At 42.1% G+C, this 238,797-nt stretch overlaps 11 protein-coding genes, 1 long non-coding RNA gene and 1 other non-coding gene across 23 annotated transcripts; 10 read left to right on the top strand and 3 right to left on the bottom strand.

Annotated features, from left to right (window-relative positions):
* Nucleotides 1-6,387: 6,387 nt before the first annotated feature.
* Nucleotides 6,388-83,865, bottom strand: LOC133402896 (septin-7-like). The gene is made up of 13 exons (XM_061677163.1): nucleotides 83,504-83,865; nucleotides 70,965-71,064; nucleotides 46,805-46,911; nucleotides 28,484-28,584; nucleotides 28,241-28,375; nucleotides 26,961-27,078; nucleotides 26,669-26,761; nucleotides 25,379-25,475; nucleotides 17,440-17,491; nucleotides 17,087-17,212; nucleotides 14,763-14,898; nucleotides 14,505-14,650; nucleotides 6,388-8,699 (listed from the first exon to the last, which is right to left on the bottom strand). Exons 1-13 carry the CDS (start codon nucleotides 83,540-83,542, stop codon nucleotides 8,660-8,662), a joined length of 1,290 nt encoding a protein of 429 aa, XP_061533147.1. The 5' UTR covers nucleotides 83,543-83,865; the 3' UTR covers nucleotides 6,388-8,659.
* Nucleotides 83,866-92,951: 9,086 nt separating this feature from the next.
* prr5a (proline rich 5a (renal)) lies at nucleotides 92,952-107,158 on the top strand. Of its 4 annotated transcripts, none has more exons than XM_061677159.1 (11): nucleotides 93,143-93,233; nucleotides 94,904-95,088; nucleotides 96,027-96,152; nucleotides 96,879-96,959; nucleotides 97,709-97,757; nucleotides 98,096-98,153; nucleotides 100,681-100,772; nucleotides 101,210-101,350; nucleotides 101,493-101,628; nucleotides 103,020-103,298; nucleotides 104,623-107,158. In XM_061677159.1, the coding sequence occupies exons 2-11, from the start codon at nucleotides 94,955-94,957 to the stop codon at nucleotides 104,931-104,933; spliced, it is 1,407 nt and encodes a 468-aa protein (XP_061533143.1). In that variant the 5' UTR covers nucleotides 93,143-93,233; nucleotides 94,904-94,954; the 3' UTR covers nucleotides 104,934-107,158. The 4 variants fall into 4 exon arrangements, with proteins under 4 accessions (XP_061533144.1, XP_061533143.1, XP_061533141.1 ...); XM_061677157.1 differs by having other exon boundaries at nucleotides 93,150-93,233; nucleotides 94,955-95,088; XM_061677158.1 differs by having other exon boundaries at nucleotides 93,162-93,233; nucleotides 94,873-95,088.
* A 1,207-nt stretch (nucleotides 107,159-108,365) lies between these two features.
* LOC133402716 (transmembrane protein 60-like) lies at nucleotides 108,366-110,275 on the top strand. Of its 2 annotated transcripts, none has more exons than XM_061676753.1 (2): nucleotides 108,366-108,813; nucleotides 109,374-110,275. In XM_061676753.1, the coding sequence occupies exon 2, from the start codon at nucleotides 109,374-109,376 to the stop codon at nucleotides 109,773-109,775; it is 402 nt and encodes a 133-aa protein (XP_061532737.1). In that variant the 5' UTR covers nucleotides 108,366-108,813; the 3' UTR covers nucleotides 109,776-110,275. The 2 variants fall into 2 exon arrangements, with proteins under 2 accessions (XP_061532737.1, XP_061532736.1); XM_061676752.1 differs by having other exon boundaries at nucleotides 108,366-108,870.
* A 1,627-nt stretch (nucleotides 110,276-111,902) lies between these two features.
* On the bottom strand, nucleotides 111,903-127,938 carry LOC133403082 (lysine-specific demethylase RSBN1L-like). The gene is made up of 8 exons (XM_061677598.1): nucleotides 127,384-127,938; nucleotides 126,982-127,113; nucleotides 125,205-125,854; nucleotides 117,376-117,513; nucleotides 116,950-117,092; nucleotides 116,247-116,414; nucleotides 114,314-114,425; nucleotides 111,903-113,865 (listed from the first exon to the last, which is right to left on the bottom strand). The coding sequence occupies exons 1-8, from the start codon at nucleotides 127,898-127,900 to the stop codon at nucleotides 112,732-112,734; spliced, it is 2,994 nt and encodes a 997-aa protein (XP_061533582.1). The 5' UTR covers nucleotides 127,901-127,938; the 3' UTR covers nucleotides 111,903-112,731.
* Nucleotides 127,939-136,976: 9,038 nt separating this feature from the next.
* LOC133402885 (fibroleukin-like) lies at nucleotides 136,977-140,270 on the top strand. Of its 2 annotated transcripts, none has more exons than XM_061677150.1 (2): nucleotides 136,977-137,586; nucleotides 138,818-140,270. In XM_061677150.1, exons 1-2 carry the CDS (start codon nucleotides 137,079-137,081, stop codon nucleotides 139,534-139,536), a joined length of 1,227 nt encoding a protein of 408 aa, XP_061533134.1. In that variant the 5' UTR covers nucleotides 136,977-137,078; the 3' UTR covers nucleotides 139,537-140,270. The 2 variants fall into 2 exon arrangements, with proteins under 2 accessions (XP_061533134.1, XP_061533133.1); XM_061677149.1 differs by having other exon boundaries at nucleotides 138,812-140,270.
* A 600-nt stretch (nucleotides 140,271-140,870) lies between these two features.
* Nucleotides 140,871-147,197, top strand: fam185a (family with sequence similarity 185 member A). Its single transcript, XM_061677151.1, has 8 exons — nucleotides 140,871-141,438; nucleotides 142,507-142,616; nucleotides 142,907-142,996; nucleotides 144,028-144,166; nucleotides 145,308-145,349; nucleotides 145,428-145,523; nucleotides 146,073-146,207; nucleotides 146,400-147,197. Exons 1-8 carry the CDS (start codon nucleotides 141,000-141,002, stop codon nucleotides 146,510-146,512), a joined length of 1,164 nt encoding a protein of 387 aa, XP_061533135.1. The 5' UTR covers nucleotides 140,871-140,999; the 3' UTR covers nucleotides 146,513-147,197.
* Nucleotides 146,624-192,290, bottom strand: fbxl13 (F-box and leucine-rich repeat protein 13). 5 transcript variants are annotated; one of them, XM_061677141.1, is made up of 22 exons: nucleotides 192,165-192,290; nucleotides 186,379-186,502; nucleotides 186,179-186,285; nucleotides 185,843-185,933; nucleotides 185,687-185,754; nucleotides 179,592-179,746; nucleotides 179,325-179,434; nucleotides 177,270-177,365; nucleotides 174,926-175,021; nucleotides 174,175-174,310; nucleotides 163,921-163,973; nucleotides 161,691-161,791; nucleotides 159,565-159,694; nucleotides 159,136-159,234; nucleotides 155,809-155,929; nucleotides 153,609-153,771; nucleotides 153,283-153,402; nucleotides 152,907-153,030; nucleotides 152,741-152,821; nucleotides 152,298-152,432; nucleotides 151,532-151,695; nucleotides 146,624-151,364 (listed from the first exon to the last, which is right to left on the bottom strand). In XM_061677141.1, the coding sequence occupies exons 2-22, from the start codon at nucleotides 186,445-186,447 to the stop codon at nucleotides 151,286-151,288; spliced, it is 2,298 nt and encodes a 765-aa protein (XP_061533125.1). In that variant the 5' UTR covers nucleotides 186,448-186,502; nucleotides 192,165-192,290; the 3' UTR covers nucleotides 146,624-151,285. The 5 variants fall into 5 exon arrangements, with proteins under 5 accessions (XP_061533125.1, XP_061533126.1, XP_061533127.1 ...); XM_061677142.1 differs by lacking the exon at nucleotides 192,165-192,290 and adding an exon at nucleotides 186,596-186,639; XM_061677143.1 differs by lacking the exons at nucleotides 159,136-159,234; nucleotides 192,165-192,290 and having other exon boundaries at nucleotides 186,379-186,618.
* Nucleotides 149,017-149,089, top strand: trnak-cuu (transfer RNA lysine (anticodon CUU)). The gene has a single exon. It is a non-coding gene; the product is annotated as a tRNA-Lys (tRNA).
* Nucleotides 159,451-176,345, top strand: LOC133402884 (leucine-rich repeat-containing protein 17-like). Of its 2 annotated transcripts, none has more exons than XM_061677146.1 (7): nucleotides 159,451-159,624; nucleotides 164,796-164,980; nucleotides 166,369-166,839; nucleotides 168,455-168,669; nucleotides 169,926-170,081; nucleotides 171,375-171,516; nucleotides 172,823-176,345. In XM_061677146.1, exons 2-7 carry the CDS (start codon nucleotides 164,850-164,852, stop codon nucleotides 173,103-173,105), a joined length of 1,398 nt encoding a protein of 465 aa, XP_061533130.1. In that variant the 5' UTR covers nucleotides 159,451-159,624; nucleotides 164,796-164,849; the 3' UTR covers nucleotides 173,106-176,345. The 2 variants fall into 2 exon arrangements, with proteins under 2 accessions (XP_061533130.1, XP_061533132.1); XM_061677148.1 differs by lacking the exon at nucleotides 159,451-159,624 and adding an exon at nucleotides 163,926-163,996.
* LOC133402888 (uncharacterized) lies at nucleotides 182,137-183,547 on the top strand. Its single transcript, XR_009768573.1, has 3 exons — nucleotides 182,137-182,231; nucleotides 182,313-182,368; nucleotides 183,416-183,547. It is a non-coding gene; the product is annotated as an uncharacterized LOC133402888 (long non-coding RNA).
* armc10 (armadillo repeat containing 10) lies at nucleotides 189,825-195,968 on the top strand. Its single transcript, XM_061677152.1, has 6 exons — nucleotides 189,825-190,260; nucleotides 190,955-191,100; nucleotides 191,186-191,320; nucleotides 192,178-192,354; nucleotides 192,457-192,528; nucleotides 193,674-195,968. Exons 1-6 carry the CDS (start codon nucleotides 190,011-190,013, stop codon nucleotides 193,923-193,925), a joined length of 1,032 nt encoding a protein of 343 aa, XP_061533136.1. The 5' UTR covers nucleotides 189,825-190,010; the 3' UTR covers nucleotides 193,926-195,968.
* Nucleotides 195,969-197,357: 1,389 nt separating this feature from the next.
* LOC133402881 (DENN domain-containing protein 5B-like) lies at nucleotides 197,358-223,449 on the top strand. The gene is made up of 21 exons (XM_061677139.1): nucleotides 197,358-197,653; nucleotides 204,592-204,701; nucleotides 205,251-205,962; nucleotides 207,061-207,248; nucleotides 209,540-210,037; nucleotides 212,119-212,350; nucleotides 212,682-212,832; nucleotides 214,702-214,795; nucleotides 214,876-214,995; nucleotides 215,437-215,589; nucleotides 215,696-215,774; nucleotides 215,889-215,955; nucleotides 216,234-216,362; nucleotides 216,455-216,576; nucleotides 216,696-216,841; nucleotides 217,779-217,897; nucleotides 218,577-218,761; nucleotides 218,886-218,968; nucleotides 219,185-219,311; nucleotides 220,472-220,646; nucleotides 221,644-223,449. The coding sequence occupies exons 1-21, from the start codon at nucleotides 197,545-197,547 to the stop codon at nucleotides 221,825-221,827; spliced, it is 3,783 nt and encodes a 1,260-aa protein (XP_061533123.1). The 5' UTR covers nucleotides 197,358-197,544; the 3' UTR covers nucleotides 221,828-223,449.
* A 3,335-nt stretch (nucleotides 223,450-226,784) lies between these two features.
* On the top strand, nucleotides 226,785-238,071 carry sinhcaf (SIN3-HDAC complex associated factor). Its single transcript, XM_061677132.1, has 6 exons — nucleotides 226,785-226,892; nucleotides 231,870-231,997; nucleotides 232,091-232,190; nucleotides 232,732-232,855; nucleotides 233,112-233,262; nucleotides 233,955-238,071. Exons 2-6 carry the CDS (start codon nucleotides 231,870-231,872, stop codon nucleotides 234,274-234,276), a joined length of 825 nt encoding a protein of 274 aa, XP_061533116.1. The 5' UTR covers nucleotides 226,785-226,892; the 3' UTR covers nucleotides 234,277-238,071.
* The last annotated feature ends 726 nt before the right edge of the window (nucleotides 238,072-238,797 follow it).

Here is a 238,797-nt window from a genome sequence, read left to right as displayed (position 1 = left end):
TTGGCGACTGAAGCATAATTGACCTCCCTAATAAATATTCACAATCATTACTTGTCACGTTAGCTACCGCTAAGAAAACAATTCTATTAAAGTGGAAAAACAAACAAGCTATTAACATCAATCCGTGGCTAAATCTCATCATAGAATATATTGCATTAGAAAAAATGACACACATACGTAGATAGCTGGCCACCTTTCCTCAACATGCTAAATCTAGACTCTTGATTCCTTTGCCTGAGTAGGGTCCCATTTGACAATAGCAAGACTATTTTCATAAGTGTGAAAGTAAACAATGGAATTCTATATTCTTTGTTGTCGAGGTTGTTGTTGTTTTATTATTATATTTATTTAGTTTTCTTTTTATTTTCACACATTTTAGATCGGTTTGCATGGTGAAAAAACATGCATCTTCTCCTCTCGTCCCTGTGTTTGCTGTTCCGCAGTCTGTGGGGGTGGGACTTTTTTAACTCCTTCCTGATCTTGGGGGTGGGGGTGAGGGAACCACTGGGGCGACCTCCTGGGGAGTAGTGGTGGTGCGATGGTGACTCGCCCATGTTCCGTGGGTGCTCGGGCGGTGCCAGCTGGCGGGGCCCCCCTGTCGCTCCTCAGGCCTGCTTCCTCCTCTTCTCTCCGTTCCTTGCGTCCCGCTGCGCTCGCCTCTTCCTCTTCCCGTGGGGGAGCGGGTCGGTCCCCTGCGGGCTGTGGAGCCTGCTGTGGGGTTCTTTTCCTTGCCTGGTTTGGGGGACGGAGGGGGGGGGGGGTGCACCTCCCACACTCAGGGGCCGGTGGTAGTGGGTGCTGGCGGGAATGTGTAGGCGAGGGGGGGGGGCCTCTTCGTCGGTGGTTGTCCGGCCTAATGGGCCCGACCTGCAGCAGCCATGCCTCTTTATCACTCACTTAGCACACACTCACTGTATATATTTTTCTCACTAATCACATCTGGGCACATACACATATCAAAGGGTTCCTGGGGGACTGGTATGGGATCGGGAGGGTGTGGGTATCGGATCGGGTTTCAGCACATCTGTGCTGTTTCCCGGTCCGTGCGCCCTGCCCCTCCGCCTTGCCTGCGCCCCTGACCTCTCCCGATTTTAATGCACCACACCACTCGGGGGGGCACTGATACACGGAGTAGGGCCAATGACTGCCAGTCGGGGAACTGCCAGTCATAGTAACGGGAGGGGGGGTCTCACTTACTTGCATGGCGGTGCTCCTGCGGCGGTGGGTGGGTGGCATTGGGTCCCTGCGGCCCCCACTGGGTGGCCAGTTGTCGAGGCGCCTCGGTGGTGCCGGCAGACCGCGCCGGGTCCCTCGCTGTGGGACGTGTCCCGTCCGCCGGGCTGCTCTCGGCTGGACCCCTGGGCCTGATCCCGCCCCTCGATTGATCGGGTGGGGTCCTCAGCCGCCGTGGTGCGGCCACAGCAATTACAGAACACTTCTGTCAGTCTTTGTGCATATAAAACGGTGTCAATTCACTTGCATGTATCCGTAGGCACACACCCCTAGGACTCTTTCACTGGGTGTGGGGTCACGCACTTACTGAGACAAATAACTCATGAATATGCAAATCGCTTGTGCATTCCCTCACTGATACTCTCGTCCTGTAGACTTGTATAATTTACATAATTAATGCCACCACACTTCAGTTGCACAGCCGGGTTCACGCCCCTTGTCCTGAATGCTTCTTCTCCTGTCCTTGTTCTGTTCTATCTTGTCCTGTCCTTCCCTCACAGGGTGTAGCACTACAGCCCCATGCAACACTCATATTTAATGTTTCATTGTTGTAGATAATGTAATGATTTACTTCTCTCATCCTCTAATCCAGTTGGTGGTGGTATACATTACCTCCGCCAAGACGCACAGCTCTGCCAGAGAGGATGAGGGTCAAGACGAAGCGGGTTGCCAGCGTGACTCGCAAGGGACACGAACAGATGAAGGTAAGAACGAAGGTAAACAAGTAACTAGACTTTACACCGATATGATTGGTCTGATTGGTATTGGCCAATAATTAGCATTTTATGCTGATCGGCTTTAATGTCATAATTTGCCGATCATTGATCGGCTCTGCAAAAGACATTTACAAAACGGAGGAAAACGTCACCGGTGTTGGTGGTCACCGGTGCTCAGGACAGGAGATGATGTTTGTTTGAGGCTTGCTTCAGGTATGTTCACGTACTTTTAATACGATACGGCTCACAAGCAGGTAACAAAACGTTATGTAGCCTAGCAAGCTAGTGCTAGCACTAACTGTTGTAAGCGAACATGCTGCTGTTCTGTCGAATCATGCTCTAACGTTTCGGTGTGGGTCAAGTAATTTAATTACAATAATGATAGTAAGTTAGCACCCATTATTTCTGTCATGTTGTAATGTTGGTTTGATCTGACTGATTAGAATACATGATATGACGAGAGCAGTGATTTCCAACCTTTATGGAGCCAAGGCACATATTTTACAATTGAAATATCTCACGGAACACCAACAAACAAAATTTATTGTAAATATAATTTTTGGAGCAATTAAGTACAGGAGTATATACAGTAAATGAACAAGTCATTTAAATAGACACATTACTCCATCTTGTGATCGGTTCTCAGTTTTTTTAAACTCGCTGATCGGTTATTGGCCCCGAAAATCCTGATCGTGTAAAGCCTACAAGTAACGCAATCGCAAAAAAAAAACCTCTCTCTAACAAAATGTCGCCAAATAAGTCCAGAAGTTCGAACAGCTCGAATTTATGTGATATTATGTGTTCTCTCTGTTAACGTAGCTAGAAGCTAAAAATGTGCAAAGACAGTAGTAATTTGCGCTATGTTCGTATTGCATAGAGGGATTCTGCTCATTAGTAGACGCAAATGACGTTTCATTCACACAGATGAATATTGAAAATTCGGCTTTACATAATCAGGATTTTCGGGGCCGATCAGTGAGTGTAAAAAAAATTAATTAAAAAAAATAAAAAAAAACGATAACCGATCCGATTACAAGATGGAGTAATGTGTCCATTTAAATGACTTGTTCATTTACTGTATATAATGCAGCCCTATGGGGGCCACAAGCCAGTGCACACTGTAGGCCGGTCCCAAGCCCGGATAAATGCATAGGGTGCCGGTGGAAATTCAGTTACTGTGGGTCGAAGACGAAGAAGAGGTGGAAAGCGGGTTCTTAAGCAGTAAGAGAAGAGGAAAGCACAGGGCCTAGAACTGAATGTGGGGACTTTGAATGTTGAGACTCTGACAGGAAAATCTCTGGAGTTGGTTGACATAATGATTATGAGAAGGGTTGATATATTGCGTGTCCAGGAAACCAGGTGGAGAGGCAGTAAGGCTCAAAGTTTAGGGTCAGGGTTTAAATTATTTTACCATGGTGGAGATGGGAAGAGAAATGGAGTAGGGGTTATTTTAAAAGAAGAGTCAGCTCAGAATGTCTTGGAGGTGAAAATAGTGTCAGATTGAGTGATGAGGCTGAAACTTGAAATTGAGGGTGTTATGTATAATGTGATTAGTGGCTACGCCCCACAGGTAGGATGTGACCTAGAGGTGAAAGAGAAATTATGGAAGGAGCTGGACGAAGCAGTTCTGAGCATCCCACACACAGAGCGAGAGAGTTGTGATTGGTGCAGATTGTAATGGACATGTTGGTGAAGGAAACAGGTGTGATGAAGAAGTGATGGGTAAATTTGGCATTCAGGTAAGGAAACTCGAGGGACAGATGATGGCAGACTTTGCAAAAAGGATGGAAATGGCTGTAGTGAACATTTTTTTCCAGAGGAGGCAGGAACATAGGGCGACCTACAAGAGCAGAGGTAGAAGCACGGAGATGGATTAGTACATCTTGTCCAGACGATGTAATCTGAAGGAGGTTACCGACTGTAAAGTAGTGATAGGAGAGAGTGTGGCTAGAAAGCATAAGATGGTGGTGGGGAGGAAGATTAGGAGGACAATGGCAGAGCAGAGAACCATGCGGTGGAAGCTGAGACAGGAAGAGTGTTGTGCGGATTTTTGGGAAGAGCTGAGACAGGCTGGCGGTGGACAGGAGGCGCTTCCAGAAGGACTGGACCACTACAGCAAAGTTGATCAGAGACAACGGCAGGAGAGTACTTGGTGTATTTTCTGGCAGGAAATGAGAGAAGGAGACTTGGTGGAACCTCACAATAAACGAAATCATACAAGGAAAGAGGTTAGCTAAGAAGAAGTGGGACACAGAGGACCGAGGAGAGGAGAAAGGAATATATTGAGATGCGACGTAGGGAAAATGTAGAGGTGATAAAGGCCAAAGGAAGGATATATGATATGTATGCCAGGTTGGACACCAAAGAAGGAGAAAAAGATCTATACAGGTTGGCCAGACAGAGGGATAGCGATGAGAAGGATGTGCAGCAGGTTAGGGTGATTAAGGATAGAGATGGAAATGTGTTAACGCGTGACAGTTGTGTGCTGGAAAGATGGAAAGAATACTTTGAGTTGATGAATGAGGCACATGAGAGAGAAGGAAGAGTAGAGGAGCCAAGTGTGGTGGACCAGGAAGTGGCAATGATTAGTAAGGGGGAAGTTAGAAAGGCATTAAAGAGGGTGAAAAATGGAAAGGCAGTTGGTCCTGATGACATTCCTGTGGAGGTATGGAAGCATCTAGGAGAGGTGGCTGTGGAGTGTTTGACCAACTTGTTCAACAGAATTCTAGCGGATGACTGAGGAATCTGAGAAGATAACTGAGGAATGGAGGAAAAGTGTGCTGGTGCCCATTTTTAAGAACAAGAGTGATGTGCAGAGCTGTGGGAACTGTAGAGGAATAAAGTTGATAAGCCACACAATTAAGTTATGGGAAAGAGTAGTGGAGGCTAGACTCAGGACAGAAGTGAGAATTTGCAATACTGTTGTATGGTTTCATGACTAGAAAGAGTACCACAGATGCATTATTTGCCTTGAGGATGTTGATGGAAAAGTACAGAGAAGGTCAGAAGGAGCTACAATGTGTCTGTGGATCTAGAGAAAGCCTATGACAGAATACCCAGAGAGGAACTGTGGTGCTGCATGCGGAAGTCTGGAGTGGCAGAGAAGTATGTTAGAATAATACAGGACATGTAGAATAATACAGGACATGTACGAGGGCAGCAGAACAGCGGTGAGGTGTGCTGTAGGTGTGACAGACGAATTTAAAGTGGAGGTGGGACTACGTCAGGGATCAACCCTGAGCCCCTTCCTGTTTGCAGTGGTGATGGATAGGTTGACAGATGCCATTGTGATCTGCAGTGAAAGCAGGGAGAAGGTGGAGGAACAGTTAGAAAGGTGGAGGCATGCACTGGAAAGGAAAGGAATGAAGATTAGCCCAAGTAAGCCAGAATATATGTGCATGAATGAGAGGGCTGGTGAGGAAGAGTGAGGCTAGAGAGAGAAGAGATAGCAAGGGTGGAGGACTTTAAATACTTGGGGTCAGCAGAGCAAGGGTGAGTGTGATAAGGAAGTGAAGAAACGTGTCCAAGCGGGTTGGAACGGGTGGAGGAAGGTGTCAGGTGTGTTATGTGACAGAAGAGTCTCTGCGAGGACGAAGGGCAAAGTTTATAAAACAGTGGTGAGGCCAGCCATGATGGACGGATTAGAGACAACAGGAAGCAGAGTTGGAGGTGGCAGAAATGAAGGTTCGCTCTCGGAGTGACCAGGTTGGATAAAATTAGAAATGAGCTCATCAGAGGGACAGCCGAGGTTCGATGTTTTGGAGACAAAGTTAGAGAGCGCAGACTTCGATGGTTTGGACACGTCCAGAGGGGAAATCGTGAGTATATTGGTAGAAGGATGATGAGGATGGAGCTGCCAGGCAAGAGAGCTAGAGGAAAACCAAAGAGAAGGTTGATGGATGTCGTGAGGGAAGACATGAGGCCAGTTGGTGTTAAGAGGGGAGGATGCAGGAGATAGGCTTACATGGAAAAAGGATGACGCGCTGTGGCGACCCCTAACTGGACAAGGAAAAGAATATTTAATACAATTAAGCTTTTGTATTCTTCAGGTATTCTTTTTGTTTTCTTCAGTTATTTATAATGAACAAGAAATTGAAGAAACAAGGGTGGTCAGATTTGTTTTTTTCAGACTGTATATATTATACATATAGATGTACAATTTTATATACATACAAACACATATTCGTCATGAAATATATGACAATGCAGGTATTGATCTACTTATTTCAAAAAATCCATTATTAAATACTTTTTTCAAGTTTATTGTTATGTTTTGAATGAATATTTTGAAGTTTTGTCAGTTTTTATTCCACTGCTTTTACTGATGTTTTAGATTTTTGCCGTCAGAATTTGGGGAGCACAACACCACTAGTATATATACTTTATACATCAGATCTGAGTTTTAAAGGGTGTTAAAAAAGAATACTTGGACAAGTAGTGGTTAAAACTTTATCAACTTTAATATTCTCAATGTACAATAACAGACAGAAGACCTGATAAATCAGGATGGGAGAAAAGAGAAAAAGTAAATAATTAAAAAAAGAAGAAAAGAAAAAACAGTTACCGGAAGGTCTAGCAAAATTGTAACATTTTAAGCATTGATGGAAAATACTACCACTTTTGTGAAAATTATTGGATAACTTGTGACAGTAATTGATTCTCTCAGAAAAACCTATCATAACAGAGGGGTCCTGGCATTCAGAAATTCAAATGTGTTAACCATGTCACAGTTAGTTATTCTCTGACTTTCAAATAATATGTTCTGTGGTTATTTCTGGCATTAAGAATTCTGGAAAGCAAATACAAAAAAAACTAAAATATCGGAAAGGAAAAGGCAACTGAACAGCCTCCAATATGTACACAATACATGTTATCTATCACAGCCAGAAGCAATAGGAAATGTTTACGTGCGAAGGTCGAGGTTTTATCCCTTTAGCATCTTATTTGAATGCTTTGAGAACACTCCAGGCAGTATGGAAAAATATAGTAAGATAATGGATGTATATAAGGGTTACTTAAGAAAACTACACAGGAGCTGTCCTTTTCCCATGCGCATCATATTGCTGTCATAAGAAAATAAAACATGACAACTCTGGGTAAGAAATAGTAGAGGTTCGAAGTGTTCCACTCTGGCCTGGACTTGCAATATTCTATTTGACAGGCGAGCCTTTGTTGGTTATGTGGACGCATTTTTATCCTACATTACAGTAATATCAGAGATAAGGCTATTTTAGACTTCTCACAACCATTTTTTTTTTGACTTTGGAGCACAGGGTGGAGGAAAACTAAGGAATATTTAATCTTTTTTTTTATTTTGATTATTATTATTTAATTTTTTTTACTTGTCCTGTTCAGTTCTTTAGTAAGTGAAAAATGTCCCCCGAAATCTGGTTCAAGCCTGACAATACACACCAGCTACATCACAATATAAAACATTTTTTTGTAATTACGGTATTCTGTAAAACGCTATAGACACCAATGAGGCTCTTGCATAATATTTTCAGTTCAACTAGGAAACCCTGCAAACTCTGACTGCAGTTACAGATCATTCTGGCTCTTTTTTTAGCTGTTTAGATCTTAAAATACACAATTTACTGAAACACAATGACTTTGGACCTAATCATGTATAAAACCATAGAATGTCAAGAGTGGGTGTTGACTAATCTGAACTGAATTTAAATACTTCTTTGGTAAACATGTCTTCGCCTCATGTACAGCCTGCAGTTTTAATAGTGTTGATCATTGAGAAGCAATAAATATTTGTTGATCTTTATTAGCACAATGCACCAGCATGGTCTCAAATCGATAGCCTGTTGAGACCCTGAGGGTGTTGGCTCTTCAGATGAGTTCTATCTCTTCTATTAGACTACACTACGTTAGCCGTCCATTTTGAAAAGTCATGGGCTTCAGTCCAATGCCTAGTCTCTGATGTGACTGGGTCTTATTTCCGCCAGACATCTGTAGCAGTCCCCTGAGTCACTTTACGTTCCCTTGTAGTGCTTAAAAAAAAAATACTAGACCACCACCCAAATGTACAGTTGATGACAGTTGTACAAAATTGACAGTTTTGGAAATCACCAAAATGATTTTTTTAGTTTGTCATTTTTAAAACACCAGTGAGCTGACATCAATTTTGAAAAGGTGAATTCAGTTTGAAATCCCTCATTTCTGTTTACATTGCTAAACCGTCGAGAGCTCACTGAAATTGAAAGAGTACATTTTTACAGCGCTTCATGACGCTGAATGGTCTGTTTTTTATGAAAGGTGGTCTATTAAGATATTTAAGCACTGTACATACATGAAGCATTCTTTCAATATTAATACAATGGTATTTCGTGCTATAGGGTGTATTCAGTTAAAAAGAGTGTAGATATCTCGAGAACACAGGACTAACACTAAGTACATGTGTATAAATGCTTGGTCCCCAACACGTGTTAACACTAGACTAGCTCAGAGGAACTCAGGCTTCTCCTCTTTGTCAGGGCAAATAAGGAGAATTAAGAAATAAAGTTTTACAAACGCATGAATTCACCAACAAGATCACAGGGGTTCATCATATTTAACAGTAAAACACTGTGTGTGACTTTCTTGAGATGGTACCCATGATGCGGAATGCCATGTAAAATCAGTAACTATGTGTGTGTGGGCGAGTTAGCGAAAAAAGGATGTTGGGGCCACAGCTTGAACCTAGGTGGAAATAAACTGGTTCTTCAAAAGATTTTTCCTTTCTTCTTGTTCTTCTCCATAGTCCTAGGTGAGAATAAAGAAAGGTTTAGAAAAAGGGCTACTATAGTCTCCAGTTTACATGTAAGTCTTTTTTTTTATTTTTTTTATTTTTTATTTTTTTTTAAACTTGGACTTGTGAACTTTTCATTTACACATATTCTCCAGTCCAGACCTCTGACAAACCCACTATGCGTAAACTGTAAAGTTAAGGCATAGTAAAGGACAAAGAGGTCTCTTTCTCTGACAGCAGTGGCTGTCTGTAAATCATGGAACATGGAGCTTTCCTAAGATTTGTGGACTTCAATGAAATCTATGGGGGGAAAAAAAAAATAAAAATAAAAAAAGCACCAGGGCTCTAGACAAACCTTTTTTGCACTGGTCACACTGTGCGTCCAACTTTTTTTCTCGGGTGCACCAGCATAAAAAATCTCACCAGCATTCAACACCATTAGTCTTACCAGGTCACATAATAAAAAATAAATAAATACATAAAAATAGCTGCCTGTCTTTTTAGGCAGTATTCACTGGTAAATGATATACCAACAATCTGGTCAGCAAAGCGCAATTCCGCAAGACGGGTAACTTACTGAAAAGTATAAGTGCTACTTGCCAGAGCATTGTTGAGGACTTTCGGAAAAATCAGGCATTAACTGAACATTCTTTGCAAAGAAATTGTCAAATCGTTCTTTTATTCTCGTCATCCATGGCTATTTCCACTGTAAATCTAATGGGCCTAGGCCACTATTACATGCATTACAACATGCTGGCAACTTTTTGACTCGGGTTGGTTGTCACATTTCTGTGGGGCCAATTATATATTACTCGTGCACTCACTATAGTAGTCTCGCCACGCTGCACTATTTGGATATCTGTTTTTGACCAATACTGGCATCTGCTCCATTTGCACACTGATTGAGGAGTATCTGCAACATTTGCACAATCGACACTGTCCCAGATGATCGCAGTACTCGTCACTTTAAACCGCATACACTCCTTGAAGTCTCGGCGCCCTTTGCACAATGGTCATTGCACCGGACTATTGCAATATTAGTCATTCGAACTGCTCTGAGTGCTAGAGGACTCTGCATCTTTTTGCACAATTGTCAAAAAAAAAAAAGTTACCAGATAACTAGCAACCCTTTACTGCTCAGTGACTGTTTTTTTTGTCAATGTCTTTATGTCTCCAAAGTGTTCTCTGTCAATTGACTGTCTGTTGTCGTACTAGAGCGGCCCCAACTACCAGAGACAAATTCCTTGTGTGTTTTTTTGGACATACTTGGCAAATAAAGATGATTCTGATGCTAGGCCTGTCACTATAGCACGTTATTTAAGACGGTATATTTTTCCAGAAACAATCGCAATAAACAGTATCGTTATTGTTTTTTTATGCTGCTGAAATATAATAATTATTTTAATAATTAAACTATGTCCTTTTAAAGAGCATTTACCTTACAGTGGCTGCAATAAGTATTTAACATGTCACCATTTTTCCCCTCACGAAATATATTTCCAAAGGTGCTACTGACATGAAATGTTCACCAGCTGTTGGGAACAACCCAAGTAATCCATACTTACAAAGAAAGTAGAACAAATAAGATGAGAAACACGAAGAAAGGGAGGTGCAAAAGGGCATGGAAAGCCAAGGCAGCATCTAAAATCTATCAATAATCAAACAGCAATCCAGACCCTTGTCAGTGCAAATGAATATCAGCTGCTTCAATCTTCATTGATGGCCTACAAAAAGGTCTCATGGCCAAGGTATGAGTCAAGACACATCTCATGATGGGTGAGAGCAAAGAGCTGTCTCAAGACCATCGCAAACTAATTGTTGCAAAACATAACGATGGCTTTGGTTACAGGCGCATAGCTCAGCTTCAGAATGTTCCAGTGAGCACGCACGGTTGGGGCCATAATACGTAAGCGGAAAGCCAATAATACCACCATAAATTTGCCTCGATCCGGTGCTCCTCGCAAGATTTCTGACAGATGAGTGCAAAGAATAATCAGAAGAGTTTTCCAAGAGCTAAAGTCCACCTGTGAAGAGCTTTAACAAGACCTGGAAATTAGCAGCTACTGTTGTCACAAGCAAAACAGTGAGTCATGTACTCCGCCGCCCTGGCCTGTATGCACGGTCGCCACGCAAGACCCCATTAATGAAAAAAAAAAAAAAAGCATGAGAAATTAAAATTGAACTATTTGGATACCATAATACACACCACGATTGGAGGAGAAATGGCACTGCACATCACCCTAAAAACACCATACCAACAGTGAAGTTTGGAGGTGGGAACATGGTGGTGTGGGGCTGCTTCGCAGCAAAGGGTGCTGGTAAACCTCACATTATTGAAGGAAGGACGAATGGGCAAATCTACCAAGACGTCCTTGACAAACATCTGCTGCCATCTACGAGGATGCTGAAAATGAAACGAGGTTGGACATTTCATAAGGATAATGATCCAGAAGATACTGCCAAGGAAACTCAATTGGTTTCAAAGAAAAAAAATAAAGCTGCGAGAATGACCAATCACCTGACTTGAACCCAATCGAAAATCTATGGAAAGAACTGAAATTCAAGGTCCATGAAAGAAGCCCATGGAAACTTCAAGATTTGAAGCGTGCTTGTGTGGAGGAATGGGACAAAATCACACCAGAGCAATGTATGAGACTAGTTTCTCCATACAGGAGGAGTCTTGAACCGGTCATTTTAAACAAAGGCTTTTGTACAAAGTATTAAATAAATGCCAGTTTGTCGTGTTCAATACTTTTTCCCTGTGTCATTTCACATAACTTAATTTCTGATCTTATTTGTTCTATTTTATGTATGGATTAGTTGGGTTGTTCCCAACATCTGGTGAAATTTTCATGTCAATAGCACCTTTGGAAATATATTTAGTGAGATGTGTTAAATATTGACTTCAGCCGCTGCAATTCTCATGAATATTAAACATTGACATATCTTAGATACATAAAAAATATAAATAAAACAGACTCAGGGTCTGTTCACATAAATGGCACTTAAAAATTAATATTTGCCACAGATGTATAAGGAGTCATTAAATGAATGGCTTAACAGGCAGTATACTGCCAATCTAGGATTTTAACGGATTTTGTCAGTTTGAGGTTTTAAGTTGTGTTGTCTTTATTGCAACTTCATACAAATTCGACATATCAGCTCGTTAGTCTCAGCGGGACGGCCGCGTTCATCTGCTCTGAATCCGAAATGTTCCCACATTATCGCGGTGGCATTAGGCTTTGCAACAGATTCCATTTATGCCACTCAACTTTCCGCCCAAGTACGCTGGTGGCTGCATTTCAAACGCTCGCAGACGCACACAGGCACGCACACGACTACGGCCGATCAGAGGGGTGTCCCGCCCTTCACTCTCTCTGATTGGGTCAGAGACCACTATGGGTTTCAGGTGGATCTGCTTTCAAAGTCGTGGAGATTTATTTCTCCCCCTAAAATTCTTTTTCCGAGATGCACCATTCAGAAATTAGGGCGCATGTGCTAGCCACTCAGTTGCACTCTCAAGCCCTGAGCACACTTTTCAATTCGTAAATGCCTTACGTAGCAGGTACTTTGTGGTCAGTACGTGTGAACCGCTCCAGCTACATTTACACTTTGAAGGACAGCATGTTTTTTGCATGCAATACCAGTCAGCAAACATACGTTGCAACTATGTCGGCCTTAGTCATCCAAGTTGTGTATCCAATGTAGAGTTAACTAAAAAGAAATCCACAAACCCCTGTTCAAATGCCCAGTTTTTGTGATATTTAAAAAAGAGACCAAGATAAATTCAAAACTATTTCCACCATTTTTGTAACCTGTACAACTCAATGGATAAACCTTTTAGAGACAAAGTAAAAATAACTAAGATAGCGTGGCTGCACACCCCCTTTTTCAACTGGGGATGTTGATGTGTTCAGAATTAAAGTGAACACAGTGAAGACAGTCATCAACAAGTGGAGAAAATATGGAAAAACAGTGACATTACCAAGAACTGGATGTCTCTCCAAAATGGAAGAAAAGATGAAAAGAAAACCAGTCAAGGAGGCTGGCTGCCTTAGAGGCAGACCACTACACCATAGGAGCTGCAGACATTTCTGGAAAATAATGGCTGTTTAGTACAGGTGACAACAAACGCTCATCTTCTTCAAATTCCGGGGCTATGGGGTAGATTGTGAGATAATGCTTCCATCTTGCCAAAGAAAAACATCCGAGCCTGGCTAAATTTTGCAAAAACACACCAACTCAGCTAAACGCATGGGAAAATGTGCTGTGGTCCAATAAAACCAAGGTTAAATTTCACTACAGTGAAGCACAGTGGTGGCAGCATCATGCTTCCGGACTCTTTTAATTTAGCTGGAACTAGGGTCTTAGTCAAGGTGGAGGGAATTATGAATAGTCCCGAACACCATTCACTGTGAGCACGCACTTCTTGCTAGAAAACCTCAACTTTCAGCAGGACAATGACACAAAGTACACGTCCAAATCAATAAAAGAATGGCTTTGCCAGAAAAAAAAAAAAAAAAATATATATATATATATATATATATATATATATATATATATATATATATATATATATATGATTTTGGAACGGTGCAGCAAAAGTCTCGACCTGAATTTGCTCGTGGAGTGATCTGAAGAAGGCTGCGCACAGGAGATGCCCTCACAATTTGACAGAATTGGAATAGTGGACAATTTTTTCCACATCAAAATGTGAAAACTGGTAAGTCTGAGTGTTGTAATAAAATCCAAAGGTGCTGCAACGATGTATTATTTTGGGGTGTGCATATGTATGCAACCAGGCCATTGTAATTTTTTTTTTTTTTTTATTTTCCCCATATAATATTTCAGTTGAATTGTACAGGTTATAGGTTAGATGGGTAGAAGTAGTTTCAAAATGATTTTTCTTGGTCTCGTGTTTTTTTCCCCCCAATCACAAAAGGTTTGAGAAAGACTTTTTATATCTATTGTGAAAACCTGGAAGTAAAAGCTGAGACGATCTTGTGTAATGTTAACCTTTTGTGGTCAAACCCAAACACTTTCCGTCAACAGCCAAAATGTTCCAAAGAGGGCAGGATGGCTCAGGGATGACAACGGCCCGGCGCAAGCTTGCCCATATTTGGCACTGGTTGCTAAGGGACTCAACAGCAAGTAGCCTTGTGCCATTTCCCACTGGTTAGGACGCAAAGTAGGACACAGCTCAGCGATACTCTATGTGCTTGTCACTGTTACAACAGAAAGCACTAGCTTACTCATAAGTGTGGAGGAGGGGACGTGACAAGTGAAGCATATGCGGGATGCCATATTTTATTTCAAGCTAACATTTACAGTGTTAAAAATCTCACGTTTCAACCTCTTTCAACCTGATACATTCATAGTAGTGGAGAGCTCCATCCGTCGCTGCGCCTTCTTTACCACGTCACGGTACGTCATTTCTCTTATGTCCCACAGCTCGAGACACTGGAACACCGGGTTCATCTTTTTTCCTCTCGATTTTCTCAATGCTCTTTTCACTGCAAGCACTTCAACTTCACCAAAAGCTCCTGCTATGCACTTTGAAATCACTTCGCTACCACCGCTCTTACCGGATGCACCGTTTGTCGTCAAAGCGGAGCTGCACCCGAACGGAGTATTTTTCAATTTGAAAAATGTGTCGGCAGCACATAGGCAATGAACTGCTTGGTTGAACTTGACGCCACACCATATATGCTGACCTAACTGCAGTGTGAAAAGGCCTTTACTGTACTCTGTGTGGTTGATGATAACGAAGCTGTACCATTTGCACTGGATCAAACTGCTTAAGGATGTTTGTTACATACTTGGAGGCATCCAATTTCTGCTGCTCAAGGATTCTCTGCTGAGCCTCCCAGTTGGCTTTCTCATCTTCAAACACTCGTCTCTTCTCCTCCAGCTCTTTGTACTGCGCCTCCAGGTTCCTTTTCATTTGTTCGTGACGTCGTTCCAGCTTAAGGTCGAAACAGCAGACACGTAGATATGTCACCACAAACGAGCTCGGAACGTATGGATATAAAATGAGATGAATATTTAGGTAACAAGATGAATAGAAGCACACGTACCTCAGCCTCCGAATCCTTCAGTTTCTGCTTCTTCTCCTTAACCTTCATTTCAAAGACTTGTTCCATTTCTGCCTCCATCTTCTTCATTTTCATCACATGTTCCCGCCGCTCCTCTTCCATCTGTGCCAGGGGACTCCTGTTGAAAATGGCATCAGATTTTTGGGAATTTAAAGGTCGCTTTAGTTCTCTGTTGCATACAGTGGGAGGAAAATGTATGTGAATTTCTTGAATGTCTGCATAAATTGGTCATGAAATGTGGTCTGATCGTCATCTCACTGACAAGAATAGACAGTCTGCTTAAACTAATGCCGCACAATTATATATTATCATCATTTAATTGAAGATAACATGCAAAGATTGAGAAGAGAGGGAGGATCAAGTAAGTGAAGCTCGAAGCTACGGATTCTCGAAAGAGCTAATCAGAGTTGGGTTTGAGCCAACCTGGAGTCCTATCAATAAGTCAAGATCGGAAATGTGGTGTCAACCTGCTCTGGCCACTGGAAAACACACTAGTTGAGAATTGTCTCTTGTCAAAAAGCATTGGCTGAATTGTCCCAGGCCTCACTCAGAAGAGCTCTCAGAAGAAATGTTGACTTGTATAAAGCTGGAAAAGGTTAAAAATGTATATCTAGTCTTGATGTTCATCAGTCCACGGTTAAACAAATTGTCTATAAATCGAAAAAGCTTAGCACTGTTGCTTTTCTTCCAAGGAGCGTCCTGTAAAGATGACTGCAAGAGCACAGCACAGAATGATCAATGATGTAAAAAAAAGAACCCTCGGGTGTCAGCTGAAGACACAGAAATCACTGGCACATGCCAACTTCTCTGTTGGCAAATCTACCATATGTAAAATACTAAACAAGAATATAGAGTTCATGGGAGAAAACCAAGGAGAAAGCCGTGGTTGTCTAAAAAAACCCCATTGCTGTAGATTTGCACTTTGCTAAAGAGCACTTGGATTTTCCACAGCACTACTGGCAACATTTTCGGGAGAAGGGACGAAACCAAAGTTGAATTCATTGGGAGGAACACACAACGTCATGTGTGGAAGAAAAATGTCACAGCACCATCAAAAACCTATCCCAACCTTGAAGCGTGGTGGAGGAGCATCATGGTACGTACATGCTTTGCTACCCCTCAGAGCCTGGAAAGCTTGCTATCAATGGAAAAACAAATTCACAAGTTTATCACTATATTTTGCAGAGGAACCTGAAGCTCGAAAGATGATGGGTGTTGCAACAGGACAATGATTTAAAACACAGAAGCAAATCAACAACAGAATGGCTCCAGAGAAAACCAGTCAAAGTCCTGACCTCAACCTGATTGAGATGCATGGCATGACCTTAAGAGAGCTATGCACACCAGACACCCCAAGAATCTTGCTGAACCTCAACAGTTTTGTTTAGAGGAATGGTCTAAAATTCGACCTGATCGTTGTGGACATCCGATCTGCAAATACACTACAGGAAACGTTCGGTTGAAGTTGTTGCTGCTAAAGGAGGGTCAACCAGTTATTAAATCCAAGAGTTCACTTACTTTTTTTCTCCCTCTCCTGTGGATTTTTACATTATTAAAAAAAAAAAGATGAAAGCATTTTATTGTTTGAGTGGTTTTTAGTTTATTCTTGTGATTTCAATGAAGATCAGACTACATTTTATGACCAGTTTACTCAGAAATTTAAGACATTCCAAAATTCCTTTTTCCTCCCACTTTATACACAGGATCCTGCATGTGGGTATACATGTACTGTATATAGAATATTCATATTTACAGTAAACATGGAAATTGATGTTAACAGTGGTGCCTTGACTTCAGAGTTGAATTCGTTCCTTGTGACTATGCTCGTAAGTCAAATCACTATCTTAAACAACTCTTCCAATAGAAATGAATGGAAATGCCATTAATCATTTCCAAACACACCCCAAAAAAAAAAAAACACCACCATTTTTTGTTCCGTTTTTAATAAATGAAAATAGTACTGTATTGCAAAATACAAAAAAAACAATGCACAGAAATAAACAGGCCTCATTTGGTCTAATTAAGCAGAAAGTGACACACCCACAAACATTGCAGTACATTGGCTGTGCCCCCTCCAATGGAGGGTCTGAAGTGCAATCGTAACTCAAGTCAGTAGTCTCAAGTAACAAACAAACAAAATAAAATAAATAAAAAATAAATAAATAAAATACAATTTAAAATAGAAACGACCCGATCTTGAAAAATGGGCTCTCATAAGCCAAGGTAGCACTATTTCTGATTGTATTTTCCCTGCAAAGAGATCAATGCAAAACATTTCAGGACAGTATGTAGAAGTGTGGTCCTACTTAGTAAGTTGTCCTTTGGTCTTGGTGTTATCCACTCCATTACAGGTGACGGCAGCAAGTTTCTTACTGCGGTAATTCTCATAGTGGACGTTGTTGGTGACATCTTTCAGATCCTGCATGTGGGTCCTGTTGATAGGGAGGAAAAGGAAAAAGGAAAGTATGTATATGAGGATTCACAGTGATCCAGGTCATTGTTGTGCAAGAATAGTTGAACCAAAGGCAACTGGACGCGACACATAACACTGATACACTACTCAAGCTTTGAGGTACAGTATGTGCTGTTCTGTGATAGTTGAGATGTTTATGTGTGTGTTTATTGTTTCGCCAGTCTAATGCAGTGCAAAACGTCTTACCTGATTAACATGTTGCGCAACACAGTAAAGTCGCAGTGTTCCCCATTCTCCACTGTAAAACAGAAAAATAAGGGGATACACACGGGTCATACAGATATTAAAATGACCGGACATGTTGGTGGCAAACAGTGACTAGGGAAGAGGGGAACAGATGTTTTAAACGTATCGTTAACTTTTTAAATTAATGCGAAAGAAAAACAATTGATTATGTTTTTGGTTATTGACAACCCTTAAGTAAAAAAACTGTTTAGTGGTCATGATTAATCCAGTTCATTAGTTATATTGACTACATGGTAATGCATATGAGTCAGTGTTTATAATGAATTCATGATTGGTGTTAGATGGAGAAATCATTGAGATATTTACCAAGACAGCCTGTGTTTCAAGTCGAAGCAAATATACCGTAAAACAAAATGACATTACAAATACAGCGGCTGAAATAAGTATTTAACACCTCACCGGTTCTCTCAAATATATCTCCAAAGGTGCTAATGACCTAAAAAATTCACCAGATGTTGGGAACAACCCAAGTAATCTATACATACAAAGAAAGTAGAACAAATAAGATCAGAAATTAAGTGGAATCTAATGTGAAATGACACAGGGAAAAAGTATTGAACACGCCAACTGGTATTTATTTAATACTTTGTACAAAAAGCCTTTGTTTGCAATGACAGCTTCAAGATGGCTCCTGTATGGGGAAACTAGACGCATACATTGCTCCGGTGTGATTTTGGCCCATTCCTCCACACAAACAGACTTCAAATTTTGAAGGTACTGTGGGCTTCTTTTATGGACCTTGAGTTTCAGTTCTTTCCATAGATTTTCGATCATTTCATTTTTATCATCCTCGTTGATGGCAGTAGATTTTTGTCAAGAATCTTTCAATACATTTACCCATTCATCCTTCTTTCAATAATGTGAAGTTTACCAGTACTATTTGCTGAAAAGCAGCCTCACACCGTCATGTTCCTACCTCCGAACTTTTTTGGTATGGTGTTTTTAGGGTGATGTGCAGTCCCATTTCTCCTCCAAACATGATGTGCATTATGACATCCAAACAGTTCAATTTTGCTCTCATCCGACCAGAAGATACCAGAATATCTCACAGTATTTAAGTGGCTTGTCCAAATGTTGTTCAGCAAACTTTAAATGAGCTTTGACATGCTTATTTTTTTATTACCCCCCACCATATTCGTTTCCACTTTGTATATTTTGCAAAGACAGCCCCCTTTCCTCTGATTGGTTGCCTCCATGTAGTAGACCCAGTTATGAGAGCACGCGTTTGTTATGTTAACAGAGCTGGCTCGGGAGCGGAAAGAGAAGGCGGAGAGGCGGAGATCTTCGCTAGTGACTTACAGTAGATGACCTGATTGTAGGGCATCTTGGCAGAAAAGCGTCTGGAGCTCAGGAATGCGTGGTCAATTTTAATTCATATTTCACATGCTTACTGAGGCAGCATAGAGACAACATTACCTCCAAAATACTAGAAAAAATTGGTTTGGCAAAATATGTCCCCTTTAAAGCTTGGGCGCAAATGGGTCTTACAAATTGGCAATGACCCGAAGCATATTGCCAAACTGGTGACAAAGTGGCTTAAGTATAACCAAGTCGATGTTTTGGAGTGGCCATCGCAAAGCCCTGATCTCAATCCTACTGAATCTTTATGGGCAGACCTGAAAAGGCATGTGCGAGCAAAGTGGCCTACAAACTTGGCTCAGTTAAACCAGTTCTGTTAGAAGGAATGGGCCTATTCTGAAAAGCTTGTGAAAGGATAGCCAAAACATTTGACCCAAGTCATACAGTTTAAAGGCAATGGTACCAAATACTAATGAAACCTATGTAAACTTCTGACTTTGAATAAAATAATGAAAAACTGCCTCAAAAATAATATCCTTGACTAATTATTGTGACATTTAGCAAATAGAAATAATTTTCTCAGTCCTCATTGACCTAAAACAAGAAAAGCTTAGTCTAATTTCATGTCAGGCAGTGAGGGGAAAAAAAACATGTCTTTTTATGAAGTGTGTAAACAAATGTTCTTCATGCAGAAAAACATTTACACCGCTCGAGTACATGCTGATGTACAAATTTAAGATTAAAATTAAATTTGCCTCATTTCTTTGCTTTTTTATTTTGGCCTCCACCTTGCACCAGGCCCATCTCCATCTGCACCTGATGCCTGCTTCAAGCTGTGCCACATGAACAGCATCCTCCTCTTTAAGCACTCTCATTCTGGAAAAGAATTGACTAAAATCAGTCTGTTTCACTTCATTTTTCCACTGTTATCAACTTCAAAGGCTAATCCTCCAGGAAAACATTAAGTACAATATTTTTCTGTTTTTATTGGCCATTTCTGAATTTGAAGTTAGTTCATTCTGTGTTGTGACATAATCCCTAACATCGCTCAGTCACTTAATACATTTAACATTAACATCTGTAAACTAATTCGACAATTATAGCCGCGTTCCCTAATTAATACAAGATGTGCTAGCGGATCAGCTCTTGTCGCCGATGTTACGTGTGCTTCGCGGTTCCGCTGGGACCACAACCGGGACCACGACCCGCAGCATCTCAACACAAAAATACAAAAAAACAGTGCAACAAATACGGCACTGGCTGATCTGATGAGCAAAAATGTTGCTTAAATGTAAGAGTAGCAATAGAGGATGTCCACTCCAGAGGTGGGTAAAGTAGCCAAACATTGTACTCAAGTAAGATTACTGTTACTTGACAATAATGTGACTCAAGTAAAAGTAAAAAGTATTCCTCCAAACAATTACTTGAGTAAGAGTAAAAAGCACACAGTGAAAGTAAATAATGAAGTACTGAGCTAATGGTGAGTAACTTCTGATTTTTCTTTTAACCACAGCATGAACATCAATAAATAAAATTTTACAAAGTACGTGACTGTGCAAATTCTGATGTCGCTGTGTCTGTGCGTGTAATGCACAGTCAAAACTACAAAAAAACATCTGCAATTTACTGAACGGTTAGAAGTTTGCTGAAATATCCACGTTTGGGCAGACAGTGCCAGACAAACACTACAATACATGAAAGCTGTTGTTTTTGTTCGTCTAAATGTAAACACCAGCAGCGTGCCTTTGCCTTCATGGGAATGACGACCTTCCCAACATGGCTGCCATGTAGGCACGACAATCAGCGGGGCTGGTTTATCTAGTGTTAATTCCTATGCTCGGGAAGCCCAATGGAAGACGACGTGTGAGGTCATGTGACTTGTGTCGTTTGATTGGTGAACTAGACTTAAACGTCACTCGCGCTGAAATTGGATTGGCGCAAAGCGCACGAAATAGTTGATAAGAAATAATTGATAAATGAAAGTAGCAAGCAACATTTAGATCATTGTAACGGAGTAAAAGTACAGTTACTTCTTAACAGCAGATGCGGCGGAAGTGTTTTTTCTGGTCTTTTCCACACCTGTGACTTCTCCAAAGCAGGTCCCGAGCACACAGCCGGAACCTCCGGCCGATGCGCTCGCATATTAATCCGCCGCTGAGTAATACTCAGAAATTAGATCTGTGTGTGGACGGTGGATGTGTGGAATGGATCTAGCTGCCAGGGTTCAAAGTGTATGAAACAGCCTACGACGACAGAGACAGCGACCCCCCCACCCCCACCCGTATAGTGCGTATAGTTCTGGAATGAATTTTCTTGGTCTCTCTTTTTTTTTTTTTTGTTATAAACACAACAAAATCTTCGTACACTTTCTATATCGAATGTACAACATTAATTTGAAGGACTTTTGTTGAAATTCTTTACAATGACAAAATCTTCCCACAGCTGAGCAGTGCGTTCCGCCTATCTAAGAACACCTCTACTGTTTGATTACACAGACCAAAAAAAAAAAAAAAGTTTTAATAATAACGACATTGTGCAAACCAAACAGTTTCATGGTGGGCTAGTTAGTGAGTTTAACTACAGTCATGGTGAATGATCACAGGGGATTCTGGAAAAGGACAGCAGAAAAAAATTCTGCTAAAAATGAATGTGGCAATACACATTATGGATACAAATCTCCAGCCATTTCTTCATTTAAAATGCAGCTCCTTATTGGTTTAACTTCCAGTCCACTGGTAGTTCACCATCAGGAGAGCGAATAAGGAGGACACCTTACCATTGATGAAACTTAAGCAGTCTTGCCCCTTGGCCTCCCAAGCCAGCCACTGACCTCCTGTCTCTTCTAGAGGAGGGAGCTCTGACGAAGGGGAGGGGTATGGTTTTTCAGTTACTGTCTGTGCCCATCGGGGGCAAAATCTGGGACTGGAGTAACTGGGGTTTTAAAATTTCAGATGCTGATTCTGGCCCACAATCAGCCCAGATTTGGCCCAGGTCATCATCAAAACCTGCATGTGTCCAAGATGACTGGCTTAAGAGTGCAGGGGTTATATAAAGGGAGTTGGGTGGTTGGAAGATAGGGAGGTTTTATGCATGACCAGCTGTGGGAGCAATCTTCGGGAGACAAAAAAAAGACCTAATTGGCTTGTTAATAATAGTAATCTGATCCTATAGGCATAAAATACCTGATGAATTGTTCTTACCAATCTATGTCTCTTCTATTTGTCAATCAGTGCTAACTTTAAAGACTATCGTCACGTTCCATCAGGTGTTTTGGGCCTGAGGGGTTAATGTACATTCATAGCAGTGTTATTATTAGTATTTTTAATCTATGATGTCATCTACATTGTGTTAAAAGCGTACAATCTCTTATTTGAAACATGCAAAAGCGTGCGTTTGTGTCTTCTGTATTGCTCAAGAATGCAAATGTATAATGTAATGATTAAGCCACGTTACAGAAAAACTTCCGCAGATTGCTACATTATGAGGTCATGAACTTATTCAAGATGTGTGACGCTCAGCTTTGGTCAGTGACACAGGGAATTCAATCACATGGTACAGTAAGCAGAAATGTAGCAACCTTAAAAACTACTATTGGAGCAAAGACAGGACCCATGGTGTTAATGCAATGCATTGCTTTAGCTTTAAACAGCTTCTAATTTATTTTTCCAAAGAAAAGCCACAGCATCAGACCTGGGACAACATATCTGATGTAACTTGAAATAACATGACTAGATAAGGGAGGAATTAAACAAACAAACAAACAAAAAAGCTATTTTTAGCATTAAAAAATATTGATGTCAGATAGATTGTACTTTGATGTCGGAACGAAAGACACCAGAAAGCATTATCTGTTAGACCAAAGGCTCTTTTTCCTCATTGCTAATATTTTTATCATCAACTAAATATAGGTACAGTGCCGTGAAAAAGTATTTGCTGGAGAGTGAGGCACAAGGACGATGTAATAGAAAGGTGACTGTTGTCGTGCTACCAGTTCTGATGCTGCATTAGTGTAGCAACAAAGCTAACCACACATCAAAATAAGAAGAGGGTTATATCGTAGGGTAGACATTTTTATATTGCACAGCACTAGGTTAATTACCTTTACACATTAAACCAGAAAGGTTTTTTTGTTTTCATTAATAAATAAAATCATTATTTAGAAACTACATTTTATTTATATTTACTTGGGTTGTCTTTGTGTAATATTAAAATTAGTTGGTCTAATAAATATGAAACAAAACAATATCTGACAGCATATCTGGAAGAGCGCTAGTACTTTTTTACAGCACTGTAGATCAAGTAAATTTGACTTGAACTGTTGGAGTTGCAAGTACCTTGAAAAAAAAGAAATAAATACAGAAACGTAATATTTTAGTTGGACTGTTAATGTTTTACACCCACCAACAAGGTTTCTGAGTATTTCATTGGGCTAAAAATACTAACTCTGCACTGGAGTTGGGTAAAATACCAGAGCCATGTTACATGGTCATGGTGCATATGGATGTCAATACGATCACAAAATGTTTGAAGGCTAATGTTTTTTTTTCCAATATAGCTTCATCTTGTGAAAGCAGTGAATCTTTCCATATTTGAAAGTTGCAATCAGTATCACGCCCAAGTCTGATAAAAGCATCGGTTTGATCATCAGCCTAATGATGTGAGCAGCAACAGAAGAGGGGAGAGGAAAGGAGTGATGGAAAGATTAAGGTCAGGGATGCTCTGATGGGGAATAGAAGGTGACAAAATGGGGTTCAAATAAAGACAAGGCTTGTTCTGTTTACCAAATACGCCCTCTGTCAGTCATGGAAAAGAATGAAAGAAAAGAAACAGAAAAGTTGGGAGAGAAAGGAAAGAATGAAAACGTGAAAGAAAGTATCTTTCAGACAACTCTAGCATCAATAAGAACATAGGGCTATATTCTCCCATATGCTTAAGTCAGAAAAGGCACACAGCTTGGCGTCCATTCTGCCGTGCGCTTAAATCTATCACTTGCGTCTCTTCTGGCCATGTGCGCACTTTGGGTGGAGTAACCCTAAAATGTGGGCCTTGAGTGTTTTCTGCCCAAGACTTAAGCGGGTTTCCTCTTGGGCGTTCCAGAGGCCGTAGTCAGTCTCGTGCCCCGGGAACTACGGGTTTTGTTTCGTTCACGTGCTCGGAATCTCCGACGGCCGCGGCTGACTCGGCACGCTGACGGAGACACCCGGCCCCTCGCTGAATGCTCAACGGTCGTAATGTGTCCTGACCATATTATGCTGATCGATGGCGGAACGTCAACATATCATGACATATTAAATTCCACGCACATGCCGCGAGCGGCATTTTCGTTTCAAACATGCTGCATGGCGGCTTGGGAGTTTGTCTGAAAGCACCGCTTACAACAACTGCGGTCATCTTGATGGCACGGCGGTGTGTTAGATATGGAATAATTCCATTTATTTTTCTATCCATGTTATCGTCATTTAAGTGTGACGCTAGTATGGTTGCTGGGCAACACTGATCAACAGCTGGCTCACTCGCGTTCTTATTGATGGCCTTCCAAATGCGTTCTGTCATAAGCACAGTATTATGATTCAATTACATATATGGCACAATATGTAATATAGAGGTTATAGAGAACACAAAAACACATGCCCCCGAGGGGCGGTGGTGACGTCTCACAAGTGACCACGAACTTCCGTTTCCTCTATGAGGGTTAACTTCACATTTAAAGTGTGACATAGTCTTCAGGTCGATTTCAAAGGCTTTCACGTCTCAAGAAAAATCCACATTCAGGGAATTCTACCCACCTGCAGACTTCAATGAGTCACACCTCTCAAGCAGTTACGCGCAAACTGGCTAGTTACGCGCGAGGGGTGTGTCAAAGGTCATTATGGCAGAATCCGTGTCACTTGAAAATGCGCAAGCCAGGCGCGTAAAATACTGACTTACGAACCGACGGGAGAATATGGCCCATAGTGAATATCTTTTATATCAGCTGGATGCTTAGTGTCATAAAGAAGCACATTTCAAGACACAGAAGGTCCAGCCTCCTTTTCCAGAATCCCTACCAGGATAAATGCCAACATCACCAGAAGGAATGTTCTGATTGGTTGGGGGAATAACAGTGGGAGTAAAAGCAAACAATGTATTAACTGTCGTGATAAACACACACTAACTCAAAATGTATAATTATTCAGAGGCACATGTTGCAATTATTTATTGCACTTTCCAATTGCAAAAATGCAAAAGATGGCTATCAAAAAAAGTTATAAATGTTGGCCATTACCCACATCTCTAAATAAACTCCCACTCCCACATAAAAGATTCAAAACTAAGAAATGTGTCCAAAAATATTTTAAAAGCTCACAAAACATCCATGCATCTACTTCCAGAAGGAAAAAGATTCATTTTATCACCTGGCAGTTAATACATTTTATGGCTCCAAGGGGGATTTGACAACATACATGTATGAGCATATGTTTTTGACCATCCTATTCACAAAGCTACAAAAACACTGCAAAATCCTTTAACATCAAAGCGCAATGACAAACAGTACGTGAAAAGTACCTTCTTGCAGGCAGAAGACCTGCTTTAACCCTACCTTCTGCTACACCCCACGGGTACTGGCGACCTCTGACCTTCTTTCCATTTACTTCGATGACTACGTTGCTGCCAACCACAGCCAGCGGCATCTTCTCCTGAAGTGAGGTGAAAATATACATTTCTTGTGAGCAATATGCCGCAAAAAAATAATTTATTCAGTGGTATCACATTTATTGTACTTTTGTTTGTCACATGGCGATAAACCCTTTACCCATGACTGACATCCCCATGCATCACATTGAGGCAACTAACTGTAGATCAGTGTTTCTCAACCAGGCGTCTGTCCCTGGTCCCTAGTGGTCCTTGGTGTAATTGCAATGGATCCGTGAAAAGAAAATACCATTTTACAAAGATCGACCTTTATCTACTTAGACTAAAGAAAGGAGTTTATTATAGGATATCCATTGAAATTTCATACTTCTTTGTTACACTTGTCCAGAGGCTATAACATCAAAAATCTCTTTTGCTACATATTTCTGAAATCTACTGCATAAACATTCAGTTTTATTACATATTTCTGAAAGCTACTGCATAAAATGCTGTTTGTTAGATATCTCTTCAAACACTGCATAAATATGCTGTCATGTTATGCCAAGAAGCTATTGCAGAAGTACAGACCCTTTCCAAAAAAAATTTATATCATAGAAATATGTATTTATTTCCATAATTCTATTCAAAAAGTTAAACTTTCATAGATTATAGAATCAGGGCCCACAATTTAAAGAATTTCAAGTATTTATTTGTGTATTTTTACGTAATTTGGGCTTCCAGCTCATAAAATCCACCAAATCAGGAATTAAAAAAATTTGAATATCAAAATCAATCCCAAAAAAATAATAAAAATCAATCAAAAATATGCAGTTTGTGAACCACTGCTGTAGATGACGGAAATTTATGAAAGGCCATGTCGGCCATATCTTGGACTAAAAAGAAACCAACACAAATGGGATAGAAAAGAAAATTGAGAGTTTAATTGTCAGGTTTTTTTTTTTTTTTTTTTTTGTATCCTAGAAAGGTTTAGGCTGTGAAAAATGCTAACATGAACACTGTGGATGGGAAGCGTGGAAAAAGGCAAACAGATACCATGTTTTGTTTTGGCCAAAGGCAGCAGTTACTGGAGCGTGTTACATGAACGACAATTTCTGTAGAGTTAATCAATGAGTTTGTCTTTAAGCTACAGCTAAAACTGGGGCAAAACTGCAAGCAATGGAAACAAACGAAAGGACAATGCCTTTGGCATTCTTTTATACTCTCAGCAGATAACTAACAACATTTTGTGGTCCAGTACCTTGATCTTCCGGATCAGCTTGTTGTCCTCATCGTCATCTGTATCTGGGAATTCATAAATTTTGATTTTGTGCTCCTGGATCTCTTTCATAATCTATAGAAAAGGAAATGTTATTAAAGTCTAACAAATGCTTCTTTTTTTTTTTCAGATATTTTGGATGAAACATTTGCAGAACAATGTACAGATTAAAAAGGCAAACATGGCTTTGCTAGAGATCACAAATTCACTAAATAATATGTATAAAACATGTCTTACTTGTTACATACAGTATTTTCTTACAGTTCACAAATACCTGTTTCTTAAAAAGATGGCATTCCTCTGGAGTCAGAGTATCAGCTTTTGCAATAAGTGGAATGACATTGACTTTGTCATGGAGCCTCTTCATGAACTCGATATCAAGTGGCTTTAGTCTGAAGAATAAACAGAGACAAAACCACAAGAACAACAGATATGCAAGGGTTTATGGTAATGTCAATAACTGAAGAGGCCCACAAAAAAATTGTACTGATTACATTTGTTTGTTTGTTTTTTGTTTTCCTGCCAGGGCACACCTAATTGCATGTGTATAGTACGTGAAGAAATAAAAATAAGAAAAACTTCTTAAATTCCACTTCCAGACTGGAAGGATAGGAATGAGTACTACTTGATTGGGGGTTGACGCGTAATTGACAGAGAGGTGTAGCGAGGTGTTTCACCTTTAATTCAGGTAATAGCAAGTACATTTCAGTGGGTCACCAGCAGGGGGCCAAAGCACGATGCACTAAAAATTATGCTGTTGCTAGCCTTGACAGCACAACTATTACCAACTTGAAAAATAAATCATAAATACATAAATGAATATATAAAAAACAAATAGGACATGCATAACACTGAATTGACAGTGAACAAAACAAAACAGTGTCATACTCCTGCTGGACCTCTTTTTTTTTTTCCTGGTACAGTGTGTTGTAATTCATTTCTGTCCTTTGAGCAAACTCTAATCTGTGAAGCGATCACAGTCGCCCCCAATAGAAAGAGGATGAGAAACCAGATTACACCTACAGTATGTCAAATAGAATTATGGAATTACTGGATATAATATACAATAATGTTAGAATCTGTAATGTCCGTTATACATTTTGTAGATGATTTTGACATCCATTATGCTATTGGTAAATAAACATATTGCATGACTGCTGGCCATAAACTCTATTAGGTAACAACCCTGTATATTAGTGTTTAGTATCATGCTTGTTGGGTTCCCACTTGCACAATTAATGGATATGAAAATTATGGCACTCAACTTCTTTAGAGCTCATACTGCAGACAAACACCTTCATCCATTCTCAATACCTTTCACACCGTCACTGAGTATGAACTGAGCCCATGCTGCCTGCACCGAAGCCAGGCCAATTACATTACATCATCAGTGACTATACTTACATATACATATTACAGCTAAATATGACATTGACTATCAATCTTTTTGACGCCATATATTGTAATACTGCAGTGGGTCAACATGGTTTTCCAGTGTTTTAATGGAATCCTTAGGTGCTACATCCAAAACAATTGATTAAATGTTTCACCTACCCGTGTCCAGAAGGTGCAATGAAGTATAGACAGCAGTGGACCCTGTTGTCTGGCATGGATCTGCGGTTCACCCTCGATTCTGCATTCAGGAAGTCCTCACACTTACTGTCAATGTAGTTGATAACTGGCTGCCAACTGAAAAAGGAGAGAATATTGTATCAACAGAAACGTGAAAAAAAACAGTTCTATACCATAACAATTGGAAGTGACTGAAACAAGAACACGGACAAGAATGCTACTTACCAGTTACTGTTGTCTACTGCATCCCCAAATCCTGGTGTATCAACAATTGTGAGAGTCAGCTGGACGCCCCCTTCTTTAATCAGCACCTTAGACTGCTCCACCTGAAACGCAACCCATCCATTAACTTAAGACTGCAATTCCAGGGGCGCTCATTATGCGGGTTTTTATCATTTTTAATCCAAGTTCTCATCTGAAAGGGTCATTAAACATCGAAAAGAATAAGAGTACTGAGTAGCATAGACTAAAACTGCAGCGCTCACCCAAACTAATGTGTGAATCAACTGACAAGCTAGATCAGAACACTGAAACCCCCTTTATTGTGGGGGATACATTCCAGACTCACCTTAATTACAGGAGGTGAAAAGCCGCGAGAACATGCATCTTTTTTTTTTTTTTTTTTTTTTTTAAATGTAGTTTTACCCCTCCCACACGTTTTAAAATCATTTTAACGTATGAAAACACACTCTTGTTAAAACACACGTTGAAAGTATCCCTTAGTGCCTCTTCTCACTGTCTTGCCCACATAGTTCTCCAAATAACAGGCAAAGCCATTTATTAGTCACTCCCAGTTTAAGTTAACTATCAAACTGACACATGAAACAAAAGGGAACTAAACATTGATTACCGGTGTATTTAAGCACAAATATGTTTAACCAAACCACATAAGCACACCTTACAAAGGTCTGTTAGCTTAATGCTAACATAATGCAAAACATCATTGATGTTTTGCATCCAGCTACTTGTATACGCGATCTTGTTCTTTCGGTCACAACCCACAGCTCGTGACCATAGGTGAAGGTAGGGACTTCGATTCACTGGTAAATTGGGAGCTTTGCCTTTTGGCTTAGCTCTTTCTTCACCATGACAGACTGATACAGAGTTCGCATCACTGCAGACGCTGCAACAATCCACCTGTCAATCTCCCCTCACTCGTGAACAAGACCCCAAGCAACTTGAACTCCTTCACTTGGTCCAGGATCCCTTCCCCGACCTGGAGAGGGCACGCCACCTTTTTCTGACTGAGGACCATGGTGTCACATTTGGAGGTGCTGATTTTCAGCCCAGCTGCTTCACACTCGGCTGCGAGAGTTTAAGGTCACGGGTTGATGAAGCAATCAGAATCACATCATCTGCAAAAAGCAGAGAAGGAATGCTGAGGCCACCAAACCAGACCCCCCTCAACACCTCAGTTGCGCCTAGAAATTATATCCATAAAGGTAATGAACAGAATTGGTGACAAAGGGCAGCCTTGGCGGAGTCCAACTCTCACTGGAAACAAATCCGACTTACTGTCGGCAATGTGGACCAAACTCTGACACCTGTCGTATAGGGACCGTATAGGGAGTCCGGCACCCCATGCACCCTTCCCGCGCACCCTCGAGGAGGGTGTAGAGCTGGTCCACTGTTCCACAGTGGGAGGCTGAGGAGCCTGGGAGGCTGAGGAGTGTGATCCCCCTGTAGTTGGAACACACACTGCGGTCCCCCTTCTTAAAAAGGGGGACCACCACCCCAGTCTGCCAATACAGAGGCACTGTCCTCGATGTCCATGCCACGTTGCAGTGGCGTCAGCCAGGACAGCCCCACAACACCCAGAGCCTTTAGGAACTCCAGGCGGATCTCATCCACCCTTGGGGCCCTGCCACAAAGGAGCTTTTTAACCACCTCAGTGACCTCAAACCCGGAGATAGGAGAGCCCGCCTCAGAGTCCCAGGACTCTACCATAAATCCAATAACAGAACACCGCTCGGGTTCCGATCGGGTGTGTGGGGGGCGTTCTTCCCAATCACACCTTTCCAGGTCTCGCTGTCATTGCCCACATCCTAAGAGCCAGTTTCTGTTGCCGGAGATCGGACTGCCAAGGTCCCCGACTTTGGCCGCCGCCCAGCTCACGCTGCACCCGACCCCCTTAGGCCCCTCCCACAGTTGGTGGGAAGGGGGACCCGCTTTGTCTTTTCCGGCTAAGCCTGGCCACCAGACGCTCGTAATCATGCCCACTTCAGGGCCTGGCTCCAGAGGGGGGCCGCAGTGACCCGCATCCGGACGAGGGAAAACGAGGTCCAATACTTTTACTGATCATAAGGGGTCTTTGAGCTTGCTTTGTCTGGTCCCTCACCAAGGAACTGTTTGTCATGGGTGACCCTACGAGGGGCCTGAAGCCCCAGACAACTTAATTCCAAGGATTATAGGGACACACAAAACCCTCCACCACGATAAGGTGATGGCTCCAGGAGGGGGGAACTAAACTCAAGATATCAAAACGTTTTATTATATTTTAAATGTGTATATCTACTTCATCATCTGCAATTTATTCAATCTACAAAGTACAGTGGGGCAAAAAGGTATTCAGTCAGCCACCAATTGTGCAAGTTCTCCCACTTAAAGATGAGAGAGGCCTGTAATTTTCATCATCGGTATACCTCACCTATGAGAGACAAAATGAGAAGAAAAAAAATATCCAGGAAACCACATTGTCTGATTTCTAAAGAATTTATTTGCAAATTGTAGTGGAAAATAAGTATTTGGTCACCTATAAATAAGCAAGATTTCTGGCTCTCACAGACCTGTAACTTCTTCTTTAAGAGGCTCCTCTGTCCTCCACTCGTTACCTGTATTAATGGGACCTGTTTGAACTCATCAGTATAAAAGACAACTCTCCACAACCTCGAATAGTCACACTTCAACTCTACGATGGCCAAGACCAAAGAGCTGCCAAAGGACACCAGAAACTCAATTGTAGATCTGCACCAGGCTGGGAAGACTAAATCTGCAACAAGTAAGCAGCTTGATGTGAAGAAATAAACTGTGGGAGCAATTATTAGAAAATGGAAGACATACAGGACCACTGATAATCTCCCTCGATCTGTGGCTCGACGCAAGATCGCACCCCGTGGGGTCAAAATGATCACAAGAACGTTGAGCAAAAATTCCAGAACCACACGGGGGGACCTAGTGCAGAGAGCTGGGACCCAAAAAACAAAGGCTACCATCAGTAATGCACTACGCCGCGAGGGAATCAAATCCTGCAGGGCCAGATGGTAAACACTTTTTGGTAAAAACTTAACTTGTCGTGTTTGGAGGAGAAAGAATGCGGAGTTGCATCCAAAGAACACCATATCTACTGTGAAGCGTGGGGGTGGAAACATCATGCTTTCGGGCCGTTTTTCTGCAAAGCGACCAGGACGACTGATCGGTGTAAAGGAAAGAATGAATGGGGCCATGTACCGTGAGATTTTGAGTGATAACCTCCTTCCGTCAGCAAGGGCATTGAAGATGATACGTGGCTGGGTCTTTCAGCATGACAATGATGCCAAACACACTGCCCGGGCAACGAAGGAGTGGCTTCATAAGAAGCATTTCAAGGTCCTGGACTGGTCTCCGGATCTGAATGCCATAGAAAATCTTTGGAGGGAGTTGAAAGTCTGTGTTGCCCAGTGACAGCCCCATAACATACCTGCTCTAGAGGAGCTCTGCATGGAGGAATGGGCCAAAATACCAGCAACAGTGTGTGAAAACCTTGTGTGTTCAGAGAGGAATAACGGGTAAAATGGGTTACGTACCCAAAGAGAAGAGGGTTTCGGAGTATACTAGAGTACTAAAATATTTGATATTGCAGTCCTACATTCAATTCCACCGTTATGCTCCTGTATTTTTATTGTTTCATAAAACCATTGCTTTGGGTCGCTATGCCATTAACCTTGAAAAAAAAAAATGCTCCTCAAAATTTTAACGTTGCATCCTCTAATGAAGAAATGATTAGCGAAACCAATTCTCCCGAAAAAAAATTTGTGCCTTGCATATATTAGGTATGTTTCTAAATCGAGAAAACTGGCCGCCATTTTCTTTCCATTGCGCTGTGTCAGATTTACGACACACGGATTTAGCGGAGGTGCACCAAAATCTCGTTTCCTCATTGTTTCATGCAAGATAATCTTTGTTCTTTTCTAATGACGTTGTTGGGAAATCCCTAGACCACCTTGTTTTTGAAATTTACAATTCAGATGAGAACTTCTGACAAAGATGAAACTCGATTTCGGCATCCTAAATCACACGTTCATAGGACTCGGACACGATTTAAAACTATATGGTTGTGATGAACTATTATTATTCTTGCTTTCTGAGAAGTTTGAAGTAAATCTGATGATGCGCTTGCTCTCAGTGTGGCCCAGAATGAGATGACTCGACTGAAAAATCAGAAAATGGACTGTTTAAACATATTTTCGACTACACTAATAAGAAACATGCAAGCATTTTTCTACTAAAGAGTCAAGGTTTGGTCACACATTTCCGATGGATTTACGTTGATTTCTGGACAAGTAGATTTGGGCCGATTTGCAACATAAAATCCTTAAATCTTATCTGATTGTTTGTTACAAACTAGAGCTGTCGGGCCAATTATACATTATTCATGCACTCACTGTAGTAGTCTTGCCACGCTGCACTATTTGCATATCTGTTGTTGGCCAATACTGGCCAGAGTAGCATCTGCCCCACTTGCACACTGACTGAGGAGTAGCTGCAACATTTGCACAATCAACATTGTCCCAGATTACCGTGGTAATAGTCACTTTAAACTGGATACGTGTAACGGATACGCCATTAAAAGATGACACCCAGCAGCCCAGTCTCGGGCTACCGCCGCGCTCCCCGCCGAGGTAGACGACCACGGAGTGGCGAGATCCAACTTCGCTTACAGATGCGAAGTGAATTACAAGCCAGGAGCACCAAAGTGAGGCACAGACATCTGGTTTTGCACGCCAACACTAAGTGAATTACCAGCACCAAGAGCATCAAAACGGAGACAAAAGACACACGGTTTGGCACCAGAACGCTAAATTAATTACCTTCCACCTCCTAGCCAGACCGGGACAATGGATGGGGTTACTAGCGACACCCACAGGCGGGGGAGCGCCACTGCAAACGCGGTTCCACTAACCACAGTCTTCACTGGACTTGACTGGGAACTAATATTTTAAGAACTTTACATGAACGCCACGAGTGACTGTATTTCTGCAAACTTGAATGTCTGATGTCGAATCTTTTGTCAACTGAACCAGATGAACTGTTTCACCCCACAACACGAATGCCACATTGCAAATATTACAGTGTTCTCAACAATCACATAACATTTGAAACATTCGTTACCGGGATTAAAGAGGATGGGCGTGGGACAATGCAAAGGGGAACAATGGTCTCGTTATTTTAAATCCAAATTAATATTTTATTCTACTGGTTTTAAACCATAAATTATGATGAAATGCAATTCTAGAGGCGCGGTCTGCCTTCCATTTGGTCAAAAGGGACCAGCCTCGCTCTCTGAAGCAGATAAAAGGCTGAAGATCCTTGGGCTCTCTCTCTCTCTCTCTCTCTCTCTCACACACACTCTCTCGTTCCACCTGCCAAAGGCCTGGCCCAGCCCAGGGGAGCCCCCAACCTCACCACGAGGTAGCGGAGGCTGGGAGACACCAAACTTCCCTGCTGCGCTGTCAAGCGTGGACCGCAGGGAGCACCTGCCAGCTTCCCAAAGCTACCATTTTGGGTGTGGGGCAGTTTACGGGCGAGGCTCTGTTGGGAAGGAATTGCGGTGCGAGTTTTCCCCGACCGTCTGGCAAGCATTGCCACTGCCAGCACGCCGGCCCACCTGCACCTTATTCTAAAGCTGATTTGAGTATAGTTTTCTTCCAAAAAAAAAAAATGTATAAAAATTTCAGACAGTTGTGCAAATGTATTAAAAATTTAAACAATAGGTAAAGTACGTAAGTATTCACACACTTGGCTTAATATTTTGTTGAAGCACCTTTGGCAGTAATCACACCCTCAGGTCTTCTTGGGTATGTCTCTACGAGCTTGGCACACTTGTTTTGGGAAATTTTCTCCCATTCTTCTATGCAGATCCTCTCAAGGTCAGTCAGGTTGCAAGGGTAGCGTCGGTGGACAACCATTTTTAGGTCTTACTAGAAATGTTCGATTGGATTCAAGTCTGAGCTCTGGCTGGGCCTCTCAAGGTCATTCACAGGCTGCTCCTGAAGCCGCTCTTTTGTTATCTTGGCTGTGTGCTTTAAGTCATTGCTGTGTTGGAAGGTGAATCGACGCCCTAGTCTGAGTTCCAGAGCGCTCTGGAGGAGGTTCTCTTGAAGAATTTCTCTATATTTGGCAGCTGTCATCTTACCCTCGATGCGGACTAATCACCCAGTTCCTGCAGCAGAAAAACAGCCCCACAGCATGATGATGCCACCACCATGCTTCACAGTAGGGATGGTGTTCGTCAGGTGATGATCAGTGCCTCTTCTTGTGACGTTTGCTATTCAGGCCAAAAAGGTCTATTTTGGTTTCATTTTTTAAAATGAAATCAAATGGGCAGATTAGCAATCCACTTGACAAAAACACATTTTTAACACACAAAACAAAACAGCTTAAATTTAACTCTCCCATTTGATGTCAGCACAAACACGTCCATTCCTCACATTGAGTAAACGTTATTTGTAAACCCGTACTTTTGTTTGCTTTTTTTTTTTTTTTTTTTGCCCTACTTGAATGAGGTGATCCACCAGATATTTTTAATTGACTGAGAGGTCTTCTGCCTGAAAAAGTTTGAGAACCACTGGTTGGGCATTAAGTGGGCTAAGCAAACAACTTTTCCACACTTGAAATTCAAGAAAACAAAAACCACATAAACCACATAAAATCATTGTTTCACCACACAAGTCACGTATGTGCACTTTCAGTCTGCCTATTGTTGATCTACAATTTCCTGCAGTTACTCCGCTGAGGTCTTACGAGCCACATACTTTCACAAGGACATCTACTTATTTTAGGATCACCCCTTTGACTAACTGCAGCACTCATGTTCTAAAACAAACATTCTTCAGCTTCCACAAACTTTGAAATCAACTGTCTCTACAGCTGTGCACGCACACACATCAGTAATTTGACATTGCTCTGTTAACTAAATCAACTCATGTTGCAAAACATGTCAGCACTGACCAAAATCTGCTGTTTGGACAATTTCTGTTAAGTCAAACAGAGGGACAAATCCCTCAAAAATGTTGGAAGGCCTAATGCATCATTAAAAGACAACATGATCTTTTGGAACGTGATATTATTCTGGAATATAAATACACTGACCCGGTCCCTCCCATTCTGTCTGAGAACACACATTACCATACACTCTGCAAACTCACACAACATGCACCACTCATTTGCCTCACTTAAGTAACTGGGCAAGAATCAGAAATTTCACTCTTCATTAACCCAGCTGCCTGAATATAGCAGAAACGCACAAATCTGCTATACATTAAGATAAATCATAGGGGTCAGGGAAATAATGCATCTATGACATACAAATGACATGAATTGTAAAATGCTGTAGTGGTAAAAATGGGCCAACTTGCAATTGCGCCGGATAGCCACTGATGCAATGAAGGCACGCATTTTTTTATCTAGTGGGGAAGGGTGACTCATCCTGGACACCCAAGTGAGTACCTGGCCGCCGTTTTAGCCATGACAAGAACATCCAAATGGTGAAAAACAGTTTAACATTATACTGTATCTCCACAATTGTGAACAACAAAGTTCTCAGTCTTCGCATGCTTTCAGCAATTGTCTTCAAACATGTATAATGTATTTAGAAACAAAAAAACTGATATAGGATGTGACAGTGTCCGTATATTCATCCAGGCTGCCAGCTGAATTTTCAAAGACACTCCAGTCTGTGCAGTCTAAACAGCTTTGAAGTTCCATCTTTGCTTCATTGGTCCACTTTTTGACTGTTTTCACTGTAGGCTTCGCACATTTAAGTACTTGCTTGTACGTCGGTATTAAGTGAATTAAGCAGTGATCAGACGAGCCCAGGGCTGCACGAGGTATAGCACGGTATGCGTTTTTTACCGTAGTGTAGCAGTGGTCTAAAGTATTATTTTCCCTGGTAGGACAGTCGATGTGCTGCTTGTATTTAGGGAGTTCGTGGTTGAGTTTAGCTTTGTTAAAGTCCCCGAGAATAATGAGGGGTGAGTCAGGGTGTTTTTTTTCAATTTCGTTGACTTGTTCGGCGAGCGTTAGCAATGCGGCGCTCGTGTTAGCTTGCGGTGTGATATAGACTCCAGCCAGTATAAACGATGCAAACTCACGTGGCGCGTAAAATGGTTTACAGTTCAGAAACAGCGACTCCAAATGCGGGCTGCAGTGTGTGCTGAGCACCGTGACGTCCGTACACCATTTTTCGTTTATATGGAGGCATATCCCGCCGCCCTTCGTTTTTCCCGATGATTCCATGTCGCGGTCCGCTCGATGAATGTTGAAGCCGGGAAGCGTGACGGCGCCATCGGGTACAGCGTCGCAAAGCCAGGTCTCCGTGAAGCACATGGCCGCGGAACGTCCGAAGTCTTTACTGGTCTTTAACAGAAGATGAAGCTCGTCCATTTTGTTGGGTAGGGAGCGTACATTCGCGAGGTGGATCGACGGGAACGCCAATCTGTGTCCTCTCTTGCGGAGTTTCACCTGAATTCCGGCTCGTTTTCCTCTGTGGCGCCGCTTCCGCATCCATGCGCCGAAAACCGCGGACGCCGCTCCGGTGAGTAACTCGGGGAAAAAACTGAGCGGATTTTCGAAAGTTGGTGACAGAAAGTCCGGAGTAGCCTCCTTGATGGTTAGCAGGTCTCCCCTTGTGTAAGTGAGTCGTGTAAGGTCTCCAAAGACGGACGAAAAACACAAAAACGAAGACAATACTAGAGAGCGCGTTACCGAGGCGGCCACACTGGTAGGCGCCATCCTATATCAGTTTCTGTGAAGAGGTTTGTGTACCAACAAAATCATTTCGGACATTCAACAACAACAAGCCGTGGTTCACTGCTAAACTTAAGCAGCTTCGCCAAGCTAAGGAAGATGCATATCAGAGCGGGGACAGGGCCCTGTATAATCGAGCTAGAAACCAGCTTACTAAAGAAATTAACATTGCAAAGAGGATCTATGCAGCAAAGTTGGAAAAACAGTTTAGCGCGAACGACTCGAAATCAGTCTGGCGTGCATTCCAATCGCTGACTAATTACAAGCGACGATCCCCCCAAGCTGAGAACAATAGCACACTAGCCAACGACTTGAATACCTTCTATTGCAGATTTGAAAAGGACAGTTTCACTCCACACACCAACCCGGCCGCACCCGCGACCACAACCACACCTCTGACTTCTGCGTTAACCATCCATGAACAGGATGTGAGACGCATCTTCAAACAACAGAAGATTAACAAAGCAACAGGACCGGACCATGTGTCCCCATCCTGCCTCAAAGTCTGCGCGGACCAGCTCGCTCCAGTCTTCACTCAGATCTTTAACAGATCTTTGGAAATGTGCGAAGTTCCATCCTGCTTCAAACGCTCCACCATCATTCCAGTCCCCAAGAAACCTGCAATCTCTAGTCTGAATGACTACAGGCCTGTCGCTTTGACATCTGTGGTCATGAAGTCCTTTGAACGTCTCGTGCTGGACCACCTCAAGAGTGTCACAGGTCCCCTGCTGGACCCCCTGCAGTTTGCCTACCAAGCGAACAGGTCTGCGGATGATGCAGTCAACATGGGACTGCACTTCATCCTAGAACACCTCGACAGTGCAGGGACCTACGCGAGGATCCTGTTCGTGGACTTCAGCTCAGCGTTCAACACCATCATCCCTGAACTCCTTTCAACCAAGCTTCTCCAGCTCAGCGTCTCACCTGCCATCTGCCAGTGGATTTACAGCTTTCTGACTGGCAGGACACAGCAGGTCAGGCTGGGGGAGGCAACCTCATCCACACGCAGCATCAGCACTGGGGCGCCCCAAGGTTGTGTCCTCTCTCCGCTGCTCTTCTCTCTCTACACGAACGACTGCACCTCAGCGAACCCGACTGTCAAGCTCCTGAAGTTTGCAGATGACACCACTGTCATCGGCCTCATCAAGGACGGTGACGAGTCTGCATATCGACAGGAAGCGGAGCGGCTGGAGCTGTGGTGCGGGCGACACAACCTGGAGCTGAACACGCTCAAGACGGTAGAGATGATCGTGGACTTCAGGAGGCATCCTTCGCCACAGCTGCCCCTCACGTTGTCCAGCTTCCTTGTGTCAACCGTCGAGACCTTCAAGTTCCTGGGAATTACAATCTCTCAGGACCTGAAGTGGGCGAACAACATCAACTCCGTCCTCAAAAAGGCCCAGCAGAGGATGTACTTCCTGCGGCTTCTGAGAAAGCACGGCCTGCCACCGGAGCTGCTGAGACAGTTCTACACAGCGGTCATCGAATCGGTCCTGTGTTCTTCCATCACAGTCTGGTTTGGTGCTGCTACAAAAAAGGACAAGCTCCGACTGCAACGGACAATCAAAACTGCTGAAAGGATTGTCGGTAACCCCCTACCCACCATTGAGGACTTGCACGCTGCCAGAACTAAGACAAGGGCGTGCAAAATCCTCTCGGACCGTCTGCACCCCGGTCACCAGCTCTTCCAGCTCCTTCCCTCAGGTAGGCGCTACCGATCAACGCTAACTAGAACTAGTAGACATTCCAACAGCTTCTTCCCTCTTGCGATCAACTTCTTAAACACCTAACCTATAATTCCATTACAACAAGCTGGCAATTTTTTGACTTGAGTTCGTTGTCACATTTCTGTGGGGCCAATTATTTATTACTTGTGCACTCACTGTAGTTGTCTCGCCATGCTGCACTATTTGCATATACTGGCCACTCATGCCAGAGTAGCATCTGCTCCATTTGCACACTGATTGAGGAGTATCTGTAACATTTGCACAACCGACATTGTCCCAGATGATCGCACTACTCGTCACTTTAAACCGCATACACTCCTTGAAGTCTCAGCGCCCTTTGCACAATGGTCATTGCACCGGACTATTGCAATATTAGTCGTTCGAACTGCTCTAAGTGCTAGAGGACTCTGCATCTTTTTGCACAATTGTTTTTTGTCAATGTCTTTATGTCCCCAAAGTGTTCTGTAAATTGACTGTTTGTTGTACTAGAGCGGCTCCAACTACCGGAGACAAATTCCTTGTGTGTTTTGGACATACTTGGCAAATAAAGATGATTCTGATTCTGATTCTGATCACTGAATTCACTTTACAGTTTTTAATAGCTACTTGTTGGGTTGGATTAAATGATTTTAAACACATTGCCAAATTGGCGTACTATCTCAAAAACAGTGCATCTCCTGTCCTGTATAAAATGCAAGTCCAATGTGACATTGTAGTATGCATATAATGCTTTGTTTTGCTTGTTTTTCTGTTTTGCTTGTTTTTCTTCCGTGTCTTGTCTTTCCTTGTTCTCTCTTTTTTCACTCCCCTTAAAAACATTGTTCTGTCTGACTGAAATTTTCAGTAAATATCCATCATGATACAAAGAACCACAGGAGGCCGGAGGGCTGCATGATATGGCACAAAACCATTATCTCGATATTTTTAGGCTCAGGAACATTCAGGACATTTTGTGAGGAGCATTTGCATCTCAGCCAAAACAAACACATCACCAGACAAACTTGAACAATGCTAATATTTTATTTATATTTTTATTTTTTCTTCCTTTGATTCGTTTTGGGTAACAAAATATTGTCAGCTTTATTTTTTACGTTTTGATTTATTCAACACGATGTCTTGGCACTAAATTGATAAACATACAGCAATGTAGTGACAGTTTTATTTACGGAATGACATTACAAGAAATATCAGGTTGTATGGTCCTTTAACAAAGGTAGATTGGATTTTTTTTTTATACTACGCAAGTAAAATAAGATACAGTATGTAATTTTTAGAACGTATTGTGTGTGTCAAAAATTAAAAAACTGAGTGTTCTCGCAATGCATAGGCTATAAAATATGTACTAAAGTACAGTGGTGTGCAAAGTGTTTGCCCCCCTTCCTGATTTCTTTATTTTTTGTCCCAAATGTTTCCCATCACACCTTTTTTCCCTAAAGTCTAGGGGCATCAAGATGTGTTCTGGCAAAATTGAGATGAGCCTTAATGTTCGGAACTTTGCCATGAAGGCCATTCTCTTTCTTATGTTGGAGTCATGACCACTGACCTTAACTGAAGCAAGTGAGCCCTGCAGTTCTTTAGATGATGTTGTGGGGTCTTTTGTGACCCTTTGGATATGTCGTCGCTGCGCTTGAGGTTTTAGGAAAGAGTGAGAGTAATTAATATAATATCCCCCACACCTATCCAATAGCTAGGCTTGCCGAAGTCACAAAGTGAAAGAACCACTTTGTGTGTGCTTGTGTGTGTGCGTGCCATAAAGTACCATATTTTGATTGATTTAATGTGACCCTAATTTTTTTTTTTTTCCTACAAAAAATGAGAAGTACTGTAATTTCTCATGTATAATGCGCACCCATGTATAACACACACCCCCAAAGTTGACCTTGATATTCTGGAAAATCCTTCTCCCTATTCATAATGCATTTTTACAATGCATCATTTTGCTTCTAACCATATGATCAAAACGAAGTATCTGCATTTTGTTAGATTTTTCAAAGAATTATTCTGATGTTAAGCACTTCATTTGAACACGTAATACTTTCTTTTTATTTACTTGCTCTTCTTTTGAAACTCACAGCCCTACTTTTATTTAGTAAATGAGAAAACACACAGTTGTGCTCATGTTTGATTACCCAGGCAGAATTTGTAAAATAGGCACAATTATTTAAAGAAAACATGATGGCCCAGGCGAAACATTTAATTTTATTTTAATGGGATTCAAATTAAACTGTCAAGCATTTCAGAGAAGAATTATCATCAAACATAACATAACCATAAAGAAATTATTGATGGTCGTTGTTCAAACATCAGTAGTATTTAAAAAAAACTATATTTCACAAATTCTGCCAGGGTATGCACAACTGCCAGAGTATGCACAACTGTAAATGTTATGCAGTCATATGTAACCCTGTCAAATTGGAATGAAAGTGTAGGCTACACCTTTTTCATAACCTCAAGGTGGCGGTGGCATATTGGAATGAAAGTGTACAGCTTTTTCATAACCTCTAGATGGCGGCATACATTTATAAAATGGGAAAGTTTTCCCATTTTATAAATATACCCATGTATAATGCGCACCATTGACTTTTGAAATTTTTTTAGGGTGGGTGGGGGAATGTGGGGGTGGGGGATGTGTATTATACACGAGAAATTTCAGTAATTCTCATAAACATACTCCTAAACCTTGTGGAAAAGCTCAGTAGAGTTTAAGATGTTCTAACTGCAGAGGGGGGACAGGTGTCATTAAACCCTATGAATTAAGAATGAGATGTCACGTAAATTCATGTCTGAGTCAAGGCAGGTGACTGAATACTTTGGGCAATACAGTGTATGATGTAAAATACTTGCTTACAATTATTGATTCTTGCGCTAAGAAAAGCATGCCACAGACATGTTATTAAGTCACCTGGGAACTGTTTCAAACTTAAATTGTGGAGGAAAAAAAATCTCAAATACCCTTTTGAATAGTATGGACATTGGTGAAATACTTCTACCACATTCAAAACGGCCAACATATTTATGTCTATTAAGATTAGCAATAGAATCTCTGGCTACAAAATTCTCAGCCTGTCTCTGACATCATACATGGTTTGTCTGTGTGACCATGCAGGATTTGTTATCACTCTGATCCTCAAGGAAAGAAGGAATTTCACACATCTTAACATTTCTCTTCTCTTCCCTGCCCCACTTTCAGTCATTTATTTTCTGAATCCCTCCCTTGCCATTTTCCTCTCCACTCTTCACAGCTACACCAGATGCCTGCCTGTTTCCTGGTATGTTTTAACATAACCATACAAGGAAAAAAGAAGTTCCTGTGTTAGGAAGTTTCCCTTCCTTCTTTCTTATTCTGCTCTAATTCAAGTCTTCTTCAGATTCTCCTCTCTCTTTTGTCCTCGAGTATTTATAGTGTGAAATGGTCCAAATAACATGGCCTTGATTGGCCATTACGGGTGGCAACTGGTAAAATTTGGCCAATGCCATCGTCGATTCTGCTTATCGATCCAATTCCTTAATTCTCTTAATGATTCCTGAGTAGTTTTATTAGGGGGGAACAAAAGTAGTTCTACACAGTCTTCCACTCCAAAGGCAACCATTTTATTTTTTTCAAAATGATGTCCACACAAAACTTTTCCGAGCAAATAATGAAGCAGGGTCCGAGTCAATTTGCGGTGGCCCTGTCAGAACCTGTACTGGCCCTGTATAGTCATGACATAATAGAAAGGTTTTAGTGATTATTTAGTATTTAGCGTCTTTATACCGTATTATTATTTATTGTATTCATGGCTATGACTCTGTTAACATCGCTAAAATCAAGGCATTGCAATTACACAAATGAATAATGCTTAAAAGAATTAACCAATTACAAAATTATTAAATATTTACTTGGCATTGACATTCCAATAATGCTTTATCTGGTTACGACATAACGGCACAGTGGTGCCGTAAAGTGTCATGTGTTGGTGCGCATTTTCTTACTGTTATGGTGAAAAAAAGCTATCATTAGCACCCAGTTGTTGTCTGCGAATTATTGGACAAAATAATCTGGCGATGAAGCTTCACTTTGCATCGCTGTCCTATTCTTCGCTCCCATTCCTAGGTCCCGCTGCTGGCATTAGCTTCATTGGCTTTGGCTATCGACTTGAGGCTAACACCCGTTTCCTGGCAAGCGCGCGTCACAGTTTTTCCTTTCGTCATCATAACATCATGTTTCAGCAGGGATATTACATTGATAAAAGGATTTCGGTCCGAAAATGCGCTTTTGGGCCCTTTTTAGCAGGTGAAATGTTTTCGGTGACTTAGAAATTTGATGCTGGCCCGCTCGCGAACATCAGTAGGTACGTGGCAGCCGACACAGCGGCGTACTGGCCCCGGGACCATCGAGCCACCATTAATGTCGGAATCGGACCGTGTCTTGGCTGAAAGGAGGCGGTCTGTCGCAAAGTATGTGTCGTTAATGCAAGTATCGTTAAGGAGAGCCGGCATTGTTGGAGGTGTACAATTCCAATGGAATCGGTCAAATAGACCCGGTCCCTAAGATGGAAACGGTTTTCGATTCCTACCCCTATTGCCCATGGAATTTTATTTAAGATCTTTCATTAAAATGATTAAAACGTTAAAATATTCAAATTGTTACTTTTATTAGGAGAAGAGCAGAGCTGTTAGTCATGTGATGGAGTGGTTGTGAGGTAGCTCTTCATCAGGTATCTCCCCAGCAGATTTTGCTACAGTTTTTCCTAAAATTTTGACATACAATACAGAAAACTCAATTTATGTCATTTAACATAAGTAGGGATTTCACTTCCGATCCAATACTGAAATTGCAGCCTTGACTTTTGGCTGATACCGTAATCGGTCAGATATCAGCAAATCATACCTAATGTACTTATTTTGTAGTATGGAACGTTAGAAAAGGCTTGATCATGCGATATTACTCAGAGAAAAATAATCAGCAGCAGTAGGTATGAGAAAAACGGACCCATTTATTACTAACTAAAGGGTTACATAAATTAACTGTGCTGTGCCCATTGTGACATCTCAGGGGCAGTGTGGTGCACGCAATGAGATACACACTTGCAGTAACAAAGAAAGTAGTCATCATCGAATATTAATATAAATCGTTTTTTAGAGTTTGAAGAATATATGCCTGAGTATTGTTATATTGCCTGTTTGCATGTGTTTATACAGCATTTGTGTACCAATATTCATTATTTTAAGAGAAGAGATTCAGAGAGTTCGAGGCAAATTTTTTTGGGGGGAATTGGGGTTGTATATGTGATTAATATAATCAAAAGGGGGGAAGCTGAGTTGGAAAATGTGTTTGATATATACCAAATATTACTTCTATTGGTTTTATACAACCTTCACATGGTTTATTGTTACATTGTAACCACTAGCTGTGTGTGCGTACTAATTGTTCCTAGCTATGTTGTGACTACTAGCTTTTTCCCGGCTATACTGTGCATACTAATTGTTCCCAGCCATGTTGTGACTACTAGCTGTTTCTCGATAAAAAATAAGTTGAATGCAGCTGGACAAATAATTTTTTGCTTTCCTTCTCTGTCTCTCACACTTCGATATAACGAAGGGGTTTTCTGTCTGGGCTTCATTAAGTAAGGGGTGAGAACTCGTAAGACTTTTGCTATCGTTGCAAAGACTTTTTTCTTCTTTGTAATAAAAAAAAAAACACACAGTCAAAATTGCTTCCTTACTTATTCTGTCAGAAAAAGATTTGCCAAAACACTAATCAATTATAAGTGACCATCCCCCCAAGCGGAGAACAATAAAGGACAAGTTGACGACTTTAACACCTTCTACTGCAGATTTGAAAAAGACACTTTCACATCCCACACCCACCCAGCCGCACCACCGACTACCATCACACCTCTGACTCCCCCTCCTGCATTGACCATCCACTAACAAGAGAAGTGTCTTCAAACAACAAACGATCAACAAAGCGGCAGGCATAAACATTGTGTCCCCATCTTTTCTCCGTCTGCACGGACCAGCTCACTCCAGCCTTCACACAGATCTTCAATAGATCTCTGGAACTGTTAGAGGTACCATCCAGTTTCAAACGCGCCACCATCATTCCAGTCCCCATGAAACCTGCAATCTCGGGTCTGAATGACTACAGGCCTGTCACCCTGATATATGTGGTCATGAAGTCCTTTGAACACCTCGTGCTGGACCACCACAAGAGCGTCAGAGGTCCCCTACTTGACCCCCTGCAGTTTGCCTCCCGAGCAAACAGGTCTGCGGATGATGCAGTCAACCTGGGACTGCACTTCATCCAAGAACACCTCGACGGCGCGGGGGCCTACGCGAGGATCCTGTTCGTGGACTTCAGCTCTGTGTTCCACACCATCCCCGAACTCCTCTCCTCCAAGCTCCTCCACCTCAGCGTCTCGCCTGTCATCTGCCAGTGGATTTACAGCTTCCAGATAGACAGGACACAGCAGGTGAGGCTGAGGGACACCATCTCATCTACACGCAACACCACAATCAGGACGTGCCGAGGATGTGTCCTCTCTCCGCTTCTCTTTCTCTATACGAACGACTGCACCTCAACGCACCCGGCTGTCAAACTCCTGAAGTTTGCAGATGACACCACAGTCTTCGGCCTCTTCAAAGATGATGACGAGTTTTCGTATCGACAGGAAGTGGAGCGGCTGGAGCTGTAGTGCGGCCGAAACCACTTGGAGCTGAATACGCTCCAGACTGTAGAGATGATCGTGGACTTCAAGCGGCATCCTTCACCACAGCTGCCCCTCACGATGTCCAACTGCCGTGTCAATCGTCGCGATCTTCAAGAACCTGGGAATTACAGTCTCTCAGGACCTGAAGTGAGAGACCAACATCAACTCCATCCTCAAAAAGGCCCAGCAGCGGATGTACTTCTTCTGAGGAAGCACGGCCTGCCACAGGAGCTGTTGCGGCAGTTCTATCCAGCAGTCATCGAATCAGTCCTGTGTTCATCAATCACAGTCTGGTTTGGTGCCACAAAAAAAGGACAAACTCCGACTGCAGTGGAGAATCAAAACTGCTGAAAAAATTGTCGGTATCCCCCCTAGTTACCCTTGAGGACTTGCACGCTGCCATAACTAAGACAAGAGCATGCAAAATCTTCTTGGACCCTCCACATCCTGGTCACCACCTCTTCCAGCTCCTTCCCTCAGGTAGGTGGTATCGAACAATGCAAACTAGAACCAGCAAGCATTCCTCCAGCTTCTTCCCTCTTGCCATTAACATCTTTAACAGTTAATTTACAATTCCATCGTAACATGCTGCCAAATTTCTCTTGAGATTATAGTCACATCTCTGTCGGGCCAAGTATACATTATTCATGCACTCACTGGAGTAGTCTCACCACTCTGCATATCTGCTGTTGACCAATACTTGCCACTCGTGCTTGAGAAGTGTATGCACCATTTGCACAATTTACATTGTTCCAGATTATCGCACTGCTAGTCACTTTAAACTGCATAAATTTCTTGAGGTCTGCGCCATTTGCACAATGGTCACTGCACCAGACTATTGTTCTGTTTCAAACTGCTCTAAATTGCTAGAGGACTCGGCATCACTTGCACAATTGTCCCCAAAAAGAAAAAAACTTTTTTAAAGTATCGGCATTACCACACTACTGGTAACCTTTTATTGCTCAGGGAATGTGTTTTTATGTTTTTATGTCTCAGAAGTATTCACTGTTAATTGACTATTGTCGTACCACAGCGGCTCCAACTACCAGAGACAAATTCCTTGTGTGTCTTTGGACATATTTGGCAGTAAAGATAATTCTGATTCTGAGATTCCTTTGGCTCACCTGTACAGTCTTCTTAATGCGCTGTGATGGCCCAGGGTAGTCCTTGGAGTAAAGATCAGTCAGAAAGAGGGAGTTAATAAGCGTTGATTTCCCAAGACCGGACTCACCTAACGGGAACACAAAGGCAAACATTTTCACTTACATTATTATACTGATTTGAAAGGGGTCAAGGAAATCAAAAGGCTGATTCTCAATTGATTATTCAAACTGATGCTTTGTCGGTAAAATCGGTATAAAATTAAATATTTTGAGTCCACAAATGCTGAAAATGGAAATATTTAGGGTGTAACAACAATGCCAACAATTTCGAGAAAGCAGTCATGGATCTATGGCTGTATTCCAGAAATGGTAAACAGAAAAAAGGGATCCAATGTACACAGGTGATAGATTATCGGCCGGGCTGATTATCAGGCTGATATTTGGCATTTTGGCGCATATCGGCATCTGCCTTTTTTTTAATCCGACGGCCTATAATTTTACAACCCCCATTCCAATGAAGTTGGGATGTTGTGTTAAACATAAATAAAAACAATACAAAGATTTGCAAATCATTTTCAACCTATATTTAATTGAATACACTACAAAGACAAGATGTTTAATGTTCAAACTGATAAACTTATTGTTTTAGCAAATAATCATTAACTTAGAATTTTATGGCTGCAACACGTTCCAAAAAAGCTGGGACAGGGTCATGTTTACCACTGTGTTACATAACCTTTTCTTTTAACAACATTCAATAAACGTTAGGGAACTGAGGACACTAACTGTTGAAGCTTTGTAGGTGGAATTCTTTCCCATTCTTGCTTGATGTACAGCTTCAGCTTCTCCGTTGTCGTATTTTACGCTCGATAATGTGCCACACATTTTCAATGGGAGACAGGTCTGGACTCCAGGCAGGCCAGTCTAGGACCCGCACTCTTTTACTACGAAGCCACGCTGTTGTAACACGTTCAGATTGTGGTTTGGCATTGTCTTGCTGAAATAAGCAGGGGCGTCCATGAAAAAGACGTTGCTCGGATGGCAGCATATGTTTCTCCAAAACCTGTATGTACCTTTCAGCATTAATAGTGCCTTTCCCAGATGTGTAAGTTACCCATGCCATTGGTACTAACACAGCCCCATACCATCACAGATGCTGGCTTTTGAACTTTGCGTCCATAACAGTCCGGAGGGTTCTTTTCCTCTTTGGCCCGGCCGACACGACGTCCACAGTTTCCAAAAACAATTTGAAATGTGGACTCGTCGGAGAACAGAACACTTTTCCACTTTGCATCAGTCCATCTTAGATGAGCTCGGGCCCAGAGAAGCTGGCGGCGTTTCTGGGTGTTGTTGATAAATGGCTTTTGCTTTGCATAGTAGAGTTTCAAGTTGCACTTACAGATGTAGCGCCAGACTGGATTTACTGACATTGGTTTTCTGAAGTGTTCCTGAGCCCATGCGGTGATATCCTTTACACATTGATGTCAGTTTTTGATGCAGTGCCGCCTGAGGGATCGAAGGTCACGGGCATTCAATGTTGGTTTTCGGCCTTGCCGCTTACATGCAGTGATTTCTCCAGATTCTCTGAACCTTTTGGTAATATTATGGACCATAGATGATTAAATCCCTAAATTCCTTGCAATTGTACATTGAGGAACATTGTCCTTAAACTGTTCGACTATTTTCTCACGCACTTGTTCACAAAAAGGTGAACCTCGCCCCATCTTTGCTTGTGAATGACTGAGCAATTCAGGGAAGCTCCTTTTATACCGAATCATGGCACCCACCTGTTCCCAATGAGCCTGTTCACCTGTGGGATGTTCCAAACAGGTGTTTGATGAGCATTCTTCAACTTTCTCAGTCTTTTTTGCCACCTCTCCCAGCTTTTTTGGAACGTGTTGTAGCCATAAAATTCTAAGTTCATGATTATTTGCTAAAAACAATAAAGTTGTTCAGTTTGAACATTAAATACCTTGTCTTTGTAGTGTACTTAATTAAATGTAGGTTGAACATGGTTTGCAAATCATTGTATTCTGTTTTTATTTATGTTTAACGCAACGTCCCAACTTCAACGGAATTGGGGTTGTAATACGGTTTTATTTTGGCTCTGTTGCAGCCGCAGCAAGCCTCTCAGTCTGTGACTTCTCACCAGCATTGTCCTGCCCACAGCATCACCTGATTGGTACCCTTGCACAGCCACTGCACGGGTAACATAAATAAATATATATATATATACATACATATATATAAAAGGCTCCATGTAAACCAGGCTAGTCTTGCAGCTCTTTATTTCAGACCCAGCGGGATCCATATCACAGAGTAAAGAAAAACTATTTAATTGATAAACAGGAAAGGAAATATAACAACAACAACGATTTAAAAGCAAAAAATATAGAAAACAAAATACGGGCGGGGCTTATTTTCATGATTTCAGAGACATTGAAAAACATTTATAGGTTTTATATATATATATATATATATATATATATATATATTATATATACACATACATGTATATATATATATATATATATATATTATATATACACATACATGTATATTAGTCTTTACACCGATCTGATCGGCTTGTTCGGTATTGGCAGGTAATTAGCATTTTACACTGATCGGCTTCAATGTCATAATTCGTCGATCCGATCAATGACTCCGCAAAACACATTTACTCCGCGTCGTACACTATTTATTTATTTATTTATTTATTTTATCCAAAAGCTTGGTTATTTTTAGCCTTGTCGTGTATCTTTTTTTACGATCACTGAGCTCTGTCAAATCCAACGCGACCGGATACACCCGTTTCCAAGGCCACGACAACAACAATGGATCGCGCATGTATTCTGTTGGTCAAAAAAGAACAAAATGGGGAAAACGTGTGGTGGTGAAGACGTTCGTTCAAGGATGCTCCAGATGTTCTTCATCAGAGAAGAGTGGTGACGCCTTGATGAAAATCAGCAGGAAGAGAGTAATGGCGCAATGGTGAAAAGCTGCAGTAAGAGAAAACTCGATCAAGAAATTTGTGTTTCCATGTGGCTCACTGGTTGCGCTGACACAAAATTTTGGCCCCTGCCAACATTTACAGTGTGTACGGAAAGTATTCAGACCCCCTTACATTTTTACCTCTGTTATATTGCAGCCATTTGCTAAAATCATTTAAGTTCATTTTTTTCCCCTCAATGTACACAAAGCACCCCATATTGACAGAAACAACGAAATTGTTGACATTTTTGCAGATTAAAAAAGAAAAAACTTAAAATCATACAGCCATAAGTATTCAGAACCTTTGCTGTGATACTCATATTTAACGCGGGTGCTGTCCATTTCTTCTGATCATCCTTGAGATGGTTCTACACCTTCATTGGAGTCCAGCAGTGTTCGCTTATACTGATTGGACTTGATTAGGAAAGCCACACACCTGTCTATATAAAACCTTACAGCTCACAGTGCATGTCAGAGCAAATGAGAATCATCTTTATTTGCCAAATATGTCAAAAACGCAAGGAATTTGTCTCCGGTAGTTGGAGCCGCTCTATTACGACAACAGAAACTACAACAGAGAATACTTTTGAGACAAAGACATTGAAAAAACAGTCACTGAGCAATAAAAGGTTGCTTGTAATCTGGTCATGCTGGTACAATTATTATTTTTTGGGACAATTGCGCAAACGGATGCAGACTCCTCGAGCAATTAGAATGACTAATAGAGCAATAGTCCGGTACAATGAGCATTGTGCAAAGGGTGCTGAGACTTCAAGAAATGTATGCAGTTTAAAGTGACTAGTTGTGCGATAATTTGGGACAATGTCGATTGTGCAAATGTTGCAGATACTCCTCAGTCAGTGTACAAATGGGGCAGATGCTACTCTGGCATGAGTGGCCAGTATTGGTCAACAACAGATATGCAAATTGTGCAGCGTGGCAAGACTACTACAGTGAGTGCATTAGTAATGTATAATTGGCCCGACAGAAATGTGACAACCAACTCAAGACAAAAAAAAAAAAATTGACAGCATGTTGCAATGTAGGTTAGCTGTTTAAGAAGTTGATGGCAAGAGGGAAGAAGCTGTTGGAATGTCTAATAGTTTTAGTTTGCTTTGTTCGGTGGCACCTGCCTGAGGGAAGTAGTTGGAACAGCTGGTGACCAGGATGTGGAGGGTCCGAGAGGATTTTGCATCCTCTTGTCTTAGTTAAAGTCCTCAAGGGTGGGTAGGCGGGTACTGACCATCATTTCAGCAGTTTTGATCATCAGTTGCAGTCGGAATTTGTGCTTTTTTGCACCACCACCAAACCATACTGTGATGGAAGAACACAGGATGACCGCTGTGTAGCACTTACTCAACAGCTTCTGTGGTAGGCCGTGCTTCCTCAGAAGCTGCAGGAAGTACATCCTCTGCTGAGCTCTTTTGAGGATGGAGTTGATGTTGAACTCCCACTTCAGGTCCTGAGAGACTGTAATTCCCAGGAACTTGAAGGTCTCGACAGTTGACAAGGCAGTTGGGCAGCGTGAGGGGCAGCTAGCTGTGGCGAAGGATGCCTCCTGAAGTCCACAATCATCTCTACAGTCTTGAGCGTGTTCAGCTCCAGATTGTGTTGGCCGCACCACAGCTCCAGCCGCTCCACTTCCTGTCAATACGCAGACTCATCACAGTCTTTGATGAGGCCGATGACTGCAGTGTCGTCTGCAAACTTCAGAAGTTTGACAGCTGGGTGCGTTGAGGTGCAGTCGTTTGTGGAGAGAGAGAAGAGCAGCGGAGAGAGGACGCAACCTTGGGGCACCCCGGTGCTGATGGTGCGTGTGGATGAGGTCAAAGCAACTGCCTGAAGAGCTCAGAGACAGAATTGTGGCATACATCTGGCCAAAGTTAAACAAAAATTCTGCTGCACTTAAGGCTCCTAAGAGCACAGTGACCTCCATAATCCTTAAATAGAAGCCGTTTGGGACAACCGGAACCCTTCCTAGAGCTGGCCTTCCGGCCAAATTGAGCAATCGGGGGAGAAGAGCATTGGTGAGACAGGTAAAGAAGAACACAAAGATCACTGTGGCTGAGGTGCAGTCAAGAGATGGGAGAAAGTTCTAGAAAGTCAACCACAAGTTTTGGCCTTAATTCTAAGCAGTATGTGTGGAGAAAACCAGGCACTGCTCATCAGCTGCCCAATACAGTCCCAACAGTGAAGCATGGTGGTGGCAGCATCATCCTGTGAGGGTGTTCTTCAGCTGCAGGGACAGGACGACTGGTTGCAATCGAAGGAAAGATGAATGCAGCCAAGTACAGGGATATCCTGGACGAAAACCTTCTCCAGTGTTCAGGATCTCAGACTGGGCCGAAGGTTCACCTTCCAAAAAGACAATTACCCTAAGCACACAACTAAAATAACGAACAACTCTGTGTCACAGCCAGAGCCCTGTGTTAAACCCAATTGAGCATCTCTTCGAGAGACCTGAAAATGGCTGTCCACCAACGTTCACCATCCAACCTGACAGAACTGGAGAGGATCCCCAAAAAAAACAAAAAAAAAAACTTCACTACATCATTCCCAAAAAGACTCATTGCTGTATTAGCTCAAAAGGGTGCTTCTACTAAATACTGAGCAAACGGTCTGAATACTTATGCCTGTGTGATATTTCAGTTTGTCTTTTTTCCATAAATTTGAAAAAATTTGGTGGCACGGTAATCGACTGGTTAGAGCGTCTGCCTCACAGTTCTGAGGACCAGGATTCAATCCCCGGTCCCACCTGTGTGGAGTTTGCATGTTCTCCCCGTGCCTGCGTGGGTTTTCTCCGGGCACTCCGGTTTCCTCCCACATCCCAAAAACATGCACGGTAGGTTCATTGAAGACTCCAAATTGCCCGGAGGTGTGAATGTGAGTGCAAATGGTTGTTTGTTTATATGTGCCCTGCGATTGGCTGGCAACCAGTTTAGGTTGTACCCCGCCTCCTGCCCAATGATAGCTGGGATAGGGTCCAGCACTCCCGCGACCCTTGTGAGGATAAGCGGCTCAGAAAATTGATGGATGAAAAAATTTCAACAATTCAACAATTCCGTTGAAATGTGCTGTGTGTACATTATGAGGGAAAAATGAACTTAAATGATTTTAGCAAATAGCTGCAATATAACAAAGAGTGAACAATTAAAGGAGGTCTGGATACTTTCCATACCCACTGTAAGTTGCCCATCCATGTTCTAGATCACAGGTGTCAAACTGGTGGCCCGGAGGCCAGATCTGGGCCACCACATCATTTTATGTGGCCCACGAAAGCAAATCAAAATTGGTCATTGTGTTCTGGTGTAATACCATTCAGATATTTGCAAGCATTTTTTTGTTACCAATCCCCCTTTGAAAAGAAATGTAATAGTTGAAAAACATGTTTTTATGGGCTTCTGGTTTCAAAACTGGTTATTCATCAATGTGTTGTGTATACTGTATGCAATTAGAATATATGTGATTATCTTCCATTTATATGGGTTCACAGTCATAACGGTCCTCGGAGGGAAGTCATAACTACGATGTGGCCCGTGACAAAAATGAGTCTGACACCCTGTTCTAGATAATCCCCTTTTCATCATTGTGCCAACTTTCCACATTTGCTACCATATTAATGCAAGGACCAAAGCCTCTATGCAAATAGATGCATTGCACGCTGATTGAAAAGCTTTGTTTGTCCTATCTAGTCTAGTACACATACAGAGATGTAAGTAATGGCTGTAGGTAGACAGAGCCAACCTCGAAAAAGTTGTCCAAATGTGTTTGGTTTGGTTCGATCTTGGCATAAAATAATGAGCCATTGTGCTTAAAATGTAGTTTTGGGCAGTCCATACGAAGCCAAGCCGGTTAGCGAGGCTACTAGAACGCTTCACTTCCTCATTTGAGTGTAAACGCACTCGATTGGACGCGTAATCCATGTGACGATATGTGTACGTCTAAAGAAATAAGTGATTGAATGACTGGCCCGCGTGACTGCAGCACTGAGAGCAGTGCGTTAGGACTCCAACTTGCTACGGCGTACTACTACTATGTCAGAGCATCGCTTCACAATCGACCGGGCGAGACTGAGGCGCTTTGTCATTCACGCTGGCCTCTGTCCCAGCAAACGCAGACCCATGGGCCAAGATCAGTTGCCGTGGACCTCCGCTTCGCAAAGCCAGCGTCCTGGCTTGCGGTGGCCGCCATGGGAAGCCCGTGAGTCAAATCGCTCCTCCACCGAGTTGTTTCAGCATCACTCTTTAGTGGTTTACTAGTGAGTTGAAAGTCGGGTGAGTGAACATCACATGGAGAGGGAATAACGATTTTAACACCCGTTAAAATATATACATCCGCAATTACATTGCACGAGTCCCAAACATTAAATAAAATAGGTCCACTCCATACCACTGCAAAAATAAATCTTACATACTTCCCTCTCTTCAAATGTAATGTCTACATTTGAAATAAAAACATACCACAGAGGCTGCGCAGAAAAACACATTTTATATATAAATATCACTAAGCGGAGGAAAATAAACAATGTAGGAGTCCCATGATGATTTATTGTTACTTGGCTGTTTCTAAACCGGCGTTGCCCGTTGAGTGTTCCTGCCTTTCTGATTTGACTTGAATCTTTGGACTCACGCAAATAAATCACTGTTATTAGGCAGTATTTTTTTACATTAGAATAGCAGCAATTTCCGATGATACAACTAAAGTCTGTTAAATTAGTGAACAGACAATTTCTCAATGGACAGTGTTGTTATGAGCATCGCAGCAGCAATAACAGCATTTTGGAGGTACTGTATATGAATGTTGGCTGGCGACTAGTTCAAGGTGTTCCCCGCCTCTCACCCAAAGATCGCTGGGTTAGGCACCCTTGTGAGGATAAGCGGTACAGAAAATGGATGGATGGATGTATGTATACGTATGTAAACATTGGATGGATGGGGATAGGAGTGCATGGTAATATACGATGTGAAGATGTCTTTTTCCACAAAAACCTGTGGGGAAACGCACAGAAACTACTAAAGCCTATTGAGGACTCGCCGAGCAAGAAAGAGAGGTTTTTCTGTATTCCTGCTTTCACCTCTTTGCCCACCTGTAGCGTCAGCCTTCCTACAATACCATGAGCTTTCCCACCAATACCGCAATTATCGTACCGTGAGATTAATACCAGGACAAAAGCGAACTGTGAGATACAGCAAACATGAGCACACTTGACCGAACGGCAAGCAAAGGTTTGCCACGGCAAGCAAAAATATTAAGTTAACTTCAAGCCTTGTGTTGCAAGCCCAAATTTGAGGTACGAGCCAAAATTCGAGATAAGAGTGAGCTTTTGAAATGCTGCCACTCAAGTGAAGAGAGAGAAAAAAAGAAAAGAAAAAAGAAAATGGAGCCTCTATGCTTTTGTTCGAAGTTTTGGCATACAGGCAGAATGCCAAGTTGTTTCTCACAAAGCGTAAACCTTCAGTGCGCTGCGTGTCACATTTTTTTTTTTTTTTGCAGCAAAATAGTGCTGAGTACTATGGCTCCCAAGAAAGCGAAGAGCCCAAGCGAGTGTGTTATTCGGAAAGTCTGCAAAGTGTCACGGTTCCGGCAGTGTCCGTGGGGTGCACGCCAAGGGGCTTGGCCGTGTGCCATCACATATTGTATTTATTAATAATAACAACAATAAAGATGAATAAGGACTGCCTCCGGCTCTAAAAAGAAGGTAAAGACTAAACACAGATGGGCTTTGTGTTTATTTTGGGGTATAATAAATACTGAATGACCTTCGTGCTTGTCTGACACTTTGCTTTGTTTTGGCTCTGTCAGTTGAGAGGTTAGTGTCAGAACTGATGCTACCTCAGGAAAACAAACGAAGTGAAAAGTGGAAACTAACAATGACTTTAATCACAAAGTGGTGATAGCTACATCAAACAACTCAAACCCAAAATGTCACTATTTTACTGTTTGAATGGAATATGAAGACCCATTTATGCCTGCGAATAGTCTCATTCATCCAGGTCATTTCATTCTCAGGGCATTCAATCCATCGCAACTGGACTGCAGTGAGGAATTCACTGATACATACTGTACATAGGGGAAACCAAGCAACCACTGAGCAGACGCGTGGCACAACACAGAGAGGCAAACTCCTCAGGTCAAGACTCAGCTGTCTACCTGGACCTCCAAGATAAACAGCACTCTTTTGACGACAAAAATATGCATATTCTGGACTGGGAAGACAAGATGGTTTGAAAGAGGAGAGAGGTTGAAAAACCATCACTTAACAAAGGTGGCGGCTTATGAATCCGCCAATCTCCCACTGACAAAGCCGTCCTTCGTCCATTCCCAAGAAAATCGGTAATTCTGTCTCCAACAAATACAAAAACACGGTTTCCTTGGCTGTTAGGCAGCTCCACTTTCATTTTACAACTGAATGAAATATTAATCAGGGGGGTTTTCACCTAATGACTCTTGTTAGGGTGCCTGGCAGAGGCCACTGTCTTTCCACAAGTGTCTCTTTTTTGCATTCCAAAAGAATGATACCAACCACGGTTTTGGGGTGTGCTTCCAACATGGAGCATAAATAGTTTCACTTCTGGTGTAAGCATCCGTTTTCTCTTTCTGTGTTTAATTTGTTTTACTCATTAACATACACTGACATTCTAATGTAGAACAATAGATAAAACAATAAAACAGACTCAGGCTCTGTTCACAAAAATTGCACTTTAATATTAAACATTTGGTATAAAGGTATAAACAGTTATTAATGCCTTAACAGGCAATATAATGCCAATCAAGTTTCCAGTTGGTTAAGAAAAAGCAAAGGGAATTTATGTATATACCGTATTTCATACACAAGGTAACTCAATGTGCTTTACATGATTTAAAGCATTTTAAAACAAAAAAAAACCCCAGCTTAAACATTTAAAACAAAGAGGAAAAAAATACAATTAAAACAGCATGCAGTGCAAGAAATCATTTAAAAGTGGAAATGCTCTAAAAAGCATCGGGAAAAAGAAGAGTTTTTAACCTGGATTTAAAAATATGCACACTTGGGGCCGGCGTCACTTCGGGTTAGCAACTTATTCCATTTGTGTGCAGCATAATAGCTAAATGCTGCTTCACCATGTTTGCTTTGGACTCTGTGCTCCACTACTTGACCCGAGCCTGTCGATCTCAGAGCCCTACTGGGTTTATATCCCATTAGCATTTCATTCGTGTATTCAGGACCTAAACCGTTCAGTGATTTATAGACTAGTAGCAGAACTTTAAAATCTATTCTGTAATTGAATGGAAGACAGTGTAAAGACTTTAGAATTGGAGTAATATTCTCTGACCTCTCTGTTCTGGTCAGAATCCCGAGCTGCAGCTGTTTAATGCTCTTTTTTAGGAGTCCAGTCCGAAGACCATTACAATAGTCAAGTCTACTTGAGATAAAAGCATGAATGAGCTTCTCCTGGTCTGCTTGACACATGCAAGCCTTCACTCTGGATATGTTCTGCAGATGGTAGAAGGCAGTTTTAGTAATTGATTTGATATGACTGTTGAAAGTAAGGTCAAAAAGTGCCAAGTAGCAACATAAATAAAAGTCAATCTCTGATTGGTTTAGAGACCATGATGGATTTCGTGCGTGTGCTTTCAATTCACGGAAAATATTTTTTCTTCCTCAAATGACTGTGCACCTTTACGCACACTCTTTTTTTGCTGCACCATTCAGAAATTAGGGTGCATATATGCAACCACATAGTCCTGTCTTGTCAAAAAAGAAAAGAAAAAAAAACAAAAAAAAGAAAAAAAAACAACACCTGATTTTCAGCACCACGACGGAGTACTAAGCCATAACTGTGACGTAAAATGTCCCTGCTAATGTTTGTGCATCTCAGACGCAGGACCCACATCAAACAAGATCCCTGTATAGGTATTATAGGTTATGTGAGGATATGAGCACAGGAGAAGCTTGGTCATATTGCTTGTGTTTCTTAAAAGTTTTTTTTGTTGTTTTAAACACACTTTTGCATGATAATCACGCGACCTACACTCCAACTCGATCTCTGCTAAAGCCTGGATAAGACCATGACACATTTGGTCTCCCACGATGGCACTATGTCAGACTTCTGCCATAAAATCTTGCCGTGCTGTCGTGTATTATGATACCACAGTATCCTGTCTTTTACAATCATTGTCAAAACAAGCACTGTTTGGGGTTTTGTATTTTATTTTGTTTTAATAATGGATGAAGTAAATGCACCTGTAATCTATTTTAATAATGGAAATGGGTCATAACATTTGTAGGAGGACACTGACAAAAAAAAAACATCTATAGTTTAATCATAGATATTAATACAAAATATTTAATCAAATCCTGACATGGCGAGAGATTACCAATCCTACTGCTGATGCAAATATCCTATTGACTCAAAGTAATCTATAGTTTGAGTAAAATATAGTGTGACGAATAGTTAAAATCAGTAGCTTAGCCCCACTGTAATTAACCAACCTGGTTCCACATAACCTCTATGCAAATAAGAGTGTTCCATTCAGTGAGAGGGAAGGCTGACTCTTTTAAATCAACCTATAGCTGCAATCCATAAGCAAAATCTACTAGTTGCTAAAATGGGATGAATATTACACTTATGTAATTAGCATTGTCCTATTTCGCTCCCTCATTGCCCCAGTTCTGTACCATTTCAGCTCGTTCATTAACTCAATCAATAAGGTTGCTTTGGATGAGGTTGGACTTAGAAAATCATTATTTTTCCTGAGGGTTAGCTTTCATTGCAAAAGTAAAAGCACACTCACATACACACACATGCATGTGCGCACAGAGGAAGAAATAATTGATTTTAGACGAACAGCACAGCGATGCAGATGTAAATGATTATGAATCTATTAATAACGGAATGCTGGTGGAGAGAGAAAAGCGGGACTTGGAAATGTCTCACCCACCGGACAATTAATATGGCACACGCTGCAGTGCGAGTGACTGAGCAATATGTGCCATTCCATAGTTTGAGGGTGTGCATATTTATGCAACCATGTTATTTTATGTTTTATATTTTCCTTCTTAAAATATTTCAGTTGGATGGATGGATACAAAGTAAAAACTGATATGATTGAGATGTCTCGTAATAACTTACATGCCTTGGCACACAGCCAATGGTAAGCACAGCTCCTCCCATAAGAGCAACACATGTTTAACTCCATCCATGTCAAAGGATGCAAAACCAAAAATAGCTAAACTATAAAATATGATGACATTTATCTCAATTTTAGCTGTGGGATGGAGGCAGGTGACCACCTCAGGCCCCAGTGGCATCACATCACGGCGCAAGCACCTTTGTGCAAGACCCCGTTGCTATTGATGTTGAGTGATGTGACTAATCTGTATGTGTATGTGAATGGAGAGTGTGTACCAAGACAAACTATTCATCTCGATAAGATCCATTAATACTCTTGGACAGATATACTTGTATATGCCATGAAGTGGATTGTTCCAAGTAACAATAGTGTATAAAGTTAAAGTCAGTCGGTAGTCTAGCCCAGTGGTCCCCAACCTTTTGCACCACGGACCGGTTTAGAGTAGGCATTTTTTTCCCCCCCACAAACCGGCTGTCAAGGTTTGGCATGTATACAGTAGGGTACAAAAGTATTTCGTCAGACACGAATTGTGCACGTTCTCCCACTTAAAAAGATGAGAGGCCTGTAATTTTCATCATAGGTATACCTCACCTATGAGAGACAAAATGAGAGAAAAAAAAAAAAAAAAAAAAAAAAATCCAGAAAATCAAATTGTCTGATATTTAATCAATTAATGGGTAAATTCCTCAGTAAAAAAAGTATTTTAGTCACCTACAAACAAGCAAGATTTCTGGCTAACACAGTCCTGTAACTTCTTTAAGAGGCTCCTGTCCTCCACTCGTTACCTGTATTAATGGAACCTGTTTGAACTTGTCATCAGTATAAAAGACACCCGTCCACAACCTCAAACAGTCACACTCCAAACTCCACTACGGCCAAGACCAAAAAGCTGTCAAAGGACACCAGAAACAAAATTGTAGACCTGCACCAGGCTGGGAAGACTGAATCTGCAATAGGTAAGCAGCTTGGTGTGAAGAAATCAACTGTGGGAGCAATTATTAGAAAATGGAAGACATACAAGACTACTGATCATCTCCCTCGATCTGGGGCTCCACGCAAGATCTCACCTCGTGGGGTCAAAATGATCACAAGAACGGTGAGCAAAAATCCCAGAACCACACGGGGGGGACCTAGTGACTCAAATCCTGCAGCGGCAGACATGTCCCCTTGCTTAAGCCAGTATTGTCCAGGCCCGTCTGACGTTTTCTAGAGAGATCATTTGAATGATCCAGAAGAGGATTGGGAGAATGTCATCTGGTCAGATTAAACCACAATAGAACTTTTTGGTAAAAACCCAACTTGTCATGTTTGGAAGAAAAAGAATGCTGAGTTGCATCCAAAGACCACCATACCTATTGTGAAGCATCATGCTTTGGGGCTGCTTTTCTGCAAAGGGACCAGGACGACTAATCAGTGTAAAGGAAAGCCTGAATGGGGCCCATGTATCGTGAGATTTTGAGTGAAAACCTTCTTCCATCAGCAAGGGCATTGAAGATGAAACATGGCTGGGTCTTTCAGCATGACAATGACCCCAAACACACCGTCCAAACACAGTGGCAACAAAGGAGTGGCTTCGTAAGAAGCATTTCAAGGTCCTGGAGCGGCCTAGCCAGTCTCCAGATCTCAACCCCATAAAAAGAAATCTTTGGAGGGAATTGAAAGTCTGAGTTGTCCAGCAACAACCCCATAACATCAGTGGTCTAAGAGATCTGCATGGAGGAATGGGCCAAAATACCAGCAACAGCGTGTGAAAACCTTGTGAAGACTTACAGAAAATGTTTGACCTCTGTCATTGCCAACAAAGGGTATATGACAAAGTATTGTGATGAACTTTTGTTATTGACCAAATTCTTATTTTCCACCATAATTTACTACTGTAATTTCTCGTGTATAATGCGCACCCCCCCCCCCAAATAAAATTGTCAAAAGTCAATAGTCCGCATTATTCATAGGTATAGAGGAAAATGAAAGACTTTCCCATTTTATAAATACATACCGCCATCTAGAGGTTATGAAAAGGCTGTACACTTTCATTGCAATATGCCACCGACCCAGAGGTTATGAAAAAGTTGCACACTTTCATTCTAGTATGCCACCTATTGGTTATGAAAAAGGTGTAGCCTACACTTTCAATCCAATGTTAAAGGGGTACATATGACTGCATATATGTACAATTGTGCTCATATGTTTACATACCCAGGCAGAATTTGTGAAATAATTGTTTTTGGTTTTTTTCCCTCTCTCTCTCTCTCTCTCTCTCTCTCTCAATACGACTGATGACTGAACAACCACCATCATTAATTTCTTTATGGTTATGTTTTGTTTGATGATAATGCTTTTCTGAAATGCTTGACAGTTTTAATTTAAATCCCATTAAAATAAAATTAAATGTGTTTCGCCTGGCCCTTCATGTTTTCTTTAAAGAATTGTACCCATCTTACAAATTCTCCCTTGGTAATCAAACATATGAGCACAACTATGTGTTTTCTCATTTACTAAATAAAAGTAGGGCTATGAATTTCAAAATAGGAGCAAGTAAATAAAAAAAGTTTTGTATGTTCTAATAAAGCGCTTAACTTCAGAATAATTATTTGAAAAAACTAACAAAATACAGATAATACTTCATGTTTTGATCATATGGGTAGACGTAAAATCATGCATTATAAAATTGCATTATACATAGGTAGAAGGGTTTTCCAGAATTTTGAGGTCAACTGGGGGCGTGTATAATGTATTATATATTGTACATGGGTGTGCATTATACACGAGAAATTACAGTAATTATTTAAAAATCATAGTGATTTTCTGTTGTTAGGTCCAACAATTTTGCATATTGTGATTAGGAAAAGGCATCAATTACACCATAAATGCAAATAATGCATCAGGAGTTACAGTAATGATGCCATTCATTATGAAATGATTGTCACTCTACCAAACCATCCAGATTAAATATAATTATGCTGAAAGAACAGTTGTCTTGCATCAACTGTGAGAAACGGAACAAAGATAAATATACAAATGGACAAAGCAGGGTTTCCATGACATTCCTGAAATTCCCAGTTTAACTCTCTCTCAGCCTGAGGCTGCAGCTGCCCCCTCAAATTCTAAGGCATACTAACTAGCACCCAGCACAAATGCATACTCTTTTTTACACACAGTTGTATAGATGTGCACACAAACTCATTATGCAGGGATGTTAAGGTTTGAATCAAAGGTGACAAATATCTGGGGTGACATTCAAACAAGACACTGATCAGACGGTTGGGAAAGATAATTCTCCTTTGTCGAAGACCAATGGGACAGAGCAAAACAACAGGCAAAGGTCAGCAGTTCTGGAAGAGAATAATCAGCAAGTCTAGTAGATCCCATGGAAGAATAATCAGTCCACTTCAACTACAAACTCGGCCCCAAACACCTGACCACAACGTATTTTAAATTTGAAGACCGAGTGAGTGTCATTGCTGTGATTCACTGAACTTGAGACTGAATCAGAATTGGCACGTGCCGGGTCACAGCAGGCATGTGTGTCTCAAAATAGCAGCTGAGAAATTGGGAGATGAGAAATGAGAGCGAGACTTCCCTGAAGTGCTTAGAATGAGCAAGCATGAACATGCACATGTGCATTAGCCAGTGAACACAGAAAAAGAGGAATCAGCATAGTGTTGTGCCTGAAGCTATTGAGGAGCCTCTATAGTAGGTAAATGTGGCTGTCAAACAATCATGAAAACGGCTCTCCGTCAGTATGGATGGATTAATGCTAAGCCAATCATAGAATAAAGGCTGACATAATTATACATCATTGCCTGTGAGTAGGGATGGGGGCAATAACTAATTAGTCAATGATGTGATCACTGAGAATTCTGTTCATAGTAGTAGTTAGTGCATCCGCCTCAGAGTTCTGGGGCTGAGGATTCGCTTATTGTGTGAGGGTTGTAAATTCAGAAATTTAAGAAATTACAAGGGGGTTTACCTACTCTTTCCTCCCACTGTGCGTCAATTTTTTCAGTTTTTCTACCAACTATTGTGGGAAGCTTGTGGAAGGATGTCCGAAACATTTGACGTTTCATACAGTTTAAAGGCAATGGTACCAAATACTAAAGAAATCTAAAATTCTGACTATGAAGACAGTTTACACTTTTTAAAAAAAAAATAATAATACTCTCATTCTGGCATTTAGCAAAGAGAAATATTTTTTTAAATCCTAAATCCTAATTGACCTAAAACAAGAAAGGTTTAGTCTGATTTCATGTCACACAGTGAGAAAAAAAGTGCACGTCTTTTTATATACTGTATGTAAGCTTTTGGTTTCAACTGTAATTGCAAGTGTAACTAACATGGCTTATGGAGAATTATATTGAATTGTAATTAAACATTATCCATAAAAATAGCCACCTGTAAAAATTTTGCCTTATGGTGAAACAATCGGGATAAAATCAGCATTCCTCCTTCGTCCTCTTTACTTGAATTCAATCACTCATTCGGGTGGCTCATTTAGAACCATTTACTCGGTTCATAGTGAAACAAACTGACAATTGTCCTCTTCATTATTAGATGACATGTTATGCTTTATATGCTGTGCTGACCATGTTAAAAACCTGCACGTGATATTACATCACAAAAACAAAATAAACTAGGAATGCATGTGTTATGTGAAGTTGTGTTAAGAGGTCTAAGTTCCAATGAATGTGAATGTTTTATATTACACTGGGGAAGCAATTTGGGGGGGAAAAAAAAAAAAAATTCTGTTAAGTTAGAGTTTTAGGCTGATTAAAACTAAAATTGTCATGCGATTCCAAAATGGCAGTCAGTTTTTTTCTAGCACGTCAAGTTTTTTCTCCACAGCTAACCCTCCAGATAAGCAAAATTCCACTGATTCCGATTGGACTCATCTCCAGCTACGTGGCAACTTGTTTGTGCAGTCACAATTGAGTCAGTGAGGTAAGGTGTTTGGAGCTCCCAATAGGTCTGTACGATCAATATCTGCAAACAGAAAGCTAGCATAGTAGGAAATAAGAGGATTCGTGCCATATCCTTTGCAAAACAGTGTTAAATAAACATTGCAGTCATGCCTGTATCCTTCATATTTCAATGTATCTCAATATTTGAAAAGTTTTATAAACCAAGCAGATGTCTGTTAAGAACAATATTAAGAAAACAGGGATCTATAGTTAAAAAACTTGAAGTGCTAGAGAAAAACTGAGATCAGTTTTGGATTCCGCACCAAGAAATCAGGTCTGACAGCTGTTTTTAACTAACTCAACAAAAATTGTGTTCCAAGTGTTATTATTATAGGCTGAGTCCTGATCTGAGATTGGCAGAGAAAGCCAGGGGGCGGACGTGATTGGAAGGAGGGTAGGAAAAAGTCGAGTGTGTGCGTTGTGTGTGCGTCGTGTGTGTGAGATGAGACGAGACAGGGAAGGCGGTGAGAGCAGAAAGTGAAGTTCTGTGTTATTTTTGGCGCGTACAAAAAAAAATACTTTTCCGTCAAAATCAAAACAAATGGCACACCATGTTTTAAATGATTTGATTTTCAACTGTTAACAGGAAAGACTTGTCAATTCATGTGATTCAGATCTCAGTCGCGTCTCATGAAAACCTATCAAAGTGAAGCTGAGTCTTTCAGGTTTTTCTCAAGTAAGTCCCAAGTTCTAAAATTGGCAACTCAAGGCTGAATCGAGTCAAGTCACTCAAGTCTTGCACCTCTGGTGGGAGCTGTGCTTTATGATCAATGCTTTAACAGATTCTATCGGACCTCGACAAGAATGCTTTGTGAATGGCACAGGTATTTTATTGTATTTAATTTGTTTTATTTCAGTGTCCCGTAATGCTATTTACAACACTGTTAGCATTAACCAGGTGAAAAGATTTCCCAAAATGACAGTCTGTCAAAATGCTTAACCTGGTTGGAATGGCCACTTCAGCCGGAGTACAACGCACCAAGAATTATGAAAATCAGACGATGGGTTCTGGGGAAATTTAGGGTTTTTTTGTCTGAAATTGTTTTTTGTGTGATATTGCCTGGAGAAAATCTGGTCAAAAAATGCCTCCAAAAATAACAGTACAACTGTTTAACTTCATTATTTCTCAACATATATTCCATCTGTTACTTGGGGAAACCCTTCTCCAATAGGCTGACAAGCTGACAAAATCATTTGCCTTCAAAACTCGACAAATAGCTCAAATGGAACATTTGTGATAAAAGCAGTGGGGGCAATACAATCGGTCATGTACTTTATTAATCATTTTATTCATTAATGTATTTTCAATGGACGATTTTAGAGGCACTTGAAGTGCTCATTCCTTGTTTTTCAGAAAATTCAACAAAGATGGTGGCCACTTGTCACATTGCTACTAGCATTGTCATTCCTGAGAGGAATCTAATATGCTCCAGAGTTTCTTCAGGCAATCAAGAAAAGGAAAAATAGTACATAGAGTACAGTAAGCTCTTGTTACTGTTCCTTGGCATTGGATCGCACTAAACTTTCCAGAACTTCCTGTCATAGCTGCCAGCTGGACAAAGAGGCAGGAAGCAGTACCCCCCCCCCCCCCCCCCCCCCCCCCCATATATAAGGATACAGTGAGAGGAAGAATAGTTGAATGGCGGAAAGACAGAAAAGAAGACTGAAGAAAATAAAACAGTTTGCAATGAAATTCCTTTTTAGGGTGTGACCAAATTCACAACCAAGGCAGCTTCATTCCATTGTTTTTATCCCCATGCAACTAGGGTTCCAATTCCTGTTTCCCCTCAGTCTTTTCCAAGTTGAGCCGAGAGCAAGACCCTTAATCACCAATTGCTGAATTACATCAGAGACAAGTTTGTTATGCGTCAACTTTAGACAGTAGATACAATTATGCAAGACTATTCTTTGTAGTTATCTAAGACTCTCTTGCCTTTGGGAAACTGAATGAATGGCATATTAGTCAACTACAAGCTTACTGAAAGCAAAAACTTTTACTTGTTTAGTTAAGATTTTTCTAAAGAGCAATGTTACACTCCCACATCAAAATAAAATTAAAAATTAAAAATTAACGTTGTGATTATGCTTTTGCATCACTACTTGCATCAAGTTCACATAACCTCCTGTGTGTCATGGTCTGGTGTTTTTGTTTTTTCAAAATTTCCTGTGTCACATGGTCATGTATCATCTGCTCATTTGGGTGTTGTCTTCGCATGTTCTCGTCAGCCCTCTACCTTGTGTCAACCTATCAGTTCCCTCCAGCACTTGTCTTGTCCGGGTGTTCATCGTTCTCTTGTCAGTTTGCTTACATTTAGTTCCCTGGTTTCTTTCAGTCCTGGTTGGTTCATCGCCGTTTGTCAAATGTCGTCAGTTGCCATAACCCATGTTTGCTTATTCCACCATGTTTCTGAGTGGTCAGTATTTTGGTTTCCATGTTTCAAATGTAATATGTACTTGCATTTATAACTGATTAAATAAATATTTTTATCAGTTGTAATGATGTTTTCAGCGACATTGCAAATCTATTCATGACAGCTTTTCCAAATTGGGCCATCACATCAGGGACAATCATGACGATGCATCGATGTGTATCATTTACTGCAGTGGTCCCCAACCACCGGTCCGAGGACCGTTACCGGGCCATGAGGCATTAGTTACCGGGCCGCAGAGAGAGACCAATTTATATCATTTCTGTTGTATTGCAATTTATGTGTCAATGTGTTTTATTTTGAAAATTGACCGGATCTTCTCCGCCCAACCAGGTCGTCCCTGGGCAGCATTGGCGGAGTTCAACCCTCACCGGAAACGAATCCGACTTACTGAAACCACACTGCTCCTCCTGAATCTGAGATTTGACTTCCCGACGGACCCTCCTCTCCAGCACCCCTGAATAGACCTTACCAGGGAGGCTGAGGAGTGTGTTCCCCCTGTAGTTGGAACACACCCTCCAGTCTCCCTTCTTAAAAAGGGGGCCCACCACCCCAGTCTGCCAATCCAGAGGCGCTGTCCCCGATATCCACGCGATGTTGCAGGTGAATTTTATGGCTGCAACACGTTCCAAAAAAGCTGGGACAGGGTCATGTTTACCACTGTGTTACATCACATTTTCATTTCACAACATTCAATAAATGTTTGGGAACTGAGGACACTAATTGTTGAAGCTTTGTAGGTGGAATTCTTTCCCATTCTTGCTTGATGTACAGCTTCAGCTGTTCAACAGTCAAGGGTCTGCGTTGTTGTATTTTACGCTTCATAATGTGCCACACATTTTCAATGGGAGACAGGTCTGGACTCCAGGCAGGCCAGTCTAGGACCCGCACTCTTTTACTACGAAGCCACGCTGTTGTAACACGTTCAGATTGTGGTTTGGCATCGTCTTGCTGAAATAAGCAGGGGCGTCCATGAAAAAGACGTTGCTTGGATGGCAGCATGTTTCTCCAAAACCTGTACGTACCTTTTAGCATTAATGGTGGCTTCACAGATGTGTAAGTTACCCATGCCATTGGCACCAACACAGCCCCACACTATCAAAGATGCTGGCTTTTGAACTTTGAATCCATAACAGTCCGGATGGTTCTTTTCCTCTTTGGCCCGGAGACACAACGTCCACAATTTCCAAAAACAATTTGAAATGTGGACTCGTCGGACCACAAAATACTTTTCCACTTTGCATCACTCCATCTTAGATAAGCTCGGGCCCAGAGAAGCCAGCGGCGTTTCTGGGTGTTGTTGATAAATGGCTTTCGCTTTGCATAGTCGAGTTTTAAGTTGCACTTACGGATGTAGCGCCGAAGTGTATTTACTGAGATTGGTTTTCTGAAGTGTTCCTGAGCCCATGTGGTGATATCCTTTCCACATTGATGTCGGTTTTTGATGCAGTGCCGCCTGAGGGATCGAAGGTCACGGGCATTCAATGTTGGTTTTCGGCCTAGCTGCTTACATGCAGTGATTTCTCCAGATTCTCTGAACCTTTTGATGATATTATGGACCGTAGATGATGAAATCCCTAAATTCCTTGCAATAGTACGTTGAGGTACATTGATCTTAAACTGTTGGACTAGTTTCTCACGCACTTGTTCACAAAGAGGTGAACCTCGCCCCATCTTTGCTTGTGAATGACTGAACAATTCAGGGAAGCTCCTTTTATACCCAATCATGGCACCCACCTGTTCCCAATTAGCCTGTTCACCTGTGGGATGTTCCAAACAGGTGTTTGATGAGGATTCCTCAACTTTCTCAGTCTTTTTTGCCACCTGTACCAGCTTTTTTTGGAATGTGTTGCAGCCATAAAATTCTAAATTCATGATTATTTTGTTATTAAACAATAAATGTCATCAGCTTGAACATTAAATATCTTGTCTTCGTAGTGTATTCAATTAAATATAGGTTGAACATGATTTGCAAATTATTGTATTCTGTTTTTATTTATGTTTAACACAACGTCCAACTTCATTGGAATTGGGGTGGTAAATACTGATTTTATTTAAAATGTAAATTGAATGTACAGTTTACATAATTATTTTTATTTATGTAAATGATTTATGTTGTTTAAACAACAGTTCAGACAAAATGTTAAAATAAAATTTAGCAATTGGCATGAAGTTTTGGCTGGCAATTGTCATTCCAAACGAATAACAGGTTCAACATGTATGATTAGTGTTTATTATGTAGGAATTTTGTTAAACAATTTATTATAGTTTAGCCATTATTTCATATCCGAATTCACCCTGTATATAAAACAATTGTTGCAGACAAACTTCTTCGATTTACTTTTAATCATAAAACCGCCAATTAATAAATGCCAATTAAGACAACTATTCATCAGCATGCATGGTAATGCTGTACCTCCCCAAAAAAGGGTGCGACCAAATCATGTGTTGGTGTGACCAAATGAAAAAGTTGGTTGCACCAGTGCTATCAGTCCAAACGTTAGTGTCGATCCCTGCTATCCCAATAATGTAGCAACAGAGCTAACCCAATACAGGGCTCTAGACTAAGTTTATGCACTGGTGCCCCCAACTTTTTTTCTTGTGTGCAAAAGTACAAAAGTTAGGTGCACCTAAATTTTCGACCGCATCGCATTCAACACCACAGTTTTACAGGTTCACTAAAAAAACAAAAATAAAAATAAAATGCTGTCCATCTTTTTATGAAATATTGACTGGTAAATGATTAATTAATAATCTAGTCATAGTTCTTTGATGAAAGCACAAGACGGATAACGTAATTTAAAGTGTTGGTATTCAAATTGCTACGTGTCAGGGCATTGGTTAGGACTTTTGGAAGAGTCAGGACTTAACACTCTTCACGAAGAGGTTTTCAATTGTTTTTTTCCATCTTATCTGTGGCTAATGGCTACTCCACTCTAAATCTGATGGACCTACTCGGGAACTCACCTAGACCTGTCACTACAACACATTTTTAGGATGGTATATTTTCAGAGAAACTAACTAATATTAGTCATTCGAACTGCTCTAAGTGCTAGAGGACTCTGCATCTTTTTGCACAATTGTCAAAAAAAATAAAAATAATAATATGCACCGGTATTACCAGATAACTAGCACACCTTTATTGCTCAGTGACTGTTTTTTTTGTCAATGTCTTTATGTCTCAAAAGTGTTCTCTGTCAATTGACTGTGTTGTCGTACTGGAGCGGCTCCAACTACCGGAGACAAATTCCTTGTGTGTTTTTTGGACATACTTGGCAAATAAAGATGATTCTGATTCTGATCACAATAAACAATAGTATTGTTGATGTTTTTTATGCCCCAGATATAATCATATTAGATATTAGAAAACTTAGCTTCGAGTACACTAGCAGCTCTCTGTCTCACTACGCAGCACCCGCATTTCAAACGCACGCGCATGCACACGACTTCGGCCAATCACCCCTCACTATATCTGATTGGTTTAGAGAACACAATTGATTTAATGTGTGTCTGATTCCAAAGTCGCTGAGATTTTTTTTTTTTTTATCTCCCTGAAATGGCTGGGTGTTTTTACTTAAAATGGTAATCGTTAGTGCGCTAATGCTAATTGTGATTGCTAACCATTTAGTATTTTGCTGTTTCTGTAAACCAAATGTATACCATACACTCAGTACCAACATATGCAGTTTAAGGACTGAAATCCATCCCTCGTAAATGAGAATAAAATGCATGTTAGTAGTATTTTTAGTAGTAGTTTTTTTTTTTGTAATATTGGGGGGAGGGCGATTATTATTCAATTATTCGATCAATAATCAACAGGAGAATCGAATCTAAAAAGATTAAACAGTGACAGCCCTTTAAGGCAGTATTGTCAAACATGCATCTGCATTAAAACATTTTCAGAGATACATTTTTGTAAGTGGGACTCCTTTGACTTGCATGTGGCTTGCGAGCAGCATTACGGCCGCCCTGCATATATGACTGGATTCCTCTGGCTCTCCTTAAAGTTATCTTATTTGTCTTCCCCCTCCTATTAATTTTGCCATGAGTGTTTCCTTAACCCCAATGCAAGGAACTAAACTGAGGCTGAAATTATTGCAGATGGACACCTCATTATGTTGACACATTTTACCTGAAAATCCAGCAAGGATTTAATTCAAACACTTCCCCCCCCCCCCCCCCCCCCCCCGATTAAATAACCAAGTACATGCAATACAGCCTCACAACGCATGCTACCCTACAGCAATTTAGACTATAAATAGTTTTATCTTGGTTTGTGTATTTCCAAAAACTTAATTTTCTTTCCAAATTTATACATAGCTGTTGCACAGATATCCTGCTACTCCTTTCCCAGATCAGTCAATCCAAGACAAAAACGTGTCACTCTGTGTAAGGGGTCTACAAGAATGCCTTATTGGAAAACAGTTGACTCTCCAGCTCAGACAAGTGATATTTTCATAAATTACTACATGTGGATGACTTACGGCAAAGCTACACACAGGGCCAGAAACAATGCCGTAACCTTTACTTTTTTAACAGTCAGCTCCTTGCCTTGAACAGCTGAGTGTGTTGGATGCCTGACATGCTTTTCGTTCTTTTAAGTTGTGCTGATTACCCACCAACACACACCATGAATGTAGAAAACATGCTGAGAAGAGCAGACACAGGTTTAAAATGTTTCTTACTTACCAACAACCATTAATGTAAACTCAAAGCCTCTTTTAACGGACTTCCGATACACCTGGTTGGGAAGATTAGCGAATCCCACATAGCCCTCCAGGTTCCGCTGCTGATACACAGAACACACAAACATATTGATTTAATGTAAGCAACACAGTGCAGAAATGAGTCAGGAGTGAAACCTGAGTTTTTCCTTTGCCATAAAGTATTGACATAATATGGCTGTGGCAAACATAAAAATACAAAAAAAACTGCTATTGATGCAACAAAACTTACTTGGGCAGACATACATGTATACAAACGCTTAAAACTGAAGCTAGTCCTAGTCGCAGCAAGCAAAACAATCCTGTTTGAAATGAACCTGCAATTAGAATTGTTGCATCTTGCAGAAACAGTGCTGCTTTTAAGTAAAGAGCAACTAGCATTGCACAAAGGAAGGAGGTGAAGGGATGGTCCTTAGAGAAAAAAAGATTAGGGGTTGTTGATGCAATGAAGATGAAAAAAAGCAAATCAAAAGTGACAAAAAAAAGGTTCATATCAATACATACAGTATCAATACATACAGAGTAAAGCTGATGCAATATTAACATCGCATTGGACAAATTTTGAATCATTTCCACGTGAGGTGATGAAGATCTCAGGTCAACAGCAGCTGCTGCCATCTGTCCGATCAGTGAGGGATTGTCCAGCTTCTCTTCACTATAACTCCGCATCTAGCATTCTACTCTCAAATAACAGCCTGCTGCATCCACCACCACTCCTACACGCTACGAGAGGCAAAAACAATTGATTGCTGGATTGCCTGTCTGAGCAACCTTTCAGGCTCTGCCATACATACTGTAAATGGAAAACTGTTGGTCTGAACTCCGATGATAGAGAAAGTTTCATAACATACAATCAAACAACAAAATGCTGACCAATAACATACAGGTTTGAAATGATTACTGCAAGACCAATGATGTGTCTTTGTGTCTCTGTGAGGTTGTAGATGCGTTGAACTAGCAGCATGCTAATAATATCCTCACAACAGTCAAAGCATTCAATTAAAGTCCCTTTACTATTAAGTTTCCATTAGAAACAATCGCTTTGAAGACTCACTTATCAAGCCACACGCTCCCATTATATTTACATAAACTCAACCTCGTTTCAAGTGTGATTCAGAGTTGGGTGCCTCACTTGAAATCATAGTTAAGGCTTCATGAAACTGCACCCAGCGCACCCTGCAGTGGGAACCTGTCAGTCAGTCTTGGTAGGACTCACTAGTGTGAGTCATACTGAGAGAAACAACTAGTGCAGGAAAGCGGATCAACATCTGCTTTGTGAACGTTTTGATTCAAGGTAAGTGACGTTAAACAAGAAGTCATGTAAGCGTGCAGCAGAGTTGTCTGCCCCGCAAGGTAACAACTAATCTGTTCAACCATCTGAAAAAAAAAAAGGCAAATCATAGACAAGAAACATGTGATCCCCTTGCGCAATTATTTCTGCAATGTGCCATTAAGTACACCGTATGAACAATGACTGAAGACAGGACAGCCTCCAGTGTTTATTTTGAACTGTACTGTACGTTACCTCCCAATCAACTGCTGTATTATGAGACATCATATTATAGTAATAGTCACTTTGGAGCATGGGTACGGAAAGTATTCAGACCCCCTTCAATTTTTCACTTTTTTATATTGCACCCATTTGTTAAAATCATTTAAGTTCATTTTTAAGCACCCTTTTGAGCTAATACAGCCATGAGTCTTTTTGGGAATGATGCAAAAAGTTTTTCACACCTGGATTTGGGGTATCCTTTGCCATTTATCCTTGCAGATCTTCTCCAGTTCTGTCAGGTTGGATGGTCGACGTTGCTGGACAGCCATTTTCAGGTCTTTCCAGAGATGCCCAATTGGGTTTAAGTCAGGGCTCTGGCTGGGCCATTCAAAAACAGTCACGGAGTTGTTCTGAAGCCACTCCTCCGGTATTTTAGCTGTGTGCTTAGGGTCATTGTCTTTTCTGAAGGTGAACCTTCGGCCCAGTCTGAGGTTTTGAGCACTCTGGAGAAGGTTTTCGTCCAGGATATCCCTGTACTTGGCCACATTCAGCTTTCCTTCGATTGCAACCAGTCGTCCTGTCCCTGCAGCATAAAAACACCCCCACAGCATGATGCTGCAACCACCATGCTTCACTGTTGGGGCTGTATTGGACACGTGATGAGCAGTGCCTGGTTTTCTCCACACATGCCACTTAGAATTAGAATTAAGGCCAATAATTTCCATCTTGGTCTCATCAGTCTAGAGTCCAGTCTTATTTCTCATCATCTTGGAGTCGTTCAGGTGTTTATTAGCAAACTCCATGCGGGCTTTCATGTGTGTTGAACTGAAGAGAGGCTTCCGTCGGGCCAATCTGCCATAAAACCCCGACTGGTGGAGTGCTGCAGCGATGGTTGATTTTTCGAGAACTTTCTCCCATCTCCCGACTTCATCTCTGGAGCTCAACCACAGTGATCTTTGGGTTCTTCTTTACCTCTCTCACCAAGGCTCTTCTCCCCCAATTGCTCAGTTTGGCCGGACGGCCAGCTCTACGAAGGGTTCTGGTCGTCCCAAACGTCTTCCATTTAAGGATTATGGAGGCCACTGTGCTCTTAAGAACCTTAAGTCCAGCGGAATTTTTTTTTGTTACCTTGGCCAGATCTGTGCCTTGCCACAATGCTGTCTCTGAGCTCTTCATGCAGTTCCTTAGACCTCATGATTCTCATTTGCTGTGACATGCACTGTGAGCTGTAAGGTCTTATTTAGACAAGTGTGTGGCTTTCCTAATCAAGTCTAATCAGAATCAGAATCATCTTTATTTGCCAAGTATGTCCAAAACACACAAGGAATTTGTCTCCGGTAGTTGGAGCCGCTCTAGTACAACAAACAGTCAATTTACAGAACACTTTGGGGACATAAAGACATTGACAAAAAACAATTGTGCAAAAAGATGCAGAGTCCTCTAGCACTTAGAGCAGTTCGAACGACTAATATTGCAATCGTCCGGTGCAATGACCATTGTGCAAAGGGCGCTGAGACTTCAAGGAGTGTATGCGGTTTAAAGTGACGAGTAGTGCGATCATCTGGGACAATGTTGGTTGTGCAAATGTTACAGATAGTCCTCAATCAGTGTGCAAATGGAGCAGATGCTACTCTGGCATGAGTGGCCAGTATATGCAAATAGTGCAGCATGGCGAGACAACTACAGTGAGTGCACGAGTAATACATAATTGGCCCCACAGAAATGTGACAACGAACTCAAGTAAAAAAATTGCCAGCTTGTTGTAATGGAATTGTAGGTTAGGTGTTTAAGAAGTTGATCGCAAGAGGGAAGAAGCTGTTGGAATGTCTACTAGTTCTAGTTTGCGTTGATCGGTAGCGTCCTACCTGAGGGAAGGAGCTGGAAGAGCTGGTGACCGGGGTGCAGACGGTCCGAGAGGATTTTGCACGCCCTTGTCTTAGTTCTGGCAGCGTGCAAGTCCTCAATGGTGGGTAGGGGGGTACCGACAATCCTTTCAGCAGTTTTGATTGTCCGTTGCAGTCGGAGTTTGTCCTTTTTTGTAGCAGCACCAAACCAGACTGTGATGGAAGAACACAGGACCGATTCGATGACCGCTGTGTAGAACTGTCTCAGCAGCTCCGGTGGCAGGCTGTGCTTTCTCAGAAGCCGCAGGAAGTACATCCTCTGCTGGGCCTTTTTGAGGACGCAGTTGATGTTGTTCGCCCACTTCAGGTCCTGAGAGATTGTAATTCCCAGGAACTTGAAGGTCTCGACGGTTGACACAAGGCAGCTGGACAACGTGAGGGGCAGCTGTGGCGAAGGATGCCTCCTGAAGTCCACGATCATCTCTACCGTCTTGAGCGTGTTCAGCTCCAGGTTGTGTCGCCCGCACCACAGCTCCAGCCGCTCCGCTTCCTGTCGATATGCAGACTCGTCACCGTCCTTGATGAGGCCGATGACAGTGGTGTCATCTGCAAACTTCAGGAGCTTGACAGTCAGGTTCGCTGAGGTGCAGTCGTTCGTGTAGAGAGAGAAGAGCAGCGGAGAGAGGACACAACCTTGGGGCGCCCCAGTGCTGATGCTGCGTGTGGATGAGGTGGCCTCCCCCAGCCTGACCTGCTGTGTCCTGCCCGTCAGAAAGCTGTAAATCCACTGGCAGGTGAGACGCTGAGCTGGAGAAGCTTGGTGGTGTTCTAGGATGAAGTGCAGTCCCATGTTGACTGCATCATCCGCAGACCTGTTCGCTTGGTAGGCAAACTGCAGGGGGTCCAGCAGGGGACCTGTGACACTCTTGAGGTGGTCCAGCACGAGACGTTCAAAGGACTTCATGACCACAGATGTCAAAGCGACAGGCCTGTAGTCATTCAGACCAGAGATTGCAGGTTTCTTGGGGACTGGAATGATGGTGGAGCGTTTGAAGCAGGATGGAACTTCGCACATTTCCAAAGATCTGTTAAAGATCTGAGTGAAGACTGGAGCGAGCTGGTCCGCGCAGACTTTGAGGCAGGATGGGGACACATGGTCCGGTCCTGTTGCTTTGTTAATCTTCTGTTGTTTGAAGATGCGTCTCACATCCTGTTCATGGATGGTTAACGCAGAAGTCAGAGGTGTGGTTGTGGTCGCGGGTGCGGCCGGGTGGGTGTGTGGAGTGAAACTGTCCTTTTCAAATCTGCAATAGAAGGTATTCAAGTCGTTGGCTAGTGTGCTATTGTTCTCAGCTTGGGGGGATCGTCGCTTGTAATTAGTCAGCGATTGGAATGCACGCCAGACTGATTTCGAGTCGTTCGCTCTAAACTGCAAAGAGGATCTATGCAGCAAAGTTGGAAAAACAATGTTAATTTCTTTAGTAAGCTGGTTTCTAGCTCGATTATACAGGGCCCTGTCCCCGCTCTGATATGCATCTTCCTGAGCTTGGCGAAGCTGCTTAAGTTTAGCAGTGAACCACGGCTTGTTGTTGTTGAATGTCCGAAATGATTTTGTTGGTACACAAACCTCTTCACAGAAACTGATATAGGATGTGACAGTGTCCGTATATTCATCCAGGCTGCCAGCTGAATTTTCAAAGACACTCCAGTCTGTGCAGTCTAAACAGCTTTGAAGTTCCATCTTTGCTTCATTGGTCCACTTTTTGACTGTTTTCACTGTAGGCTTACGCACATTTAAGTTCTTGCTTGTACGTCGGTATTAAGTGAATTAAGCAGTGATCAGACGAGCCCAGGGCTGCACGAGGTATAGCACGGTATGCGTTTTTTACCGTAGTGTAGCAGTGGTCTAAAGTATTATTTTCCCTGGTAGGACAGTCGATGTGCTGCTTGTATTTAGGGAGTTCGTGGTTGAGTTTAGCTTTGTTAAAGTCCCCGAGAATAATGAGGGGTGAGTCAGGGTGTTTTTTTTCAATTTCGTTGACTTGTTCGGCGAGCGTTAGCAATGCGGCGCTCGTGTTAGCTTGCGGTGTAATATAGACTCCAGCCAGTATAAACGATGCAAACTCACGTGCCGAGTAAAATGGTTTACAGTTCAGAAACAGCGACTCCAAATGCGGGCTGCAGTGTGTGCTGAGCACCGTGACGTCCGTACACCATTTTTCGTTTATATGGAGCCATATCCCGCCGCCCTTCGTTTTTCCCGATGATTCCATGTCGCGGTCCGCTCGATGAATGTTGAAGCCGGGAAGCGTGACGGCGCCATCGGGTACGGCGTCGCAAAGCCAGGTCTCCGTGAAGCACATGGCCGCGGAACGTCCTAAGTCTTTACTGGTCTTTAACAGAAGATGAAGCTCGTCCATTTTGTTGGGTAGGGAGCGTACATTCGCGAGGTGGATCGGTATAATCAAACACAGCTGGACTCCAATGAAGGTGTAGCACCATTTTAAGGATGATCCGAAGAAATGGACAGCATTCGAGTTAAATATATGTGTCACAGCAAAGGGTCTGAATACTTATGGCTGTGTGATATTTCAGTTTTTCTTTTTTAATAAATCAGCAAAAATTTCAAATTCATTTTTTTTCTGTCAATATGGGGTGCTCTGTGTACACTGAGGAAAAAATGAACTTATATTATTTTAACAAATGGCTGCAATATAACAAAGTGAAACATTTAAGGCGGTCTGAAAAGTTCCCATACCCACTGTATCTACCAAAGAACCAATGACGAAGACAACTAGGTCATTCTTGAACATATGTGAGAACAGTAACAGTGAGACACATGCCAGCCATGAAAGAAGCTTTTTCAAAGCTTCCTTTAAAAAGCAAAATGCAGGTTTAGCCAACAGATGGAAATGTGAAATCAAATGTGAATCATTTTAGCCCAATTGTCTCAAAGTAATTCATTGCTTCAGAAAGCCTCGGTTTCTCTATCCCACGTTCACTGTAGTCAGCTACTGGCTGAATAACGTGTGCCGCCGTGGTTATGGTTAAGAAAGAGTTAACTGTCCTGTGTGTGTGTGTGTGTGTGTGTGTGCGCTATGTGGGGATCCACACACAACAACTGGATGAGATTGGCCCGGAGTTCCTAAAGGCTTTGGATGTTGTGGGGCTGTCCTGGTTGACACGGCTCTGCAATATTCCGTGGACATCGGGGACAGTGCCTCTGGATTGGCAGACTGGGGTGGTGGTCCCCCTTTTTAAGAAGGGGGACCGGAGGGTGTGTTCCAACTACAGGGGGATCACACTCCTCAGCCTCCCTGGTAAGGTCTATTCAGGGGTGCTGGAGAGGAGGGTCCGTTGGGAAGTCGAATCTCTGATCCAGGAGGAGCAGTGTGGTTTCCGTCCTGGCCGTGGACCAACTCTACACCCTCAGCAAGGTCCTTGAGGGTGCATGGGAGTTCGCCCAACCAGGCTACATGCATGTGTTTTGCGGACTTGGAGAAGGCGTTCGACCGTGTCCCTCGGGGAGTTCTGCTTCGGGAGTATGGGGTATCGAACCCCCTGATACGGGCTGTTCGGTCCCTGTACGACCGGAGTCAAGAGTTTGGTCCGCATATCCGGCAGTAAGTCGGACTCGTTCCCGGTGAGGGTTGGACTCCGCCAAGGCTGCCCTTTGTCACCGATTCTGTTCATAACTTTTATGCACAGAATTTCTAGACGCAGCCGAGGCGTAGAGAGGGTCCGGTTCGGTAGCCTCAGTATTGCGTCGCTGCTTTTTGCAGATGATGTGGTTCTGTTGGCTCATAAACCGTCTTCTCCAACTCTCACTGGAGCACTTCGCAGCATAGTGTGAAGCGGCTGGGATGAGAATCACCACCTCCAAATCTGAGACCATGGTGGCGGATCGGTGCAGCGTCTGCAGTGATGCGGACTTTGTATCGGTCCGTTGTGGTAAAGAAGGAGCCAAGCCGAAAGGCGAAGCTCTCAATTTACCGGTCGATCTATGTTCCTACCCTCACCTATGGTCACGAGCTGTGGGTCGTGACCGAAAGAACAAGATCCCGGATACAAGCGGCCAAAATGAGTTTCCTCTGCAGGGTGTCCGGGCTCTCCCTTCGAGATAGGGTGAGAAGATCTGTCATCCGGGAGGATCTGAGAGTAGAGACGCTGCTCCTCCACATCGAGAGGAGCCAGATGAGGTGACTGGGGCATCTGATTCGGATGCCTCCCTGGTTCCGGGCACGTCCCACCGGGAGGAAACCCCGGGGACGACACAGGACACGCTGGAGAGACGTCGTCTTTCGGCTGGCCTGGGAACGCCTCGGGATCCCCCCGGAAGAGCTGGATGAAGTGGCCGGGGAGAGAGGGAAGTATGGGCATCCCTGCTAAAGCTACTGCCCCCGCGACCAGACCTTAGATAAGCGGTAGAAAATGGATGGGAGTCTGGGGGGATCCCCCGGGCCCCTGCAGAGAATTTTATTTTTAAATAAATTAAACAGGCCGGCACGGTGGGCGACTGGTTAGCACATCTGCCTCGGAGTTCTGGGGACCGGGGTTCAAATCCCGGCCCCGGCTGTGTAGAGTTTCCATGTTCTCCCTGTGCCTGGGTGGGTTTTCTCCGGGCACTCCGGTTTCCACCCACATCCCAAAAACATGCGTGGTAGGTTGATTGAAGACTCTAAATTGCCCATAGGTGTGAATGTGAGTGCGAATGGTTGTTTGTTTCTATGTGCCCTGCGATTGGCTGGCGAGCGGTTCAGAGTGTACCCCGCCTCCCGCCCGAAGATACCTGGGATGGGCTCCAGCAGCCCGCGACACTAGTGAGGATAAGCGGTAAGGACAGTGGATGGATGGATGGATAAATTAAGCAATCTGGTAGACTCCAGCAGGCGCAATGGGCATCTCGTCACAGCACACTCTGTGCTCGTTTTGCCGTACCGATGTTTGTATTTATCAGACATGCAAAGGGTATGAAAAAGGTGACCCAAAAAAAAACCCCAATAATAATACATTATAGGACAGGGTCTGGCGGGGATCCGCCCGGCCACTGCAGAGATTTTTTTGTTTTTTATTTGAACATAAAGAATACTTTATACTCACTATTTCTCCTCTGGACGTGTCCAAACCATCCAAGTCTGCTCTCTCTAACTGATGAGCTCATTTCTAATTTTATCCAACCTGGGTCACTCCGAGAGCGAACCTCAACCTCTTCATTTCCGCCACCTCCAACTCTGCTTCCTGTTGTCTCTTCGGTGCCACTGTCTCTAATCCGTCCATCATGGCTGGCACACACCTGACACCTTCCTCCACCCGTTCCAACCTTCTTGGACCCGTTTCGTCACTTCCTGACCACACTCACCATTGCTCTGGACGGTTGACCCCAAGTATTTGAAGTCCTCCACCCTTGCTATCTCTTCTCCTCGTAGCCTCACTCTTCCCCCACCACTCCTCTCATTCATTCACATATATTCTGGCTTACTTCGCCTAATCTTCCTACCTCTTCTTTCCAGTGCATGCCTCCATCTTTCTAACTGTTCCTCCAGCTGCTCCCTGCTTTCACTGCAGATCATAATGTCATCTGCAAACATCATGGTCCACGGGGATTCCAGTCTAACCTCATCTGTCAGCCTATCCATCACCACTGCAAAAAGGAAGGGGCTCAGGGCTGACCCCTGACGCAGTCCCACCTCCACCTTAAATTCGTCTGTCACAACTACAGCACACCTCACCGCTGTTCTGCCGCCCTCGCACACGTCCTGTATTATTCTAACATACTTCTCTGCCACTCCAGACTTCTGCATGCAGTACCACAGTTCCTCTCTGGGTACTCTCTCATAAGGCTTTCTCTAGATCTACAAAGACACAATGTAGCTCCTTCTGACCTTCTCTGTACTTTTCCATCAACATCCTCAAGGCAAATAATGCATCTGTGGTACTCTTTCTAGGCATGAAACCATACTGTTGCTCGCAAATACTCACTTCTGTCCTGAGTCTAGCCTCCACTACTCTTTCCCATAACTTCATTGTGTGGCTCATCAACTTTATTCCTCTATAGTTCCCACAGCTCTGCACATCACCTTTGTTCTTATAAATGGGCACCTTTTTCCCTCCATTCCTCAGGCATCTTCTCACGCACTAGAATTCTATTGGCATAAAGAGTACAATAAGGCAAAATAAAATAAAAATTCTTCAGGCAGAAAAAAATATATATTTATACTGCTCAAGTACATGTTGATGGACAAATTTAAGATTAAAATTAAATTTGCCTCATTTCTTTGCTTTTTTTATTCTGGCCTCCACCTTGAGTATATTAATATATATTATAGTATATTAATATATTAATATTAAGCACAGTATTTTTCTGTTTTTATCGGCCATTTCTGAATTTGAAGTTAGTTTATTCTGTGTTGTGACATAAACCCTAACATCGCTCCGTCGCTTAATACATTCAACATTAACACCCGTAAACTAATTAGATAATTATGGCCGCGTTTCTTAAGACAAAATGTACTACCAGATCAGCTCGTGTCTTGTCACCGGTGTTACATGTGCTTCGTGGTTCCACTTGGGACTACAACCCGCAGCACCTCAACGCGAAAATACAAAAGACCAATGCAACAAATACACTGGCTGATCGGATGAGCAAAAACGTAAGAGTAGCAATAGAGGATGTCCGCTCCAGAGGTGGGTGGAGTAGCCAAATATTTTAAGAGTACTTCCTTGACAATAATGTGACAAGTAAAAAGTAGTCCTCCAAAAAATACTTCAGTACGAGTAAAAAGTACAGAGTAAATAGCACAAACAATAAATAAAATTAATAATAATAACAACATTTACAATTTACTGCACGGTGTTTTCTGAATTTACAAGTGAGCTGAAATTAAGACTTTACACCAATGTTATCGGGCTTATCTGTATCGGCCGATATTTAGCATTTTATGCTCATCGGCTTTAATGTCATAATTCGCCGATCCGATCATTGACTCCGCAAAAGACATTTACGCCGCGTCGCCATCGTGCACAGTATATTTGAATTCAAAAGCTAGTTTATTTTTAGCCTTGTCGCGTGTCTTTTGACGTAGTATTGGAAATATCTGACGGCCAATAAAGTTATTTATAAAATAAAATAAAACGTCGCCGGTGTGGAACAGACAACACGTCTGAGACAGACAACATGTAATGCCCGGATCAGACTACAAGATAAATTTGCTCTGTCACGATTGCAATGTCAAGACTACTGCAATAAAATCTTGTATTGCGATACCATCGCATCTCGTTTTTTTACGATCATTGAGCTTTATCTTGTCAACTCAAATGCGCCCGGATACACTTGTTACCGTGGCGACGACAACAAGTGTGGATCGCGCCGACTGCATTCTAAGGACAAAATGGGGAAAAACGTGTGTTGGTGGTGACCGGGGTTCAGGAGAGGAGAGGACGTTCGTTTAAGGCTTGCTTGAGGTATGTTCCCGTACTTTGAATACGATACGGCTCGCTAGCAGGCAACAAAACGTTATGTAGCCTAGCAAGCTAGTGGTAGCACGAACGGTTGTACGTAATCATGCCGCCGTTCTGTCGAATCATGCTCTAAAGTTTCGGGGTGGGTGAAGTAATTTAAATTAAAACTAATTTAATTACAGTAAGTGAGCACTCATTATTTCTGTCATGTTGTATTGTTGGTTTGATCTGACTGATTAGAAAACACGATCTGACGAGAGCAGTGATTTCCAACCTTTATGGAGCCAAGGCACATATTTTACAATTGAAAAATCTCACGGCACACCAACAAACAAAAATGTCACAAAAAGTGGATGCATTAATTACTGTATGTACTTCCAGCCATCTAATAGAAGACGAATCAAAAATCTTGATCATGTAAAGCCTAATTATTATTATTTTCCTATGATTGTGCAGCCCTAATCTGTGTTAAACTCTGGTAGATTTTCTAGAATCTTACTTTTCTCCACCACTGCACCTGCGCAAAGTTGGATACACAGCTGGCTAAACTGGTTTACAAAGGGCTTCTCTCTTTCTACGAATTTTTCAACACAGCCAAACTATGCACGCTAAAACAAACGTGTGACATCGAGCAAAAACGCGCTACGTTAAGACACCGACGCCCAGTGACATCCAACAACATTTTGATAACGGGACACAAGCTGCCAATCCATCTGCCTTGTCAATATCCTCGCAGCTCCAATGATCTCACATGAAACCCCGATTCCATCTTTGGGCCTCTCAAAAGTTGTGAATGTATGTGGGAAGGGAGAAAGACAATGTGTTACATAATGGGCAGTCTTTGATGGTCAACCCACCTTCATGTACAGCTCTGTGAATGACTTACTGGAGTGATCAAGGCAATGAGTTTGTTATGTCACGTATCGAAATGGAGTGAACCATGCAGCTACGATCACCACAATGTAGACCATAAATAGTATGGCTGAGCTTTGCAGCCTTTTTTAATCACTCTCTTACATACTTGAACTGTTGTGGCACATAACTTAGCGATTCAAATATAAAGCCAATAGACAACTTCGCTGCCATGTTATCCTGAAATCCTTTCCCCCACGCATCTGTATGCTGACACATTCTATATGTGTACACATGTCTTTGTTACAAGCCACTTTAAATTTTTCCAGTGCTAAAAAGGCTGCAAAGCTCAGCCATACTATTTATGTGAATCTACATGGTGGTGATCGTAGCTGCATGGTCCACACCATTTAGATACATGACATCACACATATGCGAATCCTTCTGGTGATGCTAGAATCCAATCAATTTGCTTACCCACTCATCCATCCATCCTCGATACCAATTTGATTCTCAAAATAATGCGTTCCTTTTAATTTAACTATTTATACTCCAATTTATAATATTCTACATTCCTTTTTCTCAAGTAATGTACACTGAATAAATGTCAGATGTTGTGGCTAACGTTTCAAGAACGAGTACTTTTAGCAAATTCTTCTTAAAAGAGTGCATGTGCATGTGAGGGGTCGAAGCTAACTGGGGCTAACGTAGAGAAGGAAAAAAAACAAAGAAGAAGAAAAAAAAAAAAAAAAAGGTTTGATGATTTTGGGAAGGGGTTTCGCTTGTTCGTGTTTCCTGCAACTGTACAACAAACTCTTTGCCTATACGCGCTGCTATTTCGAAGAAAATGGGACTTACAGCAATGCTGGGAACGCCACTTTCTGCTCGCTCGATCATTGTAACGCCGTCACCGCCCAGCCTGCAATGGACGGTCACCGAGGCATACACCGACGAGCGTCCGAGAGAACGGCGGAATGAGGAGAAAGGCGCAGGTTGGGTTCACGCTAAACTGCTTTCTTGGGAAGGACCTACAAATCTAGCACATATGACGGCTAATGGAAAATCCCGACACGAGCGACAGACGAAGCTCAGACTCCGAGAAGAACGTTCGCTGACTGATTTTGTCAAGTAGTGCTGGGTTACGTCGAATTGACGCAATACCGTTTCCGTAGGGAAACTTCAGGATAAGAGCGTTCGACGACTGCGGTCAAGCCAGCCTCCACTCGTAAAGTAGCAGTCAAGCCAGCCGCCCCTAATTTTGTTCATACTAGGCATTACGGTAATAGGTCGGCAACCGGCGGCGAAAGCCGCCTTCAAAATAAAAGCTTCCCAATAACACGGACGTCAGTGCTCTTCGGTTAAGGAATGCAACCAGCAAAGTTAATTTGAATCTTGAGATACATAAAAAAAAATTTACTAATTTGATATTTTAGGAAAAATTGATGGTAATGGACTGCACTTATATAGCGCTTTACCTACATCATCACAGTGCCCGAAGTGCTTTACAAAGCCTCACAAAAGAGGTTTGATGAAGATCTGATATTGTATTTCAAAATAAAAGTCTCTGAAAACTGCATATTTTGCTGTCATTACCCCTGACTGAATAAAATCTGTTAAATATTTTTAATGAGATATCGCAACACCGGCCTAGTTCTGTGGGACACTACACCTCCCCAGGTTTCCGACAAAAAGGTACCATCCAAATCTGATGTGGCATTTCAAAATAAAAGTCCCCTGAAATTGGTATAGTTCACTGTTATGAACACGGATTTCAAAAATTCATTTTTAAAAAAAATCTGAGTTATCACAACACCAGTCCAGTTCTGGGGGACACTACACCACCCCAGGTCTCCAACAATAGAGGTCCCATCCAAATCTGATGTGGCATTTCAAAATAAAAGTCTCCTAAAAATTGGTATATTTCACTGTCATGATCACGGATTTCAAAAATTATTTATAAAAAATCTGTGAGTTATCACAACACCAGTCCAGTTCTGGGGGACACTACCCCACCCCAGGTCTCCAACAAAAGAGGTCCATCACCATTTGATGTAATATATCTGCACGCTGTAAAAAAAAAACAGATAGTTTTATCATTAAAGATGATTTTTTTGGGGTATCAACATTAACGCTTTAACCACTGAAGTAATTTCTCATGCCAGTGTGACACTGGAAGGAAGACGTGCATGGATCCATCCATTTCAACAGCACTTATCCTGTTGAATCGCGGGGTGTTGGAGCCTACCCCGACTGAGTTCGGGCAAAAGACAGAAAAAACCCTGAGCTGGTCGGCAGTCAGTCGCAGGGCGCATACACTGTAGAGACCATCATCGAGGGGGAACCAAACCCACGCTGGCTGCATTGAAGTCAGGCAAATGAACCACGACACCATTAGTAACTGGAAGGAAAACAGCATATTTTAAATAGTTACAAGAAAGACGGTTTTCTATTTTTTTTTTTTTTTTTTTTTTTTAATCTTGATCAAACCTCTTTTAGTGGAGAGCTGGTGTGGTGTAGTGTCCCCCAGAACTGGACTGGTGTTGCGATATCTGGTAATTTTTTTAAATTAATGTTTTAAATCAGTGGTAGTGACAGTGAAATATACAAATTTCAGGAGACTTTTATTTTCTAATGCAACATCAGATTTGGTTGGGACCAATTTTGTTGGAGACCTGGAGTGGTGTAGTGTCCCCCAGAACTGGACTGGTGTTGTGTTAACTCACATGTTTTTTTTTTTAATGAATTTTTGCAATCCGTGATCATGACAGTGAAATATATCAATTTCAGGGGACTTTTATTTTGAAATGCCACATCAGATTTGGATGGGACCTCTTTTGTTGGAGACCTGGGGAGGTGTAGTGTCCCCCAGAACTGGACTGGTGTTATGATAACTCACAGATTTTTTTAAAAATATTTTTTTAAATCTGTGATCATGACAGTGAAATATACCAATTTCAGGGGACTTTTATTTTGAAATGCCACATCAGATTTGGATGGGACCTCTTTTGTTGGAGACCTGGGGAGGTGTAGTGTCCCCCAGAACTGGACTGGTGTTATGATAACTCACAGATTTTTTTAAAAATATTTTTTTAAATCTGTGATCATGACAGTGAAATATACCAATTTCAGGGGACTTTTATTTTTAAATGCCACATCAGATTTGGATGGGACCTCTATTGTTGGAGACCTGGGGAGGTGTAGTGTCCCCCAGAACTGAACCAGTGTGATATCTCATTAAAAAGATTGAACAGAGGTAATGACAGCAAAATATGCAGTTTTCAGAGACTTTTATCTTGAACTACAATATCAGATCTTCATCAAACCTCTTTTCGTGGAGTCCTTGGTGGTCTGTCACACAGATCTGGACTTGTCTTGCGATACCAATGGGATTATGTTTGGGTGGCTTTGGCTAATGTTGGTAGAACAGGTTCGAATCCCTGCTATGACTGTCCGCATGTCGAAGTGTCCTTGGGCAAGACACCGAACGCTAATTTCCTCCCAGTGGGCCTGGCAGTGCCTTGCATGGCAGCAGTCGCCCATTGGTTTATGAATGTGTGTGTGAAAGTGAGGCTTTGTAAAGCGCTTCGGGCACTGTGACGATGTAGATAAAGCGCTATATAAGTGCAGGCCATTACCATTATTTTTTCCTAAGATATCAAATAAAGTACATTTTCTAAATGTATCTCAAGATTCAAATTAACTTTGCTGGTTGCATTCCTTAACCGAAGAGCACTGACGTCCGTGTTATTGGTAAGCTTTTATTTTGAAGGCGGCTTTCGCCGCCGGTTGCCGACCTATTACCGTAATGCCTAGTATGAACAAAATTAGGGGCGGCTGGTTTGACTGCTGCTTTACGAGTGGAGGCTGGCTTGACCGCAGTGTTCGACGTGGCTCTCGAGAGCCCAAACATTCAAAGCGTTTTCGTCGACAAATTTGTTACCGATGTTCCACTTTCAAGAGATTTCTTTTTAGAGAATGGACAACTATACCGCAATAAAACTGTGTTTTAATTCGCGCACAGTAACTTCTCTTGACTGGTTACTGGACTGAATTCAAGACTAGAAAATAGTAGCGTCGTTATCAGGGAGAATATTATTGCTATATAATGGTGGTGGTGGACTGGACTGGTCTTCGTCAGAGCCAGTTCCTGTATGTACTACATACAGTGGGTACAGAAAGTAAACAGACCCCCTTAAATGTACACACAGCACCCCATATTGACAGGAAAAAAAAACGGAATTGTTGACATTTCTGCAGATTTATTAAAAAAAGAAAAACTGAAATATCACACAGCCATAAGTATTCAGAGCAGAGAATATGAAAATACAGTATCATATAGGAATAAGTGTTCATCAAAAACGAGGCAGAGGTCTTATACCAAAAAGTATGAATAAGCCACTGTAACATTATGTACAGTTTGGACACATAACACTGCACTTACATTTTTTTGAACTTTTCTAATGTATTCGTATTTATTCGTTTACTGATTTAATTAAAATATTGGGAAATAAAAAAAAATATCAAATGTATTTTACTGAAAAGATGAATGCAACTTAACTGTATTTAAAAATGTACTTGAAAGTACAATGTACTGCAGATGAAAAGTAAAAAAAAAAAAGTTCTGTACTGAAGTAAAAAAAACATTTTTAAACAGGCTGTATGCATCGTTACAAGGTTCATTGTAATATGTTTAATTTCATGTTTGTAGTGTTATACATTTTATTAGTATTTTATTCAGTGATTCTTTTGCGTACGTCTACGTACTTGTACCAGATTTAGAATAACTGATTTAGACACATGGTATTCTATACAAAGCATTCTTTACATACCTGTACTACTTTATAATCTCGTAAGGAAAACTTCATTTTTGTCTAATTTATATATCAAATAAAATTCAACATAATCTATGGGGCGCTATGGATGAGTCTCGCACAGGGTGCCATTCAAGCCAGCACCAGGCCAGCAATTCTGGTACTCCCCGAGGGACACGGTCGAATGCCTTCTCCAAGTCCACAAAACACATGTAGACTGGTTGGGCGAACTCCCATGCACCGTCGAGGACCCTGCCGAGGGTGTAGAGCTGGTCCACTGTTCCACGGCCAGGACGAAAACCACACTGCTCCTCCTGAATCTGAGATTCCACTTCCTAACGGACCCGCCTCTCCAGCACCCCTGAATAGACCTTACCAGGGAGGCTGAGGAGTGTGATCCCCCTGTAGTTGGAACACACCCTCCAGTCCCCCTTCTTAAAAAGGGGGACCACCACCCCAGTCTGCCTATCCAGAGGCACTGTCCCCGATGTCCACGCGATGTTGCAGAGGCGTGTCAACCAGGACAGCCCCACAACATCCAGAGCCTTTAGGAACTCCGGTTGAATCTCACCCACCCCCGGGGCCTTGCCACCAAGGAGCTTTTTAACCACCTCGGTGACCTCAAACCCAGAGATAGGAGAGCCCGCCTCAGAGAACCCAGACTCTGCTTCCTCCTGGGAAGGCGTGTCGGTGGAGTTGAAGAGGTGTTCGAAGTATTCTCCCCACTGACTCACAACGTCCCGAATCGAGGTCAGTAGCATCCCATCCCCGGTATACACAGTGTTGGTGGTGCACTGCTTTCCACTCCTGAGACACCGGATGGTGGACCAGAATTTCCTCAAAGCCGTCCGAAAGTCTTTTTCAATGGCCTCACCGAACTCCTCCCATGGGCGAGTTTTTGCTTCAGCGACCACCAAAGCTGCATTCCGCTTGGCCAGCCGGTACCCATCAGCTGCCTCAGGAGTTCCACCGGCCAAAAACGCCCGATAGGACTCCTTCTTCAGCTTGACGGCATCCCTAACCGTTGGTGTCCACCAACGGGTTCGGTGATTTCCGCCATGACAGGCACCGACTACCTTACGGCCACAGCTCCGGTCTGCCACCTCGGCAATAGAGGCACGGAACATGGTCCACTCGGACTCAATATCCCCCGGCTCGCCCGAGACGTGAGTGAAGTTCTGCCGGAGGTTGGTTGTTGAAACTCCTTCTGACAGGGGATTCTGCCAGACATTCCCAGCAGACCCTCACAATACGTTTGGGCCTGCCAGGTTAGACTGGCATCTTCCCCCAGCATTGGAGCCAACTCAACACCAGGCGGTGATCAGTTGACAGCTCTGCCCCTCTCTTCACCCGAGTGTCCAAGACATGCGGCCGCAAGTCCGATGACACGACCACAAAGTCGATCATCGAACTGCGATCTAGGGTGTCCTGGTGCCAAGTGCACGTGTGGACACCCTTATGCTTGAACATGGTGTTCGTTATGGACAATCCGTGATGAGCACAGAAGTCCAATAACAGAACACTTCTCGGGTTCTGATTGGGGGGTGGGGGGTCGTTCCTCTCAATCACACCCTTCCAGGTCTCACTGTCATTGCCCACGTGAGCATTGAAGTCCCCTAGCAGAACGATGGAGTCCCCAGCGGGAGCGCTCTCCAGCACCCCTTCCAAGGACACCAAAAAGGGTGGGTACTCTGAACTGCTGTTTAGTGCATAGGCACAAACAACAGTCAGGACACATCCCCCCCACCCAAAGGCAGAGGGAGGCTACCCTCTCATCCACCAGGGTGAAACCCAACGTACAGGCGCCGAGTCAGGGGCCAATAAGTATACCCACACCTGCTTACCGTGGGCAACTCCAGAGTGGAAGAGAGTCCAACCCCTCTAAAGAGGACTGGTACCATAGCCCAAGCTGTGTGTGGAGGCGCGCCCGACTATATCTAGTTGGAACTTCTCAACCTCACACACCAGCTCGGGTTCCTTCCCTGCCAGGGAGGTGACATTCCATATACCCAGAGCCAGCTTTTGTAGGCGGGGATCGGATCGCCAAGGTCCCTGCCCAGGTCACACTGCACCCGACCCCTATGGCCCCTCCCACAGGTGGTGAGCCCATGGGAAGAGGGACCCACGTTACCCTTTCGGGCTGTGCCCAGCATGGCCCCATGGGTGCAGGCCCGGCCATCAGGCGCTCGCCTTCGAGCCCCACCTCCAGACCTGGCTCCAGAGGGGGGCACCGGTGACCCGCGTCCGGGCAAGGGAAAACGTCTTCCTGAATTGTTTGTCATCATAGAGGTTTTTGGAGCTGTGCTTTGTCTGGTCCCTCATCTAGGACCTGTTTGCCATGGGTGACCATGCCAGGGGCATAAAACCCCAGACAACTTAGCTCCTCGGATCATTGGGACACACAAACCCCTCCACCACGACAAGGTGACAGCTCAAGGAGGGGTACAACCATTTGCGCCTCCGACCACCACCAAACATCAAACCGCATTCATTCATATAACACTGCTATGGGCACCACATTCCATAGGAGTCGGGTCTGTGGGGCTATGGCCCCGAGATGCCGTGGTGGGAGTCCCTTATTTTCATTTCACAAAAGACACAAGGCTAAAAATAAACGAGCTACACTTTTTTTATAACCACTAGGTGGCGGTGGTACTTTGGAATTAACGTGTACAGCTTTTTCATAACCACTAGATGGCGGCATACATTTATAAAATGTGAACGTTTTTTTTCCATTTGCCCCTATACCTGTGTATGTGTAATGTATGTATAATGTGCACTATTGACTTGATATTTTTGGGGGGGAGGAAATGCGCATTATACATGAGAAATTACGCCTGCGTTCACTTCCGGGTTAGTCCGATTTACACTTTTATCGTTAAAATCAAACTAATTTCTGCACCAGGTCACTTTTTATATGTATAAAATTTACCTTTTTTGTCAGTGTCGTCATCTGATGGTTGCTACATTTTATGAAATACGAGTTCTAGATGACAGAGGCGTACTCAAACTCAGAACATACACAAAACACAACCAAGAGTAGAATTTTTGGTATATTTAATGACATCTACAAGGGATCTAGAGGGAAACACACAAAAGGGGTCTAACTAAAGAAATAAAATAACACTAATAATGGTAAAAAGAAGAAAATAGGCATATGAAAAGGGACATGGAACACTGTGTGTTGCTGGCTAAAAATGTGAATGTGAGTGTTTAATGCATTGAGTCAGAGCGAGAGAGAGCAAAGTTGGGATTTTGTGTGAAGCTAGTTACTTCCCCCGAAATTATTAGGCACTAATATTGTACAGTCTGGCAAACTACTCATGAATGTAGATCAGCTGGTCTCTGGGAGTGGTCTCTCTGGGCACGTCTCAGGAGGCGAGGATACCCTCCTGAGACACATACCCCCACAAGAAGACGTCTAAAAGCACGCTGCCCCGTGACAACGGCATTTGTTTTTGCAAACTCAAACACACAAAACGCTTTCTGCTGAGGAGTCGCCATTTTGTGTGTAAAGAAAAAAAAAAAAAAAAAAAAAAAAAACAACGTAATTTTTTGACAGTTGAACGGCGTCAGAGGAGTACGTCACCACAGCGGTGACGTTTACACCCAATCAAACTTGGATAACTCCCCTATCAAATGACCACTCAGTCCGTTACAATGCTTTTAAACTTAATAAATGCGTAATGCGTATTCTTGTTGAATCACCCTGTAGTTTGAAAAAATGTGTCATGTTGATGAAAATGTAAGTATGTAATGCAAAGCACAAATCATGACATTTAATCCATTGTCATAAGTAGATGCGGTATGCGGGTGTGGGCGTATCCAGATAAGAGGTGGTCTGCACGCCGCAGGCAGATACCTTTTTAATACGCAGGTACGCTAAAACTTCCAGCTTTAAATTAAGTTCACCGTTAGCTCGGTCAGATGTTAACTAAGATCGATGTTTGTTATGAACTGAATTGATCGAACACTAAAAGGGTAGGAAATAGGGAGACTGACACTGGAAACTATGCTATGAAAAAAAAAACTACGATTGTGGACAATCATTTAGCATAGCCACGTATATGCTGCCTTGAGTTGGATTCCGTTGTTGTTGTGGTCAAGCTACAGTAAAAAAAAAAAAAAACATTTTTCAAATTGAAGAGCGCCGCGACGTTTTATTCGGTTTGTTGTGGCTTCGTCTTGATACGCAGCTCACAGCTCACGACTGCCCTTTGCGGCAGACAGGGGAAACGCACCAAATAACACAACTATACTCAACGAAAAGTTAAAAGTCCCCTCGACGGCCACAGGAGGCAACACTGAGCCAACAATGACTAACAAAAGTGGGCGAAGAAGCGACGCAAGAATTTGACTTGTGTACCATTTATAGCTTCCTACAACATTTGTAAGATTGCCGTTTATGGAACGAAGTCCCCTAGAACGCACTAACGTACTATTATAATACTATTCAGTGCCGTGTTCGTCAAATTTGGTTTTTGTTCAATTTTAGCTCGACATTCCAACTTCCCGCTCAGACAACCCAGAAGGGTTTGTGGTGCGTTCAAGTATATCGGAAAGCTAAACTCATCGCCAGGGCGTTACTTCTTCAAAATAAATCCGGACAATTGCCGGCATTGTGGAGTTATTGCATGTGAATCTTGCAAAACGCATCTACCGTTGCATTAATTTTTGTGGAGAAATTTTGAACCTAATTTCTAAATTGTACTACTTCATTATACTGTTCTGACTGATGTGGTGCGTTCAATACTACTGGAAAAGTGTATCAAACCAAGCTTCGAGGCCTGTGCGACAGATTAAGAGGTGCAACAGTAAATCCGTTAATCGGCAACTACTGTCACTTGATAATCGATTAATCGTTTCGCGTAATTGATGATTTGAGGGTCTTTCTTATGAGCATTTTATGGCGCCCACGCATTCGATATCCTCACGTGTGTTCTCTGGGAAATCTGCTGCAAAGCAATAACAACCCCGATTTGATGCTGATCTTTAAAGCATGTTAATGTGCGCCGCTGTGATCCAATAAGAGCAGATTAAATGTCACACGACACGCAAACATGGGTGGTGCTCAATATCGTCAAAAATGCGCGCGGGCTAGCTATGGCCGTTCAGTGCAATCATAGTCACAATTGGGGGGGGGGGGGGGATAACAATAAGAACTATGGTTTTTGATCAATAAAAACCTTGGTGAGATTGCATTGACAGTCGGTTGTGATACTTTAGATTGGGGTCAGCCGGTGGTACGCGCGCGCGTAACCGATCCCTCTTTGTTTTGTTTTCTGGGCGTTTGCGTCGTTCAGGTACATCTAGTAAAGCATAGGACTGTATCCTCACTTGAAAAATGCGCGTTCACTGACAGAAGGCTGGTACTGTCAACGCGGTTCGTTGTGTGTCGTGCGCGCGCGTGTTTCTGGGGCGTTTGTGGCGTTCATGGACCTCTCGTAAACCCCAACGTTCTCGCTCCAACGCGACACCGCCGCGCGTGCACGTGACAGTGCCCCGTGCATCTCGCCAAAACAAAGCGGAGGCGCGCCCACGGGAGCGAGCGGAGGCGCATGCTTCACGAATGTGTCCTTCGCCGTCTTCTCGGTCCGCTCACACCGCCGCCGTAGCGCCGCGCAACGGACCCGTCGCCCGCCCGATGCCCGATCGGGAGCTCCCTCCGGCGGATCGAGCCCCGGTGAGCCACCGATGAGCCCAGACGGAACCGACGTGATATCGGAGCTGTATGTGCGCGTCATCTCGGCTGGAAGCAGGCGACAGGACACGGAACGGTGAGCGTGGCAACTTCACGTCCCGCTGGGAGGCTTTTTTTCCCCCATTTTGCTTCTTTTTTTTTCTTCTTCCTCCTCTCTCTCTCTCTCTCTCGTGGACTTGAAGGTTTTTATGTGCGGGGAACCGACGCGGACTGTCGCCACACCGATTGGCCATTTTGTGTGGCATTTAATCACAGCGGGGCTCGGCTGCAGTAGGCCGGGAAAGCGATGCTGCGATGCTGCTCGTCGAAATGTTGTCGTAAAAGAACAAACCCAAAAAAGACAAAGAGCGTAGAGGAGGGGGAAAGGGGGAGGGGGAGGGGGCCAGAAAAGACGCCCCGCCCACCGGCTGGCGTGGTGGCGTCTCTGCTGGCCTCACCTTTGACTCAAAACACTCCCATGTTATGTTAGTTGTCGCTAGGCGTGTAAGGAAGACGTGCGTCGCTGCTTCTGTTGCTCGAAAGAAAAACCAAACAAAAAACAACGACAAAAAACTGCCCTTCTGATCAGTAGGTGGTGCGTTTCTATGGGAGACACCCAAATAACACGCGAGTCCCCTTCCAAGGAAAGCCGCTTCAGCGAGCATTGATTCCAGAAGGCCTCGAGTGCACTCTGTGTCCCCACTAGTAAGGCAATTCAGCACACTAGTCGAACGACAAGGGAACACAAGTAGAACAAATGTGTCTTCGGGTATTCTTCAGGTACTACCGTTACACAATTAAACCTAACTAGTAAACTATTGTGGTCCTTTGTGCCAGGCAAGTGTCGCACACTACTAGCGTCCTTACGGAGCATATATCTCAGCATATGTTCCATTCGGATCGAGGTCCATGTTCTAGTTCACGCTTAGTATTAAGGCAATTCAGCACACTTGTCGAACGACAGTGACTGATTGACTAGTGACGTTTGATCCCACCACTGTACGACATTTCTGCAAACCAGTGCGACAGCGTTGGCAACTACATGTGTGAGAGCTACTAGACATCGAAGATAGTAGTGCCTCACGCCGCACATGCACAGACATGCTTTTGCGCTTGGCTACTGTGCGCGTGCGGTGGTGGCAGTGCAATTTGAGCAAATATTGCAAAACACTCCCTCGGTGGGTGTGGAAATAACAGACACAATCTCGGAACTCAAGACTGCACACGTTCGGTAAAGCTTTCAAAACACGGGCGTCCATTTCGAGGCCCGCAGTGTCATTTTATGCCCCCGCCCCGCCCCCACATGAAGAAGTTTACACATTTTTCTGTTCAAAACTGACTACAAAAAAATCTTAATAAGCAAATGCTTATTCCAGCATAGAACATAATTAGTGTAACTGCAGCACGCCGAGTTGGCAAACAAGCACAGTGCAGCTCAGCTTCTGGCTCGCAGACGTCAGGGCTAGCTTGCCGTGTTTGATGGTTTTTTTTTCTCTCGGATTGGTGAATTTGCGTTATGTTACGCAATATGAGTTCAGTATTGCCATTTTTGAATGTGTGTTACGGTATGTGTAGATCAATCAAATTCACAAATTCAATTTGAACATTTAGCAGCCTCCTGGAGCATTAAGTGTTTACTAGTGGTGCAATCGGAGCTGTTGCCAGGCAGAACTATGTGGTGAAAAGGTTTGGATATCTGAGATCGTTGTTGAAGAAGTAACTTCTGCCCTGACCAGATTTTCCATCGCAGCGTCTTTTCTCGCTCAGTGTTCCCTCCATCGGCGTATTTGAAGGCGTTTTGCGCTTGTGTGTGTCGAGATGCTGGACGGACTCAGACGCCGGCACGCCTCGCGCTCGTCCCCGCGGCCCCTCTCCCTCAACTTCAGCACCTTCTCGGCGCCTCCCCCGCCCAGCCCGGACTTGGACGGCGGCGGTGAGCATCCCATCAGGAGGTGAGCTTCACTCGCTTGTCAAGATTAAGCGTTCCTGAAGATGAGCATTCTGGGTAATCTACTTATCCGCGTGCTGTTAAATCTCGCCGTCTCTCTTGTGCCCATCAAGTCGAAACCATCCTTTGCCCTGTAAGCTCAAATAATCACATTATTATCATTATTATTGGCCAATTAATCTGCATGTTTTCACAGCTTTCAAGATAATGTACTCTAATTCAACACCACCTCATAACTTCAATAATCACAATGCAGTTTAATACCCGAGTGTCAATCAAAACTTCTTTTACACGCCAAACAACTTCAGCTTTTTTTTTTTTTTTTGGGGGGTTATCATAGCTGATTACATATTATATGGTTTAAAAAAACAAAAAAACTGTTATTCATGTCAAATATAAACGCAAGAAAGGCTTTCGTTTCAAAGCGGGGTCCTGCCTTGACTTGTTTCTTTTTCTCTCTGTCCTCTCCTTTCTCCTTCTCCCTTCTCAAACCTCCTCGTGTCCGACAGCAATTGCCCAAAAAGTATCGAACATAATACAAACAATCTCAGAGCAGGAAGAGCGTTTTTGGTTTTGTCGTCACTCAGCAATGTGAGGCCTCCTCCTCTCCTCCTTCCTCATCCTCCTCTTCCTCCTCCCGCCCGTACAGTGCCCGGCGCTCGTCCGCCGCTCGGCCCGCAATTCCACTGGCATCTGCTTCGCCGCATAAATATTTGTTGGCATCAATGCCGGTATTGTTTGGGAATCCCATTGTCGCCTCTGTTCTCTCGTCCTCTCTCGGCGACCACGGTGGCGACGCCCTTCCCACCCTCTCATCTCGCATCGCTCTGTCCTACTTTCACTCCTTTCCCCCACGCCTCTCGACCTTCCTCGTTTGACCGTACACGTCGCTGAGCGCGCTTTGCTCGCTTGTGTGTCCCTTCCTCTATGACCTCCCATGAGGACTCTGCACCGGCTCAAGCTGATGAGCTCGCCCAGCCTCAGCGAACTGGCCAAGAGCGACAAGGGTTCACCGGAGGACAGAGGCGAGAAGCAGAAGAGGGCCGGCGCCAACGCCACCTGGAACAGGTACGTCCCGTTCCCGGGCGGCGTTCGCCCCGGACGGCTCGCCGGCCGATCGCGGCGCTCACTAAAGTCCAAACGTTTTTCTCCGATGGCTGCCGACATTCTTCGACTTAAATGTATGAAACAAGCTGAGCATTTACTTTATGTATTGTCGATATTTTAGTTCTCTTGCTCCATCACAACTGTCTGTTCAAGGTGATACTGCAAATAGTTGAAGACTTCTGCTTAGGAAGCTGACAATCTTGAAAGGAGTGTTTACTTCATCATGATCAATAGTGTGAGACATTTCACAAACTGAAATTGAAATAATTTTCAATTCCCATGATTTGCTCCCAAACAGATCTCTCGTTATTGAGGCTGTTTGAATAGAAATATGTGTATTATTATACTTGTAAATAGTTTCTTTGCATATCAAGAAAATCCCGATAACAACAATTTGTTATTTTCATATATCCGGTTGTGTCGCCCTGGAAGAAGTGCAATACTTGACCGCGAATCATAGATAATTTTGAGTATGTACCGAGGGCCGCTAAGGAAGGGACGGCGGGCCACAAATGGCCCCTGGGGGCTGTAGTTTGGACACCCCCGATCAAGCGTCTCCATGAACCTAACTTGCATGTTTTGGGAATGTGCGAAGCAGCCGGAATAGCCAAAGCAGGAGTCCGAGCCGCAACTTGCTACGAATGCGCCAAACGGTAGCGCTGAAGTTGAGCTTGTGTGCCCTCGCAGCATCCACAACGCCGTCATCGCCGTCTTCCAGAAGAAAGGTTTGGCCGACAACGAGCTTTACGTTCTCAACGAAGGCGTCCGGTAAGTTGAGACGTGTGCTGCAATTTGAATCCTTTTTGCTGACATAAAGCTGAAGTGTTAAAATTATTCCATACCGCTTTGTTATAGGGTCACCAAAATTGCAGGACTTTTTAGGGGCGTAATGATTATATTTGATGTGAAGTAAAGGGAACATATTGGAATTTAATGATGAAAGTATTATTGAATTGGATTGTAATTGTAACATATAATATTATCACCAAAAGCTACACAAATAAGATACAATATAAAACAGGAATTCCAGTATTTTGTTGGTTGAATTCCACTTCAAAATGTGCTGACTGAGCACGTGGTGTAATCGACGCCGGTGTTTGTGCCGTGCGCGTCATTATCTTTGCGCACTCCAGCCGTCTAACGCACACACGCCCTCATTACAAAACGGGAAAGTACACAAAAGCAGGTCCTCACCAGGGGCGTCACTAAGCCTATTTAAAACGGCTCAAGCCCCCCCCCCCCCCCCCAAAAAAAAATTAGTATGTGTTTAATTTATTTGTAATTTTACTTTTACCGTCTTAAGCCCCCTAAAACCGATGACCAAAAAAAAGAATAATCCAGCAACGTCACTGGTCCACACACACACACACGCACACACACACATGCACGCGAATAAAGATAAAGAAGACAAACAATATCCGGTGTTCTAACGGAGCGCCGACAAGTAAACATTTGTTTTTTAGCTGCTCATCTTCGCGTCACCCAAAAAATTATAAATTTTTTCCCCCCTCTACCAGGCACCTGCTGAAGACCGAGCTGGGTTCCTTCTTCTCGGAATACCTTCAGGTAATCCCAGTGCAACAAATTGCACGATTGCAATGACCCTTTTTGGACCAGCGTTTCCCAACCTTTTATGGGAAGGAAATACACTTTTGGCCGACGGTTCTCCAAATAAGAGGCAAAGTATGCTTGCTTCAAACCTTTTATTTGTAACTCACAGTTGAAGTTTACCAAAAAACTGACACATAAAACAAAAGAGATTTAGAATTGTGTATATATAAGCATGAAAATCTTCACCAATAGTTATGCCTGTCACTGACCGTCATTGGCATCGATGGCAGATCAGAGTCAATTTTAGACATTGGTGTCGGCTGTTCTTCATTTTGTTTCATTTATTGTTCCAGAACCAGTTGCTGACGAAGGGCATGGTCATCCTGAGGGACAAAATAAGGTTCTACGAAGGTATGGATTCATTCAAAAGAGAAATGCTTTGTGTTCTATTGACAACGTAAAACCGGAGCCATGCATCTTAACGAACGTGGCCAAAATATCCGTCTGATGCAAGTGAGCCGGCCCGCATCCCACCCCATATACCTTTCGGCCAATGGCGTCTTCAGCTTTCGTTTTCGTTACCATACCGACCAGCCGGCCACTTGCTCGTATTTGCGGAAGCAGAGCACAGTGCGGAGGGAAAAGAAAACAAAACAAGGCCAAAAAAAACTCTGTCTTCTTATCAGAAGCAAACACTGTTGGTTCATGCTAATCTGTGCTAACGAAAAAAAACCTCACTGCAGCTCTGCTTACCTTTTCGCTTTGACGTGGTGTCATGGTCCACGTTACTGCATGATTGTGTCGCAGACGGTGTAGTCATTTGAAAGTGGCTCCGGATCTTCACCAAGTCTATACTGCTTATCAGAAGCTAACTCTGTTAGCCAACGCTAATCTGTGCATCCAACAAAACTCAATACAGCTCTACTTACCTTGTGCAAAGGATTCCTGCCACTCCACTTCAATCATTTAGCCAAACATTCAGGTGTGTGCTACTTATCAGAAGCTAACGCTGGTGACACTGCTTGCTAATCTGTGCTAACACTGCAGCTCTGCTTAGCTGTCATCTTTAACGTGACAGTGCTTCAGACTTTGGTGGAGAAATTTGGTGTGCAGACTGTTACTATGTAAATTAGCCCCACTGTTACATCACAGTGGGAAGCACACTTTTTTAAAAATCGGCAGAAAACTAAAGATTTACATACTCGGTTTAATTTTCACACTTGATTGGTGGCCAGGCGCTCCAGAGACACAACTATTTGTACAACCCCAATTCCAATGAAGTTGGGAAATTGTGTTAAAAATAAATAAAAATAGAATACAATGATTTGCAAATCATGCTCAACCTATATTTAATTGAATACACTACAAAGACAAGATATTGAATGTTCAAGCTGATAAAATTGATTGTTTTTAGCAAATAATCATGAACTTAGAATTTGATGACTGTAACACGTTACAAAAAAGCTGGGACAGGTGGCAAAAAAGACTGAGAAAGTTGAGAAATGCTCATCAAACACCTGTTTGGAACATCCCACAGGTGAACAGGCTAATTGGGAACAGGTGGGTGCCATGATTGGGTAGAAAAGGAGCTTCCCTGAATTGCTCAGTCATTCACAAGCAAAGATGGGGCGAGGTTCACCTCTTTGTGAACAAGTGCGTGAGAAACTAGTCCAACAGTTTAAGAACAATGTACCTCAACGTACAATTGCAAGAAATTTAGGGATTTCATCATCTACGGTCCATAATATCATCAAAAGGTTCAGAGAATCTGGAGAAATCACTGCATGTAAGCGGCGAGGCCGAAAACCGACATGCCCGTGACCTTTGATCCCTCAGGCGGCACTGCATCAAAAACCGACATCGATGTGTAAAGGATATCACCACATGGGCTCAGGAACACTCCAGAAAACCAATGTCAGTAAATACAGTTCGGCGCTACATCCGGAAGTGCAACTTGAAACTCTACTATGCAAAGCAAAAGCCATTTATCAACAACACCCAGAAACGCCGCCGGCTTCTCTGCGCCCGAGCTCATCTAAGATAGCCTGACGTAAAGTGGAAAAGTGTTCTGGGGTCCGACGAGTCCACATTTCAAATTGTTTTTGAAATTGTGGAAGTCGTGTCCTCCGGGCCAAAGAGGAAAAGAACCATCTGGACTGTTATGGAAAAGTTCAAAAAGCCAGCATCTGTGATGGTATGGGGCTGTGTTAGTGCCAACGGCATGGGTAACTTACACATCTGTGAAGGCACCATTAATGCTGAAAGGTACATACAGGTTTTGGAGAAACATATGCTGCCATCCAAGCAACGTCTTTTTCATGGACAACTCTGCTTATTTCAGCAAGACAATGCCAAACCACGTTCTGCACGTGTTACAACAGCGTGGCTTCGTAGTAAAAGAGTGCGGGTACTAGACTGGCCTGCCTGCAGTCCAGACCTGTCTCCCATTGAAAATGTGTGGCGCATTATGAAGCGTAAAATACGACAACGGAGACCCCGGACTGTTGAACAGCTGAAGCTGTACATCGAGCAAGAATGGGGAAAGAATTCCACCTACAAAGCGTCAACAATTAGTGTCCTCAGATCCCAAATGTTTATTGAATGTTGTTAAAAGAAAAGGTGATGCAACACAGTGGTAAACATGACCCTGTCCCAGCTTTTTGGGAACGTGTTGCAGCCATAAAATTCTAAGTTAATGATTATTTGCTAAAAATCACGTCTATCAGTTTGAACATTAAATATCTTGTCTTTGTAATGTATTCAATTAAATATAGGTTGAACATGATTTGCAAATCATTGTATTCTGTTTTGATTTTAAGTTTAACACAATGGCCCAACTTCATTGGAATTGGGGTTGTACACAAACCATTAAAAAGTCAATTATTCCTAATGTTTAGGGTCCAAATATTGAGCAGGCTTTAAGTGTCTTTGTTTGCAGGTCAGAAGTTGCTGGACTCTCTGGCGGAGACGTGGGACTTCTTCTTCTGCGACGTGCTGCCCATGCTGCAGGCCATCTTCCATCCGGTGCAGGTGGGCCATCGTCTCGAGTCGACAAGCGGCAAGATCAGCAACGTTCGTCGGGGCGAACATTTTGTACCTGCGCCTGCTTTAACTACATGAATCCACCCCTTAAATGCCGCCACTATCGGGTCTCTATTACAGAACCTATCATTGCTGCACATTTTTCTGAGTTTGAGAAACAGTCCCATTGTTTTTCGAAGGCCCTGGGCAGATTAGATTGACGGGGCTACACATAGAGACTAAGATCTGATTGGACAAAAAAAAAAAATAATAATAATAATAATCTTAACATACACGTAGTGGAAGCACTACAGCCAGGAGAAATGCTACACAATGACCAGAACATCCCGTTGCGAATAAATGAATACTGTATTTTCATATTCCTGTTGATTCTGATCTATTTTTTTGAGCACTGTGCTGAGTTTCGTTGTTATCGTCGGGCGTAGGGTAAGGAGCCGTCCGTCCGCCAGCTGGCTCTGCTCCACTTCAGGAGCACCATCGTCCTGAGCGTCAAGCTGGAGGACGCCCTGTCGCGGCCCCGGGCCCGAGTGCCGCCCTCCGTTACGCAGATGCTGCTCGTCCTGCAGGTAGCGCCGCTCTCGCCGCGTCCCGTGTCCTTGGTGCCGACGTTCGGGGGAAGGATTCACGGCGCTCGGGCATCCGAAATTGAGTTTCTGTCCACAAAGGCAAAAATTGTCTGAGGCCTTGACGGCGGTTGTGTCGATGCAGGGCGTCCACGAGTCGCGTGGTGTCAACGAGGACTACCTGAGGCTGGAGGCTCTGGTCCAGAAGGTGGTCTCGCCCTACTTGGGCACTCACGGTCTTCACTCTGGAGACCACACCGAGGACCACTGCTGTGTTCTCGGTGAGACCGCTGTGAAGGGTGGCGATTTTTAACAGCGATGAAAGTTGCATATTTTCAAGAAAAAAAAAAGTATATTTTCACTAACATGGACAAAAAAAGGTTACATTTTGGAGGAAGTCATATTTATTCAAGAAATAGAAGTATATTTGAGGAGAAAGTAGTGTAGATTAGAGATAAATGTCATATTTTTAAGGAAAAAAAAGTTTATTTAGCAAAACAGCCATATATTTTCAAGGAAATAATCCTACATTCAAGGAAAAATGCAGATATTTTTGAGGAAAAAAGGGGAAAATTTCCAAGTACATTTTTGAGAAAATAATTCATCATATTCAAGGAATATACAGTATTCAAGAAAAAAGTAGGATGTTTTCAATAAAAGGGTTTATATTTGGGAGAAATAGTCAAATATGTTCAAGTACAAAGTTGGATATATTCTAGAATAAAAAATAGTCTACTTTCAAGAAATATTTTGAAGAAAAAAGTCAGTTATAAAAAAAAAAGTAGTATATTTTAGGGGAAAAAAGTCATTTATACTGTATAGGAGGAGAAAAGTATTTACTAAAAGTATATGTTTGGACATAAAGTCATATATTTAAGAAAAAGGTCATTTATTCTGTATAGGAGGAACAAATACTTTATTTTAAAGAATGTATATATTTTGGAGTAAAAGTGATATTTCTTAAATAAAATAGTATATTTTGAGAAAAATCTATATTTTCTGGGGAAAACATTGTACTATGTACTCCAGAAAAGACAAAAAAAAGCATATTTTTGCGAAAAGTCGTGTCTGTATATATACGAGAAAAAAGGTTAAAAATTCCAATTAAATTTAAAGAAAAAATTAAAATTATGATTTTTTTTGAGAAATTTTGAGATTTTTTTTTAATCGAGAGAGGTTCTTTACATTCTTGAGGAAAAAGATGAAACGCTTGAGAAAACAATTGTATATATCAGAAAAAAAGAAGTATATTTTTGAGAAAAAAGATGTTTAGTTTTCAAGACTAGAAAAAACAATAGGGTTTTCAATTGTTTTTCAATAAAAAGTAATGCTGTATTTTTAAAATGTTTAAAATCATAAGATTAAAGTTGTGTGTTTTGAGAAAAAAGTCCTGATATATTTTTGAGAAATAAAATGTACCTCTTCAAGAAAACGTTTTATAAATGATAAAAAAAATAGGCAAATTTCGAGAAAAAGGCTTTCTCGAAAAAGTGATATATATTCAAGACAAACCGTGTATCTTTAAGAAAAAAAGTTGTATTTTTTTAAATGAAAAAGTCATTATATTACAAGATTCTAGTTCTGATATTATGAGATTTTTTTTTTTTTTTTTTGGTGTCAATAATAATAATAAACAAGAGTGTGTTTGATGTGTTCCTGTCCCTCCCTCCAGAGAAGCGTTTCCAGTGGGGCTGGTCCAAGTCCGCCGAGCAATTGTCCAAGAACCCGGTGGTCCGATCGAAAAGCTACAACATCCCGCTGCTCCTGACGCCCGTGGCCGAATACGACGCCGACTGCGGCTCGGTGGGCAGCGGGGGAATCCGCCGCCACTCGGCCTGCGAGATGATCTCCTGCCTGGAGGAGCAGAAGTTGAACTACGCCGAGCTGGCGGCCGGTTCCGACCTCTCCGGCTCCGCCTCCAACAGGCTGTGCGTGGGCTCGCATTTCAAAGGTAAGTGTTTTAAGGCTCATGCTGGAAATACTCGAGAAAGGGGTTTTATATTTTGGAGGAAAAAGTTGAATAGTTTGGGGGGGGAAAAAATGTTGTACTATATATCAGAGAAATGAAGTATGTTTTCTAGAAATGTTTTCAAGACTACGAAAAAAAACCCAGAAAAAAAGTAATTTTTCTTTCAGGATTTCAAATGTTTTTCAATAAAAAGAAGTATTTTTTAAAATGGAAAAGTCATCATATTTTAGAGAAAAGGTTGTTTATTTAATATAGGAAAAATATACCTTATTATATAAAAGTATTCGCTCACCTGCCTTGACTCAGATATGAATATAAATGACAAAATACAGCAAAATGGGCAAAAAAAACTTTTTTTCTTAAAGAGTGTTTGTGTTTTTGAACAATATTTGATTAAAATAAAACATTTTCATCACATTTGCAAGTGTCGGTACTTGGTATTGGTGAGTACTCAAAGTACTTTTACTCGTACTTGGTTTAAAAAAAAAAAAAAGTGGCATCGCTGTGTCCCTTTTTTTTGCAGTTTAGATTTGTATAATATCTTTTGTGACAACGAGTCCTGGAACTTTTCTGACAAAGTTCAGATGACTTTGTTATGAAATTATTAACGGACTGTAATTTTACACAAATGTCCCTCAGTCGCTGCTCACGACATACGGGATCGGCACGTAGCCGTCGGCGGGTTTCCTCCGCAGGCAGCTCCGGGACCAGTACTTCATTGCGTTCCTGGTTTTGGGAACCAGCAGGGTACTCGTGAAGGCTGCCGATCCTAGCCACCGATACTTAAGGCAAAAAACATCTGACATCGGTTAAGTCCTCCTCACCAGTAGTTGGCGCCACACGGCGGCAGTTTTGACACATTGGTGAATCAGCAGAAGGAAAGGTCTTTGTTCATAATTATTTGTCGTTGTGTTAATTAAAATTTTACGAATCAAAAGTACTAGTGGTATCGATACTTTGTACGGGTGGGTACTCGAGAGTGAATACTCATACTGGTATCGGTCTGAAAAAGAGCGGTATCGAACATCCCTACCAATTACCCTGAGTTTTAATGAGATTGCTCAATTGTGAACACAGCCACATGCTAGTCACAAGAGGGTGTGCACACTTGTCCAACCACATTATCTCCGTTGTTTATTTTTACTTCCCCTCTCAAAGGGATTTGGAAACATTCGATCGATTTGTTCAGTTCATATAGGTCACGATAGTGGTAGAAAAAGTTTGGAGTGTTTTATCTCGGCGTCATTGTAACAGGGGTGTGTAAACTTTTGCTATCCCACCGCGACGTGACAACTGTGATTGACAGGTATGATGCAGGCCGGAGCCGCCTCCCCGGACCTGCCGCTGTCATCGCCGTCCATTCTGCACTCGTCGGGGGCTCTCCACGGCACCGAGGTCGCCGCCGCCGCCGCCGCCGTCGTCGTCGTGAGCCACCTCGGCAAGGCGGCTGCGGCGGCCTGCTCGCCGCCCAGCGACTCGTCCAGCCCTGAGACCATCATCGGCCAGGTGCTCCAGTCCGCCGACTCCGACTCGGACGGGATATTCATCGACTTCTCGCGTTCTCATTCCCCCGAGGCTCTCGGCTACGGTCGCGAGAGCAGGCAGAGCACGGTGTAGCAACACACACACACACACACACACACACACCTATGATAACATTGTTAAAAGTACATTTCATGGCTTTGAATCCATCCTCTTTTCTCCTCCATCCATTCATGCTGCTTTCATGAAAATAATGTCATTATAAGAGTTGAATGCTTAAAACATGAAACTACAGTGAACCCTCATTTATCACAGGTTTTATGTTCCACACCCACAACTCCGGAATATAGAGAGGCCAAATAAAACACTTTTAAACTCATTCAAACATTTATTGGCGCGCGTGCTTCAAGCTGTTTATTTGTCACTCCCACTTGAAGTTTACTGTAAAACGTACACATAAAACAAAAGCGACTCAAGCATTGGATTTGAAATGACCAAAACGTTCAACCAAACCATGTCATTTTGTCTCGTGTAAATCGACTAGCTTAATGCTAACATATAATACAAAACTCCACAGATGCGCTTACTGATGTTAGCATGCATTCTCCTCCAAAGCTATTAGAACGGCAAGGTCAATTCGCTTGTTTCTGTTGTATACTAAAAACATTTGGGTTTCAGATCAGAAGACGAATATGAGATAAAAGGTTCAGAATCCCAGCTTTTGTTTCATATTTACATCGAGATGTGTTAAACCAGTCAGGACAGAGCACCTTTTGTTTGAACCCACCTATTTTCAGCTCTCTGGTATTCATGTTTGCTTTACAGCAAATGCAGTTTTCACAGTTGAAATCCAAAGCCAAAAACAAGCACATTTCTAATGCTTAAGCGATCAATCAATCTAATAGGCAACACCTGAGCTACTAGAAACACCCCATCTGTCACATGTTCCAATACTTTTGCCCGCTTGAAAAGTGGGTAGCCTCAAACAAAAGGTGCTCTGTCCTGAGTTGTTTAAAACGTCTCGATGTAAATACCATGAAATAAAAGCTGGAATTCTGGTCTTTTGTCTCATATTCATCTTTTGATCGAAAACCCAAAGATCTTCCAGTATACAACAAAAGCAAAGGAATTTACCTTGCCGTTCCAATATAACAACAGCGAATGACAGCTACTTTAACACAAGAGCAGCAGCAACACATACAAGAGAATCAAGCTCAGTGCTGCCCGCCGTGTTGTGGCACAACGTGGTACTACAACTCTTAATTTCAGACGCCTGTATACAGTAAAAACCCTTAAATAAAACAATCGCTTAAGAATCTGCGATATAAAGGTATCGCGAACAATGAACCGCAATATGACGAGGGTTCACTGTATTTTCAATACGAGGACACTCAGACCTCTGTCGATGTTAAATGTTTAACAACAAGTGACCAAAAATGCAATGATTGTTTATTTATGCGTGTGCGTGCAAGAACAACTTGAAAAACATTGTCATCAATTTACGCAATAAGGGGGGTAGGGGGGCTTGGGCTAAACAAGAAAGAATGACATTTTGGCACAGGTCAAGATAAAGGTGCATGTGATCACTGGCTAAATGGCGGTGATAAATAAACGGTGGCTCGACAAAGATGGAAAAACTGGAATGGCGCCTGCCTCTTAGAGAAAAAAATGGTGATGCTTATTTTGCAAAAAAAAAAAAAAAAATTTTTAAAGTACATTCTTTTTTAAAAGGAACAAAGTTGAGATACATGCTTTTGAAAGGGGGGGGGGGAATCACAGAATGTGAAGATGTATTATTTTTAAAAAGATGAAAATGAAGACGGCGTGATTTTAAAAAGAACACTCAAAATTTGGTGATACTTTATAAATACAAAAATATTTCACAAAATCTGATAAAACGCCATTTCAAAAGGAAAAACTGGAGATGCGTACTTTATAAAAATGACAGAAAATTGGAGATGCATGATTTTTGAAGGGGGAGAAAAAAATGTTAATCTGGATACGTTTAAAAAACGTAATGCTCAAAAAAGAATCAAAATGGAGATCCGTGATACCGCTATGATATCGCTCGTAGTTTTCACTAAGACACAATCTTTGGGGGAGGTTCAACGCTGCAGACGTATGTTTGCTGGTCTGTATGTTGAAATCATGTGGCAATTATTATTTGTATCGGGCATTAATTGTGTTTGCATGCAGGTGACGAGAGGGATTTATTCTTTGTTGGTTCGCTTGTATCATTTGTTGACTGAAATAATAATGCGCAGCTTCATTCCAATGGGGATCACATCTTCCTTTTTCTGAATGTAAAAAGAAATGTTATTCAATTAAAAAAAAAAAAAAAGACCAAAAAATGATTTCCACGCTTGTAGCACATTCCTCTCTTAGACATCTTCACCATTTCTGAATGTGTGGAATATGTTGTTACGTTTGCAACTTCTGCTAATGTGGCTAACGGGCTGTTTTAATGTTGTCGCTGCTTGTAGAGTTTCAAAGGGAAAAACAAAAATGTGCTTTTTAGATGCTGCCCTTGTTTTTCCTGCTTTGTACAAACAGACGTTGAGGTTTTTGAATTGTTTACATTTCAAAAGACAATTGTACTGAATGTTGTCTCACACACTGTATTTTGCACTTTGTAAACACAAGTGTGTTGTTAGTTTTTCAGATGAAAAGAAAGAAAAAAAAAAAAAGAAGTCAAGCGGTCACGATAAAAATTTTAATAATAAGGGCTTTTTTGAAAATTATCTTTTTCAACAACAAAAATGTTTTACCTCAAGCTTTTTGTACTTTACTTTTTGGGGACAATCTATGGAGTTGTACTTTGTATTAATTTGTTATACTTGCCTGGTAAAAAAAAAAATAATAATTTGAATAAAATCTTCAAATGTGGGTCATCACATTTTTGTCTTTAGTCTCATGCTTTTACGTTTATGGATAAAACAATTTCCTGACATTTTGAATAGTTAATATTACAAATGATTTCATGGCTTTATGAATTAAGATTCTTAAACAAAATTTAAATTTATAACAAGAATATAATTGCCTTAAAAATGCATGCTTTCTTAAAATGTTTCAAATTAAGAATAACATACTTTTTAAAAGAAAAAAAATTATACTTTTTGAAAATACAAAGGAAAAAAATGAAAACCGGAAATACATGCTTTTATGAAAGAAAAAAAGATAATTGGAGATACATCCTTTATATATAAAAAAGGAATAAGAAAATGTGACCTTATAAACAGAAAAAAATAGATATGTAATTTTAAAAAGGAAAAAACTGGAGCCACGCTTTTTTTTAGATTAATAATTGAAGAAAACTGTTTTTTAACTCATGAAGATAGGATGCTTTCAAAAAAAGAAAAATTGGAAATATGTTTTGTGATGAAAAAAATGGCGAAACGTTTCACGAAAGGAAAGGAAAATTGTAGATTTTTTTTTTTTTTTTTTTTAATTGAAAAAAGGGGCTTTTGTAAAAGACAAAAAGATGGCGATAACGTGCACAACAAGTGATTTTGTTTCAGAAAACCTTTTGATTTCAAGCGCTTTTGTTGTGACAGGCAGCGTCGTCTGTCTCGGTTTCGACTTCCTTCCCTGTTGGCGGAAGTCTGGAAGCTAACTTGGTGTCTCTGTCGCTGCTCAACACAAACGCTTTCTTTCAAACCAACACTTTTATTTTTTTTTTCTTCCTTCTCTAAAGCGCTACGAAGTGCTCGTTTGGAGTTGGATAAACGCTGCGTTCGCTCAGGGAACGACGTCGTTAGGCAAGCGGCGTACCATCTTCCGCTGAGCTCGCTAACGCGTTTTCAAGCTAAACTTGTGCCAACCTACTTTGGAGGGACAGCGAAAGCCGCTTAACAGAAGTCGCGTTTTGACTTCCCGAACCCAATTTAAGGGGACTTTTTGGGGGTCGCGAGCAGAGAGGAGAACCGTTCACGGACCCCCGCCTTGGCTCCAACCATCCGGCTGGGAAGTTACGAAATACAAATACTTCTTTCCTCTGCTTAAGTACATTTGCCAGGTATCTGTACCTACTTTTCTGACAACTGTTTACGCTTCCTTCCTACACTTGAAACAGGTATCAATACTTTCTAGTTCATTTGTCAAAATAATCATATATTTTTTTTTTAAATAATCAATCCCCGCAGAATATACATGTTTAGGTTTCGAGTTTAAAAAAAAAAGTACATTAAGGAATAAGTAGTTTATATTTGAGAAAAAAAAAGTTGCATACTTTTTGAGAAAAGGTCATGTATTCAAGAAACAATTAGTATGAAGAAAACGTTTTGTATATTTTTTTTTTGGGGGGGTGGGGGGGGGGGGGGGGGGGGAGTCAAGTATTCAAGGAAAAAAGTACAATATTTTCAATAAAAAAGTAGCATATATATATTTTTTTCCCCCGGAAAAACAGCATCTATATATTCAAAAAACACTGTACTTGCTAGTAAACATTCCTTTTAATTTTTGTAATTCATTTAAAGGTCTGTACTTTTGTACAACAGTAAGTACTGATTCAACACATTTCAAAAAATTTTTGGACTGAAGTATCTGTACTTGTACTGTGGCTGCGGCCCGTCCAAGATGATGTCCCTGGTGCAGCGAGTGTTCCTGTCATGGATCTTCAGCCTGATCTTCCTCATCATGCTGGTCCTCAAACTGGACGCCAAGGTGCACTGGAACTGGTTCCTCATCTTCCTCCCCGTGTGGACGCTGGACGCCATCCTGGTCCTGCTGCTGCTGGTCAAGCTGGCCGGCCGGTGCCAGGCGGAGCCGGATACGCGGGAGGGCGAGCCGGGCCCGGCCCGCCGCCTGTGCTACCTGGCGGCCGTGGGGCTCAAGGTGGCCTTCTGCCTCAGCTTGTGCTCCCGCCTGGAGAGGCTGACCGACGTGTGGCTCAGCGTGGTGTGCGTGCCCCTCTGGGTCCTGCTGGGCGGCGCCCTGGTGGAGCTCGGACGCGGCGTCTTCGGCCTGCGCAGGCTCTGAACGTTTTCCTCACGCGTTGTTCATTACTATTCTTACCATGAAAGACTAAACTATTAAAATAAAAGATTTTTAGGGGTTCCTCCCAGTTTTTTGGCCTCCAAACGAGGTCCTCGGGGGCTCCCCCCCCCCCCTGAAAAAGCAGCGTACAACCTTCAATTTTCTTTTTTGAAGCTTGATACCAACTCACACTCATTACTTTGTATTGTCACAGTGTGTAGAAATTCATCGTTGTTCTTAACTAATCCCACTGTGTGGTGATTTGTTGCAGAAAAACTAAGCACTTTGTAGAGCATCACTACATTTGTGTCAGGAGGTTGCATCAATTTTTTTTCGCCCATATTTATTTTGCAAAGTCCAATCAGATTTCTACAAAGGAGTACATGCTGAGCAGGAATTAGTTTGTATTTTTTTTTTAAATGCAAGAATAAATTTATAAATGACCAGAATAATCCAAATGTTTTGTGAGAGAAAAGTAATTTTGTTCGGAGAATAAAGTTCTAATATTATGACGTCGTATCTTTTTTAGTTTATTACAAGAAATAACATTACTATTGTACTAGTCAGAGTTTTAAAAAAAAATCTTCTCACAGCATTACTGTTTCTTTCCTTATATTTAGAACCTAAATAGTTAAAATAACTATTTTCTTTATTTTATACATATCTTTTAATAAGACAACTGTTTCAAAAAAAAAAAAAAAAAAAAAAGCTATACATGTAATATGATTTTTCTTTTAATACGGATATTCGCATACATAAGACTGCCTCCCACCAAAAATTAAACTTTCCTAAAATTTGACTTTAAAGAGGGGTTTTAAAACGACTATTTTTGTTACATAACTATTAATCTATGACATTTTCCGAGTGGTCTATTTATCATGAGACTTTTTTCATTTTTGAAATGGCCATTTTTCCCCCCATAACAGTGAGCCCCCCACGAAAAAAAAAAACCCAAACAAATTTATTGTTGTGGCATTACAATTTGTTTATCATTTTCCTTTTATTTTATTTTTTTATAAAAAAGAGACAAAAAATGTTAGATATTAGATTTCTTTTTTTGTCTGCCTTTGGTTTATTCCAGGACCACAGTGGGAAAGGACAGCTGGCTGCTGGCGTCGACTTTTCAGGGTCTCGATAACGGGCAATTATGCAAACTCGGTGTGACATTTGAACGCAACACGGTCCTTGTCGCACACCTGGTGCCTTGCGGAGCACATACAAATGATTAATAAGAACATTTATCGTCGATAGCCGCCTCAAGGTCTACTGCACTGTGTACACACATTCTTGTGTATATTTTGCGTTTTGCTTCATTTATGTTGTTGTTGGTACAGTTAATATGTTAAACCAGTGATTTCTCTAAGTGTGGGACAATCAATTCTGTTACGAACTGCACGTTACAATGTCTTCAACTTATTTTCTTTTTTTAATCCAGTACGTTTAAGTACATTTCAGTTGAATTTAACTTTGAAGCGCATTAGCAATTAATCTTTTAGAGCTATTTGTTAACTTATGTCCGTTATTTGCTCTTTAAAAAGGCAGCATTTACATTTTTCAGAAAGAGAACTAGATGAGCCATGATGACAAATATTGATGAGCAAAATCCATATTTTTGAACCATTTATTGAGGTTCTCATCAGAGTATAAATCACACTACCAAGTTTTAGCTTAGGAAATAAAATGTATTTACACTTTAAAAAAAACAACAACGTTGGCCTCAAATAAAAACAAGACAGTTTAAATGATATAAATAAGTTCTATGGAAAATAAAACTCGTCTTACAAAAAAATATATGCAATTTCTGTATAGATTTCCTCACGTGGGTGCTAATAACATCTATTTATGCTGTACAGTTTTTGGTACATTATCATTTACAGCTCAGTGTTGGCTTGGAAGTCACGTCAGGGGAAAAAATGCGCTAGCATTTGTGGAGTGTTTCAAACCCAAATCCTTGAAAAAAATATAACGGCAAACATGATTCAGTAGAAGCTCATTATTGTGTAGCCATTTCACTTTGTTTTTGTGGGTGTGGTTGTTTTAAAATTAAAGAGTGTCTCGTACCTTCGGTAGGTGCTATTTATAAAAAAAAAAAGAAAAAAAAAAAAAAAAGAAAAGTCAAAGAGTGCACAGGCACTGAGCACACGCCGGCGGTACATTCGGGAAACAAATCAAATGCGAGGCGAGCTACTTAGCTGACATTCGTCTTCCTCTGTTTGAATACGCGGGAGTGCATCCTGCTCGTACACGAGTCAGAAAACGTTTTGAGACGTTTTGGGGTGAAATTTCAGGGCAAAAACGCACTTCAACCTGTGCGGGTGAACTTAACTGGAAAACTGTTCAATGTTTCAGTACTTTTTGCACAGCCTGCCGTTGTGGAACAAGTGCCTTGTTTCAGAACAGAAATTTGCAGATTTAGGTTAACATTTCAGGACAAAAAGCAGTACGACCAGTATTACAGGTGAACTTGATTTGAAAACTGTCCAAACAGTACTTTTTTTGCACAACTCGCTGTTCTGAAACAAGGTGCCGAACGGCAGAATTCACAGCGGTTTCCAAGGATGCCCACTTTTATGCCCTTCTGTGACTCCTCCAGTCTCGTGACACTGGAAGCTCTGTAAGCCTCGCTACTGCAATGCTTCAAAGCGGATGTTCTTATAGCGTGTGACGTTGGCAGGTTCCGACAGAGACTGGAGGAGTCACAGAAAGGCACATCAGTGGAAACTGTTGTGAATTTAGCAGTTGCGCTTCTTGTTAGAGAGCGGCACGTTGTGCGAAAAGTACTGAAACATTGAACCAGATGGGCAAATTTAATCCACCTGTAAAGGATCTAGTTAGTGCATTTTAGGGTCATCCTGAAATTTCACCCCAAAGCCGAATATCCCAAACTGTTTTAGAGCAGTTTGCATGTGTGTGTGTGGAATGCTCACCAAGAAAAGGGTCGCAGTGGAAAAACAGACATTCATACAAGGAAGTCTTTGTGAGTTTTGAGGGTCTGCTTGAGCGCTGTCTGCTGCTGCATTTGGGGGTCCGGAAGCGGCGGCCCGCTTTTCACTTTGTTCCCTTTGAAGGGAACCAGCGTCCGGTTGTCTGCGGGCTTGGCGTTGGCGTGACGGTGCGGGTGGTGGTGAGTTTTAAAAGAGAGCGCCACCGTCTGGCGGGCGTCCATCGGCTTAAACAGATCGAACGTGATGAGCGTCCTGGGGGGCTTCTTGGGCTCGGCTTTCTTGCCGTCCCGTCTGAGCTGAGCCGGCTTGTCGGGCGAGGCTTTGGCGTCGGACTTGGGCGCCGAGGCGTCCGACCGGTGGCCGTTTTTCTCTTTCTTGCCTTGCGAAGACTTGTGTTTGCAGCCGTCTCGCGTCTCCTCGGGCCGGGAGTTGAGAGCCAAAACGGAGACTCCGATTCCTCCGCCCCCGGGCTCCTTGTCCTTTTTCCTCACCGCCGCCATTACGTCTGTCTTTACCTTCTCCCGCTCCTTATCCTTGACTCTATGCTTCCTATCCCGCTCTTTATTCTTGTCCTTCTTCTCTTTACTCCTCTCCCTTTCCTCTTTACTCCTGTCCTCCTTCTCCCATCGCCCTCTCTCCTTCTTGGTGCTCTTGAGGTGCCTCTCCTCCTCGCTGTGGTTCTCCTTCCTGATCGGCGGTGGCTTTAAGTCGGTGCCTGCTTCCTCCTGGACTTCACCTGGACAATGTTCCTCCTCCTGCTCCTCCTCCTTTTTAACCTCTTCCACCACCGCCTCCTCCATCAGTGCTTCCGACTCATCTTCCTCCTTACAGGGCGGCGGTGACGGGAGCTCCTCCGCCTCCTCCTCCACTTTCATCACCTTCTCCTCCAACTCCTCCTCTTTGATATGCAGAGTGACGTCGCTAGGCGCACACTTCTTCTCCATTTCCTCCTCCGCGGCGTCGTGCTGGTGGTACTGCTTGAGTCGGATGTGCCACGCCAAGCTGCAGACGGCCGACACCGTCTTGAACTGGTGGATGACGCCCCTGGGGATGAAGTAGACGTCGTCGTGGTAGAGCTGGATGCGGGCGTAGCGGATGCCCTCCCGCCGCAGCTGGTTCAGCTTGGCGTCGTCGATCCACTGGACGCACTGCGGACGCACGAGAGCGACGATGTCGTATTAAAATGACAAAACTACTAAGTCTGTCTGGAAAAACAATCACAGCGCAGCTTTCCATGCAGAGAATTTGCATCGACCTATTTTAGTAATTGAAAGATTCAAGTTATTCAACTCATCGTTTCAGTACCGGGCGAGAAGACGGCTAAATCATTCAAGCCATTGACCCCGTTTTCTCAATCCCTCTGCCTTGGTCAAATGAAATATGATCATTTGTTTACCAGGAGCACGCTTGAGCTTTTGTCACCCAGAAGCGCATGTGATGTCATGGTGAAAAGGTCTATTAGCAAAACAACTCGGACATTTAGATGTTATTTTTCACATGTTGTTAGCATTACAAATCCTGCAGCGTACACAGGACGGCTTTAGCACCGTTGGGGTGGAAGCGGCAGCCGTTTTGTGGCTCTTTTGTTGGACGCACCTGAGACAGCGGCGGCTCGTGGAGGTCCAGCTGCAGCCTCATGACCACGTCGGGGAAGTCTGCGGCGTGAAAGCACACCACGTCTTTGGTGATGCGCGCAGGTGTGTCGCTCCTGCAACACAAACACGCGCTCAGCATAAGCGTGCGCAGGCCAGCTGGGATTGTGCAGCAAGACATTTCCCGAAAAGGTGTTTAAGATGTTTTTTTTTTGTTTTTTTGTTTTGTTTTAGAGAGGACTACTTTATTCGTTAAATGCTATTCCATATGTATGTGTTTTGTTTTTTTTTCACTTGGATTTTTTTTTTTTTTAATTCAAGACAAATGTTTCATTTTTTTTTTTTTAAATTTAAATGTACACAAACCCAAAATCACAATACTTGAAGTTAATCTAATTTTCATTTAATGAAATTAAATTGCATTAAAGTTGTTTTAATATTAATGCAATTATAATAACATTGTAATCTAATTTCTAGTGATTTTAATTACATTAAATTCATTTGTTATGAAATTTATTTTAATGCAACTGTAAAAAATGTCAATTTATTTCAATTAAAAAAATTTACTATAAAAAGATGACAAAAATAGTAATGTAAGTGTAATTACATTTTAATTTCACTTTTTTTACATGAATATAAAAAGGGACAACTTTTCACATGCAACTATTTTTACTTTTAAATTTAAAAAAAATAAATAAATAAATAATTTCTTGTAATCTTTAGATGTGGGCTGAGTTTATTTGTATTAAACGTCCCCTTCCATCAAAATCCCTTTTTTTCTGCCGTTTTATGCATAACATCGGTCAAATTGAGTCTGTGACCTGCTTTAAGTTTAAACAGCGTAAGGCTTGCAATACGCCCAAATCAGATTTCTGTGTGTTGTTGACGTAGCAAGTAACTCGATCTTCACGTGCCCGCCCACTCATCTCAGAAAAAATTGGCTGAGTGACAACGCGGCTGCGTCACGTGCAAAGTTTTGATGAGTTAAGGAATAAATGGCTTCCATTTATTTTGGGAGAAATTCCTAAGCATTTCGGAACCAGAATTGCGCCGTGTTCGGGCCCATTTCGTGGCGGACGACTTTGTAAACATAAGCTTTCACACACTGCTGTTTCCGCGTTTGGAGCGTGCGACTCGGCTGGGTACCCGCCGCTGCCAAGCCACGCAAATACCGTACATAAAACCATACATCTGTTGTGGTTTACAACAATACTTAACTACATTTCGAAATGTTGGATGTAATCGCGGATAAATAGCGAAGCTTGCGGTTATTGTCACCAAACTGCGCGCGAGAGATGAATGCCGCTAGACGGTTTCGTTATAAAAACTGGCTGGGCAATTAAGTGATCACGCTACGTTTCAGGTGGATTACGGTGATTAGCTGGTACGCATTTCCTCGATCAAACATGGCGGAAATGTGCGTGACAACAACCAATTGGAGTCGACCTTTTCCTACTCCACTTCCGTTTGCAAGTTGTGGAAGTTACGGCGGAAGTACTGTAAACAGAAACCGTGTCTCCTCAGCTGGCCCGTCCCGTGCAGTGACTTCAAGAAGTACCACGCCAAGTGATTGGAGTACGTGAAAAACACAAATGCAGGCAATACGTGCTCGTCTCGTCGTCATTATTTAGGTGATGTGTAACGTGGCAAAAACAGCTAATCTGAATTCTTAGTAAACATGAAGGACATTCTGGGCATTTTCAATCCGAATTATCTTGCAAACCTGATGAAAGGACATCAAAGATTATATAATAATAAAAATAATAATAATTGATGGAAGGGGACCTTTATAAGATGTGGTAAACGACTAAAAAACATAAAAAAGAAAAAAGAAAAAACCGCAGTAAGCCGTAGACGGGCCAAGTCTCTGGTAAGGGGGTTACTACGTTGGGTTGTGAGGCCCAGTAACAAGTCGGTATAAAAGCGGGTGCACTCACTCCTCTCCGCAGCGGACGGCCTTCAGCACGCCGACAGCGGCGGTCGTCTGTCTCTCGAAGCCCTGACCGATGTGATCGGCGTGGGCTCGCGTCCGGTCCTCGAACAGCATCTCGCGGGGCTCGCTGGCTCTGGGCAGGTACTGCAGGTTTTTGATCTCGTTGGTGGACCTGCGACGCAAGCGTTTACAATGTTAACCGGACACAAACGAGTTCTTTAGTTTATGAGAACATCAGTGGAGTTTTTGGTACACCTGGACCATCTAATGAACTGAGAGATACTTCCTGTGTACTGATTATTACGAAGGACTTCCGGTTTGACACACATTTCTGAAATAATTTGCTTAAATTACATTGAATAAATAATAATGGATTACACTCATATTTTCTAGACACTCAAAGGCATTTTACAATTTCACGCATTATTCGTTCACCTCTCAGTCACACCCTGGTGGTGGTAAGCTGCTACTGTAGCCTGGTGCGGTCTGACAGAAGCGTGGCTGCCATTCTAACGATTTTGAATGGATGCATGCAAATGACGAAACAACATGCTAATACTTATGCTTGAATATAATACCTTTGCATTCACCCCCTAAATTGCCAGGTCACTCCAGAGGAAGGTTTCTGACTTGAAATATTCCCAAAATTCCGCAGCTTTCCAAAATAAAAAAAGCCCACCTCTTTGCAACCCTACAAGTGAACGCACCTTTTCCTTTTGAAGGGAGACTTGGGCATGTCGGCCAAGGGGATCATCTGTTCTCCGGGTCGGACCCACATGATGGGGCCGTCGTCGCTCTCTGTGGGGCTCTGCAGCCGCAGACTGGAGAAGGTTCCCCAAGGCAGAGTCCGCTGTGGAAAAACGTATGATAATCAAGCGATGCAATGTGTCAGACACACTGTAGCTTAGGGTTGAAAAATTTCAGGAATTTTCACAGTTGGAAACTTTCCATGGGAATTTATAGGAATAAACCAGGAATTTGCCAAATTGATGGTATTTATGCTTATTATTTCCAAAATTCCCCAGGTCAACTTTAACGGAAACTTTCTGGAAAAATCTGCCAGAAATTTTCACCCCCTTTTCAACCTTACTGTAGCTACACATTGCTTCCAGAATGACTGAATAAATGACTACCGCCAAAAAGGGAGAATCCTCCAACATGCGGATGAACTCGGGGAAGTAGTCCCCGACCTCCTCGTCCACGGCGCCCACCAGGCTGACTTGCCGCATGGCCCCGGCCCGGTACGTTCCCTGGGAGTATGTCCGCTTCACCTGAGGAGACGCAGACAATTTTAAGCAGGCAGGTGGACATTATTAACTTTATTTTACATGTCACAAGATGACAGGAAATCAACTGGATCAAATTAGGATAGGCCAGGGATGCTTCAGTGCTCCACACACCAATTAATAATAAACAGGCAGTGAGTTCCCGTTTATCGGGAACTCACTGCCTAATAAACAGGCAGTGAGTTCCCGGATGCATTAACCCTCAACCCACAAAAGGTAAAAATCCATAATTGAGAAACCTTTTTAATAGCTAACCCTGTAAAAACAAATGATCACCTAAACATTTGCGATAAAGCACGGCCGCAAATGATGAACCGCGATGTAGCAAGCAAGGGATGACACGTTTGTTAAATGAAAATCCCACAACATTGTGCAAGTAAATGTTATTGCCAGTGCATGTATATTGCACTTTTGTGCTGGATTATTTTTTTTTTTGCTCTCAAGTGGCACAATTGGGTTATAAATCATGGCAGCGTAAAGAGGGGGAAAAAAACAAAAAAAAAAACATGGAGTTGGATATTTTGAGATTGGAATCATACCTTCTGCAAATGCGGATAAAAAAAAAAAAATCCAACAGACTTGACGTCATCCACACACTTGACGTGTCGTCAAGTGTATGGATGACGTCTGCCCAGAACAACACAAACACAGTAAACACACAGAAGAAAAAAATGCTGTAAATATTAATTATAGCAAAAGCATAGTCGGTTCTGAGGAGGCCTTTTGGCTTAAAAGGTGAAATGTCTTCAACAAACAAGAACAGTCTATCTAGTTGCCTCGATTCAACCGTTGCGGATTACCATGATCTGGACGATTGAGAATCAGTAATTCAAGTCCGTCCTCAAATATAATAAAAGCACAAGTAAAATATAAACAGCGGAGCAGAGAAATGCTTTTTTTTTTTTTTTTTTAGCCTGACTACGACGTCCCGTCTTACAACACAGCTTTGTGTCCGTCGAATATGAAACCTGTCCATGGTGCAAAAAAGGTTGGCGATGGCTGTACGGTGCTGAAATAATATCAATGACGTAATCGATGAATTGACTTAAACTCGACTTTTCATCACATTAGTCGACCACAAAAAAAATCTTCAGTATTTCACTGCCTAATCAGATCTGAAGACATCAGAGTCCATGAGTGCTTTTCCATGTACGCTGCCAGAACAAATATTCCAATTGTGCCACTCGAGAGAAGGGGAAAAAAAAAAAAAAAAAAAAAAAAAAAAAAAAAAAAAAAAAAAGAAAAAGTGTGTCACTTGAAGCATGGAGTGTGAATCCAGCCTTTGTTAGATTTGTGGTTTTAGTTTGCACTGCATCAGACTGCGAGCTGTTTCTAATACAACAAGAATAAGAACTTGAGATGCAAGTCTCGTATTAGCTGTTTTCAGTGCGTCTAGGCCGGGACTAGTCGTCAAAGTGTATCCAAACGCTTTTGCAACCCGTGAGGACAGCAGCCAAAGAATCCCCCCCCCGCTCACTTGCAGCTACTTTGCCAAAAATCATCAGGGCATACATGAATCCCATCGGAGCTCAAGTAAGAAAATATGCTAATAGTTGAGCGTCACGAGAGAGCCGGCGCACGTTGTCGTGTTGGTGCACGGAAGGGGTGAAGTAATCTGATTACAAAGCCCTACAAGGGAGACCTTGGCAAATGTTCTTCGCAGAGAGGGGCCCCTGGATGGAATCATTTTAGGTTAGTGTGACCTAAATGGATGCCTCTCCATGTGTGACTGCACGGGAGGCACATTTTATGGCTGCTGCTAAACCGGAATATAATTTCAGTGCAGTCATATCGAGCCCCACGCAGCAGCGGTCCGCCGTGGATATAATTAGACGCTTCGTAATATATCTAGAAAGTGCTGATGTGTAATTTACATTCTTGCTTCTTTGAAACTTTTGCACATAGTCAAAGAAAAGTCGACATTTTTTGCAGAACCTCTATGTTGGAAATAATTTTAAAAAAAGATTTAAAATGGGTGTTAGGTTCTGACATATGGATTGTGTTACAGCTCTTTACAAACATTTCACACATGACAGCAAAATCTGCAAAATATACATACTAGTGGGTCTCCACCGTTTTTTTTTTTTTTTTATAAACACCAAGTACCACCTAAAAAATACTTGGCTCTCCAAGTACTAACATTAAAATGCAGTCGCGTAGACTGTATTAATCATAAACAAGAAAGAAACTTTATTCCTAAACATATTTTTAATATTATGGTAAGCTACTACGACCCTATGTACGGTTTGAACATAAATGAAATCAAATTGTGATTCAATTAGGTGTCGTGCGTTGTAAGATTGAGTTTGAGATGGGATGGTTTCATGCATTCGTTGCCAAGAACATAACACACACAAACACACCGAGTACCACACTTTGAGAATCACTGCACCAACCCAACTATTGACTATATTGACTGCATTTTCTTACAGAATATTTCATGCTTTATCCTGTTTACATGTTTCAGAAAATAATTGGGTTTTGTCCCTACACCATTGCTTCTATTTGCATTGAGAAAACGTAATTTACAGTGATGCCCTGCTATATCACAGTCCATCGTTCGCACCCCAGCTATACTGGAAAACTTCAAGCGATTGTCTTTTTTTTTTTTTTTTTTTTAATGGGTTTTACAGTATACAGCCAAGTCCAAAACAGTGTAGTACCATGTTGTGCCAGGCAGCACTGAGGTCTACTAGAAGAGATGCAGCATAATTAGCAGCAAGAAGAGGCAGAGAAGGTCCCCAACCTAACTCCAGTCATCGTCATTGTCCCCACAGAGGAGAGAATATATAGGCCTGAGTATTGTTGTATGTGTTGCTGCTCCGTGTGGTCCTGTAGCAGTTGTTTAAAGGTTTAGAATGACTAATAGCTATGCAAATTTACATTAGCCCACCTATAAGGGTTTTGCGTTCAATGTTAACATTAGGCTAGTGGCAGAGGAAATTACATGGTTTAGTTTTAAATGTACAATGTTTAATTATCTTGTTTTGTGGAATAGTTTTACAGTAAACAAACTGTGAGTGACATAGCATGCAGCAAAGATGCTAGCCTCTTACATGAGAGCAATTTTCTCAAAGTGGTGTTATATGATAGTCTCCTTTTTCTTGACACCGAGAGAGAGAGAACAGGCACGATTGATAAAACTACAAATACATTTTTTTTTTTAATGGTCTCTCTATATCACAAATTGGGGCTGTAGAAAAAATATTTTATGCAATTTATATGAAGATGGAAGTAAACATTCTATTGTAATGCACTGGAACTATTTGAAGCAGAACCATTGCTGCGCTGCATTATGTCATACAGAAGGCCAACTTTTGAATGAATGTTAGCTTTGGTAAATGCTAATTATGATGTGCTGTCATTTTTGCTTTCTATTGACAAAGTCAACAGATAGGAGGCGTGTGTGTGTTGAGTTAAACCGTTCAAAGCTGACAAACAGCCTGAAAGCCTACGCTTGGCATTGGGACAAGCTAGAGTAACATCCTCACTTTTGATTGACTGTCAGAGAGGAATTAACCTAACAACACGTTTGCTTGTAGTTTGCAGTGGCGTCGGGGTTTACTGCATCTGTTGGAGAGCCGTTTCTAATGTTTTGTCCATCTGGTGTAGAGAAATAAGACCCCAGAATGCTCATGTCCAATAGCCTATCATAAGACCCCAGAATGCTCATGTCCAATAGCCTATCAGAAGCACTTCAAAAGGACATAGCACTCTTCTCAATGCAATCTCTCAAACATGTTCATCATGCTGCAATTCAGAACTCTAAACACTCAATTGGTGTTTTCAATGTGGGATGTGTAACTAGCTCCACCCTTTCCCTTTGGGATTCTCCAATTGTTTAGAATGCTGCACATCTACTGTATATTTTCCACAAAATGTGCAACAATACAACAATCAATAAAGTCTGCTCTTATGAAACTTAACAGTCTTGTGAATGCCAGGGGGAAATGCTATAGAAATGAAAGATTGATGTTTTTTTGCATTTGTTAAGACGTCTTAAGCAAGGTTCTCACATGGGCCTAATTTGAGCATTTTCATTCTCTTCTGATCAAAGTCAGCAAAGGTGGTCTTGTCTCAGATGTCTCTGAAAAAGTGGTGTGGGGTCTGCTAAGAGAGATTTTTCCTCCCCAAATCGGTTTTGAAAACAATCAGGGCAGACAACCTTAAGTGTTAATCTTGTTAAAAAATGACAATAGGAAATCGTTAATGTGTGCGGTCAACATCGAGTTGTGTCGAGCCACGGACCCGTGATTGTAACGTGAAACGAAACGATAGCCTATTAGGAAGCTCTGGAGGAACAACTGGTTGTGTTGAGTCTTTCGCAAGACACGTTCTCCCAAGTCATTCACCACAAGAAAAATTACAAGGCCACCACAATGTAATTTAGCAAATAAGCTAAGTGCTAGCCTCACTTCCTCTATTTCATCTTCTACAACTACACCTTCCAGACAAGACTCGTGATTGTCAGTGGCGATCAGAATCAGAATCATTTTTATTTGCCAAGTATGTCCAAAAAGCACACAAGGAATTTGTCTCCGGTAATTGGTTGATTGGTAATCGTACGACAACAGAAAGTCAATTGACGGAGAACACTTTTGAGACACAAAGATGCGAATACTCCAACATCCAACAGCAACAACAGAACAGTGACTTTGACGCGAATACTTTACTTTTTTTGTTTGTTTTTTTTAAATTTTGTGAAACCTCAAACTAGGGCTGGGCGATTATGGAAAAAGTAATGATCACAATTATTTTGACTGATATTGAAATCACAATTAATAAACAATCATTCATTGATTTAAAAACTTATTAGAATTAATGTCCTTAATAGAACAACCAGAAAATAAATTCAAAACAAGTAAAATAACAAAACAAATCCTTTCAGTATTCTGGCAATCAGCAAATAGAAATAATGTTGGTAATCATAATTAACCTAAAACGGGAACATTTAAGTCTGATTTCATGTTAGAAATTCAGCAATTTCATGTCTTTTTATACAAAGCCATGACTGTATCTGCTGTTCCTGTTGTTCCTGCTGTACGCACTTTGGCCTCTCGGGGGCAGTATGGTGCGATGCATGCATGGAACTGCGTATTACAGTGAGCTTAAAAAAACGTTGAAGAAGAAAGTCGCAATGAAACTTCATTAAACTTGTTTTTCTCTGACTGGGAAGAATATATGCCCGTGAATATTGTTATATTACCACGGTAGTTGTAACACACACAGACAGGTAGTTGTGTGTAAATATTCATTATTTCCCGTGATCTAATTCTAATGTTAGCTATCACGTCACTGGGGTTTTCCATTGACCGATGGCATAAGCTGGCGATTTCTAAAACGATGTGCATCTTGTACTTAAATATTCAATGTGAGGAATCTTTTTGTTGTGCGTTTAGTTTTACAGTAAACTGGGGTGTCAAAACCAGGTTAAAGCATGCTCAAGGAGGGCAGACGAACACGCTTGCTACAAGCAACAAAGAGTGCGTTCAGGGTGCGCTTACAGCGCAGGAACTTACATACACAACCTGCGCCGCTGCACATTAATCATTTTACTTCGATAAAACATTTTTATATTAGACTTTACACCAATTTTATCGGCTTTATCGGTATCGGCCGATAATTAGCATTTTATGGTGATCGGCTTTAATGTCATAATTCACCGATCCCATCAATGACGGCAAAAGACATTTACTCCGTGTTGCCATCGTGCACAGTATATTTGAATCCAAAAGCTAGTTTATTTTTAGCCTTGTCGCATGTCGTTTGACATAGACCTGTAAATATCTGACCGCCAATAAAGTTATTGAAAAAGAAAAAAAAAACATGTCGGCGGTGTGGAACAGCCAACACGTACTGCCCGGATCAAACTATAAGACAAATTTGCTCTTACACGATTGCACTGTCAGACTACTGCAATAAAACATTGTATTCCGATACCACCGCATCCCGTTTTTTACGATCATTGAGCTTTATCTTGTCAACTCAAATGAGACCCGTTACCATGGCGACGACAACAAGAGTGGAGCGCGCCAACTTTGTATTCTAAGGACAAAATGGGGAAAAACGTGTGTTGGTTGTCACCGGTATTCAGGAGAGGAGAGGATATTCGTTTAAGGCTTGCTTGAGGTATGTTCACATACTTTGAATACGATACGGCTCGCAAGCGGGCAATAACATTTTATGTAGCCTAGCAAGCTAGCGGTACCACGAACGGTTGGACGTAAACATGCCGCCGTTCTGTCGAATCATGGTCTAAAGTTTCGGTGTGGGTGAAGTCCATCCATCCATCCATTTTCTGAGCCGCTTCTCCTCACTAGGGTCGCGGGGGTGCTGGAGCCTATCCCAGCTGTCATCGGGCAGGAGGCGGGGTACACCCTGAACTGGTTGCCAGCCAATCGCAGGGCACATAGGAACAAACAACCATTCGCACTCACAGTCATGCCATGGAAGATATTTTATAATCGAAAAATCTCACGGCACACCAACAAAAAAAATTTCACAAAAAATGGATACATTAGTTACTGTATTTACTTCCTGCCATCTAGTAGAAGACCATTCATTAATTCTGTCTGTCACTATGCCTCACTGGCATAAATAGAGGAACAAATATACATTATTTATTGTCAATAGAATTTTTGGAGCAATTATGTTCACAAGTATATACAGTAAATGAACAGGTCATTTAAGTACACATTCCTCTATCAAGTGATCGGATCGGTTATCGTTTTTTTAAACTCGCTGATCAGTGATCGGCCCCAAAAATCCTGATCGTGTAAAGCCTAGTTTTTATGATCGTGCAAAGCCAAAATTACGATCAAATTTCAATTAATCGCCTAGCCCTAATTCACACTATTAAAAAAAAAAAAAAAAAAAACAAGACTGAGCAAGGGCTTTTGATGGCAAAACAATTATTTTCAGAAACGTGCCGTAAGCAACGGTGACTCACTGCATGGCTCGAGTTGCGCGTCAGTGGCTTTTTTACATGGCATGTGTCATTCACTCCATGGTCTTTTCTCAGTCATGACACAGATTTTCTACTACCTACCGTGACACACACTCTTGTTTATAGCATACATATTCATACTCTGTTCCAGGGTGAGGCGCCTAAACATGTCCGACTTCCAACGTGTTGGTATTTCTCCCCCTCATAATCGATGAGACAAGCCAAGATTGACCTCAAATCCAAAGCGATGTCATGCCGCCATCTACAGGGATGTGTCATTGATGTCTTTACACAGGTTTCCAAACATGAATTTCACAGACGAGCTGGGCGAGACCCTCTTCTACATCTACCCGTTTAAAAAAGGTAATTGACAAATATACGTCGGTGGCTGTAAACTGTTGGATTCCAGTGGACAAACAAACATCCACAGCACTCAATGAGTTAAAGTACTGTAATGCCCTCGCATATAGGCAAGGAGAGCAATCTATTTTGCAAGGATGTCTGTTTATGACAAAAGAAAACATTCCGATCTATGCATGAATGATACCATTAAATTACCCTCAATTCCCAGTTAACTCCCATTCATTCTGGTGGAAGGCTTCCAATTTGGAGTATTTCCAAAATTCCCCATCTTAACTTCCCAGGGAAATTCACTGGAAATGTTCAACCCGTTTGTAACCTGAGACACAGCAAGGTGACTCATCAATGGACAACGCATCAAAAATATCACCTGAGTGTGGAAGTTGGCCATGGTGGTGGTCTCGATGTCCTTCTTCCCGAGCACCTCCATCTTCACCGGGGCGTTAGGGAACTTGTAGGAGAAGTAGTCCAGGAAGTCAGGGAGGTAGGACGCCGCTCCGTGGATGATGCCCATGACGAAACACGCCGCCTGGGCTCCGTCCTCGCTGAACGACAGGGTGACAAACTCCTGGGCGAAGCGCTGCATCTCGGCCGGCGACAGGGTCGAGAGCTGCTCGCTGTAGGCGTGCGCCACAGACGCGCCGCCGTTGGCCTGCATCTCTACGTGGATCAAGTGACTGAACTCCAGTCCGGGAAGACTCGGCGTGGGCGTGCAGTGGAGCGGTGAGCTGTAGCCTAGTCTGTCCCTGACCACTGCGGGGATGGAAAGAGGGTCCTGGTGGTGCACGCTGTGATGCAGTCCCCCGCCGCTGCCGCTGTTGCCGTTAATTCGGCTGAGGAACTCGGCCAATCCGAGAGAGACTCCGGAATAAACAGTCTGGCACGAGCGGTGGTACATTTTGGGCCGGCCGTGCCGCTCTTTGGCTCGCTCGCCGTCTTTGTGCTTCTTTTTCTTCTTTTTCTTAAGCTTTTTGAGCAAGAGTTCTTCTTGGGAACTGGCTTTGGGCTTCTCCATGGGCTCTGGGAGGGAGGACAAGACAGTACAAATTAGGGCTGCAGGTATTGAATATTTGTACAATCAGGTATTCTACTGAATATCCAAACGGTTAAGCCAATAACAGTTTATTTTTGCAGTAATGCATAATGTGCATGAGTTTTGAGTCTCCACATACAAAATACTGTACAGCGTTATCTTTTTACTGAACCACAAAAACATGCTGTGATTGTCAGGAAAGAAGCGGTTGGCCACAAAGAAGAAGAAACAGGCGAAATATGGAGAGAGTGAGGATATTTTAAGAGGCTGTCGGCAATGATCGATCACCCTGTTCACTGGCTGCACCCCTCTGTCCATTTGGGCGACAGAGACTCTCTACACTTTGCTTTCTAACCGCAGAAACATATGACATCATGAATCTAATTAAGCTTTGTCGCTAAACACAATACTGTATATACTGTATTGGTATGCCACCACCAGCCGGTTGGGTGTCGCTAACACGTCTACCCTGAAAATCTTTTTTGGTGAAAGCTCATGTCCATTTTTGATTTGCTGTTAAATCTGCAACATTGCGAGACCGTAATTTAGATTTTGAGTCATAGCAAAACCAGTGGCTCCTCATGAAAACTTGTTGCGGAACCCCGCACACAGCGCGACAGTTCGGTCGGTTTCGGCGACGTCACTCGGTGTGCGGCGAGCCTTTGATGAAAATATTTGGCTTGGTTGAGCATTTTGTTTTAAAATATATGATTACTTCTCTTTTGTTTGGTGTCCGTTCTACAGTGATCCTCAAATGAGAATGACGAACAGCTTGAAGCAAGCACTCTTTGCCTCTTATTTTGAAAACTGTGCGAGTCTTCGATCCCTTCCCTCAAAGTGATGTCATACGATAATCTGCTATTTCTTTACAGCAAGAGAGTGAGAAGAGATGCTAAGGAATAACTACAAAAGAGTGTTTTAATAAGGTTCAGTGTGTTTAAGTTAAACATTGTTAACAAGCACAGGAGGGTACAACTACATAAAAAAAATGTATGGCCTCTATATCTCGCATTTTCACCGATTGTGTTCACTGTAGGCATTAAATGGGAATTGGGGACTCGGATGTGCAGTGTAAATCTAAGGTATGATGAGAGCCGGTGGTGCTTTTGCATACCTCTCTGAGGAGGGAACACCACTTCTCCATTTTCCTTTGAAACGTCACGTTCTGGCGGCACTTTGTGGTTTTTCCAATCTTTGCCGCTCTTGTCCTTCTTGCTGTCCCGCTCCTTGTCCTTGCCGCTGTGATCTGTGGTGGTGGGGGCAACAAAAGGCAACAAAAGTGACCCATGTTATGAATATCCACGCTCAAGTCATAAAGGGACAAACATTTCCACGTGTGAGTGGTCCACATGCATTGCATTGGGGCCTGATGCGTCCCACACACGTATACACAACAGTGGCCTTCGGCGCAAGCCCCATTATGTAATATTTCAACAGATGTTATGATCAAAAACATGGAGTTTGTTCGGTAACTGAGTGGGGAAAGAGTGTGGAGCGCGGCGGGGCTCGGTCTCACCTCTGTGTGGCGTCTTCACGTCGCCGTTCTCGGTCTTTGTATGGCAGCTAGCGGGGCTGACTTTCTCCACAGCCGCGGCCGAACTGCGCTGCGCTTCGCCGCTTTTCTCCCTGTGCCGCTTGTCCTTCGCCCGTTTCTCTTTGGACGGCGAGGCGAGGAAGTTGCTTATTTTGAAGATTTTCCGAGCGGGAGTCGCTGCTCCTGGCAGCACCACCGCGGCGGCGGAGGCGGTGGTGGTGGGGGCGGCGGAGTGACTCGCCTTGGCCGGGCCGAAACTCCATTTCGGTGGGCTCCCACAACTCGGTTTCCCGTTGTGTTTTTCATCTGCGCACACCTCTCCGTTGACTTTCCGGTGCTTGGGCCGCTTCTCCTCCACGCGAACCTTCTTTGGTGGCGGCGGGGGAATGTCGCTGGAACACTGCGGTCGGCTCTCCGGCGGCCGTTTAGCTAACAGCGCTTGGGGGGAATTTGTTTGGCTGTTGGCTGCGAAATGCATGGAGTCCACGGCCTCGGCCATCTTGGAAGTTTCTATTTTTTACGACCAGACGTAACTGGTGCGTCAAAGCCAATGGGAGGCGGGGCTTACTTGCCTACGTAAGCACGTAAGTGAGGCGCAAGAACAACCCGGAAGTGCTACGTTTGACGTTAAAAAAAATTGTCATGTAATGTTTTTATTTCAAACTTTACTGATAGAGCACTTTAAATAAACGACTTGCAGCTGAGACAAAAGTGCTGTGTATAAATAAAACCGAACATAAAAATAAATAAATAAATAATAGCACAAACCTTTTAATAAACTATAACTCGAACATAAAACACACAAAAAAAGAAAACAATAATGCACGAATAAAATATTCCCGTTTAATCAAATATAGAAATATATTGTTTCCACAGTAAAAACCAAAAATAAAAATATACACAATAAAAAACATACATGAACAATTTTATACATATTTTTTCTTTTGTTAGAATAGATTTAAATAAAATAATTCCCCCTCAATACTGTTCTATATATTTGTCTATCTATCTATCTATCTATCTATCTATCTATCTATCTATCTATCTATCTATCTATCTATCTATCTATCTATCTATCTATCTATCTATCTATCTCTTTTCTCTGTATTATCTTTTATTGTAACCAGTGGAATTGAATACTTTGGTAACTGAGGGTGACCACGTATTACACAAATCCGTTCGTAACCCGGGAACGTCGTATGTCGAGGACGGCCGGTTTTGGTCATGTTGACAAACCATGCAATTTCTGACCATGTCACTAGGGGGCAGTGAAGTAACATGAAATGCCGAAAGTGAATTTGTTGATGAAAAGTTGCTCTTCTACTTTGTCCTGCAAAATGTAGTCACGCTGAAATGTTCAGCACTGACAACTTTCTTTTTCAATTTTTTGTTATTGTATAATCACAGGTTGCACGGTGTTTTAGCGGTTAGCAAGTCTGCGTCACAGTTCCATGTCGGTTCTGTGTTCGAATCTCAGCTATGGCCTTCCTGTGTGGAGTTTGCATGGTCTCCCCTTACTTGCGTGGGTTTTCTCCAGGTAGTATAAATTGTCCAGGTGTTAAAAGTGAGTGTGAAAGGCTGTTTGTTTACAGGTGCCCTGCAATTGGCTGGAAACCAGTCCAGGGTGTGCCCGACCTCTTAACATGGGTCAGTTGGGATTATGCTCGAGCTGACCTGCGACCCCAACAAGGACAAGTGCTATATCGTAGCAAATGGATGGAAGGATGATTTCCACCTATCAAACTAATCCTAACTAATTAGGCCATAGCAGGCCTTGATGCGTTGCCATATCCTTTCCCTTCACTTCTCCATTTTGGAATATTCATGTCAAAGAATATCCTAATGCAGTGCAGGTATTGAGGTTAGTGAATGACGGACTGACCAGGCTTTATCTGGTGCTGGCTCGCCGCAGCAAATCCATCCCAGATGGGACGGGACACATCCCGTTGTTTTCAAGTGACCGGTCAAAGTCATCCTGACACACGGTGAAAGAATGTCTTGTCTTATGAAGCATTAAGTAGATGAGATTGTGTGACAAAAGACAAAAGATGAGTTTGTGATCCGCGGGATGAAGACAGATATGAGTCTTTGCAGAGATCAAGCTTTTTTTTTTTTTTCTTCTCAACAATATCACTTTGAATGAGATGAAGTGGCCTGACTGCCTGGAAGCTGAACGAATGGTCAGATTTTTGTTTTATCATCGTGGACAAAAAAAAAACACTGTTTACACCATCCAGGACAGAGAGTGGGCCAAGACGGCTCACTGGGGGGGAATTCAAAACAGTGCTCACCAGAAGGGCACCTTGAGGACGACAACCTGCTGTCCTTAAATGGGTAAAAGCCTACAGCGAGGCTATTAGTGACAATTAGCCACGCCCTCACTCGGCTGTTAAGCCCCCCCCATTTCATTTTACTGCACAATGGTTGACATATTGTATTCCATCCATCCCTTGTCTATACCAAATAACTTTGCCTTAACGTCCGCAAGATCAATGCCAACGCTGTAGACGGTTGTCGCCATGTTATAACCCTAAAAGCAACGGATATTTGAACACAAACAGTGGCGTAACACATGTAGACGGGTAATGTAACAACAGGCATATTTTCTTTATCTTCTGAAAATACCGACTAATATTACGGGCGGACTGAGGAGCTGAGACCGTCTCAAAGTACAGTATATCCATATGTCCGTATTATACTGACCACTGGTGGCCAAGTCACGCACACCATCGGGAGCAGCACAATGTCCATTGAATATAATACAAAATGTGGCAAAACGCTGTTTAATTTCTTTACATTCTATTTAATGATGTCATTATTGTATGTTTTTAGAAAGTACAATATCAACTAACGGGGCCCAAACTAGCAGGCTTGGTGTCAACAATATTAATCACCCTTATTATTCATATATATATATATATATATATATATATATATATATATAAATATATATATATATATATATATAAAATATTGATCATGTTTTCAAGTGACATCAAGATGTGCCTTGTGATTGTCTGGTGACCAGTTCAGGGTGGACCTCACCTCTCGCCAAAGGTCAGCTGGCGTAAACTACAGCTCCCCCGCAACCCTAATGAGGACAAGCACTATAGAAAATGGATGGGACAGTGCCTTGTAGTCAAGCAGACATCTCCCGATAGTGTAAACATTTCTCTCGCACATTTTGCCGTTGTGTGTTAAAGTGCTGAGGTGTGTGTATACGTGTTCCCGGCTTTTACCTACCAACAGTTGTCAAACAAGCACCTGACTATATACAAGCCTGGAATGTTATTTGGAGTACAGTGGTGCCTTGACTTAAGAGCTTCATACCAAGTTATTCGTGAATCAAAACACTTGTAGCTTAAATCAGCTTTCATTATTGAAATGGAATGGAATAATCAGTTTGTGCATCATGATTTCATGTTGTAATTGAGTGGTTCTCAAACTGTGGTACAAGTACCACTCGTGGCATCTGGGCTCGCTCTCGTGGTATGCGAAGGATCACTGAATTATGTGTTCAAAACGTACATAATGTTACAGTGGCTTTAACTTTTTTTTTTTTTTTTTTTTTAAATCACGTACAGTACAGTTAAGTACAGTTGATTCATATGTAACTTTAAGAGCAATACATTTGAATTTAATCTTTTATAATTCTTTGTTTTCAAACATTTATTTAGGTACCTATTTTATTTGCATTTTGTGTGCAATACCGACATTTAATTAATCATTCAATCATTATGCAAGTCTGTTCTCTTCACAACTGTGGATTGTTTTTAATGACCCCCTGGGACTAATACGCTACTGTATTTTAACATTTGTCACTATGGTGGTACTTGGAGAGCCATGTATTTTTGTAGGCGGGACTTAACATAAAAAGTTTGAGAACCACTCCTTTAATTCATTGTGCAGCTTCTGGTCTGTTTGCCTTGGCCACCAGGGAGCGCTATATTAAATACGCACAGTGAACCCCCACATATTCACGGTTTGTAATTTGTGAATTCACCTTGTCATGTTTTTTTCGTGGAAAACCCCACTCATTTTTAAAATAAATCCGATCCCCCGCTCAATCACAGTTTTTTTTTTCTTATGGAAATTACAATAAGCATCAGTTATTTGCCCATTTTCGCTATTCACGCTAATATCGGGGGTCCACTGTAGATATACAAGAGGAAGACGGTTACAACAGCTCAGTAAGTTGCAGTAATAATATTTTTTTTTGTAGAGGATAAAGAATATATGCTTTTGATTATTGTTATATTGTCTGTCTACATGTGTTGCTGCACTGTGTGTTCAAATATCTGTCACTTAAAGGGGTATGACTACCACAACATTAATGCTAGTTTCGTGAGTTTCTTGTCTATGGCGTTTTGCATCGTGTGTTTGCATTAAACTAGTGGACTTTCGCAAGGCAAAGTTCTGGTTAAATACAGATGTAATTCTCTTTGTTGTATGATTCATTTTACAGAAAACTTCAACTGGGAGTCGCAAAAAAAAAAAAAAAAAAAAAAAAAGTGTTCACTATCTGCCAAACTGCTGCTTATTCTGTCGCTGTCATCATCATCATCATCATCCAGCACTCAGGATTAAAAATGTTGTTCGCAGCTCAGACAAAAAAAATAAATAAATTGGCCAAGCGACTGCTCATATCTCGAAAACTCACAAGTCAGGCTACTCGTAAGTCGAGATAGGTTTAATTCAAATAAAACACGCGATTGAGGCCTATGTCTCCAATTTGACGTCTCTTCACAGCTTATCTCTTTCACTTTACTTTCCATTTAAAACAGTGCGCTTCCCACACTTGCAGCCAAACGGTTTCCTTTGTCATTATTAAAAAGACAGCTGAGATATGTCCCCAGCCTCGTGTCGTCATAACAACCAGCTAGCCAGGAGGCAGAAAAAAACAATTTAAAAGGTCACCACAGGCAGGCTTAAAGCTAGAGTGGTGCTCAAGAGTGCAGACCTCCGCCAAGGCTCATCAGTCCTCGCAAAGTACGCATCTTCACAGATACAGTACCCACCTCCTGCATACTTTCTCTGTAAGATCACACGTTATACAAGTAGAAATGAATGAAAACAACCAAAGGACCCTATGTCGCAATGTTAACACAAGTGGAAAAACACATTCCCTGGATCTGCACCATCTGCCGGAGCCGCACCAAAATTTTATGGGTTCCTCTTGGCCAGTGCACCACTCCTTCACAGAGTTGTGTGGCGATGGCTTCAGCATTTTTTTTGCATGAAATCCCCCTAACAAACACATAAATAAGTGGGTGATAATAACATAACGTTGCTGGGCGGAGGTGAGGAGACCATTAAAATGCTTTAACAAACATTGGAACAGCAATACACACTGAGCTTAGAAACCCACAAGAGAGGCTCCCTCATCTAATCGCTACAGACAAAACAATAAATTAATTTTCGGCTAAATGAAATTAAATAGCAATACACCGTGAATTTTGCAGCCCGCAAGACTCCGTTGTCGAATCTCTACATTAAAAGCATTAAACTAATAAAGTACAAAAGAAATGCATGCTCACAAGTTAAAATCAAATCTACTGAAACAAAAAATACACATTGAGAAAATAAATTCTAGCAAAAACAAAAAAACAATACACACTAAGCTTAGTAACCAGCAAGAGATATTGACTTTTCTCTAACATTCTAAAATACATTCAAACAAAAGTCAACCAAATTAAATGAGTCATTTATGCATTTTACTGGTAATATAACTACATTAAACAGCTGTAGCACACAAAGGGCGGTATATTCTCTAAATTAATAATGTAAAATGTATTCAAACACAAATAAATATAAGTCAAGACTTTTTATTTATATATTGATTCAGTAAAATAAATTCAAACAAACTCTATTAATTACAGTTAAATTAAACAATACACAATGAGCTTATTTGTACATAGATAAGATACAATAAACCCCCCCCCCTCCCAATTTTTTTAAAAAACTGAACAAAATTAAATGAAAATAATAGTGAGCTTGGCAACCAGAGAGGCTACCTTGTCCATTCTCCACATTAAATGGACAAATAAAAGAATATTAAGTTAAATACACAGGGAGCTTTTGGGCTCGAACAAGAGGCTGACTTGCCTATTTTCTACTCATTAAATAATTGTATTACATTCCATTTAAAACATGCATCTTCTTCATTTAAACCATCTTTTCCACCGTCCTTACAGGGAAAAACACGGTGAAATACAACCATGAAGCTGTCACGAAATATGATTGCATGAAATATGTCGAGTGTGTCACATCTGCAACTCCGAGACACGTATACAGTGTAGTATATGCCCGCCTCTGATTATATTTGCATGACAGCATGCAGTGAGAATGTTTCCGGAGTGGTCTCCATTAGACAATGTGACCCTAATTATGATGAGCGGGAATATGATCGGGTGACATAACACTGACACACACAACATACAGGATTGTGGAAAAGGTCACTAACAGCCTTGGACAGCGGTCATTTTGACGTACGGTAAATAGTAGTACAAATACAGTTGACCGTAGTTACCGTGGAAGCAAAGTCTGCACACCCCTGTTGCTTTTTGTGATAAACAAAAATGAGACCAAGATAAATCTAGTTTTTCCACCTTTGATGTGACCTATGACCTGTACGACTCAATTGATTTAAAAAAAAAAAATATATTGTTTGAGAGGGGAGTGAAAATAAACAATAAAATAATATGGTTGCACAAGTGTACACACCCTCTTAATTAACCAATCAAATTTAACTCATGTTAAATGGGAGCCAGCTCACATTTGCCACCCCAAATAAAGTTTAGCTGTTCAGGCAGTTTTTGCCTGACAGCATTAGCACAAAAACGTCAGGATTCTGCTCGAAAGCCAAAAAAAACCCCCCATCTAATTAGAACATCTGAAATTTGTTTGGGGTCAATCAGAGGCACTTTAAATCATGGAAGTTGTGTGCTGGTTCCCATTTAACATGAGTTTGAATTCTGATTGCTTAATTCTGAACATAGCCACATCCCAGTTATAAGAGGGTGTGCGCATGATCTCAGTTGTTTATTTTTACTTCCCCTCTCTTTATGTGTTTAAGTTTACAATGCGTGTAGAACGCGTGTTTTAAAGCATGTGGGAGGAGTAAAACTATTTTCAAAAATGTATATGGACTCTCTATATCACGTATTTTCACCTATTGCGGGTAGGCCTGGAACATATAATCACGATAAACAAAGGCTCTCTGTATTGCTCAATCGGTACAATCATTCCCTTCACATTTCGGACAAAATCTGTCATAATGAGAGCGAGCACATACTGTAGCCTCCTGTTACTCAGAGCCTTTCCCACCTGTTTCCCTCCTAAAATGCTTGGCTCTCTGCTTCTCTCCCAGTCCACTCAAGTGCTCCATCACTCCCCCTCCTTCGCTTATCTTCTCCCGCCCACCTTGCCGCCGCCTCCTCACTGACTGACTGACTGAGTTGGCTCTATTTTACCCTCACTGCCTCTCTTCCTCTCACTATCGCGACTCGGGATGAAGTTAACGACACTGTGCACGTTTTTGACCTTGTTGGCCTCGTGCAGCTTCTCTCGGGAGGGGAACGAGGGATTCGGGCCATGCGCTGCCACCCTGCGGGCCGGGGGGCCTTGCGGGCCGGGGCGGGCCGGCTGCCCTTACGTCTTGAGCCTGCCGCCGATGACTGTGCACCTGCCGGAACAGCTCAGGGATCTGGAGAAGCTGGTGAAGGACTTACAGACGCTGAAGGACGACGTGGAACAGCTGAGGAAGATGTGCGGCGACAGCGGGATACACCGAGGCACCAGGTACGACGAGGAGGGACACTCTGAGACACAAGATTTAGATGTAAGGGACAGGCAGGGAAAGACAGTGGCAGGCTCCATGTGCGTTGTAGAAATAAGTGGTAAAGAAGTAACTGTAAAGGAAGCAGCTGGAAAAGATGAGAGGGGAGAAAAAGAACACACCAACGAGGATAGTGGAAAAGAGATTAGAAATAATGAAGAGCATCAAGTGTGGCCAGATGAAACAAATGCCAAGGAGAAAAGGACACCAATAAAGATGCTGCAGAACCATGGGAGGCAGGATCAAGGGAAGATTTGGGAGGAGAAGAAAAAGGAAATGGAAAGGGGGATAAAAGCGGGGCAGAGTAATGAGAAACCAAAACAGACTGCAAACAGAGGGCTCGAGGACAAAAGCGAGCTTATAAAAAAAGACGAGGAGGTAGCGGAGGAGAAGGTGGACAAAGAAACGGGAAGGGTGGAAACAGAGAGAGGAAAAGCAGTGGAGAATGTGCAAAGAGACGGCGACGGAGAATCAGCACCCAGCAAAGCGACTCAGAGGACAGACTTTGTTTCAATCAGCCCGGCTCCTGTGTTGACGTTTAGCTCGGCTCAAAGGCCCGAGCTCGTGGACTTGGATGAGGCTGAGAGCATCACGTCATCGCTTCCATCTCCTCCCTTCTCCGGCTCCACTTCCCATTACTTCCCGGCTATTAATCCAACAAGAAGTCAAACAACTTTGACTGAATCAACAACCACCCAAAGTTACCCAAGCTCAAGTTCAAGTGCGATCATTCCTCGTCACGACCTCCACACGACTATTTCCCCTGAGACCACAGACCGCAGCAGGTGGCCGAGCACCGACACCGGCTTGAAGCACCTACCAGGCCTGAAAGCCAAGTCAGAGGGAAAGGATAAACCTGGAACAAAGCCTGATGCAAACAAGCCGAAGGACTCCAAGCACGACCATAAACCGGACAGTCAAACAAAACAAAAAATGTCTCAACTGAAAAACAAAGCAGCGATGAAACTGAAACCTGGGAATGACACAAAATGGGTACAAATTCCAAAAGCTGATAACTGGGCAACTGATCCCCACCTCAAAAGCCTAAAACCAAAACATGGTCAAGACAGGACGACTAATCTACAGCAGGTAGCAACTGACCAACAAGCAAGACCTGTGACCGACGAAGAACCCGAATCAGACCAAACCCCGATGTTGAATAAAAACGCTAAACCTAACAAAAGACCTGTTCATCCTGTTAAAACCAGGAAGACTGACCAGAAGAAAAAAACTGACAAAAAGCTCAAAATTGACACAAAACAAAAAGTTGATCAAAATAAAGAAAAGCAACATTTCACACCAGAACTGCCTACAGATTCTGAAAAAGCACAAAAACTGATGGAATCCATTCATTCTAATTCTTCTGGAAACTCTGAGTCAAAAAACACATTTACAGCTAATCCCAATCAAAGGCTGACATCCAGCCAGAAAAGTCCCATTATTAACAGAAAGCCCAAAACTGGTCAGTTGCCCAAACTTAACCAAAAGCAGCCCAAACCTGCGAGAGACCAAAACACTAAAGCTAATGTGAAGTCAAAAGCCAGCCAAGTACTTCCTGATACCGACCAGAAATCTGCATCTAATCAAAGTCCTGGTGAGAACTCCAACAAAAGATCTGAGCCCTGGTCTCCCTCAAGTGACAGACCACCAACCAGACCGACGCTGGACCCAGGTGCAACACCAGCTGAACCAAACCAGAACACCACAACCGACCAACCTCCCCATTTTACTAAGACGAACGGCAGTTTTTACAACGCTCACCTTCCACTCGCTTCCAGTCCTGTTCCACAGATGACTGACGTGAGTCATTCCCGAGGTGGACACAGAGTTCAAGCCCAGCATGATGAAAACCGTCACTCCAAAGACCTTCGAGAGCCTTCACGGTCTCCCGATGGGCCCAAACAGTGGCGTGGTGTCTGATCCGAGGCCACAAACAACCAATCAACCATCACTGGTTCCAATGTCAACAAGACCGACCCTGCTTCACAGTGTTATTCCGAGCAACAATCCAGGCCCCGCAAAGCCAAATCTGCATGCTACAGATGAAGCAGCACCCCCACAAAAGACCATCCAACCACTTTCTTCCGGTGCCCAGACCACCTCCAGCTATGACTTCAGCTCAACAGCCACCCCTGACGCCAAGGCCCAACCGGCTGCCGAGTCGTCTACGTCAAGTGCTCGTGAGCTGCGCGTGAAAATCAAGCAAGTGGCTGCTGCGTTCTTTAACAGTAGCCAAGTCGGTCCGAACGGAAGACCACCAGTGGGCAGGCAGCCTGAAGATCTATCAGAGGATAATGAAGGTGAAAGAAGGCCACCCAGTGGATCACTGAAGCTGAGACCATCTGAAGGTCAGAGACTCAATTTTTCACATACAAAGGTTTATTCGACTTTTTTTCTTATTGCACGCACCAATATTCATTAATACCTAACATTGGCAACTTAAGTCTTACTCCAGTCAAGTCATGTATCTCGACTCCCCCACCTCTGACCCAAATTACATACGGGGGTCCTTGGTTTATGACGAAGTTCTATTCCTTCGGCAGCGATGTAACCTGAATTTATACTTAAGTCACACCGTGCCGTTGTCCATCACTAACCGCGGCCAACGCTGTAGTGAAGTCATAATTACAGTAAATATTTGTATGAAAAACATTTATAGGCCATATATGTACAACAATCATATGAAAAACAATAAGCGCAGTGGTAACTGTATGACGACGTATTCTTACACTGTTGCGTAAATGAGTTCATTGCGCACCATTCGTGTCATATGTCAGGAATGTCGAAAACTGAGAACCCCGTGTATTAAGCAGTTTTCTTAGTGTGCCATGTATTGTACACTGAACGTAATGCTTTCAAAGACATAATCTATCAACATGACACATCTTGATTTCATGGTATTTTCCCACTATTACTGCAGAAGTGCCCCAAATGTGTCAGATTGTGAGGGCCTCTTTCGTCCACGGCCCTCTTCAGGTCGCCCCTCAGGATTTTGAATCAGGTTTAGGTCTGGGCTCAGGCCTGGGCCATTATCAACATTGATTTTCTTCTGGTGAGGTCATTCTTTTGTCGTTTTGTGCCCTGTGACCATATATTCTTGTACTGCACATCATTCGTTACCTCGAAATGTTGTATGTCGGGACCGTCGAAAACCGTCAAACTCCTGTACTTTAATCACCATTTGAATCAGACCTCTTCAGTTACTTACTTTAAAAGACATTCAATCTGCTTAGATCTACATTACAGTGTATTGTAAACCATGAAATAGTGTTTATATGTCATCCACTTAAAAGCAAGCATTTTCTATTAAATGACTCAGGCCGAATGCATCCACCATGTAGGTCCTCCCTTGGGCTTGTAAGATTTTGACCTCTTTTATGGTCAGAAAGTAGTTGTTATACTTGTGACCTCGTTCTAACAACAGCTGCGAGGTGAGTTATTTTATTCATCGGGGCATTATAAACAGAAATGTTATTATTTTAGTAACTGGAATATGAACAAGTGTTTTAAAGCAGGGACCCTTGCCAATAAAAGTCAAGCTTGGGATTTATGACTCCATCAAATGCTCCTCAGGTGCAGTTTCCATGGTGAAGAGGGATTGCTCGGACCACCTAGTCAGAGGCAGGGAGATGAAGAGCGGCATCTACCAAGTGACTCCAGATCTCCATGGAGGTAGCAGTTTTCTGGTCTGGTGTGACATGGAGGTGCAGGGCGGAGGATGGACCCTCCTGCAGCTGCGGCAAGACGGCGGCGTCAGTTTCAACCGCACCTGGGTCGAGTACCGATCGGGCTTCGGGGAGCTGCTGAACGGAGGAGAGTTCTGGCTGGGGAACCAACACATGCACCTCCTGACCCGGGACAGGGACATGACCCTGCGGGTGGAGCTGGAGGACTTCTCCAGGGTGGCGGGGTACGCCGAGTACGAGCACTTTAGGGTTGCAAGTGAAAGGATGCGCTACAGGCTGACGGTGGGGGGTTATTCCGGCACGGCGGGGGACGCACTCCGCTTCGGCTCCACTTACGACCACAACAACCGGCCCTTCACCACCCCAGACCGGGACAATGACCGATACCCATCTGGGAACTGCGGGGCTTACTACAGCTCTGGCTGGTGGTTTGATGCATGCATGGCTGCAAACCTCAATGGAAGGTACTATGTTGGGAAGTACAAGGGTGTACGGGATGGGATCTACTGGGGGGCCTGGCATAATATTTCCACCGAATTCTACCCCACAAATGAAAGGCAGTCCTTTAAAACGGTCAGGATGATGATCAGACCGAAGGGATTTTTATCATGAACATATTATTGTTATTATACACCACTCACACAAAGTTCGTCATACTGGGATTTCAGGTGAAATTTAAGGATGACGCCACAAAAAAAATACAGTTTGCCGTGCAGGCATTTAAAAGTTTACGAAAGGCCAAACTGAGCTAACCTTTTAAAGGTTATAGCGCATTTTAGGTTCATCCTGAAATTTCACCCCGAAGCCAAATACCCCTATCTTTTAGTAGTAGTATATGTTCATATCAATCACATCAACAGTCAGTTTGCACCATTCAATAATAACTCAAAACAAAGCAGTACTCACTACACACCTGCTTGACTCTTTGGTGCAATATCGTCACCTAGTGGAAAGTCCTGATACTGCAGTTAATTGTGTGCTGATAAAACAGGGTCCTCGGTTTAAAACATTAAATATTTGTATGAAAAACAGATCAAAGTCATAAATATTAAACAATCAAATGAAAAAACAGTAAGTACGGTGGTAACTGACCGTGAACCCCTGTAATGTGATAATTGAGGATGTACATAGTGTTTTTTAATAGAAGATATTGGGTCTTCTCAGTTTTTTTTAAACAAATGTGATATACATTACGTTTCAAACCAGTGTGCGATTTCTTGTAATTGACTATTTTCCTTATATTGTTTATTGATCAGATGATGATTGAAAGTGTTTGAAAGGTTGTTACTTGTTCTTGCTACCTTTTATTCTACACCAAAGAACAAACATACTACAAATTAAAGGAGAAAATGAGAAATGAACAAAGTGTGGTTTGGTTCTTTGAATATTATCCCTTGATAAAGGCAATTAATTCTTTTTCAATACCTAACATCAAACTTTCTCATGCTTGCAGTAATTTCCATGAATTCAGTCTATGTGGATAGATAGTGACTACACTGTCAAGTACGTACTGATCATGGATAAAAAAAAACAACAACTATAGTGTAGCTACCTACCTAACCATCTACCGAGGTAGAAACCTAGCTAGGTAACTAGGTATGCAAACTACCGACATAACCTTTGTATCTACGTACGCAACTTTATTTATGGAGCAGCCGTAACAAAGTGCTGTACGTAAGCGCGAACATAAAATACAATAAATAATATTATTTTCTCATTAAAATACAGAAGTGCTCCCTTTACATTGGAACAAGTACTTAGCTACCTAGTCATCTCACTAGCTAGTTTTTCACTTATGCACCTAGTAGCTAACTATCCAGCTGGCTTCTTGCACTACCTACCTCACATAAACCACGTTATCTATGTAGAACGCTACCTAGCTATCTAGGTAGCTTTGTAGGGGTCTACCTAGCTATGTGGCTAGCTCCAAGCGGAAATCTGCGTTTTACGTCATCAGTATGTAGTCGTACGTAACTTGACAGCTCTGGCAACGTCGGTCAACTAAACAAGCCTGTAGCAACGTACTAACGTCAACGTGTAATGTGGTTGAGCCGTAAAGTTGTTAATTATTTACCATGCTGTTGTGGGGCTCGCCAGCTGTGCGGGGCGGCGTCGGACTCGTACACTCCTGGTGTCGGACAGCCAAGCTCCATGGGATCCTGCGGCGTTGCCCTCACGGACGCCGGTGTGTCTTCACGTCTACCGGCAAGTTAGCCAGAGAGGACCGCGAGGACGAGGCGAGCCACCGGCCGCCGCTGAGGGAGTGGAGCCTGGAGGTCAGCCCCTTCAGCACGGTACGGGCACGGCTTTGTTGCAGCATCTCCGTCCGGCCTCTGGACCCGCACGCCTTCCCCGAAGCCGACCGAGCCTTCGTCGCGGTCCACGGAGGGCAGGAGGTGAAGGACGTGGAGGACTTCAGCGTCCACTATGACGACCAGGGCAAGGAGCTCCACATCACGGCCGAGAGGGCTGACAGCAACTTGTCTGTTCACCTGTCTGTACCCGTCAAGAGCAGTGCGTTCACAATGCAATTATGCAGTTGCAATAGAATATCCTGTACACAAACAAACGTTCTTAAATATTCAATGCAAACCTACTGTACTTAAAAAGTTAAATACAACAGAACTGCATTTAAAAATGTACTGTAGGCCTACTTCAAAATTAAAAAAATATATACTGTAAGCCTACTGGATAAGGAAACGTTTAAGCCACTGTAACATTATACATAGTTTGAACATTACCCCAGTGTGCTCAAATATAAGGAAATAAAAATGTACTTAATGATTCAATTAAAATTGCATTGCTCATGAAAGTTAAATAACAATCGTAACTAAATGTTTTTTTTAAAATAACCAAATACTTAAACATTTCATTTAAATGTGTCATACTTAAAAGTTAAATACAACTGAATGTTTTCAGGGGGGAAACAAAATCCACTGGTTTGTCCCTAAGAGCTGTGTTTTTGTAGTAAGATGGCGTGTGAGATGCAGTGGTCTAAAAAACGGAAAATGCGAACAGAAAACATAACCGATACGTGTACTTTCAGTGAAAGGTTAACTTCGTAAACTGAAGGTGGCCTGATGTTGTTAAGTTCGTTGTTGCCATCAAGTGGTGGCGTGCCTGAAGCTCACTTGTAAATCCAATTTTTGCTGGCAACACAAAAGCAAAAAGTCAACCGAGCGACAGCAACTTGTTAGTTGGGGCACTTGCAAGTCGAGGTACAACTGCAAGTGTCAACATAAATATATTTCTACAGGCATGTACAAGCTATGACTATGATCGTGAGTAATATAAATATACAGTGTGTAGTGTATGATACAATGTACAGTGTAAATTGCAATTATTGGAGGATACAAAAAAAGATAGATTATAAAGAATATGCATGTGCACAGTGGTGCAGTGCGATGACTTAACAGTACAGTGAGAATTGCGGTATGAATGAACTTTAGTGCATATGCAGTATATTATGACAAATGCAAATTTGGAGTTTACTTCTGTGTAGGTGTAGGTTAGTCATCCAGGATGGCACAGTCTGATGGACCTGCAATTACTGATTGAGTTGTGTGTGCGCATGTGTCTCAGATCTCTTCATCAGCACCCGTGGCAAAGGCAACGTGCAGGTGAAGAACATGGAGTGTGACGTCTGCAAGGTGCACACAGACGAAGGAAACTGCTCACTGCGTTCGGTCAAGGTCAAGTCTTTTTGTTTTAACACCCAAATGTTCAATCATACCTATTTTATTTCATAGCAGAGATTTGCTAGCTTATTGCAAACATATAATGGGTAATGCCATAGATGGGCTAACAGAAATTAGAATAGACGTTACGGTAAATACGAAACTTCAACTTTTAACACACACGGAGCAGTAACCTATACAAACAAAACATACACAATACTCAAACATATATTCTTTGTGCCCGTATACTGTTAAAAGTAAAACCCATTGCACAGAAACAGTGTTGTTTGTATGTTGTACCTCAGGGCCATCAGGTGGAGGTGCGCTCAGGTGGCGACGTCACAGGCGAGGGCACTATCCATGGCAACGTGGACATCAGCGCTTTTGGAAAGGGAGTAAGTACAACACAGCACAGATGTGTTTTAATAACCCTGTGAGGGGAAATGAACACTATCAGAAAGACTGATAGACATTAGAAACTAAATTCTAATATTTGTTCCATGACATTGTATTAATTTATTCCCAGTAGTCTATTCTGTCCTCATTTCGTTGTTTCTCTTGGCTGCACTAGTTCCAGTGCGCGTATGTGTACGCGATTTGTTTGTCCATTTAGAATCCAGCGTCTTATGTTTTGCCACGTCAATCTAATCTCCTCAGGGCCATCAGAATCAGTAGTTCGGGTACTTCTCACAGCACGCCACCTAGCTCAAATGTGACTTTACCATTTTGTGGAAGGGTATTACATTTTTCTGCCTGTCCCTATTCAACGCTAGCTTAAATAGTTAAACAAAGATATGTAATTTATAGTCAATAAATAGTTTTCGGGCCAATCTAATGAAATAATATGGGATAATATCTCGTGGCACACCTGATGACTCACTGGTTGGCCATCACTGACTTAAACTATATTAGCAATGGGACTGTTTCATTAACTAACCAGATTTCAAGTTCGTCCTCAGAGCTAATGTTAGTATTTTTCCATCCTCTGGTTGGTTGGTCAGAGCAAAACTTGTTACAGCTAACTTTGACTAGCATCACACATCTATAGCGATTTGCACAGATGAATTCATTTGCACAGATGAATTAATCTACATCTCTGGTTACTACATCCTTAGATTTTTTTTGTTCATTTCTGCCAAAAATATTGATCCTGAACTGCTCCTGATGATGTACATGGCACACCTGAATGCAGTTATATTGCATTTTTGTCTAGTATTGGTAGTTTTGATGAATAACGATGTGATCTTGGTGGTATAAAAAGGTGGCTTGGATCTCCACTGAAGGCCCAAGTAGCAAATGCACAGCCCACCACTGGAAGCGAATGAACATTAGAGGGCAGCAGCAGCCTTCAATAACACTGTACTGTGCATGGCTTTGAAGAGTGGGTAAACTCTCCATCACTGTGTGTTGTGCATGTGATGCGCAGGCGGTGCGCGTCAAGAAGCTGCAGGGCACCGAGATGAAGGTCTCCACAGAACACGGCGGCCTGGCAGTGAAGGCCATCTACGCCGAATCCAGCTCCGTCTCTTCCTGCACCGGGAAGGTGGAACTGGGACTTGTGCACGGTGATCCAAACAGATGTGCTTGGTATTGCGTCCACTTAGGGGTGTCAAACCCGTTTCTGCCGGGGGACACGTGGTTTTTGCTTCCCTCAAAAAAAAAACCCAAACAAACAAAATCATACAGTGGTGCCTTAATTTACAAATGCCCCAGCTTGAAAGTTTTTTTTTTTTTCCTGTTTTTGAGCTGTCGTTTGGTTTATCGACCAAAACTTTGACTTACAAGTGATTTGCAGATATTCCGGCCACTAGAGACTAGGAGTTTCAAACCAAAATGGCTGACATCCTGTTCAATTTGGGGCATGGGTCCTTGAGGCGTGATTACGATGCCCACATATTTTCTAGGCATGACACGCACCACTGTAACATGATTGGCTCCTTCGTCACGGAAAGGGCAGGCTACGCAGATGTAACAAGATGACCATTCCAAACATGTATCACATTTGTACGAAATCAATTACTAGCTTCCGATTTGAAAACTAGTTATCCATCAATTTGTGTGTATGTAACAATATGAGGCGATCATACATTCATATGGGTTCACAGCCATTACGGCCCTACAAGTGAAACCATAACTACGATGTGGCCCGTGACAAAAATTAGTTTGACACCCGTGTGATGCAACAGTCAATCATAGTGCAGCGGCGAGTAGCCTGGAGCCAGTAATATTGGACCAGAGTGTGTCCTGCCTAGAAAGTATGTGCGAATCCTAATAATGCATGCTTGAGACTTTTTCGTTGATCGATGTTCACTCAATTTTGTGTCGATTAGTGAAACTGGTGTCGGGGGCTGATTGTTATTTATTTATTTTTTATTTTTTGCCACATCCCCCTAACTTTCCAATGGGGAATAATGAACAGTGTTAAATAAAAAATACAAAAACACTGAACTTGTCAGTCTAAACTAAACATTATCTTTGTCAAGGCAGAATTTCTGATAGATAGTGAAGGGAAAAAAACTCCTTTTCCCAAATGTATTTCTTGGATGTTAGGAATGCATTCATTGTCAGAGTGAAAAAAAATGAATGCGTCACCCGTACAGAATGTAAATTTATCTTCCTGTGAGGCACATGTTGGAAACCATTGCCAGTATCTTGTTTACTGCACTTTTGTCGCTGCACTAACGTTGTATTCCAATCTGTCCAAAGGTGACGCCACTGTGAAGAACATATCAGGCCATACACTCATAGGTAAACATTCTCTGATAGCATCCTATAACGGAATGTTTCATATTACTGATAAAATTTAAGTTTTGCTGCTTTTGTCAGATGGCTCCAATGGCCTCTTGAAGGTTTCCTCTCAAAGCGGAGGCATCGATGTGTACGTGGGAGACGGCGCCAGCTCTGAGGTGCTCAGCCGGGAGGGTAAGATCATGCAAATTGTACAGGTCTTGCGATAATTCAAAATCGCGTGCACTGCATAAACGACCCAAAATCCTTTTGTACGCCTGATGTAAATCAACAACACAGCTAGCAAGGACTTTGCCATGATAGTAAGACCAATAAGTCATTGTATGAGTGGCATGCCTCAGGAATCATGCACAAGTATTGCACACTAAAAAGAGCTCACACGTTCTGATGATGGGATGCCACTATCATAAACTGTGAACACCGTATTCTCAACTCTGGGGGGGGAATCACATTTGAGAATATTTGTGTCCAGGTGAAGGCATGGGGATGTCAGAATGGCAGGATAACGTTTTGGGGGGTGTTGAGCTTGACCATAAGGAAAAAAAAAAGAGTGAGGTCACACCTTCTGACAGATGCATCCCACTATCATAAATTGTGACCACTGTATTCTGAGCTCTAATAGTGGGATGCAACCGTCAGAATGTGTGACTTCACTGTCTGTTCCTTATGGTCAATCCCAAAAACCCATCTCTCCCTTTCATCATCCCTTGATTCTTACCATAGGAGCGGTGTGCGTCCGTGCCCCCTCTTCGCTACGAGCAGAGGTGGAGCTCTGTGGAGCATCGGTTGACGTCAGCCGTGATGTGACGCTGCTCCAGGTCCAGGAGAACACCACTGAAAACCAAACCAGAGTCACTGGTGAGGCCCTAGGATACATACAATAATAGGCTTTCCCCCCCACAGAATGCAGTGTGTGTGTGTTGGGGGTGGGGGGAGCAAGCAAGCAAGCTCTCGTACAGACAATTAAAGCATTTTTAGTCATGGAGGCAGCACTTCATACACTATAGTTTACCAACCTTTACATTCTTTCACACTCTCTATTCCTTTCAGGCTACATGAACTCTGATGGTCCGGTGGAACAGTGGATCCGAGTTAAGACGGAAAGAGGCTCGGTAACCCTGGGGATGCAAAGCTGGTTCCAGTCCCTGAAGCTGGGAGGCTGAAAAGTCACATCGCGGCACTTACAGTGTCACTCACAGACAATTACACCTCACATATTGAATATAACCAATTACAACTGTGAAAACTGAAAAAAAATACACCTGTGTGCTGTCGAATTTGTATTTAATAAAAACATGGGTATTTATTACAGCAACATTATTTTACACTCAACATGAAATATTGCCTTCATAAGTCTTTGCATAGTTCAAATTGCATCAACTAAAGATGCCATAGATTTCCCAACAATGGGATTTAAGTGCCATTTAATTTGAGGTAACCTAACATGATTTAAATATATACACACACACACACACACACACACAATTTGAAGTAAATATAATGACCTCTGCCAAGGAGGTTATGGGCAAAGTGTCGTTTTGTTTGCTGCTTCAGTTGGCAGAATTATTGAAGGTAATTGTTGGGCGGTGGTATGTGGGCCAAGGTAGAATCCATTCAATTTTTGCTGAGGATTGTGGGGGTGGGAGGGAGTGTTTTCATCACTGTCCAATGAAAAATAAAAAAAATTACCATCACTTTTCAATGAAAATCAATTTTTTTTTAAATGTATTAAAACTGTTTGATGAAAATCTCCCTTTTTCCTTCACTGTCAATTTTCTCACGCTTTTTCAGTCGTCAATGAAAAAGTTCAAATGTTCTCAACATTTTGTCATTGCCACCTGTTTTTCCATTTATGTCCAATAAAAACCTCAGTTTTTGAGCCCATAAGAGCCTGACGACATTTGTCAGAATAGGTGAGACTTAATCTCAGGGTTGTGGCTCAGGTCTAAACCGGTCCGCGGTGCCAAGTTTGGGGAACACTGCTGTGCGGGATGGTTCATTCTCTCCATAACTATCCAATGAAAATCTCAGTTTCAATGGAATTCATAGCCTGGCCAGTTTAGTCGGTAGAGGAGACTTAATCTCAGGGTTGTGGGTTAGAACCCCACGTTGGGTGTAATGATTTAATTCCGTGCGGGATCTGATTGTTACACTCTCCATAACTATCCAATGAAAAGTAAAATTTCAAAACAGTTGGTAGAGCATGAGACTCTAATCACACGGTCGTGGGTTCTAACTCGACGTTGGTCGTAATGATTTAATCCCGTGCGGATTCATTCTCCATGACGATCCAATGAAAATTTAAATTGCAACGCAGCATGGTCAGTCGGTAGAACTTGATACTCTTAATCTCAGGGTCGTGGGTTCAAGCCCCATGTTGGGCATAATACTTTATTTAATTCCGTGCGGAATCTGATTGTTTCACTCTCCATAACGATCCAATGAAAAGTTAAATTTCAAGACAATTGCTCGAGCATGAGACTCTTAATCTCAGGGTCGTGGGTCCGAACGCCACGTTGGGCGTAATGATTTAATGCCGTGCACGATATGATTGTTTCATTCTCTCCATAAATATCGACGAAAAATTGCAAAACTGTTGGTAGAGCATGAGACTCTTAATCTCAGGGTCGTGGGTTCAAGCCCCACGTTGGGCGTAATACCTTATTTAATTCCGTGCGGAATCAGATTTTTTCACTCTCCATAACTATCCAATGAAAAGTTAAATTTCAAAACAGTTGGTAGAGCATGAGACTCTTAATCTCAGGGTCGTGGGTTAAAGCCCCACGTTGGGCGTAATACATTATTTAATTCCGTGCGGAATCTGATTGTTTCACTCTCCATAACAATCCAATGAAAAGTTACATTTCAAAACAGTTGGTAGAGCATGAGACTCTTCATCTCAGGGTCGAGGGTTCGAACCACACGTTGGGCGTAATGATTTAATTTTGTGCGGCATCTGATTGTTACACTCTCACCACAACTATGCAATGAAAAGTTTAATTGCAAAACAGTTGGTAGATCTTGAGAATCGTAATCTCAGGGTCGTAGGTTTGAGCCCCGTTGGGCGGATTTATTTAATTGTGTGGATTTATTCATTCTCCATAACTAAAATAGTACGTAGCCCAGCTAGCTCAGCTGGGCTACCATGAGACTCTTAATCTCAGGGTTGTGGGTTCAAGCCCCATGTTGGGCATAATGATTCATTTAATCCTGTGCGGGGTCTGTTTGTTTAATTCTCTCCATAACTATCCAATGAAGTTGTAAAACAGTTGGTAGAGTATGACTCTTAATCTCAGGGTCGTGGTTTCGAACTCCACGTTGGGCGTAATTATTTAATTCCGTGCGGGATCTGATTGTTACACTCTCCAAAACTATCCCATTAAAAGTTAAATTGCAAAACAATTGGTAGAGCATGACTCTTAATCTCGGGGTCGTGGGTTCAAACCCCACGTTGGGCGTCATAATTTATTGAATCCCGTGTGGGATCTGATTGTTTCATTCTCTCCATAACTATCCAATGAAAAGTTACATTTCAAAACAGTTGGTCGAGCATGAGACTAATCTCACGGTCGTGGGTTCGAACCCGACGTTGGGTTTAATGATTTAATCCCGTGCGTTCATTCTCCATAACTGTCCAATGAAAAGTTAAATTGCAAAGCAGCATGTAGCCCAGCTAGCTCAGTCGGTAGAGCATGAGACTCTTAATTTCAGGGTCGTGGGTTCAAGCCCCACGTTGGGCATAATGCTTTATTTAATTCCGTGCGGAAACTGATTGTTTCACTCTCCACAACTATCCAATGAAAAGTTACGTTTCAAGACAGTTGCTCGAGCATGAGACTCTTCATCTCAGGGTCGTGGGTTCGAACCCCACGTTGGGCGTAATGATTTCATTTCGTGCGGCATCTGATTGTTACACTCTCACCATAACTATGCAATGAAAAGTTAAATTGCAAAACAGTTGGTAGATCTTGAGAATCTTAATCTCAGGGTCGTGGGTTCGAACCCCACGTTGGGCGTAATGATTTAATGGTGCGGATTCATTCTCCATTACTATCCAATGAAAAGTTAAGTTGCAAAGCAGCATGTAGCCCAGCTAGCTCAGTCGGTAGAGCATGAGGCTCTTAATCTCAGGGTTGTGGGTTCAAGCCCCACGTTGGGTGTAATTATTCATTTAATCCTGTGCGGGATCTCATTGTTTCATTCTCTCCATAACTATCCAATGAAAAGTTAAATTTCAAGACAGTTGCTTGAGCATGAGACTCTTAATCTCAGGGTTGTGCATCCAAACGCTATGTTGGGCGTAATGATTTAATGCCAATGCACGATATGATTGTTTCATTCTCGCCATAAATATCGAATAAAAAATTGCAAAACTGTTGGTAGAGCATGAGACTCTAAATTTTAGGGTCGTGGGTTTAAGCACCACGTTGGGCATAATAATTTATTTAATTCTGTGCGGAATCTGATTGTTTCACTCTCCATAACTATCCAATGAAAAGTTGGTAGAGCATGAGACTCTTCATCTCTGGGTCGTGGGTTCGAACCCCACATTTGGCATGATTTAATCCCACGTGGGGTCTGATTGTTACACTCTCTCCATAACTATAAAATGGTTGGTAGGTTTGTTCATTCTCCATAACTGTCCAATGAAAAGTTAAATTGCAAAGCAGAATGTAGTCCAGCTAGCTCAGTCGGTACATTTTGAGACTCTTAATCTCTGGGTCGTGGGTTCGAACCCCACATTTGGCATGATTTAATCCCATGTGGGATCTGATTGTTACACTCTCTCCATAAATATCCAATGGAAAGTTAAAATTCGTTATTCATGCTCCATAACTGCCCAATGAAAAGTTAAATTGGAAAGTAGCATGTAGCCCAACTAGCTCAGTCGGTAGAGCATGAGACTCTTAATCTTAGGATCGTGGGTTCAATCTCCACATTGGGTGTAATGCTTTATTTAATTCCGTGCGGAATCTGATTGTTTCACTTCACAGAACTATCCAATGAAAAGTTCAATTTCAAAACAGTTGGTAGAGCATGAGAATCTTAATCTCAGGGTCATGGGTTCAAACTGCGCGTTGGGCGTAATGATTTATTTAATCCCGTGCGGATCCGTTTCATTCTCCATCACTATCCAATGAAAAGTTAAATTGCAAAGCATCTCATATCCCGGCAAGCTCCGTCGGTAGAGCATGGGAATCTTTTCCTCAGGGTCGTGGGTTCAAGCCCCACTTTTGGTGTCATGATTTATTTAATTCCGTCCGGGATCTGATTGTTACACTCTCCATAACGATCCAAGAAAAGTCAAATTACAAAACAGTTGGTTGAGCACGAGACTCTTTATCTCAGGGTCGTCGGTTCGAACCACACATTTGGCATCATGAGTTAATCCCGCACGGGATCTGATTGTTTTATTCTCTCCATAACTATCCAATGAAAGGTTAAGTTTCAAAACAGTTGGTAGAGCATAAGACTCTTAATCTCAGGGTCATGGGTTTGAGCCCCATGTTGAGTGTAATGATTTACTTCATCCCTTGAAAATTCATTTACTCCATCACTATCTAATGAAAAACTCAGTTTTAAAGCATTCAGTAACCTGGCTCGGTCAGTTGGTAGAGCATGAGACTTTTAACCTCAGGGTTGTGGCTTCAAGACCTTGTTCACTCTTTATCTAATCCCTTCGTCCAACATTTTATCCTTCGTACAATGGCAATGCCCCAAAACAATGTTTAACATTCTTCATTGGACGGCAATGCTTTCATCCATTCAAGGGGGCTGAAATGACAAAATTATTGTCTATGGAGGAGGTGGATAACTACGGAGAGCCAAATTTTGAATACTTGGTCCTTGGCGGAGGTCTGCGCGTTACTGAGTTCCATTGAAGCTTCACTGGTGTGACTGTCAATGCCCAGATGACATCCTCTGTGCAGATTGCTTTATCGAAGCCACAATTTGGTTTGTTCGTTGCTGTACTCCCAGTGCTGCACATATGGCTGCAGCCTCATGGCGGCCTCCCTGAAACAAACACAGACACATAAACATACACTACTTACAAAAAAGTTGTGTACTCCTGTTGTGAATTTTGCCGTTCAGTTCCTTGTTAGAGAACTTCTTTAATTTCTTGTTAACATCTAAACATCTGTGTTGCAGGACGACGCAGTACTTTATTTTCCTGTTCTTACTCTGAGATGCGGTTGCACCCGTGCATTGTGATCGACGAGAGCGGCGGGCAGAGCCTCTCGATGTATCTGATGGCGCGATCAGTGAGTGTGCATCCGCTTACGTCCAGCTCTCGCAGGTACTGGGCTGCTCCGTGTGAAAGGCACTGCATTGCCATGTCGGTCATCTGAAAAACAAAACAAAAACAAAACTCGTTAAATTGCACCACCTGGAAAGTTTGAAAACTTAGCCCTCGAGGCTGGTTTCACAGATGGACACGAAATTGGGCGGACATGTCTATCGCCACAGGACGCATCGAAGTCGCAAAGACCCATGCCCAAATTGAACACGGAGTCGGGTATTTTGGTTCACTGCTGCTTTCAGCTTTAATTATTATTCTTTTGACAAATCATTCACCTTTTGGGGGCTTCAACATGCCTGAAAACACTCCAAATTCTGCAAACTAATTTTTCCCGTTTTAATTATTATTTTTTAAATATTAGACACAGTGCCACAAAAGTTGCTCAAGTCGCGTGCCCTGGAAAGATGGAAGAAATTAGTCCCCCAACACCTGTTTCACCGATCGACACCAAAATGTCTATTATGACAGGATGCACAAAAAGCCATTTCCGCCATTTTGTTCTGAAGCAGCCATTTTGGATGAATTTCAGGGCTCATACACCTACTTCGGAATTACGCCGTATTGTTCAAGTTTGATGATGGTTTCGTAGGCCCGTTAATTGGATGTCATTAGATTGTGTATGGCCGGTGAGAGTGTACACTGTATACCTTTGGACAGCCTGCCATCCGCAGCGTGAACAGACCTCTGCAGTAAAATGAAAAAGCTTTGATGGCCTGGTCGGACAGTTCTGAACAGCCTGACACGTCCACGTACTCCAGATCGGTCACATACTTGCACAAATTCTACTCCAGAGAAAACAAATAAAGGCAGTAAATTATGGGCTATTGAACACACTCGTCCAACTGTCTGAAAAAGTGTTCTGTGGTCTGACGAGTCCACATTTCAAATTGTTTTTGATTCAATAAACAACTGTCTGCACCTACTGGAATGATTTGACCTTGGTAACTTTATTTCTTATGTACTGCTGGAAAATATAACAGGGGTATGAAGGGAGGTAGATACAGTACATATGTAGATGCAGTTGGTAGGTATGCAGATACGTAGGTAGTATGTAATAATGTATGTTAATATAGAGACTCAAGGTTTGTACCTCCATACCAACATCAGTGATGTTGATGCATTCGCCAAGAATCAACTTTTTCAAGGGAACCTCCTCGAGCGCCGCCAAGCCCTGAGAATTGAAGAACACAATAAAAACATCTACAAACTCTGCACCGCTTTGGGGGGCGTAAGCAGCATGCAAACAAGGACTGTACATCGTCTTGAATGTTACAGCCGCTGATGTCCAGAGAGGTGATGGAGCTGCCCATCAGACACTCCAGAGCGGCGTCGGTAAGCTGCTCGCAGTAGCTCAGGTTCAGATGGGACAGCCTGGTAAACCTGGTAAGAGATTGACATGACTTTTATGAGAGCGTGTGTGAGAGTAAGAGTGAGTGTGGGAGTGCGTGTAAGTGCTGGAGAATAGGAGTTATGTGAGAGTGAGTTAGAGACTGTGAGAGTGGGAGAGAATTCCTGTGAGAGTGTTAGTGGGACGTGTGAGCGTAAGAGAGAATGGCACAATGTGTGAGAGTTTGAGAGTATATGTGAGGTTTGGAGAATGTGAGCGTATGTGTGAGAGTGAGCTAAGCGTACCTGTGACCAATGACGCTGATGGCCGCGTCAGTGATCTGACAGCAGTAACTCACATTGAGCTCTCGCAGTTTGTTGGCCGAGGGGCTCTCAGCCAGGGTGAAGAGTCCCTTATCCGTCACTCTGGAATGAGACCCGCAGTGAACTTGTGTGGCTAACTAATAATTTAAGACTTAAGGGCTTCTCAAAGTGAGATCCCGTGAACCTGAACTCGGAGGTCCACAAAATAATTTGCCATAAATGACTTGGATGCACATACCTCTTCTTGGACCCAAAACATTTGAGAACCCCCGATATACAGTACAGGACACACGGGGCGACACACGCACTTGCTACAAAGCGAGATGTCCAGGTAGTGCAAGTTCCGGAGGGTGGCCACCGACTTGAGGGCGGTGTCGCCCATCTTGTGGCAGTGGACGATGTGCAGCCTGCGGAGGCCACGCGAGCCGCAGCACAGCGCCTTCCAACTCAGGTGGCTCACGTGGTTGTTACCTGGACACGCAACAACACACCTTTCTTTCAGATCACTTTTAAATGCGTACAGTATGGAAAGCCCCTTTGCGCATTTAGTCCATATTCTTGATATACAGCTTAAAGTCCATGCACTAGTACGCTCTTTGTCCTAGTTGACAACCGCCTGCTACTAGAACTACTAGTGATATTTTAAAATTCTATTAGTTAACATCTAGTGTTGCCCTAGTACTAGTAGCGCACAGATGTCAACTAGTGCACAATTTTGCCTGGCAAGTAACGTGTAGCTGCGCTACCAGTACGCCAAAGTTGTCCTACGAGTGTGCAGAAATGCCAAACAGTAGTGGAAAAAAAGTTAATAATAAGACAAAGTCGTTCGACTAGCGCAACATAGTCGTTCTGCTAGTTTGTTAAATTGTCTTACTAGTGAGGACAAAGAGCGTACTAGTACATGGACCTTTAGCTGCATATCTTCTTCTTCTTTTCCTTTGGGCTTGTCCCGTTTAGGGTCACCACAGCATTTCATCCTTTTCCATGTAAGCCTATCTACTGCATCCTCCTCTCTAACACCAACTGCGCTCATGTCTTCCATCATGACATCCATCAACCTTCTCTTTGGTCTTCCTCTAGCTCTCTTGCCTGGCAGCTCCATCCTCATCACCCTTCTACCAATATACTCACTATTTCTCCTCTGGACGTGTCCAAACCATCAAAGTCTGCTCTCTTTTACTTTGTCTCCAAAATATCGAACCTTGGCTGTCCCTCTGATGAGCTCATTTTCTATCCAACCTGGTCACTCCAAGAGAGAACCTCAACATCTACATTTTCCGGTCGTCTAGTCAGGGCCACCGTCTCTAATCCGTCCATCATGGCTGGCCTCACCACTGTCTTCTAAACTTTGCCCTTCATCCGAGCAGAGACTCTTCTGTCACTTAACACACCTGACACCTTCCTCCACCTGTTCCAACATGCCTGGACCCGTTTCTTCACTTCCTTATCACACTCACCCTTGCTCTGGACTGTTGACCCCAAGTATTTCAAGTCCTCCACCCTCGCTATCTCTTCTCCCTGTAGCCTCAGTCTTCCCCCTCCACCCATCTCATACAGTATATTCTTTCTTTCTTCGGCTAATCTGCATTCCTCTCCTTTCCAGTGCATGTATCTACCCTTCTGTTCCTCCACCTGTTCCCTGCAGATCATAATGTCATCTGCGAACATCATGGTCCACCGGGATTCCAGTCTAACCTCATCTGTCTGCCTATCCATCACCACTGCAAACAGGAAGGGGCACAGGACAGATCTCTGAAGCATTCCCACCTCCATCTTAAATTCCTCTGTTGCACCTACAGCACACCTCACCACTGTTCTGCTGCCCTCATCCATCCATCCATCCATTTTCTGAGCCGCTTCTCCTCACTAGGGTCGCGGGCGTGCTGGAGCCTACCCTCATTCATGACCTGTACTATTCTAACATACTTCTCTACCACTCCGCATGCAGTACCACACTTACTCTCTGGGTACTCTGTCATAGGCTTTCTCTAGATCTACAAAGACACAATGTAGCTCCTTCTGACCTTCTCTGTACTTTTCCATCAACACCCTCAAGGCAAATAATGCATCTGTGGTACTCTTTCTAGGCATGAAACCATACTGTTGCTAGCAAACACTCACATCTGTCCTGAGTCTAGCCTCTCTACTCTTTCCTATAACTTCATCATCAACTTCATTCCTCTATATTTATGACAACTCTGCACGTCACTCTTGTTCTTAAAAATAGGCACCACCACACTGTTCCTCCATTCCTCAGGCATCTTCTCACCCACTAGATTATGTTGAAGAACCTGGTCAAAAACTCCACAGCCACCTCTCCTATATTCTTCCATACCAAAACAGCTTGCCATAAATTCGAGAGAGCATTTATTTGATATTCTCAAAATGCAATATCAACAATATTGAACGTACTAGTACATGAAACCTATGCTGGTTCTTAAGGAAATCAGATAAATGCTCAAACGGCTTTCCATGGTACAACTTAAGAAGTTTGGCGGAGGACCTCACACTCCAAGCTGAAACTCTTCAATTTGGCGACTTCGGCGATGGCTTTGATGCCAGCGTCGGAGAGTTTCCACGCCTCCAGTAGAGAGATGGAGGACAAACAGTGGCATTTAGCCATCAGGGCCTACATGGGACACATAGCACTAGGGTTTCAAAGGGGTGGAAAATTTCAATTGGACGTTAAACTAGGGAATTTTGGAAATATTCCAAATTGATGGTAATTTAGTGGAAATGTATCATATTCAAGGATAAATATAAACATTCTGTTTCGTCATGAGCAGAAATCAATGCAAAATAATACAATTTAAAAGCATTACATTTCAATAGATATATTTATAAGTAGAACTTTTGAAAGTTATAGACCAAACCTTAAATTTTGTTTTGTTATTTTATTTTTCAATTTCTGTAAATCCCTATAAATTCCCCATTAATTATCATGTAAAGATTCCAACTTTTAAAATTCTGGGAATTTTGCAAACTGACATAGCACACATTTCTTCAGACAAAAGTATTGGGACACCTTGCCATGCCACACTTTTCAGTTCCTTTTCATCCCAAAGGTGCTTAAGGGGGTTGGAGTCAGGCCTCCATTCACGTTCTTTTACACCAAGGAGATAGAATATATGCCTGCAAGTATTGTATGTTCTGCTTCTATGTGTTGCTGCGCCATGTGTTCAAGTAGCAGTTGTTTGAAGGTTTAAATTTACTGTAAGATCTATGCTAATGTCTGTTAGCCCATCGATGACATTTTGCATTATAAATTAGTATTAAGCTAGTGGACTTTTGTTAAGACAAAATTAAATGGTTTGGTTGATCATTTTTGTGTCTAAATATAAAACCCCAATTCCAATGAAGTTGGGATGTTGTGTTAAACTTAAATGAAAACAGAATACAATGATTTGCAAATCATGTTCAACCTATATTTAATTGAATACACTACAAAGAGAAGATATTTAATGTTCAAACTGATGAACTTTATTGTTTTTAGCAAATAATCATTAACTTAGAATGTTATGGCTGCAACATGTTTGTCATGTTTACCACTGTGTTACATCACCTTTTCTTTTAACAACATTCAATAAACGTCTGTGAACTGAGGACACTAATTGTTGAAGCTTTGTAGGTGGAATTCTTTCCCATTCTTGCTTGATGTACAGCTTCAGCTGTTCAACAGTCCGGGGTCTCTGTTGTCGTACTTTACGCTTCCTAATGCGCCACACATTTTCAATGGGAGACAGGTCTGGACTGCAGGCAGGCCAGTCTATTACCCGCACTCTTTTACTACAAAGCCACGCTGTTGTAACACGTGCAGAAAGTGGTTTGGCATTGTCTTGCTGAAATAAGCAGGGGCGTCCATGAAAAAGACGTTGCTTGGATGGCAGCATACATTTCTCCAAAACCTATATGTACCTTTCAGCATTAATGGTGCCTTCACAGATGTGTAGGTTACCCTTGCCATTGGCACTAACTCAGCCCCATACCATCACAGATGCTGGCTTTTGAACTTTGCGTCCATAACAGTCCGGATGGTTCTTTTACTTTTTGGCCCGGAGGACATGACGTCCACAATTTCCAAAAACAATTTGAAATGTGGACTCGTCAGACCACAGAACACTTTTACACTTCGCATCCGTCCATCTTAGATGAGCTCGGGCCCAGAGAAGCCGGCAGCGTTTCAGGGTGTTGTTGATAAATGGCTTTTGCTTTGCATAGTAGAGTTTCAAGTTGCACTTAGGGATGTAGCGGCGAACTATATTTACTGACATTGGTTTTCTGAAATGTTCCTGAGCCCATGCGGTGATATCCTTTACACATTGATGTCAGATTTTGATGCAGTGCCGCCTGAAGGATCGAAGGTCACGGGCATTCAATGTTGGTTTTCGGCCTTGCCGCTTTCATGCAGTGATTTCTCCAGATTCTCTGAACCTTTTGATGATATTATGGACTGTAGATGATGAAATCCCTAAATCCTTGCAATTGTACGTTGAGGAACATTGTCCTTAAACTGTTGGACTATTTTCTCACGTACTTGTTCACAAAGAGGTGAACCCCGCCCCATCTTTGCTTGTGAATGACTGAGCAATTCAGGGAAGCGCCTTTTCTACTCAATCATGGCACCCACCTGTTCATGATTAGCCTGTTCACCTGTGGGATGTTCCAAACAGGTGTTTGATGAGCATTCCTCAACTTTCTCAGTTTTTTGCCACCTGCCCCAGCTTTTCTGGAACATGTTGCAGCCATCAAATTCTAAGTTAATGATTATTTGCTAAAAACAAAAAATTTTATCACTTTGAACATTAAATATCTTTTCTTTGTAGTGTATTCAATGAAATATAGGTTGAGCATGATTTGCAAATCATTGTATTTTGTTTTTATTTATGTTTAACACAATGTCCCAACTACATTGGAATTAGGGTTGTACAACGCTTAGTTCTATTTTGTTTTTACGTCAGTTTTACATTACACTTCGACTGGGAGCGGGCATGCGTTGTCTTTTATTTGGAGGACTATGCAAGCAAAAGTGAGAACAGATGCTAAGGAATACTTAAAAAGTCCGTTATAATAAGTTCATGCGTGTTTCCATTTTACATGTGTTTAGAACATGGAGTGTTAAAACTATTCAAGAAACTGTCTTTCGATATGGCTTCTTCGTATCGCAGATTACCACCAATTGTGGATGGGTATGGAACATATACCACACAATAAATGGGGTTCACTGTGTTCCACCTTTGGCTCAAAGTCAGCTAGGATACGCTCCACCTTTCCGATGAATCTGAACAGGATAAGTGGTACCAATTGGATGGTCGGATAGAATTTTAGTGTGATTTACAGGATTGTCCCAAGACTGTTGTCTGTCTATAGCAGGAGTGTCTAGAGCTTTCTTAATTGGCAAATAAATGATTTACAATGAAAATAGTCACAAAATTTCTCTTCAGAAGGCCCCAGTGAGTAATGAGAATTTAGTTCCGAAGCAAAAATGGTCTGCACCACCTTGTGCTCCGTGTCAAGGTCCAATTTGCGAGCATATCACATTAATGATCCTCAAGTAAAGACTGTTTTAAAGATTGTCAGCCCACGACACACTGCTCTTGTTTAGGCTCAGAAAGTGGTATCTGCTCAATGCAGGGGTAGATCTCGTCTCGTGGTATAGTATTTCAGTTCTTCAAATAAAATACATAATAGCAAAATATAATTGCCTAATGAAAATAAATTGAACTTGAAAAATCTCAAAGTGGTCCTTGCACCCTTCAATTTTTCTGTATGCGGCCCTTGGAGGAAAAAGTTTGGACACCCCTGGTCTACAGTGACCTTGAAATTAAACAAACGTACAGAGATGCAGTTGTCTGACAGGCCGTACACGTCGTTGAGCAAAACCTCCCTGAGATAAGGGCACGCGTCCGAGATGTAACCGAAGCCCGTCGCCGTCACCTACGAGAGAGACGGAGAACAAACGTGTCTTCACTGGAATGTGAATCATCCCCGTGGATCCTTGCTCCTCACACTTTCCGGGCCCCATAAAATGAAACCATACATCTGGAAGTGAGCATAACAGAGTGTGTTGTCATGCATGTGCGTGAGCACATGGCGAGCGGGTGGGCTGATTCAACAGGCCCAACCCCGTTCTTCCTCCCCTCCTTTCTTCCTTAGCTCATTTTGTGTGAGGAACAAGAGGGGACACGTGCAAACAAGGACAAGCGGAGCGACTGGATTCTTCCAATCCATTTGGATTATTTCACTTAAGTACACTCAACGACTGACCTGGGAACAGCCGGACAGGTCTAGGTGCAGGAGATTGTGGCACCCTCTTCCCAAGCTCAGGTACTGAAATCCTTCATCTGTCATTTTGTGGCAGTAGGCCAAGCTCAGGTACTGGAGGTTGATGCAGTGCCTGTTGAAAGAAAAATGTAGAGACCAAAGACAAATAAAATTACAGAACTATCAACATCAGTTGGGGTCTCTAATCAAAACAACATGGCAATTAAATAAGCAATAACAATACTGTAGTCACGAAAGGCTTTTTTTATTTTTATTTTGGGAACTTTTAAATCATTTGTGAAGCAGAATGTGACTGTGAAAGGATATTCTTTAGTTTGCTTTCGTATAGTGTATTTTCTACAAACGTTTTCACAAACAATTTCATTGTATTTCCCTCTGTACAATGACAATACAGTGAACCCACATATTACATTTCCTTCCCCAATAGGTGAAAATCTGTGATATAGAGAGACCACATCATTTTTTTTTTTTTTGATAGTTTTACCCCTCCCACATGCTTCAAAACACATTCAAACACACTTTTTAAACTCAGTGTAAGGATATTGGATCACAAAAACAAACAAAATTAAAAGCATAAAACGTATAGAAAACGTTGTACGCATTGTAGTGTATGTTCCTTTAAGAAGCGGGGCCTTTTGTGTGTCGTGTGACATCGGCGAGTCTGTGTATGACTGTCTGGGTGTGAGCTGTGGCCAACAGCAGTTAGCCTAATAGCACAGATGCCCAAGTCATATTTGAAAATGAAAAATTAAAAAAAAGAAGAAAGAAAATGTTATTTTCAGCACACAGTCTATTTTTTTAAATCAATTTTGTTACAGTAAGTTAAAAATGACTTAAGCAATTATGCTGTTAGGCTAACTGTATGTGTTTTATGATCAACCGGCGTTCAGTAAATGGTTAAAAAGTGCCTTTGCCTACATGCAAGGGATTAAAGTAAATACACTGTAAAAACCCATAAAAAACAATCAGTAAAATAGAGATGAACCATGACATAGTGGGGAAAGACTGAATGCTTTGTATTCCATTCTACACACTTTTGTTTGTTGTACTTCCACAAACTACAGCAGATTAACACTCCTATTAAATGATTAATTGCCAAGTGCCAAGTCACACATTTTACAATCAGAAAATCTCCTGGGCCAACACCAAACAAAAATGTCACAAAAAGTATATACTGAAAAAAATGATGGTTTTTGTCTCAATTTGCTCACAAATGTACTTACCCACTGTGAAATCTGGGCCTGTTCACTTGAACACAAAGATAATATTCTGTTGTATGAATGGGAAAAGGTGGATACAAGGGTTATGTCTACCTTCTGCCATTTAGTGAAAGCGCATTTATTTGTTTTTCCTGACAGAGACAGAGACCAGACAGAGATCAATAATAACAATGTTATTTGTAGTAAATAATTGTTGGTTCTAATGTGATGTTTTTGGTGAAACCTAACAAACTCATATTCTACTACTGATTAGTAAAAAATTTAAATAGCTATAAACAAACTTTTTTTCTGGTGAAAGAAGCATTTACTCTTTCTTTTGCTTATATTGTCACGGAACATAATATTCTGTGCAAAAGATCAGTGGAAATGCTCTAAAACGGCTGACGACATGAGGAACTCTGCTTCGAAAAGTTGATTGCTATTGAATGATTTCCTCTTTTACGCCCTATGATCACTACATTAATATGCATAGCAATTGGGAATCACTGGATTAATGACTCAATCAGGCGTTTGGCTCCTAGACCCATAATACTTTGTCTTCCTGAGACAATTCTACGCGTCCAACTTTGTGGTAGCAAGTTTGGGAAAGGCCCTTATTCTATTCCAGCCTGACTGATTTACAGCTAGAATATTCGCATCGCATAAATCCATCCACAATGGCAATTATGCGTTTTTTTTTTTTTTCCTTCTGTGTGTGTGTTTACGTCGCAAGCGTCACATCTGTTCCTCTCCTTCTCAAAGTTGACACTGGCAGCGAGCGAGCTGTTCGCACACGTGAAAAGGGCTCTATGTCGGAAAACAAGTATACGAATGAGTGAGTAATTCTGGGAAGTGGAGGGCGAGTCTCCAGCGAGAAAAGGATTAGTGCGCTAACAAGGGGTGGTTTACCTGGCCAGCTCTCTGAGGGTGGCATCTGTCAAGAGGGTGCTGGAAAGGTTCAGGTAGAGCAAGGAGTTACAGCCCCCCACGATTGACTCAATCATGGCATCCTGTCAAAGCACACACACCACCACGTCAGTCGCATTTCATATGTAAGCGGGTCTGCCGGAGAGCTGTGGCTAAAGCTTTCCACAATATTTTCTTGACTTGTGTTTAAAACGAGCCATAAAAATGATGAGAACCAAATGCAGTGTCAATTATGTAACTGATGGGCAGATGATAAGGGTTCCAACACAGAACATATTAGGTAAGAGTGATTTCCAGCTACTGTGCAGGGAGGTGGATGAGGAAAGTATCCCATTTCACTTAATTGGTTCAAATACAGTGCTACCTTGCGATACGAGTGAGCCGACTTGCGAGTTTTTCGAGACACGAGCGCTGTATGGTGGCAGGTACCTCAACTCACTTCACGTCTTTCTGTCTCATACTGCCTCCTAGTGGCCAAGGCGCACATACCAGAACGAGCAGCGTAGTTAGAGTAATGGTGGCAAAATTTTAATTGAATTATTTTCAATTCTATTAAAATGATGTAATTACTGAATGTTTTTATAAAGTATAATGTTTTAGGTTGCTGTTATTGACATTAAAAACACAGTACAAAAATGTTTTGTTTTCTTTTTAGGGAGGCTGGAAGGGATTAATGGCATTTCCACTCTTTTCAACAGGGAAAGATGATTTGAGATATGAGTCTTTTGCGTTCCGAGCGTGGTCCATGAATGAATTAAATTTGTGTATCAAAGGCCCACTCCATTATAGTTACCCTGATCCCACCACATGATCGGAAATCTGGACCAATCACATAATTTTAGGATGATCGGCACTAGATCTGATTTTTCTTCATAATTTCTTAAAGCATTTATTGTGACGTCGTGTCCTTCGATGTCTTACTATCATTATGAAGCGTTGGATTGTTGGCCCACGGATAGGGAATGTGATCTGAAAGTGGACGTGGGTGAAAATTAAAAGAGACGGGGATATTTTGAGATTAGGCTCATCATCCGCTCGAAATTCATTTGAATTGAACCTGCCGCGACGATCATCGCTGGCGACAATGAATGCAAGCTTTGATATTTTATCCACTTACATTAAGAATTCTAAATATAGTTAATTATTGTTGTGTTGCCGTTGTGCTGAGTTGAGTGGGTGGGTACCAACCACGAAGTAGGCAAGTACTCGAATTTTAATTGACAAAGCTACATCGCAACGACAGCGATGTCAAATCCGCCCGTTTTGCAAGCCTCATGAAATGTATTGCTTTCTACATTCAATCAACAAATCGAACAGATGTCAAACTTAGACCATGTCACAGACTCATTTTGACCTATAAATCAATAGAAAAAAAATTATTTTGATGGCAGGCGACATTTAACTTTTAAAGGTCATCAAGCGACAACATAGTCCTGAGGTACAAAGATACTTCCGAATGAAACCACGATAGCTTAGTAATATCGTAGTTTTATATTACACAATGTAATGTTTCAAATCCATGTGGTGGAGAGAAAAAGAAAAACACATCCACATAATTGCTGGGATTCCACAAAAATGCTTGTAATCTTTTCAAGCTGCAACTTATTAAGCCTGGTTGTACAGGATGTATTTGTTCATACATGAGCAAAAAAGGAAAATACATATTCCCTCGGGCGAGCTGAGTCACAAAAGAAAAGAGGAGCTATGGTGGCCAATAGCAGCAACAGGCAGTAAGAGCATAAGACGTTATCTGAATGTCTTTTACAACAACAGTTGGCCTGTTGTAACTATTGGATAGCGTAAACATGAAGCTGGTGTCTCAGGACAAGGATAACGTTAATAATGTATTGTCAAGGTATCCGATCGGGACTCTGTATCTGCAGATACTCAAATTCAAATGACTGACTCGGGTGCAAAAAAATGTGATAGGGACATCCCTCGCGATTATTATTATTTGTTTTCTCATAACATATCTTTGTTCATCTAGCTATGCCAGCAACATATAGTGACAGCCAGCCATTAAATGCCCTTTCACTCGATGACAGAAGGTACAATTAACAGCTGTTGCTGTTTATACAACAGAATAATAGCTTTGTGTTCAACTAAAAAGACAGATTTCACACTGAGTGTGACTCAAAATGAAAACAGGTTTGACACCCCTGCTATAATTCACAAAACCCGGGAGAGCATGAGCCAAGTTCTACTTACTCACCGTGATATTAAAACACTCGGACACGTTGAGCTCTTGGAGATTTCTGCATTCGCCTGGAAAAGAGACAGCAGAAAAGGTTGGGAAAAAAAAATGAAAAAAAAATACTTTTGTCAATTCTAATATTTGCCCTATAAAATAGTATTCATTGATTCCCTAATCTATTCTCTTAATTTCGTAGTGTTTCTCTTTGCTGCACTGCTTCCGATACATCTAAACGAAGGTTCGATTTTTGTTTTTGTCCAATCAGATTTCCGTTTCTATGTTGCCATTCAATTGAATCTGGCCAGTCTTCAGAATCAGTAGCCTAGCCGATGTAACATTATTATTATTATTTTTAAACAATCAGTTTTCAAATTTGTCCTCGCAGATGACGATGATTTTTTCATCTTCTGATGAGTTGGTCAGAGCAAAACTTGTTACAACTAAGCTCGACTAGCAAAACACATCTGTAGCAATCTGCACACATGAATACATTTCATAATCACCATCTCTGGTGAGTATGATGTATTTTATGCATTTTTAATATTTTTGTCATGTTATTATATATTGATTGTGAACTGCTCCATGCTGTTACATTGCATTCTTGTCTAGCATTGATGCTGACTATAAATGCAAAGTCCACCACTAATATATGTACAACTGTTCAACATGCGGTGTTGCCACTTAACAACGGTCGAAGTTGTACTACACCAAAGTGTGGAAATACTGATAGAAGGCTATAAATACACATTTGGATGTTCCTTGTGTGTTACGCAACACGCTGCTGCATTACACTCCTTCCACAGCTGTAGTCCATCAACAGTTACAACAGCTAACCTCTGACCCATTTCAAATCCTCATTACTAGAACTAAAACAACTCTGTTCGACTCCACAGCCCTCCTGAGAGAAAAGAGAGAAAGAAAGAGAGAAAAGCGCTGCAGGTTCCAGCATGCGTGTGACCTCCTCTTTCGTCGTAGCCTCCCTGCTTCTGCTCCTGCTTCTGCCGCCGTTCGTAGAGATGAAACGAGCGGGCAAAGTCAGAGGCCTCAGAAGAGCAAGACAAAAGCTCGCCCGAGACAGGTGGGCACCATTCATTGGATACTCTGAAATATCCTAAGGTCCGATGTGAGTGTGAATGCGAGTGTGAGTGGTTGCTGTGCCCTCCGATTGGCCAGACACCAAAGTCAGCTGGGATATGCTCCATGGCGTTATATAAGAGAATTGTTTGATGTTGTCAGCAACAAGAATGATTTATGACAATTGTGTTGCAGCAGAATCACATGAGGACAATGCTATACAAATTTGACGGTACTCTGCAAACCCCATATTGGTTTTCAAAAGTGTAAGACAGAATTCGGCCAGGTTGAGGTAGATAATTGTTTGTTCTTTTTAACCATACTATCAATGCAAAATCCTGCTTAAAATAATCAAGAAATCAAGAATAATAGCACCCAAATTTGGAAAATATCACTTAATTTAGGCAAAATTATCTAACAATAGAACAGGAAAATTGGACTTGGCAAGATTTTTTTTTAAACAAATAAACAGAGCTATTGTAAAGAAACACTGATGCCTTAAATGAAAAAGTAATGAAATCCATAAAAAGTTACTTAAATGAAGCAGTTATCTTTCAATACAACAGTAAAAAAGTAAACATAGCTTGTGTAAAAATGATGTCTTAAAACTAATGTATTTATACTACCTCACATACAGATTTATCGTATTTCTTATTTTAAGATAAGCTTACTAATAACCAGTAATAAAATCACAATAACAAGTTATAATACGGCGGCACGGTGGCCGACTGGTTAGTCAGCCTCACAGTTCTGAGGACCCGGGTTCAATCCCCGCGGGGCCCTGCCTGTGTGGAGTTTGCATGTTCAACTTGCAGTCAATGACCTACCAGTCGAGGAGGGTTGCCTTTCATTTGTTTTGCTCTCAAGCATATTTTATACTGAAAAAAAGCAACATCTGCTGACTTTGTTGCACATTCTGGCACAATTCCTACATTAGTCTTAAGTGATTTTTAAAATTAGTACGAATAACGAAAGGCGAAAGCCAAAGAGGTCAGTTTTTCCACAACTGCATGAAAACATCGAAGAATTTTGGAGTTTTCACCCAGGCCTGAGTTTTTTACAAAACCCACGGATATTTTGAATATGAATATTAATTTCCAGGTACTTGCATCTGCATCGGGTACACACCTTTGAAGAAAGCTAGTGTTTGTGGAGTGCCTGACTGATTTTCCCGTTTCTCTTACCTTCACAATTGCTTGTTTTGCCACCCATACACAGCTCTCTGGTTTGCATGTTGGTTACTCATCTAAGGAAATGTAGTCTTGACAGGCTAAACCCAATCTGAAACTGATAAATGGTGGCTTTCAAACAAATACCAAATCCTTGCCGCTCACAATGTGGTCAATCCACTTTCCTTAATGAATTTCTTCCTTTTGTGTTGAAAACCCTCAGGGTGAGAGGTGTCGGCCGTCACAGCAGATCCGACCCCCCAAGACCAGCCAACTGCTCTGAATGGTTAGAGTCCGGGCGTGTCTTTGCAGACTGTCAAGACTGCCGCCTCACCTCCATTCCCAGGCCGCAGACCTGGTCCAGAGCACCAAAGTACCTCCTCTTAGCACGTAATAGGATCAAGATCCTCCGTGACGAAGCCTTCACCGGTTACGGGAGTCTAACCAGTCTGGACTTGCAGCAGAATCACATCTCATTGGTGGAGGAGGGGGCCTTCGAGGGTTTGACTCGGCTCACAACCCTGCTGCTCCAGCACAACCGCCTGACTTCGCTGAACGAGGAAGCCCTCATCCCCATGCCCAACCTCCGCTACCTGCGCCTCTATGACAATCCTTTGAATTGTCACTGTGACATGGACAGTCTCGTACAAACTCTTCAGGTCCCGAGTAACCGTAATCTGGGAAATCATGCCAGGTGAGGTTTCCCAAAGAAGGTATTTTGGTGGAAAGTAACGAAGAAAAAATACTTTGTTACTGTACTTAGGTGGATTATTGAGGTATCTGTACTATACTTGACTGTTTACTTTGCTGGCCACTTTTTAATTTTACTCCTTACACTTGAGAAACAGATCTTTACATTCCACTCCTTACTTTGTCAAAATGGGCTCGCTACTTTTTTCATCCTCCGCAGATGACAACACGATGTAAAAAAAAGATGTGAACAAGGAGAGTTGAGCTATATATCGAATGATTATTTGAGCTCTTAGGGACTTATAAGGCGTAAAAGAAAAAGGGGTAGCACTTAAAAGGGAAGAACCAGAGAGCATTACAAGGGAAGACGCAACAAATGCGAAGATATTCCCCATCCATGGCGTTACATAAGAGAATTGTTTGATGTTGTCAGCAACAAGAATGATTCATGACAATTGTGTTGTCTTGTGCCAGCCTAAAAACCATTCCCTGTCAATCTGAAAAATACACAAGTCCATTGGATAAAAGGTCTACACACCCCTGTTCAATGCCAGGTTTTTGTGATATTAAAAAGGGAAACCAAGATAAATACATTCAAAACTGTTTCTACCATTAGTGTGCCCTATGACATATACTACTCCAATGGGGGAAAAAAATTCCCAAACATGTGTGGGAAAATGTGTTATGGTCTGATGGAATTAAGGTTTAACATGTTGCCCATAATTCCAAAACAACACTGCTCATCACCAAAAGAAAACCATTGCTACAGTCAAGTACAGCGGTGGCAGATTCATGCTTTCTTCATCTGGAACTGTGGGGCCTTAGAAAAGATGGAGTGAATTATTATCCAGTTCCAAATAGCAGCACATTAGCACAAAACCTTCAGGCTTCTGCTAGGAAAAAAATAAAAAGTCAGAAAAAAAAACCTGCTCGGAGATCAAAAATGTATTTGTGGTTAGTCAGAGGTACTTGAAACGGTGGCAGATGTGTGCTTACTCCCATTTAAGTTTGACTGTCTGGTTAATGCTGAAGAAGGCCACGTCTAAGTTATAAGACGGTGTGCACGCTTGTGCAACCTCATTTTTTCTGTTTTTTATTTTTACTTCTAGAAAGGATTTTGTATTTATTTAATTGAGTTTTACAGGTTGTATGCCACATTAGAGCTGGAAAACGTTTCGGAACTGTTGATTTTGGTTTGAACAGGCGTCGGTAGACTTTTTATATTCACTCTAAGGATGTATTTTTTCAGTTGTTATCAGTTGTTAGCATTTTGTTTGTTAGTCAGTACACAACATTAGTAAAAGCTATGGGTAGGTGTTTTGATAGCATACAAGCCCGAGCCAACGCTAGCTAATCTTTCACCCTTCTCAGTACAACTACTACCCAAGTTATTAAAAGTGGGAAAATATTTTTAGGTTTTTAAAATGGGAAATACAAGTGAAAGTAAAAATGAATTTGTACTTTTGTACTTAAGTACATTTCAGTCTGTATTTTGTTACTTTTATATAAAGTAGATGAAGTATCTGTACTTCTACTTAGAGTAGAGTACAAGTACTTTTGCCAGATCTGAGAACAAGACACGAACAAGACATAACTTTTTGCTGTGGTTGCCTTTGAAGGTGTGCAGAGCCTCTTAGGCTGAAAGGCAAGAAGTTGAAACGGATTGACCCCGAGCTGCTCTGCAAGAGGTTCAACCCGAAGGAAAAGCCGCAGGGTGACCAGACTGACCCCAAAGATCCCGTGGAGCCCAGTCCCTTCCAAAACAAACCAGATGCCATCACATCCTGCCACACTTATTACTTCCCTCATGTACGCGTGGACTGCAGTAACCGAGGCAAGTCTTTCATCTACATGGGATTCCGTTGATCATTGCGATGAACGGGCACCTCCTAATTTCCTACGTAATGAAAAGCATTTATCACAGACGGGCTCTATGATTGGATACTGATGCATGACTGGAATGATTACACTTATTATCCTCAAAGAATTCCCAGAGAAGGTAAATAATATAGTAGAACATCTAAAGTGGGGTACACGCATACCAACAATTGGGACAAATTTGAGCATTTTCCCTCCTTCGTGATAAAAGTTGGCAAAGGTCAGATTGACGGATGTCTCTAAATCCGTATTTCCCAACATTTATTGAACCAAGGCACATAGTTTATATTAGAAAAACCTCCCGGCACACTACCAAAAAAAATGTCATAAGAACTACAGTTTCCTGCAGTAATGATGCTTTTGTCTCAATTTACTCACAAATTTACTTAGTGTGTGCATGCCATGACATATTTTGTTGTATAAATGGCAAAAGGCTGATAACATGTTAATTATGTACCTCGTGCCATCCAGTGCAAGAGCATTTAATTGTTCTGTGACTGTCATTATATGTCGCGGGCATAGATCGTTGAACAAAGTTTGTGCCAATTAAGTGAAATCAGCCAATTAAGTGAAATTAAGTGAATTAACTTCCTGCGACATATCGGCAATGCTAAATTGTCAAGCTTTTTTGCCTTTGCTGTCTAATTTGGGTGAAGCACGGCGTCAAATTTTTGTGATCATTTAGAAGGTTAGCCATGAAAACGGGGCAGCAAGTGCATATTCATCCATGGTCGCCGCTTTAAATTTACTTTTATTTAGTTGTATTATAGACTGTTCCCTTAGTTTTAACACTTCCATGGCAGTTAAAACGTTTTCACGATGGAAACAGTTTGATCCTGGAAGGAATTACAGTGGAACCTTGACTTATGAATTTAATTTGTTTTGTGACTTAATAACTCAATGTACTCATGTCTAGAATTGTGAGTACGATGCAGGATGCCAGGAGGATGTTGTGGCGTTCGCTGCCGCCATGTAGAACCGGTGTATCTGAAGCTTGCCTGTCACTCAAATTTTGTCTCGCAACACCGAAAAAAATCAACTAAGCGACATATCACTCAGAAAACCAGTACCACTTTAATTCTATTTCCATTACTTCCTATGGGAAGAATCCATTGCAAACACGAACGTTTCACTGGATATGGGACAAATAAATTTTTGAGCGAATGAATTAGGAAATCTTCCTCACACGTGTCCACCTGTCTTGACCTGAAGGTCTAACCGAGGTGCCTGCCGGTATTCCCGAGGACGCCGTCCAACTAGATCTCTCCCACAATTCCATCCGACATCTCAAGGGCAAGAGTTTCCAAGGTGCAAAAAGTCTGAAAACGCTGAACCTCAGCCACAACAACATGGAGCGCATTGACACAGGTATTCAGTATACACACACAATAAGTTAGGAAGATTGGGCTTTGGGGTGAATGTTCAGGATGTACCTAAAATGTACTATAAACTGGAGAGGTGAACTTAATTTGACATTCTGATCTGATTACTCCTTTAAAAAGTTACTTCACTGATTACTTGATTTTAAAAGTCACTAAGTTAGATTACAAGTTACTTTGTTAGTTCCATTCAGTAGCTACATAATGCATATTAACCAGGACACATGTTATCAGACACAACTTAAAGGTGGACACAATAACACAATATGAGCCCTACTTACGGACACAAATCATAGCACTCGCTAAGCTAACGTTGCAACCACCTCAGCACAGCATGCTAACTTAGCACATAATAGGTAGGTACGAAACAGACTTCATTTTGGCAATTAAACAATTGTACACACGGTGGACACAAACTCCAGGAGAAGATAATGCTCCGGTAATATATGAAATACTGCTAGCAACGTCATTTAAATAACTGTGTCACTCTTGACGTCTACCGTGATGTCCTTCGAGCTATGGAAGACTCACAAAAAATAGCACCTGCAACATTTACCTGCTAAAAAAAAAACAAAAAAAAGATTCTTTTCTAAAACGTAAATGATGTTAATTGTTATTGTTTACTTGTTTGTGTTGCCCTGTAGTATTACAATGCGTGTATAACTTAGCGGTGCTGTGAGGTTGTATTTGTGTTGCATGTATATTTTATTTTTGTTTGACTCTGACAGAAGGTTGTGTTTGGTGGAGTGACCTCCTGGTCATTTCCATTGTGTTACTAAACGGCTCCAACTACTGGAGACAAATTCCTTGTGTGTTTTTTTTTTTTGGACATACTTGGCAAATAAAGATGAGTCTGATTCTGATTCTAAATAACTGCTTGAAATTTGACCCGAAAGCCAAATATCCCTAACGTTTTGTGACTAGTGTATGTTTTAAGTGTGTTACTAGAGCTACAGAGTAAAAGCAGCACAATTTCTCAGCATGTGCTTGATACAGGATGACAGGGAAAAAAAAGAGGCTTTTTTGTGTTTTTCCTGGAGCAGCCAAGAGTTTGGGGGGAAAGTTGTTTTCTGCTGGGAACCTCTGTTTCTCATTTTCCCCCTTTTAGAGACCATTAGCTACCTCTAAAACTATGAAGGAGCTGAATTGGATTACATGAGAAAAAAATAACACTGTGCACAAGCTTCCACTCAAGCAGGCTCAGTTTGACTGACCGGGTGCTTACTGGTCATGGTAACTGGTTGTGATGGGTAAACAAACATGCTCTTGTGCACTTTTCCAGCTTCCTTGTTTGGGCTCCTACACCTCCGCGAGTTGGACCTGTCAGACAACAGCCTGCATTTTGTCCAGTATGGGGTTCTTGAAGACCTCTACTTTCTGTCCAAGCTGAAGCTGGGGGGAAACCCCTGGGTGTGTGACTACAGGTGGGGCTTAACGCTTTTGTGGGAAATAATTTTTTTCCCCCACCCATACAGCTCTGTGGGCTTCCTGTTAGTTACACCTTTCACTAGTATACATGTAGTTTTCACAGACAAAACCCAAATTCAACATAATTTGGAAAGTTTTAACATTTTTAGGTGAGCTAAACTATTGTAATCCATCAATTTTCTATAGCGCTAGTCCTCATTTGGGTTGCGGATGAGTTAGAGCCTATCCCAGATGACTTTGCGCGAGAGGCGCCAGTCAATAGCAGGGCACATGCAGAAAAAACAAGGATTTACACACATGGAAAACTCAGAAATACAATTTATGTCTTTGGAATAAATATGGCTGTAAACTGGAGTATAGGTAAAAAAAAAAATCAAACTCAACAGTGCAAGATAGAAGTGCCAATGTTCCTTCTCATCTGTTTTCTGTACTGCCTATCCAGTAAAGGGCCCTGAGAAGGAAAGCCTTTCCAAGATAACATTTTAAGCAAAAGGAGAGCTATACCCGAGACTGGTCGCCAGCACCAGCAAGGCACAAAAAATAAAAACCATTCACACTCACAATAACACCTATAGACAATTTAGTCTTGAATGAACCTAACATGCATGTTTTCGGAATGTGGAAGGAAATCAGAGAACCCAGAGAAAACCCACGTAAGCACAGGGAGAACATGCAAATGCCTCCTTTTCCCACCAGGTTAAAAAAATGGGTTAAATATTGTTTCTGTCCCAGAAACGAGCAAAAAAATTACCTTGCTGTCAAATGAGGAGTTGAACGACTTTCCACGTGAAGTAACATGAAAGTGGGTTTTAAAAAGGCCCAAGCTTAAAAAAATAAACAACCCTGAATGTCTAGTCTCAGTAAACATCATGAGATTTTACTCGTTAATATCCAGCAGTTCACTTCTTTGCTCGTCAAAGTTGGATGGAGGTTGCTGATGTCATCGATGGGCCAGTGCTCTGGCCCTGTGAGGACAAATTTTAAATCTGATTGGTTAAAGAAACAAGTTTACATGGCCTAGGCAGACTGGACTGACATGGCAACACATAGAGGGTGAAATCTGATTGAACAAAAAAATTAAATCTAACATCCACATACACTTAAGAAATGTAACAAAATGAAGATAAGACACTGTTGGGAATAAATTAACACAATTTCATGGAACAAGTATTACAATTTAGCAAGAGGTGTAACCAACATGAAAACCAGAGCTTTCTCTCATTCTAATCCCTTGTCTCATAGTCATCTCTTGATGTCAAAACCCTAAGAAAAAAAAACAGTAAAACTAAGTGCAATTCGCAGCATCCACTACATGGTGTATTGGCTTCGACTGCACCCGGTGGTGAGACACTCCGGCCTGTTGTGTCGCTCGCCTCCCGAATACACGGGCGAGAGTGTGGAGGAATACGTGCGCTCCTACAACCGAGGGTGTCCCAGAGACAGACAGAAGAGTCAGCAAGACCAAACTGAGACGGACGAGCTGCTCTGGAACTCCCTGGAAGAGGTGCAGGGCGAGCCGGAAGAGGAAGTGGAACCCAGCCACTTGAGACAGCCTCAGAAGTACCAGATTATCAGACTGTCTTGAGGGAAAAGGTGCCAAATGGGCTCTGTTTACAACTGTCCCCACTTACTTTCCATATTGTCAAATAGTCTGTATCAGATGAAGAATCTACTTTTGTGCTGTGTAATCCCTCCAAAATATGGGAATGACCTTGAATCTTTAAAAAAGAAATGTTAGCTACACCGCTTTGCAAGTTTAATAGGGATCTGTTCATTTTCCAGTGGTGTATAACAGTGATCCCAAACCTTTTATCCGCCACAGACCGGTTCATGCTAGTACATACTTGGGAGGGCTGAGGGGCTGGGGCAGGGGCACGTTTGCCGATGGTACCCGGCCCGCGGGCCGGTGGTCAGGGACCACTGGTGTGTAATTATTACAAATGTCACAATATTGTTGCTTAGTACACTCCAATGTTGCATAAAAAAAAAGAAACATTGATTTATTTGGAAAATCTGGTTGATTAACTTCATATCTAGGTTATGCCACGTTAACTTGATATTTAGGTTATCCCACATTAAAGTTTGCAGTTTTAAATTTGAATTTGAATGTAGCCTCACTTTACTAATCCCCACCATCTTAATTGTCTGAAACCAGGTAACAAGAAAATGTTCATTCCAGTCAACGGTTAACTGAAATGACAATTTACTGAGATACAACATTGTATAGTACAGCTGTAGTCAAAAATATAATATTAACATTTTTTGAAAGGGAAGATATAATGTAAAATTAGATTTTTAATGGCTTGTCTATAAATAGTTGGATTTCTGGAGAGCCTGGCAGTCAATCAAGTGTGAAATTACACTAAGTAAACCTTTTGTAATTTGCTGATTTCCCAAAATGTGTTGTATTGCGGAAATTGTTCCGCACTATAACCTATGTAAATTAGCCCCACTGTGACATAACAGTGGGGCTAATTTATTTGTATTGAATTTTAATCGGACGGAGTTATGATCATACAAGAAAAGCTGCAATACGTTTTGTTGGCTGCACAGAGTAGCATTAGCGAACAGTTAGCTTCTGATTAGTGCCACATACTTGATTGCTTGCTGAAGTTGTTGATGCCGTAGTGGTGCTGTACAAATGGAAAACTCACCAATATGTTTCAAACTGGACCATTCTAAGGAGGTGCAGCCGCGCAGATTCAGGTGGATCACAAATGGACGGAAATTCAGCAGGACATCCTTCATAATGTCGTTTGTTATCCAGCGCTTATCCACTGAGACATTGATCTGAGCAGTGAGGAAGAAATTTATATCACTATTGGGAGTAATTTTGCATCTACAAAAAAATTCCATGTGAAGTTTAAATGGGACTGCTACCTGTTGCGAGTCAGAAACCTACATTTTTAAGGAGTTATGGAAAGTTGGCCTTGCATTGTAGAGGTATTTTAAACTTTGGCCTCAACAAACTCAAAGGTATAACAATGGTCAAATTGTGAACAAACAATAATGCTAACAGTTGGTATGCTAACATAAAACACAAAGACAGATAAAAAAGGATTTAACTATTGTGTAATAGCATAGCTTAAATGTTAACATGATAATAATTTCTATGCTAATATTCAGGATGATAGCAACCTGGTTAGAAAATTTGCTTTGGCACATTTTACCTGTGGTTGCCAACAATTTCCAACAAGTATTGATACAATGCTAACATGCTAACAATTGTTATGCTAACACATAGCAAGATACCAACATACTGTAAGTAGAGGAAGTGCTGAGGCAGAGCAATAAGGATTTTACATTGTGCCCCACTTGTCAGGTACGATTTTGAAAGCGTATAGCTTAAATGCTAACATGCTAGTAGTTGTTATGCTAACAGTATTCCACGCATATTGTACAAACCTTACTCCACAAAGTGCCCGAATGGATGAGACTTCTCCAACTGCAGCACACTTCCGAACAGCTCAGCAAGTCTCGTAGTTCCATATATTCGAAGATCTGCGGGCAAAAAAAAACAAAACAAAAAAAAAAAGTAGGAAAGTGGTACCTTGACTAACAACTTTAATTTGTTCCGTGACCAAGCTTGTAACTCAACTTACACGTGTATCAAATCAATTTTGCTCCCCGCGACCCTGAACAGGTCATTTTGAGGAATCCTCATGAAAAAAGGTGAGTGAGGGCCCATTCATTACTGTTTGCAGCATAGAGTAGATTTATTGTTGTTCTTTTTCCCTATTAACTCTGTCTGTCCCTTATATAAAACCTCACTCGATCCGACTGAATTTCCAATAACTCTTAATTATGAAGTAAACAAAGACTAACATGCTGCTCACCTTTTGCCAGAAAATGTGAGGCCAAAAACAAACAAGGCTTTCTTTGTTACTACTTGAAACTGTCAAAAAAAAAAACACAAACCAATAAACCTGAGGCCCTGGTAGTTAAGGCCTCACACTGTGTGTGTGTGCGTGCATGTGTATTATAAAAATATTGAAATATTAATTTACAAATAGTAATATTAATAATTCTCTGAAGGGCGGCACAATGGGTTAGAGCGTCTGCCTCACAGTTCTGAGGACTGGGGTTCAATCCCCGGCCCCGCCTGTGTGGAGTTTGTATGTTCTCCCCGTGCCTGCGTGGGTTTTCTCCAGGCACTCCGGTTTCTTCCCACATCCCAAAAACATGCATGGTTGATTAATTGAAGTCTCTAAATTGCCCATAGGTGTGAATGAGAGTGCGAATGGTTGTTTGTTTATGTGTGCCCTGAGATTGACTGGCAACCAGTTCAGGGTGTACCCCGCCTCCTGCTCGATGATAGCTGGGATAGGCTCCAGCATGCCCGTGACCCTTGTGAGGAGAAGCGGCTCAGAAAATGAATGGATGGATGGTTCTCTGAAGAGCCTGCCCAGTAACCAACCATCAAGTATGAAGTTACGTAAACAACCAAGTAAAACCATTGTTATCTGCCTATTTCCCTATTTCACTAAATGTTATTTTCAGTCATCTGACCACACTGCCTAAAACCCTTTCGAGAGACCATATAAAAACTTTTTAAAAATAGTTTTACCCTTCCCACAGGATTTAAACACATTTAAAAATAGTACAACACCTAAACATATCAAAACACACTTTTTAAACCATATTTGAACTAAAAATTGAAAGATAAACTATGCAGTCTGCGTACATTGATGTGCCTTTAAGAGGCGGAGCCTGATGGGGTGGCGTGTGACCTCGGCAAGACTGTATGTGAGTGTCTGAGCGTGAGCTGTGGCCGACAGCAGCTCCTGTGAGAGTGCCCCATGTTTTACTGTTCTCATGATGTTCAATAAATGGCTGAAAAGTGCACGGGTAACTCTGACTCTTTTTTCCCCAAATGCCATGGGCGTTACAGTAAGTACAGTCATGCCTTGACTTATGAGTGCACCGACTAATGAGTTTTTATCGCAATGCGAGCTGGTTTTTTTTTTTGCTTTGACTTGCAAGAAAAACATTTAGATACACGCGCTAGATGATACTAACTCAACTTCCTTCAGAACAAGCTGCCGTTTGGCAGCTTGTGAACAATTATTTAATGCAAAACACCATACAGGTCATTAACACCTAACGACCTAATAACGATGTAATCAACAGATATTTGCACAAAAATGATGCTGTAGCACATGTAGACAGACATAATAATGATACTCACAGGCATATATACTCGTTAGCCTCTGTGAAAAACAACCAATATTGCTGCAGCTTACTGAGTCATTTAGTTCTGAAAAGCAGTTTCGTTTGAGGCTGTATGTCTATATTATACTGCTCTCTGGTGGCCAAAGTATGCAAACCATAAGGAGCACACTGTGGTGCTGGAACAGATTAATGGCATGTCCATTCATTTCAATGGGGAAATATGATTTGAGATACGAGTGTTTTAAATTGCAAGCATGGTCATAGGAGGAATTAAACTCATAAGTCAAGGCACCACTTTATATTGTAAAAGAACCATAAAAACAATCGCTTTAAAAATATGTGAGGTAATCGGGGCGTGAAAGCTTGACCGCGCTTGCCAGACTCACCATTGGCAGTATATGGGGAAGGGTGAGCAGTGGCTCACTTGCATGAGAAAGAAACCTAAAAATGGGTTAATATCAGTGAGACAAGAAATAGGCTGAGAAAGTTTTAATTGTTGATCCTTGGCGTATTTTGAGGAAAGCGACACCTGGGAACTTTTTTAAATTGTGGGAGAGGAAAAAAAGCAGCCACCAACCTTAAGTGAGATGTGGTTGGGCAAGGCTGAGAGCCAGTCACATCCCTCCCCGATCTGGCTTTGCTGGCGCTCCATCTCCAGTTCATTCTGCAGCCTCTGCAACAACAAACCACGCACATTGGGGAGATTTCATTAGTTTTAATTTTTCAGCTTATTGCTTTTCAAATTCAGTAAGAATTTTGTTTTTCACATGAGTTTGGTAGGCGGCACGGTGGTGGCTGGTTAGCACGTCTGCCTCACAGTTCTGAGGACCCGGGTTCAAATCTGGCCCCACCTGTGTGGACTTTACATGTTCTCCCCGTGCCTGCGTGGGTTTCCTCCCACATCCCAAAAAACCTACCTAGTAGGTTGATCGAAGACTCTAAATTGCCCGTAGGTGTGAATGTGAGTGTGAGTGTGAATGGTTGCTTGCTTATATGTGCCTTGCGGTTGGCTGGCGACCAGTTCAGGGTGTACCCTGCCTCTCGCCCGCAGTTAGCTGGGATAGGCTCCAGCATACCTGCGACCCTAGTGAGGATAAGCGGTGTAGAAAATGGAATGATAAATGAATGGGTTTGCTATTTTTTTTCATTATTATCCATCCATCCATCCATTTTCTGAGCCGCTTCTCCTCACTCGGGTCGCGGGAGTGCTGGAGCCTATCCCAGCTGTCATCGGGCAGGAGGCGGGGTACACCCTGAACTGGTTGCCAGCCAATCGCAGGGCACATAGAAACAAACAACCATTCGCACTCACAGTCATGCCTACGGGCAATTTAGAGTCTCCAACTAATGCATGTTTTTTTTGGGATGTGGGAGGAAACCGGAGTGCCCGGAGAAATCCCACGCAGGCACGGGGGGAACATGCAAACTCCACACAGGCGGGGACGGGGATTGAACCCGGGTCCTCAGAACTGTGAGGCTGACGCTCTAACCAGTCTTCCACCCTGCCGCCTTCATTGTTATGATTATTATTATTTTTTTAAATGCTTAATTTGAGTTTAGTTTTGTTTATTTCCTCTGTTTGTATTGCTTTATATTTTGTCAACCAGACAATGTCGCTGCGTTACGGGGTGCAGCAAGTAACTGAGTGAATCTTGTGCACCGCCGATCGCTTACCGACTGAACTACGCAATCCACTTTAGCTGCAGTACAGACTTTTTACCAATAGAGAGTACTAACAGACCATAACATGGTCACAGGGACATCATTGGCATTGGCTTATACTGTGATACAGTATGTCGAAATCACGTTCAGTAAAAGGCAAAAGTGGTGTTTAATGTTCATTTATCCATTTAATTAGTCATTTGTATTTATTTCACACTGTTTTCTACAGCTATTCTCCAGAAAATCCATTTGTTTGTGTTCATATTTTTGGGTATCTGGAACAGATTAATCGGATTTACATTATTTTCCAATGAGAAATATTGCTTTGGTTTTCGTACAATTTGGTTTTAGTCACACTTTTTGGAACAGATTAATACGATAAGATACCCTTTATTAGTCTCACAATGGGAAATGAATTACGAAAACTGAGATTTCACTGTATACGCCTTTGAATGCTTCGCTTGTATATGTTGCCTCTGCATAAGAAGCAGTTGTTTGAAGGTTTAGAATTACCGTAACATCTATGCTAATTTACATTAGCCTGTCTTTCGCGCTATATGTAAGCATTAAGCTTTCGGACTTCCATTAGACGAAATTACATGGTTCGGTTGAACATTTTGGTGTTTAAATATACGATGTTCAATTGTCTTATATTTTACGTGTCAGTTTTAAAGTAAATCAACTAAAGGCAACAAATAAACAGCTTGACGCAAGCACGCTGGGCCTCTAATTTGAGAAATGTTTTCTGGCGAGTCTTTTTGTTTTCTCAAAGTGATGTCTCCCAATTCTTGATAGCGAGAGACAGCGAACGGGTACAAAGGAATAGTTTTAAAAAGTGTGTTTTAATAGGTTTGCATGTATTTAAAGTATGTGGGAGGGGTAAAACTATTCATAAAATGTTACTTTATACAGTCTCTCTATATAGCGGACGAATAAACGTGATTCACTGTATTTCCAAATGAGTTGATACCTTAAAGTAATCTTTGGTCCTCTGCGACTCCTTCACAACATTCTTCCATGCGGTTATGATGCGTTTGAGGATGCAGGCCTTCAGAACTCCCACCAACTTGCGCACCGCCTCTAGTTAAAGAGATCAAAACACAAGCGATGATGAAACCACAGGCGAGGGCTGGACAGAATGAGTCATACAGTGGGGAAGAAAAGCTTTGACTTTTGGACACACTTCGTGTTATTTTTGTTCCTATGATTGAGTGAGAAATGCTTTGCAGCCACGTACCAACTCGTGACTCCTTCTTGAACTTGACCCAGTACATCCATGCAAGGAAAGGCACCTCCTGTTTTCGCCTGTCGTAATGCACGATTGCAATTTCCATCTTTTGAGACAGTTCGGTGGCATCTGTCACGCTGGCAATTGTGAAATTCCTCCAGCTCCTGCGCCAGCACCGCCCACAAACACAGCTCAACAATAAATAACTCATTGAAAACAAACACAACTCATCAATAACTCATTGAAAACAGTGAACTTTCTTTTTGGGTGGATCACATTTCTGCTCAGATTACACCCGAGACCCTCTCATTTGATATATTCATGAATATTTTAGTCATATTTATTCACCAAGGTCATGAGAGCAACTCTAAATAAAATGAGTGCTTATTTCATTTCATGACATAAAATACTAGATATACACTGAACCCGTGCTATATCACATATTTTAAGTGATATCTTTTTTTAAATGGGTTTTACAGTATGCAGGGCAAGTGTGAATTTAGAGCTGCACACCCTCAGTGTAGTACCATGTTGTTCCACAACATGCCCGGCAGAGGTCTACTGGAAGAAATGTAGGGTTAAGAACATATATATATAAGGTAAAAGTGCCATAATTTACCACGTTTTGGGAATATATACCTGTGAGTATTATTGTATGCTTTGTTTATATGTGTTTGCTGCTCCATATGCGTCTTAAAATAGTTTATAATTGCCGCAACACTTTAACATCTATGCAAATTTCCATTAGCCAGTTTATGGCATTTCACATTATACGTTAGCATTAAGATGGCGGACCTTCGGTAGAAAAATTTTGTTTGGTTGGAAATTTTGGTGTTTAAACATAAAATATTTCATTGTTTTTTGTTTCATGTGTCAGCTTTACTGTAAACTTCAACTGGGAGTGACAAATAAACAGCTTAAAGCAAGCACGCTTTGTCTCTTATTGGGAGAACTGCGCGTTTCCCCAAAATTATGTTATACGATAGTCGCACTCTCACATTTAGTTTTTTAATAAGTATGTTTGAATATGTTTAAATGTGTATAAAGCGTGTGGGAGAGGTAAAACTTAAAACAAAATTATCTGGGCTCTCTATAGCACACATTTTTGGTCTGAAATATATAGGAGATCACTGTACATATCCAAAAATTATTTACTCAACAGTTTATATGACATATATTCATGTTAATGTTTAATTGATTGCTTGAAATGTATGTTGACAACATTTAAAACCCACACACAGTAAATAAAAATGTTTTCAGAACATATAAAACTATTCCTAATTATTGTGACAGCAGTTGATTTCAAAATGACAAATTATATGCATACATCGCATGACCATAAAAAAAATAAGAGAGCATATTCAAATCTAGGTTGTTTATGGTGTGAAAAAAAAGACAGGGAGGCTAAATATTTGTATAACATTGGACAAAATGCACAGAAAAAATCTATACTGTATTGTAAAAATATTTTATATAACTACATTATTATTGAATTAAACATATTGACTCTTATATAAATATTTTCACACGCACACACACACACACACATATATACATATGTATATATATATATATATATATATATATATATATACATATACACACACATATATATATATATATATATATATATATACATATGTATATATATATATATATACATATACACACACATATATATATATATATATATATATATGTATATATATATATATATATATATATATATATATATATATATATATATACATATATATATATATATATATATATATACATATACACACACACACATATATATATATATATATATATATATATATATATATATATATATATACATATACACACACACACATATATATATATATATATATATATATATATATATATATATATATATATATATATATATATATATATGTGTGTGTGTGTGAGTGTGTATGACTAAAATAATTATCTTTAAATTTGCCAATATTCAAACCCTAAACCTCAAAACAATAAAGCAGACCTGACAAGCACTAGGTCACCATGCTGCTGTATGAAAAAGATGTACTGTAAGAATACAAATATATACAGTATGTAATATTGGACACCGCAGCAAAGGAAAAATATTTTTAGAAAAAAAAAACATTGTGAAAAATATATTAACATATATATATATATATATATATATATATATATATATATACACATCATTTGTAAATTTAGAAACATGTACTTTATATATATATATATATAGTCTTCAATCAACCTACCATATATAACATATACTGCTTAGTTTCACATATTTTGGCTTATTGTTCGCAAGGAAATTTCATTTTAGTTTCTTGGCAAAGGCCTATGTAGTTGCAGAGCAGTAAATTGTGACATGAGCGACAGTGAAGCCATTGGCATGCACGTTTTTCTCATCTGTTTCTGGCCACCTCATGAGGCTCGACTCGCACGGCACCAGCAACAGCTGCCTACAATCAACTAATTGCAGCCAGTAGAAGCTGCATGTGAGTTGGGATTGTTTTGGTTGCCGCTGCTGTTTTCTTGCTTGTGTTTGTTTTGTGGCGCATGCAAAAGCGCTGCGACTTTTCATGGATACTTTGCTGCCGGTGTTGGAGCTAGGGTGGAACTTCTTGCCATGGCCGCTCTGTTTGGGTAAATGCATGTGTGGTGCCCATTTTGGCAGAGTTTAACAACCAATACCATGTCCAGCTAACAATTTTTGTTTTTTTATAGGCTTATTTGTGTGTCCCTTCTGTTGTTGGCCTGCTTGTGTTTTTCTCCTCAAAGTGGTAAGACCTCTTCTATTTTACACTTTTTTGTTCATCCTGGGGGCATCACGGTTGACTAGTGGTTAGCACAACTGCCTCACACTTCTGAGGATCTGGATTTAAATGATACAATGCATACTGGCTTTCATCTTAGAAAGTAAGATAACTGTTTTGTTTTAATGTCAAATTAATCCCAAAAATATCATGAGATGTTTCATAGGGTGGTTCATAAGAAGTAATTAGTCCATCCATCCATTTGTTGTACTGCTTCTCCTCACTAGGGTCACGGTGTGCCTATCCCAGCTGACTTTGGGTGAGAGGCGGGGTACACCGTGGACTGGTTGCCAGCCAATTGCAGGGCACACATAGCCAGACAACCATTCATGCTTGCATTCACACTTATGGACAATTTAGAGTCATCAATTAACTTACCATGCATGTTTTTGGAATGTGGGAGGAAACCCATGCGAACTCCACACAGGAAGATTTGCCCAGATTTGAACCCTAAACCTCTGAAGTGTGAGGCGGATGATAAGCTGTAAAGTCAAACCAAATTGAATCTGGATCTGAACCCATCCATAGATCCATCCATTTACGTCATGTCACGGGGCAGCATCTTGAGCAGGGAAGCCCAGCCTTCCCTCTCTCCAGCCACTTCGTGCAGCTCTTCTGGTGGGATCTCAAGCTGTTCCCAGGCTCGTTAGAGACACACAGATCTCATCTCGAGTATCTTATTTGCAACATTCCTAGCGCCTCGCTCCTCGAAACGTTGAAAGCGACCCCAAAGTTGTTGTTACGCTGCCGTATTAAGGAGTGTCTCAATTGTCTTAACGTTCATCAAGGAGCGAGGATCACGCGTAGAGGCGCTTCCAATGGTTAACCTAAAGCAAGGGACTTTTGATGTATCCTCTGCGGAAGTCTTCTAGCTACTCAATGGTGAAGTATAAAAATAGGCCTGTAGCAGCCAACCATGTCCTCACAAGGTTGCAACGCGCAAGGAGGTGGCAGACTGGTAGAGTCATGTATTTGGTTTATCTTGATCTGAATGTGGTTTCTGTCAATTGTTAGGTTTCAAAGAAGATGCATCAAGTAGCTACCCCAGGATACTGGATCCACAAGCCTTCACCCAGGATCAGGACTCTGTTGCTCAAAACCATGGCACAGATGATGAGCGACACCAGAGCTTAGTTCCCCAAGCCAACAACGAGCCAGATGAGAGTCCGCCTCAGCCGAGACACCAGCATCAAGATTCTGGATTTCAGCATCCGTTTAACCTTCTAGTACAGGAGCATACGAAAGACACTGCTGTGGATGGCATTACTTTTCCAGACATCGGCAATCTCAACCAGTTTATAGAAACCTTAAAAACCTCCTTTTTGATTCCCGGCAAGGACGGGTCACATTTTCAAACAGCGAGGGGGGTGATGCTGAATGAAATAGCTGGAGGACGCTCCTCTAAAGAAGACTATGATGATGATGACAACAAAGTCTGGAATGAACGTTTGAATTCGGTGTATGAACAAAGTGAAAAGGATATGGGCTATCCTGCCTCGAGTCAAAGTGTCTCCATGCCCGGTCCCAACACCTCCATGGGTAGACTCATTCCCAGTATGCACAACAGCTCCAAGAACCATGGAAGATCTGGTCAAAGTGCTTACCAAACAGGTCCTTCCAATGTCAAAACTGGAGGTGATTGGTGGAAAAACAACCAACTTCCTGAAAAAACAACATTTCCAACTAACTCGTTACATGGAGAGAAAGCTCCGTTAAGTCCCCGTGGTACGAATCCACTCCATGTCCACCGTGTAGCTAGCGCGATGGCCAATGGAAGTTCTATCAAGAAGCTAAAGAAGCCACAGATTCAAAGCAAAATGGCACCTTCTCAACAAGGTTCCTACGCTAAAAGTGTCTACATGAAAGCGCCAAGAAGTCCTATTGCGTCATTGGGTATACATGCCAGATGGACGGTCCAAGCAAAGGGTTCAGAACACCACAGCAAAAGACTCTTATGTAAACATCAGTACCAGGGCCCAAAAACCTGCAGACCAGTCAGCCCACAATCCCAGAGGTCTCAGCCAACATCACCTTCTGCGTGAGCCAGTCAACTCACACGTTGTGTTTTTCAAACCACCTTTAAAATCTCGTGACAGTCTTCTCCGACACCATCTGCCTATGCTCAACATCCACAAACCACGTCCCTCTGAGCAGATTCTGGTCAGTCAAAATCAACAAGGACGGCACGAGCACATCCCCAATACCATTTCTCAAATGTTAGATTCAGTCCAGCATAGAGTTGAATCCAAGAATTATGCCAAGCCCAATACGAATGCTTCCTGGTTGCGCGCCACGCAACCAAAAATACCGCAGACAAACGGGATCTACCGACTCCTTAGTCCCCAGCGGTCTACGAACACATTCCGCCAAGCGTTTCCTGTTTACAGAGGCCCAAAAAGGCCAATGTCACATGGGAAGAAATTTGGCTTCCAGTCCAGAAGCAGCTATGTTAGAAGTAACGTAGCTTTCTCCAGGAGCCAGTACACGCCACGCAAGAGTTTTCACCAGAGGCCTGGACGTTCTCGAGCAGTGGAGACATAAACGCAGCACCATTGCTTCACACAAGGCACAAGAAGCTGCAGACTAAAGATGTCACCTGAGGTATAAATGGTTCACAATATGTTTATGTGCATGTTTTACACTTACAAATTGTCTTAGTTACAAATGTAAAATCTAAACAGGTTGCCAGTGACTGACAAAGGTGGCAAAATTACTCACACTGCTTACTTAAAAGTATAGACGCTTTAAAAAAAAAAAAAAAAAAAAAAGACAGATTCAACTGCAAACAGTACAGACTCTAAAATGTACTTTAAGTACAATAGTAAAATGTGACAATTAATTTTCATTGTCAATTATAAGCAAAAGACCTGTTTTGAGAACTTGGCACAATGGGGGGGAACTTCGCTGCACACAATAGTTTGACTTTCTTAACTTGCATATTGCTCCTACTAAGAAGAGAGAGGGGGGCGGGGGGGGGACTGTACATGCTATCAAAATGTTGTAAAACTTTAATGTGTGAAGTGACTGACAATAGTTGCTAAATTAGCTAATGGTAGCTACAAAAAATACCCCCGTGGTTTTCCATATAAAATATATATTTTTAATTCTAGGTTCATGCAGTGATGGCAAATACGTCTCTGCTGTCCATATGGGTAAGAAGTGAAAACCAATAGTGTAAAATATCTATACAAACAAAACTATACATTTTACACTTTTTTTGAGCAAAATCAAAGTGAAGGCATAAATTCATACAAGTTGTGTGAAGATTTGAACAATCACCCTTACCTAAAACACGAGCTTGTCAATTTGCTCCTGTAACAGGAGTAGGCATTCTCGTATTTGCGGAAAATAGCCTAAAAAAAATAAATAATGCAAAAGTACACAATAATTGGAGAAACCACAACATTGCACCGGACTGGACTTCTGATTGACGCACATCACCTTGAGTTCATCGGAGTCCATATATTCTGTGTCATCCAGTTCCAGAGAGGCAAGCACTGACCGCTGCGCACTGTCACTAAGAAATTTGTTCCTGAAAGAAGGGGGGGGGGAGAAGAGAATAAAGCTGGTGTGGATAACAAACCAAATGCTTACATAACTAGTCTATTTTCATGATATTGTGACGTTTGTTTGGTGATGTGCAGTAAGATTTTTTTTTTAATGTAAAAAAAAAAAAAAAAATGCCTTGGCTAATTAGAGGCTGAGAAACACTACATTAATGTACATGTTATAGCTGTAACTACAGTGCAAACGTGGTCACATCCCAATGGGACCTACCAGTCCACATTCTGCAGATTGTCATGTCCCTGGAAGGTGATCAGGGTGTTTTTCAAGAACTGTATTGGGTCTCGGGGATCTAACCGGCATGAGGCGATCAACAAAGCCTGTTGTCAAGGAACAATAACAAAACAATCAGCTGAAGTAATAATACACCATGTTAACTTGTCCCAAAAAATATTTATACAGATGATTTGTACCTTGTATAACTGTTGAAGCTCATACTCTGTCAGAGCACTCACTTCGATTTTTGGCTGTTTTTCTGTCATTTGCGAAGCTGGTCATTCTTTTAAAAGGCAACCTTCGCTAGCATTAGCTGAAGAACTGTAAACATAGCAAGACAGACGACCAAAAAGGACTCATGAAATTGAAAGTTGTCTAACTTTTCATTATTTACCACTCGTTTTGGAGCGTCACCTTCGGTCTTTGAAAAAAGTGTTCATGAATGCCGCACTTGTACGTCATCACTAATCGTCATTTATACATGACGTCAGAGGACGCGACGATATCCATTAAGATTCTTCATCTCAGTCCTTGAGACTCGATTTTCGGCCCAAATGTTTGGAGAAATACGACTTTTCCTCTTCGATGTAATTTCACGGAGACGTCACTAAAATTTGACGTCATGTAACTGACGTGTGTCACTGATTAAACTTCTCCGTGTCTGAATAACCATAAATAAATCACAACGTCCAATTTTTGCTTAGTTTCAAGTGGAATTAAATTAAAGGTCGAACATGTTCAACACTGTTATTCTACACAATTGTATGACTTTTAAAAACGTACTAATACTTGATATATACTTAAATATTAAACAACTCTACAGAGCACTTTGAAAAACAACGCAGCTAAAACAAAGTGCAGTGCCATACATAAATAAAAAGTGAACAAAACAAACAAATATGAATGTAAACAAAATGCAAATAACAGATGTACTGTATGACAACTGTGTAAGGGCGGACTCACCATTAGGCAAACACAGGCAATAGCCTGGGGCCTGAAATTTCTAGGGGCCCCAAACGTGTCATGAAAACAGAATGTTTTCTTTTATTTAAAATAATTGTCTTAATTCACACATCAAAAACAAAAACTGTTTCATCTATCATGATTGTTTCGACTCCTTGTGCAATGGACTATTCCATCTTCTTACTGCGCATGTACAGACTACATTTAGGCAAAAAAAAAAACAAACTGGTTGGTGTGGTTGTGAGGGAAATGAAGCAGAGTTGCCCCAGTGGAGAGGAACAAAGGAGAAGACAAGGCTGAACTTTTCTTTCGTGGGGGGGCAACAGACAAAAAAAATGTTATTTATATATATATATATATATATATATATATATATATATATACTGGGATGTAGAAACTTGCCTTAAATAACAATTCCAATGAAGTTGGGATGTTGTGTTAAACATAAATAAAACCAGAATACAATAATTTGCAAATCATCTTCAACCTATATTTAATTGAATACACTACAAAGACAAGCTATTTAATGTTCAAACTGATGAACTTATAATAATAATCATTAACTTAGAATTTTATGGCTGCAACACGTTACCAAAAAGCTGGGACAGGTGACAAAAAAGACTGAGAAAGTTGAGGAAGTTGAGGAAGTTGAGGAATGCTCATCAAGTGTGTGAGAAAATAGTGGAACAGTATAAGGACAATGTTCCTCAACGTGCAATTGCAAGGAATTTAGGGATTTCATCATCTACGGTCCAGAATATCATCAAAAGGTTCAGAGAATCTGGAGAAATCACTCCATGAAAACGGCAAGACCGAAAACCAACATAGAATGCCCGTGACCTTCGATCCCTCAGGCGGCACTGCATCAAAAACCGACATCGATGTGTAAAGGATATCACCGCATGGGCTCAGGAACACTTCAGAAAACCAATGTCAGTAAATACAGGTTGGCGCTACATCCGTAACTGCAACTTAAAACTCTACTATGTAGAGGAAAGGCCGAAAACCAACATTGAATGCCCGTAACCTTTGATCCCTTGGGCGGCACTGCATCAAAAACCGACATCAATGTGTAAAGGATATCACCGCATGGGCTTAGGAACATAAGTGAAACTTGAAACTCTACTATGCAAAGCAAAAGCCATTTATCAACAACACCCAGAAACGCTGCCGGCTTCTCTGAGCCCGAGCTCATCTAAGATGGACGGATGCGAAGTGGAAAAGTGTTCTGTGGTTCGACGAGTCCACATTTCAAATTGTTTTTTGAAATCGTGAACGTCGTGTCCTCCGGCCCAAAGAGGAAAAGAACCATCCGGACTGTTATGGACGCAAGGTTCAAAGGCCAGCATCTGTGATGATATGGGGCTATGTTAGTGCCAATGGCATGGGTAACTTACACATCTGTGAAGGCACCATTAATACTGAAAGGTACATACAGGTTTTGGAGAAACATATGCTGCCATCCAAGCAACGTCTTTTTCATGGACGCCACTGCTTATTTCAGCCAAACCACATTCTGCACGTGTTACAACAGCGTGGCTTCGTAGTAAAAGAGTGTGGGTCTTAGACTGGCCTGCCTGCAGTCCAGACCTGTCTCCCATTGAAAATGTGTGGCGCATTATGAAGCGTAAAATACGACAATGGAGACCCCGGACTGTTGAACGGCTGAAGCTGTACATCAAGCAACAATGGGAAAGAATTCCACCTACAAACCTTCAACAATTTGTGTCCTCAGTTCACAAACGTTTATTGAATGTTGTTAAAAGAAAAGGTGATGCAACACAGTAGTAAACATGACGCTGTCCCAGTTTTTTTGGAACGTGTTGCAGCCATCAAATTCTAAGTTCATGATTATTTGCTAAAAACAATCCAGTTTATCAGTTTGAACATTAAATATCTTGTCTTTGTAGTGTATTCAATTAAAAAAGGTTGAACATGATTTGCAAATCATTGTATTCTGTTTCTATTTATGTTCAACACAAGGTCTCAACTTCATTGGAATTGGGGTTGTAATTGTGATTTAAGTGATTAGAAACATCTACTTGCGAGAGTGGTGTGCGCAGTATTCTATCAATTGTTTTCTTTATTAGTATGCAATAAAAGGATATCTTGTGTAAAAAAGGTATCTTACCAATATAGTAACTGTTATTGCATTGTTCTATTTATTTTCATGAACACATCCTAGCTGTCAAATTATTAGTTTTTATTTAGTCTTCAAATGTTGGAGGCAATGTCGTTTTAAAATAATTCAACCGTGTATTTTTATTAGAAATAGTGGGAAAACAGTAATTTGTTATAAATACAATCACACAGTAGCGTATTAATAAGGGAAACTTTGAGCACCTAAAAGAGACGAAAGCCTTATTTTCCTGGATGATAAAGCATTTTTTTAATGGACATTAAAAACGTTAAAGAAGACTGCATTCTGGGAACAAAACTATTTGATGTGGGCCTCTAAAACCCTTCCGAAGGGAATACTTTTTGGTCCACATTTCCCACAGAAACATAAAAATAATACTACGATTTTTTTTGTACTGTCATAAAAAAGTTACTAGGATTAATTATATTCCAATTGGGTAAAAAAAAAAATCTGGATTGTAACATTTTAGTTAATCAGTTATATCAGCGTCACTCTGCGTAAGATTTGAACGCAGAATTATTTTCTACCCGGTGGGGAATCGACGCAACACACATGAAAACAAACTCCAGTAGCATGAGTCCTTGCAAGTTAGTTGTGTGCTGTGGACTTCGTTTCGAGTTAACTAAACGAGCCGTGTTAGTTGGATGATATTTCAGTACGTACACCGCAGTGTTTCCAACATCCGGTGAAATTTAGCCGAGATTAGCTCAAGAGCCAGCAGCAAGGATGAGCGACGGCGGCAGTATTACGCCTAAAATTGGCAACATGAAGACTTTGCTTGGGATAGTCGCCGGTGCTGGGGCCTCCTATGGGATTTATAAACTGATAAGCGGGGGAAGCTGGAGGAGATACAAGAAAAGTGGGGGCATTAATGAAGGTCCTGCTTCAAGGAGCAGTCAAGTTAGCCCTCGGCCGGACAGCCTGTTGGCCAAAGTGTCTGGACTGGACGTCGTGTGTCCTCCAGCTGAGAAAGCGGGTAAGTATTTGCGTGACGGTGCGTTTTATCGTTCTAGGTTTCAAATCTTGATCGTTGTAATTGCCATAGCAACACAAAGAGGAGCTGGGAACCAATAGGAAAACACACTAGAGTAAACATTTCTAAGTTAATCAAAACTGAGCGTTAAATGTGTTAACGTGTGCAGATCACTACAGACGTGTTTCGTTAGTTTTGCTCTGACCAACCAATTACGGGATGTTGTCTCTTTGAGTTGCCATTCTACCTTTCCTAAAATGCATTAGTTCAAGTTTGTCAAGTCTCATGAATATAGTACCAAGTAAAAGTCGAGTTGTCTTTCATAAATTATAATCAAGACTGACCAACCAATCTAAGGATTTAAAAGTGCTCGTGAGATGAATTTGAAATCTGATTGGTTAAAGAAACAGTCCCATTGCTCTCATAATTGAACTTAATGTCAGGCCAAGGTTGCAGATTCAGTTGACATGGCAACACATAGAGGCTGAAATGTGATTGGACAACACATCTATCTTGGGTTTCTCACCCAGCTGAGAGTAGGTAAAGAACAAGAAGTGTAACTGCCAAGTGCTCTAGCCACATGCCTAGTCCATAAACCATCACAGTGCTGCTCAGGTTCTGGTTCACAGACGTCACGCCTAGCCATGTTCTAAAACAAGTTTGCCACCCCTGATTATGGCTGCTACTGACTTCACAGATGACATCATCCACCATTCTGCCGGCAACTTGGAGCCAAAGCACCTGAAAACGCTGCTGGCATGTCTACAGACAAGCACGAATACACCAGACAGGTGTCGTCTCTTGCTCACTTTAGGAAACGCTGCTGCTTTTACCATCAATCAGGTACTGGCCTTCAAAAAACAGAATCGAAACGCGTTTTGTAAGCCTCTACAAACATATCCTAACATATGTATTCTCTATCCCACAGGATGTTATACGCGAATGCGAAGGCATTCCTATCGTAGGTGGCTTCCTCACTGATCCTGCACCAGAGGTCAAAGTGCAGACACTGAATGCTTTAAATAATCTCTGCATGAACATCCAAAACCAGGAACAGCTGAAGGTACACGACCATATGCAGTGAAGCCCCGTTTGTTGCAGGGGATACGTGCCAGACACACCCACCATTGGTGAAAATCAGTGATATAGAGAGACCATGGAAAAACTTTAAATGGACTTTTTGTTGCTGCTTTCAAAAGACTTAGCACAGATCCAAACAATAACAGAATGAACAGCAGACGAGGAGCCATGACTCAACATTTAGTCCACGTATACAATACATCAATATGCTCATGATGACTATTTTCATTACCTTCTTTGCGATAAGGTTTGAAGTTAAAGGGGGTGTTGTTGTTATAAAAAAAAAATCAAGCCTTACAGTTAAAACATAAGTCATCAAAGATATAAAAATTTTTTTTGGGGCAATTTAATTTTACTCAAATTAACAGTATTGGGACTTTGTGGAGGTCTACAACCCACAGTACATTAGTGTTGTTGCGGTTTGTATTGTAGACGTACTGCATTGTTTATTCAAACACATAACACAGTCGTAAACCTTTTAACACATGAGCAGCATAAAGCAATGCTCAAAGGTGTTTATTTTCCCTGCTGTGGGAACAACACATATTATTGCAGCTTAGTAGGGGACTTTGCATCTTGTTCTTGCTGTTAAATACGCTGCATGTCTTCCAGTAGACTTCAGTCGTTCTCAGCATGTTGCGTCACAACATGGTACTATATTGAAGGCCCCTCGTGTAGAGTATAAATTTGGACTTGCCTGTTTACTGTTTAAAAAAAAAAAAAAAAAAAAAACGCTTAATAATCGGTGATATAATGGCGGGGCAAACAATGAACCTTGATATAGCGGGGGGTTCACTGTACCTTACATGGACAGTTATTAAAGTTACCTCTGTCTTGAAGGTTTACGTGCCACAAGTGCTGGAATTGATCGAGATGTCTCCGGTGAACTCCGACCTTCAGCTAGGTGCTCTCAGGCTGCTAACCAACCTTTCGGTGACGGACAAACATCAACACTTGCTCAAGGATTCCGTGACGCTTTTACTCTCTCTCCTGGTGGTTGGTGATGCAACGTTACAGGTTAGCACGGAGAAGCTTTTTTTTTTTTTTTTAGCTCAAATACATCTTGACTAGATGTATCAGTCCAGTATAAGTTAACACGGTTGTTGTTGTTTTTTCCAGGTTCAGACCTTGAAGGTTCTTGTGAATTTGTCATCTAATCCCGACATCATGGATGATATTGTTCAGGCTCAGGTAAGAAGTCAGATTGAAAAGCCAAATGGCGACCTGCCGTTTGCCACAGTTGGAAGTTAAACTTCTCGCAGTGCCCGAGTTGCATTCGAAAGGCTCACTCACAAACACATTTTCAGAAATAGGCAGCGAACAAATGGTTTACTTTGTTGTTTAAGTCACACTTGATGAATGGATAGCTTGCTTTACATACAGTAAAGACTCCTTTAAATGGCCTCCACTAGGGGGCAGGAGAGTGACAGAGCAGCCAGCAGCAATAAAGCCATCATAGGATTAAAAAATAAAAATAAAATGTGTAAAAGGATTAGAGGGGTGTGTCTTTTTCTTTTCTATGGGATATATTATATAGCCTATTTCATATATAAAATAATTATTAGTTTTCTTATTTCATCCTACTCGCTTTTGAAGATGTAGACTGTCCTTGATTGTGACGTGTTTTTTTTTTCATAGTCAAAACGGTTGCAGTGGATCTTTGTCCCTTTGTTGAGTGTTTCATCCATATTTTAAGAGAAGCCGTTATGTATTAAGCGTCTGGTCTCAATCTTTCTCTCGCACAGTTCTAATAAGGAAAAGCGTCACTCCCAGTTGAAGTTTATTTAAAAATTGACCCAAAATAAAACAAAGCGAAATAAACATTGTGTATTTGCACACCAAAATGTTCAACAAGCAATATGATTTTGTGTATTGAAAGTCCGCTTACATAAAATGCGAAATGCTGTAGATGAGCTAATGGAAATTAGCAGGGATGTCACGGTAATTATAAACCTTGAAAGAACTGCCACCTTAACACACACGGAGGAGCAACACATACAAAGAAAAATAGCATACAACAATATTCACAGGCAATGTGGCAACTCTAAATTCGGACTTGCTTGTGTTCCACAAATACCCATAAGAAAATGACTGAAAAAAGAAACCCCGTGATATAGCGGGAGCATGAAGGATGAACAGCGATATCGCTAGGGTTCACTGTACAGTGCTATTTTCCTGATGAAAGATGTAACAAAATGGCATTTCAATACCAATAATTGATTTCATATAAAAGTAAATTCAGGTTTGAGCTTGGTCACAGAAAGAATGAAACTTGAAAGTCGAGGTACCGCTGTGACATGTTTTTAAATCTTGTCCTTGTCTGCGTTGCCCTCCAGGCTCCGGCTTCCGTCATGCTGCTATTTGACGCGCAAACGGCGTCCGCGGTGCTTCTGCGGCTGCTGACGTTCGCGGGCAACCTGAAGGCGTGGAGGCCTTCGGTGCAGGTGGCCGACGAACTGAGGCGCAAGCACGACTGCCTCTTCCGAGTCATGCTGGACGAGTCGTCGGAGCTCCACGGCCGACTGGTCAAGCTGCTGTCACACCCCGACGGGGAGATTCGTGCGCAGGTGGCCCGTATATTGACATAGACCATCCCCTGTTTCACCCACCCTACGCCACTGTCGGCACTATAGACCTTTTCATCATGATGTCATACATACTTCCGGGTGGCAACAGTTCAAGCATTCTTAGAGTAAAGTAACCTTTAAATGTCATTTGTCCAAGGCAGAGTGATTGAGAAAACAGCTTCTTCTCTCCCGCCTTTGTTTCAATGTGTTCAACCCCACAAACAAGACGTTTTTAATATAGTTTCAGTTCAGGTCAGCGGTGGCAAGCTCACTTTTCTGCCACCTGAAAGTACCCTGGCGCCTGTTGTTTTCAAACATTATGAAATACTCTATTTCTTCACTATTGAATACTTTGCCAAAGTCATCCAGCTATCGGCAATGAAATTAGATCATACCTCCACACTGTCTAAACCAGCAGCTCCACATCGACTGCCAGTTTTCCTTATTTTTCAGCTTCTGCAGTTAATTAGGGAGGATTGATTGGGAAAACTAGACTCCCATTTCCCCTTTTTGTCCTGCATTTATATTGGTGACACTGCAAGAGTGCCGTTTCCTCGCATCATTCAATTCAGTGCCCTTTCTTTTGGGAACTCGACCTGCTTTTAAAAAATGCCAGGACGATTAAAGACACGGAAATGAAAAGAATCAGTAAAATATGCGAGAATGACAGAAAGTTACAAGAATAAAGCCAAAATTTGTAATGAATGTATTTAAGTGAGAATATTTTTTTTTTTTGGGGGGGGGGGGGGGGGGTATTATGATTATTTTAGTCTTGTAAAAAATAATAATATTTTTGTTGATGTTGTAATATTACCACTTTTGTAATTTTTTTCTCATGTTACAGCTATATTTATGTTATCTACAATTATTATTTCTCATAGTATTAAATTTTTGACAAATACTTCTCATAAAATTACAACTTTAACAAGTAAAATTGCACCCTTTTCTTCTCATATTACAAGATAATTTTAGAAGAATTATGATCCACTCCAATATAAGTGTTTTGTTCTTGTAGAATTGCAAGTTTTCCCTCACAATATTTCAATTTTATTCTTGTGAAATTGCTGCTCTTTTTCTTCAATTGTAATTTAATTCTTGTCGAATATTTTTTTTCCAAGTTTATTCTTGTCAGATTTCTTATTTATTCTCGCAAAATTCAAACATTATTAATTTCCTAAATTGCTTTATTCTCACAATATTTTGGCTCTTATTTAGATTTTAAAATTCACACAACATTAACATAGATTCTGTAATTCCCATGACTTTGTTCTCATCAAATGTTCCAAAAGCCATATTGTAAATTATTTTTTTTTTTTTTTTTTTTTGGCTTCACATCTTGAGGACACCAACAAAAGGGATGTGCAGTAGTGCCAATCTTCACCCACCTATTGATAGATTCTGTTTCCAGATCATTATATTTTTCTCCATAAGAGCCTATCTATCTTTCTGTAACCCAGAAAAATAATACTCGGGTTAAAATCCCGCCAGCGCCACCTGGGACGCGAGGGCCTCATGTTTGAAGGCACTGGAAACCCTGTGCAGAAATCCAGTACGAAGCAAATGTAGCCATTTGAACGGAGATGACCGATTTTGACAGGATTCCAATAACATTTGGCGGATTACAGCCGATAGTGAATGTTAACTACAAGTCTCATTATGTACTTAGTGCAAAGCGCCAGGCGGTAGGTAACGTGACAGGTCTGCACGCTTTAGCCGAAGGGCTGGAGGATCTTTGCATCCATCTGCTAGCATGAGCAAAAGCTCTCTGTGTCACGAGTGCGTCCAGGTGTGACGAAATGCTGCACGTTTTCAGTGTATACGCTGACTTTGTTGACTTTGATCTCTCAGGAACAGGTTTATCTGGAGACTTCTCACTTAAGTTAATCTTATTTATTTATGTAGGCAGCAGTGTTGTGTTGAATGAAACGTTTTTCTGCTTAAATATTTCAAGAAATGTCCTCCATACTGTATGAACAAGTGTATGTTATAATAAGAATTATTGTCTCTTTACCTTCCTGTTAATTTATATTATTGCCCTGGTGTGAACTTAAATAAAGCACATATGGTCATACATATGGTCTTTGTTGTTTGTCGTCTTCTTTTGGTGATCAGCATTGTCTTTGCGGCAGACTACCTTTTGGAATTGTAGCCTACTAGTAGGACAACTACATGTTACTAGTGAGGCAAAACTGGACACCCGTTGATATCTTTGGACCATTGGTACTACTAGTGAAGTGCTAGATGTTACATAGTAGAATTTCTTAATGTCATTAGTAGCAACCAGTTGTGAACGAGTGAACACTTTTGCCTTTCTATGAACATGTAGTGTACTACTAGTATGGCAAAGTTATGTTACTAGTGACGCCAAAGAGAGACTAATACATGGAGCTTAAGTCGGATATTCCATAAACGCTCTGATGGGATTTATGGAAAGCAATTTGGGCTTTTACTGTATTCATGTACGACAATTTTGGTACTAGTTGTACAGATTACTACTGAGGCAAAACTGCATTAGTTGACAACTATGTGTTACTTGTGATATTTTAAAATTCTAATCGCTAACATCTAGTGCCGGGTGTGGCACGTGTCCCTACTGCCCCCCCTCTCCCCGGTTCTGCCGCTTCTGAATGTATATTTACAAAATAATAGCCAAGTAAAACATTTGGTTTACCAGGTTAATGTGAATTTTATTTTGTTCTCTTTTCTTTGCTGAACCTCAGGACAGAGCGTAAGGCTCATCGGTGCAGTGAGACATCACCTTCATCTTCACACACAAAAATTGTAAGCCGTCACCTGTGACGTGTGAGCAATGTTCGTTTTCAATATAGTTCATGTAGCACGTGTACTGTTTTCTTCAAAAACTTTTATGTCCTTGGATTTAACCATGGTTTACCTACCAGGGCTCCACTAGCTCAAAAAATCTTGCTGCCAGGTGTCACACATTAGTGGTTGTCAGACATATTTTGTGTGACCCCCCCCCCCCCTCCGCCCCACAAAAAAACAAAAATAAATAAATATATATATATATATATATATATATATTGTTACAAGGGCACCATAATCTTCAATTTAGAATTACGTTTGAAAAACGAAAAACATAAATAAAAAATTTTTACAATTAAAAATGTGTTTGTTATTTTTAAAAGTCAATATTTATTTCCCAAAGTCACAGAGCGCCTCAGCAGAAGGATGACAGGGCCACATGCGGCTCTGGAGCCGTGGGTTGCAGACCCCTGAGGGAACCAATCAAGAGCGTACCTCTCCACGGGCCTTGAGATGGATATCAAGCATATGGAATAAATGCTCCAAGGGCTTTCCCTTGTAGCTTCATATTTTGGCGTTGATGGAGCTTTTCATTCAGTCATAGTTGATGATGCGTTCAAAGTCTTTGCGTCTCCTCCAGCACGCACCCCCTCCCGCTCCTCCCCCCAGGCCCGACACGCTGCCTCCTCCCCCGGCCAGCCCACACGAGATGACGGCGGTACCATCCGGCGCTTCTCTTCCACTTTAGCAGCCGGAGGACCGGGAGCCAGGCGACGTTCTTCCCAAGAAGCTCACGGCTAGAGCCGGCTATGTTGAGCCAGCAGCGGGACGGTTAGACTGATTTCCACGCAGGCTTCTCTCTTCCGTGTGACCGAGGATGTGCACCACCGCGGCGGCCGCCGGATCGGCTTCTTGCCGCTTCGCCCACTACTTCGTCGTGTGTGGACTGGACCCGGAGACGGGCCTGGAGCCGGACGATGGAACAGGTAGCAACACAAATACTCGACCCGAGAACAATCAAACGCAAATCAATTGGCTGTTTTAGAGGAGAATACGAGCGATTTAGTGTGTCTAATGGCGTTGTTTACAGTACGATAGCCCCCATCTTGTCATCCATCCTTTTATGTAAATGCTATAAGTATTCTGAAGGGGCATCTAATCAAACAGGAGGGCCGTGTGTGTGTATATATATATATATATATATATATATATATATATATATATACACACACATACATACATACATAATATGTATTAGCATATCTCACAAATGAAAATGTAGCATTCGACCAGAAAGTTACATTTTGTTTTGTTTGTACCATCATGACAACACAATATATACATATATTTTACTCTATGTATCTTGGATTCCTCTCAATCGTTAAAAAAAAAAAAAAAAACAGCCATAATCTCCCCAATGGCTCATTTGCCTTTTTGCTTTTGTCACCTCCCTGCTTCCAGATGCCCCCTGTAGCCTGTCTCATCTAAAAACAATCCCTCCCCATTTTGTCCTCCTGAATCCAGAGAATAGAGAAGGTGTTTGCAGGTGATTGATGTTGGTAAGATGTCCGATGGGTTGCCATGGCAATAACAATCGACGGTGATGCTCCTCTCCTGTCGAGGGGGCCCCGGCGGGTTTTTTTTTTTTTTTTTTTTTTTTTTACAGACGAAGGAAGGAGAAATGGGAGATGTCAGTTGTTTTTCTTCCTGACGGCGGAGACGAATTCTGCGAGAAAAAGTGACGTCTGGAACATCTAACGTCACTTCCACATTGGAACTGGGGAAAACAATAGCCCTCCCTTTCTGTGATATCGTTCCTCACATGACAAATCTTCAATAGACGCACTCGTCTGAGGCATCATACGCTATATAGAGCTGCTGTGCTTAAAGCCGGCGATGATTTAGTCTTCTAACTAACCGGCGTGGCCTTTAATCGCTGCCTCCCCGCTGAGAGGGTGACCGCGCCGCCGCTCGGGCGTTCGCCAGCGCTGCCGATCTGCTTATGTAACAGCAGGTCATCTCCTCGCCACTGCAGCAGAAGCGGCAGCAGGATATGCTCCTTCAAGGGATTTCCTGCCTGCATGGGAATGTTGGTCCTTAATCCGCAACCAAGCAGGAGAATTAAAGTCTTAATGTCATATACGGTATCTCACAAAAGGGAGTACGCCGCTGACAGTGAAAATGTATGGGCCCCTCAAAATAACTCAACATACAACCATTAATGTATAAAACTCAGGCAACAAAGGTGAGTACACCCCTAAGTGAAACTGTCCAGATTGTGGCTAAATATTTAGTGTCGATACCATACCTTTCCAGAGACCTTGTGCTCCCCACCTCCTATTTGATGATACCTCACAAATGCTCAGTAGGGTTCTGGTGTGGAGACATGCGTGGCCGGTCCATCACCGCCTTCCCCCTCAGCTTCCTCAGCAAGGCAGCGGTCATCCTGGAAGTGTGTTTGCGGTTCTCATCACGTTGCATACTGCCCTGCAGCCCCGTTTCCAAAGGGAGGGATCACGCTCTGCCCTCCCCTTTGTCGGCAGCGGTTTCGACGAGCGTTGAGTTATTTTGAAGCGACAGTAAATGGGCAACGTTATACGAGCTGTACACTGACTACATTGTAGCAAAGCGGCATTTCTTCCGTGTTCGGTCTGTTGACCCATGAAAAGAAAAATGTGAGGTGGTGTACTCACTTTTCAGAGATACAGTGCATTCTAACACCCCGTCTTCTTTTATGTAGTGGCCTTACTGTATGCCAAGACCATTGCAGTGATTTTCCCCTCAAATACAGTAGCTACACCCAGTGCAGTTGCCTTGGACTTAGTCTTCCCGCCTATCGATTTAAATCATTTAAGCATTTCTCCGCTGGCTGTTATTTTCTATGAGTCATTTATTGGTCCGTGCAGCTCTAATGTAGCATCTTTACACCGTATCTAATGCTCTGCGCCGTTCAGCGGGTGTTTTTTCTAACGTGTGCAATATATTGTGTTGCATTTCGAAGAGTGGGAGGGTGTGTACACACTGGACGGATCTCCTATCATTAGCTGGACAAACATATAAACAAAAGAGCATATAGAAAATATACAGCAAACGCAGATATTCCGATCCTCTGTTTTCATCCATTTTGATACCTATTTTCAAAGATTTACATTTTCAGACTCCAAAAATGCTCCAATGTCACATAAATGCAGGGACTTAACGTTAAATTGTTAAGTATTCAGTGGATTGGTAAATTTGGCGTTTCTCGCCACGAGAATAGATAACTGCTGTAATTGCACGGATCAGGATTAAGGATTGTTATGGCAACATTTGTCCATTAATCTTTTCGAATAACTAAGTACAATACCGTCGAGTCGTCAATGAACCCAACATAAAAAATAAATGCTGCACTATCATAACTGTGAAATTAGAAATGTTATCATTATTATTATTTTTTTAAATTTTATTTCAAGGATAGCCCCTTGAGATGCATTATCTCATTTTCAAGGGGGTCCTTCCTTACAACGCATAATTAAAATCACCAGTAATCCAAAACCATGATTACGGTAAACCCAGAAGAAAAATGTGACTCATCACGTTTGTCCACCTTAACTGTGAGTCCACTGTGTTCAATTTAACCGGAATGACATTTTCGGGGGGGGGGGAGCACACGTGTTTGTAAAGAGAATGGAGAACAAACTTGATGTAATCACTCAGTTGAATTTAATGCAAATCAACAGCCTGGAAAGATCCAAATCATCTCCACAATGATCAAGTGAAATAGAAGCACCTGAGTTTCGCAATGTTTACACGGCCATCAAGTATTATGTTTTCAAAAATGTTTAAATGATCCACATTTACACCGACCTAACATGTCAGTAAATGCGTGTTCAAATAACAAATGACCATAACTATGAGTTTTCTTGTTGTTTTGGTTGTAAAGTACTTGCGCATGCCTACACTTAATACTAACAACTCAGTACAGTGTTCGCCGCTATGTTGTGGTTTATCATTTGCGCCCCCGCTATATTTAATACAACTTATGAACATTCGCCGTACGAACATTTTGGATATACGAACACTTCGTGTTTATATGTGGTAATGGGAGGGGTGAGTTCTTGTCTATTTCTTGGTGTCTGTTTTTATTCCTGTAAAGCACTTTTTGCATTTTAATGGATGAAAAGTAAAATATATAAATACATCTGGTTTGATTAGAGTTGTGCGCCTTCAGTGTAGTGCCAAATTATGCTGCTACGTCCCATTTAATCAGTTTGATTCTGTGCTGTTTTATGTGTCAGTTTCCCAGTAAACCTCAAGTGGGAGTGACAAACCGCTTGAAGCAAGCATGATTTTCCTCTTATTTAAAAAAAAAAAAACGTGCAAGCGAGACTCTTCTTTTCATTCCCTCAAAGTGATGTTATATGATACTCTCCCATTTCTTATCAGAGAGAGAATAAGAACAAGCACTGAGTTATACTTTAAAAGCGTGTTTTAAAAAGTGAAAGGGTTTAACGTGTGTGGCAGAAGTAAAACTAAATTAAAAAATCAATATTTTATTTTATTTTATGTAGGGCCCTTCTAGATAGCAAATTCGTACCTATTGCAGGTTGGTCTGGAATGTAAGCCCCCTGAAAAACGGGGGCTCACTGTACACTAAAACTGTTGTCCAAGAACCATTTAAAAACAATTAATGTTTATTGTCATCTTGTCAGTGAACAGTCAAAACTACACAGCATTTATCCAATTGTGGTGAAGTTTTTAAAAGAAAGAAATCTACCAAAATGTCAACTCTTCAGCTTTTACTTTGTCATTAGGCGGTTTAGATTGATGGAAAACGTAAACTGAAAATATATTACACACACAGGACTTCTGAATTATATGTTTTGAGATGTGTGAGCAATAGCCTTTCTAATTTGAGTCATTAGAGAATTCCCAAGCACCCAGGAACAATCTGCTGTTGTTGGCTCCTCAATGCAGTGCAGTGTGTTGTGCAGCCTAATCAAATTTCACATGACGCTGCCCGTTGGAATGCCGGCTGGCCAAGGCTTCACGCCAGATGACAGTCATGGGGTGGGTGGGGGAGGTGTGATGTGGGGGGCGGAGGGGGGGGGGGGGGGTGTCATCAGCGGACAGTGAGGACTCCCTGACCGCACATTTGTGCATCACGTTGCTTAAATATAAGTCAAGCCTAAATATATTTGGCTCTTTGGCAAAAATGCTGAGCAAGATTATTCGTTTATCCTTCAGCGAGAGGACACATGCTGAAATGCAGATACTTGTGTAAAAAAAGGACAGGTAAAAATAGAAATACTGCTTCAGCTCTGTTACTTAAGTAAAAGTAAAGAAAGTAGAAAATAATTTGTATGGTCAGTTATTCTTGAAATTGGTAACTGTGTCTCAGAAAAAATGGCTATGACCTGTGGTGTTTCCCAGGGGTCAATCCTGGGACTCTTATTGTTCAGTCCATATAGTACTGTATGCTTAATTTGCAGCTTTAAAGTGTCCCACCACAACTACGTCGATGACACTCAATGAAGGCAGGTGTATATAGGCCTGCAGATTGTGTGTGGATACAAAACAATGTTCTCCAATTAATTCAGGCAAAAAATAAATCCTTTTCTGTGGCCCACGGAAAAAAAAGAGAAACTGCTGTCAGTCACCTTGAGACTGTCTTTTTGTAACATAACAAAAACCTAACCACAATAGATTGAAGTTACAAATGGTCAGAAAAATAAATGCTGCAGTAAAGTCCAGATACAATACCTGAAAAAACTACTTAAGTACAGTACTTTCCACGACCGACCATACATTTGAACCAGCAGATGTGGGGTGCCATTTTTAATCTCCTTAACTTGATATGTGTCCTCATCTGCTCAAGTGTTGATGCATGGGCTAGTCGCTCTAGTGCACCTGCTATTCAGTCATACCAGACGAAACACTCCAAGCACTTAAAGCACAAGTAAATCTCGATGATATTTACACATTCTCTAGCCCAGTAATTGGCCAAACTTATTATTTAAGGTCACTATGCTTTTTTTTCTTCTTCTTCAATTCCTGCAAGTATATCAATTTTGTGTTCAACTCAACAAGCTCACATTTCACAAATTTGGACGAGGTCATCATTATTGATGATGATAAGTCTACACACCCCTGTTCGAATGCCAGATTTTTGTGATATAAAAACACGAGACTAAGACAAATAAACTATTCACACCATTAATGTGACCTGTAATGATTACAACTCAATTTGTCACGTGGTAAAGTTAAAATAACTGAGATAATGTAGTTGCACAAGTGTGCACACCCTCTGATAACTGGGGACGTGGCTCTGTTCAGAATTAACCAATCACCTTCAAACTCATGTTTGGGTGTCAACACACCGCTGTCACCATTTGAAGTGCCTCTGATTAACCTCAAATAAAGTTAAGATGTTTTAGGAGGCTTTTCCTGACTTTTGTTTGTTTGTTAGTTTTAGCTTTGAGCAGAAGGTTTTGTGTTGACACTGAATTCCGTAGTTCCCGCCACCTTATTTACGGCCCCAGAATTTTGGATTTCTTATATCATTATAAACTTGGAATATTTCCATTTTGAACCACTGATTGGATTAAGCAAAATCATGGTATTTAAATACAAGTGGCATGTAAAAACCTGACCCTCAAAAATAATAACAACACTTTTGCAATAAGCCCTGCGATTAACACACAGAGCAACTGTAAAAACAAAAACCTAATCTTCCTTTCGTGAGCAGTTAGTCTCTTTTTACAATTTTAGAGCAAAGTGTGTGTTTCTTAAAGAATATATAATATCAAGATATTGATTCTGGTAATGATGTGGATTTTTAGTATACCAGTAGGATAACAACCGCTTATATTCAGCTGCTTGTTAACTTGTTAAGATGAGGAAACATCCTGATGACGCCCGAACTCAGCCATTGAATTAAGCTTTGATTAGAATGCTGAAACAAACCTCCCCTCAACTCCACCTCCTCTCGCACTCTCTTTCTCTGTCTCTCGCGTTCTGCTCTTTAAACACTTCTTTCTCGTCTTCATGCCAACAAGCTGGCTACGTGTCAGGTGGGATGTTAAAAATAAATAAATAAATAAATAAAAAGGAAATAGCTGCCATGGCAACGTAGTGCCCCTTGTCTGAGGTTTCATTCTGCCTCTTTTGGGTGCTGACACGGGGATGAGTTCCAAACTCAAGACCAAAATGTTCAACGTAACTGTATAATGTTATCGAAGGAAAGTCTGCTGGCTTAATGCTAACATATATTGTAAAATGCTTTCGACAGGCTAACGTAGATTTGCATAGGTGCCACGGGAATTCTAAACCTTCCACCAACTGCTACTTGAGCGCCCACGGAACAGCAACAACTGTTACTGGCGCTCTGTTGAAGCCCATCGCTTTTGCCTGTTCTTCTTGTTAATAACGCTGTATCTCGTAGAGCTCAGTGCTGCCTGGCATGTTGTGGTACAATGAGGTACTACACCTGTCACTTTAAATTGAGACTGGCCTGTACTGTATACTGCAAAAACACACCAAAAAGCAATCACTTAGAATCCTCGATAGAGCGGACGCTGAACCGCGCTATCGTGTGGTTCGCTGTAGTTTGTTTGTTTGTTAGCCTTTGCTAAACTCTCTTATTTGGCCATCATTTTCTAAAACAGCATTTTCAAGTAACTCAAGAATAATGAAACTGCGATAAAATAACTAATTCAAGTGCATTCCTTTTTTTTGTAAAAAATATTGCAAAGTTCTTTGCCCAAACATTTTCTGCTGCATGGTCCTTTCAGTTATTATCAAGTCTGTTCCTTGAAGGTCAGACTGTGTGTGTGATTTATGCCTGTTATTATTATAAATACTTGTAGCTATTGTCAGTTTGTGATGTCCTCCTTCCATTTACCATGGTTACAATTTAAACAATTTTCTCTTGACCCCTTTTCAGGAGAGAGCTTTGAGCAGAGCCCCATTCACCGATCGTTCAAGTCCAGGATTCTGGTCCACTACCCTGAGAGCACCGACAGGAACCCCTTCAATAAGGATGCAGTCAACATGGTGAGATTGTAGATTAAGTTCAACTAATAAGGAGGACTGCTGGGTAAATTTGGATAAAATTAGTGTATATTACTGCAAAAAGCAAAGGAATCACATGCGAGTCACATACAGTATGGCTGGAGATAATGCAAAACAATGTTTCCTTCCTTTCTGAATAATATGTTTATTGTCGCCAGAAGCAAAATCCGGTCATATAAAAGCTAAGACCCCGAGCTCACGACCCTGGAGACTCGTTGGCGACTCAAGTCTCCACTGGTTGCGGCGACGTCTCCGTGCCGACTCCTGGAGACGAGTTGTGCCGCCAAGGAGTCTGCGGAGATCTTTTGGCCTAATACCAGTTAATTGGTCAGAAGAATATTTCTTTACCACAAATAATCTATCTTTGTTCAGCTTTCTATGCCAGCGATTTATAGTGACAGGAAGTCAGTATTAGGTCACTTTAGGTACCTTTTTTTTGTGAAATGTGTGTCTCAGCTCTATACAGTTTGGGGGAACACTGCATTACCGTATGACTTTGTCATTGTTGCAAATTTCCCTCTTGGTCATCAGCTCTGCATGCCGAGGGGTCTTTCCTTCCGCACTCAGGCCGACCGCGTGGAGTCTCACTTCCACTCGTTCACCGTCAGCTTCGAGGACGGTTCGCGCTCCTACGGCTTTGTTCACACCTTCTACGAGGAGGTGACGGGCACGCAGATCATCACGGCCATGCAGACCCTTCACCAGATGCACCACGTGGAGCACCACTCCGCTTCTTCCTCGTCCGCCTCCTCGTCTGCCTCCTCGCCGTCCACCTCCAGCATGGACTCGCTGGTAAGCAGCCTGGATGAGTCTGACGCCGATTCCCTGGCCGCCGGGAATGCCGCCGCCGCCTGCCTGGGCTGCGCCGGCTCCTTCGACCCGTCTCACGACACGCTGTACGTGTCCAAAGCCCTCTGCCTGCTCACGCCGCTCCCCTTCCTCGGAGCTTCTCGCCACTTCCTTTCTCAGCTGCACCAGGCCGTCGCCTCGCAAACGGCGCCGCCTCTACCGCTGGAAAGCTACATCCACAACATCCTCTACGAGGTGCCGCTGCCTCCGCCCGGCCGCTCGCTGAGGTTTCACGGCGTGCAGGGGCCCATCTTGTGCCAGCGGCCCGGCCCCGGTGAGCTTCCGCTGGGGGAGTATCCTCTGGGAGAAGCCTTCTCCCTACTCGGCATGGAAAACATGGTCCAGCTGCTTACCTGCTCGCTCCTGGAGACGCAGATCCTTCTCTACTCTCAAGGTATGCATGACTTCTTCAGCACTAGTGTTGACCACTTTACTCGGTATAACCCTGAGTCGGCGGGGGCATTTGTTTGGCACAGTGGTCGATGAAAATAGAATAGGTAACGCATTCATGTTTTTTTTTTTTTTATGTTGTGTTAAGACTTATACACATGATCACGATAGTCAAGATATTAGGTGCAGAGCTCTTGTTGGATTAAAGGTGTACCGTAATTTCTCGTGTATAATATACTCCCGATTATAATGCGCATCCCCAAAGTTGACCCCTTTTTTGCTCATATAAAATGCACACCTATGACTTTCTATCCAATTACGTTTGTATGCTATAAAAGTTAGCGATGATCCACGTTTAATTTCTATTTCAACCACAATAATACTGAGATTTGCTTGCTCGTTAATAATGCGTTTAATAGTGAGGGTCACCCTAATGTCTTGTTTTGACATTGCAGCTTTGAGAAGATACTTTCCAACTTCTACGTGCACATTAACACACGAGCCAACTTGCGCTATGTCGTGAAAACTAGACACGTCCTCTGTCTGGATGCCACTTTCACTCCTGGTGCGACACAACAAGATGCAGAGGGGGGATACACACAAACACAAGGTCTATTAAGCAGTCACATTATTACAACTATTTGGGGGATCGGGGGACTCAATGACATAAAACAGAATTTTAACAACTAGACAACAGCGCTAGGCACGCTGGGAAAACGTCTGACAGCAAGCCGCCATGTTTTAACGATGATGTTCACCTTGAAAACCTGGTATGTGTAACATGGGCTCCCTCTAGTGGTATGCAAAAGAATCACCAAATTAATTATCAATGTTCAAACCTTTTTTTTAATCCAGTGCATTTGTTAAATACTGTTTAGTTGTATTGAACTTTTTAGTACGATACATTTGCATTTCAACCTTTGTAGCAGTTAGTTTTCTCACATTTATTCAGATAAAATGTTTATTTAACATTTATGTGCAATCTTTTTCAATAGAATGGTTTTTTTTTTAAGTCCAGTTTTCTTTTTATTATTCTAAGCACATTTTGACAAACCTCTGTTCTAATGTGTCGCTCATCTTCACCGCTCCTCTTTGTCCTCAGACTACCAGCGCTTGATGACGGTGGCAGAGGGCATCACGACGTTGCTGTTCCCATTCCAGTGGCAGCACATCTACCTGCCCATCATCTCGGCACCTTTACACCACCTCCTGGATGCTCCCGTGCCCTTCCTGATGGGCATCCAGCGCAGGGACGGCGCTCAGCGAGCCTCCCTTCACCTGCCGCACGAGGTGAGGGAGGTCATTTGGAATTCTCTGTTACGGCATGTTGTTACATTTCGGATTATGCCACCCCCCCCCCACAGAATTCAAAACACTTCTCAGGTGAAAAATCTTACCACTTGCAGAATAACGAGCTACACACTTGAATAAAAACTGTCTACCTATTTCTCCTTAGGCGAGGGCATATACAGTATATACACACATATCTCAAGGTCGCACATAGCCCAAATTTTGCCTTGCTTGAAGCTGCCAAGTCATGGACGGAGTAACTCAGTGTTGGGGCGGTTATGATGTAAATTGTCCCTACTGTTATGTAACCGAAGTGCAGCAGGGCTCGCTCACAGACGCATTTCCAAAATAGGCGGCTAACGAAAGATTTGCTTGGTTGTTAAAGTTCACGTTCGATTTGTGTACAAGCTATTAAAAAGTCCATTTGAAATCATACGTCCCCTTTAAGCATCATTTGTGTTCTTCTTGCGTGATATTCCCTCTTGAACATGATCCTTGCGTATTTTCCTTGTCCGCCCTGCTTCACTCATCTAATCAACTGTGCAGCATCACTACATGCCGTGTGAATATCTCGCCCAAGCCTCTTTTAACGTTGCCCGAGAAAGAAGGCGGCCGAGTCGCTCGGGGGGGGCTAGATGAAAGCCGCAAAACATGAGCATGAGATACTGAATAATTCATGTGAATTAATCATCACGCTTATTTTCCGTGGTGCAATTTGATGACACGGGGGGGGGGGGGGGGAAACAAGCTTCAAAACAAAGCAGGAAGTGAAGAGAGTAAGAGGATGAAGCTGAGTAAGGCTGCGTAAGCATGCACCTTCGTTAATCTGGCTGTCCGTGGTCACTGCTCAAGGTTGCGTGCCTACGGACTGAACTGTGCCATAGCGGAGATGCAGAGTTTGAATCTTGGCTTCGTTGGAATTGATCATGAGCGCACTTACAACTTTTGTTTTGAAAAGATAAAACGTCTATCCCTGAATAAATGAACAAAACAAACATGACATTTTGGTTGAGGTGCAGGACATGAGGTCTGTGCTTGTCGTTTGTAACTTAAGACAATTCTAAACTCGCGCACGGCTGCATGGTTCGACGAGACCGCTTGCCTGTCGTTGCAGGAAGATAACGACACCCCCTCCGGCCCTCTGCTGATTTTCTCACGCGTACTGTTGTACAAATAGGGTAAGGCAACGTCAGCAAAATACTTGCGGCTAGGTAACCACGTAATGTGGCTGGAGGCTAACTCAGGCTACGAATGAGCGCGGCGTTCGGGCGGCATCTTGGGCCATATTTCTCCTACTCGGCTGTACGGCAACATTTTAAATGCTGCAATACGTTCGCTGTGCAGCTGTCTTTTGTGGCAATGTGCTTTCAACAGACTTTGCAGCGTACAGTTTCTTGTTCCGCTTCTGTCGGCGCAAACCCAAACAACGGATCATACAATTTGTTTCTTTTGGACAAACTTTTCGCTGTCGTGTTATGTGTGTTATCTTTGTGATGGAAACAAGGGGGAGGGCGGAAGCTACAGATGTTGATGGGGGCAAAACGCAGCAAGAGAGGACAAATATATATATTGTTTTTTTTTAATTGTTTACAGTAGGAAAAATCACGAATTTCTTCTTTTTGAAGTCGTTCCCAATAGAAAAGGTGAATGAATCGAAAATATATCGCCCAGTCCTTTTCTGTTTCTCTTCTTGCCGTAGTCGCTCAGATCATCCTCTACTATCCTCTCGGGGGTTTATCACGGCAAAATGCCAAGAATCTATTAAGCGGATGGAAATTTTGATCTGGGATCTTAATTGGATGTTTCCAATTCCAGTTTGCCTGCAAGATATCAACGACTGCATTCATCCATCCATTTTCTGAGCCGCTTATCCTCACAAGGGTTGCGGGAGCGCCGGAGCCTATCCCAGCTATCTTCGGGCAGGAGGCGGGGTACACCCTGAACTGGTTGACAGCCAATCGCAGGGCACATACAAACAAACAACCAGTCACACTCACATTCACACCTACGGGCAATTTCGAGTCTTCAATGAACCTCGCATGCATGTTCTTGGGATGTGGGAGGAAACCGGAGTGCCCGGAGAAAAGCCACGCAGGCACGGGGGAGAGCATGCAAACTCCACACAGGCGGGCCCGGGGATTGAACCCAGGTCCTCAGAACTGTGAGGCAGACGTTCTAACCATTCGTTCACAGTGCCGCCAACGACTGCATTGTTTCATCGAATTTTAATCATCTGATGGGAGAGCTGGTTGAAAAGTCTTTTTCACTGCTTTTCTCTCATTCCTGCATAGGCCAACCTTTGCTTCGTGGACATTGACAACCACTGCGTGGACTCTCCGGAGGGTCTCCCCTCCTTTCCGGACCAAGAAGAGCTGGTCCGGGAACTAAGCGACGTCCTGCAGCGTTTCGGGGTCCCCCTGCAGGGAGGCGCCCTCGCCAAGCCCGCCCCGGCCTCCCCCCAGCTGAGCAGCCTGGTCCTGGAGGACCTGATGGAGGACAGAAGGAACGGGAACCTCGGCGGCGAAGAGCTGGAAGTGCTGGAGAGGCTGCAGGCTCTGGCTTGGAGGTGCGGAGGAGACAAGGTGTCGGGCCAAGGGAAGACGCTGGGCCGCGTGTGGGAGGAGGAGGAGGAGGCTCTGAGAGTTGCAAAGATGAACATTCAACTAAGGGAGGTGTTTGCCGGACGCTTCGCCGCCATGTTCAGCCGCTACGAGGACTTTGTCATCCACAGCGCGATCGATTTGGATTCCTGGATGAGCAACCGAGAGGGAACGTTCAGCTTTGACAAGGTACCGTGAATCCCCTTTATTGCATGGCGATACATGCAACACCCACCACCCGTGATAGGTGAAAATTCATGACCGAGAGAGACCATAGAAACTTACCCTAACCCGTGGATAATTCAAATTAATCATCTGTAAAAGGTGAAGAAAAACGGCAATATTCGCACAGATATTCTGCCGAAAATGGGAAGTTTGACACATCTGGAGAGTGTAGACTAATTAGTTGTGCAAAAAAGAGGCAAAGCATGCTTGCTTCAGGATGTTTAGTTATCGTTTCCAGTTCATGTTTATTGTAAATGTGACACCAAAACAAAACATAAAGAAACATTGTGTATTTGAACACCAAAGGCTTCAACAAAAGTCTTACAGCTTAATGCTGACAGATAATGCGGAAGGCCCTAGAAAAGTGACCGTAAATTAGCATAAATGTGAGGTCCTTCTCTGCCTTTTCTTCTCTGATGGCCGTGCTGTGAAAATAATTACTAACACGGCTGTTTTCGGAAGTCTTAAATGCTTGTCAGGGGAAAATTTGTAAGGAGTATTAAAAGTCTAGAGCATGGTGGGGAGGGTGGCCGCCAAGGATGAACTGCAATATCGCGAGGGAACACCATTTGGAACCATTGTACTTGGAACCATGTGCCCCGCAGGGAATGGGGGAGAAACCAAACCAAAGATTGTTCTTTTATTGTCTGGAATAAAGCACAAATGGTCGCTCCTTTTCCACATGAAAGTTCAGGAAACAAGCGGATCTGCCAGGTTATCAGAGAGCTTTGGATTAATGACAAAAAAAAAAAAAAAATCATAAAATCAAAAATCTAATTGGCCGCAGGTCATTAAGTGCGGCAGCCAGCAGAGCACACATAAGCAACACAGCACATTCATTAACACTCATTACATTCACCTACAGGGGCAAATAAAGGCCACGCCCACACCTCCGTATTTCTCACATTTCAGCCGAGTTTTCAAAACGCGAGAGAGCCCACACGTTTGAAGGACGGCATTTTTTTTGCGAGTGCTTACTGCTCTTGTCGTGTGTGGCGATGACCGGCACACCGGCACAACGTAACGATATCTCCACTGAGAATCGCGAGTCTCCGATCAAGACTGCCACGTGAAAGGTCGCCGCGGCCCCCCCCCCCCCCCCCCCCCCCAAGTTGAGCAGCCTGGTCCCGGACGATCTGATGGAGGACAATTCACTCCTAACACATCCCTTGCAGGATAATGGGCAAAGGAGTCGGCATCCTGTTGCAACAGATCTGCTAACGTTCTCTTTTTTTCTGTACTTTTCCACCCTTCTTTTACCATTTAATATTCTTTTTGCATTGTGCTGAACTGTTTTGCACTATTTACAGTGCTTTAGCGATGGCATTTCTGGGCGGAGAATCAATCAGGAGTAGGGCTGAACCATTCGGGAAAATTGGGAGTTTTTGTTTTGTTTCTTTTAAACAAATATTGCGATTGCGCTTTAGCATGCGATATTTCGGGAGGAAGTTTATCTTCAGCATTATTCACTAAACACAAGAAATAAATTGTTTTATAGCATGACCCGCACAACATTGGATCCAGACAACACATAAACAACTCTTTCCTGTAGGCCAGGCCTAAATGTGACTATGAATTTATGTGAAAAATCAATCTTTGTTTTTACTATTGAATTGTAACAAGAAAATCCAGTCGAATATTGAGTTATTGATTTAACTACACGCCTTGTACAAATGTCATACTGTGCAATGATTCTCTTGTAAGTAGCAGTAGCACTGCTGTCAGTGTCAGCTGAGTATGGCGATGCAGCGGAGAGGGACAATTAATGTTCTTGATGAGTCACTTGTTATTTGATAAGCCTCAAAAAGGATCTGAAGGACTTTATATAGAATTGTCTCAAATGTAAACTTTTTAGTTGAAGATAAACATTATCTAAATATTTGGTGGTAAATATGAGTAGGCTAACTTGAGCTGTGAGATAAGCAGGACAAAGTGATCGAAATCACATACGAACATCCTGTTTCATTTAGCCAGATTGTCAATATATGTACAACACGTAGCATCTCATTTAACAAGATTTCTTTGTGGCCTTTTTTGTATTGCAGGGTGCCTTCCTCTCAGCTCAGCCCGTGAGCCACTTGCACTTCCTGTCCCGCTTCCTGGAGACGTCCATGTTTTCATCTTTTGCCGACGGCAAGGCGATCTCTCGCTGGGCCGACCGCGAGCCGCTGCAGCAGCTCTTCGACAGCCGCCTGGAGAGGGAGCGACTCTACGACACGGGCCGGGCCGACTCTCCCGGGAGTCGCTACAGGAAATGCTCCACACTCTTCGAATCAGGTACACTGGAAACGCACGACCGTGACATCCCGCCATACAGTATTCAACTATGAAACGGGCTGAGTCTGTAAACGCCGGCGGCGAACAGCTTCCGCGTCGTCGGAGGTTTGGCTGCCATCCCAGACGCCTCGCTAAAGCCAGTCCTACTGTACCGAATTGCGTACCTCTCGCGTTTGCATAAAATGCGCTGTCAAGGTCTACTGATTAGTCACTGAGAAATCAATCAATCAAGAAAAATGCTGCTTTGACGATCCATCGTCTTCTCTGAAAAGGTCTTTGTTGCTCACACGAATGACCAGCGTCGTTGTGTTTTCATTGCGCCGGCGTGCAGCTCAGGCCATCGAGCGCCGGCTGCTGAAGGCCGACCACACCGCCATTCACCCGCACCTCCTGGACATGAGGATCGGCCAGGGTCGCCACCAGCCGGGCTACTTTCCCAAGCTGCAGGCCGACGTCCTCGTACACTCGCAAAGCACCAACAAGTGAGTCCTACATCGAACGACGTTTGAAGCAGCTGTCGATATACATGAGGCAGGATGAATTATCAGTCAAAAAATGATATTCAGTGAACCCCCATTTAGCGCAGGGTTATGATACGTTCCAAACCCACACGCAATAGGTCAAAATCTGTGACATACAGTAGAGATGTTATATTCCACACGCCTTAAACAGATTTTCACTTATTTAAAAAAAAACAACAAAAAAAACACTTGAAAGTATTCCTTGGCGCCTGTTCTCACTCTTGCTCGCACAATTCTGCAAATAAGAGACAGAGTGCTTGCTTCAAGATGTTTACTCGTCACTCCCAATTGACGTATACTCCATAAAACGGAAGCCATAGATAGACAGGCGAACGGAAATTAGCGTTGCTGTTACAGTCATCGTAAACCTTCCAGCAACTGCTGCTTTAACCAAAACGGAGCAGCAACATGTATAAGCGGCGCATACAACAAACGAGAACACATTTTCTGCAGTTCAGGCATTATGTCAACAAGCGTTTTATGCAGATTTATTAGTAGTGAAAATGGTTAAGGGGAAACGTATCGGAGTACAAAAAATTTTAGGGAATGTCGTGGTGTCAAAGTGAAAATTGCCCGAAATATAAATAATGAAGTCAAGTACAGATACCTGTAAATTCTACTCAAGTACTGTAACCAAGTGTGTATTTTTCAACACCAAAATGTTCAACCAAACCTTAAACAGCAATGTGGTGTAACAAAGGTCAGCTAGCTTAATGCCAATTTATTATGCAGAATTACAGAGACGACGGGCTCACTTGGCAGAGCAGCTCGTCCAATGACCGAAGGGTGGGCGGTTGGAATCCTGGCTCTGACTTACCGCTGTCGAAGTGTCCTAGGGCAAGAGACTGAACCCTAAATTGGTCCAAGTGGGCAGCCCAATTGGTGTGTGAATGGATGAATGCCAACCTCTGTAATGCGCTTTGGGCACTGTGATGGGTATAAGTGCACTGCATTTACTATTTATTCTGTCTGCCCTCTGGGAGCAGGGACGATTAGTGGAGCTTTGTCGGGGACCTTCTCTGTCCCTTGTGCCGACTCTTAATTCCACTGCATCGACATCCAAATAGCTCAGTGTTGCCTGGCATGTTGTGGCACAACACTGAAGGCACACAACTCTACATCTGCATTTGACACAAAGTTACACTACATTCACGGAGCGGGAGTGTAAATACAGTGATACCTCAAAACATTGCTCGTCCAATTGTTTTCTTTTTTTTTTGCTTTGATTTGAGAGCAAAAATTTGAGATACAAATGCGAGATTGTGCCAGCCAGCTCAACTCACTTCACAACAATGCAGCAGTTTGGCAGATAGTGAACAATGCTTCAGTTACAATTACACGTTGTGTATTTCACACAACTACATAACTTTGCCTTATACAGACGTCAGCTATCCAAATGCTAACGTACGATGCAAAACGCCATGGGTGGGCTAACGAAGCCTAGCATTGATGTCGCGGTGCTTTAAGCGGCAGATACTTGAACATGAACAAGTAGCAACACACGTAGAGAGACAATATAACAATACTGTCAGGCATATATTCTTTATCGTCTGTAAAAAACGGCTAATATTACTGCCGTTTACTGAGTCCATGCCTGTCAATGGGGAAGGATGATTTGACGTGTGTTTTGAGTTATGACGGTGGTCGTGGAATCAGTTAAACCCATAAGTCAAGGTACCGCTGTATTATAAAATGAAGTTTCTGGTACAAACTTGTAACTAGCTACAAAAACAATGTTGTTTTTTTGGTCCTGTAAAAGCTGGCTGCAGCACTTGTATTAGATCTCATTAGATTGCGGTACTGAGTGTACGATTGTTTACATGTGAGCAGGCGGTCCAGTCGTGTCACAGCTTCACGCCGATCCGACCCCAGGAGGACGTCGTCAGCAGCAGAGCTCTCAGGACCGGACGGCGAACAAAGACAGGTGCTTTGTTTGGCGATCAGACGCAAGCCCGTACATAAACGCTCTTCCTTATATCATTGTTGATGTGGTTTGTTGCGCAGAAGCACACACCGGCAAGGAAGCACCCGAACCAGCTAAAGTTTCTGTACCTGTCGCCTCAAGTCATCGCACAGACGCACCGGGAGTTTGTTCAAGGGCTGCTGGGCGAGTGCCGACTGAAGGTGAGAGGTCATGATTATCTACAAAAGTCATTATTACCTCTTCCAGGGAGGTTATAGTTGTGTTGGGAATCACTCTCGGTCCACTATATAGTACCCTGTATACTGAGTTTGCCATTTTCTAAAGCTGCCCGAATGTCTAACAGAACTTTTCATAATGTTTGTAAAGAACAGGCACCAGGGTACTTCCGGGTGGCAAATAAAAAGCGAATGAACTGAAAATGATGAGAAAAAACTGTTTGAGGTTGCACTGCCAGATATTCTCAAAAGGTTTCGCTTTTTTTTTTTTTGGTCTGCCTTGGTCAAATGACATAAAAGGGTTTGTTCACCAATGGTGCCATTGGAGCTCTTGCCACCCGGACGTATTTGCGAAAAGGTCTGTTGTTTACAAACATTCAGAATGGCTCTAGAGAACTCACAAATAAATCTTCCCCGCTTCCGTAGACCAAACGTATGTTGATGGAGAGGATGGGGAAGGAGAGTGCGGAAGTGGGGCAGGGGGAGGCCAACATCAGCGGCCTGCAGGAGAACACGCTGATCCACGGTCTCTGCGACCTACTGGAGAGAACCTGGGGCCACGGTCTGCAGATGAAACAGGTCAGACGTGATCACTTACCCTCACGCTAACGTCATGACAATGATGTCGACGCACTCACTGAGACGTCACGCTCTACTAAATACAAGGGTTGATGTGTGTAAACAGGGCAAGTCAGCTCTGTGGTCCCACCTGCTTCACTACCAGGCGGCCTTGCCGAAAACTGAGGTGCCTGCTGAGTCTCCAGGTAGGAAGGAATGGGATGATACGCTGTTATGCATGTCCGTCATCTAGTATAGTCCGTCGTTCATTGCGTCTCTAAACGAGATGCCGCTTCTGATTTCTGTCCTATACGTTCAAGGCACAGAGCAGAGAACACATGATGACGGCGCTGTCCTTCTAAGAGGGTCCTTGGTGCAAGATATGAGGTGAGTAACAAAAGAATTGGATGCTAGCTGTATCACTGACGATAAGCTGACAATGCTAATGAGAAAACTAAAAAAAAAAAAAAAAAAAAGAAGCCTCAATAAATGAAGGTGGGTGAGAGGCCTTATCTACAAAAGCTAGTATTACCTCTCCGTGACATGTTTTATGATTTGAAAATGTTACCGTGATCAACAGCGACGTGACAATTAATAACGAAACATGACATACTCAACGTACTCGGAAGTGTGCATCATTTTTTTTTGTTTTTTTTTTCTTTCAGGTTTATCCAGGCGCTGAGCGAGGGTCTGTCCGAGGTGGGACAAGCCCGGGCTTGGATCAGCTTGGCCCTGGAGAAAAAGATGCTCTCGCAACACCTTAAAGAGCTGCTCACAAACCAGGAGTTGCTTAGGTAAACACTTGAGTTCCAGTCAATCCTTTCAACTGCTGTTTTTTCCCTCTGGTGCCTCTTTTGACCTTGTTTGCTGTTGTTTGTCCGCGCAGACAGTTATATAAGCCTCACGCCTTCGTCCTCTGCGAGGAAGAACGAGAGCAGTTTCTATTCCACCTTCTGTCTCTCAACACGGTGGACTACCTCTGCTTCACGCACGCCTTCGCCTCCATCAGTGAGTCGATACATACAGAACTCCCCCGAAAAGCAGAAAACCACCGAGATTATCAAGTTCGAATAACGGTTTGGACGAGCTTTGATTGTTGGAAATAAAGATCACTGGCTTCTCTGCAGACATTTCCTATCGCGTGGCCATCATCCCCATGAAGAAGCTGAGCATCGCAATGGCGACCGTCAATCCGTGGGTGTGCTTGTCTGGTGAAATGGGAGATTCGGGAGTGAGACACATCCCCAAGAATACGCAGGAGATCTTTTTCCAGGTTTGTATCCACACATGCGCAGTAAGAACTAATAAAGAAAGAATTAAGAACGATAAATCCAACAGCATTCTTTTCCCCATAATGAGATCATTAGAGCCAAAGTTATCGGAGTCGATCTCGTAATACAGTGCTGCCTTGACTTACGAGTGCCCCAACTTACAAGTTTTTCTCGCTTTGAGTTGTGAGCCAAAATTGGAGGTACGAGGAAGCTTCAGCTCCGTCGTCACCCGAGTGAATCGAAATTGGCCGACCCAACTCCAGCTCCCGTTGGCACGTACTAGGCCCCGCCCCTTAAAGGCACACATCCAACACATGAATACTACAGTATGCACAGTTATTAGACTTTATAAAAGTTGTTTGTTTATTTCATTATTTAACCCTTGAGAAAATATTGGCTGAGGCCGGGGTAAACAGGCAATGGGCGTATTCGAGGTTGGTTCCCTCGGGAAAAAAAATGGAAGAAAAATTGGAAAGATCAGGAAAAAAAATTAAATCAATCTGTGAATAGGTGAATCCACGGGTGTCAAACGGTGAATATGCGGGGGTCCACGGCACAGTTGTATTTTTCTAACAAAAACTATTGGGCATTTTTGGCGGGCTAGAATGGATTATTGACATTTCAATGACTTTCAAAGGGGGAAATTGATTTGATACCCGAGTAAATTGAGCTTGGTCACGCAACGAATTGAAGATTCTAAATTGTCCATAGATGCGAGTGGTTGTTTGTCTCTATGTACGTGCCCTGTGATTGGCTGGCAACCATTCTAGGGTGTACGTAGCTTGCCTGTCGCCCAACGTCAGCTGGGATAGGCTCCCGCTCGCCCGCCACGCTAATTAGGACAAGCGCTACAGAAGCTAATGGAAAACCGGTGGCTGGGCTAGCGTTATTCTACATGTTTGCATCATGATCACATCTCGTTCCGCTTGCTGCTTCCAGTGTAAGAACCTGGGCCGACTGAGCACGTTGCAGCTGGGACAGGAGAACTCGGGCCTGCTGGCAAAGTGTCTCATCGACTGCGTGATGGTCTACAATGAGGTCACGGGCCACACGTACAAGTAAGAATAAGACCATGGACCATTTTCACGCTTCTTGTTTGGGTACACTCACTAGCCACAACATTAGGTACGCCTGCACAATCTTATAAGAGGGTGTGCACACTTGTGCAAACACGTTATCTTTGTTATTATTACATCCCTTCTCAAAAAAATATATATATATTTTTTGGTAAAGGTCACCTTGATGGTGGAAATGTTTTTGGAAATGAATTATCTCGATCTCATTTTATTATATCACAAAAATCTGCCCTTTGAAAAGGGGCGTGTAGACTTTTCATGTCCACTGGATTTGAAATGACAAAAAGAAAAAGTCATAATTTGATGGTTAAAAACAGGATTAACACATTTCATTTATTTTGTTTTCATTATTTTTTCAGAAAGATTGATTCTATTCTGTTGTTATATCTCTTTGCATCTAAATAAATAAAGTCAATTTATTTGTAAAATCCTGTTAAAATTCCAGCGTCATTCATTTTTGTTTTTTTCTTCCTTTTCTTTTCAGTATGGCCCTTCGATTATCATATAGCTGTCAAAAGTGAGCGTTTTTGAGAACAGCTTTAATTCTGAATCGTGTTTGTTTGTGCACCTAATAACGACAACAAATAGTTTCCCCATTTTTTTTTTTTTTTTTTTCGTTTTCCGGTTGTGGTTCTTGAATGCGCACGGTCCTCCCTGCCAGGTTCCCGTGCGGCCGATGGTTGGGGAAAGGCGTGGGCGACGGCAGCCTGGAGCGAGTCCTCATCGGCCAGTTGGTGTCACCTGGCGGGGAGGAGGATTCCGGAAGGTGGACGGGGACGCCGCCGGAGCTGGCCTCGCCTTCCCAGGGTGTTCGCGCTGTGCTGGGATCTCTCGGGAACCGGACGAGTACGTACCGAAAAAAATACTCTTTAACTACGTGATGGGTTTTACGGTCTGGACAGCGACCCCTGTCCTCGCCCTCCCGCTTTCTCGTGTTTCTAAGTGCGCCCTCGTGTCCGTCTCTTGACAGGAGTGCTGTCCGTCGAAGTCCACGAAGACATGAGGGAGGCGGCAAATAACCTCGTCAAGCACTTCCACAAACCTGAACAAGAGGTGTGCGTTTGTGTGATATCATTTATAATCAGTGACATGTCGTCCAGAAATCACTAGAGTTAGCGCCAACTGGAACGTCAAAATCCACCAAAATCATTTGGAACAACATGATGTTTACAATGTTTGTGTATGATACAGCAAATAATTGTCTGTGGTCTCCTTTGCGAGAAGCTTGCAGTGAAATCGTCTCTCTTTGCCGCGTTCCCCTTCTGGCAGAGAGGCAACCTGACAGTGTTGCTGTGCGGCGAGGGAGGTCTGGTGCCCTCTCTGGAGAAGTTCCTCCTGCACGGCTTCAAGTGCAGCCGTCTCTTCCAGAGAAACGTCTTTGTTTGGGACTTTGTAGGTGAGAACTGTGGGCATCGGCGTAACGCAAATGAATTCAGTTCCGTTCCGCTTTTAACTTTACACTTAGACTAAGGCCGGATTTACACTGCATTGATCCGGTGGAACAATTCCGTTTTTGGGGGAGTGTGAGAGATTTTTGCATGAGTGAGAGGTTCTTTGTGTGAGTGAGAATTTTTTCATTTTTTTTTTTTTTTTTTTTTTTGGGTATGAGTGAGTTTTTTCGTGTTTGTGTGCTTTTGTGAGATGTGTGTGTGTGTGTGTTTAAGATTTTTTGTGATGGGTGTATGTCAGATGTTGCTGAGAGAGAGAGAGATTTTATCCTGTGAGAGTGTCATTTTTTGGGTGAGTGTAAGATGTCTTTTTAGTGGATGTGAGACGTTTTATTCGTGTGGGTGAATGGTTTTTGGTCTATGTGATATTTTTTAGGGCTTTATGTGAGTTTTTTTTTTAAGGGTGTGTGAGTGTTTTTGGTGCATGAGAGATTTTTTTTTTTTTTTTTTGGTAAGTGAGAATTTTTTGTCAATTTCTTGGGTTGTGAGAGGTTTTTTTGGTGCATGTGAGAAGTTAATGGTGGACGTGAGAGGCTTTTTGCATGCGTGAGAGGTTTTTGTGTCAAAGTTTTTTTTAGTGTATGTCATATTTTTTGGTTGTTAGAATGTTTGGATGTGTGTGTAAGGTTTTTGGCGCATGTGAGAACTTGTATATGAAAGTGTATTCGAGAGGTTTTTGCGTATTTGTGTGTGTGTAAGGTTTTTCTTTTTTTTTTTTCTTCTTTGGTGTATGAGTTTATTTTTTGGGTGAGCATGAGCGGTTTTTGGGCGTATGTGAAAGTTTCTTTGTGTGAGAGGTTTATTTAGGTGTATCAAACTTTTTTTTTTTTTTTTTTTAATTTATTTGTTTTTTTTGCATGTGACAGGTTCATTTGTTGTGTGTGGAAGTTTTTTGTGTATGTTACATTATAATTTTTTTTTTGCCACATGTGAGAGTTTTTTGGGTGCGCGTTAGGGGTAAACGTTATTTTTGGCCTGTACGAACGACACCTCATACATATGGAATATATTTCACTTGAAATGGACTTGGCAATAGAATAAAAATGGCAATTGGGCATGCAGTGTAAATCTATCTTTAAAGTACAGTACGGGTGTCTCTTTGTCTCAGAAAAGGCCGTGGTTTCCATGGAGACGGCCGACCAGCCGGGCAACCCGCCGGGTTCCATGCTGATCAAGGAGCCGCCTTGCGACTTGCTCTGCCACTACGTCAACTCCATCAGCGCCTCGCCGCGAAACATTGGGAAAGAGGGCAAGTTCCAGCTGTTGGTTTGCCTCGGAGTCAGGTGGGTGGCGCCGCAACACGCACGCTTAAGACGCATTTCTGTGAGGGGAAATTTAGCGAGCGCATCCTTAGCCCTGTGTCAGATACCATTTGATTCGGTTTGACATTTGACAGTAATAGAAAATACCCTCATCGTCATTCTGTCTCCATGAAATTTGCCGACTTTCCCTAGACTGACCCAAAATGCACAAAAATGGAAATATTTATGAATGTCATTCTTTCATATAAGTGCACTCTTTTTTGGGATTAGACCTGCATCTGTTAAAATGGAGTTTAAATCCAACCTTTGCGGATTGCCATGACCAAGATGACTGAGAATCTACAGATATAAAGAACAGAAAATGCCATTTGTAGCACATATATTGGTAATTTTTGATATTGTAATAGGAAGTTAAAAAGGACCTTTTAACGAAAAACAAAAGACAATATGCTATTAGGCTAACAATACTTTTGAAGCTTTTTGTAGTTAGTGTAGCTATGCATAATTTATTTTATTGATCTATTTTATTGATCAATGTCCAAACCTATTGCAACAGAACCCTGAGGAATTCTGACAATACAATGATTATCATTCACATTCGAAGGATAACGGCTGCCTTTTTACAGACATGCAACAATAGAGTTTGCGTTTTATTATTATAGTGAACCCCCATTTGCCATGGTAAATGTAATAAATAAACTTTTTAATTATTATTTTTTTTAAATGTAAACGTACCCCTTTCACACGCTTTAAACACATTTAAACTTATTAAAACACACTTTTTAAAGTATTTCTTAACACCTGTGCTCACTCTCTCCTTCGCAGTTTTCCTAATTAGCGGCCAAGCATGCTTGCTTCAAGTTTATTTCTTACTTAAAATGTCATCTAACTAAAGTCCACTAGCTTAGCGCTAACATATAATGGGAAACACCATAGACGGGATATCGTAAATTAGCAGAGCAAAACCTATGTCCAGTAGGTATTCAATGTCTAACCAGCTGACCTGTCCTCCTCTTAGGGACCGCCTCCTCTCCCAGTGGCTCCCCCTACTGGCCGAGTGCCCGCTAACATCGCGGACCTACGAGGACGGCGCCCTAATGCGCGACTGCGCCGCCGTGCGCTCGCTCTCGCGCATCCTGCACACGCTCAACGAGTTCGCCGTCACGCTGGAGACGTCGCTGGTCAAAGGCGTGGCCCTCTGACGCCCTCACCCGGACGTCGCCACGCTGGTTCCTGAACTCCTCGTTTGCTGTATTTAAAAAAAAAAAAAAAAAAAAAAAAAAGGCGCCCTTGGACAGAAATGACGCCATGTGAGCTCCAAACCTTTTGCCTTGTAAATGTCTTTACACTCTTTATCTGCTTCGTGAAGTAGTCGGATCCTCCTTTGTGTCATTACACTGTGAAAAAAAACCTAATAATAATAGTTAATGAAAAGAAAAAAAAAAAAAAGAATCCTCGGACAGAAGTTGTAATTCCCAACCTCACGTGGACCGTGTTTGTTTTCCTAGCTCATACCGACCGAGTAGACGCTCGGGAAAAAGTACATTGTTGTTCCTCCTTTTGTAGCCTTGATGCTTCACTTTTCCGCTTCAGACTACAGTGGCACCTTGACTTACAAGTTGAATGCGTTCCGTGGCCAAGCTCATAACTTAATTTACTTGTATGCCAAATCGGTTTTTCCCCCTTTATCATGAACTGAAATGTCATGAATGTAAAAAACACCCGAAACACAATCAGAGAATGCTAAGAAGACACACATGGGTTTTATAAAGTGTAATTACTGTACGTACTGTAGTATTGATTGATTCAGTTAAATCTTTTATTTCGAACATGTGAACGGTGAAATCAAAACAAATGAAACCATCAAAAATGTAAAAAAAAAAAAAAAAAAAATCTAATTACATGTTCAAAAAGGCGTAGGAAGTAAAAAGTTTTCACTCTGCACCCCATCTCCACTTCCTTTATATGAACATCGATATAATAATCGTAGTTGTAACAATAAGAATTAAATTCATATCTTGGTCATTTTCATATTTGATCAATAACGGTACAGACCTGGCCCACTGAATTTCCTTTTGAAATTCAATTCATTTTACTTATGAGTATTTGAATTATTGGCAGTTGTTGTCAATCAAAAGGTCGTAAGTGTTTCTACGAAAGAAAAAAACAAAACAATTCTAAAGTAATATATTTCCAACGTTTAATTCCAAATTGTCTTTACCGTTAGGCATCCAAAATGAAGTCTTTGCTGTTATTGATCAAGTTTTATGAACATGACCCATGTAACACATCCTTAATCCTAGATACAGTAATACAATAAAACAATTGATCATATCAGCGTCAGCAATATCGCAGATATTTCCGGAACAAAAAAGTCTGCGTGTGAGCGTCCGGGCGTGAGTTGTGGCCTACAGCAGCTCGTTGCGAGTCTTCTCATTTTGTATTTGTAAAATGGCTGAAAGTGCGAGGGCATTACAGTACCTTCATTTTCTCTGGGACAAATTCTATCCCGTATGAGACTGGGGGCAGCAAAAAAAAAAATGTTAAAAATGAAGCGCTGCGGCCAAGTAGAGACTGTGGAGCATAACGCAGCACGGTCTGAAGCAAAGCATCAATGTCAAACCCGGGCTCAAAAATCCAAGGTATGCAATAGCCGAGTGTCAAGGTTACAAAAGCATTTACTGGGTATCACCCGAGTGCCAAGCAATACACAAGAAATTACAATATGGTGGAAAACTTCATTGATTTCAGGAGTCCAAATCAAAAAAAGTGAAACTCGTATGTTATTATTGATATAAATGAACATTTTTTTTGGTGATTTAAATTTTGTCATTTCATTTTCGTGATTGAACCTTACCAACTACCCCCCCAAAAAAAAACAACTCAAATTTAGCATCTCGGCAAAATGTTCGTGTCCAAACTGTCGCATAACGTTACAAAAGCTTACAGCAATATGAAATCTAGTTTTTAGGAGTAAAATCTTTCTTTTAATTTTTTTTTTTTTTTTTTTCAGGTGGCATTTGAGGTAAAACCTTCGACCACCACTGGCCTAATATATTGGTTTTGCTTTTTAAATGGAGCGACGGAAATCAGCGAACGTTTTCAAGCGTGTGCTCACCAATAATGCGCTATGTTTTGTTTTTTTTCCTGGCGTGTGTACTTAAACCCTGACAGTGTTAACACCCCTCCTACTGTTGTTGCTTGCGCTCTCTCGACTTTAAAATGAAACAAACGCGTGGCCAAATCTGTTCGTTTTGTCTCTCGTGTTTTCGTGCAGGACTCGGGCCTTATTCGCTTCTTTTCCACGCCGAAGGGACGCCGCGTTCTCCCTCGTGTCGCGGAATGTTCTAAAGCTCTTGTTCTTATGCTGCCTGCACACTTTTTTTTTTTTTTTTGGGTGGTGATCAGAATCAAAATAGTTCAGGTTCACTCTCTTCTTCCCGTTGTAAATATGTTTGCCTCATCTAATAATCCTTCAATGTTGTGACATATATTCCTTTGAAAAGGCATCACGTTTGTGTCAAACTTACAGATTTTGATCCTGTGGATGGTGGTGGTCCTGCTGTTTGTTTTACACGAAAGTGTTAAAAGCACTACATTGTCAAAAACTACAACATATTCTATAGTGAACCCCCGTTTATTGTGGGGGACACGTTCCAGATCCACGTTAAAATCCCTGATGCACAGTTCTCCAAATAAGTACATTTAAAATGTTCCTATATTTTCGTCTGCCACTAGCTTAATGCTACCATATAATGTGAAACGCCCTAGACGGGCTAACGGAGGTTAACATAGATGTACACGGTAATTATAACCTTTCAACCATCTGCTCCTTGAACACATATGTACAAAGGTGCTCACGTTCTAATCGCATAAGTGCTTAAGTCATTCATTAACGTTTTCGTAAAACAAGAAAACAAAACAAAAAAAACTAAGCAAAGTCCAGTTTCCTTGAGTCAACCTTTGCATATCGCCACGATCTGGATGACTGCGAATCTACACGGAAATAAAGAAAAAAATAAAACACAATGTTTAGCTACATCATTGATATCGTGAAGTTCATTCCATATGCTGTTCGGCTAACAGTATTCTCTGCTCTGTGGGAATAATGCCGATTACTGGAGCTTAGTTGGGGACCTTCTCTGCAAATTCTTCTCCCTCTTAAATGTGCTGCATGTCTTCCAGTAGCGCTCAGTGCTGCCCGGCATGTTGTGGCACAACCTGATACTACACTGAAGGCGCGCGGCCCTAAATTCGGACTTGCCTGTACACCGTAAAAAAACACATTTCAAACGATTGCTTAAAAATCGGCGATGTAGCGGGGGCGAGAACGATGCATCGCGATGTGGCGATGGTTCACTGTATTGCGTTTCATTTACCCGTTAAGCAACGTCGTCTTCTCCTGCGCTGTCCCGTAAGCACTATGTAACCAAGCCTCTATTGTCATATAAATACCGATTAGAGAGAGCAATAAATGATGGTTATTTATGAAAATGTAGTGTCACAAATTAAAGTTACTAATAAAAAAGTGGAACGTGTTTGGTATCGTTTTTTTTTTTTTTCGGTCTCCTCATCTACTCACCTTCAATCTGTTTTGTCGAGTCCAGTGGTGCCTTGACGTACGAATAGAATTTGCTCTAGAACCGAGCTCGTGTTGGATGTGTGCCTTGAAGGGGCGTGGCCTACTGAAGGCTCGCCAATGCTGCAATACTGTCAGCATGCATGACAGGAATCCATAACTGCAAGCACGGCGTGATGCAATCTGATCGATGAGCAAAGGACGCTTTCGAGAACTGATCCATCGTGCATATTTCAATGTTTTTGTAAATAATGCATACATGAATCTACAATGCTTTGCAAATATATCAGACGGCCTCTCGTGAAGGGACCGACCGATCTTTTTTTTTTTATTATTTTATAAACGTGAAATAGCACATTTTAAAATCCATTAGCATTAAAAAATATCGCGTTGGTTGCAGAGCTTTCACATACTTGTGTATTAACCCTTAGAGAATGAGAAATAATTACTTTTGTGATTTTTGGGATTATGATAAATGGTTCCATACATGTCCCTAATTATCCAAACAGTTTGGCGTTGGAAACGTTTGAAGCGGCGGAGAAATGTGGCAGGACGAGGCTAATATGTAAATTGCATCACACAATAACAGCTGAATGTGCAGTTCAACGTCGTATAAAGTATTAGGAAGCACAACTGATTTGCATATGAAAGGCGTTTAATAGATAAGAAGAAAGGAATTTCAAATGACCCTCCCGTAGGCCCCACTTTTTGCCACGTTGCGCCCCCCATGTGGAACACACGGAAAACCGATGCGCTTCTGTGTAATCGTGGACTTGTGGAGTCACTTATCATTATTATATTTCAAACATAAAGACAGACTTTGGAAGAATAGCTATAGTTTGATGATAGCTGTGCCTTCTGAGTTTGAATTAGAATTTCAAGCACTGAATTTCTTCAGCATCAAAATCAAATTGGGCTTTTAAAAACCATCCCGTTTCAAAAAAAGTCAAACAGTAAAAAAAAAAAAAAAAAAAAACATCTTCAACAAAGGATAAATAATAATGCAAGAAGATAAAGAACAGCGCTGTGGTCTAAGTAGTAGTATTGCACGGTAAAGTTCCAAAGACATTGGCTATTGCACAGCAGGTGGATAAAGGAAGCACGGGGTCAAGGGTCATACTGTGGGCTGAGCGTAACTTTTTGGGTGCTAATGTTATTTGGTGAAAACAAATTCTTGAGTTTCTTTTTAGACATACTGTATTTTTTAAAATCTGATTTGATGACAAAAAAAAGTGCCAGATATTTGATTGCTTTTAAAATTCAACGGCTTTTTTTTTTCGGCACAGCTCTCTCACCTCCGAAAATGGAGCGAGAGGTCCGCCTTGTGCCATCTGGCGGCTGTGTAAAAAGCAGGCGGCCCCGCCCCCTTAGCTGCCCTTCTCCAATGCTGCCTAGCAACCGGGGCCGAGTCTCCGGTTCCCGCGCAACCTTCCCATCCATATATGGGCAGCAGACTGCAGACGCACGTCGACGTCACGGCGTCCTTTTATGCAAATGAGGCCGATTGAAGACTCACCGAAACGGAGGCGTGTATGGGCGGCGCATGCGCACTGGCGTCCACAACTCTCCAGTCCGGCCCACAGGCGCAGACATCAACAAGAGACGCCTTACGTTCGTAGTGCCGTTTTAAATCCCAACACTGGACAGAATACTACTTTGTTTCCCACAACTTTACGCAACTTTGCAAGGTAAGCAGCCGGTTGTGTGTGTTTTTTCTCATGTGTTTTGTAACGCGAGTCGGCGGGTTTGGAGTGTTTGGGCAGTTATCTCGCGTAATTTGACATCAAACTGCTCCGGAGTTGCGTTCTTTCTTTCCGTTTAACGGCCGCATAACGCGTAAGTTAAAACACATTCACTGCATTTGAAGGCTTTAGAAGTCAAATATCCATGTTAACTGGGAGGCCTGGCAGTGAATGACTTTTAAAAGTGGAGAGAAAAAAAAATGTCGAAAATGTGTTGAAGAAATTGAACGAGCTGTGTTGCGCGTGCAATGGCTGTTGTTGTTCGTCGGTCGATGTAGCCGGGGACCGGGGGGGAAGGGTGGTGTTGGGGGGGGGGGGGGGCCGGTATGAAACTAGTCCAAAATGTCGATTAAAGTCGTTTTTTTTTGTGTGGTGATAAATAGTTGAATAAATGTGTTTAAGGAAGCTTAGTGCGGTGCTAGTGGGGCGTGCGTCCCAGTCAAGTTGGGGAAGCTCTCACGCCCACCCGTGTGCGAGAGCACGCGGCGGCAGGCTGTCAACAAAACAAGCTAACACGCGAACGTTACTCTTAAAACACATTTCTCCTCCATTATTTTGTCGGACGCATTAAAACGCACTTAACATGTTTCGCGACGCTTTGAAATCGAAAACAGCAACGAGGAGGGCACTGAAAGCGACTAAATATCAAATTAAACCTTTTAAAAAAAAAATTTGGGCGGGGGGTGGGGGAGAGTGAAAATGTGTTCACTTTTCGCCTATTTGACTACTTGGCGTCGTAAAAAGACGCAAACGTCGTCGAGTACGCTAAGCTAGTACTCGTGGTGTTATTTTCTTTCAAAAATGGGTGCGCATGAAGCAGGTAGTGTGGCGCGCCATGCTGCCTCGGCCAAAGAGTGGGCGGTGGGAAGCAAAATGACCACTTGCACTTTTCCTCTCGAAGAAAACAAGACGTGGGAGCGATAAAGAAGCGGCAGAGACAGTTTTGGTGTTGATTTGGGGGACCTTTAAGAAGGTGTTAAAGGGCCTTTTTTTTTTAATCGCATCACGTCTCCCTCCGCCACGCGCTCCTTCCGCCGCCTTTCAAGTGTGTGTGTGTGTGTGTGCGTGTGTGTGTGTGCGTGTGTGTGTGTGCGTGTGTGTCCGTTGCCATGTTGAGTTACGTCACAGAACTCCTGCGGAGATCGTCTCCGCCCGCGAGGATGCGCCACTGCATACACTACTAGTCAGTAGGTCTGTGCGTTATTCATCGCGTGAGGGAAATAAACACGGTCACGGCAGCAATGTTTACAAGTATACACAAATAGAGGAGCAGCCAGTAAGAGTTTCAAAACAAATAGAAGAGCAGCACTTGAGAGGAATTAAGGGCAATTTAAATGTAATCCAAGTCGAAAGAAAGACATGCATCATCTGTGCAAATTATGTCTTTTTTGTAGACTTTGATGTCTTTCGTCTAAGACAAAGCATTTAACCACCAAGACTAGAGGGCTGAAATTTTCGCCGGAGAGTTTGAACATGTGTAACTTCAAAATGGCACCGTGATGCCCTTTCAAAATTTGTAGACATAGGAGCTGCTAATTGACCATATGCAGGAGTCAAAATTGGAATATTTTTGGATCATTGACTCCCGTTAAAAATCCTATTTTTTGATATACTGTATACCTGCTGTTTTTTTTTGTTTCCCCCCCCGTGATAATGGCATAAATACAAGCCTGGCCCTTTGAACTGAAAGGAAAAAAAATATTTTGCTTTAGATGACACAACAAGTACGTAAAACAACAAATGACGTAAAATCAACAACACCGTCCGAACAATGCATGCACAAAATGCTTCAATAATAGTGAATTTATAACAATTGCCTCTTCCAAAGAAAACCCCCCCAAAAACATTTTTAAAAATAAAATACAAATGTTGTCGAACCGTCGCATGCAAGTGCCCGGCCGGCTACGCCACAACGAAGCGGCAGTTTCTGTTGTTGTAATACTGCATTGCATCCTAGGGGGCGACAGAATTTACAGATCATAGCTTTAATTAGGGCAATGGACAGTCACAATACATATTTATCCATCCATCCATTTTCTGAGCCGCTTCTCCTCACTAGGGTCGCGGGCGTGCTGGAGCCTATCCAGCGATCATCGGGCAGGAGGCGGGGTACACCCTGAACTGGTTGCCAGCCAATCGCAGGGCACATAGAAACAAACAACCGTTCGCACTCACATTCACACCTATGGGCAATTTAGAGTCTCCAATTCATGCATGTTTTACTTTTTGGGATGTTGGAGGAAACCGGAGTTCCCGGAGAAAACCCACACAGGCACGGGGAGAACATGCAAACTCCACACAGGCGGGGCCGGAGATACAACCCGGGTCCTCAGAACTGTACGGCTGACGTTCTAGCCAGTCGCCTCACCGTGCCGCCAATACATATGTATTCAGCTATTTTTTGAAAGCATTTTTAAGTCACTTTACGTCATGCGACCATCTGCAGAAGAGCAATGATTATTCTTTGAGTACTTTACCAATGTTGCTGTTCTTCCTGTCAGGGCAATAAAGCAGTAAAGGTCACAGCTGCCCAGAGCACAACACTCGACCTTTACTTTATCGCTCAAGGTTACAGTGGCGTTCGTCACAATCATTTGTGCTATTCGGGAAGGGTGTGCAGGGAGCCATAAAAAGAAACGGGTGCCATATTTCGCCTTAAAAATGCACTTGATCCTTGAAATTGTCATTTAAAAAAAAAAAATCTTCTGTTGAACCTGGTGACAAGAAGTCAATATTTCATTTTTGGGGGTGTAGATAAGGAAGATTTAGGTAGTTTGCATGGAGTAAATGTTGATAGCTGCAAGATGCCATCACTGTAAAAATATTTAATTCCCATTTTAATAATGTGGTTTTTTTTAACATATTGACAATATGGCAAAAAAAATGTACATCTATTTTGTGCTATAATATTGATTTGATATTTCCCACCCTTTGACATGTCACCTATTGGTCTGATTAAAAAAAAATATATATATATATATATAAAATATTTAGTCACATTTTGAAATGCTGGTCAGGTCATTCCTTGATTGAAATTGTGCCTAATGGATGCCGTGCCACAATTAATTTTTGGGTGCCTGGTTAATGCCGCACTTCATCAAATAATCACCTCCTACTGCTTCTAGCCTTTGGTCCAGTTTCTCTTCTCTAGTAAACGCCTTACCTTTGATTGACGACTGGTACGGCACACCACCAAACAAAAATGTCACAAAAAAGCGGATACGCAGGTTCATTATGTTCTGCCTGTCACTATACATCACTGGCATAAATAGATGAACAAAGTTACATTGTTTGTAATTGATAAGTAATTAATGGACAGTATTTTCTTTTTTTTTAATTGGGTGGCTGAACGATGAAAATGTCCTCGAATTATGAAGTGTGTTGTAATCTAATGTCCTGTTTGTTTCACGCAGCAACTGTATTTTATTCAAGTCTACATGCATTCCCAACGTTAAACAGTGTCTGATATACTCATCCGAGTGTGCTCTCCGTGTGTTGTGACATCTCCGTGGCTTCATACTGTCAGAAGACCCCCTTGGATTGATGGTATAAAAAAACCCACTGTCTGTCTAAGGGGGGGCGCGGCTTTGCAGTTTTTGCCGCAGTTGTGCTCGCCATGTGCTTCGGAGACTCCACTTTTGCCTAGCAACATAGCGGCATCCCTCTACAGTGGGCGTGCTCATCGCATTCATTTTATTTCTTCGGACTTTTCGGTGCAAGCCGACGTTCCCCTGCAGCCCGGGCGTGCGTGCTCGATAATATTTTGGACTTGCCAAACTCGAAGCGTGCATGGCGAGAGCGCAGCATGGTGACATGATCTGTCTGACACGCTGTCTGACTGTTGACCTACTTTCCCGCCCCCCCCTTGCCAAACACACACCCAACAGCACCATGTGGGTCACAGCAAGGGATGCAAAAAAAAAAAAAAAGTAATTTATTCAGGGCTCTGTTCGTGACTAAGCATCCCAGTTTGGGATTAATTCACACGTGAAATAAATGCAATAAAAAACTGGGGGCTGATTATGACCATGACTGGATTTGCACTGCAGGCCTAAGTGCCCAATTGCGATTTAATGTTGGGGAAGGAGGGGGGGGCACACGGTCCAGACAAACCTGCGATGTGTGATTATCCACGATACAGAAAAACCATAAGAAACATTTTGTAAATATTTTTACGTGTCTCACACACTTTAAACACATTTAAACTTATTAAAACACCTTTTTTTTTTAAATAAAGTATTCCTTAGCACCTGTATAACTCACTTTGATGAAACAAACAACAACAAAAAACACTGGCACAGTTCTACAAATAAGAGGTATGGCGTGCTTGCTACAAGTTATTATTCACTCCCAGTTGAAGTTGACTGCAAAACTGACATATAAAACAAAAGACAGTCAAACATTGTCTATTTAAACACCAAAATGTTCACGTTTCATCTTAGGAATGTCCGCTCCACTAATGCTAACATATAATGCGAAACGACCTAGCCGAAGAGCATAGATTTGATGGTAATTATGCTACGTTACGGGAAAACCGCTAACGAAAACCAACAAGTCACCATCTCAAGGAATTTGAATATTACATAATGTCACTGTCGGGCGGAAGTCTCCTGTGTACAACTTTGGTCAAATTCGATGAATACGATTTATTTATTTAACAAATTACTGGCCAATCTAAAGTGTCGAAAGCAGCTATCTTGTACTTTAGCGGGATGCACTGTCCTGTATTTAATTGGCTATGCTTTTCCAGTACTTGACAGCTACAGAGGATTTTTTTTCCTTTTTTTTTTTTTCTTTTTAATTTAATTCAAGTCAAATTTGTGTTGTTTGGGCAGACGCAGGTGTGTATAAGACACAAGTCGGTGTATTTCGATGCATCGACGGTCTGCAAAATGTTTTGATTGTGTTTTTCTCGGCTCGCAGATGTTTGGCTTTCACAAGCCGAAAATGTACAGGAGTTTGGACGGCTGCTGCATCTGCCGCGCAAAGTCGTCCAGCTCTCGCTTCACCGACAGCAAGCGCTACGAGAAAGACTTCAGGAGCTGTTTTGGGCAAGTGCAGAGCAGCGGGACCGGCGTGAAAGACGACCGCGTGGCGCTGTTGTTTTTTTTTTTTTCTTTCCCTAACGAGACCTCATCTTGCAGATTGAGCGAAACGCGATCCGGAGAGATCTGCAACGCTTGTGTGCTCCTGGTGAAGCGATGGAAAAAGCTACCTGTGGGAACCAAGAAGAACTGGAATCATGTGAGTCTGAACCTCTGCATAAATTATGCTTGTGAGGATAAGCGGTAAAGAAAATGGATGGATGGCTGGATGAATGTCCGCTTGCTTAACTCTTAACACAATGCAGACTGACAAAGAGGGGCTAAGAGAAATTAGCATAGCACCTTCAGACAACTGCTACTTTCCCACACACACAGCAGGAACGCATAAAAACATAGCATCCAACATGAATCGTAGGCATTTATTCTCTCTGCTCTGTGGGGGGGAAAAAAGACTTACTGGAGCTTTGTTGAGGAACTTCTCTGCCTCTTCTTTGTGGCCCATAATTGACCCTCATCTCTCCCAGTAGAGCTCAGTGCTGCCCAGCATGTTGTGGCACAACTTGGTACTACACTGAATGTGCCGAACTCTAAATTTGGACTTGCACGTATACTGTAAAAACCTATAAAGACCGATGGCTTAAAAAAATTGCTGATGTGGCAGCGGAACACTGTTTACCCCGTCTTTGCTTGAAAAACATCCAATGATTGATGAAGATTTGATTGACTTCTTGTCCTTGCAGGTGGTTGATGCTCGAGGCGGTCCCAGTCTAAAGTTGACCTCTCGGCCCAAGAAGATCAAGTCCGTCGCCAAGAAAGCCCGTCCGAGCCAGATCAACAGGCTGCAGAAAGAGCTCAAAAGAAACAGTTACGTTCTGCCATTCCTGACATTTGTATCACATTTTGCTGTTCAGCTCTTTGGTGGAGAATAGCAAGTTGCGGGAATTCAAAAGTTCACATCAAGGTCAAATGAAGTTCACCTGTAAAGGTTACAGTGCATTTTTTGTTTTGTTTTGAAATTTCACCCCAAGCCCAGATATGGCAGAATTGTTTTTATTTTATTTTTTGAGTAGTGTAGATTGTCTTCTGTAATGCGCCGCCTCACCGCTGTGCCCCACATCAGATTCCGACGCCCACAGCACCACGTCCAGCGCGTCCCCGGCTCAGTCTCCCAGCTACAGCAACTTGTCCGACGACGGCTCGGACACGGAGCTCAGCCAAGGGTCGGGCCGCTCGCCTGTCTTCTCCTTCCTGGATCTCACCTACTGGAAGAGGTACTTTGCACTCGTGAAGCAAGTGGTACACTCGCAGACATTTTTAACTTCTTAAACGCCTGGTCAAGTGTGAAAAAGATCACCCCCCCCCAAAAAAAGTGCTTTGTCATCATTCTGTGGCAATCTTCAAACCATTTTGTGTGGCCTTCAATTATTTGCAGATTTTCACTCTACGCGGCAGGGTCACCGTATTGGCGGAGCGTCTAAAAGGGATTTGTAATTGCCTATAATTGCCACAAGATGGCAGCAAAGCACTTAAAACGGCACGGCTCATAAAGCATCAGCACCATGCATCTAGAATGTACACAATCATAATAAACGCATGTTACGTAAGCGACGTTACACTTCACATGAGGCTCATCAATAGTATTTGCTAGTTATCGTTCTTTTTCACTTTGTGCACGAGATGCATTCAAGGACAGGACATCTCAAACCCAGATTAAAAACACTTGTCAATGAATTCAACCGACAGCAACAAAATGGCAAAGGATGGCGCCAAAGTAATGCATTTATCGCTTTGCCCCGGGCACAAAAACAGCGAATCGCCGAAAATTTCAGGCAATAACGGAGAATAGGTTCCAAAGGAAAAATTTTCAAATGTCCTAACTCAAATGTGCAGGGCTTCACTGTACTCTGTACATTGATTCAGTTGCTAAAATAGTGTTTATTGATTGTTTTCTTGTTTGGTCCAGACAAAAGGTGTGCTGCGGAATCATCTACAAGGGTCGCTTTGGGGAGGTGCTCATCGACCCCCACCTGTTCAAACCATGCTGTCGCAAGAAGCAGCAGCAGCAGCAGCAGCAGCAGCTCGACGAGGAGGACGATGAAGAAGAAGAAGAGGCCGACGATGAAGATGTGGAGGAGGAAGAGTTGGAAGTTGAGGGCAGTCGGGCGGAAGGTGTGCCCGTCAGTCGGGTGACGTCACCGCCCGAGGAAGAGCAGGCAAAGGAGACGACAACGGCGGCGGCGCAGCTTTGCGTCACCGTGGCGACAACGTCAGAAGGAGCCTGGTAAAGTCGCAAAGGTCTCCTGCGCACATCTCCTTCGTCCTCCTCCGAGCACTTGCAAGGCGCCTCACGCCGCCTTCAGTGAGTTTAAAGCAGCTGAAAATATTTCTGGTCTTCTCCGTCACAATGCTGGAGATTTGTTTGTTGTGTTAGAGCAGTGTTTCCCAACCTTCACTGAGCCAAGGCATATATTTTGCATGAGGGAAAAAAAACACAAAAAGGTGGATGAATAGGTACATTTTGTACCTTCTGCCGTCTAGTGGAAGAGCATTTCATTGTTGTGCCTGTCACTATATGTTGCTGGCATAGAGAGATGAACTAAGATCAATTATTTGAAGTAAATGAAGAAGAATGTTCGGACTGTTGAAGTGAAATTGGATCATTTCTTGCGACCAAACTCGATGATTGCAAACGGGTGAAACATTTCTGGTGAATTTCCATTGGGTGTTAAGATGGGAAATTTTTGAAATATTCCAAGTTGTAAACTTTCCATCGGAAATGCAGCGATACCTTGAGATACGAATTTTATTCATTCCGTGACAACGCTTCACTCAAAATCTCAAATCGTCTCTCTCCATTGAAATGAATCCAAATGCCATTAATCCATTCCAGCCTCCCCCTGAAAACAACAAACGGACATTTTTATATTTTTAATCAGGAAAATAGAATCTTATATTATGTACTTTACAAAATCGTACAAATATAATTAAAGAGAAGTAAAGAATTGAACAGTTTGTGTGTCATGAAGCATTCATTGCAGCACTTTTTGGTGAGTGTAACTTGACCACCAGGGGGCAGTATAATACCTGTAAATTCCCTTGAAATTTTGCAGCCCTACTGCCACGGCAAACTGGTTGGGAATCACTGCATTAGACAGTCAACGTATGGACTCTCGTCTTTCATCTTTTACCGTTTAATACTCTCACCTTCCTGGCAAATGGGCCAGCATCTCATGATTTAGTTTTTTTTTTTTTTTTGGTCTTTACATACATGCCGGACTTTCACTTTTGATTCCACGATGCAAGACAGCCGCTCCGCGTTTTCGTCCGCAAGACGTCGGGGCTACTTTTAGGTTTCGTCAACCAGCATTTAGGATGTCAACCTCAAGAGGATGCGCGACTGCCGTGCGAGATGGTAAACACAGAAAAACATTTAACATGACAGTTAACATTTTTTTGTGTGTGTTAACATTCTATATCCTATAATCCAGGATCACTTGACAGTTCAGAGAATTTTTTTTTTTTTTCACCCCACTCCTCAATCTTATTCAGTAACGGCTATGGAAAGCTGTTTGAGCATTTATTCTTTATCCTTGATATCCAGTTTAAGGTCAATGTGCTTGTACGCGCTTTGTCCTCACTGGTAGGACAATTCAGCGCACTAGTAGAATGACTGGGTCTTAATAGCAGTGTTTTTTCCCCCCCACTACTGTATGACATTTCTGCACACTAGTAGTACGGCTACAATATGTCACTGTCAATTTGTGCAGTTTTGACTCACTAATATCGTGTAGTTTTCCTAGTAGTGTGCAGAAATGGGGAGGCAAAACAACACTAGTGAGACACCGTCGTTCTACCAGTGCCCTCAATTGTCTTACTAGTGCAGACAATGAGCGTGCTGTAGTAGATGGACCTTCAACTGGACATCGAAGATACGCAATAAAGGCTCCGAGAGCCCGGCCATAACCGGCGGCCTCGGCCTACTGACGGATGAACTTCGGTGGCATCCACGCCCGTCGAGGTGTTTGCGTTTGTGGACCGGATTAGTAGTAACGCGCGCGCAAACGCCGGCCCGGCTGGGCCGGCACTTTGATAGCAGGCCGATTCACAGCTTCAACAGCAAATGCACCAGCCTTACTCACACTTCTTCATTCTGGATCGGTTTCGAGGAGCACGACCGAGCGAGAGAGAGCGATGATTTATTGTGGCCTCAGTAACACGTTGTGCATTTTTGTGCCCGCTCGTCCAAAATACTCCACCCCCCCCCCCCGTGATCCGATGCGTGAGTCGACTCAATTGCATGGCCTTATATAAACTGTAAATCTTACTTTTTCTTTTGATTCTTTTTATTCTGGATCAAATTATCTTATCTTATTTTTGTATGTAAACAAAGACAAACCCAAGAAAAGTGGGGGAACAAAAATAGTAACAATAACATAAAACATGACAGCGAAAACTTTGTCATTCAGCAATAGCAATATCAGTCATTCCTGACCAGTATATCATATGAAAGTAACTTTATACAAGCTTATGGAAAGCCGTTCAAACTTTTATCCGAGATCTAATTTAAGCTCAATGTACAACTACATGCTTTGTCCTCACTAGTAAGACAACTCAGGGCACTGGTAGAATGACGACTGTCTTACGAGTAATGTTTTTTTTTTTTGTGTAACATTTTTGTCCACTTGTAGGCCAACTATGGCGCCCTAACAGGACAGCAGCATGTTACCAGTGAGGCAAAACTGTGCGCTGGTTGTTGACATCAGCGCACTACTAACACTGTACTACTAAGCGACCCGCTAGTTGTGCGCTGGTTGTTGTAGTTGTCCTACTAGTGAGGACAAAGAGCGTTCTACTACACTGACTTCCAGTTTAAGATCATACTAATGGACCAAAAGTGGCACTAGTAGTGGAAAATATGTTACTGTTCCACCAGTGCCGTGAATTGTCTTACTCGTGGATCGAAAAAGCGCGTACTAGTGCACGGGCCTGAAACTGGATATGAATGATATGGAATGAATGCTGCACATGGCTTTCCATACAAGATGGACTTCTATGCCAATGTTCTTCTATACTACAAATATGTTGTGATACTCACTTGTTTGCTTATTAATTAGGTACCTCCAGACAATATCTGTTTTGTAAAATCTCTTTGAGAGGTGTTTTTTTTTTGTGTGTGTGTATTTATTTTGTTAACTTTTCACAGCTGACTTGCGTAAGAATGGGTCTTTCGACGATTCTGCCTAAATATTAGAGATGGCTTTGAGCAGCATGATCCAAGGCTACTTTGCATATTTGTCTTTTTCTTTTTTTTTCTTCTTTTTTTTAAATCTGTGGTTACTTAATAACTTGACAAGTGAGCGTATAAAATGACTTTATTCATTAAGCGGAAGCCAAAGCACATTAAAATCCCTCCACAGTGCCCCCCATGTCAAAAGCAATGCATGATTTGTGATTGTCCCGGGTCATTAGTATGTTTATGCTATAACACTAATATGAAATTTCACCTTGTCGTCGGGAAGCAGCGGGCAGGTTATGTACTGTATATATTACAAGACTGGGTTGGCCCTGATGGGGTTTGGTTATTTATTTATTTCATATGTATTTTCTTTTGTTGCATCCCTGCTTCTCGAGTCGTAATACTTACTATGAATTCTTTCCAGTTCAAGCATTCGCATCGTGATTCCCCCCCGCCCACTTTTTTTTTGCGCAAATTCTCCCGTGAGATTTGCGTCGCATCAAATGACTCAGTTGTCCATACTTGTGAAGTGCGTATATATTTATTTCCTCGTCATTTGACTCGTGCGCGACCTAATTTATTATCTGCCGTCATCAACTTCAGACGTGTGTCACCGTAGACTGAGCAGCTGGTAGATTGCAAACAAACTCCACTCCTTCCGTTTTGAGTCCCCTTAGTTTAGGCAACGATCGCTAGGATCCACCACGCTAGACTTTGCATGTATTGTTGCTATGCATTGATTTCGCTTACGCGGTAGATGAAGCGCTTTTGTATTTTTTGATACATCATGTACTTTTTTTACTTGTCCCTTTTAATAAAAGTAATTTTGTGAGTTTTATGGGAATGTCGTGTGTCTCGTCTTTTCAACACAAATACCCAGCTTGCAAGTAAGTGGCATTTTCTGGTACCTGCGATATGTGAGGCCAGATATTTGACATTGACGAGGACTGATGTTGGTTAAGCAAAAATAAATAAAAATACTGAAAGAGTAATAATAAAATCGTCCAAGGCCTAACGCAGTTTCATGTTTTTATTAGACAACATGTAAATTATCACAGTGCAGATTGGAAAAGGCATTTGGGATTGGGAGCAGGCTACTGAAAATTGGATGATGGGCACCACCCAATCACTGGCTAAGATCATGTCATTATTTCACTCAATGTAATGCACAACATTGAATTTATGTATCAATTTTGACTAATAATTCATTAATCAATAAACAACTGTAACCATTACAAATTAATCAGGGGAGCAAATAACGATTGCACCGTATAATTTTAGTCTGCTCCAGTCACGTTTTTACAAGGAGAGGAACTCCAATAATGACAATAGATACGACATAATATTGCCTAAAGAACACGTCATCCGTTCCCGCCGTACTTAGTTTTTCATTTGACTATTCAATTTTTAATTGACTAGAGGCGTTTTTCGTATAAATGTTGACTGTACAGTAAATATGATTTTACGACTGCGTTGGCGTAAATTCGTGATGGATTTACGTACAAATTTGGATTACGTCATGCCCGTAGAAACGAAACTCAATCGTAAACCGAGGACCATATTTTTCAAA

Source organism: Phycodurus eques, chromosome 5 (assembly GCF_024500275.1).
Source record: "Phycodurus eques isolate BA_2022a chromosome 5, UOR_Pequ_1.1, whole genome shotgun sequence".
In the NCBI taxonomy this organism is placed as follows: domain Eukaryota; kingdom Metazoa; phylum Chordata; class Actinopteri; order Syngnathiformes; family Syngnathidae; genus Phycodurus; species Phycodurus eques.
This window is presented reverse-complemented; position numbering and strand designations above follow the sequence as displayed.

Excerpts from the sequence above, each read along its gene's own strand:
- LOC133402896 (XM_061677163.1), bottom strand. The coding sequence starts at position 83,542 with ATGATCGAGCGAGCAGAAAGTGGCGTTCCCAGCATTGCT. Across the intron at positions 26,762-26,960 it reads GCCATCTTTTTAAGAAACAG|ATTATGAAAGAGATCCAGGA; the intron begins GTATTTGTGAAC and ends CCTTTTCTATAG. Across the intron at positions 14,899-17,086 it reads ACCAAAGGACAACTTACTAA|GAGTCCCCTGGCACAGATGG; the intron begins GTAGGACCACAC and ends CATTTTCAACAG.
- prr5a (XM_061677159.1), top strand. The coding sequence starts at position 94,955 with ATGCTGGACGGACTCAGACGCCGGCACGCCTCGCGCTCGTCCCCGCGG. Across the intron at positions 95,089-96,026 it reads GGTGAGCATCCCATCAGGAG|GACTCTGCACCGGCTCAAGC; the intron begins GTGAGCTTCACT and ends ACCTCCCATGAG. Across the intron at positions 96,153-96,878 it reads GCCAACGCCACCTGGAACAG|CATCCACAACGCCGTCATCG; the intron begins GTACGTCCCGTT and ends GTGCCCTCGCAG.
- LOC133402716 (XM_061676753.1), top strand. The coding sequence starts at position 109,374 with ATGATGTCCCTGGTGCAGCGAGTGTTCCTGTCATGGATCTTCAGCCTG.
- LOC133403082 (XM_061677598.1), bottom strand. The coding sequence starts at position 127,900 with ATGGCCGAGGCCGTGGACTCCATGCATTTCGCAGCCAACAGCCAAACA. Across the intron at positions 116,415-116,949 it reads TCTCCCTTCAAAAGGAAAAG|GTCCACCAACGAGATCAAAA; the intron begins GTGCGTTCACTT and ends CTTGCGTCGCAG. Across the intron at positions 114,426-116,246 it reads GCCGTCCGCTGCGGAGAGGA|GAGCGACACACCTGCGCGCA; the intron begins GTGAGTGCACCC and ends TTTGTGTTGCAG.
- LOC133402885 (XM_061677149.1), top strand. The coding sequence starts at position 137,079 with ATGATGAAAACCGTCACTCCAAAGACCTTCGAGAGCCTTCACGGTCTC. Across the intron at positions 137,587-138,811 it reads GAAGCTGAGACCATCTGAAG|GTGCAGTTTCCATGGTGAAG; the intron begins GTCAGAGACTCA and ends AATGCTCCTCAG.
- fam185a (XM_061677151.1), top strand. The coding sequence starts at position 141,000 with ATGCTGTTGTGGGGCTCGCCAGCTGTGCGGGGCGGCGTCGGACTCGTA. Across the intron at positions 145,524-146,072 it reads TGAGGTGCTCAGCCGGGAGG|GAGCGGTGTGCGTCCGTGCC; the intron begins GTAAGATCATGC and ends TTCTTACCATAG. Across the intron at positions 146,208-146,399 it reads AAACCAAACCAGAGTCACTG|GCTACATGAACTCTGATGGT; the intron begins GTGAGGCCCTAG and ends TATTCCTTTCAG.
- LOC133402884 (XM_061677146.1), top strand. The coding sequence starts at position 164,850 with ATGCGTGTGACCTCCTCTTTCGTCGTAGCCTCCCTGCTTCTGCTCCTG. Across the intron at positions 170,082-171,374 it reads CATGGAGCGCATTGACACAG|CTTCCTTGTTTGGGCTCCTA; the intron begins GTATTCAGTATA and ends GCACTTTTCCAG. Across the intron at positions 171,517-172,822 it reads CCCTGGGTGTGTGACTACAG|CATCCACTACATGGTGTATT; the intron begins GTGGGGCTTAAC and ends TGCAATTCGCAG.
- fbxl13 (XM_061677141.1), bottom strand. The coding sequence starts at position 186,447 with ATGACAGAAAAACAGCCAAAAATCGAAGTGAGTGCTCTGACAGAGTAT. Across the intron at positions 161,792-163,920 it reads CCGAGTGTTTTAATATCACG|GATGCCATGATTGAGTCAAT; the intron begins GTGAGTAAGTAG and ends GTGCTTTGACAG. Across the intron at positions 153,403-153,608 it reads GACATCTCGCTTTGTAGCAA|AGTGACGGATAAGGGACTCT; the intron begins GTGCGTGTGTCG and ends GTCTCATTCCAG.
- armc10 (XM_061677152.1), top strand. The coding sequence starts at position 190,011 with ATGAGCGACGGCGGCAGTATTACGCCTAAAATTGGCAACATGAAGACT. Across the intron at positions 190,261-190,954 it reads TCCTCCAGCTGAGAAAGCGG|ATGACATCATCCACCATTCT; the intron begins GTAAGTATTTGC and ends CTGACTTCACAG. Across the intron at positions 191,321-192,177 it reads AAAACCAGGAACAGCTGAAG|GTTTACGTGCCACAAGTGCT; the intron begins GTACACGACCAT and ends TCTGTCTTGAAG.
- LOC133402881 (XM_061677139.1), top strand. The coding sequence starts at position 197,545 with ATGTGCACCACCGCGGCGGCCGCCGGATCGGCTTCTTGCCGCTTCGCC. Across the intron at positions 215,590-215,695 it reads ACGGTCTGCAGATGAAACAG|GGCAAGTCAGCTCTGTGGTC; the intron begins GTCAGACGTGAT and ends GTGTGTAAACAG. Across the intron at positions 216,842-217,778 it reads CGCAGGAGATCTTTTTCCAG|TGTAAGAACCTGGGCCGACT; the intron begins GTTTGTATCCAC and ends TGCTGCTTCCAG.
- sinhcaf (XM_061677132.1), top strand. The coding sequence starts at position 231,870 with ATGTTTGGCTTTCACAAGCCGAAAATGTACAGGAGTTTGGACGGCTGC. Across the intron at positions 232,856-233,111 it reads GAAAGAGCTCAAAAGAAACA|ATTCCGACGCCCACAGCACC; the intron begins GTTACGTTCTGC and ends GCCCCACATCAG. Across the intron at positions 233,263-233,954 it reads GATCTCACCTACTGGAAGAG|ACAAAAGGTGTGCTGCGGAA; the intron begins GTACTTTGCACT and ends TGTTTGGTCCAG.